The sequence below is a fragment of the Cynocephalus volans genome, chromosome 2 (genome assembly GCF_027409185.1).
Source record: "Cynocephalus volans isolate mCynVol1 chromosome 2, mCynVol1.pri, whole genome shotgun sequence".
NCBI lineage: Eukaryota > Metazoa > Chordata > Mammalia > Dermoptera > Cynocephalidae > Cynocephalus > Cynocephalus volans.
In genome coordinates, this window is record NC_084461.1 from 233,334,777 (window position 1) to 233,623,134 (window position 288,358).

General features: G+C 46.3%; 3 protein-coding genes and 2 pseudogenes across 9 annotated transcripts; all 5 read right to left on the reverse strand.

Annotated features, from left to right (window-relative positions):
• Positions 1-46,076: 46,076 nt before the first annotated feature.
• On the reverse strand, positions 46,077-126,636 carry SH2D4B (SH2 domain containing 4B). Of its 2 annotated transcripts, XM_063087888.1 has the most exons (8): positions 126,439-126,636; positions 102,962-103,125; positions 101,780-101,927; positions 89,887-90,037; positions 73,939-74,155; positions 69,819-69,946; positions 49,755-49,975; positions 46,077-46,169 (listed from the first exon to the last, which is right to left on the reverse strand). In XM_063087888.1, exons 1-8 carry the CDS (start codon positions 126,634-126,636, stop codon positions 46,077-46,079), a joined length of 1,320 nt encoding a protein of 439 aa, XP_062943958.1. The 2 variants fall into 2 exon arrangements, with proteins under 2 accessions (XP_062943958.1, XP_062943959.1); XM_063087889.1 differs by lacking the exon at positions 49,755-49,975 and having other exon boundaries at positions 46,081-46,169; positions 69,819-69,943.
• A 12,600-nt stretch (positions 126,637-139,236) lies between these two features.
• TSPAN14 (tetraspanin 14) lies at positions 139,237-195,154 on the reverse strand. 4 transcript variants are annotated; one of them, XM_063086752.1, is made up of 9 exons: positions 195,078-195,154; positions 167,059-167,156; positions 151,954-152,004; positions 150,095-150,241; positions 148,284-148,481; positions 146,225-146,350; positions 144,894-144,938; positions 142,533-142,652; positions 139,237-140,966 (listed from the first exon to the last, which is right to left on the reverse strand). In XM_063086752.1, the coding sequence occupies exons 2-9, from the start codon at positions 167,137-167,139 to the stop codon at positions 140,895-140,897; spliced, it is 840 nt and encodes a 279-aa protein (XP_062942822.1). In that variant the 5' UTR covers positions 167,140-167,156; positions 195,078-195,154; the 3' UTR covers positions 139,237-140,894. The 4 variants fall into 4 exon arrangements, with proteins under 4 accessions (XP_062942822.1, XP_062942823.1, XP_062942821.1 ...); XM_063086753.1 differs by lacking the exon at positions 195,078-195,154 and adding an exon at positions 194,974-195,052 and having other exon boundaries at positions 148,311-148,481; XM_063086751.1 differs by lacking the exon at positions 195,078-195,154 and adding an exon at positions 194,974-195,052.
• Positions 195,155-206,364: 11,210 nt separating this feature from the next.
• Positions 206,365-210,495, reverse strand: LOC134370848 (rho-related GTP-binding protein RhoC-like; annotated as a pseudogene).
• A 23,832-nt stretch (positions 210,496-234,327) lies between these two features.
• Positions 234,328-255,108, reverse strand: PRXL2A (peroxiredoxin like 2A). Of its 3 annotated transcripts, none has more exons than XM_063086913.1 (6): positions 254,694-255,108; positions 245,038-245,200; positions 243,072-243,163; positions 239,236-239,376; positions 238,047-238,211; positions 234,328-235,070 (listed from the first exon to the last, which is right to left on the reverse strand). In XM_063086913.1, the coding sequence occupies exons 2-6, from the start codon at positions 245,180-245,182 to the stop codon at positions 234,948-234,950; spliced, it is 666 nt and encodes a 221-aa protein (XP_062942983.1). In that variant the 5' UTR covers positions 245,183-245,200; positions 254,694-255,108; the 3' UTR covers positions 234,328-234,947. The 3 variants fall into 3 exon arrangements, with proteins under 3 accessions (XP_062942983.1, XP_062942981.1, XP_062942982.1); XM_063086911.1 differs by having other exon boundaries at positions 245,038-245,217; XM_063086912.1 differs by lacking the exon at positions 254,694-255,108 and adding an exon at positions 249,839-249,854.
• A 17,206-nt stretch (positions 255,109-272,314) lies between these two features.
• On the reverse strand, positions 272,315-272,440 carry LOC134371241 (U2 spliceosomal RNA; annotated as a pseudogene).
• Positions 272,441-288,358: the final 15,918 nt, after the last annotated feature.

Genomic DNA, 288,358 nt, shown 5'->3' on the forward strand with positions numbered 1-288,358 from the left:
CCTGACTCGATGGCAGGTGGACTTTGTCAGACCACTGCCAAGGTCAGAGAATTTCAGATACATCTTCACAGCTGTTGATATGGCTACTAGTCTTGTTTATACGGCCTTGTAAGTCTCCAGACCAGGTAAACACCGTGAAGGCATTGAATAGCCTTACAGCTGTAGTCATAGAGTGATAATGGATCCCACTTTACTGGACATGGGGTTCAGAAGTGGGCCTCCCAGTTGCCCATTCAGTGGAAGTTACATGTACCATATCATCCCCATGCAGCAGGAATGATTGAGTGGTACTATGGCCTTTTAAAAAAGGGACTAAGGCTATCTGCCCAAGCCCCATCCCTGAAGGGGTGGACATGGTAGTTATGGCTGACAGTCAGAATTCTAAATGAGAGACCCCACAAGGGCGGGCCCTCTCCAGTGGAAGCTCTGTGCATAGGGCTGCAGCACCTATACAGCTGCAAATCACTACTAAAGATAAGCTTTTGAAGCCAGGATATGGCAAGAACGGAAATATTTTCTTACTGGCCCCGACCTGTTTGCAACAGGGACAAACAGTAAATGGGAATGGCCTTGGAGAATAGAAGCCCCCCATATATGCTGGGTAGGTTTAATAGTGCCTTGGGGAAAAGGATTAGAGGAAGGCTTGCAAGTTTCACCTTGGGTGACAAGTACCCGGCCTCCTCGAGTAAAGGTAACATGGCCTGGAACAGATAAGTGCTCTGTTCTAAAGGGCACATTTATATTATCATTATGGCCAATTATGAGTTCCCCTATACTGTTACATGTAGAACCTACAGATCCAACAGTGTTAGCAGATAAAGTATGGTATCATTAAGCCAGGTAAGATACCCATTCCTGCAACCGTCCTTTTTCAGGATGGCAAACTGGCGTGTATCTTACCAGAGGGAGCGAGAACTTCCCCTATTGGTACCAATAACTTCTGTCTTTTCACCCATAGTGTTCTAGCTGCAGGCCCTGCACCAGAGTCGTGTGATTGGTGTGATCATCTACTGAATATGCATGGAACTGCCCATCAGTACGACTGCAGGATTCCCATGGAGGATCACACCAGTGGTGACTACTAACTGGACGTATGTGGGTAATATTTAAAAGGACAGAACTACAAGCTTTAAGGCATATTGAACAGACAACAGGCTTTCTAAATGTAAGGGTCATTTATCCTTGCTAAGGGAACATTGTGGAAGATTCTGAATGCGTAGATTGTATGGTGAGGGACCCTGAAGGGGTGGATTGTTGGGAAAATAGAATAATTTGATCAGGCCTCCTCGCCTGCCCATCCAGTTGGGGGTGGTGTGGCACATTTCTTTGTAGATAAGTTGTGTGTGGGTGGAGTTCGTGCACATGACTTGGCTGGCATCTGCCTCGGGCAGCCGCTGCACACACGGCCATGCTCTCTGACCTATGGCTCCAAGGACCTTTTTGCCAGTTACTTAGCTCATAGCCCTGCGTGTGAGGGGTCTGGGGACCCAGCCTGGCATGTGAAGGGTTTGTGACCCGGTCTGGACAACAGGCTTGAGGGGTCCTTGAGCTCCAGACCCAGCCTTAGCTCGAGAACTGGCCCAGTTGGCAGGATTAAGGGCAGATAAAAGAGCACTACACTTGTCCACTCCTGCCCAGACCTCAGTGCCCAGATCAAAGCCACCTCCTCTGCTGCCTTGGGCCAGATGCCATCTCATCCTCCTTTGCATGCTCACACCACCTGTCCTGGGCCCTCTCCTGATTCTAATTATTTCTTCCATCCTACATCAGGGATGTCATGTCTATTTCCCCACTAGACTATAAACTCTGTTAGGAATTGAGACTCCTCCTCCTTTGTTCCTTTTCAACATGTCTTGGACACATACCAAACACATCAGCCAGAGCCTCAAAAAAGTATTTAACTAACTCTGCTCATTCTATGCAAACTTTGATCCCTGTAAAGTTCTTTCCAGTCACTTCTCAAGGTGGCCAGGAGGTTTCCCATACGAGCTTTGAGAACAAGCCCTCTTAGCCAAGACATCTGCAATTTGCTTCCTATCCTCCAAAAGTTGTCTCAGTCATATTTCCTACCTTTACTCACTCAAAAACTGGGAGCCATGACCCAATGCCCATCAAGGCTCAGCTGCTGCTCATTAGGTATGAAAGCCCAATGCCAAGGGCATTGAAGGTCAATGTCGCTGCCATCCCTAATCCCAAATCTATCAGTGCCTTGCATTTTCGGTGTCCCACAGAGACACACTCAACATGTTCATGCATTCAGAATGCATTACCAAGGGTGTGATTACTGAGAATGCCAGATTCACTGCTAGATTGCAGAAGCCCATGAAATATATGGCGCAGTCAGACCCACTTACTTTAGGGCTCAGGCATCTGTCAAAGGGTCTGGAGTGCAGAACAGTCCTCCTGAGAATCCACTTCACCCTCCCCACAGAGGTCCCTTGGCTTGAGCCGGGCATGTGCACCATGATGATGTCTTGTCCACTGATGAGTTCGTGGCCAGAGGGACTCCAGTGCTCTTCACTGCACTAACTCCACCGTCAAAGTCCACCTCCACACAGTCCTGACCCCCGAGTGGGCACAGCTGGAGCTCACACTAACAAATCTCTGTCGAATATTGAAGCAAGTGTCTTCCCCCCCACCAGCCCCGTGTGGACAAGCACGGCCCGCCCCTCCTCAGTTTGTGCCTTCGTAAACATCCTCTTACATCACAGTAACCAAGATGGCTGTGGCTCTTAAACAACTTTCAACAATGTTATGAGTTGGGGGCCTCATAGAATCTGTGAGAGGTACTTAGAGAGTACAGTTTTATTAATCCTCTTTTATAGATGAAGCAAGTGAGATTCAGAGAAGTTCAGAGCTTCTCAGGGCTGGAGGGACTAGATAGTACTTGAACCCAGGTTCTCTGCCCCCAGTTGTGTACTTTTTCCACTACATCCTCTCTATGAAAAAGAAGTCACCTTGATTGAGCCCTACTGTGTGCCAGGTGTCTTACATGCTTTATCTCATTCAATCCTTGCAGGTGTCCCATGAGGCAGGTGTTACCCTCACCCCATTTTGTAAATGAGGTGACCGAGATGCAGGGAGGTCAAGTAACTTGCCCAGTTCACCCAGCAATAAGTGATGGAGGCAGAATTCCAATTCAGGTCCACCTGACTCTAAAAGCCATGCCTTTGCCCCTCACTACATTGCCCCAGCACATAGAAAACTCCATGTTCTGTGACTGTCTCATTAGAAAACCAGCCCTCCTGTTCCTGCAGCTAAAGCAATCCTGTAAATAAATCACCTCTCTAATCAATTACATAACGAGCAGCAAAGGGTGATTCCCGACTTCTGACCCGCTGAGCAGAGCGCTCTGTGTATATTCTGTGCTGTCCCTGTGTAATGTTATACACATTCCCAGCTGAATTTTAAAAGCTTTTAAAAATCTTAAAAGTTGTCAAGTGCGTTAGCCCAAACATGGACATCTTGATGCAGCACTGAATGCCCCTCCACATCATAAAAGCACCTAAAATTGCCAAAATTTTAGGAGTCTGACAATTGGAAGGGCTACTGGTTAATCATATGTATAAAAACTTAATTGAAACGCAAATGACACCCACTACAAATTAAAACTTTAGCTAATTTTTCCCATAGGCAAGGAGACAGACTTTCTTGGATTTTCCTTCCTGCAGCCTTACTCCCCCCTAAAGTAGTGCTTTCCCACGGGAAGAGTAGGCAGGAGAGAGTGGCAGGTGGGGCTGAGCTGAGATCAGGGTGGGGTACAGCGTGACCGGGCTCCCCCGGCACTGGGCACTGCCTTGCCTTTCTCCTCCTGTTTCCACCTCTCCTTCTCCTCACCAGGGGTCAATCAACACCCTGTCATTGTTCCCTGGGCCAAGTGGGAGCTGAAACGGTGCACACAGGCAGCCCACCTGGCTGCTCCTATGGAGAAACTGCACCTGCCACCTCTGGGGTGGGCCTGGTCTGAGTGTTGAGCACCGGTTCCCACCTTTCTCAGTCCTCTCCTGCACAAGCCATGGTCTCCTCCTTCCGTATGTCCCCACGTGCCCTCCACAACTCAAGGACTCCTCAGGATCTATCCACTGAGACTTCACTTACTTTTCCTGTGAGGAGTTTCCTCAGGATCTGGGCAGCCAGGGTGCACGTGCCCTGAGTCTGCCTCCTTACACATATCTGCCAGTTCTCCCACCCTGCCTTACTCTGGGCTCTCTTCTACCGCTTGAAACACTTTCCCCAAATCAGTACGTTTGAAACTGAGCTGCTATTATGTCCCCACAACAGCAGCAGGTAAATGATAGTTGGTTTCAAGAAGCACCCTACAAAAATCAAGGCACTATCTGAGCAGTGAGGCAAAGGTTTCTGAAAAGGCAGCAATCCACAAGCAAGTCCACAATCGAGTTCGCCGCCCTGCCTCGTGGATGCGCTGCCCTGGTTGATGGCCACGTCATTCAGTCAGTCACCCACTCCAGACAGGGGGAGTCATCCCCACAGTTCTGTATCCGATCAGTAGCCAAGTGCTATTAATTTTGTCTCCTTCATGTCTCTCACACACCCTTCTCTCGCTCTCCCTAGACGGCATTTCTTGACTCCAGCCCTTGTGTCTTCTCTCAGGGATGATTGCAGTTGCTTCCTAGATGCTCTGCCTGTCTTTGATTTCCCCCACACACTCCAATTCTCCTTCAGCTCTGATGCCTACGTGGTCTTTTGAAAATTCAGACTCTACCCCCTGAAAACACTGTATTTTCTAGCTCCTGCCTGGTGCTTTCAGTACATTCTCCCCAGAACTGCACACAAACTGTGGGCATTTTGCTGCCTGTATTGGACCAACACAGAGCCACTCCCAGGTGCAGGCTGTGCCATTTCACAACTACAGCCCTCAGTGGAGGCCGTTCTCCCATCTAAATGTCCCCTCCCAGGCCTCCTAGGACATTTCCAATCATCTACCCAGAAAATCTCTACTCCTCTCCCCCCTCCTCTTCAGCTGCAGTCTGACGTATGGACACAGGAACACCTCTGTTCTCCCCGCAGCAGTAAGCAGTCCTTCCTCTGTATGTTTTACAGACTTCAGAAAACACACCTGCTTACCATGTGACTGCTCACCAACTGTGTAAGAGCAGAAGGCCTTGCTTGCTTTATCACATATCCAGAGGGTGTGCGGCCACGCTAAATGAACTGGACTCAATTCAACCAAGTCAATTCACTGCAGGAAACTTGAAATTCATTAATTCCCTTTTTTAGAGAGTCTGAGTATGCATTTTTTTATCTTCCTTGAAAAATGATGTTTAATGGCAATAGCTCATGAGCTACAATCACTCACTCCTACTCTCAGCATTAGCAAGTAGAACAAGGTGCCCTGAGGCTCTCAGGAACATGGAAAGATCAAGAAAAGCTATTGAGTGGGACACAAATCAGGGTATAAGTCACTCCGTGCCAAAATATAATAATTTTATGGGAAATATTTTGTAATATTATTCTGTAGAGTCAGGAAATGATTCCTCAACATGAGGAGCAAAGAGAATGATAAAAAAAAAAAAGTGTCACGTGGCTGTTATATAACATAACAGGCTTCTTGTTATGCACCTTACATTTACTCACAACAGTCATGCAAGATGCATGCTAGTAATCATTTACTAGTAAAGAAATTAAGGTTGAAAAGTAGAAAATATTCCTAGTTTTGTGCTAGTAATTGACAAAACTGGAATTCAAGCTGAAATCTGACCCAAAGACATGCTTCCCAGACCAAATGTGAAACAAAAATAAAAAGCATAAAAGTCAAATGATGAACCATAAGAAATGAACACCCCCCCAAATCCTAACTATATCAGTAAGGATTAAGTTCAGTTGCATCTAACAGTAACACAAAATGACAGTGCCTTAAATGACAGGTGCTCGTGTTTCTCTTGGTTCAGTCTGAAGGTGAGCAGGCCAGGGCTGGGTTAGTGTTTGCTGAATTACCTGTCACTACCATTTCTAGGGGACAGCCCTCCTGTTCATGAATCTCCAGTCATCACATACATGTTACAAGCAGCAAGGAAGGAAGGAAAAAAGGCAGGGACAAAGCACCTCCCAAGCTATTACACAACAATGCCGCTTAATCCTGTTGCCTGCAATGTAATCACGTGGCTTCATCAAATCGCAAAGAAGGTGGAAAATGTAGTTTTTATTCCCTGCAGCTATGAGCCCTGGTAAAAATCAAGGGTTCTATGAAACAGAAATGGATATTAGGGTAAACAACTGTCTCTGCCACAAATGCTTAATGTTAAAGATATTGTTGTCAACATTATCTCAAAATTATTACGTCAATTAACCACTGTTCTGGCAAAAGAAAATATACGCGTTTATATATTAATGTTGTGATCCAGAATGACTCCAAGCTAAATTAACAAGCCTGGCAAGTAAGAAAGTAAACAACGATTAGGTTTCTTGTGCACTGGGGTCAAGTGGGGGGGGGGATGAATTTTATCCTTAACATGGATAATAGAAAGACTGCGATGTTCATAGTATACATCAAGGACTGGCTGGTTAGCTCAGCTGGTTGGAGCACAGTCTTGTAACACCAATGTCAAGGGTTCAGATCCCCATACTGGCCAGCTACCCACCCCCTCCCAAAAAAAAACCACACAAACATAGCATACATCATATTTAATGGGAAGTCACTGGAGTGATTCACACCACAGTCAGACACAAGACAAGGATACCCACAATCTCTGCTCTTAACAACCTGGAGATAAAAGCCAAATCAGTTAGACAAGAGAAGGAAACTGGAATAAGATCAAAATAGAATGTACGTCTTTTGTATCAGCAGAATAAAACTCAGCCTACCCAATAAAAAACAATAAAGAAAAAGACACACAAAAAAGTGGAAAATATGATATAAGATGGCAGAAATCAGTTCTAATCTAATGGAATAAAAAAATCTAAATGGGTTAAATTTACCACATTGGATTAAAAAAAACAATATCCACCAATAGTTGTCTTAGATAGACACATTTGAAACAAAAGAATAAAGAAAACTTTTAAAAAAAAGAATGTGGGAAGATACACCAGACAAATATGAAGCAAAAGAAAGCCAGAGGAATAATTTTAATACCTGACAAAATAAATTCAAAACACCCAGAGAAATATTCTATATTGATCAAAAGAAATAGCACAGTAAGAAAATATAATCATGAATATTTATGTACCTTATAATTTCAAAATATATAAAGCAATAGCAGATAAATGTGGAGTATACTATAAAGTAAATATATTTCACAGGGCCTAGTTTCTTGTAGTTTCACATTTAGCCTAACTTCTTAAAAGTACATATAAAAATGTTAACCTTGCAAAAGACTTTCCCCATGCTAGTCTCTGTTGTAAGATAAAGAATTGTAACACAGCAAGGTTGCTAGCTCAAGGACAGACAAGTTACTGATTGACATGTAAAGATCCTGGGAAATTTCTGTAGGGAGAAGGAGTGTTTGCTAAGATCAAGCTTTTGTTGGTAGATCGACTTAACCTCTTGCAAACTGCACTATGGAATGTCACCTTGCCTGTTTTACTGAATATTACCAGCCTCTATTGTTAAACTTGTTAAACTATAATTAGATATAACCCCACCCGTGTTCTTTTCCTGTAACTTTCTGGTCTGGAGAATAAATGTGGGAAGAGAACCCCAGTTTGTGGTTAATTTCTCAAATGGAAGAAATGCCTCTCTCTGGAGGGTTACAGGAGATTAACCCCTTCAGGGCTTCTCACTGCTCAGAAGAGATGGGCTTTGAATAATCTTTTGTGGCTCTGTCACCCAGGGTAAGATGGGTGACAAATCTGTGGGAGGCAAGGCAACAGATAAACTATGAAAAGAAATATGTAAATCAACAATTACAGTTAAAAATTTAATTCTGTCTCTCAGAAACTGATAGATAAAGCAGAAAAAAAAATAAAAATATAGACTATCTGAACAATGGCATTCTTGAATATGGAGTACTCTACACCTGGTAAATATAGAATATATATATGTTTTTTAGTAACACATACCAAAAATGATCCAAAAATTATATTAGGCCACAAAGAAAGTGTCAATAAATTCTAAAGACTCACTATCACAGAGGGTATATTCTCTGTTCACAATACAATGACATTAGAAATTACCAACAAAAAGTTAGGTTAAAAAACCCTATAAATCAGAAAATAGGATTAGAGATTATTAATAACTTTTGGACTAACAAAATCATAAATGAAATTAATAAGTTCTTAAAACTCAGTAACAAAACACTTCATTTAAAAATCTAAAGTAGAACTTTTCAGATATTTGTAAATTTATCAAGAAAAATAAAAATAGACATTGAAAACAAATTCAAGAAGTTGCAAAAAGTATAACAAAGAAAATAAAAGAAATAAGAAAGAAAATAATATAGATAAAAGCAAAAATAAATGAAACTGATCATCAAAAAAACAGACATTTTATAAAATCAAAAGCTACTTCTTTGAAGAAATTAACAACATAAAACTCTGGCAAGACTAAAAAAAGAGAGAGAAGATTTTCTTAAAAACTACAGAATGAAACAGGAAATATCTACAGACACAATATAAATGAAAAGATACTAAACTTAAAAAGTATACTTAAATAGGCTGGACGTCAAGATGGCGGAAGAGGAGCGCCGCCTGCCGCTTTTCCGCCACGAGTAGAAGCAGCCTGAGGCCCGCGCCAGATGCAGCTGTAGCAGAATCGGCACAAAGGAACGGCTTCAAAAGGGTGTCTTTATCCTGCCGAGAACCGGGAATCTTCCCCCAACCCGCGCGCGTGAGACCCGCCGGTGCGCCACAGACGTGGAAACATGGAGGCCTGAGCCGGCGTGTGTCACCCCAGGCTGCAGCGGTGACCGTGGCTTCTGAACCCCCGCCCCCACCCGCCTATCCCTGGAGCTGGAAGTGAATCAACCCACAGGTGAGACAGGGAGACGTCCAGTGGGAGAGGCAGAAGCTCCACAGAGACCACATGCCCTGCGGGGCCGCCACTGCATGATCCAACAGGTGTGCTTCACTGCCGCCACCCGGCTTCATTCCCAGCCCAGCCCATTGCACACAGAGTGGGAGACGTCCAGCAGGGGAGGCGGGAACTCCACAGGGTCCACGCTGCTGCCGCGCAATCCAGCAGCAGGAAGGCTTCACCACCACCACCCGGCTCCATCCCAAGCCCGGCCTAGTGCGCACAGAACAGGGAGACATACTGCAGGGGAAGGGGAAGCTCTGCAGAGACCACATGCTCTGTGGTGCCTCGGCGCATCCCAGCAGCCCGGTCCAGAGCGCACGGAACAGGGAGTCACTGAGGTAGCAATACCAAATTGGCAACCACAGAAACATCTTAGTCAGTCAATAGTGTCAAACCTGTGGACTGTGAAACCCCCTGCCACAATGAATAAACATCAAAGAAAAGATACCAGAAATATAAAAAATCAAGAAAGTACACCACCAAAACATAATAAATCTCAAGCTCTAGATCCTATAGAACAAGAAGCCCTTGAAATGACTGACAAGGAATTTCGAGTGATAATTCTAAGGAAACTGAATGACATACTAGAAAGCTCAGCTAGACATCATGATGAAATGAGGAAAAGTATACAGGATCTGAAAGAGGAAATGTACAAGGAAATCAATGTCCTGAAAAAAAATGTAGCAGAACTTGCTGAACTGAAGAAGTTATTCAGCGAAATACAAAACACAATGGAGAGCTTAACCAACAGGCTTGTGGAAGCTGAAGAGAGAACCTCTGAACTTGAAGATGGGCTGTTTGAAATAACACAAGCAGACAAAAAAAAAGAAAAAAGAATCAAAGGCATTGAAGAAAATCTGAGAGAGATATCAGATAACCTTAAGCGCTCAAATATCCGAGTCATGGGTATTGCAGAAGGGGAGGAAAAAGGAGATTCCATTGAAAACATAGTCAACAAAATAGTGACAGAAAAATTCCCAGGTATAGGAAAAATTACAGATCTTCAGATCCAGGAAGCTCAACAATCTCCAAACGTATTCAACCCAAAAAGGTCTTCTCCAAGACATGTTATAGTCAAATTAGCAAAACTCAAAGACTAAGAGAGAATCTTAAAAGCTGCAAGAGAGAAGCGTCAAATCACCTATAAGGGAGCCCCAATCAGGCTAACATCAGACTTTTCATCACAAACCCTAAAAGCTAGAAAGGAATGGGATGATATATTCAAAATACTAAAAGACAAAGATTGCCATCCAAGAATACTCTACCCTGCAAGGCTATCCTTCCAAAATGAAGGGCAAATAGTATATTTCTCAGACAAACAAAAACTGTGGGAGTTCACCACCACACGACCACCCTTACAAGAAATTCTCAAGGGAGTACTGGGTTTGATTCCTGAAAAATAAGTACCACTGCCATAAAAACCCAAGAAAAATCTAAACCCACTAGTATAATAAAAATGGCATTCATGAAGAGAAAACAAACAAATAAAAAGGCTATCTACAACCTAAGGAACCAACAAACACAGAAACCAAACAGTAAATCAGAAAGCAAGGAACAAAAGACACCTAAGACAACCAAACAACAGTCAACAAAATGCTAGGAATAAATCAACACTATTCAATAACAACTGTTAATGTAAAAGGCTTAAATTCCCCAATCAAAAGACACAGACTGGCTGACTGGATTAAAAAGGAGGACTAAACCATATGCTGCCTTCAAGAGACCCACCTCACCCATAAAGACTCACAAAGACTAAGAGTGAAAGGATGGAAAAAGATTTACCATGCAAACAGAAAAGAAAAACGAGCTGGAGTAGTCATTCTTATATCTGACAAAGTAGACTTTAAACTAAAAACCATAAAAAGAGACAATGAGGGACACTACATAATGATAAAAGGACTGATCCATCAAGAAGACATAACAATTATAAGTATGTACACACCCAATGTTGGAGCAGCCAGATTTATAAAACAAACTCTATTAGACCTAAAGAAGGAAATAGACACTAATACCATAATAGCAGGGGACCTGAACACCCCACTGTCAATATTGGACAGATCATCTAGGCAAAGAATCAGCAGAGAAACACAAGATCTAAACAAGACTCTAGACCAACTGGACTTGGCAGATATCTGCAGAACATTCCACCCAACAACCTCAGAATATTCCTTCTTCTCATCAGCACATGGATCATTCTCCAGGATAGATCACATAATAGGTCAAAAATCAAGTCTCAACAAATTCAAAAAAATTGGAATTATCCCATGTATTTTCTCAGACCATAATGGATTAAAACTAGAAATTAGTAACAAACGAAAGTCTGGAAACTATACAAACACATGGAAATTAAACAGCATTCTACTTAATGACATATGGGTCCAAGAAGAAATCAAGCAGGAAATCAAAAAATTTATTGAAACTAATGAAAATAATGATACATCATACCAAAACCTGTGGGATACTGCAAAAGCAGTATTGAGGGGAAAATTTATTGCATTAAATGCTCACTTCAGAAGAATAGAAAGATGGCAAGTGAACAACCTAACACTTCACCTTAAAGAACTAGAAAAACAAGAACAATCCAAACCTAAAGTTAGCAGACGGAAAGAAATCCTTAAGATCAGAGCAGAACTGAATGAAATTGAAACCCAAAAAACAATACAAAACATCAATTAATCAAAAAGTTGGTTTTTTGAAAAGATAAATAAAATTGACAAACCATTAGCATGGCTAACAAAAAAAAGAAGAGAGAAAATTCAAATAACAAAAATTAGAAATGAAAAAGGCGATATTACAACTGAGTCATCTGAAATACAAGGAATCATTTGAGACTACTATAAACAACTATACGCCAACAAGTTTGAAAATCTGGAGGAAATGGATAAATTTCTGGGCACACACAAGCTCCCAAAACTGAGCCATGAAGATGTAGAAAATCTGAACAGACCAATAACAATAAAGGAGATTGAAGCTGTTATCAGAAGGCTCCCAACAAAGAAAAGCCCAGGACCAGATGGATTCACAGCAGAATTTTACCAAACATTCAAAGAGGAATTGACACCGATTCTTTACAAACTATTCCAAAAGATTGAAACAGACGCAAGTCTCCCGAACTCTTTCTATGAAGCAAACATCATCCTGATACCAAAACCAGGTAAAGATATAACCAAAAAAGAAAACTACAGGCCAATATCCTTGATGAATATAGATGCAAAAATCCTCACTAACATACTAGCAAACAGAATACAGCAACACATACGTAAAATTATTCACCATGATCAAGTGGGATTCATCCCAGGAATGCAAGGTTGGTTCAACATACGCAAATCAATAAATGTGATACACCATATTAATAAAGGCAAACACAAGGACCATATGATCATCTCTATAGATGCTGAAAAAGCATTTGATAAAGTTCAGCACTCATTCATGACAAAGACCCTCTATAAGTTAGGCATAGAGGGAAAGTATCTCAACATAATTAAAGCCATATATGACAAACCCACTGCCAATATCATCCTGAATGGGGAAAAGCTGAAAGCTTTTCCTTTAAGAACAGGAACTAGACAAGGATGCCCACTCTCACCACTCCTATTCAACATAGTGTTGGAAGTACTAGCCAGAGCAATCAGAGAAGAGAAGGAAATAAAGGGCATCCAGATTGGAAAAGATGAAGTCAAACTGTCCCTGTTTGCAGATGACATGATCCTATATATCGAACAGCCTAAAACCTCTACAAAAAAACTCTTGGAATTGATAAATGATTTCAGTACAGTAGCAGGATACAAAATCAACACAAAAAATCAGTAGCATTTCTATTCTCCAATAGTGAACATACAGAAAGAGAAATCAAGAAAGCCTGCCCATTTACAATAGCCACCAAAAAAATAAAATACTTAGGAATTGAGTTAACCAAGGATGTGAAAAATCTCTATAATGAGAACTACAAACCACTGCTGAGAGAAATTAGAGAGAATACAAGAAGATGGAAAGATGTCCCATGCTCTTGGATTGGAAGAATCAACATAGTGAAAATGTCCATACTACTGAAAGTGATATACAAATTTAATGCAATCCCCATCAAAATTCCAAAGACATTTTTCTCAGAAATGGAAAGAACTATCCAGACATTTATATGGAATAACAAAAGACCACGCATAGCCAAAGCAATGCTGAGCAAAAAAAATAAAGCTGGAGGCATAACACTACCTGACTTTAAACTATACAAAGCTATAATAACCAAAACAGTATGGTACTGGCATAAAAACAGACACATTGATCAATGGAATAGATTAGAGAATCCAGAAATCATCCCACACACCTACAGCTATCTGATCTTTGACAAAGGCACCAAGCCTATACACTGGGGAAGAGACTGCCTCTTTAGCAAATGGTGCTGGGAGAACTGGTTATCAATATGCAGGAGAATGAAACTAGACCCACACCTTTCACCATACACTAAAGTCAACTCAAAATGGATTAAAGAATTAAATATAAACCCTGAAACAATAAAACTTCTTAAAGAAAACATAGGAGAGACACTTCAGGAAATAGGACTGGACACAGACTTCATGAATACGACCCCAAAAGCACAGGCAACCAAAGGAAAAATAAACAAATGGGATTATATCAAACTAAAAAGCTTCTGCACAGCAAAAGAAACAATTAACAGAGTTGAAAGACAACCAACAGAGTGGGAGAAAATATCTGCAAAATATACATCTGTCAAAGGATTAATATCCAGAATATACAAGGAACTCAAACAACTTTACAAGAAAAAAACAAGCAACCCAATTAAAAAATGGGCAAAAGAGCTAAGTAGGCATTTCTCTAAGGAAGACATACAAATGGCCAGCAGACATATGAAAAAATGCTCAACATCACTCAGCATCCGGGAAATGCAAATCAAAACCACACTGAGATACCATCTCACCCCAGTTAGGATGGCTAAAATCCAAAAGACTCTGAACGATAAATGCTGGCGAGGTTGCGGAGAAAAAGGAACTCTCATACATTGTTGGTGGGACTGCAAAATGGTGCAGCCTCTATGGAAAATGGTATGGAGGTTCCTCAAACAATTGCAGATAGATCTACCATACGACCCAGCTATCCCACTGTTGGGAATATACCCAGAGGAATGGAAATCATCAAGTCGAAGGTATACCTGTTCCCCAGTGTTCATCACATCCCTCTTTACAATAGCCAAGAGTTGGAACCAGCCCAAACATCCATCATCGGATGAGTGGATACGGAAAATGTGGTACATCTACACAATGGAATACTACTCAGCTATAAAAAAAAGAATGAAATACTGCCATTTGCAACAACATAGAGGGACTTAGAGAGAATTATATTAAGTGAAACAAGTCAGGCATAGAAAGAGAAATACCACGTTCTCACTTATTGGTGGGAGCTAAAAATAAGTAAATAAATTCATACACACACACACACACACAAACGGGGGGGGACACAACAACTACAATTCCTTGAAGTTGACACGACAAGCAAACAGAAAGGACATTGTTGGGAAGGAGGGGAGAGAGGGAGGAGGGAGGGAGGTTTTGGTAAAGGGCAACAATAATCAACCACAATGTATATCAACAAAATAAAATTAAGAAAAATAAAAATAAAAATATAAAATAAAATAAAAACTCATTAGCAAACAGAAAAAAAAAAAGTATACTTAAATAAAGGAAAACCTACATAAAAGGAATCCCGTTCTTGGCAGCGCTCCTGGCAGGGGCAGAGCCTGGCCCCGACCCTCTGAGCAGCACAGCCCCCTCCCCAGAGTCCTGCCCCTCAGACTAAGGGTCGGAGCCCAGAAGCAAGCAAATCCGCTGTCATCCTTTATACCCTGAGGCCCATCTCTAAAAGGGTAACTATCCTCCATCACTCTGGTCCCAGAGTTTCCCAAAACTCAAATCTGACCCCTATTTGAAACCCTTTGGTGGGTCTGAGGAACTGTCACAGCCAAGGGGAGCCTAAGAGGACACGATGACCAAATGTAGTGTGGTATCCCTGTAGAGACCCTGGAACAGAAAAGGTACATCAGGTAAAAAACTAAGGAAGTCTGAACAAAGTATGGACTTCAGTTAATAATAATGTATAAATATTTGTTCTTTAATTGTGATAAATGTACCACACATACAGTAAAACACATTAAGATGTTAATAAAAGGGGAGACTGGTTCTGGGGTTACTACTGCTATTCTCAGTTTCTACCCACAATCCACTCTGACACCAAGCATGCGGGGTTACTTCTCATGCCAACCAATTCTCTAACTCTGTACACAACTGATTATCCTACAATTCAATTCAGTTCTGATACTAACTACCCAGAGTGAGTGCAGACCCCACAGGTTAGAGGGTCAGTCCCACAAGACTGCCCTCACTTCAGATGCCAACAAGTCTGGGCCACCCATACTCTGACCAACCAGCTGTAAATTGAGAGGTGGTTCCCACAACCCCCTCTTCACATTCAATAATTTGCTGGAATGGCTCGCAGAACTGAGGAAAACAGTTTACTACTGCCAATTTATCATAAAAGAGGCAACTCAGGAAAAGCTAAATGGAACAGCTGAATAGCGCAAGGTATTGGGGAAGGGGTGCAGGGCTTCCGTGCCCTCTCCAGGTGCACTGCCCTCCCGCACCTCAGTGTACTCACCAACCTGGAAATTCTCTGAATCCCATTGTTTAAGGTTGTCATGGAGGTTTCATTATGCAGGCATGATTGATGAAATCCTTGGCCACTGGTGATTGACCTCAACCTCCTGCCCCATTCCCTCCCTGGAGACTGGGGGTGGGGCCAAAAGTTCTAATCACGTGGTTGGTTCTTCTGGCTACCAGACCCCATCCTGAGGCTGTCTAGGATCCCCCACCCCGACCAAGAGTCACCTCATTAGCATAAACTCAGGTATATTTGAATGGTGCTTATTATAGATAACAGAAGATGTTCCTCTGCCCCAATGGTTCAGGAAATTCCAAGAGTGTTAGAAGCTGTGTACCAGGACATCACAATGGCACAGGAGTACATGGGAATTTCTGTTCTATCCTGGAAATTTTTCTATAAATCTACAATCTATCCTAAAATAAAAAGTTACTGATATGTAGGATAAATAAGTCTAGAAATCTAATGTACAACATGATGACTGTAGTTAATAATGTTGTATTTGGAATTTTTGCTTAAAGAGGAGATTTTAAGTGCTCTTGCCACTAAAAAGAAAAGGAAACTATGAGAGATGATGAATATGTTAATTTGCTTGTCCATGGTAACAATTTCCCTATATAATATGTATATCAAAACATCATGTTGTACACTTCCGTGCTTCCCACACGTTTAGATCCAAGTCCCTCGTCTTGGGAAATGCAGGCCTTTGCGAGCTGGCCTTGCTGACTTCTGTAGACTCATCTACCTGGAAACTTCCTTTGTATCCCGCATTCCAGCCATTTCTCCAGATATGTCCTGCTTCTTCCTCTCTGCCAGGAAAGCCCATTCCTGCACCCAGTAGTGAACCCACGGATCCACGCCAGTGGGTGAAAAGCTTCAGCCTCCCTCAGGGATTTCCTGGTGATACAGGAGGGGCTCAGTTTACCTGGGCTCAGGTTACAGAGTAAGCCTCTGGATCACAAGCCATTCTCTCAGGTGTTAGGCCTCTCCTTTTGGTCCTCTCCTAGAGAAAAGTTCCCATTGCCAGTTAGATCTATTTTCAGCACCAACACAGAATGCCTGGCTTATGCAAACGCAGTGTCTGGGCAAGCTCAGTGGAGAAGGCTCGTGTAACCCTGGCGGTTGAACGGCCTTCCACTAGGGGTGCTAGAGAGCACAGAATGTTATTGAATGCGCCTGGTGCACGGGATGGGATTTGACCAATGAACATCCTCCAAGAAGGGACCAACTGAGCACGTGCAAAACTATGTTACATAACAGGGAAGGAGAGAGCACAGAATGTTATTGAATGCGCCTGGTGCACGGGATGGGATTTGACCAATGAACATCCTCCAAGAAGGGACCAACTGAGCACGTGCAAAACTATGTTACATAACAGGGAAGGAGAGAGCACAGAATGTTATTGAATGCGCCTGGTGCACGGGATGGGATTTGACCAATGAACATCCTCCAAGAAGAGACCAACTGAGCACGTGCAAAACTATGTTACATAACAGGGAAGGAGAGAGCACAGAATGTTATTGAATGCGCCTGGTGCACGGGATGGGATTTGACCAATGAACATCCTCCAAGAAGGGACCAACTGAGCACGTGCAAAACTATGTTACATAACAGGGAAGGAGAGAGCACAGAATGTTGTTGAATGCGCCTGGTGCACGGGATGGGATTTGACCAATGAACATCCTCCAAGAAGAGACCAACTGAGCACGTGCAAAACTATGTTACATAACAGGGAAGGAGAGAGCACAGAATGTCGTTGAATGCGCCTGGTGCTCGGGATGGGATTTGACCAATGAACATCCTCCAAGGGACCAACTGAGCATGTGCAAAACTATGTTGCATAACAGGGAACCACCCCCTTCACTGAATATTCATTAGGTAGCAAGACTATGAAAGCCAAACTCCCGCAGAAGGCGGGGTTGTTGCTCACTTTCCTGGAGGCAGCCTGCATTTCCCTGTCTGAGATGCGTATAGTTTACTTAACGAACTTATTTTCAGCCAGCGGCTGCTCGTTCTCTTGAGCCCCTCTGCACTCTGTACTGAGCTTTAGGTATGTATTTCTGGTCATTTTGTTAGACTTGATGTCTGCACTGAACTTACTTGGTGTGGGCCCTGCTCGGTCTCTGGAGCTAGGCCGCACTCTCTCTGTGGAACCTGCATTTCTTATCTGTTACATTAAACCTGTTCTCACTTTTTGCTGTGACCCTGCCCTTGGATTCTTTCCTGTGGTGGGGTCAAGAACCTGGTGAGAGGACTGGGTGGGTTGAGGCCAACTGTTGGGTGCCTCCTCCCCACCCCCACCACCAGACCCTACCTCTGACATCACAAAGGGTGGCCAGAAGCTTCCTGCACAGGGAGCTCTGTGGTTCAGAACATTCTTCCTGAGATAATGAGCTTCCTCCTGACCTCTGGGGCCCTGGAACGCAGGAACAGGGACAAGGGAAAGGGCAAGGCTGAAAGCCCTTCCCATCTCTCTAGATGGCTGAAGCACAGCCTGGGCCAAGTCAACACCCTTTCTGCTGTGCTGTGGCCCTGCACAGTGCCCCCTTCAGAGCCTCCCTTCCTGCATGGCACTGGATCACACAGGGATACCCAAGTGCTCCAGGGGCCTGTGGCTCCAGCAGTTGTAAAGAGTGGGGGTTGGGTAGGCAGAATCAGAAGAAATACCTAGAGGAGATTATTTCTAAGAGCACAGAGACCAGGGGCAGCAAGCATGGAGAGACATGGGAAGCCTGCTTCTTATCACTTACCCAGGCCGTGGAACAGGATGACTGGTGGGTGAGAGAAACACTGAAAATAAGGTTCAGCAAAGGAAGAAAAGAGAATTCTGAGATGTGGCTTCAGCCTGGGGATGAATTCTGGTTTTGATCAGCAAAACATTCTACATGGTTCCCCAAAAAGAGCCTTGGCATGACTTGGGGACATGTAGTTATAGCTGGGGGACCCCTGCTGCTTCATTTCCTAAGCCTGAGACCTAAGGAGGTACAAGCAGCCCAGGATGAAACCCCCGACTGGCCTAAAAGGGGTCTCTCTACCAGCCAGAATATCCAGATATGGCAGTCATGGTTCAGCTGGGACCTACATGGCCCGCCTGGATCAGATGCTGTTCCCCACCCCTATAGACATAGATCATTTCACCTCCAACCCTAGGGCCTTACCAAGCACTGGGCAATAGCCCCATGGGTCCTTGTCAAATCTCACCCTTTCCTTCCAGGTCAGTGTCCCGGGGCTCAGTCCAAACTAATGAAGATTGCCACACCTTACGAGGTGGGGCTAAAATGAAGGCTTCTAAGAAATTTTTCCAGTTCTAAAAATCTCTCTGAATTTTTTCATCACATCTGCACAGCCCAACTTTTAAATCCCCTTCTCCTTCCTCCTCCAGACTCCTTATTTTCTAATTCCTCTGCAGTTCTGCTGGAAGAGAATGGAACCTTCTAAGAGCCTCCAGTTTACTTCTTCTCAGGCTCTGTGAGAAGAGAAACCCCGGGTGGGCTATAGGGTAAACGCCAGGAAGCTGCACATAGAAGCTACTTTGCAAGTAACAGATTACATTTCCACCACATCCCCCTCACTCATTTTCTCCAGCTAAGAGCAGAGAAAAGATTAAGAATAAGTAGGATTCCATAAAGTCGAGCAAAATTAATTAGTTGCAATTTCACTGCTGAGCTGCCAGGTAAATTTCATGGTGTAATTGCTCCAAGCTCCTGCATTAATGTGGCAATAATGCCTTATACGCCTTCAATATCCCATTTTCCTCATGCATGGGCAAGCCTAAGAATTAGGTGCTGGCCCAGCTGCCGTGCTCGGTTTGGCACCTGGGGGTAATCAAATTTTGTACAGTGTTTCTCCTAGAGAAACACAACAGCCATTGCTTTCATTTTTCTCCTCCAACATGCACCTCTCCAACTCTAGAAGGAGGTTGGACTCCTCTCTGGACCCACAATCAAGGTTAGTCGGCAGATTTGAATTAGGCTTTTGGAAAGGCAACAGAAAGCATATGGGAGTCCTTGTTCTGCCATTAATTGACTATGTAACTTTGGGCACTTTGCTCAGCCTCCCAGGGTCTTATTATCCCACCTATAAAACAGGAACAACAGCTCTGCCTTGTGTGCATCCAGGCATAGGATCACATAGGACTTGCTTTGCAAACTGAACAGTGACTAGTCACAAAGTCATTAGCCAGAAACAGCACGATGTTGAAGACTCAGGTTCCTTAGAAATGAGTGCTTTTACCCCACACAGTGTACCCACTCCCAGACTCAGCCCTGGCAGAGGGTCGGAGCCAGCACAAACACTGGCAGTCACGGACATGGGGGCGTGCCCGTCCCCCATTGCCCACAGCCAATATTCAAGAAGAGCCATGTTATCCCTCAGCGAATATTTCTAATGTTGGCCCTTCACCAAAACTTTGATACCTAGTCTATTATCTTAAAGGCTTAAGGGGAGGAACACAGCAATCCCATCATTAACCGTCATGGTTTGCACATTAGCTTGAACCATCTCAATGAATGTAACTGCCAGGGTTTGGTCAGAGTTGCATGCAGAGGTTTAGTGGACAAGTGTTGGGACCGGGCTGGCTGCAGTTTGAATCCCTACTCTGTGACGTTACGTTTCTGAAGTTTGCCCGTCTATAAATGGGAATAGCACTACTCACCTCATCAGGTTGCTGGGATGTGCCTAGCACAGCACCTGGCACATAAGTAGTGCTCAGCATAGCCCTATATGGCAACAGACACAAGATGAGCACCAAATTGCAGCTGACAGATTGGCTGATTTCAATTTTAAAAACTGAAGACACAGGAAGAAAGCTGTGTGAGGTGGGTGTGGGAGGGGTGGGTGGATTGTGGCATTTGAGTAAAACTTAATGACCCGGAAAGCACAGAAGGAAAAAGAGAGGGGCCCCCGGCAGTAGCAGTGAGGTGAACTGGACAGAAGATACCACCCATGCCTCCCTGACCGTGGCTCACCCGCTTCTGCCTGAACACCCCCACTGCCAGAGAATCCCACTATCTGTGCAGCTCAGAGAGCCCTAGGGATTGGAAAGGCTTTTCTGTGTCAAATGAAATCATCTTCTCAGCAGCTCCCAACATGACCCAAGGTCTGCCCTCTGCTGCTACTTATGTTTCCAAATGGTGGCCCTGCAGAAAGCACCTTTTGTCTCTGGTAGGAACATTCCTTGCTCAGTCTCCAGTGCCCCAGAGAGGCAGTGTCGCCTAGTGCTTACCCACAAGGGCTCCAAAGTCAGTGACGTGGAATCCCATTGGTCTTGGTTCAGTTACTTTACCCTCTTAAGACTTAATGTCTCTTCTGTAATATGAAGAATTTAATAAGGAAGATACCTCACAGAGTCTTTTCCATAATGTGAACACCAATCCTAATTCACATGAAACACTCACGAAATGTTAGTAATTTTTAATAAAATAGAGAAATTAAAGGAGAAGATAGCTTCTAGAATTTCGTGCACAACGCAAGCATAGGTCTTAATGCATAGTAAGTGCTCCATTAAATACTGGTAATTTTTCTTCCTTTCATACTCTCTTGTATTTGTGATTCTGACACCTCTAACCATTCTAGTGTGTTTTTTCTCTCTCTCTCTCTTTCTCTCTGTCTCTCTATCCATACACACACACACACACACACACGCACACACACGCACACACACACAGAGAGCTGGAATCAGCAAAGGACACCAAGTGGTATCAGCTACATATATATATACATTATATATATATATCAGCTAATGCCACTTGGTGTCCTGTGCTGATTCCAGCTCTCTGGATGCCTCCTCTAAATGGTGGAGTGCCCAGACTTTGTCCTAGGCCCTCAAGCTGCCTCTGTCTACTCCTGGCTTTCAATAATATCCCTATGTCTAATATTCATTTTAGCTCTAGCTCAGACATTTCCATTGTGCTCCAGACTCACACATCTAACTCTTTACTTGACATTGCCACTTGGATGTTATATAGTAAATAACTTAACTTTGCCCTTGGCTTCTGGGAGGTAACCTCTAAGTCTTTGGAATGTCAGGCCTGATAGGAGCATGACTCCAATGAGGAAAATTCACATCCCCCAAATAAGACACTCTTTATGGATTCACAGGGTCCTAAATGGATCCAGTATCCAGCACTGTCTCTGTTAAAGAAGAAGCCACATCAGTTGAGGGGCCACTCCTACACAGGCTGGATGCTGGGCACACTTCAACCATCATCTTGTGAATTTGCTGCCTCCAACAGGAGCAGATCACTGACCCACCTCCAGGGGATGAGCTTATAGTTCATGACAAAACAGCGTTCAATGGGCTCAGTCTCTGCCCAGGTCAGGGTCAGGGGTCAAAGGTGAGGTCTGATCAGGATTGTGGAGCATACTGCTGACTGACGTGTTCTAACTAAACAAAGGCAGAGAGAAAAATTAGGACCAAGGCCAGCCTGCCCTCTTTACCCCTAAAGGCCTGACCCACATTAAGTTCCAAAATCTTTCACAGGGCAAGGAGACAATCCACTGGCCACCCAAGACGTGGTCTTACAGACAGGCCTGGAGCCAGTGTACTGGAAGAAGGTAGACTGTATGTACCTCAGGGGCACAGACAACTTCCCCCTCAGTCACTAGGAAGAGAGGTAGGAAGCTGGCAGTCCCTGAGTGCTAATTAGGAACAGCTGGAATGAAACCAGGTCAGGACAGGAGCTGACAACAGCCACCTCATGTCCTCCCATCTCCCCCCACCCCCCACACACACACCTGCTCAGGAGCATCTCTGCCCTGGGGGATTCCCTTTGTACAGGTTGTGCAGACCTATACAAAGATGGAGTAAAAGGCAGCTCAAAGGTATTCCCTCTAAGAATAAAGGCAGCTGGAAAAGAGTGAAAGAAATCTCATTCTTGTTATTGCAGCACTGTTTCTTCTCTTATACATTATTGTATCTGAAAGGTCACCCTTTGGGGTTGACAGCTTAAGAATGCGCCTTCTATTTCTCAGTCACGGGGTCTGTGCGTCACGAGATAGAGGCTGATGTGGTGGCTACTCATAAAATCTTAAATTGCAACCACATGAATAGCTAAAATAAAACCTTCCTGGGCTCTGAGGTTCTGGCCTTTTTAAAAATTGAATTTATGGGTTGCTCTGCTTTCAGACAGGTGTCCCTCATCCATTCTGGCTTTTGAAAAGAATCATAAACCCTGAGTGAGAGGCTGGTTTTCCAGGGCACCTCAGGAGGCAGTGATTCTGGTCCATCCATCCATATATTCATCTTGTGTCCACCCACTCACCCGTCCACAACATCACTTGCAACAACTGGCTGAGTGACTGGCTCCATCCAGTAAAGTAGGGATACAGCAGTAACCTCAGAGACATAGTCCCTGACCTTGTGAAACTGGCATTCGGTCGGGTACAGCCAAGCAAACCAGTGTAGCAAGATGATTTGTTAGAAATGTACTATAATTTTGTTCTTTACTTAAGTGTTTTGTTTTCCAGATTTAGGGAAACTTTGTCTCTAAGCTTTCTAAAACTGACAGCAATTTGGTAAAATGTGCTTTATGAACAAAGATGGAAACATTTGCTTTTTTTCCTCTTTGATTCCTCCAAAATTTGAAAACTGTGTGTATCCTTCTGATTTTTATGGCAATATGGTTATTTGGATAAGTGTAATAAGAATTTGCTGTCACTGTATAACAGGATACAATTGGAAAGATTGGTTATAAAATAGCATGTCTCTTCTAAGTTCCTGACCCCACTTCGTATTGCCCTAATTTGGCCTAACTGCTGTTTCATCCCCGACGTGGGACATGAGGACCTGAGAATGAGCCTTCCCAGCACCAAGGGATCTGTACAAAGAAAAATGAAAACTTTTTAATCAGGAAATTGATCATCAATGCTTTTTTGAGGAATATTTTAATCAAAAAGGGGGAAATAATGTCTTATCTACAAAAGCAATTCTTTAAAGTTTCACTGCCTTGAAGGGGGTGCTCATGATTTGGATGAGGCATCCTGTTCCTAAACAAAGGATTCATATAAGTTCTTAAAATTCTTGATGTGCTAATTAATGTGTAGCTTGCTAACTGTAAACTACCTGCTGTCAAGCAACTGTTAAGATGATAAATAAGCAAATGCCCTTGGTCCCTCCACCACTCCAGCTGGGCACCAAAAGCTGTGTCCTCCATCATGTCAAATAGTTCCATGCCACATGAACCCCTACTGCACCCTGAAAACAGCTTGAAGCAGTCAGATGAGTCGGCGGCCCATTCCATAAAAATGGAAGGAACTATTGACAGTGGGAAACTGTTGGAGTGAGCAGGACTGAAGCCATGTTGGGACCTAAAGCTGCCTGGGCTGCAGAGCGGGGAGGGTTTTAAAAAGGGCAGTTGTTTTTTTCTTTTCTCTCCACTCTTTCTTCCCATCCCCTGACTTTCTTATCTCGCTTGCTAAATAGGAAAACAAGGCCAAAAAGCTAATTAGTACTTTGCAAAGCTTACAATTCTTTCTTTGAGACTTGTAGAGTTTTGAGAAATGATCAAGGCAAAATGACTTAAGCTGATCTTGGGCACCAGCCAAGTACACCGGGGCAAATCAAAATCTTTCAGGGTCCTGAGATAATAGCGAATATGAGACCAGAAACCAGATGTGGCCTTGGCAAGACCTTGTACCTGACCCATAGAAATGGACCCCTCGTAGCTCACATCTCCTGCTCTCCTGCTTTTCACTTCCCACATTCCATTCCCTCAACCCTTCCTTTAAAAACCCCTCAGTAGGACTGGACCCCCACCCCGCCCACAGCCAGGCACACTGCCAGTGTGCCTCAGGGCCCCACCCAAGGGCCTGGGGCATTGAGCCAGGGACTGGAGCCCCCCCAAAACCAGGCACACTGCCAGCACCTCAGGGCCATGCCTGGGGGCCCGGGGCATCGAGCCAGGGACCAGAACCCCCCCTACAACCAGGCACACCACCAGCACCAAGGAGCATGCCAAAAACATCACCTCCGTATGGGTGGCCCACCACAGTAACCACGGCTGCCACAAATGTGGCTAGACATCACAAGCACCACGCAGATGGTCCACCAGCCACTGGAGTACATTGTCACAAGGAGAGTCACCAGCAGAGACCAAAGAAAAGAAGAGGACGTCTCTCTCCACAAATGCCATTCCAGAATGACAGAAGCATCTGCTCTATGATAATATTGGGGGACCTGAACACACCTCTCAGCATTGGACAGACCATCTAGGCAACAGATCAACAAAGTAATCATTACTCTTTCAGAGGAAGAAATCTAGGATTATCAGTGGTGGGAGGGGGCAGGGTGATGGAGTTTGGATGTGTTGTCCCCTCCAAAACTCATGTGGAAATTTGATCCCCAGTGTGGCAGTGTTGGAAACTGATTGAGTCATGGGGGCGGATCCCTCACGAGTGGATTAATGCTCTCCCTGGGGGAGGGGAGATTAATGAGTGAGTTCTCGCTCAATTAGTTCCCACCAGAGCTGGTTGCTTAAAAAGACCCTCACACCTCCTCTTTCTCTCGCTTCCTCTCTCCATGTGATCTGCTTGTACCCACCAGCTGCCTGCCGCTTTCCACCATGAGTGGAAGCAGCCTGAGGACCATGCCCGATGCAGCTGTCCCAGATTCGTAAGCCAAATAAACCTCTTTTCCTTATAAATTACCCAGTCTCAGGTATTTCTGTTACAGCAACACAAAACAGACTAAAATACAGGGAGAGGTGGATAGGGAGAGATTGGACAAGGGACTTAAAGAATAAGTACAATTTGTAACAATATATATATACTAGTAATGTTGATTTGATCAACATATGTCAACATTGAATCCCCAAAATATGTATAATCAACTATGATTCAATAAATAAATATAAACCCCTCAGTAAATTTAAATCTTTGAGATGGGATAGCTTACCACCTCCTTGAGCTGAATGCATCTGCTTTTCTAACACCAACCCTTTGACTTCTGGGTTTTTATCTTTCCCTCTCAAGGGGGTTGGCAGCCAGACCTGAGTCCAGTAACCGTGGTAGTAGCATGCCGTGTTAGCTGCAGATTAGAATCACCTGGAGCTTTACAAGTCCCTATGCCCTCATTACACCCAGACCAATTAAATCAGAAAATCTGGAAATGAGAGCCAGTCATTAGTAGTTCCAAAAGTTCCCCAGGGGAATCCAATGGGAATGGTTGGCCGAAGGTGCGGAGTTTGCAGCTTTGAACACTGGAGACTGAAAGAAGTGTTGTTCCAGCCCCTCAAGATCAGCTGCAGGAAGGGGAGGGTTTGGGTTTCTGCTCCTAGTGGAAGCGGCCCCAGTGCTCCAAGGATGGCAAGGTCCTGGGTGGAGATGGCAGCCCGTGCACCCAGAGGAACAAAGCTTTTGTAGCCCAGGCTGCAGGCAGAGGTAGGGGCTGTTGTAGGCATCACAGCAACCTTCTCCAGGAAGCAATGACATTGTTAGCAGGCAGAGCAAAGTAAAGGAAACAGCCATCATGGATCATGTAAGCCTCAGGGCTTTTGTCTAAGGAGAGCCCAGAAACAAACTGCCCTGGCTGTTACCGTCAACAGGCTAGACTTGCCCTCTCGCACTAAACAAATGACCCAAATGTCCAAAAGTTGGCTCAAGGATTGGAAGCTTTATTCAGATATCTGGCATCTGGGGGATGACAGGCTAAAATCATCCCACGTTCTGATGCCTGTTCCGGGGTTTGCAAAGTGGAAGAGGTGGGAAGGTGACGTGAGGGTTTTGTTCTGCAGGGAAACAGGGGGGCTGGTCGTGGAATTAGCAGAGGGTCTGAGTGAGATATCACGGTCCCATGATGGACTGGGTGCTTTAGCAACACAGTCTGCAGTTGGTGGAAAGGGCAGTTTCAAACCCAAGAGGTTATTGCGAGGTCAGAGTCCTTATCTTCTCTGGAGAGCTCAAAGACAATAATCTCAGTCAATTACCACTAGAATACAATTTCCTTTAAGCAAGGTGAGTAAATAATCAGCTGGGGTGCTTTGCCTTTCTCTTAGAATTCCTTTGTTTGCAGTTGATTAGGAAAGGTAAGAAAAACAAGAAAACTTAGTTTCAATTCTTAATTATAGATGTGCAACACCCAAAGTAAATCAACATGAGAATGTAATGGGAGATAAACAGAAATACACTTTTGAGAAGGATCCTTTGGGGGCACAATTTCATCTCTGGGCCGTTTCAGCCAGTTTCTCAATTCCTCTGCTAACCTCAAGGAAGTGAAGAGTACCGGTTCCTAAATTAATCACTAGCTAACATTTTCTGCTTGGTCTTGGTTACCGTAAAGGTGGCTGTTCTGTGGCTAAGGTCCCTTTCATGGCTTCCTCATGAGCTGAATCTCATAGCTGGATTGTGTACTATTTAGAAAAATTAAGAAATGTGTCATTTTTGTACCTCAAGTATCACATAAGAAATTCATAACTTCTCCCCACCCAGTGGTCACACAGGGTGGTAAGTGCTATGAGGGGAGACCCCTGCTGCAGGAGTGTGAGGACAGCTAGTACTTCTCTCCTTTTACCAGGAGCCCTCAGCCCCCTAAGCCTGCCCTGCTCAGCTCCCAGCCATGCCTCACCAGGACATGTCCTCTAGGCAAGGGCTTCCAGAGACAGGGGCACATCAACCCCCAAGTGGAGGTGGTGGGGAAACGGAACAATGTGGTCAGGCTCCCCCCGCCTCAGAGCCGGTTCAGGGTGGTTCGATAACATTGTGTGGGTGGGTGGAGTAAGTGCGCCTGCAAGGCGGCACTGCTTTGGCTGGTGTTTTACTGCCTCCAGTGCCAGCCCTGCGTGGCCATGTTTTTCCAGATCTGCAGCTTCCAAGGACTGTGTGGCCCATTACCTAGCTCAGAGACCTGTGTGAAGGGGTCCGGTGACCCAGCCTGGCATGTGAAGGATTTGTGGCCCAGTCTGTGAATGGGCTCGAGGGGTCTGGGAGCTCCAGACCCAGCCTTAGCTCAGCCATCGGCCCAGTCGGTGCATGATTACCAGCAGGTAAAAGAGCCGCGACAACTAGCGTGGTCACGTAGCTCTACAGGAGGGTTGGGGTGGGTCGGGACCCTGGGCTCCAGGCAGCCACACGCTCTCAGGACCGTAAGAGTTCTTCCTTGTGCTACAGCTCCTCAGGCCCCCTCCCCTCTTGCCCGCTGCCCTTCCCATCCCATGCTTCAGTCTCCTTTCTTCCATGCTCTTCTCAGGGCGAGGAATTTGAAAGCTTCTTAATTCACTGTCCATCCCTTTTTCTTCTGCAAGGAGGCCTCTTGCCCATCCCTCCAAATTTCTCCTCTTGGTGGCTAGGCCCAGACCCCAACTTTCTCCTGAAGCATATGGCTTTAAGAATTTCCCTTGCTTACTGTTGGGACTATTGACTATATTTCACAGAAATAAAAAACTGTAAGCTTGTTCTCTCTGTTGGCACAGCCAACAAGGAACAGCTGGCAGCTTTGTAAATGGCTCCATTAAATCTCAGCTCTGTAGCAGAGCAAAGACTTCCACAGACCGGTGGTTTTCAATCTCAGCTACAGTTTGTATCATCATGGTTTTTTTAATGTAAAATGCCTGGGCCCCACACTCCCCAGAGATTTTGTTTTAATTAGTCTGCAAGGGGGGAAGTTGAACATTAAGATTGAGTTTTGAGCCCCCAAGGTGATTCTAAAATGTGGCCAGGGTTGAGAACTGCTGCAGAGAAGCAGACCAGCCTCTCATGTGCTAAGAGCCTGCCTTGTCATTCAGGGGAGCTCCTCTGAAGGTCATGGTCAGGTATGGGAAATAAAACCTCATCACTCATGTCCTCTAGGGGATCGACAGGTTCCCAACCCAGTGCTCCCACCACCTCCAAACTCACTTTCAGGTGCTACAGGCACTGCTGGGGCCACACCCCATCTCTATGCTTGTACATTTTCCAGGATGAGTTGTTTTCACCTGGTGTACTTTTCAATCAGCAAACCCTTTCTCAGCGGAGCAGGTAGGATGCGAGGGGTGCAGTAGACATCAGACCCAGTCCTGGCCCTTCATCAAAGAGACCCTTGTCCAACTGGGGAGATGAGCGTTTGACTTGGCTTACTACATCCTCATCTGAGTTTTAACTTAATTTTTTTTTTTTTTTTTTTTTTTTTAAGAGAATCACCAGCACAGGCAAAAGGCCGGAAGACCTAGCTGAGAAACATCCTCTAGATGAATAGAACAAAAGTAACAGTGGCTTCCTTCCCTTCCACTAACCCCCCAGCTTGTGGTTTGAAGGGAGAAGGAAAGGTAGGATGCGGCTATTTACACGCTGAGCCTACTTTGGGAATGTGGTAAGAAAGCAGTAAATGGGAACAAAGGACACATCGATAGGAGAAGAATGATACTGAGGTTCGAGCCAGCTCAGGAGAGGCAAAGAAATATTAAAACAGTGAAAGAAGTTTTTCCTGGGGAAGAGCAAAGCCTTGCTCGGCTGTAGCCAGTGGCCCGCACTGCCCCTGCAGGTGGGAGTCCTGCAGCAGCAGCCATCGACTCAGCCCTGATTTGGGGCATAGCTTTGGAGAAGGCAGGGGCACAGGAATGGCTTCCAGGAACAGTGGCCGCACTGACTCGTTTGACATCCTCTTGTGAAGGTATAGGCCCACCAGTTCTATTGCCCCAGGAACTTGTGCACCACAAGTAAATGGGGAAGGGAGGAGAAAGGTTTGAAATAGAGCCAGAAGTTAATCTGCGAAAAAGTCAAGTAATCAAATATATACAATTAATGGTAGAAGCTAGAATTCTCACATTGAGTCAAAATAGAAGTTCCTCACTCTCAAGAATAAGTGTATAAAGTTATAAGTGCACCATATTTATTTTTTGTAGATGGAAATTGGGTGAAATATGATTTTTCAGATTTCCTGTCTGAAAAATGCAATCTTGTAGGAATACTACAGTGAGCATGTCTGTATCTGAAGTTGTATGGTTTTATACATCCCAACCATCAATCTGTTAGAGGAAAAGCTAGCTTATTTTTTTTTAACTCATATGAAAATATAAAATGGCAATTATATGGGAAATGATCAAAACCTATAAAGTCCCCCCCCCACTCCCCAAAAAACTGTAGGAAGATGAAAGTCTGATGTGTTTGGCAGTCATTCAGTAAAAATATTATGCCATCTTTCTGGATTTGGAGGTCTTTGTGGTATTTGGCAACTTATTCAAATTCGTGTTTTGTGATTTCATATTTTAAATAAATATTCACTTTTATGCCTAAAAAAAGGCAGGAAAAAAGTGAAAGTTATAAAAGAGATTCATTACGCAGTGATAATTAGCTGTGCACAGTTTGATTTAGCAACAGCAAAAAAAATTTTCTTTTAAATAGAGAGTGTTCTCCCAGGGTATTTTAATTACGACTTCATAGAATGTTACAGCTTTGGGCCGAGCCCGTGGCGCACTCGGTAGCGTGCTGCGCTGGCAGCGCGGCGACGCTCCCGCCGCGGGTTCGGATCCTATATAGGAATGGCCGGTGCACTCACTGGCTGAGTGCCGGTCACGAAAAAGACAAAAAAAAAAAAAAAAAAAAAAAAAGAATGTTACAGCTTGAAAAGATCTTCCAGGTGATCTTATGCACTTTATTCCTCAGACAGCCGAGGGAACTATGGCTGAGAAAAGGAACCAACGCCCAAAGTCGCACTGTCAGTGGCAAAACCGAAATTAGAAGCCAGGCTGGTTTACAGCCAGCAGAGAGGTGCAGAGGCTTTTCCAGGGAATGAGTCCCATCACTTACTACAGAATTCACACATTGGCAAAAGCCTCTTTCCATCTCTGCAGCACAGAGCTACAGTGCCAGGTGCCCCCGGTCCAGCAAGCAGGGAGCAAGGCTTTTTTCCCCACAGCGTTGCTTTTAATCCACACACTGCATCCCCCATACTGCCAGATCTGAGCTTCCCACCTCTCTTTCCTGCAGCTAGAGAGGCTGCCGTGGCAGACGCTGCGGGTGCCCCCTGCTGGCCACACCGGTTATAACAGGCCTAGCTGCCTCCGTTTTACAAATTTTGGGCCAGTCCCCAGCTGTTTAAGACCCTTACATAAGCTATGGAACTAAAATGGAACAATTCTGCACATTAGGGGGGAAAGGAAATGTTCCACGAGATGTGTCCTGTTCATGCTCAGTTGAGACTATGGCAATCAGGATTCCATCCACAAGATCCTGAAAGGATGAAGTTGAGGTAGTGTAGCCCAGAGAGGTGCCTTGAAATTTCATGTGCATAGACATCACCTAGGGATCTTGGTATAAGGCAGACTCTGATTAGCTAGGTCTACGGTGGAACCTTGGATCCTGCATTTCTAACCAGCTCCCAGGTGTCCTGCTGGCCTAAGGACAACATTTGGAGTAGTGATTCTAGATGAAAGTGCATAGTCAGACCAAATTGTCTGAAACCCCAATTTTTTCACTTACTAGCCATGTGATCTCAGACAAGGAACTTAAACGTCTTGAACCCTAAATTCCACGTAGGTAAAATGGGCATGTCCACACCTACGTCACTGCACTTTTGTGTGGATTGAATAGATACCATATATAAGCCCCTAGGATGGTGTCTGGCATGTTGTAGATGTTCGGTAAATGATGACTTTTACCATCATGTGGATTTTCTCCCAATAGGTTTGTGTCCTCGGCAGCTCACTGCTCATAGGTACCGGTAAAGGGCTTTGATTTACACAAACGTGTAAAACACAGCATCTCAAACTTATGAATGTCATAGATGCATTTATTAACCCCTCGCTGCCAAGGTTAGACCCACCTATCTCTGCAAACCCTGAGGCTTACGGTCAGTTTAGAACTGAATCCTTATCTGTGGTCTCAGCCGTCCCTGATGAATGTGCATCTCTCCCATCCAAACTGGAAAGACACAGAAGAAATAAGATTGATGCTTCACAGCCGCCCTGGAGGTGAGCAGTATTTCACATGTGCTCTAGGCAAATGCTGGAATGTGACCTGCAAATAAAATCGACTGAGAGCACCTGGGGAGAGACCTGATGCTGTGGAGCTGCAAGGTCTGGGTTCACACACTAGCATCACTATCCTATGACTGAGTGACTTCAACAAGACTTCTAAGCTAGTTGAGTTTCCTCTTTAGTAAAATAAGATGATGATAATGATACATCAAAATTAGACACAGAGTGTAACGTGCTTTGAAAATGATCATCTCCCTTGCCATGGCTCCTCTTGTGTGAGAGAGCTTGGAATTTAAAATAAGTTGGGGCCCTTTTTCTACTGTTAGCTCTGGATTTATGGATTCAGGAAGTTAGAGGTAGCAGATGAAACAGAAATGTCCACTTGTGAATAAGACCGCACTGGCTCCCGTTCCTCTCCAGCTCATTCCTGACTCCACCCCCAATAATGCCAAACTTCCATGGCTCCCCAGATCCCAGTGCCCTTTTACACCTCTGTGCCTGCTCACATGCCCCTCCCTTTCCCTCTCAATCATTCCCAAACTTCTGACTCTGATCAGTCCAGGGTCTTGGTTGCAACAGAAAGAGGACATCAGGGAAGTCTCAGGATCATCAGCAAGGCTAGAGAAAGCAGCTGGACAGATGGACGGGAGTGAAGGAAAGTGCAGTCAGAACCACAGCCAAGTCTGCAGCACAGAACAGTCCAGGGACGATGCCTCTGCTGCCTCCACCAAGCACCCGAAGCCATCGGCATGTGCACCGCCAATGCTGCCAGCCCTGCAGGCTGCCCTGCTCCTGCACTGCCTCCATCGCCACTGCTGCATGAGCATTGTGGTGGTGCCAACCCTTCCCAGCTACACCTTCCTCCGTGTGTCACATACAAACACACACATCCACACACAGTCCTTGAACGGCAGTCCCAGCTCCCCTTAGTCACATGGTTTTGGATTTTTCTGACGAGATTTCTGTGACTGCCTTAGGGCAGACTTCCCCAAAGCCAACCTTGAGAGAAGGAACATGCACGTGTGATTTATGAAGGAAGTTTTCCCAGGGAAGATTGGGGGTGGGGGCGTGCGGGGAAGGGGACCGGAAGAGAAGGAAGCCAAGGCAGGAGCTACTCAGGCCGAAGTGAAGCAGCGGTGGCTTCAGGCTCACCCCCAGGGGTACTCGAGAGGGTGAACCACACCTCAGAATTGTCCAACCCAAGGCCAGGGGCTGGGCTTCCACACTCCGTACCCAACAGGCCTCGGTGATGGCAGCCAGGGTTGGAGAAGAAGCGTGGAAACACGCACGCCAAGGCACCTCCCAGCAAACTGGCCCCAGTCGCCCTAGAACAGTCCTCAAACAAAGCCACAGATGTGAGCCATCAAAAGCACAGTGTTGGCAGCAGTGACAGTGAAACAGGCCCCTGTGGAGGGGCCAAATGATGACAGCGCTCCAGTGACCCCACTGGACCCAGTAGCGCTGCCTGCGGCTGATGTGTCCCTATGTGCCCAGCACCCCACCCAGGGCAGGAGCTTAGCAGGCAGCAAGGAAATGCCAAAACGTAAACGAAAGCGGCTAGATGGGCTTGTCCTCTCTAGAGTGGTAAACAAGCTTTTGCAGATGTGGGAACTGCTGGGTTACAGCTTCCCATCCCCTGTGGGAAGAGGACAGAAGCTGGAGCTAATGCGAGTGGCTTCCAGAAGTCACATAGAACACTCAGAGGACACAGGCACATGCCATGGCGGCTCACTTCTCGCTGCTAGCAAGCGGAAGGCAGGGCTGGACGGGCTCGTCAGCCCTGTGGACGTGCAATCTCCCGAAGATTTCATCCAGGCGGCCTCTGGACGGAGGGCCATTTTTAATCCTGTGCCTTTGAATCGGCCAGTCTTAGAGAGAGAGCAGAGCCAGGGGACAATTTCCTTCTCCCATTCTAGGCTGAAGAAGCAGAGTGGAGGGATTTGGCAAAAGCTGATTTGAGATGCTGAAAGATCTGAGTCCTTTTAGTCTGAGGCACAGACGGTAGCCCCAGGAGTGTGGCAGACCGAGAGAGGGGACCATCTAGCAAGGCCCTCCTTAAGGTCACCATGACCCAAGGCATATCATCTGAGGTCAATGCTGAACACCAGAATTGGTCTCTGGAGTTAAGGGCCGCTATGATGATTCATAACTTTATGTGCCAGCTTGGAGGAGCCTTGTTGCCCAGATGTGTCAAACATTATTCTGGATGTTTCTGGAACAGTGTTTTTGGATGATATTAACATTTACATAGGTGGACTTTGAGCAAAACAGATCCCCTTCACAATGTGGGTGGGCCCAACCCACTAGCTGAATAGAACAGAAGACTGACCTCCCTGAGCAAACGGGAATTCTGCAGTAGGTGGCCTTCAGACGTCAACTGCTGCATGCGTGTCCTTCTGAATCTCCAGCCTGATGACCCACCTTACAGATTTTGGACTTGCCAGCCTCCATAATCACGTGAGCCAATTCCTAAAATAAATCTCTCATATGTGTATGTTTCCCAGTCCCTGACGGGCAGTCACGCCGAGGGGCAGGTACTTCCCAAAGGGCCCTGGTCCACCAGAACTGAGACAACCTGCAGTCACAGTGGGAGAGGGGAGCTGGGCTGCGAGGAACACCAGGGGCAGGAGTGGAGAGCAGGCAGGACTCGAGGAAGGTCCCACAGAAGGGGCAATGGGAATGATCTACAGGGGAAACACTGGGGCAGGTGAGCACAAGGGACTCAGGATAGTTCCCCAGGTTGCTGAGCAGCCAGCAAGGGCAAGTCAGGAACCAGGCAAGTGGCCAGGCTGGAGCAGGAGGACAGGACTCCTGTGGTGCTCCACGGGGCCTGTTCTGACACACAGACACGCACAGAGACAGACACATAGATGGATAGAGAAACACACACTATTTTTTGTCCCTCCCCAATTCAGAAATTTAGACATAAAGTACCCATTAGGAAAGTTTTCATAAGGGAACCTGAGAATCTATGTCAAATTCTTCTTGCCTTTTGAAAAATTTTTCCAGTCTGTTTTCTGTCATTGAGAAGTCCAAACATACGAGTATACGAGTACAAATAATAGTATAATAAATCTCCAAGTACCCATCACCCAGCTTCACAACTACCAATGCAGTCTGCCTTTAAGTTCAAAGCTCCAGTCCACGTATAAGTGAACTATTTAGAAGACCATAAATTAGACGGTTCAATCCTGTCTACTGTGACCCTCGGACTGGATAGAAACCCTCCAACTTGATTAAGGGAAAAAAAATTGGAGAGGAGAGCAGCAGCATTATATTCTGCCGAAGAGCCCCAGGAGGAGCCTGCATCCTGGCGTCCTACTGTGGGCTGAGCCCTGGGGAGGCATGGCACACCAGTTTGGTTGATGTAATGGTTAATTCAGGGTGTCAGCTTGATCAGACTAAGGTATGCCAAGAAACCTGGTAAAGCTATCTTTTCAGGTGTGTCCATGAGGGTGTTTCCAGAAGACACTAGCGTGAGAGCCCGAGTGGACTGGGTGAGAAAGACCCGCCCTCAGTGTGGGTGAGAACCATCCAATTCGCTGGGGACCTGGAGAGAACATAAAACAGAAAAAAAAGGGAAATCTCTCTCTCTATCCACTGGAGCAGGGATACATTCCTCTCTCCTGTCCATGGACATCTGAGCTCAAAACTCTTCAGCTTTTGGGTTCCAGGAGTTCCACCAAGACACCATCAGCTTCCCTGGTTTTGAGGCCTTCAAACTTGGCCTGAGCCTTACTACCCGCATCCAGTTTGCAGACGGCCTATCGTAAGACTTCTCTTCACAGTCGTGTGAGCTAATTCCCCTAATAAACCCCCGCTCATACATAACATATCCTACTGACTCTGTCTTTCTGAAGAACCCTGACTAAGATAGTCGGGGTCTGAGAGCAGACAGCAGGCCTTCTTGCAGCTGCCGTATAACCAGGCTCAGAAAAGCAGGGTAGGTGCCCAGGACGATGGCCTCGCAGCAGTGTTACAGAGTCCCCACACATCTGGACGGAGAGAGCCCAGGAAGCAGACAAAGGCTTTCCTGAGTGGCTCTGAGAGAGAAGCAGACCTGAAGGGGCTCTGAAGCCAGGGCAAGACTATCAGCTGGTATATAGTGCATCTCCCACAGGCAGAACTATGGTGGGAACTGTTAGGCTCGGCGAGACAGAGAAAAAGGAGAGACAGAGACCCGAGCCGGGTGCTATTTCAGCCAGAAAGCTTTATTCCACCAACGTGGAGGGGAGACTGAGCCAGATCAGATCCCCCGAACAAAGGAAAGCAGGGCTTTATAAGCCTTTGAGGGTTCTGGCAGAGTAATGGGCCATTTCAAAATCAGTGGTGTGCGAGGTGACACAGCCCTTGCAGTCTGCTGATACCTGGTCAGTTAGGGCAAAGGTTTCTAATTACTGTATCAGTGCAAAGCACTCCAGCCCAGACAAAGCCAGCTACCGCAGCCTACAAGACGTTCCTTTGATGATAATGGTCTTGTTTACCTATTCCCAGGAGATAAATTTTGCTGTTCAGTTCCTGGAGCAGAAAAGGGAAAGGGGAGGGGGACAAAAGAGGGAAGTGGCTTAACCTGGCTGTGCGGATGTTAAGCTGGCCATGAGGCCTAATAGGAACCTCTGCCAGGGTCCATTGGGGAGGAAAAACAGACTCCAAAGACCAGTGGACATTGAGTAGGGTGAGACATCTCCTGAAAGGTCTGACACCTAGCTAGCCCTGTCACATGCCAGGATGGGTCATGAAGCCCCAGCACTGTAAATCCACCCTAGAACGAAGACGGTGGGAGAGGGGAGCTGTGCTGCGAGGAACACCAGGGGCAGGAGTGAAGAGCAGGCAGGACCCAAGGAAGGTCCCGCAGAAGGGGCAGTGGGAATGATCCACACAGGAAACCCTGGGGCAGGTGAGCAGAGGCGGGAGCCCTGCACGACCAAGGTCTAAATCAAGGACACAGAAGAGGGGATTATAAATTGACTGACTTTAACCTGAAATAACCAAGTTTTATTCTCAGCAGAATGGGAACATGATGTAAATTAGGTTCAGTTACAGAAAAGCAAAGTTGCATTTCTTGCACAGCTTCCTGAGTTACGAAGATTAAATGCTATCCCCACAAAGACTGTCCTGTGCCCCATGGCTGGGAGTACCTTGCCTCACAAACACAGAGTTCCTGTTTCCTTAAAACACTCTTCTACTGATGCAGAGGCCCCACCCCAGGCCAACAGAATCAGCAGCTCCAGAGTCAGAACATTGTTTGTTTGGATTATTCTAATGTTGGTACGATTGGAAATTGCTTTAGATCTTCCTGCTCACTCCCCGCATGAACCCCTGCAATGTACTGGCTGGACAGATCTCTTTGCTAGTTTATTTTCTGTCTTTCTGTTCTTGTCAAATTTCATGTTCAGCCATATCAGACTCACCCTGAAGTCCCAACTATAATTAAATTTCACTTCTCCCTTCTAATTTGCCAGAAGTTACCTTAGCGATTTCATCTCGTGCTCAGATCAGCCACAGAGGGAATGACAACAGCCATTCTGAATGTCTGTCCCCTGGTCCTGCAGACACCATACGACAACTATGTGGAGAGACTGCACAGAGCTGCCTGGGGGGTGGGACCCAACGTGTCCGTGTTCTCCAGTGGCAAAACCCTGCCTTCCAGCCTGGAAGAACCCATGCAGGAACACTGGACCACAGGTTCAGATGACGAACTCCAGGGAGGCCAAGACGAGAGGGCTCAGAGCATACTAACTCCAATTGTGTCCTTTCCTGATGAATCTCACTAGTCTCTAATTGCTCCTTTGTCTATGGAGACCACCGAAAGGAGAGAATCTGCTCTGCAGGGAGAGTGGAGAAAGTTGGACGGCGTGGAATCAGCCTTCATCAGAGATTATTCCAGTGGTCACAGCCAGGACAGAAATGTACCAGGAATGGGTTCACAGCTAAAAATGAAACCAACTGGCATACTGGGAAATTGATCAAAAGCAGCACACCAAAGGAACGTTGGCGTGCTGTCCCAGGGTTCAGTAACCACTGCCATGTCATCTGTCTCCTCAGATTTGGAGGGAAAGGTGAGGGTCACTCGTGCTGAGGGCACTGAAACACTGCAGTGAAGTTTAAATGCTGGCAGTTTGGCACTGAGGTATAGTTTCTGCCTCCAAAGCAAGAGAAGCAGGTGCATTAACAGATGTTTCGAGGGGACCTGGGACGGTGACCGCGGTGGATGGAACAGGAAAGCAGGCAGAGACATGCTCTCTGAGCACGAGAGGACTCAGGGTTGGCAAGTCAAGCTGGGACACCATTGGACTAAATTTGCCCCTCCTGAGGCCCTTTTTGTCCCCCTGCACCCTGAGAAGCTGACCTGTGTAGATTACACCAAGAATTCCAAACTCTCTGGCTTTAGTTTGGTTCAGGCCACGGGGACCCCAGCAGAGCACAGAAGCAGGAAGGAGGGTGAGGTTGGGGTATTTATTGGTTGTCCTGGCTACCTCCCTGCAGTGTTGTCTCAGGCTGGCTTCGTCCCTAGACACGGTCCTGCCCTTCCAGAATGGCCAACTCTAAGTTCACCTCTCTGTTGATCCCAAACTCCTTCCTCCCATGTCATTTTATCCTAGGCAGGTAAGGGCTGGAATGTCACTAAGCCCCAGGTGACTGCATTTGCCTCTGTGGCTCCCCTACACACCCACCTTTGCAAATGAACCCTCCGCAAATGACTCTTTTCTGAGGTTCCCTCCTCTTGCCTATAAGGGCCCTGATTAATGTGGTCACTGACAGCCCCAGGATTTGCTTTTCCTGGCCATTCTCAGGTATCTGTGGGAAAAGACAAATTACATATTCAGCGGGACAGAAGAATGATTCCATCTGAAGACGTAAAACACAGAGACAAAGAAAAAGCTTATGAGTCTATAAAATGTGCCTCTAACTTTTTTTTCCCCCTTTCTGAGTCACCATGGTACGTACCTTCGAGTACAATTAGTTAAAAATTAGTGTTCAAGGCCTTTTTAAGTGGTTGGGAGAAATGGTACCTCCCTTAAGCCAATAGTTGAATTGCTTAATTGAGAACATAAATCCCTATTGTGAATGCTGACGTTTTCTCTTTAATGGCTGTGTATGCCACAGCTCCCAGCCTGGGCTTTACTGTTTTTATATACGTGTCAGGTAAATGCTTCTCACACACAGTATTCCTCCGCTGGTATGTACTAAGTAATAAAAGTTAAGTTGTTCCTAAAATGACTTTAGATTTCTGTTTCAGCTATGAATTAGTGTCTGCTTTTTAAGGTTAAGAATGTCTAACACAGAGTGTCATTAATGAGTCTTCTATGGGCATTTGTTCAGGGAGTCCATGCCTCTTGAACAAATTGCTCAGCTGTTAATGGAAAACGATATTTTGTTAGGCAGACTTGGTAAGGTGTCTGAGTTTTTCCTAAAACAATGTGCTAGAATCAGACTCTGGGCTACAAGCTCACAGACTTTTTTGTTTAGTTATGTATCAAATTACTAATTTTTTCATTTCAGTGTAATATTCTCATCATTTTGTTTGTTTTGTTTGCCATAAGCATTCCCTTCTTTTCACAAATCCTTAGAAAGTAGAAATAGGGGAAGAGGCTTAATTATCCCAAAGAACTTTCTACAACCAGCTACCAGTTGAAATACAAGGATGAAAAGTATACACATTTCAGATTAAGGGGTTGGGTTCCCCCCTCCCTTACCAAATTGCTCAGCAGCTGCCCAGGGACAAAATAGTCTCTAAAGAACAGCAGAATGAAAAGCAGTTGTAAAGCTAGGCGACCAAGCCAGTTGTCGGGCTTTTTCACCTGCTGGTAATCCAGCACTGACTGGGCCAATTGTTGAACTAGGGCTGGGTCTGGAGCTCCCAGACCCCTCAAGCCCATTCACAGACTGGGTCACAAACCCTTCACATGCCAGGCTAGGTCACCAGACACCTTACATGCCAGGCTGGGTCACCAGACACCTTACATGCCAGGCTGGGTCACCAGACCCCTTCACGCAGGTCTATGAGCTAGGTAACTGGCCAAAAGGTCCTTGGAGCCATAGGCTGGAAAGCATGGCTGCACTGGGTGGATGCCTGAGGCAGACATCCACCCACCTGCTTTACCAAAACTCCTCTCTCTCTCTGTCTCCCTCCCGCTCTCTCTCTCTCTCTCTCTGAACACAAGAATAGCAACAAAACTAAAAAATACATTGGCGCACATGCACACTAACTCCACACACACACACACACAATTTGCTTACAAAGAATGTGGAACCACACCCAACAGGACCCAAGGCGAGGGCCCTGACCAAACTTCTATTTTCCCAACAGCAATAATTGCAATTAACCAGAATAAGCTAAATATAAAAACCCATGAAGATGCGAGAATAAGAGGGAAATAAACCAGAGGCATGCCAGCATAAGTACATAAAAGGTAGTTATCAATGAGCAATATTGATTAAAGGAATCAAGAAAAGATTTTGGCCAATACACAAGTCATCAGTACAAATCGCTGTTGCTCCATAGGCTTGCAGAAGTGTCCGAAATCCAAGGCTCATGGCTGAGGATCTGAACAGAATGTGTCCCTTACGAAGAATTTGGTTGTGCAAATGTTTAGTTTGTGTGATAAAGGAGGAGTAGAGGAGAGTACGCTAAGGAGCCCACTTCTGGCCTCCACATACACACACACACACACATACACACACACTCACACACACTCAAACACTCACACACACACACACTCAAACACACACACTCACAATACTCAAACACACACACACACTCAAACAAACACACTCACACACTCAAATACACACACACTCAAACACACGCACACTCAGTCACACACACACTCACACTCAAACACACAGTCACACACACTCAGACACACACACTCACACACAGTCAAGCACATACACACACTCAAACACACACACTCAAACACAAACACACACTCACATACACGCACACACACACTCACAGTCACACACACACTCAAACACACACACTCAAACACACACTTACACACACACACACACATTTTTATGCCCCTAGATCTTTGCTTATGCCAATTGTTTCTTCTTCCTGGAAGTCTCTTCTGTTCTTCTTCTGCCATTTAAACTTGGATTTATATGGATGACCCCCAAAGACTTACTCTTTCTGCAATACTCTGCTGCCTCTTCCTACCTGGGGGCGGGGATGCAGGAGGGGGTGTCTGCAAAGGACAGAGGCCTCCCAGCCAGTAGGTCAAGGGTCCACCATAGACAAGCTCTGCTAGCCTCCTTACTCACAGAGGATGGGTGCTCCCTCGGCTTCCTCTCCTCCCCTGCAGCGGGACACTACGATTGCTGGACCTCTGACGTTGGGTATCTCCAAAGTAAGAAAGTTCCCTTCAGAAGAGCACCTGGCACATCATTTTTACATCTCTCTCTGGCTGTACTACATCAATATTCTCCACTTAACACAGTCTCCTGGGGAATGAGCTCATAAGCACAGCAAGTTCATGAGCTCGTCCTCTGAGATGAGGATATAAATGCACACAAGGCACCACCTACAGGAGGGCCTTACACAGCTGCTACTCGGCACGGCCAGTGGAGAGAAGACACTGAGTCTCGCTGAGGGTCTGTCGCGGACACCACGCTTTAGATACCATCTTTTTAAAGCCCATCGGCTAAAGCCCACCAGGAATACACATGTAGTCCAAGTTAGGTTTATTGCTTGTTGCAACAAGGAAGAGGGTACTAGGGAAATCATGGAATATCCAAAGGTAAAAATTAAGAAAGAGAACGTACTGAGATTGGGAAGCTGGAGTGAAATGTCCTCGGCAGGGATTGGTCAGGATCCATAAACTAGGGAGCTGCTGGAACAGCCAGTGATTTCACCTTTAGGACACGTACTCATAATACGTACACCCGTGTTCACAGAAGCATGATTCACAACAGCCAAAAGGTAGAAGCCCCATACCAGCCAGCCACAAAACAAGCGAACAAAATGGTAGAAGCAACTTTTTAAAAAAGAGTCACGCAGAATTATTATTATATCAGTTCATTTGATATCCTAACTAAAACACTTGCGCCTGCATGAGCTGGTTACAAGAGTTTGAGCTTAGTTTCTCTTGCATTCTATGGCTTGCTTTAGTTTATCTGTTTTGCAAGTCAAACAGATTTGCAAAATGTAATTTGTTTCAATTCTCAGTTCCCTCATCCCAGACTAGCTGTCAGCAGAGCTGTTTTTTCCTTTATCAGTCTCATTTGTTTGCTTGTTTGTTTATTCCCCTTAACAACTGAAAGTAGTAGATTCCAGATTCCAACCCAAAGCAGCCAGAATGCTCAGCTTGGGCTTTTCTATCATAAGGGTCCCCTAAAGGATAAAGCAGTTCTTTGAAACCTACACAATCCGTTTGTCCCTCATTCATAACAAATGTAATTCCGCAACACTGACTATTCCAGGCACCATCAAATATACAGATAAATATGGCATTGCCTGACCTCCAGGACCTCATATAAATACACAGTTACGTTTAGGTAAATATGATAAATTCTAGAAAGTAAATGACCATACATCCATATAAAGTATCTATATAATTGTGATGCAACTCATTTGCATTTGGTTAGAATCCTTTGACAAGGGAAAGAATCTCCTTTTTGAATACTAGAGATGAGAAGAGATGAGATGCAAAATTAACATAACACTAGTAGAAAATTTAATCCATTTGCTTAGGTTTCTCTGAAGTAAAACGATAGCGTTAGAATCTTCCCTAAGAGTAGATTTAGATAAAGCAGAGAAAAAGAGCAAAATAATTCCTAACATATGCACCGTAATTTAAAGCAAACTATTTCTGTAAAGGGCCAGGTAGTAAATATTTTAAGCCTTGCAGGCTATACACAGCCAAAGACAATATGTGAACAAATGAGTATGGCTGCAGTCCAATAAAACTACTTATGAACACTGAAATTTGAATTTAATGTAATTTCCACGAGTCGTGAAATATTATTCTTTTTAATTTTTTTCCAGCCATTTAAATACATAAAAACCATTTTTATCTCTCAGGCTGTAGAAACACAGGCAGCAGGCTAAATTTAGCCAACTTCTCGAAGTGTGGCCCATAGTCCAGCAGCATCGACAGCACCCAGGAGCTTGTCGGAAATGCAGAACCTCAAGCCCGACCCTAGATCCTCTGAGGGAGAATCTGCATCTTTAACATCACCCTGTGTTTGGTTTACTCATCCAGTTTGAGAAGCACTGGTTTAAGGTCTACACAGACTGTAGTCAGTCCCCGTGCTGCAGCTTCCCGGAGAAATGACCCTGGCAAAGTTCTAAACCTCCCTGTGCCTCAGTTTCCCCATGTGCAAGATGAAGATGGTAGCATCATCTTCAAGCATGGTTGCGACAATTCACACACACACACACACACATACACACATACAGGGCTAACAACATTTACCATCACTATGATGAAATCTTGTGTTATTTTAACTGCCACCTTCTGAAACAGGCAGAATTTATTTGTCTCATTTCATAGAAGAAACTGTAGCTTGGAGAATGAAGAAACTCATCTAGGATCACAATTTAGTCCTGAGGATAATGAAAGTTTCAAAGGTACAAAAGGGAAACAAACTCCCCAGCCTCCCAGGTCCTCAAGCCCATGCTTTCCTCCTGAGGGTCTGCTCCAAGGCCTCTTTTAACCCACATTCCTTAGATATTCCCTAAGAATCTCTCTGCCACACAGGGATCTCCCTGACTCTATACCCCAAGTTGTCCTTCCACTCCTAGAAATTTATGTTCCATTAAGTTGGAGAGTGTTTTTTACAGCTTCTCTTTCTAGTTATAGGTTATAAATTTTCCCTCTGCTGAGTCTTATAACTGACGGACTGTTTTTCATTGTATTTGTTACAGGGCTCAGAGGAAAAAAAAAAAAGGCAATTCCTTTATCTGAGAATCCTGACATTTATTAGCATAATAAAACTCTCAAGATGAAATTGCAGTTTTCCAGACAGTAATTTCATTTGTGGGACAACTTACAAGGAATTGAGTTTAAAGCCAGGTAAAATCTAAAATATACGAGACATGCAGAAAGTGCAGGCCCCAAATAAAATGAAATAAATGTGTTAGGGATGGAAAACTCAGCTGTTGTCGCTCACATATTAATTAGGAAGTGACAGAAACAATGGCCCAGTTCTCGACCCCTCTTGGTCTACTTTCAAAGCTGCTGCTAGTTCTTGAAACAAGAAGTTTCTTCCAACACCTTGAAAATCACCACATCATATTCCCCGACACATCACTGCTAAGCATGACTTTGTTGTTGCAGTTTTGTAGTTGATGTCAGCAATACTTTTCATTTGGAAAGAGTTTTCACATTTATCATTTAACTGACCTGCCAAAAAACCTAGTGATGGCCTTACAGAAAATTTTCTTCTCAGTTATACTGAGGTTTAGTGGGGTCAAATGACTTGAAGAAAGTCACATAGTTGGTAAGTAGCAGAACCAAAACTAAAACTTGGTTCTTCTGAGTCCTAATAGAAATTTTTAAGTTGTATTTTACATATAACTATACATGATAATAGTACATATTTGTGGGGTACAGTGAGATGTTTCAATGCATTTGTACATCGTATAACGATCAAATCAGGGTAATTAGCATATCTGTCACTTTAAACATTTATCATGTCTTTGTAATGATAACATTCAAAATCCTCTCCTCTAGAATCCTCTCCTCTAGAAATAAGGTAATTTTAATAATAATCAGTTATGGTTTTAAAGCTCTTTAGAGTTCAGATTGCAGGTTCCCTCCATCACTTCATTTTACCCAGTCAGTGAGACGGGCAGGCAGGTAGGGAGCCATGGAGCTGAGTTGCAAAATCGATATTATTGAACACATCTGTATGATGGGTCTTTACCCCAGGTTCCCCAAAAGACAGAGCCTGTGGCAAAATTCGATTACCTTATCCAGGAGTGCAATCCCAGAGGGGAAGGAGAGAGGGGGGATGAGGCAGAGGAAAAACCAACAGGGGTGTCAGGCTGATCTGGCCACTGCTTGATTTCATCGTGACTGGTTGCTTGATCTTGCAGGACTATCTTCTAAGAGGCCATCTGAAGAGCTGCCTCTCAGAACAGTCCCTCAGGAGGAAGAAGGGAGAAAAATGACCTATCAGCCTCTGACTCCCATGACTCTAAGGTTCACCGCATGGGGCGTTCACTTCCCAGCTCTCTGTCTTATGCCCCTGCAGCAGCAGATGGGAGGCGCACAGCACACACGTAGTGAGGTGCCACTGGCTTATGCTCACATGAGGCTGATCAGAACAGTGAAGAGCAGAGTCCATGCACAATTGCTACAGAGGGGGTGGCTGGGGGTAAACAAGCGGCCAAGAATCCGAGAAATAGGTGAGGAAAGAGGTGAAGTGGAGCATAAGAGATGTTTGATGCAGCCATCAAACCAGAACCATTTCCCCAGCACCCCTAGAGTCCATGTATCCTTTCACTCTCAGCAAATACCACGCTGCAAGCATTACGATGCTAGTCTCAGGGTAAGGATCTGAACCTGTCTTCCTGACTCCAGAGCCTGTAATCTTCCCATCATAATATGCTGCCTCTATGTATAAGGCCATAAACATGGGACACAAGTATACGCAAAGAGACACCACCCCTGCGAGTTACTGAGGAGTTAGCGGGAGAGAGTCTTCTTGTTAATATGAAGAACATACTCAGATTCAGTGGGCAGTAGCATCAAGATCAGAAAGACAAGAGCAGAGCTAGTCATCTAGGCCTCATCCTAGAGAGCGAAGGCCTTATCAGATGTCTAAGAACCATGCTTGGATTTACAGTTCACCCCTGGTGTTGAGCACATGTGCAGGAAGACATGAAAACACTGCCTCAATATTGCAAAACCAGGATCAAGATTTGATTCAAAGACAGAGGAGGGTGGCAGAAGAAGAGGTTAAATAAGAGAGGCTGAGCAGTACTAATCCCCAGTTCTGGAAGCTGGGGCTTGGAAGCCTTAGGTAATTCCAACTGTAATATCATTGAGTGTAATAATGAACATTGTGAAAGATGCAGCATCTACGTCCTTTATGTAAATCCTTCACAATCTTTCTGCTATTACCTCCATGACTTTATAAAGAGTGATAGGTAAGAAATAACATCCTAGAAACCATTGCTGATTGGTGTTGGAAAACTTTCAGAAGGAGTGCATTTATTCAATAAGCATTTATTGAATGTCTAGCATATGTTGAATCTAGGGTTCGGCACTGAATTTATTTTGGATTATTAAAACATGATCCATGTGCTCTAGGAGCTCAGTTTAGGATAGCCGTGACAAATAGGCTTTGTCTTCTGAGGTCATAGCTAAACTCTTCACAAAAGAGTTGCATCAGCTGTTAGCAGTTTCTGTCCTGAGCACTGAGATGGGACCAATGGCACACCTGCCATACATTGCATGTTCCTTGAGACATACTAATATACTTGTTCCTCTGATGGTGGTGAATCTTCCAGAAAATCATAGGGATTTGAGTCAGGAAGTTCTTAAGCTGAATTAAAAAAAAAGATGTCCAAAAGAATCCAATTGATAAGGAGAAAAAAATCATTCAAACAACACATGGTAGTCTGGTGGGCTGTCCCTCTGTCCACAGGGTTCCTGCAGCAACTCTCCCCCTGACACAGTGATAACTTCCTCCTAAAAGGGGGGAAAAAAGGAAATCTGTTTATAATCAAGAAAGGGAAATAAACATCCACCAGAGAGAGACCAGTTCAAAACAGAGATACTAAGAAACTGTATCTGCCTCCCCCTTACTCAAATTTTTAGAAATGATAGGGGGGAAAATGCCTTTAAAAATAAATAAATCCATAAAAGTACTGGGAAATAAGAAGCAAGGCCATTAATAAAGCAAAAATGTTGAAAAATTCTTGAAAAACAGAAGATGCACAGGGTGAGGTTGTCAGAGAAGTTAATGTGGGGCTCAGCTAGGGCAAGTCGGGGACAGGGTGGGGACCTCCAGGCAGGTGTTTGTCTCAGGCAGATCAAGAAATGAGGAGACGCACACAGTTGCTTGGGAGGCTGAAGAGACCCCAAAAGTTCAAACACTCTCATGCCGAAAAGATGCGCACTCGATAGCAACTCCAACCCCTACAGCATGGAGAGCCTGCATTTGGAAAACAGACACTGTACCTACTCGTGGATAAAGAAAACATTTAAACTTGGAGATCACCTCATAGCCCAAAATGTATATACATTTAAGGAAAATCATAATGATAAATGAAAGATGCCAAACTCAACAACCGGACTGATTCCCAAGAAAATATCAAGTTTATAAAACAAACAGAAGGAGGCTTTAAGAGATGTGTATTAATCTCCTCAGCAGAATAAGAAGATAATTCATCCATAAAACAGGAATGGGCTATTGGGGGTTTTTTGTTTTTTTTATTTTTTTTGTTTGTTAAAAAGAATCAATTAAAGAACCTGAAAATGAAAAGCATGATCATTTAAACTAAAAAGAGAAATTTCAGTAGAACTGAAGAGCAGAATGGACACAACTAAAAAGCAATTTAGTAGCAGAAAGAATTGTCACATCAGTAAGGAGACAACAAAACGGAAAAGTGGACCAAGGATATGAACAGATGATTCACAGAAGAAATCCAAGTGGCCATTAAATATATGAAAGGTCCTCAGAATCAGTGCTAATCAGAGAAACGCAAGTTAAAAAACAATGAGATACAGTGTTTGCCCATCTAATGGGAAGAAATTAAATGACTGATAATTCCCAGTGTTGGCAGCAGTGTGGGGAAACAGCCTCGTACAGTTTTGGCAGGAACATGAATTGGCAGCACATTTTTGGAAGGCAGTCTGGCAGATCTTTTCTAATGAAAATGTGCAGAGTCTTCTCTCCAGCAATTCCATCTGGGGATCCATCCTAGAGAAATGCTGCACATGTCTACACAGTGACACATACAGGGAAATCTCTGCAGCACTGTGTGTGACCATGAAAAACGGGGCACCAGAGAAGTGGCCATCAAGAGGAGAATGGCTAATTAAACTGTAATATACATCCATACCGTGGAATTCCACAGGACAGTTGCAAGCACTGGTATATGTACTGACATGGAAAGATCTCACAGACATAGTTTAATAACAGCTAGCGCATCGTGACAACTTACAAGTGTCAATTATATTTTTTCAGCACCTTACATAGTGATATCTCATTGAAACCTCACTGTGACCTTAAGAGGGAAGTGCCATTATTAAACCCATCTTACTCAGGAGGAAACCAAGGCACAAATGTTTCCGTAGTTGCCCAAAGTCACACACAGTAATGAAGCTGGAATTTGAAACTCAGCAGCCTGATTCCAGCGACCATGCTTTTTAAAACTACACTCTATGATTTATTAAGCGTGTTAAAAAATCAAGTTGCTGAGCTATATGTAAAGAATTATGCAACTTATGTGGAAAATGACAAGACTACGTATTTCCTTATTTACATACATTTGTATGTTACTGTTCAGGAGATACTTAGACATGTACACAGCAAATTGACAATTTGAGTGCGGCATCTGAAATGGATGAGGCGTTCGGTTTGTACTGTATTTTGCCTTTTCTAGACGATAGTGATGAATTAATCGTGTAATTAAAATTTTAATGTATAAAAGCTGGCCACCAGATATCCACATGAGTATAGATGATATCTCTCGTTCCAGATAGAAACAAAATTGTCAGTCCCAAAAGTTTAGATTTGGAAGAGAACACAAACCTTCAAAGACATGTGGTCTGACCTTCCTATACAGGAACTTGTCCTGGGAGATGGACAAGTTCCCTCCCTTTGCTTGAACACATATAGGGACAAGGGGTCCACCACAGCTCATGGCAGCTTATGCTGGACAGGGAAAGCAAATAATCTAGTTTAGTGGGAAAAGCACATGATGTAGAGGCAGGCAGCCAGAGGCTTAACTCCTGGTCCGAGCTGGGACCAGCTATGAAAACTTAGCCGAATTTCCCAGCCTCCCTAGTCGCGGTTTTCTGATCTGTGAATGGGGCCACTATGCCTCCCTTGCAGAGGAACTGGGAAGACTGAATAAAAATGTGGATACGGAGCAACAGGCCCCCTGCCTGACACCCCCTCCCTTTCTCTTTCCTCCGGTTCTAGAAGATTCTTCCCAGCACAACTAAAACTCTGCCTTGATCCTAGTTAGTGCGGTTTGCCTGGCAGTTCTCTATACTTGGTGTCTGGGAATTTGTGAGTGGGTGAACTTCTACGTGCTTTACTCATAAGGTCGAGTTAAGAGCTGTCTTCGGAGCCCTGGGGACATCCATGAAGAGATGAAGAGAAAGCAACACAAACCCAAGAGTTCCTATTATAGCAGCAGCCCAGTGAGACGGTCAAGTAATCCTGTGGACCTTTCTACCCCCGCAAGGCTTGAGTAGACGTTGGACCCCTGAGTGGCCACTAGTCTACCACTCACACTCCCTTGGTCCTGCCCTTCTGGGTCAGTGAGTTTCCCCTTTGGCCTACTCCCAGGTACTACTGATGCCAACAGCCACATCGGCACAAACGTTGCTTCTTACTATGTACACTGTTTGGAAGACACCTTTCCCATTATGCAGTCTGCGGCAGGCGGACAAATAACAGAAAGAGCTGGAAACAAGAACTTCCACAGCCCCTGTGTGGTTACAGAGCACTGTCACCTTCATGACCTATTCAAGGCTCCCAGGGTCTGAACTAAGTGTCATTTACATCCATGTGCCTGGTAAGGACACTAAGCTCAGTGACACTAAGTAACCTGCCCAAGGTCACACACATACCAAGAGGTAAAGCTGGAGTTCAGACAAGAGACATGGTAACACCACGACTGCGAAAGCTTCTCTAACCATGGGGTTGCCTGCTATGCTTCAGCAAACTTGGAAGCAGCCAGAGGGCTGACTAGAAGGTCCCCAAGAGAGGCATTCCTGAGAATGAGGGGGATGGGGGGTAAGACCTGGGCTTGCAGTGATGGCTGATCAGTGGCCCCCAAGTGTCGACAGTAGTGAGCACTCAGTACTCCAGCTGAGAAGAAGCCTGGGGACCAGGGTCAGAGGTGCACACGTGCCTCAGAGGCAAGTCAGAGTCAGTGGGCCCCAGAGCCTGGTCTAGACAACCTCTGGTCTCTATGTCTCTGCAACCCTCCAGCCCTGTGGCCTAGGGACTGCGGCCTCGCTGCACTGGCTTTGGCTGTCTCTTTAGCTCAAGTTGCCACCAGTTTCACCCCCAGCTGGCACCCCTAAGAGGGGTACCTTGTGGAAATCAATGAGATCTGTGAGCGTTGCATGGCGATTGGGGTCCACTCCCAGGAAGCTGTAAAAATCCCCAGAGGCATCCACGAGAAAGTGCTTGAATCCCTTCTGCAGGCGGTAGGAGAGGGTGTAACCCCAGATTTTCTCACTGACCCGGACCAGAAATGCCCCCTCAGTCATGTTCTCCAGGAGATCTTCTGCATCTTCTCGGCTAATAATTCCTGGTTTAAAAGAGAAAAAATGAAAATAGAAAAATGTCCTCAGGTTCTGCAACCCTCCTTTTCCCTCCCTCCCCCCGGCCCCTGCCCCTCACCCTGTGGCTCCGTCCACACGCCATCCATTCAGGGTGTCAGAAAGAGGAGGGTGTCAGGGGCTGGCCAGTGTCTGCCGCGTTCCACAGAGGGGGCATCTTGGCCCACAGCGACCAGCTGCGAGCCTGGGGCAGAGTTGCTACTAGCACCTGAGTTGAGCACGCTCTCCTCCAAATTAAGCCACACGAATGTGGATTAATTGGGTAAGCAAGGAATTAGTAATGAGCCAGAATTATAGCATCTATTGATTAGCTCTCTGTGGAGAGCCTTCAGAGTCCAGCTCTAGTGACTAGACCAGAATGACAGGCGATGATGCCTCACTTATCTTGCTCGACTGCGAATGAGCATTCGAAAACAGCATCTCTCCTTAAAATGTAAAAAGACCTCTTCCAAATACCTGTGGACACTAGGCAAAAAGTTCCTTAATTGGGCCATAGAATTAAGCTTCACTTCAGCTCAAAGAACAAAACTTTCTAAGGTTCCATATGGAAGTCAGATCTAGCCTTGGAGTGGTTTGTATGTTGGTAGCAAATCCCAAAATGCTTTCAGGGAGCCACTCTCATCCGGATAATGTAGAGAGGTGATGCGTTTGGCAGATCAGGCTCTGGGGGGTGGGGAGGTGGGAAGAGCAGCAGGAGTCAGAAGACCTGGATTCTCTCTCCAGTTCTGCCCTCATGTGGCTGCGGGATCTTCAGCCAAGTCCTCAACATCTCCAGTGTCCTTTGACATTTAAGTGATCATAACCCTTCTACTTCAAAGGCACATGATGACTTTCTAGTGAGATAAAGAATTCAAAGTCGTTTCATACATTGAGAATAGTTGTAGAAATGCTGGGTCCTATAGTCATCTGTTATTTGGGGGTAAAGGTGAATTGCAACACGTCATCCCATTACACAGCCACTTGTCTGGGATTATTTCAGTGGGATTATTGACTGTCAGTGACAGCATAGGAGGAGGAGTAGCTGGGCTGTAGGTGTATGAGAGGCACTACACACCTGCGACTTCTCTCTACTGGGTCCCCAATGTAACTCCAAGCTTAGCTGCAGTCAGACTCCCCTGCCACTGCTCTCCTACCTAAAGGGACAAAGGCAGGACTTTCCTTATGCCCAGAGCAGAGGATGCAGAAAACCATGCTGCCAAGTGCCCCACAATCAGGGGCCACTTATGTCCTCCTTTCCCAGGACTTACAGCAAGAGGCGATCAAGCCAGCTACCCTCTCCAGGGTGTGCCCAACCAGGCTGTAGAAGTAGGAAACCAGGGAGAGAAAGGGAGGGGAAGGAAGGGAGAGCCCTTGCACCACAGGGCACACGAAGAATTACATACCATGCAGGATGCACCCTGGTCCTGCCCCGTGGGGGGGCCCTGGTGGCTTCAGCCAGAAAAACAGTGACAGCCAAGAGAGAACAGAATGGCAATATCCAGGATCCATCCAAAGACTAGGCACTGTCTCCCACTCACCTCCATGCCCCAACACCAGAGGACCTAGGCCCCAAAGGTGGCTGCAGAGGGGAGATAAGTAAGGGCAGTAGAAGCAGGGGCAGGGGTTGGAAGGACCAGAAGATGTCACCCTGTCCCCTCTCTAAGCACTCAAGCTGAAGCACACACGGCCTGGGAGGGGACTGGAGAGGAGTAAGTATTGCATACAGGAGGAGACTTAACCATCAAATCTGAATAGGACCCGACCTTTATTTTTGTTTTTTTCTTTTAAACAAGTGTCTTTATTTTAATTATTTATATTTTTGATTGACAAATAAAAATTGTATGTATTTATGGTGTACAACATGACGTTTTAATACACATATGCACTGTGGAATGGCTAAATCAAGCTAATTAACATATGCATTTCCTCGCCTGCTTATCACTTTTTTGTGGTGAGAACACACAATCCACTCTCCTAGTAATTTTCAAGTCTACAACATATTGTTAGTAACTACGGTCACCATGATATGCAATAGGTCTCTTGAGTTTATGCCTCTGATCTACCTGAAACTATGTGTCCTCTGGTCAACATTTCCACCTACACCCTCTAGCCCCGCTAGCCACCATCTACTCTCTGCTTCTATGAGTTCGACGTTTTTAGACTTCACATGTAAGCGATCTTGTGCACTATTCGTCTTTCTGTGCCTGCCTTATTTCACTTAATATAATGTCTTCCATGTTCATCCATGTTGTGCAAATGACAAGATTTCCTTCTTTTTAAAGGCAAAATAGTATTCCATTGTGTACACACACCACGTTTTCTTTACCTGTTCATCCATTGATGGTCATTAGGTTGAGTCCACGTTTTGGCGATTGTGAATAACGTGGCAGTAAACATGGGAGCGCAGATATCTCTTCGACATACTGATTTCATATCCTTGGGTTATACGCTCAGTAGTGGGGTTATCATAGGGTCATTGTATTATTAATTTCTTGAGGAACCTCCATACTGTTTTCATAATGCTGTACTAATTTACATTCCCACCAACAGTGTGCACCAGGTGGAATTTTCTCCACATCCTCTCCAAAACTTATCTTTGGAACTCCACTTTTTAATGTCCAAAAATGTTCAGTAAAATTAAAATGACCATGTCATGTCTTCCCCCAGCTAAAGCCCCTGAGTGGCTTCCCACTGACTTCCAGCCAAGTTCAGGCTCAGGACAGTGGACACCAGGCTCCCTTGCCCCACCTCCGTCTCTGGACTTATCATCAGCTCACGTCCTGGACGGTGACCGGCTGCTCACCCACAAGCCCTCCCTGGGCTGAAGCTTCATCCTCACTCCCAGCCCCCTTTGCCCCAGCTGACCCTGACTCCTTACGGAAGGCCCCGATCCTTTTCTCTCCCAGGCTGCTGGTAGCCTATGCTCTACCTTTCTGCAAGTTAGAAAAAGATGACCCCCTGAGTGGTTCGATTAGAAAAAGATGCCTCTCTGGGCCAAAATAGCAAAGCCCACAGCTTGATTGGGGAAGGGTGTCTGCATGTCAATCCCTGGCTCTCCCCAACTAGCTCTGGGCAGGGTCCCTTTACTCGGTGTAAAACCTGCTCAACCGATCAGGAAATCATCTGCATCCCAGGAGGCTGCATTGGATATCTCACCTGTGGGTTTACACGAGATACTCTCCAAACCCTATGGGAGGTTAGTAAACAGGCTGCGAACTGCTCAAGGCTAGAGCCTGCGGCAGCTGTGGGAGCAGACTGCCCAGACATCCCTCCAAGACACCTTGCGAGGAGCAGCCGTGTGTCCATCAGGATCCAGCATGCAGGCCTGCTCTCCCCAGGATGCTTCCAGCCAACAGCTGAGCACAGGGGTTACTAGAGCCACCAGCCTGCCTAATGAGGAACTCTCTAGTGACCAATCCTTGCTCTGGGGCTCCCCATCAGCCTGGCCGAGATTTTCTCAAGCGGCACTCCAGTAGCAGGCTCCACTTACCCGATTGTCCTTCTTCTCTCTGTCCCTCCATGGTGTCAGACCCGCGGCTCGCTCTGAAGACTCTCCCCACCTTCTCCCAATCCCTCTCCCCTTTGTCTTTCATGGGCATTTCCTCCAATCAATCTCTTGTGCTTCTGCTTCCCAGAAGACCTGAACTGACACAGAAACCTTACTTTGTCTTTATATCCTAAGTGCCTGGGGTGTTGGGAAGTATGTTTGGAGCAGCGATCAGGAGCAAGGACTCAGTCCCAGCTCAGGGACTTATTCTGTAGGTGGTCTCGGGCAGGTTACTTACACCTCTCTGAAACCCACTTTGGTGTCCTCGTCCATTAAGTGGTACTGGTAATAATACCTATATCACAATGCTGTTTGAGAACTAATAAGTTAATGCATGAATATGCTTAGCACAGAGCCTAAGAACATAGCAAACATCTAGTATACTATAACTGGATGCACTGGATACGTTACATATCCTACACGTGTGTGAGTGTTGGAGGCTACTTGTGCTGGGAGCAGCGATGGCCATTACTGCCAGATCTTGCTGCGCCCGCCCACATCCCCACACATGCTCGATCCTGAAAACACAGGCTGCTGAGGGAATCTCCTCTGAAGGGGCCACAGCCTGTGCGATAAAGTTAGCTGAGCCATTCCTAGGAGGCTCCGGGTGTCTCAAAGGGTACACACCTGTGAATTCTGCTTCCTCTTCGCTATTTGTCTAGAAATTGTAATTTGGCACAAGACCAGAAGTAAAGCAACCTCATAGTTCAGGACAGCAAAGAGAGTTTCACAGAAAGCCCAGCCCCCAAGAGAATTAGCGTAGGATGCTTGCCAAGAAGCTGCTGTTTTCCTGCCTCACTCACTCTTCCCTCTCCATCTCTCTCCTGCTAGGTTGCCTCTCGGCCAAGTGCAGAGTGGCTGGGAAATAAGCATTAATCACTACCAGCCCCTGCTACCTGCAGACCTTCTGAAGATTCTTCGCCCACCCCACACCTTCCAGCTGGGGAGCGAGCACTCTGCCAGCGTCACAAAAGCTTTCTAACTCTACTGTGACGGGGGATGGCGAAGGGATGTGGCCTGGCCAGCCAGTTCTCCAGGCGACTGTTCCAGAGTGAACACTGGAGAATGCGCCTACCGATGGGAACCACTTCTCATACCCATACAACGGGAAACGTAGTATTTTCCTGGAGTTTCCAGGAACATTTTCTCTCCTTCCTTCCTTTCTTTGTTTCTTACTTTTTTCTTTCCTCCCTTTAATAAATATTTATTAAACACTATCTAGGAACCAGGCCCTATGCTGGGTACCTGGGAGTCAGCAATGAATGAGACACAGCTCCTGTCTTCCAGAAGCTCTGACTCTGGACAGAAATAAAGATCGGCAGACAATTTTTAAATATAAAAATAAAAGGCTAAGACTGTAACCGGTGGTGATAAAGTCTACGTGGGGAATGGGCTTGGGTGCTGTGTGGTAGCACCTGGGGGAGGCACCTCACCCAGATCTGGGGCCCACGGATGGAAGTGACAGAAAGGTCAAAGTGCAGGCAAAGCAATGAGGACAGGTTGGAGGAGTGGACAGGTAAAATTAGGTAGAGTGCCATGCAACAATTAAAAATAATAAGTTAAAAATCCACATAGCACTGATCTTATGGCGTCATGTTCAGTGAGACAAAGGAACACTAATGACATTTAAAGCACCTCACAATTCATGTAAACGTTAAGTGCAGGGTAGATTCTGGAAAGATGGCTACGGTGGCAGCACCATTGATTTCAATCTCTCCAAATCTCCAAATAAAAACAGGCAGTGCAACTAAAGAACAAAACCAAAAGTCCACGGACTAGGTTTACAAGAAAACTAGGTGATGAGGGATTCCTATCAACCCTGCTGTGGTCTGAAGGTGTCCTTTAAAATTCATATGTTGAAACTTAATCATCAATGTCACAGTATTAACAGGTGAGGCTGTTGGGAGGTGATTAAGTCATGGGGGCGAAGCTCTCATCAGTGGGATTAGGGCCATTATAAAAAGCCTGCAGGGAGTGGGTTCTCTTCTGCTTCTCTGCTGTGTGAGGACATAGCATTCAAGGCACCATCTCGAAAGCAGAGCCCAGATTCCTCACCAGACATTGAACCTGCCTGTGCCTTGACCTCGGACTTCTCAGCCTCCAGAACTGTGAGTAAATCAATTTCTATTCTTTTTATACTATCCAGTCTCAGGCGTTTTGCTTCAGCAACCCAGACAAACTAAGACAAACCCCAAATACAAATGGTGGTGGAAATGAACCAGTAACTCAAACCTTCATGGTTCCAGTGTTTATGCAGAAAGAAAAAGACATAAACATTCAGGCAGGCTTACAGATCCCAGAGCAGTCAACAGGAATTCACTGGGAAGAAGGAGCCGACTTGAGAACAGCAGCTGAAACTCGGAGTTCTGCCCTCGCCAACCCTGGGTGAGTACAAGGGGCCCCTGATGAGACCCTCCAGGACCACCTTTCACCACTGGAAGTGGAATCCAAATTAAGCAAGAAAGGGGCAAAGAGAAGCACTTTCCTGGCATCACTGGAAAAGTTCACAAAAACTAATTTCACATAAAAATTCGCCACAAAAAAGCATCAAGGTCAATCACATACAACATCATCATCAGAGACAAAAAGAAAAGGAAGAGCAAAACAACTTCCTTATGGGTGACACATACATAATATACAGAGGTCCCCCATTATCCACAGAGTATATGTTTCAAGATCTCCTGTGGATGCCTGAAACTGTAGATAGTACCGAACCCCGTACATACTATATTTTTTCCTCTATATACATACCTATGATAAAGTTTAATTTATACACTAGGCACAGTAAGACATTAATAACAATAATAAAATAGAACAATTATAAGAATATGCTGGCATCACTACTTTTGCATTTGGGGGCCATTAGTAAGTAAAATGAGAGTTACTTGCTGGTGAGGATGTGGAGAAAGAACAACCCTCCTGCACTGTTGGTGGGACTGTAAGTTGGTGCAGCTATTATGGAAAACAGTGTGGAGGTTCCTCAAACTACAGATAGAACTGCCATATGACCCAGCAATCCCACTGCTGGAAATATACCGAAAGGAATGGAAATCATCATGTCGAAGGGACACCTGCATTCCCATGTTTATTGCAGCTCTATTTACAATAGCCAAGAGTTGGAACCAACCTAAATGTCCATCATCAGATGACTAGATAAAGAAAATGTGGTATATCTACACAATGGAATACTACTCTGCTATAAAAATAAATGAAATTCTGCCATTCGCAGCAACATAGATGAGCTTGGAGAAAATTATGTTGAGTGAAATAAGCCAGACACAGAAAGGGAAATAAAGCATAGCCTCATCCATAAGTGGCTTCTAAGAAATAAACAAATGAAGGAAGGAAGGAAGGAAGGAAGGAAGAAGCAATCACTATAACATGTTAAATTTTCAAAGGGAGAGAACAGAACTGAGGTTACCAGAGATGGGAAAGTGGGAGGGGAAGAGGCAGTAATGGAGGAATTGGTAAAGGGTCACGAAAAATGATGACATTGTATAATGTTGAATATACTAATTATGTTGATCTGAGCATCACGTATTGAACGCAGGTATTAATACTCAACTCTGTACCCCACAGACATGTACAATCAACTACGATACAATTAAAAAGGGGGGTTGCTTGAACACAACCACTGCTACGCCACTACAGTGGAACTGATCACCACGACTGCGAAGACAAAGGGATAATTCACGTCCGGGGCAGGACAAAGCGGGACACTGAGAGATTTTGTCATGCTACTCAGAATGGCACACAATTTAAAACTTATAAATTGTTTATTTCTGGAATTTTCCACTTAATCCTTTTGGAGCACAGTTGACCACAGGTAACTAAAACCACTGAAAGCAGGGAATATGCAAGAACCCTTTCGACAGATATGTGTTAAACTTATCCAAACGGCTACTTAATAGGAAGAAAGGGGAATATGGGTGGGGAATGAAAGTAAAGAAGGCTAAGAAAATAAACAGATAAGGGGTGACACTGTTTCTTCCAATGATGATAAGCTACAGGGGTGAGGAAGGAGGGGGCGGCTGATGAACTCAACCCTCCGCACTGAGGGTTCTCGAGAGGCAGAGATAAATAAGAACAGGGTCCAGCTTCCTCAGGGGACACCAAAAAAAGAGGTAGGGTGACTCCAGAAACTAGGTTTTGGGGCAAGTGACCTCAGTCAACAGCTAGCCGGTGGGAATGGCTGAAACTCAGAGGCCCTCAGAAGGAGCCAGGGTAGGGCTAAGTCACGTTTGGGGGTGATCAGTGCAGGGAAGGGGACCCCAGATCCCGTCTGTGCCAGAAATCAAACCATCATTCCACCAGCCACGGACCATCAGCAGTGGAGCTTGGAAAAACAGAGGACAAGACCCAGAGATGACCCTCTGCCCGGGACCTCTCTTTGGTTCCCTCCCAAGGCCATGAACTTCTCCTGCACCCAGACACCATTTGCAGGAGAGGAGTGATATCAGATTAACCTTTAATTGGAAATTTTGTTTCGATTTTTTTTTTTTTTTTTTTTTAGTCATTAACAGGAAATAGATGTCCAGAGTAAGATAAGGTCCCTTACCAAAACAAGGAGATAAGAAATTCCATCTGTTGCACATCTTTCTAGCAACACAGAAGTCTGAAGGAGATATACATAGATACAAATGTAGACACAGACCAGGGTTTCTCGGCCTGGACTCCACTGGCATCTGGGGCCAGACAACTGTCTGTGGTGGGGGCTGCCCTAAGCGTTGTAGGAAGTGCAGCAGCATCCCTGGCCTCTACCCACCAGAAACCAGTTGTGACAACCGAAAATGTCTTCAGATATTGTTAAATGTCCCTGGGGACACAATCACCCTATTGAGAACCACTGATGTGGACATAGACTGAAAATCTCAAAAACATGCTGATGACTAAAAAAAAAAAATTGTGGAATAAAACAGTAGTGTGCGATATAACTTATGTAAGAAACATGGTTTCCTCAATAGTTAATATAAAAATTATCATAATTTTGTGAACATAAGATCTATGAGAGCAACAATTTTGTCTGTTTTTTCCCAGTATAATCCCATGTCTAGTGTCTGGAACATAGGCCCTCAATAAATAGTGTGAATAAATAACTAATTAATTAGAATTAGAATCCTATAATCAGCATTTACAGAATGCTGGCATTATGTCAACCCCTGTGCAAAGAGATTTATATGCACTAGTTCACTCAATCCTCATAATAATCCTTTGAGGTAGGTACTTTTATAGTCTCAATTTTATAGAGTAGAAAATTAGGCTGAGAGAGATTGAGTTACTTGCCCAGTGTCTCAGCAGGAAGTGGCAGAGCTGAGACAGAGGTGCGGCATTCTTTTAATGACAGTCATGCGCACAAGGTTTGTACTCCTATTAGAATGCAAGCAGCCTGTGCTCCCTGCGTACAACCCAGAGCCTCGCATGCAGAGGCTCTGGAGGAATGTACAGGCGGCGTGTGGATTAGCACAACCAGCTCCTGCCCTCAAGACTTGCTGTGCTCTCAGCATGAACCACGAATCAGCCAGGAAGCCTGCTGAGGCCTCTCAGTGGACTGCTGTTCTAGATGGGCCAAGGTCAGGGCTTCAGACACTGACCAGTTGCAAGGCTGACCCAAGTTCACAAAGCAATGCCCACAAGGTCTAGTTTGGTTGGGGGCTGTACCCAAAGGCGCCTGATGTGGAGGGTGAGAAGCAGCAGCAAACATCTGCAAACAGAAATTGTGTCCATGCTCCAGGGCAGGGGTCTTTCCAGTTCGGATAGACCGTCCCCAGGGGCTGCGAAATTAAGCATACTATGCTGTTAAAAGCAGGTGCTAAAGCAGGTGCCAAACAAATCTGGCTTTCCTGTCATGACCCTGCCACTCATGGCCTGAGCTTAAACAAGTAAATCTCTCTTCAGTGGCAAAGGGAACTTACATTAGTATCACCCAAAGGTAATGGCCATATGAAGTAGAACAACGCCAGGGGAATAGCGGATGCTGTGACCACAGCAGCGGCAGCTGCCAGGTAGGGCACAAACCCAGACTGGCCTTGGCCTAAGCCACACAATCACAATTAGAAGGTAAGTGGCAGAAGTGAGCAGAGCTGTAATTAGGAAACTGAAGCACACGCCCAGCATACAGATGGGGCCCTTGATGCGGACTAAGGAGGGGTGCACCTGAGCCTCCCCACAGGTGCCCAGGGCTCCTCTGGGACAGGCCTTCTGAGGTCGCCCAGCTAACTGCAGCGCACCCTGTTGGGCCTCTGCAGAACAGAACAAGGCCGAGATCAGGGGACAGAGACCGCTCAGAACAGCAGCCCCCTTCCCCCGTGGTGACACACTGTAGCAGGTGAAGACGAGAAGGTAGGGAATGCAGAAAGGGAGTTGTATGCTGGCCTAGCAAACACACCCAGGTGCGCTTGCACTCTCCCGATAGCAGGTTACTATTGCAGGCATGCCTGTGCAGCCAGCACCCCAGCGACGTGTAGCCAGCAATGCCCCAGTCCTCTCTGTTACTATACCCCGAGCACACAGCCCAGCGTGTCCTTCATGACAGCTTTCCTGGTCATCTCCCTGGATTCCATACAGATGCTCTCAAATACCACCAACAGATTCATGTTCACTGTCAAAATATTTACTCTACAGGCGCTAATTGGCGGCAGCCCCAGGAAAGGCAAGGCAGTTTAGGTATACTTCCAAAAGACACTGCTGTAATCGACCCATAAGTCCACGTGTTAGAAAATCCTCAAAGCAGACCCGGGATTCCGTCCCTGGTCCCTCCTGCACATCCATTCCATTTCCTGAAATCATTAGTTCGGAACTGAACCTGAGTAACCAAATGAGCTCTTTTTTATTTCTCTGTTAGAGTTTCACCCTGAAGAGAAAGAAATGTAGGCAGGCCAGCCACAACGTTTTACTTTTTATGGGTCTCAATTTATCCAAAGTGCATAGTTCTTAAAGCTTTCAGTGCAGCAACGCCTCACTGGCTTACAGCTCCTCCATTACTGCTCAGCTATTCCTCATTCATTTTTGTGACTTTCCTTTCTTATTGCCGTACTTTCAAGATGATATCATTAAGAACGTTGGAACTATTAAGCTCTTCATTCTCAACAGTTTCTCAAAGCATCCTAAAGCCACAGAGATTGTGATGAATGAGTTCAAACGCCTCCATCTTTTATAACTGCAAATGAAATTTAACCATGGCCCGCTGCTGAGACAAGGGTTTCACCAGATGAGCGTCTCGGTTCCAGATATATTTATGCACAAGAGCCAACATCCATACCCACGACTGTCTGCTCCACAGTGCCAGGCTCTAATCACTAAGGCCGCTGTCCATGATGGAGGGTGGCACCACCCAGCAACATGACTTCTGAAACTGGCTGTGCAAGGATCCTGCGTGGCATTCACCTCGACTGGATGCATAAATTAATGGTATGATTATTTTGTTATTTTCCTCTCTATAGTGCATATAGATTGGTCATGCCTGCCCACTACAATTCACCATGGAACTCCTTTTGGGAAGCCGTATGCTTTCAGTCTATGCAGTTCCAATAGGCGGAGCTCTACCTATGCCCCCTCAGGCACAGTCATATGACTCAGGCCTAGCCAATCAGACGGCTTATCCGCCTGGCCCCAGGGAGTGGTTTGGGAATGGGCATGGGAGCAAACCAGACCCACAAGGCAGACTACCGTAACTACTGCTGAGGCTGTAGAGAGAAAAGCATGCCTGCTCTTCCTAGGAGAATGCAGGCACACAGCCTCAGGCTGACGTGTTGTCAGGGAACAAAACCAACATGCACAACACCAGAGCTGACAGACCGAGGGGACAGCTGCTGAAAAGCTTGAGCTCCCTGGATCAAGCAAAGCCTCAAGCTGAACCTACTTGTGGGTTTTATAGTCATATGAGCTGAAAAATTCTCCCTTTGGTTCTATCGGTTTGAATTTTTTCTGTTACTTGCAAGTGAATGTAAGTTCCATGAGGGTAGGGAAGTCAGTTCTGTTCACCACCATGTGCCCTACACTTAGCATACAACAGAAGTTTAATACTAATAATCAACAAATTAATTCTTTAAGTGCCTTAACACTGGGAACCTGCCTCCTGGTGCCACTGTCTAGGTTGCTCAACAATTCCAAACACTGACAATTCTTTCTTTTACTCTACTAATTGCATAGGGACTTTGAAGACTGTTGGAGACTCAGATGGCATCCTTCAGGATTCTATGGGAGGTTAGCACCAGCCTCAGGAGGAGCAACACCTGCCCCAGCCAGGAACAAGGTGTAGCAGCTAACGCAGCCAGCCCCATAGCCTAGAGATGGCTGGGTGTCTCTACATCATCAAGGGGATGTCCTGGACTGGAAAGGAACTGATCCCTTTGAGCACTGTGTGACCTGGGGCACTCACTTATCCTAGGTGTCTCTATTCCCTCACCTGTGAGGTGGCAACAAGGCTGCATCGTATCACAGGTAAGAGAATGGATTCTAAAGCCACAGTAAGGTGGGTTTGAGTCCCAACTCCCTCACTTACTCACAGTGTAACTGCAGCCAAGTGGCCTCACTTCTCTGTGCCTCAGCTTCCTCTCTGTGAAATGGGGCTAATGCTAGGAGCAAGTACACAGTGATGTTCTAAGGATTAAATAAGTTAACATGTGAAGGCTTAGAAGCGTGCCCAGCGTGCTGTAAGCACTCTGTACATAACTGCTAGTATCATTACCTATTCCAGAGAGTTGTGTGAGGCATAAATGAAATACTGCATATTCGATATTTACTTGACACATTCTGGCACAAAGTAAATGTTCAATAAATTATTAGTTAAAACATAAAAATCCAGTGTGCTCCCGCAATTGAGGTCAGCCACCACACCCCATGGATACTGGCCAGTGCACACCTGAGGACGGGTACAAGGTCAGGTATCTTCTGCCCAAGGATGCCACCAATCCAAGCAGTGCCTTTGTGCACCTGCAGACAGACACAGGCTTGGAAGCAGAGTGGGCGCTGAAACTATGGAGAGCTGAAAAAAAAATAGTTAAAATCTTGGGAACACCGTTACAATCTATGATTTCCTAAAGCAAATTTAATTTTGTGTTCTTCGTAATCCCTTTTTGAGAGTATATTATCAGTGCACACCTTAAAAAAAAAGGAAGAAGAAGGAAAAATATTCTTTTTTCATAATTGGAGCAGGTGCACAAGATGGTGCACATGACCACTGTGTCTATCTACACCACCAGACAGACATGAGGGACTGTGTGGCAGCATCAGGCCAGAAGGATGGCCAGTGGTCAGCACTGGCCAGCCACTCCAACACCTTCCTGCCCTCTGCAGCTCAGAGCGGAGGGGACCTCCCAGTGAGTGCAGGCAGAGAGACCGAGCCTGAGCTCCCTTCCCACTCATCTGCTGCCTCCAAGAGCACAGTCCTTCCTACCTCTCTGGAGGCTGCATCCCTGCAGGACAGCTGGTGGGGCTGCCCCTTCTGTCCTCAGGGCTCCTGGGAGGGCCAGCCAGGGTGCTCGCACCTCAGCTCCTGGACCAAGAACGCCAGCTACACCAGAGAGATGAGCAAGGGATGCCCAGCAGTCATGGGGGAAGCGCACCCTCAGTCCTCAGCCCCGTCTGTGGCCAGCCCTGTGCCCTAGCCAACCTTTCCAATGTTCATGGAGGCTTGGCGGGGACAGGGTGGTGGCCCCAGGACAAGGTCAACAGAACTCGCCTCAGACTCATCCTGCATCACAGACACCGGGGCAGAAAGCTCATCGTCAACACTGTCCCACAGCAGCCTGCAACCTCCAAAAAGCTCTTGCTTCTGTTGAAAGGAAATGCATCTCTTCAGAACCCCCTTGCCTGGACCCCAGACGTGTCCACTTTCTCAAGACAGAGTCCAGAGGCTGAGGGTGGTGGCCCTGTGCCTCCCTCCGTTCCACCCCACAGCCTCTCTTTTCCAAGACAAGCATTCCCCAAGTCATCAAGAAAATGACTGCGGTGACGTCTGTTTCCTTCCCTTCTTCCCTTCCCATCTGGGCGTGCTGTGGTGAAATCCAAACTGCAACGCCCACAGAGGAGTCTGAAGACACGCTCTCCTTCCAGAGCCCAGGCGCCCGGCGGCCTTCGGCGTCCCTCTCTGTATGCTCTGAGGTCGCAGCGTGGGGGGCAGAAGCCGTGCCCATTCCACCTTGGAGCTCTCGTGTCTTCAGGAAAGCCACCCCTATCTGCCGGGTGTCCTGAAGAGCGCACCGTTTACAGGCACAGGGAGCACCTCCTCCCCGGTGGCCCCCGTGCCCGTCCCGAGAGGCACGCCAATAACACCCCGGCGTGAGCAGCCAGCCCCAGCCAAGCCCGGGGGACGCCACGCCTGAGAGCCCCCCAGCACCTGAGCACGGTCCCACGAGAATAACTTACCAGTGCCAACTACATCGTCCCCCATGGATCCCCATTCTGTGCCAAGCCCTGAGGGCCGACAGCGAGACAGCCGGTGAGCTGCTTCCACAACCTTGAACCATGGAGCACACTGCGGCTGTTTCTCAGAAGCTCAGGGAGAGAAATGGCTTCTGACTGAACCCATGTTCAGACAGAGGACGTTCCTAATAATTTCAGATACATGTCAAAGCCCGAAAATGGATTTTTTCCCAAACCCAAACTTACCTGCACAAGCAATTCTCAGGAGTGGTTTTACATAACCAGGAGTCTAACAACTCCTGCAACAGAACAGTGAACAAAGGAAAATCGAGCAATGACGTTACCGTGACTCCTTTTAACAGAGGAGACTTTACCTAGAACCCTGCAGTGCCAAAGGGAAGCCAGTTCCCATCTGCTCACCCTCTCTGCTCTGAGCCCATTTCCCCAAACTGTGTTTGCCAGAGGAGGTGGGGTCCAATCACACACTGGTGGTTGACCCCAGACGCCAGGAGACATAAGCACTTACACCAACCTGGCCCCTTACAGTGGACAAAGCACCTCTGTTGCCTTGACCTTCAGAAGTATCCTCTGAAGCATGTTATAACGCCAATTTCTCAAATGGGGAATTTAAAAGGCCACAGAGTGGCCAGGCTCTAGAATGAGCCCCACATCCTCAGACTCCTAGTCCACACTGCTGCTGGGATTACGCCACCACACATCCAAATGTATTTGAGGAAAGGGAAGGAAATAGCAGTCACAGTAGTCATCTGTAACCTGCACCTAAAATCCAGCTAAATTAACTAGGAATATTTTACTTGGGAAAGAAAAAAATTATGCTGGGATTGTGCTAGATGGCATTATTGGCTCAATTTATCCTTCTCTCCTTGTTTCCCCACCTTTTATATGGCTTTGCAGTTCCTCACAAGAAAAAGATGGAACGTATTTTCCTACCCCTCAACTCTGTGATATATTGAGGCCAATGGCATGAGGCAGAAGTGACAGTGTGCTGGTTCCAATATTCAACCTGAAGAGCTTTGCATGCCACCAATTGCTGTCTGGTGCCTGTCCTGTTGCCTTGAGAAGAGTGTGCCTGAGCTAGCCCACTGGTCCCAGGAGGAAAAGGAGAGAAATGTGTATCCGGGTCACCCAGGCAAGATGCCCATCCAAGCCCAGCCAACAGTACAGCCTCTGCCAACCTGCAGCAAACACTCCCTAACAATTAAACTGGTGCAGGCTGCCTGTCTCTGTAAGAATTGGTACCTTCTCCATCAAGGAATTCCTACACTGGGGGAGAAATCGGACCATACCAGCTGTTCCAGACTTTGGACTGTTAGCAATGAGTAAAGTTACAAAACAGGTTTGGGGAGCCAACATAGAAATGCTAACTTTTTGCTTTTCCAAGCAAGGGCACTATATAAAAGTAACCATTGCTTAATATTACTATCAATTCATAAAAGATATGGCATTTTAACACTGGAACTGAAGAGAGGATATAATCTAAGAATATCATACAGTCTTTTCTAAGCAAAAACACTTGGCCACCCTCCATATGTGAGCCTTTTTCTTTTATTCTGTCACAGATCAATGAAAACTTTGTCACTAAATAGCTCCAGTCTGTGAATTAGCAACTTTCCTCCACGCTTTATGGTGGAACTGTCAGAAGAACATGAAATCAGTTACATAAATTGTGAAACTTAAATCTTGGTTCTGTTTGTTCTCTGACAATATAAAAGTTACCTTTCTTTATTTCATTAAGGTAGAAAATAAAGCTAAAGATAAATCTGAGCACCTCTGCCACGCCTTCTCCACTGGCCATCATAGGCACCTCAGAACCAGCAGTGCAGCTGCCACCCCCACCTCCACAGAACTTCGGAGCTGCGCTCTGTAGGTGCCTGAGATGCTCGTGCTGAGCTCCCATGGCCGTAATAATGTGAACGAAAAGGAAAGTCATCATCCAAAAGGAAGCTCTACTTGGGGCCACAAGGACATAACTGAATGAGGGAAGCAGGGAATCCCCGGGGCCAGCTCCAGGGTCCCATGGCTCAGTCACCATGCATGTTCACTGTCTTGTCTCTGTGCCATGAAGAGCCTTAAAGAGTCCTTCTGTTTATGTGTGGAGAAGTAAGCAGTATAAAAGTGGACAGTGGTCAAAATAGACTGCTTTCATTCAAAACTATCCGCCGCACCGTGGATGCCACGCTGGCTCTGGCTAATGAAGCGTGAGCGACAACGGCGTGTGTCATTCCACACAGAAGCCTCAGGGGCCAGTGTGCGTTCACCAAATCACTTTTCCCTCTGCGGTGAGACCATCAGAGGTCCCAATAGAGGCAGCTCCTTCAGGCTGATGCCCCTATTAAAGTATACAACCAGTTCCTAACAGGTATGTAATCATGGATAAGAAATAAATTTCAGCTGGTAGAAGTCGCTGAGACTTCAGATGCATTGGTTACTGAAGCCCATTTCCCCAAACTCTGACCTACACCATGAGGATGCCATTAGTTTAGCTGGAGAACTCGAAAACAGTAGCAATAGAGAAGAGGGTGAGCTTGTCGTGGATGTGTTTCTGCACTTGACCCTGGGCAGGTGGGATGCAAGAGTGAGAACTGAATACAGAGATGCCTAAGACACAGGGCCCTGGCCCTGCAGAGCACACAGTCGACGGGGCAGGCTAGCCCAACCCCCTCATGTACGGTTCTGGGTTTTCTGATTGCTCCCAGGCCCTCAGGGCACTCACACACCTACAAGGGCTCAGTGCAGAGAAGAAAGGGCTGTTATTTGGAACTGGAAAGCCTGGGATCTGATCCCAACTCTCACAGTTCATTCCTCCCGTAGATACTTACTGTGCCAGGCACTGGGGAAAGAAGACGAAGCCCTTAGCTTTATGTGCTTACATTCAGGTAGGAGAGCAGACAATAAGCAAATAAGATAAACAGCAATTGGGTGATAGCTCTTAAGGAAATAAACAGGGTGAATTGAATTGTGAGAAACTGGAGAAGGCTGGTTTAGGTAAAGGGTTCAGAAAAGGCCTCTCTGATCCTGAGGCATGGAGCTGGGGGAAGCTGAACCCAGCTGCAACCAGGTAAAGAGCACGCCAAAAACACCATTTCCACGCAGGTAGCCCACCACAGCCACCACAACTGACACGGCTGCTGCAGAAGTGGAGGCACCAGCCGAGACCCCCCCCCCAAAAAAAGAGGTCCTCTCTCTCTCTCCACAAAGCACACTCCAGAGTAATAGAAGAAGCATCTCATTTATGATAATAGGGGAGGACTTGATCACACCTGTCTCAGGGCTGGACAGATCATCTAGGCAACAAACCAACAGAGGAGCACTTAATCTATCAGATGGAGAGAACAAATCTATGGTTATTAGAGGGGGGAGGGGAAGGGGGAAGGAAGGAGGAGGAAGGAGAAAGATTGGATAAGGGGCATAGAGAATAAGTGTGATTCGGGCTGGCCCCGCGGCTCACTCGGGAGAGTGTGGCGCTGGTAGCACTGAGGCCACAGGTTCAGATCCTATATAGGGATGGCCGGTGCGCTCAATGGCTGAGTGTGGTGCTGACAACAACAAGCCGAGTGTTGCAATTCCCTTACTGGTCAGGGAAAAAAAAAAGAAAAGGAATGAGTATGATTTGTAGCAATGAATATGCTAATAAAATTTTTAAAAAACAATAAATAAATATAATTATAAAATTTAAAAAAAATTTAAATAACCAAAATTAGAATTCAATGGAACACACCTTTGGCAATGAGCACACCTAGCACCTAGATATTGGCTTCTAGTATTATTCTCCAATACAATGAACCAGGGCACCTTGAAGAAATGACTGATTCTAGGTCTGGAGCCGGAAATATACAAGACAAGCCTGGGTCATTTTGTAGTGACAAAAAATAAAGAGGTATAAACAAGCAAACAAAAAACAACAAAAAAAGTCCTCTCTAAGGAGGGGATGTTTAAGATAAAAAATGAGAATGTGTCAGCCATGCAAAGAGCTGGGGAAAGACTTCAGCAAAAGCAAGCAGAGCAGCAGCAAGTGCAAAGGGCCTGAGACGGGAAAGAGGATGGCTCATTGCAGAACAGCAAAAAGGCCAGTTTCAGGAGCAAGGCAGGCAAGGAGAGCATCTGGCACAAGCCTGGAGTGGGGAGCTGCACCCGTCACCTGGAGCCACGTGGGCCCCAGCATGGAGTTTAGAAGAATACAGGAGGAGAGTGACTGGATCTGATTCATATTTAAATGATCCTCAGGATGCTGTGTGGAGGATGAATTGAAAACAATGGACCAATGAGGACACTCCTGCAGCCTGGACTGGGAGGTGTCACCACTTTCATGACTTTGTGCAATCCCTTACAGTGCTACATCTAGGTTGTTCTGTCTGCAGAGTGTGGCAGTTGCCTGCACTTCGTAGTTCATAAGCTTTTGGGGCTCCTGGAAGTGGGAGTAGAGGTGCAGATGGCCTTGCTCACCCCTGCGGTTTCTTCTAAGCACTTCAGCTGCCTTTTCGGAAGCCAAAAGCTATGCCCAGAGCTTGTCCCTGAGGGCCTCCCTCTGCCAGCTGCCTATCGACCCTCAAGATCCCAGAGCCCCTAGTCCCACCATGACACTGGGCTCATCTCTCCACCTGGGTGGAACTGAGCACAGGTGGAAGACAGCCAGGTGTCCAGCAGGTACCCACTGCAGGTGGGCACTGCACATCACAAGGACAAACACAGGGGAACAACAAACCAGGGTGGAGGTTGGGCAAGCTCCCAGGAGACCAGCAGAGGGAAAACAGAGACAGATAGGGATCAGATGGATGCTGACTGTGGCAGGAGATATCAGTTCTGACCAGGGGAGTCCCCATGCAGACCTGAGCTTAGTGCTAGTGAGGGAGGGAAGGCTCAGGGAGCCAAGTCAAGATGCAGCTTACTCAGAGAAGCCTGAAAGTGGATCAGGCTCCTGAAGGATGAGAGACCATGTGGAGCAGAGAGACGTTTCAGCTGAGACCATCCTGGATCAACCAGCCCCCAACTGACCTGCCAGCTGCCCAGAGACACGTGATCATCTGAGCCTGGCCCAGACCAAGAACTGCCCAGCTGATTCAGAAACTCATGAATAAAAAACAAATACTTATTTGTTTTAAGCTATTGAGTTTTGGGCATGATTTGTTGTGCAGCAAGAGCTAACTGATACAGAGGGGTTGGATGGCCAGTAGACACTCCTATGTCCCTGCAGCAAGTCTCTGCTAAGTCATACTCCTGTTTCCCTGTTTGAGGCCTCTCTGCATGTTCAGACCTCTGGACTGCAGAATGAGCCTTGAGATACATTTTTGAACTTGACTTTATAAGTCTGTTGGTAACCTGTGAAAACTTCCTCTCCTCTTTGAGCCTCAGTTTTCTTACCTGTAAAATGAAAGAATTGGATAACTTCCAAGGAGCATCCCAGCTCTAGTGTTCTATGTTTAGATGACTCTGGCCTCTTCATTCAGCCACATGTCATCTAATCCACACCTGTTTACTCAGAGGCTATATTGTGTTAGGCTATGGCCAGGATCTGGGGATGGAGGCTCTGACACCAAGACGTGGGTCCTGCCCACCAGGAGCTTGTGGTCCACTGAGAGCTCGTGATCTTATGAGTACAGAGAAGATGCCTCTGAGGAGCCCTTGGTGGCCAAGGAGGCTGTGTGTTGAGGGCAGTGGACAAGAGTTGTATCCATCCCTTCCCCGCAGAGAGAGGGGAGTGCACGTTCAGTCCTCCCGGTGCCTCCTCCAGCGTCCTGATCTCCTGCTTGGAGATGCTGGAGACAGAACGGAGACAGCATAGAGTCTAAAGTCCTCTACCCCTCCCCATCCCCCATCATAACAGTCCTTCAGGACCTCCTCCCCAACCTCAGACAGAAGTGGAGATGTGGAAATCGTCTGCCCAAGTCCCCAGAAAGTGGTCCTACCATGAAACCAGGGGGCAATGGATTGAGTGTTTCTCTCGAAGCCAGCTCGGCGAGGCACCTGCTCCTCCTTGAACCAGCGGACGATGACTTCTTTGGAGACTGGACGCAGTGGGCGCTCCCAAGTTCTGCTGCAGACAAGGGAGAGCAGGAGGTCAGGGGAGGGGAGCGGAATAAAAAAGGGAGAGGAAGGAAGGAGCAAAGGAAGGGAAGGGAGGGCGGGGAGAGGCGGGGGGCCGCTGAGAGAATGCACATGAGCGATGCCCACGTTTGTGCCTGTGGAGCAGATTCAATGCGCCCAGGCACTTAGAGGCACTTTTGCAGATTCTAATGTACCAGCTGTTGTTATTTTTCCCCAAAGCAAACTATTATCATTTGCTTCAAAAAAAGCCACACAGGTGGGATTGAAAAGAGGCTAGGAGGAGATGACTGGATACAAAAAGGCCTATTTTCCCTCAAGACTGGCCAGGGCAAAAGCATCTGCATGGATGAAGAAGGATCCTGGTGGAACAAGAGCACATTTGTCAGTATGTGAATGTCCCCCATTCCTTCCCCTCCCCCACTGAGGAGAATTCTGGGTTTTGCCCCAGCCGCGTCCCCCCCCTCCCTGCCCTCACAGGGTGCCTGCCCCTGCCAGCCAGCGCCCGTGACCCTGTGGGACAGAATCGGGACGGTGCACAGAGACCAGAGAAGCTGTGTTTGCCCAGAAATGGCTGAGATGCCCCACAGGACAGGGAAGGGAGAAGACAGGGAACAAAACCGCACACTTGTTGGCTGTGGACGGGGAGGGGTGAGGGACTGAAGACACCGTCCGTCCGATGAGAGGAGCGTGAAGAATTCGAGAGTGCTGAGTCACACGGTGTTTAATGTCTCCTCACGAGGGAGCCAAGATTGTCACTGCTTTCCTGCCTGAAATGTGGCTTTTGAAGGCGTGCACAGACTAGGCCACACCAGACCCCGTCATATCTGGCCTGTGCCAAAACGGAGCACATGATGTTGTGACACGTAACAGGCACCCTTACTACCTGTTGAATTAACGTGTAGGGAGAGCGCGCTGCATTCATTCATGCTGTTAGAACACGGCCTCTGAAGAACAGCCACGGCCCCCATGAACAAACACAGCCTCTTCAGTGTTTCCAGCTGAGTGACAGGAATCCAGAAATTCTTATTTTGTCATTGCTATGCACCTAATGGTACTGGCATTTCGAGGCCACCACTCTCGTCATTTTTTATAAAATAAGCACCAGCTGTCCCCTCACATAGTCTCTGTTTGTGCCCTGTACCCACGCTTCGGCACTGAGCTTCGCACCTCCTTGCAAACCCCAGAATGAATCCACTTGGCACATATTTACTTGCCCTAAAATGAATCCACTCACACACGCACGTGCACACAAATGCACACACAAACAGTAGTGAACACTACAGATTTTAGGAAAGATGTTGCCAGAAAGACAGAGGATGAGATTACATTGCACAGCTGAGAGGCTTCCGTCGAGTGAGCTCTCCGAATCTGATCTCCCCCTCGCTGCCTGCAGGCTGTCCTTTACCCCTCACCCGCCACCATACCCCGCAGCCCTCCAGACTCGATCTCTGCTGCATCCTCCCTCCTCAGTCACCTTGGACATGAAGATGACTTCATGAAGGCAGTCATAGGGCAGCCCTGCCCCCCCAGACTCCTCCTCCACATTTGCATCCCCCCAAAATAATTGTGCTCAGGGGGAAAAAAGCCTCTAGTTTCTAGGACTCACTCTGCTTAGAAGGCAATAGAAGGTTATAAATAACAGCAAAGAAAATTCACTCACTCTCAGCCCTCTGTTTCTAAGCAGTCGATTTGAATTTGTTTCTAAGCAGAGAATTTCTAAGCAGGGAATGTGATTCCCCAGAATATCAATGCTAGGATGGATGCTCCAGGAGACCACCTAGCCAGGAGCCGCGCTCCTGCACCTGGCCCTCTCCCCCACCAGCAGCGCCTGTCCGCCCTCCAAGCAGAGGGACAAGGGCGCGCTGGCCAGTGCCAGCACACACATCTCAGAACAGAGGCCACTGGGGACCAGTCCCCCAGGGTGGGCACAGAAGGGAGGCTGATAACTGGCCTCTCTCGGTGTCTGGGTCTGTTTCTCGGCCTGCACGGCCTTGGTCCCCCTTGCGGCTCACCGTGGAGGCCACCACTCCCCTCCTGACTACACAGCCAGGCTCGCCATGGTCCATGCAACTCCACCATGTGGGCCCAAGGGACAAAATATAGGTTTCTTTTAAAAAGCGTAGAGGAGAAGGCTTTTCTAACTATGCCCCCAAATCCAGAAAACATAAAAGAAAACGTAAGCTCATAGAAATCGAGACTTGGTGCATGACAGAAAATTCCATCACAAAAGTTAAAAGATAAATGACAAACTGAGAAAAAATGTTTATCAAGGACAAAGGGATCCCTTTTCTAATAGGTAGGGAGTCCCTAGAAATCGTAAAGCTCAACGAGACCGGTAAGTGCAACGAAACACCGGGGAGGGGAATGAACAGACAGACAAGGGAGCACCAACGGCCCGTAACGTATACGAGATGCTTCAGTGCATTCATAAGTACGAACACGAGTTTAAGCTCGCTCTGAGATGCTATTTCTCACACCAAAGCTTGACAGCTCACTGTCAGCAAACTAAGGGACGAGAGCGTGGATCCCACCGCCCCTGAGGAGGGCAAGTGACGACCACTATCAATACGGCACGTGCTCAGAGCCCCTGACCCAGCCGTCCCGCGCCTGTGACTTTCTCTCGCAGATGACATGGTTGCACGTGTATAAAACTAATCTCTACGAGGTTGTTCATTAAGGGCACTGTTGGTGATAGGCAAAGATTTGAAACAATACCAATGTCCACTCATAGAGTTTTTGATAAATAAGTTATAGCACATCCATCAGTAAAAGATAAATAAATAAAATAACCTAAATAAAAATAAATAAGCTAAGAATTGATATAAAAGACTTCCAAAAAATAGTTAAATAAGAAAAAGATCAAGTTGCATAATGAACCCTGTGTATATATGCAACTTTTTATGCAAAAAAAAGGGGGTAGGGGGAATAAGATGTTTTGTGTTGGCAACTGCAAAAAGAAACCGGGGGGATACATAAGAAACTAAGAACAGGGGTTACCTACCGGGGAAGAGGAAACTGAGCAGATTTCACAGTCCACCTTTCTAAACGTTCTGGTGTGGGAATCACATACACAACAAGAGAGAACGGGAGGGGAAGAGAGGAAGGGAAGAAATGAAAACAGGGTCGGCCCTCCCCAGACTGCAGACAGAGGGAGAAGGGGAGTATGAAGAACCCCAAATTCCAATTAAAGCAAACTCGGAACCCCCCCTCCTTTATCTGGGGGTGAATGGACTCTTACCTGTGCTGAAGGGAGCCCTCGGGTGCTCGGCAGTGATGGGGGTGGGGGAGACCTGAGAGGAGAGGAGCCATACCTCGGGGCTGGCTTAAAGTGGGACAGACAGAATGTGGAGAGGCTCCTAGTGAGCTCCTGACCTTCCCTCCTGGCAATAATGGGCAGTCACCTAAGTGCCCATGCCAAAAAACATCCCTCTGGGGACACAAATGTGTGTGAGGACCCTCCTGCATTCAACCAAGCTAAACTGTGAACCTGCTATTCCAACTGGGGATAGCCCAGCACTGCCTGTCCCAATGAAAGGCAGCAAGCCCTGGTTTCCAGGCTGCAGGGCCATATTTAACCCATTTGAGGTCTTTTATTACAAGTTTTTAACCTGGGGTTCACAGACCTTTAAAGTATAAAATTGTATGCAAACATTTGGGAGCATTTATAATATGCACATATGGGGGGACAGTGACTGCTTTCTTCGGATTCTCAAAGGAATCCTTGACCCCAAAAAGGTTGAGTCCCAGAATTCTAAAATTATTGGAAATCTCCACCCCCCCACTCCCTCTCCTCCCCCTGCCACCCCATTACACAGACTGGAACACTGAGGCCCACAGAGGAGAAACAACTAGCCCCAAATCTCACAGCAAGTCAGGGGCAAAACCAGGACAACAGGGGGCAGAACCAGGACCAGAATCCTGGTGTCTCAGGCCCCAGCCTGAAGCCCGTCCCCGAGCTGCCAACACAGAATCCCGACTCACCTGACAGGCACGGCAAGGGGCGGTGGCAGACCAGGGCCAGGGAGGTGGTGGTAGAGTCTTGCCTCCTGCTCATGGCTCTGGCCAAGCTCCCGGAACATAGAGCTGAGGCCAGCGACTGTGCCCTTCTGGATGGCACAGAGGGAGTGGCGCCGATATTCGTCCCTGGCGTGCTGGGCTTGGCGGCTCCTCTCCTCATCAGCCGCTTTGGACCGTCGCACTGGGAAGACGGAGACAGCGCATTGGCCCAGACCCACAGCCCGGGCTGTGCACTGTGGGAGCAGCCCTAGGGCAAGCCTGCTCCCGTGGGCCTAAAGACCCTCGTGGCATTTAGGGTTGTCTGGTTGTTCCTGTAACCCCATTACAGAATGACCAGGCAGCCTTGGGATGGAAATTTCCATCTCCATATGTATTTCTTCCTGGTAGTACCCTGTTCAGAGCAGCTTCTCCAACCTGGAGCCCATCCACCGAGCCTCAAAGGCCCCTGCCAAGGCAGGCAGCATCTTCAAACACCAACACCATCACCCACTGTGATTGTGGGCTTTCTCTGTGCTTTCCCTGCATTGCCTCACTGTAGACATTTCTTCCAACCACCCAGGGAGACCCCATCACTATTTCTGCTTATAGGTGGGGACACCTAGCCTCTGGGTAGAGCCAGGAAGGGAATCCAGGCATGCTGGGCCCTAAAAGCCACACAGCTCTTCCCACCATATGGCCCCACTTCTCAAGCTTCCTTCATTATAAAACCCCATGTACCTGACACCAGGGCTCTTTCCTACAAAAAGCCAAAGGAGCATTTAAAAACCATCTGATTCAACTCTTCATGTCACCCACGTGGAAATTGAGGCCCGAGGAAAGACAGCCTCTTGCCCAGCTGGGTCAGTTGCCAAGCTGGGCCAGGAACCACCCTTTCTGCTACCACAGGATGAGTTGTTGGAAACACTGGTGTCCCACTTCTGGTGCCCTTTCTTTTTTGGTTTCCTGTGACCTTGAGAGCTGGTGGGTGAGTATTGCTCTGCCCCCCACGGATTTGTCACCCCACTTCCCCTGGGTGACAGAGCCACAAAGGATTACTCAGAGCCCATCTCTTCTGAGCAGTGAGAAGCCCCAAAGTGATTAACCTTCCCAGAACCCTCAAGCGAGAGGCAACCCTTCCTTGGGAAATTAACCCCAAATTCGGTTTCTCTTCCTGCATTTATTTTCCAGACCAGGATGTTACAGGAAGAGAACATAGGTGGGGCTATAGTTTAACAATATAGGCTGGTAACTTTCAGTGAAACAAGCCAGATGACATTCCCTTAGACAATTAAGTGATCCACCAACAAAAGCTTGATCTTAGCAAACATTCCTTCTCCCTCCAGCAATTTCCAGTATCTACACATAACAATCAGTAACCTGTCTGTCCTTGAGCCAAAAACCTTGCTGTGCCACAAATCTTTATCTTACAACAGAGACTTTATAGCCTGAGGAAAATTTCCAGTCCTCCACAAGGTCAATATTTGAAACTGCAAGGCTTTGGAAAACCAGGCTCTGTGAGGTACATTTGCTTTAAGAATCCTCTACAGGTGAGTGTGTTGGAGGGAAAGGAAAGAGGATCTTTTGATGCCTCTGTCACTTCACAGGTTTCAGAACTCTAAGACAGCCCTCTCTGCAGCCTTCTGTCTTTTTGTGCTCCTCAAGGCAGGGCCCTGTCTTAGACAAGTGGCCCTGAAAAGACACCTGTGTGTTGCTGTTTCTAAAACTCAAAAGGGAAGTCTGGAACTGGGAAAATGCAGGAGAGGGAACAAAGCCTATTGGAGTCAAGGTCTTCCATTAAATCTAATTATTTTGTAGTCTGATTACATCTTGTCAGGCTCCTATCTGCCTCTAAAATCTGACCCTTTTGTAGAGAATTCTTGAAGCTGGCCTTGTTCTTCGGATCATTCAAGGCTAGTGATTATCCCAGCCCCAGAAGGTCACCTTCTCCTCCTGCAGTAAAATCTTACCCCTCGTCTGTTTCAATTCCAGCTCTATTCAGCTCCTGTGGAGCAGGCACCTACGACCTACCAGTAACTGTGTTCTCTGTTAGGCTACGAGGTAAGTTGCCCTGGTCCTGAAAGCATTTCTATTTCACAAGTGTTCTAAGAACCCTTTCTGGGAATATATTTCCCAGACCTGAGGACAGCAGCATGAAGTCTGTCCCTCAGCAGGTATTACTAGAAGTGACCCTCATGGATGTCACATGCAGGATATCCACTAATCTATCTACTCCATGAGGGCAGGTAGAGAATTTTCTTTGGGAGCTAGCCAGTTAGCTCAGTTAGTTAGAGAGTGGTCTTATAATACCAAGGTCAAAGGTTCGGGTCCCCATACGGGTCAGCCAAAAAAAAAAAAAAAGACCTTATTACCTACTAAGAAGGAACGAGCGTTTCTGTTTGAGAATTGTCTTTGGTCTATTCATTGCTCTATTCCAGTGCCTTGAATACAGTACACAGGCGATGCATATTTTTGGATGATTGAATTGTACCCAATTAAGTATTTAATGCTGCGCCAGTCCCTGAGCTGGGTACAATGATGACAAAGTGGTGTACTGTCCTTTAAGGCCCTCCAAGCCAAGCTGGGAAATAAGACAAGTAGGTATCTCTACTATAATGAAGAAGGTAGTGAGCAACATTTAAAGGGGTACCAATAAAGTATTGTCAGATTTTAGGGCAGCAGCACTCACATCCTGCTAGGGAGCTGGGAGCCATCACAGGACAGAGAGAATTTGGCCGGGTCTGGGAAGATTGACAGGAGTCGTACAGAGGAAGAAAAAGGGAGAGGCCATTGCGGGGAGAAGACCTGGGTTTCGGTGCCCATTTGGCTGGTCTGCAAGTTTCGGAGGCTGAGAACATCATGTTACCTGCCTCGTGTTGTGGTCAAACAAGGTCAGAATGCCTGGAAATGGGTTGCACAGATACTAGACTGCAAACTAAAACACCTGAAGCTCATGCCCTACAAAGGCCCGTGACCTCTGGGAGCTCACAGCTTCCAAGAGTCGGTCACACTCAGTGACAGTTTGCAGAGGAAAGCTGTACACAGCCTAGGAAGCAGGTTTTTGGAACTCAGATAGCTGAGGCCCAGACACATTTGTCAAACAGAGAATAAACCCATCCTCCTAAAGCCCAGCACTAATCTTGCCATTGTCTTCCTCAGAAGCCCACAGTAGCTCCCACTGCACACAGAATAAAGTGCAAACACCTTGGCCTGGCAGGTGAGGCCCTTAAGAAGTGTCCTGTTCCTTCGCTTACTTTCTCAGCACGGTGAGCCTCTAAGCTTCTCCCCACACTCTGAGCTCTGGCTCCACCATGCTCCCAGCACACAGCAAACTCGCCTCTGTGCAGCTGTGTTCACTGTCTCAGGCCAACCCTGACGAATGGGCTTGGTCACTTAGAACCATGCCAAGGACATATTAAGCATCATGGTAAATGTTCGCTAAATTTTTTGTTTTCATTACCCCTGGTATTGCCATTTCCAAAATGGAACCATGAACAGTTGTTGGCCAGCCCAAGAGGGGGAATCTTTGTTGGTCAATAAGATGGAACCTGCTCTGGGTCAGTTTTCGAGCAGCTTCCACTAAATTACACTTCAAAATCCTAGAAGGTTGCTTTAGTTCCTCATACCCAAGGAATGGATCCAAATTGTATCCCATGAATCTGCCATGGGAAACCCTCCGCTGGAGTTCACGGAGGTGGTGGTTGTTGTCTCTAACGTAGAGAAAACAGCCAACACTAGAATTAGGAGCAGCCACAAGCTGCTGTTGTCCTGAGCCAGGAGGGAGTGGCCTGCCGACTGTGCCCGGGACCACCCACCCTTTTGCTCCCTCCCACTCCTTCCTCGGAGCCACCACTGCCACGCTCCAGGCCAAGAGGCCTCCCCACAAGCCTGTCCAGCAGGTAGTGCAAGGCCACACCGCACACGAACAGAAGGGAGGCCAACAGCCTCTCCCACTTCTCAGGCAGGTCCCAGTGTCTCCTTTGTCTGCCTGTTAAAGGTCAAAATCAGCCTCATCTCACAGGAACACTTTAGGGACACCTGAGACAGCATGAGACCACCGAGGACTTCAGGAGGAAGGCTGAATCTTGATATTAAAAAAATGGACTAACCACAGTGAGAAACCATTTCACACCTGTTAGGATGGCTACAAAAGTAAGAAAGGAAGGAAGGAAAAAGAATGAAAGAAGGAAAAGAAATGAAATGAAGAGAGAAAAGAAAGAGAAAGAAAAAGAGAACAGAACAAGTGTTGGTGAGGACGTGGAGAAATTGAAACCCTTGCATATCGCTGGAGGAAATACAAAGTGGTGCAGCCACTGTGGGAAACTGGGACTCTCGCAAAAAAGTAACCGTAGGATGACCACATGATCCAGCAATTCCACTTCTGGGTATATACTCCAAAGAAATGAAAGCAGGGATTCAAACAGAGATTTGTACAGCCGTGTTCACAGCAGCATTATTCACAACAGCCAAAAAGTGGAAACAACCCAAGTATCCACCGATGGATGAACGGATAAGCAAAGTATGAAATATAGTACAATGAAATACTGTTTAGCCTTACAAAGAAAGGAAACTCTGGCACATGCTTCAGCATGGATGGCCCTTGAAGACGTTATGCTAAGTGAAGTAAGCCAGTCACCAAAGGACATGCATGATTGCACGTGATAAACCTAGAGCAGTCCCGTCCCTACAGACGGAGTGGTGCGGTGGCTTCCAGGGCCTGGGAGGAGGGGAAATGGGGGGTTATTGTTAGATGGGTGTGGAGTTTCAGTTTGGGAAGATGAAAAACTTCTAAAGATGATGGTGGTAATGGCAGCGCAGCAATGTGAATGTACTTAATGCCTAAAAATGGTAAATTTTATGTTCTGTATATTTTACCACAATAAAAAAAGAAAAGAAAAAATGGAGCGGCACCGTTCCAGGTCAGTGAGCCTGGGCTGAAGATCAGGGGGCCAGGGCGTATCCGTGGCGTTGCTGTTGGCCACGTGTGTGCCCAGCTGTGTCCCCGCCCTCGTCCTTCAGTTCTCTCATCTGCAAATCAGGGGAAAGGTCTTTTCCAGCTGGGCTATGCTGTCACGGGGACACAGCCACACCTGCCTGGCCTGGGGCCTCCTCCACAGAACTGAGACATCACTCCCCACTATTGCCTGGCATAGGACCCATAAAAAAAAAAAAACAAGAAAATGGGAGTCTTGCAGTTTTTGGAGACCAGCCTCACCCATATCAGACCTTAGCATTTCAGCTTCTCCTGGCTCAGGGGTGGAAAGAGATCTGAGCTTTCTCCTTGGTTTAGCTCCTGAATTCCTGCCCGGTCTGGGACAAATTTTCATCTCTTTAGGTCTTAGCTTTCCCTCCCTGGAAAATGGAGACAGTACCATGCTGTGTCCAATGTCTGCCAAAACAGCCAGGATGTGCTAGAATCATGTCCTTTTCTGTGCTTGAGGCTCCTGCTCAGTTTCGTAACACTGAAGAGACATGACAGTGGTTGGTTTCCTCTTGGCAGAATCCCCGTGAGCAGTTACACAGCTCCAGGAGTATAACCAGGCTAGTTATTGCAGCAGGGAGGATTTTTAACACTTTAAATAATACATGCAGGCAGGGTGTATGCATTGATTCAGCACCTGTGCATTTAGTGCCTGCTTGGTGTCAGCTCTGCACTGCACAGGACCGCTGCTTACACGGTGCAAGCTGTGCACCACACAGCCCCAGGGGCTGCAGTTACCGCGTGGTCATCAGAGATGTGCACAGCTGTTTTAACAGTGTTCTGGCAGATGATAACGCATCATCTTAAGACAGTGCCAGGAGAATGGCGGGGGTGAGGGCGCGGTGTGCAGTCAAAGAACATTAAGGATGTAGAATTCTTACAATGTGATATGTTTTTAGCCTTGTAGTGAGCAAAATGAATAGACCCGCATGACGGCCAAGTGATGAAGCCGGTTGGGGGAAGAGGAGGACTGAGTTTTGGACACTGGTGAGGTAGAGGTGCCTTCGGGAGTCCAAGAGCAAAGGCCTGGTAAGCACTTGACTCTGGAAGATCATTAGCTCCCGTTCACGAGACCCCTCTCTGCAATACTGTACTTGCCGTGGTTCCTTTGGCCGTGCCCCCCTGTCCCCTGCCCAGAGAAAAAAGCCTCATAGAGTCTGGATGATCCGGTTCCATTTTAGAGAGAAACCAAATGCTTCAGAGCAACCTCTAGCAATCCCTGGGGTGATCAGTATTATGTCCCTGAAAATTAGTGAGTAATCCTATAACATGAGAGTACTTCAAAAAGTTCACGGAAAAATAGAATTAAAAGATCACATGAATCTTCTCATGGACTTTTTGAAGCGCCCTCATACAGGGAAAGCCATCAGTAAAGATTTAAATGGTGTATGTGTGTAGATGTGTCTCAGTTCTGCTGCATGTGATCTTGGGTGACTTGAATTACCAGGTCTACAGTTTATTTCTTCATCTATGAAATGGGGGCCTCACAGGGCTGCTTTAAGATGTACATGAGACAGTGCACAGAAGGGGCTTGTACGGTTCCTGGCACATCACAGAGGATCATTAAATAGTGTCTGGTGGTGGTGTTATTACTGTGCTTGCTGTGAGCTAAGAGGACTGGAATGCCATCGTTAGAAAGGGTCTGTCCCTGGGTGGAGGTGGGGAAGTGGTATAGGAGTGGAGGCTGGGGCTCTTGTCAGGGAACGGGAATGATGAAAACTTTGTAAAACGGGGAGGCTTCCTGATCCCTGGGGAAGGGAAACAGGCGGCCCCGATACTGAGGAGTTTATATGCAGGCCTCTTGTGACTCAGCCTGCTGGAGCTGCAGTCACCCGGGGGAATGGGTGGGTCTGGCACTCAAGGCAATGTCCCTGAAAGATGAGCCTCCAGGAGAGCAAGTGAGGTTCACCCACAGCTACACTTAAGCCAAGGGAAGGAGCTCTCTCAACCCCACCCTGAGGTTCTGAACTTGTCAGTGGTCCTCGTCCTGCTGGTATGGCCCGATGGCTGCCAACAGTTACCCCCTGTGGCCTCCAGGAGCCTTAGCACTCCCCATACCCACATGAATGCTGAATGGCCCCTTTGGGAGGGTAAAGCCCTCAGGGATTCTTGAGCAATTAAAGAGGAGGAAAAACCCTAAGCAGAGCACTAATCAGGCATGTAGAGGCTCAGGCTGGCATTATTTGAGTTGTAATACCAAAAATATGTCACCCAGAGTTTGGGGAGCAGTTCAAACTAGTTATGTCCAAGGAGAAACTGCACACTATCCCATCCCATCAATGGACAGAAAAGCCCTTTTTTGTGTGTCACCTTTAACTTTCCTTCCAACCTAAGATTCTGCTGTACCCCACCCCACTTCTAGACCAGACATTGTCCCTACAAGCCAGCCCCTCAGGACTCCAGAGCACACTCTTTTCTAAGAGTGAAGTGTATGGAACCAACTTCACTGGACTCTGTACTGGGCCTGAGCTCACATTTCTCACTCAGCTCTGATGGCAACCTGGCAAGGGGTGAGACAACAGGTGTGCAGATGGTTGGTTCGGGGCGACAACCAAAATCACACAGTTCAAAGAGCCAGGGGTGAACACAAGTCCTGCTGATGTTTCCAAAACTGTTCACATTTCTAACCAAATAACAACACGAAATATTCCATTTTTACAAATAATATCATCTGCCAAGTTGTGCTAGCTCGTCTCTAAATCTCTAAGCAACTAGATTCTAAGTCCACGCTCCTACAAATTCACAATTGAAAAATCATTGAATGGATTTCTGTGCCTGCTATGGTCAGAGCTTCTCAGAAGCCAGAGCTCTGCTGTTTGAATTGAGTAACTGTATTCAAGTAATACTAAAGGGGATAATTCCCTTTTTTTTTCAAATATAGAGAATTTAATTTGGGTGTTTTATCAAAAACCACCACTCCCAGATAGATTAATGGCCCACTCTCTTTCATATTAAATTAATTGAGTGCAGAATGGCTTTGTTGGATTTGAATGACAGGCTCCAGAGTTTAGCTCATCATTATTTAAGAAAGTATAAAATGAGGATCTAAAATAATGAGGCCTGAATTATCACATCTTTTCTCTGCTTTTTGGAGGTTTTTCCGTTTCCAGTTGCCACACAGCACATTAGTTGGGCAGCTCCTGGGCCAGATGATTTCCATTCTCCATCCCGAAGGAAAACACCAGCCCAGCTCTTAACTTTCCGTCCCGTCACAGACCTTCACGACTCAGAAAGCACTTTTGCCTCCTCCCTCTCATTTCACTCCCCCAGCGAGCCCCAGCTCGACATGATTAGCCCTATTTTACAAAGAAGGAAACAGCAACTGAGCAAGAACTTGCTCAGGGTCACACTGGTAAGCTCCAGAGCTGGAACAGGACTCCCAGCCCAGTGCTCCTTCCCCCACACTACCCTAGTCGTCAGTGACCTTGCTTTGTAATTGTTCACTCCTTTTTGCAGTATAAACCTTTGCCCTGCCTCCTTTTTCCACCCGTCTCTTCCTTCTGAATTTAAACAAATCAAATTCTTGTTCAGGTCTCATTTTTCATCGTTGCCCACCATGAGCCCCAGGCTGCAGCCACATGATAACATGTGCCATGACCTGTGCACACAGGGACCTTGCTTCGCTCAGTGCTGTTCCTTCTGCTGTGATGCCCTTTCCCACCTTTTCACCTACCCGTTTTTCTCAAACCAAATGCCATTTCCTCCATGTGGCCTTTTTAAAATGCTTTCCCTGCTTTAAAGGGAGTCAATGCTCTCCATGTATCTTATACAAAACTCTGTTGGAACACTGCTATAGTTCAGATATGATTTGCCCTCCAAAACTCATGTTGAAATCTGATCCCCAATGTGGCAGGGAGTTAGAACGTTTAAGAGGTGGGGCCTAATGGAAGGTGTTGGGGTCCTGGGTATGGACCCCTCGTGAATAGACCCATGCCTTCACTCTCCCTGTCTTGCTTCCTCTCTCACCTTATGACCTGCTTGTGCGTTCTGGCTCTTTCCTCCATGAGTAGAAGCAGCCTGAGGCCCACAACAGATACAGCTGCCCCAGATTCATGGACCAAATAAACCTCTTTTTTAAATAAATTACCCAGTCTCAGGTATCCTGTTACAGCAACACAAACACGGATTAATACAAACACCTACTCGTTCAATTGTAACAACTTGTGCATGTGAGTCTCTTCTTCCAGATTTTGAGATTTTAGAGGAGAGGACCTATGTCTGACACAATGGTCAGCATACAGTAGGAGCACAATCAGTGTCTACCGTTGCTCCTCAGTCTGCCCTGGGTGCAGATGATGGGCACCCCCCCCCCCAGCTGCAGGAGGAAGCATTGCAGAGGGACGTTCTGTGACTAAGATCCATACTGAACTTGCTCCCACAACCACAACCCGCTCTGAGCTCCATTGCTGCACACAAATTCATTATCAAGTGTAATGTCTGCTCTGTGTTTCTGCAACCTCAGCCACCACTTGCCGGTCCTGGGGATGCTCAGCAGCGTGTTTCAAAAACACCACAGGAAGGAATAGAAGAGCATTCACGGCTTCTTGTGAAACCTCCTGTGCATGGACCTCTGGAGCCCCCGTGAGCCTGGTGACCAAAGACGCCCCTCCTATGTCCTGCTTTTGGAGGACCCCTAATCCTCAGACCAGAACACTAAGCCAGGAGTAAAGAAAAAGAAAATCCTCCATTTGAGCATGATCCCCCAACCTGCTTACCAAGTCTGAGCCTCAGTTTCCTTGTCAATAAAATAGAAATACCAATACTAACTCTGCTCTGAGGCTGTTTGAAGCATATGTGTAATGAATGACCTAGGCTTTGTGAACTCTCAGAGTTTGGGGCATTTCAATGATTTTAGTGAGGACAGTGTTAAGTAATATTTGGCAATTCATAAAATAACTCCAACCCACATGTGAATGGGCATGAAACAGTTAAAGAGCACCTGCCCAGCAGTTATCTGTGAGTGGTGGAACATTCTCCTGTCCTGTGCATCTGCCCTGGATGAAGAACGAGCCTTGAACACAATGTTTGCATTTGTAATATTAGCTCTGAAAGGAGGAAGTGACTGAGAGACCCAGGTGCCGTTGCTGGAAGAGGTCCAGAGAGGGAAAGGGCATGGTCCTGAACTCAGACTCCACCTGCATTTCCTTCCCCAGCCTCCAGGGCCCACCAGGGCCTAAGTCACAAGGAATGGAGACTTAAAAGCAAAATCCCACTGTAACTTTAACTGCAAACACACATGCCCTAATGAGATTCCATTTTTGTCTCGATTAGAGGGTTCTTCTCAACCAACCATTTTGCCATCTCCCCCAAACCACTGACAGGACCCCTCGCTTCACATGCTGTGAAGGAGGAATTAAGGAGCCGAATGGACTCACCACTGTGGTGTCCCAGGAGGAAAGGCCAAGGGAATCTGCCCCCTGCTCACTCTGCTGGGATAAGCCCAAAATTCAGTTTTATCTGGATGACACAATCTCTTGGGCTCTCTTTGATTCAAAGAACCTAGTGCAGAGGTCATGCAGCTAAGAAAGAAATTTTCCTTAAGAGGAGAAAATCCCAAGCTAAGGGCAGCCACTAGGCTAGAGCACCAGTGTTCAAAATATATCACACAGCACCCAAAGGGTTTCAGGGAGGGGTCCCTGAAGCTGCAAAAGTGGGGAGGATACAGGGGGCCAGGGGACCATGGACCCCCACATCCTCTTCACCAGAGTCAACTGCTCACACCTGCTTTACCCAGTGGGCCTCAGCAGAAACACGTGTGAAAGTGGCATCTGTAAGGGGACCTTGGAGAGCAAAGACAGCCCAGTTTTCAAGCTGCTTTGTATATACAACAGTAAGTCCCTAGCAGAGGGAGACAGAAGGCCTGGTTGAGAGATGAGGTTTGCACGTGCTGGCACTGGTGCTCTAAGACTTCTGCGTACAGAATAATGTCTGCTCTGGGGTCCTGGGAACACAGCCCTTGGGCTGCCATGGCCCAAGAGGCCTAGCACCATCTGGTCAAAGACATCAATGCTGAGAAGTAGAAAAAACACTGGCATGCTAAAAATTGCAAATGCTTCATGGTGCAAAAAATGTAAAAAAAAAAAAAAAAACTCATTTAAACATTTGAATCAGTTTTTCCTTTTATCCAATTTCTGTTTGGCTATTCCTTTTAAAGCACTTGAATAGGTGCTAGGTCACTTGGAATAATTTTTTAAAAAATCAACACAAAAATAAATGCTTCACACTCATTCACCTTGGTAGTAACCCAGTTATGTCTCCAAATCTGACCCCAGTTGCTCTGGGTGTTTTAAGATTGGCAATGAATTAACTAAATATCAGTTTATGAGGATATCAGTGAAAAAGATAAATTAAGGCCCTCTGAAAGTCCTCTCCCGTGTAAAAGTAATGAGAACAATAGAAAATTGTCAGAATCAACTTTCTCAGAATATTAGAAAGTAAACAAAGGCTTACAGCAATTCAGGGGGCATTTATTCAAGAAAAAAATGGCTCATAACAAGTGATGATTAAGTTAGTAATCAAGGAAACTTCCCACAAAGAAGCCCCAGGACTCAATGGCTTTACTGGTGAATTCTACCAAATGTTTAAAGAATAATTAATTCCAATTTTTCACAAGCTCTTCACAACAAAATAGAAGAGGTACGAATGCTTCCCAGCTAGTTCTTTGAGGCCAGTATTACCCTGATTCTACAACAAGACAAAAACATGACAAGAAAAGAAAACTACAGACTAATATCCTTTATGAATACAGATGCAAAAATTCTCAGCAAAATACTAGGAAACAGAATCCAACAACACATAAAATATATGAACAAGTAGGATTTATCCCAGGAATGAAAGATGAGTTTGACATATAGAACTCAACCACAGAATACATCATATTAATAGAATAAAGAACAAAAAACATATGATCATCTGAACAGATGCAGAAAAAGCATTTGACAAAGTCCAACACCCTTCCGTTATAAAAACATGCAACAGTCTAAGAAACTATGGAACTTCCTCAACCCAGTAAAGGTTATGTATGAAAAATCCACAGCAAACATCATACGTAATGGTGAAAGACTGAACGCTTCCCCTAAGATGAGGAATAAGACGTGGATGCCTGCTTTTGTCACTTTTATTCAGCATAGTTTTGGAAGTTCTAGCCAGAGCAATTAGGCAAGAGAAAAAAAAAAAAAAAGTATCCAGACTGGAAAGGAAGAAGTAAAACTATCTGTATTTGCACATAAAATTATCTTGTATGTGTAGAAAATCATAAGGATTTATGATTTAATAAATAAAAAAATTATTCCAACTAATGAACAAGTTTAGTAAGGTTGCAGAATACAAGATCAATATGCACTAGCAATAAACAATTCAAAAATGAAACTAAGAAAACAATTCCACTTGCAATAGCACCAAAAAGAATACATAATTAGGAATAAATTTATCAAAACAATGACAAAACTTCTACACTGAAAATACAAAAAATTATTGAAAGAGATTGAATAAGACTTAAATAAATGAGAAGACATTCTGTGTTCATGGATTCAAAGACTAAGTAGTGTTAAGATGGCAATACTACCCAAATTGATCTACAGATTCAATACAATCACTATAAAAATCCCAGCTGAATTTACTGCAGAAATTGACAAACTGCTCCTAAAATTCATATAGAAATACAAGGGACCCAGAATAATTAAAATATTCCTGAAAAAGAAGGTCAGCCATAGAGGAGGTCTCATATCACCCAATTTCAAAACTTACTACAAAGGTGCAGTAATCAAGACTGTGTGGCCTAAGGACAGACATGGAGACCAGAGGAACAGAATTGAGAGTCCAGAAATAGACACATATGTTTGGTAAACTGATTTTCAACAAGGGCACCCAATAAAGAAAGAATAATCTATTCTACAAATGGTGCTTGAACAACTGGCCACATGTAAAAGTATTAAGTAGAAGAAACCCTACCTCACAAAAAAAAATTAAAATGGATCAAAGATCTAAATGTAGGAGCTGAAATTATAAATCTCTTAGAAGAAAGGTAGGTGTCAGTTATTGTGACCTTGCATTAGACAATGGTTTCTTAGATACAACACAAATCAAAAGCAACCAAAAAAAATAGATAAACTGAACTTCATCAAAATTGAAAAGTTTTGTGCTTCAAAGGACACTATCACGAAAGTGAAAAGATAACCTAAATAATGGGAGAAAATACTTACAAATCATATATCTGATAAGGAACTAATATCCACAATATATAAAAAAAACTCTTACAACTCAATTACAACAAAAAAATTCAAAAATAGGCTAAGTACTTGAGTAGACATTTCTCCAAAGATGATATACAAATGGCCATAGAGCATATGAAAAGATGCTCAAAGTCATTGGTCATTAGAGAAATTCACATGGAAACCACAATGAGATACCACTTCACATCTACTAGAATAGCTGTAAGAAAAAACACCGACAATTATAAGTGTTGGTGAGGACACTGGAACCCTGGTATATTGCTGGTAGGAATGCAAATGGTGCTGTCACTTTGGAAAACAGTGTGGCAGTTCCTCAAAATGTTAAACGTAGTTACCATATGATCCAGACATCTTACTCCTAGTTATATACCCAAGAGAACTGAAATATATGTTCACACAAAATTTGTACGTGAATGTTCATAGCACCATTTTTATAATAGCCAAAAATGGAAACAACCCAAACGTCCGTCAAATGGTAAATGGATAAACAAAAATGTGGAATATGCATTTGAATATTATTCAGCCATAGAAAGGAATGGTGTATTGATATATGCTGCAACATGGATGGACCTTGAAAACTTGCTAAATAAAAGACAAACAGAAATGACCACATAATGTATGTTCTATTTATATGAAATGTCCATAATAGGCCAATCTATGGAGACAGAAATTAGGTCAGTGGTTTCCAGGGGGGTGCAAGGGGGAGAAGTAACTGCAATGGTACAGAGTTTCTTTTTGAAGTGATGAAAATGTTCTAGAATTAGTGGTGATGGTTGCATAGTTTTGTGTGTACTAAAAACCGCTGAACTGTACACTTTGAAAGGATGAATGTTATGGTATGTGAATTACATCTCAGTTGTCTGTCTAATGAATCTGGCATGTGGTTAAGACATGCCAAGGGACGGTCAGTAGGAGACACGTCATGTCTCTGCTCTTCCTGCGTGGCCCTGGTTCCAGTCATCTCTAAAGTACATCATTGCAACAGCCTTCCACTTGTCTTCTCACCCAGGATAAAATGACTAGTATCAAAAAGACAAAAAACAACAATTGTTGGCGAGGATGTGGAAGAAGGGGAGCTCTTCTGCACTGTTGGTGGGAATGTAAATTAGTGCAGCCACTATGGAGAACTGTATGAAGATGACTCAAAAACTGAAAGTAAAACTACTACATAATCCAGCAATCCCACTACTGGGCATATACCCGTAGGAAAGGAAATCAGTATGTCTAAGAGATATCTGCGCTCCCATGTTCACTGCAGCATTATTCACAAGAGCCAAGATGTGAAATCAACCTAAGTGTCCATCAGCGGATGAGTAAAGGAAATGTGGTACATGTCCACAGTGGAATATTACTCGGCCATAAAAAAAGAGTGAAACCCCATCATTTGCAGCCACATGGATGAAACTGGAGGTCGTTCTTTTAAGTGAAGTGAGCCAGGCACAGAAAGACAAATAACACATGATCTCACTCATTTGCAGAATCTCAGAAAGTGGATCTCCTGGAAGAGTAGAGTAGAGTTGTGGTCGCCAGAGGCTGGGGGAAGGGGTGGGAAGGGGCGGGGGAGTGAAGAGAGGTTGGTCAGTGGACACTAGGAACAGGGACGTTGGAGGAATCAGTTCTAGCATTCCAGTACAGCGTGGGGTGACTATGGTTGACAATATATCATACATCTCAAAATAACAAGAAGAGGGGATTTTGAATGTTCTCACCACTAAAAAATGATACATATACCTGAGGTGACAGATATACCAGTTACCCTGATTTGGCTATGATACATTGTATACCTTTACTGCAACGTCACACTGCACCTCACCCCCAAACCCTGCCAATGTCACTCAGTTTAGAAGTTTCCCACTGTCCATCCGTGTATTAATCATGCCTTTTTATTTTCTGTATTTTGACATCTGGGGCCTTGCTGGTTCTGGAGAGACTGTCCCTCCCATGGCGTGCCAATTCCTAAAGACAGTGACGGACTTGCCTGCAAGTGTGGCTTTCCTGTGCAAACTTTTTAATCCAAAACCCATGGCCCGCAACTACCTCCTTTATCTACGTCTTACGCTCCGGGCCAGGATCCATCTGCCCTCGTCACCTGAGGGCCAGACAGCAGACAGCTAGAGACAGCTCCTGTACCCCACAGCCCACCGAATTTATCCAAACCAAGCCAGTGCTAAACCAGCCCACCCTGCCTCACCTTACCTTTCCCGGGGCAACCACAATAAAGGTGCCTGCCATGTTCTCTCCTGCTCCCTGTGCCTCCTGACCCTCGTGGCCCTGCACGGCACACCACGCCTCCTGTTTCTGGGGACCCGTGCATAGAAACGTCTTCCTCCACGACAGTCGCTTCTGTGCCTGCCGGCTGACCGCCCCTGGTGGAAGCACATCCTGCGTGCATGTTAAAGCCGCAGCCTTCCAGTCTGCTTCTCTCTGCCACCCACCTCCTCGGTCCCCCTGATGCCTGTGAGCGTCAGCCGCCCCACGCCGCTTCTCCTCCTACAAAGTAAGGACCATGGTTCTTCATCACTGGATCCCCAGGCAACTCGGAAATGTAGGAATTTACCTTTAGTGTAAGAAATGTCCCCAACAGGCGCGTGAGCTCCCCCAGGCTCGAGCCCTTACTGCCTGGTCCTCCAGGGGACAAGCACGCGGCCGGCCCCGGGAGGAGCTCCCGCCGCGACCCTTGCAGGGCCCGGTGGAGGGGGCGGGGCGGGGCTGGCCGTCACTCACGCTGCTCCGCCCACGCGCGCTGCTCCTCCGCCCCCGCCGCGCCCTGCAGCTGGGCCTGCTGCTTCAGCGTCCAGAACAGGTGCCTCGCCCTCTGCTCCTCCTGGACGCGAACCTGCTCGTGTCCTCGCCTCCTCTCCTCTTCCTCTTTCCTCTGGAACGTCATGGGAACAGAAAGACGTTAGGAGACCGGACACTTCAGACACGAGAAGGGCCTCTGCACTCTGCAGAGAGGCAGGTCTGAGCTGTCTCGGGGTGGGCGGGCCAGGGTCCCCACTCCCGCCTCAGTCCCCTCACAGGTGACATGGCCACCGTCACTCCTATCCGACCAGGCGCTGGTAAGATCAGATGGGCTGAAATATGTGGCACAATCTGTAAACTCTAAAGCTTGCTGCAAACAAAAGAGGACTCCAGGCCACTCCTCGAGCATGCCTCCGTCTGGGGGAGGGTGGAAGGTGCAGGGGAGGGTGCCTGGTCCTCCTGGAGGCCACGTAAGCAGGTGTGATCATGCCTTAAGCTGAAGCCTGGATAAGATTCTTCGGAGACAAGAGCAGGTTTGAGGACCCTGAATCTCCTGTTTCTATCCCACTTTTAAGCTCCAGGTGTGTGTGTGTGTGTGTGTGTGTGTGTGTGTGTGTGTGTGTGTGTGTGTGTGTGTGTGTGTGTGTGTGTGTGTGTGTGTGTGTGTGTGTGTGTGGTGTGTGTGTGTGTGTGTGTGTGTGTGTGTGTGTTTTCTTCTGTCATTGTTTGCATCAAAGCAACATGTATATGTTAAACACACATTATGAGCCAGAGACTTCTAATGAAAAACAGCAGTTCCCTGAAACTTCACACCGCCCCGACCAAACCAATCCTAGGCCAGTGCCCAGAGGCGCCACTTCAACTATTCTAGCTGTGCCTTGGTGTGGCTACATCTGTATGTCTGGTGAGTGCTGCTAATTCTTGATTTATTAATTCTAGACATTAAATACTGTCTTCCATTTTTGGTACATGAGTATTTAGCACTTATATTTCCCACAGAGGTAAACACCCATACTTTTCCTCTCATCCTCACAATAAATTTACATCACAATATGTGGTTAAATCAATAATTAGTATAAGTATAGCTCACTGCAAAGCCAAATAGGGTGGTGCTCTTTTCACCAATTCCAAAAAGTACATTTTTAAACATCTCTAAAATTTGGGTATGTCTTACAACTTTGTTTTTTTAATAGACAATAATGTATTCTCTCAAAATAATAATGTGTTTTTGCAATTAGTGGCACCTTAAATTCAGTAAAATATGGTAGTATGACGACTTTTTCTTTCCAAAAATTTGGTTTTTTTCCTGGCTTAATAATTTTTTTTATCTTGAAGTCGAATATTGAATTTTCCCAAACTTCTCTCAGATGTAGTAAACCTTTCTCCGTGTTTAACCAAGCGCTTCTCTTTACAACGAATAACACAGCAGCCATCTTACTTCCAAGGGACTCCCTGCCCCACGTGCCATCTCTTCTTCTCCAATCTCCAGGGGTTGCTACCGAGGTCTCCTCTCAGTCCATTCTCCTGAGACCACCTCTCAGCTTCCCTGAGCTGGAGCCCCTGCTTGTCTGTTGGCCACTCCCTCATTTTGCAGCGATATATCCTACACTATTCGTCAGGTAAGGATGCACAGAGACACTTCCTGAGCCTTTACTTGTCTGGAAATATCTATGTGCAACTGCTAATTTAACTGAGCGTACAATTTGATTAAAAATCCTTTTTGGGCCGGCTCCGTGGTGCACTCGGGAGAGTGCAGCACTTGGGAGCTCAGCAACGCTCCTGCCGCGGGTTCGGATCCTATATAGGAATGGATATAGGAATGGCCGGTGCGCTCACTGGCTGAGCGCGGTGCGGGCGACACCAAGCCAAGGGTTGCGATCCCCTTACCGGTCACAAAAAGACCAAAAAAAAAAAATCCTTTTTTGTGGAGTTTGGAAGACTTCCTTGTTTTCTAGCATTGAGTACTGCCACTGGTTTTCATTCTTCTGCACAAGGCATTCATTTTTTTCCTCTGGGAGCCTTTCGGGTTTCCTCTTTATCACTGATGTTCTGAGCTTTTTTTAACAATGCGCTTTGGTGTGGATTTGCTTTCATTCATTGTGTGGGGCACTTATGGGTACTTTCAATCTAGAGTTCTTATCTTTCCAGAGTAATACATGTTTGCGTAGGATTTCTTTAATAATTTCTTCCCTCGTTTCTCTCTCTTTTTTTTCAAGTGGTGGCTGGCCAATGTGGGGATCCGAACCCATGACCTTGGTTTCACCAACACCACACTACCCGGTGAGCAACCAGCCAGCCCCGTCATGTCTCTTTCTCTTTGCAGAGCTCCTATTTGTCACTTGCCTGTCTCACTGTTTCTCTCCTGTTTTCTATCTCTTGTCTTTTTTGTCCTGCTTCCTATTGAGTTCACTGACTTTATCTTCCGGACGTTCTACTGAATGGTTTTATTTCAGTCATGACATTTGCAATTTCTAGGCCCTCCTTCTTGCTCTTTGGTTGTCTCTTCCTCTCTGCGGCATCTTGTGCTTGTCTCAGGAATGCAAGTGCTCATCCCTCTGAGGATGTTAGAGCTTTTTCTCCCTCCCCCCTGCTCTGATTTCGGTCTGCTTCCTCTGTGGTTGGGTTTGGTTTGCTTTGGTGCTTGCCATTTCTGTGGGAGGTTTTCCTCAGATGTCTGCTCGTTCCTGTCTTCATGTTCAAGAGAGAACAGGTGACTATCTGAATGGGAGGTTGAGTGGATAGCTGGAGCTTCACTGAGAGCTGGGCTTTGCTCTAGGGTGATTGGTAAGGAACTAGCCATTTCATTGAGGGGCCCTCACGTGTAAGTACCTAGAGGCTGTTTTCTAGATTATTCAGTGTCTCCTCCTCTACCCTTCCTGAGTGGTGTCTGACCACCAGCATTCCAGGAGTCGGTGTGGGAGCAGGCTGCAGGCAGAACTGCTCTTAGATCTGAGCAAGCAGGGCCCTGGCCTGGGCCCCATGCTTCGTGGGAATCCATGCCTGGAAGTGCCTTCTTTGTAAATTTCCTCCTCAAGTACCCTCTAAGGACTGTCCAGAAAGAATCCCTCCCAGCATTGGCAGGGGCAGGCAGTGTTGTCCAGGTAAGGGGCCCCAAGACCAGACCAGGTTCTACATGAGCCCTAGTCCCTGTTTCTTCCCTTCAGGGTGTTCTCTGACCCTGTCCTGGATGCAAGGGGTTGACCAGATGCCCCAAGGAACTCCAGGACTCATATTTATGGAATCACTTGGGGCCCAGTGGCTGGGCCCTGGTTCCAGGAGGGTGGCCTAGCAAACAGATGAATCCTGCTGGCCAGCACAGTATTTTTATCACTGGATCACATGAGATTGGGTTGCCAGAATAGAGTTAATAGGCTGACATTATGTAGCTCCAATCATTAATATAGACAAAGACCTCGTAAAAAAAAAAAAAAAAAAAAAATGTGCTGGTCCTGTGTACTCTAGGGGCGACTCTGGCTGCAGGGCCCACCCTTCCCAGTTCAGACCTTACCTAATCTCCCTCTTTCCTGCCTGCCTCCCTTGCCTGCTCTCTCCAGTGTTCCTGATACCCCAAGCCCCGAACCTTTCCCTTTCTACCTCCCATCCCCTTCTGGTCAGAGGGAGGGACGTAGGAGCCTGGAAGAAACAGGCGAAAGGGCAGGTCCAGCCTCTCCACAGACACCTGTAGCCAAACCCACGTTCAGTTCCTCACTCTGTGGTTTCTGGTGCCTCCGAGTCCTGAACCCTGTGGGGTCTGGACCAGCCGCTCCCTGCGCTCAGCCTCTTCCCGCAGGCGCCCCAGGAAACCCTGGCCACGCGCGCTCGGCCCTCCAACTTCCAGACGTTTCTGGACATTTTCTCATCTATTCTTATTTCCTCCCTCATTTTCCCTGTCCATGTGGTTTATGACATTTTCACTTTTTAAGGACTATTTAAATGGATCAACAAGGGGGGGAAAGAGGAAATAACTGGATTTTTAATCCCTCATTTTAAAATTAACAAGGTTTTTGTTGCCTCAGAAATGGCTTAGATGGAAGAATTTTCTCCAACTCAATGATCAATTTTTTAACTCTAAAAAGTAGACAAAATGCCAACTTCCTAATGACTCATTCTGTAAGAGCTGGGAATTAAGGGCTGAAGAAGTTAAGTGGCTTCTTCTAATTGTTTACCAAATACGAAAATCAGGCCTATTCTAGGCTAGAAATACAGCAGTGGGCAAGACAGACATACTGCAGTGTGTGTGGGTGGGGGACGGTAAACAAATAAATTCAAAATCAAGAAACATCACAAAAACAATAAACAGTGTACAAAGAATTAAAACAGTGTGATTGTTAGAGAGATTCTAGGAGGCTACTACAGAAGGGCTGGCAAGTGACCTTACACCTAAATAACACGGAGGCAGCCAAGTGAGTATCAAAGAGAAGAAATTTCCAGTCAGAGGAAACCGTGAGTGCAAAGGCCCCAGGGCCACAAAACATGCTGGCGCGTTTGAGCAGAGAGTATCCATTGGGGCCGGAGTAAAAAAGTCAAAATCCTATTTTGGGTGACTTTGAGGTGCCATCCGACACCTCAGAGGCCTGATTTAGGAAGGGAGATGCAGGACCGCGGGGCTTCAGGCCAGGACCAGGCTGAGGATATTGACCGAGAATCGTCTGCGTGTGGACGATGTCCCCAGCCGTGGGACTTAGAGCTATCACTGAGAAAAACAAGGTCGATTAAGGGAAAACAGCCAGCGTGGCTCGGGTCACTCCATCATTTAGAAGTTGAAAGAGAGTCGAAGGCAGAGAAAAGGAAGGGCAGGGAGTAAGATAAAAACCCAGGAGGGGCGATGTCCATTGGGCAAGCCAGAGAAGAAAGAGTTTCATGGAAAAGGGAGCAGTAAACTGAGCTGAAGCCTGCTGAGGCATCACAAAAGATAAGGGCACAGAATCCCCAAGAGACTGCCGCATGTGGCCTCAGGAAGTGATGGGACATCTTGACAAGAGCAGCCCTAGTGAGTAGAAGGGCTGTTGTCCAGGCACCATGGGGGAGGGAGTGGAGATGACAGGACACTTCCTATGAAAAGGAGCAGGACAGGAGGTGACAGCTAGGGGGGATGTGGTATTTAGATAGAAATGGCGCTTGTTTATTTGTTTAAAGATGGGAACTACTAGAGCAGAGACTTTTTGACTCATGCAAAACTGGAACCCAAATCTCTGAGTCTGACTCCAAAGCAGAATAAGCTGAGTTTTACCTCAAAGCTGCGTTTCACCTTCATCATCACTAATATCTCAGCAGCACAAGAGTCAGTCGTCATGCTGGCACGCACTGCACGGTTTCCACAGTGGGTTTCCTATTCTCCCCCCACGGCTTCCTAACCTCTGCTCATGGCCGCCACCTCACTCAGCCCACAGGGCACCAGCCAAGGCAGTCTCCACCCGGCACTGCAGAGCCCTCACTGGCCCACTGGGGTCTTGCAGGCAGGAGGAGCAGGTCTCAGAGAAAGTACAGTTAGCCTGTCAGGGCAGTCATACTCGCGTGTACACATAAGGAATGCACTAGTCTGCTCAGCCTGCATAAAAAAGTACCACAGATTAGGTAGCTTAAACAACAGAAATGTTTTTTCCTCACAATTATGGAGGCTGCAAGTCCAAAGGCAAGGTGGCATGGTACTGGTTTCACTCTGAGGCCTCTCTCCTGGGATCGTAGATGGCCACCTTCTCGCTATGTCCTCACATGGTATTTCCTCAATGTGCATGCCTATCTTTGTCCAAATTCCCTTCTCTCATAGGACACCAGTCATATGTGATTAGGCCCAATCCACCCTAAAGATTTCATTGACCTTAATTACCTCCGTAAAGGCCCTGTCTCCAAATACGGTTACATTCTGAGGTACTGGGGATTAGAACTTCAACTTGTGCATTCTGGGCGGACACAGTTCAGCCCATAACGGGGAGACTGCATCCCAGAAAAGGGTCGTGACTGGCACACCATGGATCAGCGGCACCTGACCGCTGCAAATTACAGTGCAGTGCTCCTGCTCCCACCGGCTGTGACTCACATGGAGCAGCAAGTGAAATGGCCGTGCAGTCCTCTTCATCCAGTCCTGTCCTACTCTTTAGCCTCCACCCTATCTCCTTCCCATGTGTGGTAAAACCACTGGAGCGCCGTCCATCCAAGTACTTTCTCCTTCTCCACGCCTGCACCTCCTCCACCCCCGTGGCAAGAGGGCACTACCACCTACCAGCCCTCGGCCTGGGACTCAGGCACCGTTGCTCTTTACTTTCCCTCATCCCAGTATCTAATTGATGACAAGCCCTGTTGACTTCATCACCCCCGTGTCTCTATGTCCATCCCCCTCTATCCTTCCCCATAGTCAAAAATTCCTCACCATCTCACACCTTGACCATGGCAAAAATCTTCAATCTGGACTCCCTGCCCCCAAATTTTCATCACTTGAGTCAATCACATCATTGTCACCAGTTATGCTCCCAAAACATGACCTGACCTTGCCCCTCTGCAGTAGATTGAATTGCATCCCCCAAAGTCCATGTAGTAGAAACTTAACCCCCACTGTGTCTGTGTTAGGAGGGTGGGAAATCCAATCACGGTAATTGAAAGGCAGGTCCTTAAGAGGTGATTAGATTGTGAGGACCGTGCCCTAGTAAATGGATTAACAAACTGATGGTTTAATGGTAGTTGTGGATGTAGTTCTGAGGGCTTTAAAAGGAGAGCACAAGAGGAGCTCGCTCTCTCTCTCTGCTCTGCTGTTCTGCCATGTAAGACCCCTGCATCATTGTCACCACCAACAAGGCTCTCACCAGATGTGTTCCCTGGACGTTAGACTTCCCAGCCTCCAAAACTGTAAGCAATAAATTTGGTTTTCTTACAAATTATCCAGTTCCAGGAATTTCATTATAAGCAACAAAAACGCACTAATGCACCCTCTTTGTATCAAGATCCTCACAGGCTCTGTTTTGCCCACAGAAGACAGTCCACCCCCCTAATGTAGCAACCAGGGGCTCCACAACCTGCCTTTCCAGGTTTATGTCTGAGTCCACCCATCTTGGGCTTTTTCTCCCTCCCCCCAGCAGACCCTTGTCCTACACATCTCCTTTCATTTCCTGCCTTTGCTTACGCCTGGATTCCTGAAGGAACTCTCTGCCCTCCATCCTAATTCTCAGGGTGCAGCTGGCGTTGAGAGATGCGTGTGGAGTTGTCTCTCTCCCCTGGCACCCTACAAGCTTTTTAAGAGCAGGGTCTTATACCTCCCTCTCTTCCCCCAGTAAACAACCTGCACCTAGGTTCTCAGAAAAAGAAAGCATTAAATGAAGGTTGTTGGTACATTCATACATGTAAAACTCACAGAATGTTAGAATCTTGGTGAAAGACGGAATAAAAATTATCCAAGCCAATCGCTAACCCAATGCATAAATCCCTTTGGTGAAGTTCGTTTGGGTTGCCTATTGCTGAGTAACAAATGGCCAGAAAATCCAGTGGCTTCGAACAACCACTTTATTTGCTTATGATTCAGCAGGTTAGTAATTCAGGTGGGGCTTGACTGGGCAGCTCTTCTGCACCACGTGGCACGTGCCAGGGTGAGTCATATGGTTGGGATCACTCACTGGGATGGACGGGCACAACCCCATGGGCCTAAGTGTTCCTCCCCTTTCTCTCTGTGTGGCTATCACGGGTTTCCTTACAGCATGGTAGTATAGGGTACCAGGGCTTCTTATGGGACAGCTTCCAAAAGTGAGCATTGCAATGTCTCTTATAGGCTGTCCCCAAAAGTTACAGAGTCATTTCTACTGCATTCCACACATCAAAGCTAGTCGCGAGGCTGGCACAGACTCAAGGGAAGTGGGATAGACCCCACCTCTCAAAGGGATGAGTGGCAAAAAATTTGCCAACAGCCACATTTAATCCACCACAGAAACCTTTTCAGATAACGTTTCAGCCTATGCTTAATTATTTCCCAGGATGAAGAGCTCCACACAACAAAAGGGTAGTGCATTTACTGACAGATCTAATAAAAGATATCACAGCTCATAAACCTAGACCATCCAGCTTCAGCGTCCTTGATCTGATGTCCTGACAGACATTGCCCTAATGACCCCTCCAGGGCTTTGCAGACACAACTTACATTGCTGAGGCTTCTCAAAATGAAGACATACCAAATCAGGATTTCTATTTCTGTAAGTTTAAACATTCACATTTAGCGAATTAATTTTTAGAACAAAACCAAGTGCATAAAAATTATAACGTTCTTTGGAAATAACCCCGAAAGCCTGCATTTGAGTCCCTCAATGAAACTGAGGGCCTGGCTAGATGGCCTTACTGACCTTCCATGAACCCTGGCACAGAGCATCCCACAACTTCTCACCCCTCTGTCACTGAGGTTCCCAAGGAGACCATCAGCCAGGAAATCTCCGCTAGTAACTTCATCCCTCCACAGCCTCCCTGTGAACTGAGCCCGGCGCCCCAGCTCCACTGAGCCACTCTTCCAGCATCTGGGGCTCAGCCCCCATCTGAGGAAGTAGGACAGAAATTGGAACAGAAAACTCTCACTGTTAAGGGTATATACAAAAAAAATTGGTTTCCTTCCCCAGCAGACTTAAAAATCATATGCAAAATCCAACAATATAAACTAAATATCTCTCTGCTATGGATCAGATTTTAAATACTATTATGGAATTGTTGTTAATTTCAGTAGGTGTGATAACAATTACTGTGGCTATGCGGGGCGGTATCCTTATTAATAGGAGAAGCTGAAGTACTTAGGGTTTCATCAGGAGTCTGGAAACTAAGGCTCCCAGGCCAAATCTGGCCTACATCTATTTTTTAAAATAAAATCTTACTGTAACACAGCTACCTCTAAGTGTTTATATACTGTCTATAGCTGCTATTGCACTACAATGGCAGAGCTGAGCAGTTGTGACAGAGACACTATGGCCCCCATAGCCTAAAATATTTACTATCTGGTCCTATACAGAAAATAATTTGCTGACCCCTGGGTGAGAGTGTCACAATGCCTGCAACTTCCTTTCGAACTCTTCAGTAAAACAACGATGACAAAAGAGCATATGTACATCTACACGTGTGAGTGCACTTCAAACAGGTCTTGGAAGGAAGGAAGGAATTAAAAGATATGCAGACCCTCCCGTAAGCTTTGTGAAGACCCTTTATATAGGTCTTCACCTTTGTGAAGACCCTCTCTATATTCACACATATAGAGAGAGAAGAAAATGCAAATGAATAAAAGTGAAGACTGTATGCACGTTTGTTTTATTTTTCTTTCAACTTTTCTGCATGTTTGAATTTTTTTTTTAATGTTTTGGGTGTAAACATTGCTTCACTTAAAAACTCAAGAGAATCTCCTAAAAACATTATAGCTCATGGGAAAGTTAAATAAAGAGATCAATAACAATTAAAATATATAACTAACAATTTAAATAGGTTTAAAAATAATGGGGACAATCTCATTCACAATCACAACAAAAAATATTAAACCTAATGTTTAATATTTTTAATGTTTGTTTAATATTTATATTAACGTTCTTTAAAAAAGAAATGTGGAACACTTAAAGAAAATAATAAATGTTACCAAAGTCCAAAATAATAGAAGCACATAGGTATATGTGTACTTCAAAAAGTTTGTGAAAAAATAGAATTAAAAGACAATACAAGTCTTTCTGTGAACTTTGTAAAGACTACTCATGTAAGTTACTGAGAGTACTTGAGGTTAGGTGGCCGGTGCCTTCACAGGTGTTAAACTTTTTTCTAGCAAAGATGAAAAGAGACTTTGAACGACAGGAGAAACATTATCTCATTCCTGGCAGGAAGATTCAGTGACTCAAAGTTGTGAAAATGTCCACTGTCCACAAATATAGCTACAATGTTAATGCGATGCCAGTGAAGACCCTCGTGTTCTGTTGTTGGTAGGGGACAGGAGGAGTGACAAAATAATTCAACAGCTTCCCTGGCAGAAAAAAATGGGCAAGATTAGGCAAGGACATTTTGGAAATAAAGAGTAATGATAGGGTTCTTATCTTAATGGATGTTAAAATTTATTTTAAAGCAACAATAATTAAACAATTAACTGTGGTTCAGAAATAATCAGTCAAAGAAGAAAATCCACTGGGAGATCCAGAAGTCAGAACACCATCAAGGCACCGAGTGCAGTGGGGCGGGGGATAGATCACATGATACATGGTCTTGGGACAACTGACTAACCATTTGGGAGAAAACAAAGTTAGAGCCTTACATCATACCACACTCCGAGATGAAGGAAAATGAAGGGCAAAGATGAAAACTCATGAAAATATATATGTAACAATGCAGATTCATAGTTTCATAAGCTTGCGGTGGCACAGATCTTTCCAAGCATGAAACAAATAATAAAGAAAAAGACGGGTAGATTTAGCTAATAAAAATTTTCATCTTCTGTACATCTGAAAGCACTATAACCAAAATGAAGAAAAACCAACACCACCGAGAGAAATGTTTACAAGATAAATGAGGCCGGTGTCCTCAGTTTCTTGTGATTATTGGGAGGAAAAAGGTTTAAACATTTTTTTAAATGGGCAAATGCCGTGAATACGCTAACAACTGCAGAGCTCTCCTCACACACACGACTCCGTCCACAGCCCTGCACTAGAGTGGACTAAACCCTCACGTGGCCTTTAGCAGCGTCAGGCTGTGTCCCTGTGACGGCCCCACTGAGACGCCTGCCTGTTTGCTCCTGTCCACCTGATGCCGTTCCTGACAGCACCTACTGAACAGAGCTCACAGCCGTGCACATGTGGCTCTTACGTCTCAGAAGTGTCCTTCTCAAGGACTTGTAGGTCATCCCTTGAAATGCAATCATCAGGAAGGGGAAGGCCCCTGTGTCACCTCTGTGAGAGGCAGGGACGCTACCTTCCCTAACTGCCTGCCCAGGCCACCCGGTCTCACGCATTCAAAGCGGCCAGCACTTTGCTGTATCTCTTCACTTCTCTGCCTCTACTGAGCCCCTGCTCTTCCTCCTGCCTCATTCGCCCTTTAAAACACCCAAATAACCTCTGCACAAATTGGGTGAGAGCTCAGTTCCCTCCCCCACTGTCAGTAGTTACTGAACAAAACCTGTTTTCATCACTTTAATGTCCAGCTGTATCTATCTTTGACCATACAATTCACAAAATAATATGATGTTAGGGTTTTGCATGATTGTTATTTTCTCTCTTCTTTCACTTATTTGTATTTTCTTTGTTTTCTACCCTCCTCCGCCTCTCCCCCACCCCCTCCCTGAGGGCTTAAAATGTATTACTGCTGAAGCCAAAAAAAGAAAAAAAACTTAAAATGGAGACTGGCTCTCCCAGAACGAGTAGTACTCAAGGTTACCAACAACTCTGTCTCTGGCCAGAAACTGTGAACACATCATCTCCTTGAATCCTCATAAAAATTTCAAGGAACAGTGTGATTATTATTATCCCAATATTACAAACAAAAAAGCGAAGGCTCAGAGAAGCTCAGCAAGCTCCCGCAGGTCACACAGCAGTACACTGGCGAGTCGGGACTGGATCACAGTCTGGTTAGACCAGAAAGCCCGTGCTCTCCAGCCCTCGCTTCAGGACCCATGGTTGGGGGTGCAGCAGGCCTGGGTTCTGATCCTGACTCTGTCCTCAATCACCACTCCATGTAGCCCTGGCAAGTCTCTTCCCCTGTCTTGACCCTCAGTTTCCTTACTGGAACAACAAGAAGTGGATCTTCCCAAATGGTATGTCAGGTTCCTCCCTGCTCACACATGCCAGACTCCTGTTCTCATGAAGCGCCCAGTACCAGCCAATGGCCAAACGCAGGTCCGAACCCAAGATCAGCCCCGTCGGCCTCGGGGGCCAGCGATGGGGGCCGCGCGGCCCACCTTGAACTCCTCCCGGACGCGCTCCTCCAGGGCTCTGGCGGCCTTGCGGTCTTCCGTCTCCCCCTTCCACTTCTCGGCCAGGATCCGGGCCTTCTCCTTGGCCAGCGCGTCCCGAAACCTCTCGGTGATCTCTGCCTCCTTCTGTCTCCTTTGGGAAGAGCACCAGCAGGTGTGAGCTTGCGTGAAAAACCGAAGGGCCACCAAACTTCAGACACAGAGAGCCATCTTGCCTTGGTCTATCAGAACGGCAAAGATCAAAGGTCAAAAAAACTCGGTGTTGGCAGAAGTGGGGAGAAACGGGCACTGCCACGTGCGGGAGGCACCTTGGCAGAATCATTCTGGCAGCCAGGAGAAAAGGGATCCCGTTTCTCACCCAAGTGTACAAAGGGGTATGTAAAAGATATTCGTCAAAGGATCTTTTTAACATAAAGGATGGTAAACAACCCAAATGCCCATCAATAGACCAGTGAGTCGGGTTTCTCATGTACTAGAACCCTATATCGTAATCTTAAGTAGCAGTGTGGTTCTACATTAATCAGTTTATCTAGGTTTACAAGGTACGTATCACCTAAATGCTCACCACGGATATCTTAGGTGGTGGCTGTGGGTTATTCTTTAATTTATTCTTCACAGTTTTTAGTGTCGTATACATGTTTTTACAAGTTTACAATTAAAACACTGTCACTCAAAGTCGTGGGTGGGGGAATGTTACAGTCAACTTCACATGGATTTCAAGTTAGGTGACAAAAATGTCAAAAGCAAGACGTCTGACTCCCAACCTCACTGAGGGCTCAACTGTGCACCTTGTGTGAGAACCACAGGTACCGTGAAGAGGAACAAGCAGATAAGAAAAGTGAAGCTAAAGTGCTGTATTGTCCCCGTGACAACGCAGTGGGGGAGAAAGCGAAAGCATGTGTGCTGTCTCCGTGATTCCAGACCACACCATACGGAACAGGTGTTGTTATGCCCACAGCACAGACGTGGAAACTGAGGCCCCAGATCAGTTAACTACTAATTGGTGGAGCCAGATTTGAACCCACAGATTTAGCTGATGCTTTGATCACCAGATCTCTGCAGAGCTCAAAACGGCCAGCCAGCCCACCCACAACCAATTGCCCTTAGGTGGGACCCACCCCAAGGCCCCTGCTCAGGCCCCATGCAACACCCCCTTGCACCCCTCACCAGAGCTCCTCGGCCTCCCTCCGTGCCTGCAGCCGCGCCCTCTCTGCAATCAGCTCCTCAGAGATCTCTTCATAGGGCTTGTCGCCAGGGCCTTCTCCCATGATCCAGACCCAGACCTCGCCATCTGCCCCCAGGAGCCACTGGATGTGCTTGTCACTTGCTGCCTCACAAGGGACAGAGGAACAAAGGAAGAAGAAGAAACAGGTTTGATTTCCATTTAGTCAGGAATGACCTAAGCAGGCCAACGGTACACAGCCATCGCACCACTCAACACAACGCTGTCATCTACAAAGAGGATTCCGGAAGATACCAGCCTGCGACAGGCCCATGACCACCTCTCCCTCCGTCCCCCTCTAGGGAGCAGCACGACAGCCAGGCTAGCCTGCAAGGGCAGGTGTCCGAGGCCGAGCTCTCCTGAGACCTTCAGCAGAGAGAACATCAAGTGACAGTGACTCTCTGAAGGAAGTGACTTGTGTCACTCCAAGGCCGAGGCCACTGGGAGCTGGTGAGCCTTCTGTGCGCTCTCTCCCTCCTGCCCACTGGCTGGAAACAAGGAACCAGATCTAGTGGAGGTGCGGGATGGAGCAGCCTGCGGCCAGGTCTTCATGGCCCACATCAGACTGTAACATGAGCAGGAAGCAAACCTGTGCTGCATTCAGCCACTGAGATTTCTCCGTTTTCCTACTGCAATAGATATCATTGACTACCATGACTAAAATGGAAATCTATCCCAAAAGCAGGGTGCTGCTGAAACAGAAATATAAACTACGTGTCGTTGCCTCGGCAGGTGGGTGGTCAGGGATGTTGAGCATGCTAAGCAGCTGGGGATCCATGTTACGCAGGAGGAAAACACCCGGTAAAGATGTCACAAACTGTCACTTAAAAGGCAGACCCCACGCTTTCCTAACTTGTCCTTCTAAGCGGAGAGGTTGAAAAATAGGACGTTAGTAATGTGTGTTGGTTGCAGTGGCTGTGTTCGGCAAGGTGGTAAGAAAAAGAAGTGAGTTCAAGAAAGAATTGAGTGCTTTGCAAGTAGAAATAAATGGGAATATAGAATTTGGGACTTTGTAGGACTAAAACACCATCTCATCTTTGTCTAGGGTGCTAAGTGCAAGAGATGGAATTTTTAAATGTTTTAAATGTTTTGCATGACAGAGCCCAGCACAACTTCTAAGACGAATAGAGTGACCTAGGGCACAAAGCACGTGGTGGCACGAAGAGTGTGCTCCAGCGACTTGCAACTATGGGAAGGATAATGAAGCAAGCGCTCTAGCTCCTGGGCTCCGGTGTTTGCCCAAAGCCAGAACCTGCTCCCAGCCTTTGTCTGGGCATGCCAAGCGCATTCCTGGGAGACATCCGACTCCTCGCCAAGGACTGCACGCTTTGGACTGCGTGGCTGCCTAGGACACCCCCACCCAACCTCCCTCCCCTCTCTCCTTCACCCACGGTCAGATTCGCATTGCAGTGTGACGGCTCTCCCCACCCTTTTTTTCTCAAAGGCATTTGCCTTAATAAACTCCTTGCATGTTTAATCCCAAACTTGTCTCTGCAACTAAGAGAAACCAGACTATCACAAGCACATTAAGAATGGTACCTCTCACACTTATTTTTACAAAGAGCCTCAAGGTAGAAGCCCCTTAGGTGAAAGAGAGAAGCACAGGGGTAAAGAGGGGAAAAAAGTAACGTCAATTTGAGAAATATGTCCAAGAAGAGAATTCAGATGTTGTGACTGGGACATGGAAGTAAACAGATGAGAAGCCTCCTATGTTTTTGAGTCTAGACTAAAAAGCCTTTGATTATCCAAGACCTAAACAACCCTCATGCACCCAGCTTTGGTGAACGGCAGGCAGGTCCCACAGGCTGTACTGTCTAAGGACGAGGTGACCCTCAACACTCATTTTAGATGAGACGAGACGTAATAGCCAAGGAGGAGCCTCCTCAAGAGCAGAGTCAGGTCCACTCAAGGAAGCCCCTTCACTGCTGGGATGCTGTAGAGAGTGACCGTGGGGCTCCCGTTCTTCCCTTTGCAAAGGTCAGTCTCCACTGCAGATGTTCTGACTTTGCTCCAGCACCGTATATTTTCTTAAGGGTAAAGGATGCTTCGATGACATGTCTTTTTAGCACCTTCAGACCTGACAGAGACTAATGCAGGAGAACACTGGAGACTGAACTTGGAGCTGGGCACAGTGACTAGATAGGACCCAAAGGTGTCCCCCTTAAGGAGGTGGTAAGTGTGTCTTATATGGAGCAGAAGAATGAAATGTGCAGATGCCCAGAATGACCATTTGTGACACTGCTGTGTCCGCCTCCCCATTTCCTCTTCCTGAGCCCACAGATGACTACATTCCCCAGCTTTCCTCCAGTTCCGTGGGACCAGATGACTGAATTCTAGTCTGTGGAATGTTATGGGCAGTGATTTGTGCCACTTTCAGGCTGAGCCTGTTAGTAGTTGGTGTGTCTTTTCCATATTCTCTGTCTCATCCACCCAGCTGGAAATAAATGACTCCAAGGTGGTGGAATTTCAAGACAAAAGCAGCCTGATGCAAGCGTCAGTGTTTGAAAGCAAGGCACGCAGAAGAGCTATCCAACCCACACCAAACAGCGGTATAGCCAAATAATACACCTTCATTAATTTCAGTATTAACCTACTGGAATTTCAGGGTTTATCTATTGCACGAGGCAGCAAGAATTCTCCTAATATAGGAGGGCATTGTTATTTTTAGTAGGTTAAAAGCAAAATAGTAATAGAGAAACACAGGTTTAATTATGACTGATAGAAACAGGGAGGCAACCAGTGTTAGAATTATAAAATCTTCAAATTAACAGTGGGGGAAAGTAAATGATAAGACTTACCAATCCTGTAAACATAAGTAAAGGAGAAAGAAAAAACAACAAAAAGTGTGTAACCATTACAGCAGACGTGGTCAGCAAGCTGCTCACTACCCATCCCAGCCCCCCTTCCTCACCTGCCACAGAATCCCAAGTCATTCAGGCAGTAGCAGAGATCCTTCACTTTCAGGAAAGGTGAGGGCAGATGACAATGGATCTAAACCCATCGTGTGACATTATTCTCATTGGCAAGTGATCAATCTAGAAATGACCAGATGTCCCCATTTCTGAAAAAGTAGATGTAAGCAGAGATCTTAGTGAAGGGCTTTACTTCTCCAAAGAAAAGGTGAAGACTTCTTAGGAGAAAACCCTTCACTCTTTGCTCTTTTATCCCACCTACTTCTTCCTGCCAGGAATGAGGAAAACATGCCCAGAGTTGCCGGAAGATTTTCGTAACCATGAAGATAAAGGCCACATGCTAAGGATGAGGACTTTGTTGAGCAGCTAAATTAGTACCACCCGTTGCAGTACATCTCCAGATTTCTTGTCATTTCAGAAAAATCAGGAACTTCAAAAAAAATGAAGTTCTATAATCATGAAACGAAATAAGGTAATATAAATATAAAAGAATTATTTCGTTAAGAAACTATTAGTTGTTCTGTTATTTCTGGTCAAGATCATGTCTAATTGATACAGATGATAAACACAAAATAAACCAGAAGCACTAAACCCTGAGTATATTCATTAACACAATAAATGTGAACAGAATGATTTCCCCTATTTAAAAATCTGAGACTGTCAGGTGTGATTAAAAAATAAAATCTAGCTATGTGTTATTTAAAGAAAATGCACTTTTTTAAAAAAAAAAGGGCTAAAAATAAAGCGGTAGGCAGCAACAGACCATGTAAAGGTAGGCAAAAAAGAAGCAGAAGTGGCAACGTCAGACAAAGCAAAATTCAAGGACGAACGTGTTAAACAAGAGAAAGAAGAAGATTATGTGATAATAAAAGATGCAACCCACAAAGGAGATAAAACAGTCACAAAACTTTCTACAACTAACAACATAACAGCCAACTGCATAAAACAAAAACTTCAAGAATACAAGGAGAACCTGAAAACGTATATATACTCATGATGGGGAGTTTTACTAAATCTATTTCAGAAGTTGGTAGGTGAAATAGATTTTTAAAAGTAATAATGTAGAGGATTTGAATAATATAGTCAACAAATTTTATTCAATAATTACAGAACTTTATTCCTTAAGCATTAAAAATACACTTTTCCTTTGATCTTGCAATGATGAAAACAAATTCATACGGGGAAAAATACCAAAAAATATGCACAGAGCTAACAGTGAGCTCAAAAGAAAAATTAAAGGCATAAAGGATTTTCTTTTCGATGTCCCCATGAAGATATACTTCTTTTCTCCAAACACATGATAATAATGCATTCAAAAAAAATACATAGGAATACAAGAAACACCCCTATGGAATCTACACACAACAGAAGTGTGAAACAGTGGGACAGGTGCGAACCTCCAGCCTCCTGGGCTCCACCTTGGTCCCCAAGCTGATGGTGGTCACGAGAAGTATGACTACTCCAGGGTAGAGAGGAATAAACATTCTCCAGGTAAGACAGAGGACCGAACAGGAGCATTATGAAGCCACGTGCTGGGAACGTGCTTGGCAAATAGAGTGGACAAGGGGAAGGGGAGGTTGAAAGGAATTGGGAGCAGTGGCACGCCCGGTCGCATTGGACATTGTTGACTCAGGTAAAGACTTCGGACTTTTTTCTGAGCGAAATGGGAAGCTATTGGAAGTGGAGAGGGGGAAAAGTGACATGATCTCATTTCAAAATGCTCCTTCTGCTGTTCAGGTGCAAAATAGATGGGGGTGGGGAGGGCAGGCAGTGGGCGGGAAAACCTGGTGGCCAGTTAGCACCTGTAATAGTCCAGGTGAAAGACAATCGTTTCTTGGACTAAGGTGACACCTGCGGAGGAGGTAAAAAGTGGTTAATACATAGAGCATATTCTGAAAGAAAAGTAAGATTTGCTTAAACTGTGGACATGAATTGTGAAAGAAAGAGAATAAAAAAATTCCAATATTTAAACTTAAGAATCAATGGTCATATTCCTGAAATGGGCAATATGGAAGAAACAGGTGGGAGAAATCAATGTTTCTGTTTGGGCCAAAGTAAGTTTGAGATGCTTATTAAACATCCAACAGGCAATTGAAATAAAATAGAGTTCAGGGGAGAGGCTAGGGATTAGGAAATAAATTTTTGGAGTCATCAGTGTATAAAAGATATTTAAAGCAAGAAAATGGATGAGATCAGCTAGAGAGTGAGTATAAACAGAAAAAACAGGAGGTCCAAGGATGGCGTCCCAGGACACTCTAATACTTTAAGAGGAGGAGGACCCCAAAGGAGACCAGGACAAAGAGGCCCAAGAGGCAGGAGAATGACCAAAAGACAGGAGTAGCTCAGAAGCCAAGTGGAGAATTTCAGGAGCAAGGAGAGATCAGCTGTGTCAACTGCTGCTCTTGGGTGGACGGGGTGAGGACAGAGAACTGGCCGCTGGAATCAGCAACATGGAGGTTAACTGGAGATCTTGACAAGAATGGTTTCATGAGTTTGTGAAAAGGAACACTTGGAAATTTTTAGAGGAAAATATAAAAGAATATCATTATGACTTTGGGCAAGGAATGAATTTCTTCTACAAGACATAAAAAAAAGGTTTAAGAGATGATGTTGATAAATTTGAATACAGATTAAAGTTTAACATCTCTATGAACACACACACAAAAATCAACACACCATAGAGACAATTAAAAATCAAGCTACTAACTGAGAGATTTTAATACACAGAACCATCAAATGATTGCAACTATTAATAAAAGCAATATTAATGGCTAAAATCCACAGAGGGCTTATTGACTAATTGCAGTTAAACATGCTGTATAAGCTCACTTATTAAGATCTAGAACAATCTTTCTCACTGAGTCAAGCAGATCTTCCAAATGTAAACTCATTTCGTTTTACAATATCAGAAAAGTCACATTTGTAAATATCACCATGAATCTTTCGAGAAAAGTCATTAAGTACTGGGAAATTAATCAGCTCATTGTGGCAGATACGAGTTTTCTAAAAATTTTAATTTTTGCTTGAAAGCTAAAATTTTATCATTGGCATAAATTCTATCGGTAGATTTTCCTGACATGATAGATTCACTTTATTCATTTTCAAATACTCAAGCCTGAAAAAATATATATAGTTTGTCTGTCAGTCTTCTTTCAAGTAAAAATGGTGCTCCATGATTAAAGAGGCTAGGTCAGTACATAACTCAGTCACACAAAGCTTTTCCTCAAGACGCCCATCATACTTCAGTATACATGCAGAAGGGATGCTTTACACATACTTCCCATTTTGTCACACAATAAAATGAATGGGGTTTTCTGTTTCATCAAGGAGTGAAATCATTATTTATTTTATTGTGAGTATGTAATGGTGAAAGACACAATGACTACTACCACTCAAGTGCCAGCAGATTTACCCACTATTGATTTTGCATCATTAGTACAAGTGTAAACATGGTATTAAAAAATCTTAGTGTTACTGTAAAATAGTTTTGGCCTTCTAGATCTCCCAGGAAGGGTCTCACAGACCCCCAGGAATCCATGAACCACACTTTGAGAAGCACTGCTAGGGTACCAGAGCTTAATTTTCTTACAGAATCCTGATTGGAAAAAAAAAAATCTAGAGTATACAAAGAATTTATATAAATGAATAAGAAAACGATGAACAATCCTATAGAAAGAAGTGTGACAGACATGGTGGCGAATGCCACTAGTTATCTCCTTGTGATCCGTCCACTATTAGGACTTCCTCACTATTAGGACTCTGCGTTTAGTCAAGACAGCAATATGCCTGCTTAAAGTTCTCATTTTCTCAGTCTCCTTTCCAGGTAAGGGTGGCCACGTGACAAGGTTCTGATCGATGAATATAAGCAGAAGGTTACTAGGGAGCTGTGTGAAATTTTTGGCTGTCCTAATATAGATACCATCCAGTCTTTCTTCCCCTCTTCTTCATGCTGAAGCACAGACGTGATGCCATGAAACACAATAGCCACTGGAGACCCAACATGCTAAGCCACCATCTGAAGATCATGAAAGGAGACACACAGATGTAATGTCATCATAGAGCAAATAACCCAGCCCAGAACTATTTTCAGATTTTGTTGTTGTTGCTGTTGTTAAATGGGAGAAAAAGCCCTACTTATGGAAGTCCATGGTGATGAGATTTTCTGTTGTTTGCAGCTCAACACATTCCTGTCAAATTATTGATACAAACAGGCATTTTGCAGGAAAGAACACAAATAGTTAACCAACACATTAAAATATATTTAACTTCACCACTGATTAAAGATAAGCATATTAAAACAAGAATAACTAACATTTCACTCCTATAAGTTGGGAAAGAATGAAAAAGACTGATGGTAGCAAGTGAGGGAGAAGATATAGAGCAATTATAATTCTTACAAACTACTGTAGAAGGTGCTGATACAAACACTTTGAAGGTGTTTAGCAATATTTAGTAAAGTTGAAAATGGTGTCCATTATTATGAAACAATAGCACTTCTAGGTAAATAATTTACTGAATCTCTTGCCCACGCGCCCAGAGACACCTGAACAAGAAGGTTCATGGAAACATTGTTTAAAATATTAAAAATTAGAAACAACATAAATACTGAATAAAGAAAAACAGATAAATAAATCATGGTATATTTGTAACGCAATACAATATAGCAATAAAAATAGGTTTGAACAACATAGTTAAATCTCTTTAAAAAATGCAGAAAACGAAATTAAATTCAGGTTTCTATAGTATAACAGCATAATGCCATTTATATAAAGATTGTGTAACGTAATGCTTATGGACATAAAATATGTAGTATAGTCAGGAACAGACCTAAGCATGATACACATTGAATTTGCAATAAAGGTTGCATATGGGGAGAGAACTGGGAGAGTAATATTGTGGAAAGCATCAAAGTAGGTCTCAGCTGTATTTGAATTGTTTAAATAAAAACAAATACAGCACTACTGTTAAAATTTGATAAAGATATTACGGGCCCATGAGTATTTATAAAATTATTTTCTTTTGTGCCTGTATATTCAAATGTCTTATAATGAGAAATTTTAAAAACATTATAAAAATAAGACATCACATGAATAAACTCAGTTTTCAATCTAAGATTTTAGAAAAAAACAATAAAATAGGACAAAAGCAAGTATGAGGAAAGAACGAATATACTAATATACTAAAAACCATTGAATTGTACACTTTAAATGGGTGACTCATATGGTTTGTTAATTACATCTCAATAAAGCTTTTTTTTTTTTTAAAAATCTCCTGGCAATGGATAGAATAAATAGGGAAAATATAGTTAGGCTATAATAGAAGATCTAAATAGCATTATCAACCAACTTAGCCCAACTGGCATTTACAGAACACTCCACACAACAGCAGAATACTTTTTTTTCAAGTGTATACAGAACATTTAACAAGATATATCATATTCTCAGCTGTTAAAAAAACGCAACAAATACACAATGTTTCAAAGTATGCATGTTATGCCTTCTGACCACAATAGAATCAATCTTAGTAAAAATCAATAACAGAAAGACATCTGGAAAAAAAACTCTCTTCAAATATTCAGAAATTAAACAACACAATTCTATATTACCCATGGATAAAAGAAGAAATCACAATGGGAATTAGAAAATAATTGAATAAAAGTAAAATTATAAAACATAAAAACTCATAGGATGTAAATAACACAGTGCACTGAGAGAAATTTATAGCAACAAATGCTTATATTCAGAAAGAAGAAACATCTCAAACCAATGGTCTAAGCTTTCATGTTAAGAAACTAGAAAATAAGAGCAAATTAAATCTGAAAATACAAGTAAGAAAAAAGTGAAGATTATGGTAGAAATCAATATGATAGAAAAAAAGAAAAGAAAAAACAACGAAATAAAAATTAGTTTTGAAACCAGTAGTAAAACTGATCATTTTCTTACCAGACTGATCAAAATAGCAAGAGAGAGACACAACTTACCACACTTACCAACATTGGGCACGGAAGAGGGATCGCCACTACAGATCCTACAGACAAGGGAATTTTATAAACAACTTCATGCCAATAATTTGATAACTTAGATGAAATAAACAAGTTATTTGAAAGAAGCACAACATACCAAAGCTGACTAAAGAAGAAATGCACCACCTAACTAGCTCTTTGTCTACAAAACAATTTGAATTTGTAGTTTTAAATCTGCCCACGATGAAAGCCAAAACTCAGAACACACTGCTGGTGATTTCCATCAAACATTTAAGGAAGAAATAATACCAATTCTATACAAACTCCTGCAGAAAATGGAAGGAAAGAGGAGGTATTCCAACTCATTTTTTTATTCAAAATATTATAACATTGACTTGTACATATTTGTGGGGTGCAGCATGTTGTTTCAATACATCACTTAGAGTAGATAGCATAGTTTGTACCCATCAGTCCACCACGTCCCCCCCGACCTCTGCCTCTAACCATTATTTCACTCTCTACTTCCATGAGAACCACTTTTATTTATTTATTTATTTTTAGATTACACCTATAAGTGATATCATGCAGTATTCGTCTTTTTTGTGCCTAACTCACTTCACTTAACGTGATGGTTTCCAGTTCCAAATTCCTTTTTATAAGGTCTACGTTATCCTGACTTTAAACTAAAGACATTTCAAAAAACTGCAGACTAATTTCTCTCACAAACACAGATTTTTTTAAAAAACCAAAAAACTTAATAAACTATCAGCAAATTGAATTCAGAAATATATAAAATAGATAATGTATCATGACCATATAGGGTTTATAACAGGAACTTAATGTTGGGTCAATGTTTGAAAATCAAAGTAGCTAATCATAGCAGACTAAAAGATAAAAAAAATATGATCATCTCAATAGCTGCAGAAATCCAATATCCATCCCTAATAAAAATTCTCAGCGAACTAGAAATAGAAGACACATTTCTCACTCTGAAAAAAATACATCAATGAAAAACCTACAGTTAAGTCATACTTAAAGATCGAAGATTGCGTCCTTCCCCTTAAGACTGGAAACAAGGCATGCTTGTCTGCTCTCAGCACATCTGTTTAACAGTGGACTGAAGATCCTAACCAGTTCAATAGTCAAGAAAAAGACAGAAAATGTGTTCATGTGGAAAAGGAAGAAATAAATTTATCCCTATTTGCATATGATGTGATAATTTACATATAAAATCTAAAAGAATCTACAAAAAAAGAGACTATCCAAGCTAATAAGTGATTTTTAGCAAGGTCACAGGATATAAAGTCAATACACAGAAATCCACTGTATTTTTAGATTTTAGCAACAAACAGTTAAAAATTAAATATTAAAATGCCATTACAGTAAGAAAAAAAAAACATAAAATAACAAGAGATATTAACAAAATGTGTTCTCTGATCTTCAAAACATTGTTAAGAGAAATTGAAGACCCATATTAATGAAGCAACATACCTTTTCCATGGATTGGAAAACTCAGTAGTATAAATATGTCGCCTCACCCCAAATTGGTCTATAGATTCAATACAACCTTAAATTCCCAGCAAGCTTTTTATAGAAATTGATGAGCTAATTCTAAAACTTAGGTAGAAAAGCAAAGGATCTAGAATAGCCAAACAATGTTGAATGGCACAGAATTTGGTTTCAAGATTTACTACAAAACTAGTTTTTAAATTTACCATAATTCTACAGCCCATGTGGTGTTTGTGTAAGAGTAGATGTACACACATCAATGAAACAGTAGAGTCCAGAAACAGACCCACACGCATAGGGCCAATTGATTTTCAACAACATTGCCAAGGTAATGCAATGAAGAAAGGATTTTTTTTCTAACAAATGTTACTGGGAAAATTAGACATTTGTATGTGAAAAAAGAAAAAGAAGAAGAATTCGGCTCTTACTTGGCACCATGTATATGCCCACATTGTTGCTGTCAACGAGTGTGAAAGGTAACATATGTATGGATGTGTGTGTTGTGTGTATGTGTGTATATTCAGATTTCCCTCCACATAGAAAAGCACTTTCTACTTGAGAATGCTGGCCAGCCCAAGCCATCTATGTCCACCACATGTGCCTACCTGGTTTTCCTTCAAAACCCAGCTGCAGGGTCGCTTCACCCAGAAATGGCCCAGGAAGATTTCCCTTCTGATTCGTCTTCTGCATTTACATGGCACCAACTTTCCTGTTTTTTAAACCAACTTTTAAGTTTTCACAGGGGTATGTTTAGTATAGCAGAGATAGAATGGCCAATAGTCTCCATTTGCCCGGAACTGGGGGGTTCCCCAAGATGCAGAATTTTCAGTTTTGAAACAGGAAAGTCCTAGGCCAACCAGGACAAGATGGTTCACCCTTAACAGAGATATTTTCAATTTTCCCACTTTCTCCAACTTCCTTTCTAGCTCTGTCTTTCACAGTTTATAACTCTGAAAGGCAGCAAGCAGCCCGACCTTCTCCAAAACCAAGCCTCCTTGCTTACAGATGTGGACCAGAGTTGGGCCAATTAGGCTCCCACTGAATGGGATCTAAACTGAGAAACAAAAGAGTGGGCTCATTTGATGATAATGAATCTCAGAGATGGAAAGCCGCTTGGATTCAGACCTGGGATAGCATTAGGGGAGCTGTGTCTGCAGATGAACAGCATCAGGAGCTGGTCCACAGGAGCAAGTGTGCAGAGAGAGGTACAGAGAGGGTGAGAACCAACTCTGGCTGCAGACAGCCTTCTGGTTCTAGACCCGACTTGCTGTTCTTGGATTCCCAGCAATTGCTTAGAAGAATCCTCCCTTACCTAGCATGTCCTTACCGAAATGCCCGGCCACCCAGCCAGTCTGTAGGAGTCTGAGTAGCAAACACCTAGACCTCTCACAATAGATGTACACTGCACACAGCAGGTGCTTACTACATTCTGGTGGAATAAATTACATGCCGTGATGGTGAATTTCATGTGTCAACGTGGCTAGGCTATGGTGCCCAGTTGTTTAGTCAAACACTAGCCTAGGTGTTACTGTGAAAGTATTTTGTAGATGTAACTGACACAATCAGTTAACTTTAAATAAAGCAGATTACCTTTCATAATGCGGACGGGCCTCATCCTATCAGTAAAAGCCTTAAGAGTGAAAAACTAAAGTTTTCCCAAGACGAAGAAATTTCACCTCACGACTGTAGGAAATCCTGCTTGAGTTTCTAGCCTGCTGGCCTGCTGACGTACAGATTTTGGACGTGCCTGCCCCCACAATCACATGAGCCAATTCCCTACAATAAATTAGATAAACACACACACATATCCTCTTGGAGAATCCAGACTGATAATATGCCAACGCTAGGTGGCCATGAAGTGAGTGGATCAGAACTTCAGAGCAGTAAGAAGCCAGGAGACACCGTGGGCCACACAGATAAAGTGCACACTGCACCTTCCATGCACACAGCACCAGCTCCACAAGGTAGGGCCAGTTCTGATGACGTGACACCTCTCAGAGAACCCTGCAGTGAGGTGGCCGCCCTGAGAGCTGGTGTGTCCTTTTAACATAGGTGCCTTTTGTTCCAAGTTGTGAACTTTAATCTTCTGGAAAAACAGAAAGAACTTGACATGGCATGAGAGGAAGGTGGTTATGCTAATGTGTACCAAGTACTCCCAGCACAGCAGGCTTCACTGGGACCGTATCCTTTCACGTTCCCCACAGATCCAGGATATACGGGGCCTAGGACCGTCATCTCCAATTTATGTAGGAGGAAATGGGCTCAAGGAGGCTTGAGTATCTTGCCAAAGTCAAATTAGCGGAAAACAGCTACAGTGAGGGAAGGAGCAGAGCCCAAGTCTGAACCCAGGCACTTTCACTCTCATATAGACTGGCCCTGGCATGATGGATGCAGAGGCCCAGCGCGTGCAGGCATAAGGTATGCTGTCAATGGTGCCAGCTCTGTGTTGTATTTGGTGCTGTCCTTGCTGTGTAAGTGACACAGACATGGGGCTGGATCACACTAAACTATCCTCCCAACCCCCTCCAACCTCATGACTGTGAAATGCAGCTCAAGGCCACATCTCCTGTAGAAGCCTGGCCCTAATCTCCCCCCAGGGACCTGATGCCCCACATGTATGGGACTTGGTGTAATTATTATTGTGAAATCCACAGGACTCCCCCTCCAACCACAGTCCTCTGTCTGGACTTCCTTCAGTTCTGAGACACAGCAGGGTCGACATGCCAGCGAGGGCCTGGGATGCTAGTCTTGTTTCTGTCCCTGCCAGCTCAGTTTTCTCATCTGGGACAATGTCTGAGGCATAAACCTCAGCTGTCAAATGAGGGGGATGCACATGTCCTGGGGGCAGGGACAAGATGACCTAAATCTTCCACGTCTCCCAGAGTCTGAGTGTGAGAACATAACCAAGATGACCAGAAAATAAGCATGTCAGTGAAATAATAGGATAGAAATAAATGATCCCTGAGGCCTCAGGTTCTGTAATTTTGAAAAGATGTGGGGGAAATAGGTGTGAAAATGGACCCAAAGAATTTAGACACCAAAGTCTAATGCAAAATCTGTTTCCAAATGGAAAAACCGTAAGAAGCTTTGCTACCTCTTAGGTGAGAAAAACCTGGAAAGCAGTAATGCTAGCCACTCCGAGAGACGGCAGCGGAACCAGCAGCCAGCCATCTGCAACCTGTTACTTCAGCCTGGCTACTCTGAGTTGGAGCTGAGACCTGGAGTTGGGTTACAGGCAGTCAGAAGATAACCAGCTGGTGGCCTTTCTCGGAACTGTCCCTGCTGACCTCCAGGCTGGAGGGGACAGCAGGGAAGTAGCAGGCGTGAGCACCCCTGAGACATGGGAAGAGAAGTTAAACCCGGGCAGCTCAGGCCAGCATCTCCCAGCTGGGGCCCTGCAACAGCCCAGGAGGGGAACCTCCATGCAGAGTTGAGCACAGCTCAGTCCTGTTCAGACAGTCTTTGGGCTTTTGGTAGCAGCTGGGAGAACCGGGGAGACCAGGAGAAGGAGGGGAAACTGCACGGAAACACAAGCTCCCTGCTGATCCACTGATCACTGACCAGCTGTGCGATGCTGGGCATGGGCCTTTGCTCTCTAACAATGGACTGAATGGACTGCTATAGACTGTTTGTGGTCCCCCAAAATTCTTATGCTGAAATCTTAATCGCACTGTGAAGGCATTAGAAGGTGTGGATTTTAGGAGGTGATTAGATCATGAGGGTGGAGCCCTCGTGATGGGATTAGTGCCTTTATAAGAAGAGGCCAGAGAGCAAGCTGCCTCTGTCTCCGCCCAGTGAGGACACAAGAGGTCAGTCGTGTACAACCCGAAGAGGGCCCTCACCAGACCCTGACCATGCTGGCACCACGATTTCTGACTTCCAGCCTCCAGGACTGTGAAAAATAAATGTTTGTTGTTTAAACTACCCAGTATATGGTCATTTCTCATAACAGCCCAAACTCAGATATCCCCGTCCCATCCCCGTGTGCCCAAACTCTCCAGGAACCCTCCGATACAGTGGAAAGGGACAAGCACACTGTCCCCTTTGTGCCTCCCCCACTCAGTGGAGTGTCTCTTTCCACAGATCCACATTAGCATGACTATCAAACCTTTTTAATTCTTGCCCATCTTACTGTTTTACTTTGAATTGAGGTGGTTTACTAGTGAGGTTGAACATCTTTTTACATCTTCATTGTGATTTGAATTTCCCTCCTGTGAATTGCTTGTTCCTGTCTTTTCCCTGTTTTTCTACTGGTTGTTTGTCTTGCTAATTGGTTTGGAGAACTTCTTTATGTTTTCTGGATAGTAATCCTTCGCCTGTTACATACATGTTGCAAATATTTTTCTCCCATTTATCTCTTGCTTTGTTCTTTTTTTAAAAAAAAACTAGTTTGGCATCTTTATTAAAAATGTTTTTTTAATCTAGTCATGTTTATCTGTATTTTCCTTTTTTTTTTCCCCTTGTGTTTTATTTTTAGAAAGCCTTCATTTGCCCCATAGACTCTCATATTTTCTTTTATTACTTTTATAATTTTGTTTTGTTTTTGCTTTTTTTGTGTTGGTCTTGATCACCTGCAATATCTTTTTCATCACAGGAGAGGCTGTGAAGAGGAAACTTCCTGCTATTGTAGCAAGAAGAACAGGGAACTTGAATCCCAGCAGGTCTGGTTTCCAGAGCAGGTTGCTAAACCTTCCTGAGATTCCATTACCTTGATTGAAATGAAGATTATACCCTATTTCATTGATTCGAAGACACAATTTTTAACATTTCTGAAATGGATGCTTCTTATAACCAGTGGTGTATCATGGTTTAATTTGAAGCTTTCTTAGTAAAATAATAGTGTGTCTTTCAATTGATTACTCTTAGATTGTATGAAATACACAAGGGCACGTCTTCCAGGTCATTGAAGAGGTAGATGTGCTCAGGTCCCCTAGCACGGGCCACACAGTCTCTCCATCTGGGTGAGTTCTCCCACAGCCCACAGAACGCAGCTGCTCTTCGTCCCTGCTCTGCCTGCTGCCCTGACAACCTGAGCCCCTTCTCTAGGGACCCCTTTGGATTCCCCCTATCAAAAGCCTGCAGCTGACCAACACTGCCAGTTCTTTCCTTATGGGTATAGAATGCTCAGAGCTGACAATGAAGGGCTCCACATAAGGTTAATCTTTCTCCACAGCCACAAAAACTGCACCCTCACTGCCCACACCTGCCAGGCACCAAGAGTCATCAACACTGGTCACTATGAGTGACCCCACTCCCCCTCCCAGTGGCCTCTGCCCTGGCTTCTCCTGCTCTCTGCCTGGTAACGTGGGGGCTTTGTGGCTTCTGAAAGTGTTGGCGCTGGAGATGGGGAGCGTGCACCCTTTGCCAGATGCAGGTGCCTCACTAAGATTCACTCCACTGGGTTTGGAGAAGGTAGGAAGGAAACAGGAGCAAGGCAGCAGTCTGTGAAGGAACCAGAGGCCCGCAGCCAGCGCCCTGCATGCAGAGTGGGCTCCAGGAACTTTGCACAGTGGCTCCTTCAGTCCTTACAACCACCCATCACAGTGGGAGGTGGTTTCAGCAATACCCTGTGGTTGCCACAGGACCCCATAGAGAGTCCCCATTAAGAAGAAGCCCTCACTAGATGTGTTCCCTGGACTGTGGATTTCCCAGCCTCCAAAACTGGAAGAAAGAAATTTCATTTCTTTATAAATTACCGAGTTGCAGGTATTTTGTTATAAGCAGCAGAAACAGACTAATACAAGCACCCACTACATGGTAGGCCCATACTGGGTCTCACAGTCCGGGCAAGTGGAGCAGAAAGGTCTGGCCTCAGTTCCTCTCTGCATGCTGCAAACTACCAGCAGAACACACACGGATCTCATACACACACACACACGCCCGGGTCGCATCAGGCTCTCAGAGATCCCTAGGCTTTGTTCCACTGCCTTGTCCACGAGGGGCCCCACGCCTAGCCACACAGTCCCAGCCAGGGTGGCCCCAGGCTGCGGGCCATACCTCCAATTGTCAGCAGATCACAGCAATTCCCTACACCCACCACATCTTTACTTCACCCATAACAAAGCTCATCAGCATCTCAAGGACCAAGAGTGGACTTTATTAGAATAACTAAATTTCCTCCAACTTTTCCTAAAAAGTAAAAGTAAATTTGCAAAACACACAAGGGGTGATGATTTGACAGGCACAGGAGAGGCCCCACCCCGTGAGGAAGCCCAATGGCTGAGACTCCAGAAAAACGGAGGTTGGCCAGGCAGTGAGGGGGCTGATCCTGCAGCCCAGGGCTAGTGGTAGAGCCCTCAAGAAGAGGCCCAAACCAATCCCAAGGGGATCTGCCACCAAACCAGGAGAGGAAGGAGGTGACTGTGACTTGGCTCTCATGTGCCCGCACGACGGCAGGAGCTTTCTCACTTGTTGAAGAAGCTTTTTTAATTTTCCCAGCAACTGTTGGGAAAGGGTTGCTATTCCCATTGCAGGTGACTCTCTGAGGTCACCCCAGTGGAACCAGGATGAAAATCCAGGTGGCCTGTTTCTATCACCACGCTATAGACACTTTGAAAATATCATCGACCCAGCCCAAGCGTGAAGAAATAATCTGTGACACTGCTATTTTCCACCCTTGAGTCCCACCCTTGAGCCCCTTGGGAAATGAGCTAATGGAGATCCCGTTGGGTGGGGAAGTCTGGAAGAGTAGGCAGGGTCTGCCTGCCCTCTACATACCCCCCAGAGCTGCAAGGGTGCCTACCTGCAGGTGATGGGTGCTTGGGCACCTCGCTGGGGTCAGCTAGACAGCCCCGTGTCACCATAGATACACTTCTAATGATTTTCTCCTTGCCTGACTTCAAGGCTCCCACTCAGAAGCTGGCAGTACCCGCTCCGCTCACCTGCTGCCATAACTGGTCCCTCAGACCCACACTCAGCCCCAACTTACAAATTACCGTGGCACGGGGGACTTTTTACCTCTTGTCTACCAGACACTACTCATAATTAGTGTCCTCCACAGGGCTCTAGACACCCTCCCCCACCCCAGACACCTCCTTTTCTCTCCTTATCACATATTTTCTCTGAAAAAGATCAAACATTTCTCCCAAAGAATTGTTCACTATTTGCATGCCGACAGAAGACGTTTCCTAACAAATGCAATGAGGCACTACTGGTGGGTAACAAGAGAAACCATGGAGGGAGATTCTGTCTGTTGCCTCCCTAACTCCTACCCCCACGGGGCTGTCCTAGAAGCGCTGTCCCCAGGAAAGGGGCCGTGGGCAACAGCCGCAAAGAGTTACGGTCCAGAAATCAGGGGCATCCACTTGGCCAGCTCCCTAGTGCTCCTGTGCAGCATTGCTCCCTAGATAATCCAAGTCATCATCCCCGAAACTGCTGGAACTAACAGAAAAGTGAAGAAGGGAGTTGAGGAATATCAGCACACCAAGATCACCGGTGTTCCCACACGTTCCGGCAGCAAGAATGGGGACGGGGCAGAAAGTGTCTCCAAGTGTGGATTTCCCTTGACAGTCAGTGACTCGCGTGAAACCTAACGGTGGGTGCGCTGTTTGATTGGCCAAATCCCGTGTACCGTGGGGGCAACAGGGAAGTAAAATATTTATCACTTTTCCCCTAGAGGGAATAAAATGCAGGGAGCAATGAAACCAGCACAAAGTGGAGTTGATGTCCAAATACTGCTGCTGTGATAATCTGATCACAAAACCTCCACTATAAATGTAAGAAATAAATCCTGAAAGCTGAAATAAGTAATGTAAGCAAAATTGATCTAAAATCTGGTCTAACATTCTTGATTATACCAACCAAATCATGGAGAAGGATGTAAAAATTATGCTTATGTTTATCATCTTCAGTAGATAATGTTTTACTCCCAATAAAAATGGGTTGGAGCACATTTTCTAAAATAAGTTTTAAAATAGCATACACTATTTAATGCACATTTTTTAATAGAATCTCCCAAAGCCAAATGGTATCAAATGCTGAAGGGGAAAAAGATACAGCAAAATATTTATACTAAGCAAATGCAAAGAAAAAAAGCAGTACTGGTCAAGCTAAAATCTAAGTCAAGATCCAAACATGAGAAATGAAAATGAAATGAGGTATGAGCGAGAGGGTGACAGAACAGTAATTACATGCACATCACAGCATTGCATATCGGCTTCTACAGCCAATGCCACAGTGCGTGTACATTGTGATTGTTTACGCTGCTACCGAAGATTTTCGAGGTCTAGGGGAGAGGTCACGTTGTGCAGCTTGTCACCTTTCACTCAAAAAAGGAATCTTTCATGCCTGTCTCTTCAGTCAAGTCCCTCTGATGCCATGTATGCAAGGGTCTTAGCTGCCACTCACCCACATACCCCCAACCCTACCCCGGGCCTTGTTCTAGATGCTGGGACAGAAACAGGAACCAAGCAGGCAACATACCTGGTCTCATGGCATGTTCAGGCTACTGGAGGAGACAGACTATAAACAAGCAAACAGATACAAAGAGAGGAGGAGGAAGTGGGGGGGCAGATCCACGAGGAGGGGAAACAGATCAGTGGTTGAAAGGGGCTGATGGAGGGAGGGGATAGGCAATGGCTGTTCAGGAGTACAGGGTGGCCTTTTGGGGTGAGGAAAATGTTCTGGAACTAGGCAGTAGTAGTGGTTGAACAATATTTTGAATATACTAAATGGCACTGAATTGCACACTTTAAAATGGTCAAAATGGTAAATTTTCTGTTACGTGCATTTTACCACAACTTAAAAACAAAAAGAAGATACTTTCAGATGCGGTAAGTGCCCGAGGAAAGGCAGGCAGGGTGTCGTGAGAGAGAGAGTGGGACAGGGCTCTTGGAGAGTGGCTGGTCTGTGGAGAACTCAGCTTTGAACTGAGAAATGAATTCAGAGAAGGAATCAGCCTCATGAGGATCTGGGACAGGAGCATTCCACGCAGAGGGACACAAATGGGTGACAGTTAGGTTGCAGAGGTGGGCAGATGCCAGCAAAAACCATTCGTATCTTACTGTGGGTACCATGGGAGCCACCAAGGCAGGTGGTGCACAAGCTAACTCGCATGTAAAGGGTCTTCAGCTGCTGTGTGCAGAAGGGGTGTAGGGATGAGCGTGGGGCAGGGGGCCACGGAGCACATGGCCACACAGGAATGTCTGCAGGCAAGTGCAGGGCTCCAGGCAGGGCTGGTGTTCAAGGTTAGAACCTCCACGGCTAGAAAAGGAACACAGAGGTGAGAAGTACCCGGGCCCAGCAGGCGAGGTTCCCATAGCTACTGGCTGGTTTCCCAGGAAACAAGAGAACGCAGACCCCCAGTGAGAAGGACTGTGCCACAGCTTCCATCAGGGCAGCAGGAGTGACTTACTGCTGAGACCCAGAGAGGATGCTGAGGAGGGCGACTCCCTGGGGACCCAGGCCAGGGCCGCATCTGGGAGCTGCACAGGCTGAGCTGGCAGAGACAGGTGGCCTAGGAGGTGGGAGCTCATCTGCAGCCCAGCCGTGGGGCGTGCAGGAGCGGAGGCTGCGGGCGCTCTGCAGGCTGGAATAGGGGCAGGCCGGGGAGCCAGCACGGGACGAACGTGTGCTGAGAAACCAGAGGACAATCTCCAGCCCCTGAGCACGCAGGCTTGGCTCACAGATGAGAAAGCTGGGAGGAGGGCAGGCAAAGTCTCCCAGGCAGAGGCGTCCAGACGGATGAGGAGCTGGTCATGGAGGAGCGGCTTGAACACTGGTGGAAACGGTCCTTCAGGCCAGAACCCACAGGTCCAGGTGGGGAGGCTTCCTGGGTCACAACAGCAGTGTGAAAACGTGTCCTGAGTCTGTGTCCCCAGGCCACACCCAGGTCCAGCCTTGAGAAAGTGGGATAACTGAGCAAGCACAGAGGGATCACACGTACGACGTGAGAGTTCTCAGGGTGGCCAAGGGGGACAAGGCAGGAAAGCGACTGCACAGCAATGGGAATGTTGGCGGGGCTTGGCTTGCATCTCCCAGGAATGTAATGTTCTAACGCAGCTTTCCAGAATCTCTACAGCAGCACACATTCCCACTGGACAACAAACTTTGTCAGAAATGTGATAAAACCTTCTACATGATGGTAGATGCGAAAACTACCACGCTGAGAGTCTGTATCTTCCACAACAGTGTAGAACACCAGAAGACTGTCACCAAAGTATAAAGTGAAAACAAAAAAGAAATGCCACACGATCAGGCAGCGACGTGTGCCCAGCCACACCCCCGCCTCCTGCCCTTCCTTTCTTTCTCAGCACACCTCTAAGCCTCACCCCAGCTTATGTCTGCAGATCCCAAATGTGTGTCCCAGGATTGATAAGTCCCCTGACGTCCTGTAAACTAGAATGAGCCATGTCACCAGTGTTTACTCCCACCCTCGCCAGGCACAACTCCAGGGCTGCCAGGTCCTCAGGGACAGGGCACACCTTGTCCTACCCTGCCATAGTGTCAAGGGGAGTGTTACCTGAGCGCGAGGGATGGCAAGGTCAGGCTGGCTGGGAGCTGGGAAATGTTCCCAGGAAAGAGAGGGTGGAAGGAGAGGCCATGAGGACAAGCAGGACTGGGGACAACGGGAAGGAGGCGGCACAAAGTCATTGCAGACTGAAGGACTGAACAAAGCTGTGCTCAGGGATTCCCAAGGGGGGGCACAAAGCTCAAAAGGGGCACAGCAGAGGCTTCCTTCAGGACAAATGGGGGGAAGGGGGCTTGGAAGGGGGATGCATGTGAAGGGAAGGAAGAGAAAAGATGCAGTCAATGGGGTCTGTCCCCATGCTCCTGCCCTGAGCCACCGCACAGCGGGTTTGTACCAAGCCTTGCTCTGGGCTGTTGAGCTGGCTGTGATCCCTAAGATCTGTCTACTCGCGGTCTCAAGGGCCAAAAGCCCCACAGTTCACCAAGGTCAGCACTTACTAATGTTGGATAAGTGAATGGGTGAACGGACGAAGGTGTGCACAGATCATTCATTTAACTGGAGTCCCAAGTTCAGAAGAGAATGGAGAAAAGATCAGTCACCAGACGCCAGGTCACAGTCACGGGACGTGCATCCTGACTCCATTTCTCAGCATCTGGGTGACTGTGGATGTATCGCGTCACTTCTGTGGGCCTCGGCTTCCTCATCTAAAACGGCGTCCTGGGGGCTTGCCCTGCCACTCCACAGACACATGGGAGCGCTAAGGTCAGGGCAAGCCCCTGGTAAACGCAAAGCTCGTACACAAGGTGCAGGGTTGTCACAACCCTTCATCGTGATCCCAGTACATGAAGCAGGCACCGTACATGCTGGACCCTCCAGCAAAAAGCTCTTCAGCCTCCCGGGCAGGGGCTAGTGCCCCAGGGTTCCTCAGTGGCATGCCCAGAAGTTCCAAAGGCAGGACTGAAGCAAAGAGCGGGGATCTGAACAGTCTCCTGACCTGGGTCACGCAGATTCCTCAGCGTGTTTCCCCCCCTTTTCCACTCCACCGGAAACCCAAATGAGTTTAATGTATAACTTATACATGAAAATGTAGATGTCAATATGTGACAAACCTCTGTATAAATATTTTTGCAGTTAAATATTCAGGCATCTGTCTTCCTCCCAGAAGAGCCACCATATAGACAACGTGAGGCCCCAGGGCGGGCCAGGTGGGGCTGGATGGGTGGCTTGTCATTTTCACCAACTAGTGATGCAGCTGCCAGCGCAGCCAGGCCCCAGCCTTGGCACTAGCCACCTGCAAGCAAGTCACAGCTCTGCCACAACCTCTCCCCTCGCGGTCCTGCTGTATCTTGTTCAAAATGGGGATTTAACACTGTCTGCCAGCTCTGTGCCAGGCCCAAAGGAAGAAGCCATAACGGAGTAGTGCCTCACGCTCCACTGGGAGAGCCGGGCACATAGAAAATGAATGACAACGACAGGATGGTGAGTGCTAGGGCAGGGTTGAGTCCTACACGCTAGGTGGCTGCAGAGGATCAAGTCCTTCCCTCTGCCAGGAGCCTCCCCCAAAGCCTCCAGGAGCAGGGCGAGGCCTGAGGGAGTTCGTCAGATGGATGAAGGCAGGAGGACATTCCCAATAGTTAGAACTACAAGTGCAAAGACCAGAGGCAAGAGCAAGCACGTCCAAATGGGTGCTAGGGTGCCTGTGGCACACGGTGGGGACTGGCCAGCACTGAGCCTGGAGTGGAGGGCAGGAGCCACATCACCAAGGGGCCTGTATGCCCAGCCCTGAAACAGGACTTTGTCCTGGATCAAAAACTTTGAATAGATCAAGTCTGCACTTCACTCTGGTGAACAGTATGGAGGCCAAGAGGAGGGCTGTGGGGAGTGAACGAGAGAGAAGGCTAATGAGCTTTGCAAAGTGTAGAGTGAGTGCAGTGTCCGTACACACCACCAGCCCCAGCAGGATCTTGAGTCCCGTGTCAAGCCTCAGCAGCCTGCTCCTCTCGGCCCCGGGGTCCTGAACAATCACCTTCACTCACAGGTGCACCAGTCCACTGGCTTGATCAGCACACAACTTTGTCTGCAGTTGCTATTGCCACTTTGGGCTGGTGACTCACTGTGTAGGACATTCCCTAACACACTCTTTCCAGATGCCCAGTGGGGCTCCAGATACAACCCAAAGTCTCCTCTCACATGAGGATCTAGAGGGAGAGTCACGGTGCACAGCCCTTGCTGAAAACCGCTGTACCACGCATGCAAGGGAGAGAAGAACTACGTGTTTTCATCACACCCTTGCCCAGAGCCAGTGGTGAGAGTGAAGGATATGTGCTCTCACTCCCCATGCAATCGCCGACTGCGTCTGAGCACACTCTGAGTCCCAACGGTGCCTTCCACAAGAAGACAAAGCAAGTCCCCATTTCCCCACCCCATTGGGGCCCCTGGATAGCCCCTGCTGCAGCCTGGAAGCCCTACAGTCCTAGCTATTAGTCCCAGGATCACAGGACAGACACCCACAGGACAAGGGTTTCAAGCCCCCAGCCCCCGTCACACCACTGCCCATCTTGAACAAGAGCCCAGTTTGGCCCTGCTAAGTTTTCCACCTCCTGGGGGACTGGTAGCCAGCCCCCGGGGGACTCCCAGACACATACCTCGCTTGATCTTTGGGGGCCTGAGGCCCTCCACCTGGGCCAGCGCCTCCCAAGCTTCCCGATCCCTCCAGCGCCTCAGCTGCTCCTCTCGCATCTTGTAGAAGAGGATGTGCTTCTGCACATCACTGAGCTCGGCCAGGAGCTCAGGGTCGATGGACATGTCGTGCAGGATCTGCTGCAGCATGATGCCCCCTGGGATGCACACATCAGAAGAGAAGCTAGCCGGGAACGCGGAGCCAGAGGGATGCCGCAGACTGCCCTTCACCCCTGGTTTTTCACTCCAGGGCCACTCCCAGTGCCTCTTCTGTGTGCAGCATCATCGGTCTGCCTCAGCTCCCAGCCAGCAATGAACTCATCTCCTCTGCCCCAGCCTCTGCTCAAGAGGCCAGGCAACCAGAACCAAAGAGGCAGCTGGGACCCTGTCAGGGGGAGCAGCCACCAGGAGCAATCTAGTCCTTCTGTGGAGTCACCAAGCACCACCTCCCAGCAGTGCCTGTGTCTTGGCCTGACCAGGGTTCTGGGACAATGGGAGGGCCCAAGCCTCCAGCTCAGCCAGGCAATGCTCAGGCCAGCCCTGCCTGGGCTGGTAGGTGTTGAGTGATCTGTTAGTAGAAGGTAACAATGACACCAGCTGTATCGATGACACTGCCCCGGCCAGCAGGGAACTGATCTGTCCTCTACAGATAACAGGAGGAGGAGGAGGCAGCTTTGCCTACTAATTCCATGTCTTTCGAGCCAACTTCAAGCTTCTGGGCTCCTCAGCGCCCCTACCTGCTCGTCCCTGCCAACCTTCTTTTCCAGGGTATTTGACACGCCGAGGCAATGCTTTTAAAACTCTGCCTTGGGGAAAGAAAGAGCTCTGTATTACAGGTGAGGGAGGAATAAAATGAAATCAGTAGAGACGACTGAAGGGGGTTTATCACAGAATTCAAGAACATGAAGGAAGCAGCCAGCCTTTCCCCTCTCCCTGTACTGAGGTTCTACAGCTCCGCCGGTGTTGACAGATAAACCCTCTAGGGCCCGATTGTGGTGGTTGTGGTTGACCTCCTGATTGTTTGCTACAGGTGTCTGAAGTTAACCGAAAAGGAAGACGAGGCTGGCTCCTCTGCGAGCGCTGATCAGAAGCGCCCCGGGCACAGCAGGATGTGGCCCTGTGCCGGGCACCCGTGCTCCACCGCGGCGTGTGACGGTGGTAGGAGCCGCTGTAGCTGAGACCAAAAACTCGCACCGAGTGTGTGCCCAGAGCCGCTCACAGCTGCCCTTTTATTGCAACAAGTACGTTGGGGTTCAGAAAAGGTCACTGACTCGCCTGCGGCTTCCCAGTCCTTAAGTCGCCGCGTTGGGATTGCACCTGGTTTTCCAATTTGACATCCACTGGCAACTGTGTATCTATCTGCTGATGGTTTGAAAATGCAACCCGACTAGGGGAAACAAAACAGGATCTGGCACTGTGGCTTCGTTGTGCTGATACCTTCACGTACCCCCCGCCTCTCCCCATGAGGACTGACGGTGGATCGGGCACCCGAGAGGGACAGAGGGACAGAGGGGGCGGAGAGTGAGCACACACAGGAAGGACTGAGCAGGTTCAGATGAGTCTTAAACCTACAAGGTCGAACCCGAGTAGAGTCAGGCACCGTCTTCCAGGCCCAGGGGTCGTGTCCCAGTGTGGCCCAGGCCTTCTGGGAGCCGGCCCGGAGCGGCTCCTGCCACCGCGGGGCTGTGGCCCCGGACCCCGGCCCCGACCCGCACTCGGAGGGGCCCCTCGCGGTCTCGAACTGCCGTCTTCCGCTGCCTCTCCCGCCTCCAGCGCAGCTACTTTGTTTTTCGTGCTCAATGCAGCGTGACGGGACCAGGAGTCCAGAGAGCAGACAAGGGCAGGAAGGCTACCGAAGGTTCTGGTCTCCTGTTACCAGATCCCTCCTTTTTTTTTTTTTTTTTTTTTCTCCTGAGGACCCTGGACGCCTACAGACGGGGACAGAGGACAGTTACAGCGTAGGAGCAGCAGGAACGGGCAGCTGGAGGTGGGCCTGAGGTCCAGTCTTCTGGCGGAGTGGCGACAATGGTGTCTCCCTTGCGGTGGCGACACTGGACGCGGAGGGCGGGCGGCGGCCAGACGGGGACGAGCCCCGCTAGCGCCCGGTTTTGTGCGACAGAGGGGGTCTCGTTCGGGGAGGGGTGCTCCCTGGTAATGCCAGGTCAGGGGGGCAGGGGACCAAGAGACACCGAGTCCTGGGGCCGTGACCGGGCCGCGACCGCAGCCTGGATCAGGTTTCCGGGAAGACGCGCTCTGGCGGGCGCGAGCGGGAACTGCCCGGCCCACCCCGCGCCGCCACCCGCCCCGCGTCCGCCGGCTGCTCGGGCCTGATGGGTCGGAGGCGCCCCCTGGCGGCCGGACTGGGCGCCGCTCGGCTCCACGAGTCGCTGGAGACCGTGCGGGAGGCCCGGGCCGGGGTCTGGGAGCAGCGAGGACGCGGCGGCTCTAGGGCCGGGACCCCGGGGGCAGCAGCTGAGCGCAGGAGCGGAGCCCGAGGCTGGAAACGGCACGAGCGCGCCCCGGGGCGTCCCGACGGGCTCCTGCCGCCTGTCGGCGGGTCGTTTTTCACTGGCCGGTGCGGGGTGCATGACTCTCACGCTAACACAATTCCCTCTGGGGCCGGGAGGCTACACGCACGCAGCGCCGTCGTGCAGGTGGCTGGAGACCACCTGAATGTCCGTCAGCGGGGCTGGACGGTCGCCCGGCATGCACCACGACTCCTGTCACGAGGAATGGGCTCGATGGTCTGCTCTGGCCAGGGGCAATGCCCACCCCTGATAAAATGAAAAAGCAACACGCAGAGTACTGGGCGCAGTGTAATCCATTTTTTAAAACCTGTATTTGATTTGTGTAGACGAAGGAAAAAAAATACGGAAGATCACACACCTGTTTAGCATCGTTTCTTGATTTCTTCCTAGAAGGGGGAGGGAGACTGTTTTAACCACTGTGCGTTGCTTTATACAACGGGTAAGATATACTTACAATTCATAGACGGAAATAAAATGTATCTTGGGCGTGCTAAAATGTGGTCTAAAAAAATCGACCTCTGGAGGTCAGTGCCTATGGGGCCGGGAGCCACCCTCGGAGAGGGACCTGCAGGGAAAGGCAGACCTGCCTGGACCAGGAAGGCTAGGAAGCTGTGTGGATAAACCCCCCACGTTGCCTGGGACTCCTCAGCTGAAGGTCTTCGAGGCATTTCTTAGAGAAGTCTCTGGCACTGGCGTGGAGAGGGACTGGGAGAGCAGGACGCAGGGAGAACAGCCAGGTGACCTTGGCTAAGCCCGGGAGAGAGCTAAGTGCTGACGAGGCATAGCCAGTCGGAGGCAACGCCAAGGAGGGCAGAATTGGGGGCCCCAGGGACTCCCACCAGGTATCTCTGCTTCCACCTAAAATCGTTTTAAAATTGAGATCATGTCACTCCTCTGCTCAAAACCCATTTTTACTCAGAATCAAAGCCCAAGTCCTCACGGGGGCCCACACTCTCAGATAGCACCTCCCAGCCCACTCTCCTGCATGCTGGCTCCAGCCTGCTGTCCCTCCTGCTGTTCAGCAAACGCCAGACACACCCCCTCCTTGGGGCCTTACACACGGTTGTCCCCTCTGCCTAGAATTCACTTGGCTCAATCACCTCCTCCAAGTCTTTGTTCAAACTTTTACGTCCTCTATACTCCTGATTCCCACCTGACTCTGCTGTTTTTTCCCTTAGCACTTACTTTGTAAAATACCATTTTACTTATGTTTCTGTCTCTCCCTACTAGATAATAAGCACCCCAAGGGCAAGTGCTGTCATCGGCTGGTTCACTGATGTACACAGTGCCTAGAACACTGCCCGGCACACAACAGTGCTTGATAAATTTCTGTTGAAAAAAACGAAAACTTCCAACGTGGAACTGACCAGAGCCCATGCAAATGCTGAGGAAGTATCCAGAAAAGGGCTCTGGAGAGAGGTTGTGGAGACTTGGGCAGATGGGTTAAATCTGTGGGGCATTAGGTGGATGGATGGCCCTGCCACAGGCCACCTGCCCTGGCATCCCCCGTATTCCCTGATCACATACCCCCTCACAGGCAGAGTCTGCGACGGCCAGAAAACTCTATCATTTCAGCCACGATCAAGCCTGGGCACAGTGCCATGTACGGGAGGTGAAAGTCTATAGTAGTCACCAGTGAAAAATCATGGGCATAAAAATCAATTGTGTCCCTATATGAGTGCAACAACTACTTAGAAAATACAACATGAAATAAAGATCCTGTTCACAATAGGAACCAGACATAAGACATACTGAAAATGAATTTAACCATGTGGGAACCTGTAATAAGGAAAAAGTAAAAATCTTTGCTGAGAGCATACCTAGGACTTAAGCTGGTATAGGAACATACCATAGTCTCAATCAGAAAGACTCAATACTATAAAATGTCCAACTTATCTCCAAGATGGTTCCCAATGATGTCCACCTGCTGAGACTGACATCCTTGCGTAGTTACCTCACACATATTAGGGCTAGTCTGCGTGACCATTTGAATATGTCAGAAGTGATGATATGTAGTACAGACATTTTGTGGTCCCTCTCTCTCCCTGATCAATGCTGTGAGCCCCATGTGCAGAAGAACGGAAGCCCCTGCCAGCAGTCATGGAGTGAAGTTGAAGGAGGACCCTCCAGCTCTGGTCAAGTGAGACTGCAGCGCTGGCCAGCGCTTTCACTGCAACCTCACGAGAGACAGGCCACAATCACCCAGCTAAGCTGCTCCTGGACTCCTGACCCTCAGAAAACATATGAGATGTGTGGGTGTGTGTGGGTGTGGGTGTGTGGGTGTCACTTTACTGCTAAATTTGGGGGTGATCTGTTATGCAGCAAACCTCATATTAATTTATATATTTAATACCATTTCAAGCCAAACCTAAAAGGAACTTGGGAAGTGGGGGAGAAGCTTGATAAAATGATTCCCAGGTTAACCAAAAGAATGAACATATGAGAACAGCCTTGAATATATGGAGGAATATTGAACTCTGGATTGCCATTAATCAAACTTATAAGATTAAACATTTCAGCCCTGATAAAGAACAGGTGGACCGCACCAAGAAAGAGCTCTACTAAATCATTAGTGTGTCATCAAAATGGCCATTCAGAACAGTGCAGAGTATGGATATTCAGTAAATGAAGTTGGGATAATCTTCTAGATCCTCACCTGTTGCCTTTGATCCTACCGGCACACCCCTCAGCGGACATGTCCTCTGGGGTTCTGTGACATATATAAGACTAATTACTGCAACATTAGTCAGAATAGTGAAAATTTCAGAATAACTGACATTTTAATAAAAGGGTTTTAGATTAGTAAGCCATGGCACATCTATAGGATAAAATGCAACATGGCCTTTAGAATTGATGTTGAGAACAGTATTGGCATAAGAGGGTGCTCATGATGTAGGGGTAAGAGGCAAAGCACCTTGTAAAATATTATGTGTAGTATGGGCCCAGTTTTACGTATCAGGAAGAACAGTTTAACCTTCACTGCTTTCTTTTTTTTTTTTTTTTTTGTCGTTTTTTCGTGACCGGCACTCAGCCAGTGAGTGCACTGGTCATTCTTATATAGGATCCGAACCCGCGGCGGGAGCGTCGCCGCGCTCCCAGCGCAGCACTCTACCGAGTGCGCCACGGGCTCAGCCCAAACCTTCACTGCTTTCTAAGGAGAGTAAATAATCCTTTTAAAAGGAAGAGCCCTTGGACACCTTGCTAGGTTTGGAGGTGAAACTGGAAGGTGAGCTGAGTTGCTTCACATAACACAGGGCTGGAAATGAGCAGAGATGGAGGGAAAAAGAGAGCGGGATGGCCATACAACCTCAGTCTGGGACCACCCTGCCCCAAATCTTCATTAAGATGGTTTAACTCACAAAACGCTTGCTTCAAGATTTATTATAAAAAACTAAAATGTGAATTTTACCCCATTCTGCCAGGACAGAGGTGAGGCTAAGTGGAGATCACTAAAGGGCACAGGAGTTGGGGACACATGGGCTGCTAGGAGCAAAGTCCCCAGGAATTAGCAGAAACAAGAAGGAGGGCTTGGGGTTTTCCTCTCCGTGGAACTGGTTGCATCTAAGTATCTCTTAAAGGCAAGGACACCCACACTGACATTTGTTAACAACAAACTATATATACACACAGGTTTATGATTACAGTGGCAGAGCCTAGGGTTGCAGCCAACCAGGCCTGTGCCACAGCCTGCATCCAACCTTACCATCCTGGAGCCCTCTAGGGGGCCAGGCCTTCTCTTTTCCATGATCCATTCTCCTCATCTGTACATGGGTAAGTGGGGTGCAGGAGGGGGTGGGGGTGGCTTTTGTCACCATCAAATGGATAAGGTATGTATGAGCCAGCAAGGCACATAGTAGGTGACAATGTGAATTGTTTCTCAGCTTCTTAATCTGGGGCCTGGCTTCTCACTAACTTGGTAAATCAAAATAATATTAGGTCAGGGGAGTGGTCTGCATTAGCTAATTCTGTCTGCCTAGCAAGCTTCCCCATACTCCTTCTGGTTTAAAAGAAAGTCTTGCATGCTGGACAGGCATGTGACACGGGCCTGGGATTGATATACAAACACTGGGAAAAACTGGCTGATTTCATACTACCGTGCTAACTTGGGGCTGCTGGCACTCGTGTTTCCCTGCAGGGGAAAGGCCTGTGTGCAGTAGGAGAGGACGGGCCAACATGCAGAGAGCAGCAGAGATGCGGATGGAGAGAAAACACCCCGACAGTGTTAAGGCCTTCTTGCCCCCCAAGCCCTGGCTCTTCTCAGTCTGGGAACGTCCCACTGTCCTTCCCTGCTATGGGAACCTGTGAACCCCCTTTTGCTTAACCTTGAGTTCTTTTAGACAACTGCACCCAGTGTGCCCTGACCACCCCAGTGGCTTGACTCTTTTACCGTTAGTCTTGCCAAGGATTCTGCAGACATGGGCAGGACATGAGGCTAAGAAGGCAAGGAACCTGGGCCAGACCACCACTAAGGAGTCTGCCTGATGTCCTATTTGCCATAGGAAGTCTTCCCAAGGCCCCAGGACTCTAAATCCAGCCACCCCACCTTCTTGTTGGATGTGGGCTCTGTTAGAGATACATGGTGCCCGGCCCCCCTTGCTCTGCCTCACTCTGGGAAGCCAGTGACACAGTGAAGAAAGGGACAGTTTCTAGAGGAAGTTAGTCCACATGACGCCAAGTCCTTTGTGCCTGCACCCAGCTAGTGGAGTAGGAAGCTCTGGGTCCACAGGGCAGAGGGAGTATTGAGCCACTGCCCCCACCCGACACAGATGGCCAGCACTTGCCTGCACCCCTGACCCATCACCTGTTCCCGGAGCCCCAGTGCTGCTAGTGAGGAAACTCTCCTCCACCTGATTTCCCCTGGAACAAGGCTGCTCAGCACAAGCATAACAGATTGACTGATTCTCAGCCCAGGCCTGATTCTTGTTAACTCAAAAGGGGAGGAGGTAACTCTGGAGCTGGATGCAAACAAGCTCACGCTATGGACAGCCTCCCACTAAGCCCTCCCAGGTCCCCTGGTACCTCCTGAAGACGACGCAGTCTGTCAACCTGCCTGCTGCCTCTCTCAGCTGCAGATGAGTCACAGCCAAACCACAGGCCCAGCCCCACCAGGCCCCAAGACCATCCTGACTCGAAGCAAGGAGAAGCAGGGACCTCCCTCAAGAGGTGGCCGAGAACTTGAGTGAGCTTCACTCCCCCAGGCCAGGGGAGCCCTGTGCCTCCCATCCCCATGCCCTCCCCAGTAGAGCAACCAGGGAAAAACTGCTAGTATTTCTTCCATGCAGACTTTCTTTTTATATCTCATTTGATTCTCAGAACAAAATTATGAGGCAGGCAATTTTATTATCTCAAGGTTATATCTGAGAAAACAGGCTCAAGGTCACATAGCTGCTAATGGGGAATCCAGGACTTAAACCCAGGTCTTCCCAAGCCCTGACTGGCTCCTGCCCTCCCACCTCCCTAGGGTCTTGCTCTCAGCTGAACAGTCCTCCCAGGGCCTTGACCTCCCCTGTGATCAAACCTGGAGGACCCTGACAGGAATTAGTGGGCTGTCTGCCCCTCAATCTGGACACAGACGACACATATCTTCAGCCCCAAAAAGCCCCCACCCGCACCCAGCATGAGGAGGAGTCTGTGAAGCAGGGAGAAGGCTGAGCAGAAGCCATAAGCCAAGCAGACCGGCCCACCACAAGCTGGGACCTACGCTCCCTGCAGAGGGAGATTTAGGATTTCAGGAAATCCACTTCCAGTTTTCACTCCCTAAAGCATGGGATGTGGGTCTCCAGACCCCTGGCATCCTCCAATATCTGAGCTCTACTCCGCCTCCTGGGCACACAGCTAGACCTTGGCTAGCCCCTTGGAATTCAATGTGGCCTCTGCGTTCTGGCCAACAGGACGGGGGCACAGGTGGTATGCTTACCACCCAGGCCTGGTCCCTAGGATTCCCCACCCCTCCCCAACGGCCAGCTATAAGAGTGGAGCCACAAGATGGAAGGAGCCTAGGTCCCTGAAAAACTGCATGGAGCAGAGCATTCCCCACCCCAGCCTCCAGGAACCCACCAGGGGCTGTGACATGAGGAAGAAATAAATATTTTTTTCTCAAAGCCACCAAAGTTTAGGGGACATCTGTTATAGTGGTTAGTCTATTGTGACAGACTGTTTCCTCCTATGTAAAATGGAGAAAATAGTTCTCTACCCCTCCCCCACCAGCCCAGGCCCACATAGGTTGGTTATCCATGAGGACAGTAGGTTATCCATGAGCATGTCTGACTTGCACTTGAGTAGCAGACACTTGGGACTGAAGGAGGACTTCTGGTCCTAGACACCTTAGTTCTAGTCTTGCCCCCGAGAACCACAGTGAACACCCATCCACTGCATTCGAGGCAAACTGCTGACATCTATCCTGGTACAACTTTGGGGTGGGGGAAGGGTAGGGAGAGAAAAAAAAAAAGACAATAGCAAGATTTAAATGCAAACACCTTTGACAGTTGTAAGAATTGTAAGAATTGTATTGCAGGGAGGAGGGAGGGAATAGTTCACCAGCGAAGGGCTGCGGACCTCACACCCCAGTTTCCTAGAACATCCATTACACATTCTTTTATACTACACCAAAGTCCTCCCATCTCCCGCAGCTTCCAGGAACCGCTTTGAGATCCACTGAGAAGGGAGGTAAGTGCACTTCCAAATGCAGTTGTGCTTCAAAAGACATTTGAATGCACGTGTCGCAAACAAGGTGAGTCCTAGGAATCGTTCAGAAGAAAAAAGGGGAGAATGACACCAAAATCTGTTGTGATGGTTGACCCAGGGAGTGAAGCATCTAACTTTTGGTTAGATGAGGTGTTTAAATTTTAGAATAGTTGACCTAACATTCTGCTGACGTTCTGAGCTTATTTCATCCTCAAGAGCCCAGGTGATACCCTCATTCTGGATTTGGCCACTGGGTAGATTTAGTGGTCTTAGCTGAGATGTGGGAAGAGGGGAGGAGCAGGCTGGGGTGCAAATGGGATTGGGGGTTGGGGGTGGGGGAAAAAGAAAACAAGTTCAGCAGCTTTGGATGCTGCAGTTGAGGTACCTGCAGGAGTGAGTGAAAGGGGAGACAGATCTAAAGCAGGTTTGCAGACACTCGGCTCTCTGAGTGGCAGACATGGCCTGAGGCATCCATTTACTAGAGAGGACAGCCAGTGTCCCCAAGACACCTCCCACAGTGTCTGGCCCTTACACAGGGCACCTGCAAGATGCTCTACCCCCCTCCCCCACCAAGGCTTTGCTTTTCACTGTGATAGCTTGGTTCCTTTGGATTCCCTGCCTGGGTCTTATCTTAAAAGTGAGCTCTGCCAGAGGGATATGAGGTGGAAGGAAACTTGGAACGGACAGGGTGCTCAGTCCTCTCCAATTCTTTGCACATTGAACCACAGCTGTGCTAATTAAACAACAACAACAACAACAAAAGGACAAAACAAAAATCTAAAACTAGGAAAAAACACAATGGTTCTTCCTACTGATAGCTGAGTGACTGCTTAGCCCCAAAGAAAACACGGCCTGCAACCCTGGGTTCCTTGCAAAGGCACAGCATGGCTGAAATGGCTGGATGCTAAGGGTGAAGACAGGCGATGACAGGGCTAGGGGGTGAGGACTGGGAGGCTCTGATGGAGCCAGCACCATCCCTGGGTTTCCCAGTCCTGCTGAGCCGTCCTAACCTTGGATATGGACATGCTCACTTGTGGGAGGTGTGGGGACAAGCACTCAGCCTTAGGCCTGCTCCACTGGACCCAGCCCCTCACTCGTAGGCCTCAGGCAAGTCCCAGCACTTACTTCCCTGGGCCTCTGTTCCCCTTACCAGGAGGCATGGGACCAGATGGGGTCCATCAACCATCCAAACATGATGTCCTACAGTTTTCAGAACACATTAGCTCCCAGACGTTAATGCTCACAACCAGGCCGTGCCATGCCTGCTTCTCTCTTTCCCTCTCCAAGAGCGTCTAATGCTGTTTCTTCCACAGACCATCCCTCCTGGGCCCCTGGGCCTCTGTGGCAACCCTGGCTTCCTTGGCAGGTGAGGGCCACTCTGCTGCTTCCAGGAGTTCGGGGGCCACCTCTCCAGCTGTGTTGGTTTCTGATGGGATCCACACTCCAGGCAAGAAACAACCCCCTCTCGCCTCCCCACCCCTATGGCACAGAAAGCAAACAGACCTTGAACTCCAAATACCTGAGGCTCTCCACAGACCTCGAAGCCTTGTTCCTAAAGGGACAAGTAAGTAGATCATTTCATGGCAGCACGGCTCAAAACTTGAGCTGTATTACTTGTGACCCAGGCAGCTTGGCCTGGTGGGAACAGGTAGCCATGGATAAAATCCCCTCAATCATAAAAATTATATTAGCAATAATTTCTTAGGTACATACTCAGTAATCTGGACCTATTTAAACACATTATCTAATCTCATTTAATACTTCAAACAGCCCCACGAGGGAATGGGGTGTTATTACTCCCCACTGTACAAAAAAAGGCTCAGGGTACCCACTCTCCCATACAGCAGCCATGGCCTGGCAGGAACAGGCACACCCCAGCCCAGGTACCCACTCGTTAAAAGGCGAGCCCATCTCCCTGGAGAACTCCTTTTCAAACACATTTTTCTTACGAACCCTAGTAAGAAGTAACTCCAATAACAAAATACGGAGGGGTTTTCTTATCAGGCCTTGTAAGAGCAAAACACTGCACACAACCAAGACGTCCATCCACAAAAGTGTGACGGGAATTGTTAGCAGCATCCACAGTGTTCACTCCACATCCTATAGAACTGTTTCCTGGCCACGTGGTTTAAGTGGAATTAACAAGCACAGCGGAGTGGGGTATCTGGGGGTCCCTTCCTTCAACGGCTTCACCACCACACCGCTCCCATCAGAGGGAGCTAGAGGTTTGTCCACGCTGAAGATACGATGGACAAATGATGAGGATACCGTGCAAGGCAGAACAGAGAGGAAACGAAACCAGATCCTGTTGACGTCACTGAGCCATTTGGACTAAACCAAGCCTGAAACTCACCCCACCTCTGGACTTTCCAGTTTCAGGAGCCAAAAACCTCCCCTCATTGTTTAGGCCAGTTTGAATTAGGCTTTCTGTTACCTGCAACTGTAAACATACTCCCTGGTACAAGAGCAAGGTCCATTTGATCGTGGCACAGTCCTACAATGGATGGGATGACCACAAAAAAGCACCGTGGATCAGTATATTATGTAAAATTAATCATTGAATACTATGTAAAATGATTCTCATTTGTGCAAAGATCTGAGTACACATGACATCTTCTGGAAGGATACTTACTTGCGGTTGCCTCTGAGGAAAAGAAGACATACTTTTCACTTTACACTCTCCTGTGTTTAGATTACTTTACTTATGCATATTAAAAAAAAAAAAAAAGACTAGTTTAAAAGTTGTTTGAGGTGATAACATTACAGTTCAAGATGATCATTTATTTTGGTACTAATTAAATAATGCTTTTGAAGCCCCTGCTGGAATAGAAGCTGCACAGCACAGGAAGAAAGCTGAATGAAGAAATAATTGTCTCAGATCTTTGTAAGGAATACTCACTCCTTCTCCAAAGCTGGGATCCCTAAAATTGGTAACTTCGCCAGAACAGTAGCTACTTAAACATGTCCTTCACCTTTGCTCTCCTCCCAAAGTTACACAGCTGCCCCAACTCCACAATGCCCACATGATGTGTTCTGCAGGGGCGGGTCTGCGGCCATCAGCTCCCCCAGAGCAGGCTGGGTCAGAGGCCAGTGCATGGAGGTAGGAAACTGCCAGTAACCCCCTCCAGAGACAGGCCAGCAAGTCAGGTCACGCGGCTCATACAGAGGTAGTGTCCAGACTCCAACCCAGTGTCCCCAAGTTCTTTTGTTTCCTCCAGGCCTATGGAGTCAGAGTTCCTCCAGCGTACACTTATAGCTGGGGGTAGCTAAGCCACAAGCCAGCTTGTTCCAGCTGTAGCCTGCATAGCAAGGGCAATTGAAAGTGGCACCACACAGAATCTTAAAAAACCCACAACAAAGAACACTTAGTGAAATGCATGCCACATTGTGCAGATGACAGATTGCCTTTACTGTCTACCCTTGTGTAAGGTCCAGTCATGCCCTATCTCACTGGTTCCCCTGGCAGCCAAATTCACTATCGAGATGCTTGGCACCATCTTGACAGTGACCCAAAAGAAAAATGACCAAAACAACCGCATTAATAAAAAAGATATATTCCATAAAAGAGTCTAGCAGTCAAAGAGAAGCATCACACTTCCTAAAAACACAAGCATTCTTCTTCCCCTACTCTATAGAAAATTGGAAAAAACAAAAAGTATATCATCATCATCATCATCATCAACAAACGGCCACCAGTACACACCACACTAGCATGTGCACTTCGGCAAGTAGCTGAAGGAAGCACTCGAGCCCTGAACGAAGAGAACAGACCCGGTACAGGCTATGGAGAAGCGTTTGAAAGTAGCCCAGCCAAAGATGGACAAAGGCCCAGCTATCCCTGGGGGGGTTATTCAGTATGTAAGACAGACTTCATTTCCAAGAGCAAGCCCCAGAATAGCCCTGACAGGAAGGGTGGACCCCATGACCACAGATATCCCAGTGGGGGCAGTAACCACGAAAGCTAGAAACAAAACCTCCCGAACTTCTATGCAGCTGCAGCCTGAGGGTCTGTGGCTCAGCACAGGGCCTGGCTGCACAAGAGCTTCTCTCTCCACCAACAGGCGAACGTCAGACTGGCCAGCCCTTGGCATGTGGCTGTGAGAGAAGCCCTGGCTGAAGTTTCCAGGCTGTCCTTGCAGTGGGGAGTGAGAGGCAGCATTCAAGTTGTGAGTGACAGTTTTAGTAGCACCAAGACCAGAAGTCAGTGAGGCCAAGCCGGGGAGTGGTGTCGGGAAGGGGGTGCAAGGAGGAACAGGAGCACACGTGTGGATGGGAAGGAAGCTGGTGTGGGTTGGTTCTTCAGACACTGAGGAGAACTGGAAGGGACAGCTTCAGTCCCAGACACCGAGGCTGCTTAGAGGACAATGCCAGAGGAAAGGAAGAGGAAATGAAGGAAGGGTGTGAGAACATTCTTACCCCTATAAATAAACTATTTACACAACTTTAAGAAAAGGAGCACTGGCTCTCAGAGAGAACTGTGCCCACTGCCCTGGTGCCATCAGGGCTTACTGCTGTCAAGAACAGAGGCAGTTCTCAGCCTGGGAGAATGGCTGATGCTCCTGGGGCAGCAGACAAGGCACTGCCAGGCACCAGTCCACACAGAGGCTCGGGCTTACTTCACTTGGACACAGCTGAGGATCCTGCAAACGACCCTGACGAATGCACTGCCACAGATCCCGCTGGCACTCAGAGGTCCACTGGGGCCCAGTGCTGGTTGACTTGATGGAGAGGAGCCTTATCCACGCCTGCTGGTCCCTCCCCACATCCCACCCACACATGTGGATGGCCTCCAGACCAGCGCCAATGACCCAAAGCAGACATGTGGACATCAGTGGTGAGGAGGCCAGGTGTCCTGCAGACGCACATGGGCTCCAGGAGGAACGAGGCAAGACATCCTTGCAGACACAGGAGCGCTGTCTGTCCCTCAGAGTCACCCACCCCCACCTAAAGACACATTCTCTGCCCCTGGGTAGATCCCAGCAAGGATGTGGTCACAAGTGCGGGCAAGTCAGAGGGGCCTCTCGGTCTTCGGCACCAGCAAGCAGAAACAGAGAGGTCACATCACGCTGATGCTGAAGACGGGGTGCTGGCTCCTGCTGAGTGTGTTGGCTTCTCTCCTTCTGGATATAAGGTTGAGGACAGCGGCGGGCCTTGGCCTCCACGGCATGGTTCAGCTCTGCTTGCTCGCCTCTGCTCTCAGAAGTGATGGCCTGCCTTCACAGACTCGATGTCTGAGATCAGGGTCCTCGCCAGGAAAATGCCAAATATCTGAAACCAAAGCCAGCAGTTAGTGGCCGTCAGTGTTGGGGCCCAAAGGCAGAGGGCGGGGACGGAGGACACGGTGGTGGTGTCCCGTGGCCCACCACGCCCTCACCCACCTTGCCGTGACTAAGGACACAGAGAGCCATGCTCGGGCAGGTAGGAAGCCACCACTGACCCTCCAGTGGAAGTGAGTCCCAGGGTCTAGTTTACTCATTGTTAGAGCCTAGAACGGAAGCAAAATGGACACTCTGCCCTGCCTCCAGCATGACTAAGCCCGTCACACACCACGGTGTGGGACACGCTTGTCCCTGGGTTAAACCAAAAATAACAGGGTCACCCTGACTGGTTCCCATTCCCAAAATAATAAATCTTAAATGTTTCCCGTAAACCTGAGTTCCACAATAAAACCAAGGCTGTCCCTGATTTTGGCTGTCCTGATGTCTGAAGATATAGCCTGACCTTGGGGAACAGGAAATCATAAGAGAAGATAGATGTCTTTCTACCATAAACAGACTAATGTGAACTTGGTAACCTTTGGAGTCTGCTTGGCTTTTTTTTTTTTCCTTTAAATTCTTATCGTTTGCATTTGACAAGCCAGTCCTTCTGAAGTCTGACTCCCTTACGTGCTTTACAAGTAAATTTTTCCTTTCCTTTTCTAGATGCTTCCATCTGTCAGTCTTCCTTTGAAGGAGGAAGGTGGGTGTGGGTGGCTGGCAGCCCCCTTCTTCAAGGCTAGGTCGGAGTCAAGCATTTTCTAAATGGTGTGTTTTCCACACAAGAATGGCATCAGCTGTCCTAGAAGCTTCTATGCACAAGCCCTGGGCAGCACTGGAAACTCCTGGTTTCTCTGATATCACTATCTTCTTGACTTTTTCTGCCAGTTCTCCTCCTGGCAGACACCGGCCAGCCCGTTCACCCCAGACCTCACTGCCCCCTTGGCCACTGACATCCTTCTTTATGTGAAACATGGTTCACCTCAACAGGGGAAAGGAACCCACAACAGGCAGTGGGCCGCAGAGGGTCTGGTGTGGATAGGGAGGAAGAGGCCCCGGGGTGACCACACCTCCTGGGTCTCAGGCCGTCTTCAAGCCCCAGCTGACTAAGAGCATTGCCCCCCACTCTGTAGCTCTTGATGTCTCACTAAAACCTCCCCTCCCTCCCACCAGCAGGCAGGGACCCCAAAGCAGATAATAGCCCATCCAGAGTACACTCTGAGCCCAACCTCCAGACAGGCAATGCATCCACCAGGCCCTCCAGAGAGGACTGCTGACAGGACCTGTACAGGGACACAATCCCCTCCCAGCCTGCCCCCATCTAGAGGGCCTCCCTTCAGGTAGGAGGCCACGAGAGAGAATCTCAGCCTGTCCTGGGCCCAGGACACACAATACTTACGGGAGCCACCATGCTCCTGGCTGACTTATACCACTCAGCCTTGGATATCCCACTGGATTTCTTTCTTCTGTCGGGTTAATACCATACCCATGCTGGACAAGCATTCTATGTCAAGGGCCCACCTTCCTCAAATGAACAAAGGCCACCTGCAAAGGTGTTCCTGTGGGCTCCTGGCCATACCTGTAACAAGGAGATGGCGATGAAGACGCCGGCCACGATGTAAATGTTCCGCGGGAGCCAGCCCTCCAGTGCTTGGATGCAGCCTTTTGTGAAGATGGATTCATCCCACTTGCTCTTCAGCTGCAGGGAAACACCACAGGGGCCTGAGCCTGCAGCACACATGATGTCCCCACCCTGGGCTCCTAGAGACCTCCAGCGGAGACAGGGAAAAGTGCAGTGGAAATGAGGGATCTGAATCCAGGAGGTGGGTGCCAAGGATGACAGTGGTCTCCAGGAGTAACAGCTACTTTTCTCAGTCTCTGCCCCTTGCTGGGCAGAAATCTACTGCCACTGCGATCACCTGCCCAACCAAAGGCTCCCTGGCTGTGATCTTTAACCCACTGCTGTTTGGGCCTCCAGAGATTCAAAGATCCATTCGGTCAGCACACCCAGCAAAGCCCACGACTGGAGAAAGGGGAGGGGCTGGAGGAGGGGGACGTGCCTTTACAGGGAGAGGAAACGGGAGAAGGGGTTCAGGCTTCTGAGTCGCAGCAGTTAGCAGAAGGAGGGGACAGTGGCTTCTCAGAGTGTGTACGCCACAGGTAAGACTGGATCCCAGAGACAGGGCCAGCAGGTCATGGTCACCAGCCAACCGGCTCCCTCCAATGCCAACCCCCAGGGGAGAGTCAGAGGATGGGGATCCTGTCCCAGCACCACCCCACCCTGACCCACACACACAGTCAGCCCCAGCTCCCCTCCCCTATCAGCCTCCTCCATGGTAACACTGATGGACTATTAACACACTTTCAATGGTGTTATGGGCTGAATTGTAACCCACCCCCCCGCCAATTCATATGTTGAAATCCTAACCTCTAGTACCTCAGAATGTGACAGTATTTGGAAATCGGCTCTTTACAGAGGTAACTGAGCTGAAATGAGGTTATTAGGGTGGGCCCTAATCGAATATGATGGGTGTCCTTAATAAGAAGAGATTACGGCACAAACATGCACAGAAAAGGATACCATCTACAAACTGGGAGAGAGGCCTGGAATAGATCCTTCCTCACAGCCCGCACAAGGAACCAACACCTTGATCTTGGACTTCTAGCCTCCAGAACTGTAAGGCAACAAATTTCTGCTGTTTAAGCTGCCTGGACTGTGATATTTTGTTACGGCAGCCTGAAGCTGCCCTTAACTTTCCTGGTTATAAATATGGCAATGAAATTCAGAATTGGGGAAGATAATGTTGATACAGGTCCTTGTGTTAGTCCATTCAGGATGTTATAACAAGGTCCCACAAAGTGGGTGGCTTATAAACAAAAGAAATGTATTGCTCACAGATCTGAAGGCTGAAAAGTGCAAGACCTAGGCACCGGCAGATGTGGTGTTTGGTGAAGCCCTCCCCCACACACCCTTTCACTGACAGTGCTTTCTCACTGTGATCTCACATAGTAAAAGGAGTGAATAACCTCTCTGGGGCCTCTTTTATAAAGGCACTGATGCCATCCATACCTGAGGGCTTTGCCCTCATGACCTAATCACTTCCCAAAGGCCCCATCTTCAAAAACCATCACACTGGTGATGAGTTTTCAACATACAAATTTGGGAGGGAGCCCAAATATTCAGTCTATAGCAGCCCATCTTGTGAAATGAAAGTCACTGAAGGACTCTGAGTTCCCCAAGCTGCACGTACACACTCCTAGTGTCCCTGGCTAACAGGAAAGTCTCTGTGGATTCCCCAAGACGACTCTCTTTCAGAACAGCAGTCATTCATATCACGAAAGGCCACCAAAGCAAGGATTGGGGTGGGAGTGAGGGGCTATGTCTGCATCTTTGGAGTGGCATCTTGTTTCTCTCTTCATATCCAAGAGCACATTCCCTGCCGCCTAAAGAGAGTCCTGCAGAACTGAGCCCTCCCTGCCCCTGCCCTGAGGTCAGCCTCCCCCCTTGCCACCACTGCCTCTACGTGGAGGCCGGATCAAGTCACACACTCCTTCAACTTTAACCTGAACCCCTTTATAACAGACGCCTTCTGGGGCTTCAAGGAGCCTTTTAAAAATGCGGTCTTTGTTCCCCCAAACTTTCATCCCACTTCTTTAATGCAGCAGCTGCTAGGTTTGAGGACTGTAGTTCCCAGGGCGTGAAATCTCTACCCAACACTTCTTGTGAGTCTTGCCATCAGCACAGGAAGCAAGCGTGTGTGGCACCGCACCCCTGCTCAGCGTGCTCCCAGCTTGGATCACACCTGTGAGCTTAATCTTCACTAGTTTTCCCACTCCAATTTGTACTTGTGCTAAATCAGGAAATTGGACCATCGGAAATAAAGCCTAAGTAACTGTTAACCTAAAAGACTCTTAAAGTTGGACACACTGGGGCTCTCACCTGAATCCTGACATCATATCCACACTGTGTGTTGACAACTTTTTGCTGTAAGAAAAGCAGAAAAATTAAGTCACCTTTGTTCTCTTGAGAGGCTGGTGGTAGGAGGCTCTAGAAAAGTCACAACCAAACAGCAGCAAACACTTGTGCAAATTCCATTATAGCTCACATCCTTCAGTCATGCTGCCAACTAAGCTCTCAGGGTAGGACAAGAATTGGCAAACTTTTTCTGTGAAGGGCTAGCTAGTAAATATTTCAGACCCAGTCTCTAGAGCAACTATTCAACTCTGCTTCTGTAGCATGAGAGTAGACATCGACAAAACACATATGTAAATGAATAGGCATTGCTATATTTCACAAAAACTTTATCAACACCGAAGTTTGAATTTCACATCATTTTCATGAGTCACAAAATATTCTCCTTCTTTTGATTTACTTTCAACCATTTAAAAATAGCTGAAAGCATCCTTGGCTTACAGGTCATACAAAAACAGCAGGCCAGATTTGGTCCCTAGACCATGGTTTGCCAATCCCTGTGCTGGGAGGTAAAAGCTAATACTTGCTAAAAGCAAGACTTACTAGACTGGTATATTTCACACTCACAGTGGAGCCCTCAGACCCCAGCTGTGCAACTTTGGCACATCTGGGCCTTTCCTGGGCTGGGGAACTTGCCGGTATAATAGAGGAGATGCTCTGCCTTCTCAGAGCCCTGTGACCCAGTACCAGGTATCACATAACTGCAGGGACAGCTTGCAAAGAGCCCAGCTCTGCTCAGGCTCAGTGCCCAGGCAAAATTCAGAGTTCCTTTACAGGTCACCCCAAGAGCCCAGTTTCTGGAACCCAAGGACCTGGGCCCTGGACTGAGAATAAAAACAGGTGAAGAAAGAAAGAACAGAAAATAAGTCTCCACCACTGAGACACTGTCCCCCAGACAGTGACTTGTTCCTCCACAGCCCACGGGTTTCTGAGTACTGCACTTTCTCCAGAGAAAGGCCAGTGGAGAGGGCAGACCAGGGCTCACTACATTCACAGCATCTTGTCCAGCCACCCTGAGTGAAAGCCCCTCAAGGCAGGGATAATACTGATTTTCTCCTGCTTCACCCAGAACACTCGGGCCAGGGTGAGCCATGCAAGAATGTTCCTAGAATTAAAGAATGTTCGTAGAATTTACAGGTATCGGATTTCAGAGCTGCAGAGCGTTGGGCTGGGGCAGGCTACTGCACTCCTTCGGTTTGCCAGAGAGAGAAGCAGCCCAGAGCACTCAGGGAGTCCCAGGAACTGCTGGGCTTCAGGAGGGACACGCCCTCCACATGCCCAGGTACAGGAAGACTCACAGCAGGGTCTGGTACGCAGCAGGAGAAGGGTACCCCACACTTCTCACGGCTGTAGCTGGCACCGCTGCAGTTGAAGTAGACATTGAGGTCCCAGTCTTCAGGGCCGTATGCCCCACAGCACTGGTTCTATAATCACAAAAGCTGAGAACAGTTAGGGGCTCCAAGCTAGGGCCATGGCCACGCAGCTTAGAGTGTCAGTCTTGGTAATGCTGGGATGAGTGTGCCCCCATCTACTATACAGAGAAACTGAGGCCCATGCCACTACCTCCCACATGCACAGAGGTGCTAGAAGATGTCACGTAGGTAGCCCTGTAAGAAGTAATGGGGTCTAACACAGGGCTGGCTCAGTGGTGCCCCCTGGCCTTGGCCCAGGGCACAGTATGCTCAGCTCCAGATCCTCCTTAGCCTGCAGCTTTCCCTTCCTTCCCCTCCTCACAAGCCCTCAGCTGGCTTTTCTTTTTCTGTGAGGTCCCCCTGCACCTCTGATGTAGTTCCCTACTCCACCCAAGAGAAGACTTCGTGGGCAGTGAGTCCCCCTCCCTGAGAAACTTCCAAGCTGGCTCTAGTTGCCTTTCTGCCTCTTTACAAAAAACAGCTGCTGAATGTTTATGCCCAAGGGAAGAGTTACAACTGGGGTGAACAGTAACACAATCAAAGCTCAGCCCCCACCTAGGGTCTCTGCCCTCCCCTCACCACTATCTGACGTAGCTGCAAAGAAAATCCTCATTTGTCTAAAAAAATTGTAAAACCAAATACACTGAAAGCATCCTTGTGAAGTTAATGACATCTCCACCTGAGAGCAGAATTTGTTTTCACACTTGCCCTCACAGCGACATGGTTGTGGCAATAATCACAGCGGATGACAACTGGGGTTTCAGCCTTTTTTTTCTTTTTTACTTCTAAGGTAAAACACCATCTCCCTCAGCCCCACCCCTTCACAGTTCCAGTTGCTTATGATTACCTGATATTTACCCCAGGAAGCTCCATAATATACTGGATTCCTCTAGGAAGTTTTATTTTTAAAAGGAAAAGAAGAAAATGGAGAAAACTACAATGTCTTTAAGGCGATGCAGGGAGGAGCGACCCCAGCATGCTGAAACCAGAAAGCCCAAGTCTATGAGAAAATGAAAACAGAGAGAACTGTGGCAGAACAGAAAAGGAACAGTGAGGGACATCGGACCTGGTGACTAGGATTTGGTGACTTTCACAGACTAATACAGGTCAATTATAACAATACTGGAAGGATCTTTGGTCACATAAATGGGTTTTGCTGGATCCCACGATACACGAAATAAGGGTAAACAAGTTTTGGTTAATAATGAGAGTGTATCATAGTTATTTTTAATGCTCTCTAATCTATTTTCTTCTCAGAACCGACCTATATAAGAAGTTCTGGAGGAAGCTGGGCTCTCTGGCAGTGCACAGATCAAACGAGAGCCTTGCACGGGCCGCTGTGCCAGGGAGTGGGCTCCTCCCAGGGGAGTGAGAAGGCTGTGGTCCAAGCCTCCAGGTGCAGCTGCCCACGAGGGGGGACAGGGACCAGATGGAGTAAAGGCCACAGCCTGGAACTGCATGGAAAAGCCCCAGGGACATATTCTGGGAGGGGAGGTTACATTCCTCTTCTTCTAAGGAAGTTTCCTCCAGGCAGCTCTGCCTTCTCAAACAGGAAGGGGAAAAGGTCCCAGGGAGGAAGGGGACAGGAATAGTCTCAGGCAATGAGTCACAGGCCTGTGGGGAGTTCTGCCCAAAGGTCCCAGAGAAGACTGTGTGCCTATTGGGCAGAGTTGGAGAGATCTAGGCCCAAAGGGGGAGGGGAGTACTGGGCCCCTGTGGGGGGGGGGGTGGCCACCAGTGTTGCTAGACTGGCCTGCCCAATCCAAATGCGGGAGGTCACACAGAGAAAGAGCCTGGATGGCGAGGCAACCATGAGCAGGCAAAGCTGAAATGACAACAGGCAGAGGTGGCATGTTCTGTGGCCTCCCGGCCGCTTTGTGTCCCCCACTAGCCTCAGCTTTGGAGCGTCACAGACAGACCAAAAGCAGGAGAGCACGTGCTCTACCTGGGAGCCCGCCGGGGCAGTGCTTACGGCTTTCTGAAGGGAGTCGATGAGGTTCTGCAGGTCAATATCGTCCCGGTAGGATCTGATGTTACTCTCAAAGAACTCCCGGAACCGGTCCCGTACCCAGTCCTGGAACAGGAAAGCAAGCACGGCCACGGCCAGCTCCAGGAAGAAAATGAGCACGATGGCACCGCAGAACTGCAAAGGGACAAGGACGGGAGTGGAGTTACCATACCAGCAGCCCAGCTCAGCCACACACACACAATGTCTGACCCGGAATCGCCGCTTGCTACAGAGCAGGGGCTGCCTAGGAATGTCACATTATTAGCTGGGTGACTGGGACTACGCCTCATCTGTAAGATGGGGATATTCATCCCTACCCACATCACTACATTGTCGGTAACAGCCAAACAAGTGAAAAAGTATGAGAAAACTCCAAGCCAATGCAGCAATCATTTCCGATGAAGGGGCTCTCCTTGGACAAGAAGGAAACCCTATCACAGGAAGGAATGGCTGTCCTACCCTACCAGGCTGTCAGCTCCTTTATGACAGAGCCTGAGCCCTGGACATGACCTGACCACTCTCCATACACACATGACCATCCAAATTCCTAGAAATCTAATCTGTCACCCACACTTTAGGGGATGAGGAAACTGACGCTCACTCAGGTACATAGTTTGCCTGAGGTCACATAGCTCATTCAGGACCTGTGAGTTCTCTGGAAGGGTTCTTTACAACTTCAGAGGTGCCAGTCTTATCAATACCCATTCTAAATGAGTATATGATAGTCAGATGCATAAAGACCTCTCCAGAAGTACCACTGCCCCTGGCCACAAACAGTGGTGACATTCTGCAAGGGCCCACTGCAGCCACAGGTCCACACCCCCTCCCATCCAGACAGACTCCCCGCCTGCAGTGTTTGTGTTCTGACAGCCATTATCTTTGGCCATTCAGGCCAATAAGCAGCTTTTCTACAACTGACAAATTTGGAACAGTCTTTCAAAGACAGACAGACGAGAAACACACACACACACACACACACACACATACACACAAGGCCCTCCAAAATGTAACCTCTGTTCACATAGAAGCAAGATGCTAAGCATAATACTGTTTAAGAGGAAAAAAGTTAGAAAAAGTATGTGTGCTTTGCTTCTTAAATTAAGTCCAGGAAAGAGAAAGCTTGATCTAATAAAATTCAACAAGTAATATACTGCAAAAAACGATAATTGTGTTTTCCCCACTAGGTGCTATTTAATTTTAACTGAAAGCATTTAAAAATAAATTTGTATCTAAATATAAAACTAAACTCTTAGGTACTTGTAGTTCTGCCAGGAAATTAAGGATTCTGCATCACAAATCAACAGATTCACACACCCTAGAGGAGGGAAATGATTTCTTAACGTTACCGACAGCATCTTTTGATCTTAGCCAGGAAGGGGAAAGGTGTGGAGCAAACAAACAATTCCTTTAGAGCTTCTGAGGGAAGATAAAAGCAAAGGGGGGGGGGGGGGGATAGAGCTGGGCTGCAAGCAGCTGACTTCTCCCAGGGGCTGAGGAGGACCAGAGGGTCCAACTTCTCCCGGGGTGAGGAGCCAGCGCATCGACATTGTTTTCCCTGAAATCTTACCATTCAGTGGGGCAGCAGGGAGGGTACAGAGGGCTGCCTCCTGCTTCCACTGCCGGGGCCTGGGGGAGGCTTATAAGAACTGTCACCTGCTCTGGCCAGATAACATATAAGCCTGCCCAGCAAAGCCCCTACCCCTACCCCTACCCCATCTCGTCCCACCCCCATCCCTGTGGCCACTCACAAAGTTCAGCAGGCAGATGTTCTCCCGCAGGGCCCCCACACAGCCGGCGAACCCCAGTGTGAACATCACCACGCCCACAATCAGGACCAGCACCACGGGGTCGATTCCGTGCATCCGCGTCACCTTGGTGAGGTCAGACAGCACACCCTGAAAGAGGCAGGGAAAGTGGGGCAGTACCGGACTCAAAGGGGAATCTAGGGTGCCCTGGGAGGCTGGGCTATGTCCAGAACTCAGGATAGGGACCTGCCTTCCCAGGCTCAGTCCTCTCATTAAAATCCAGGCCAGAGTCTGGCCCCTGCTTACCCCGTGAAAGGCCCCTCTGCCCAGCAGATCCTTGCCCACCTCAGCCCCCAGGGACCCTTACATGAAGCATTCCTGGTCTCCACCTAGGCTGTGAGTTCATCCTAGGCACACCCCAGGCTTCCTTTGTAGTCTGCTTCTGCCTGTGGGGAAAGGGGGCCCTGTGGTGCATGGTTAAACTGGCCACCTGGATGACTGACTTTGTACCCAACTTTGCACCCAATTAATGGAGAACCCCACTATCCTGAGACGAAAGCCTCAATATGAACACTATCATGGAAAACACACCCACAACGGGCAGTTGTGGGTGGAAGGCAACGCTGTCCATAGAACCTTCTGTGATGATGATGGACAGATTCTATGTCCTCACTCTCCGAAGTGGTGGACACTGGCCACACGCATTGGTGAGCACGTGAAATGTTGAGCACTGAAGAACTGAATTTCAATTTGTATTTAACTTCAATTAATTTAAACATAAATACAGACAGGCACATGTGGCTAGTGGCAACCACAATGGACACAGTAGTTCTATGGGAGTGAAAGGAGGAAGGAAAAAGAGCAGCCAGCCCAGAACCCCAGTCCAGGCAGCCAGGGAAGCCGCGCCAACCTCGGCTGCAGTCCCGGCGGCGGCCACACGGTGGCGCTGTGAGTTACGGATTGCACAAGCTTCCACTTCGCTAGCAAAGGGACATTGCACCACAGCTCTTGTCCTTTAGGGGTTCACAGGTGAAGGTCCCCACCTAAAGGCAGGCCTTATACTGTTCCTAAGGCCATGGCAGGAAAGCCCATGTACCTAACTAAGTGTTCCTGCCTCCTCCTTCTGAAAGCAGAGCGAGGTTCCACCAAAGGAACAGAGGGCCCTGGGCCTGAGGCTCTTGAGGAAGCTTTAGTCCCCACTGTTTCCCACCTGGTCTGCTCTCTCCTGCTCCTCTCCTCTCTTCTCCTCCCTCCCTGGCCCTGTACCCTTTTTAGCCCTTGCTGCCTCCCCAGCAACCACCCCCGCAACAGGGCAAAAGGCAGGACACCACAGCTCCACCCTGCCCACATCCGGTCTGTTCCCTTCCTGGAGCTCCAACTGCCCCCTTGTCCTTCGAGACAGTAAAGGCCTGATCTCCCCTCCTCGCCTCTCCTCCACAGGCTGGACCTGCCCCTGCCCCACGGAGCACCCAGTGGGCACATAACCAGCCCTGCTCCCTGCTCTCCGGGGTTCTTTCTGTGGGTGAGGATACGAGATTCAGGAATAAATATGACTGTGTTCAGGAGCCTGCTCACTTGCTCCCAGGGACACAAACGGGATTAAGAAGGTATCCCTGGAACAGCAGAGAAGGCTCTCCAAACTCACAGAGCCCAAAAGCCACCTGGCCCAGCCTTGGCCTCCAGCAGCACACCCTACCATGGGGGAGCAGAGCCAGGCCGCAGCACCTGGTTCTGTCTACAGACCCTCACATCACACAAGAAAAGCTTGCTGTCAGGGAACAACTGGAGGAGGGGACAATTAAAGTCAAATGAATGTGATTTTGGCTGTCTGATGTTCAGGGTCCTGGTGACAATACACCTACCTTTTCACTCCATGCCCACAGCCCAACTCCAAGGAAGACAGCTCCAGCCAACTAAGCAGGGGCAGGAGAGAGGGAGAGAAGAAAATTAGGTCAGTAACCAGCACCACGAACATGCTTCATACAGCAAAGTCCACACTGTTAGGGGATGCTCCTGGCCCATGCCCAAGGTGGACCTTGGCCTCTGCAGATGACAGGGGCTCTCTGCCCCATAGCAAAGGGACGTTGAGGGTCTGCAGATAACTTCCTTGAATGTTTGGACAAACTCCTTCAACCCCAGATGGCCGCATGCCCCAGAGAGTAGAGTAGAGATTTCAGAGCAGATGATGGAGTCAGAGACAACAGGCGCCCTGTTTCTTCCCCATTCTGCAACCCACCCACCCCCAACTCATTTTAATGCACTATCTGGTGTATAAGAAGACATCGCCCCCTTGTGAGGGCTGCTCCGGGTGCCTTTGGAGGCTCAGTACAGGAGAGCTCTGCATAGGACCGGGCACCACTGCAGGCTGAGGGCATGGGGGAGCAGAGCCCAGCACCACTGTCAGGCCTCCAGCCCTGAAGACAGACTCCAAGTACAGACAAGCAGTACCAGGCCATTTGCTGGCCAGGGCTGAGCCTCTTCCCCTTGGCACCTAAACGCAGCACGGGGCACATGCACACTCAGGAAATGCTGGGTTATTATCTACTGAATTGAAATAGGCCTGCGCTAAGCAAAGAGTGCACCCCAGAAGAGAAGAACCCCGCAACCCCTACCTCTCACCTGCAGGAACCCCCGGGGGCTAAACTATCCCATGTGCACCACAACAGAGAGCGGTCCACCCAAATCCATCACACGCATTCCTGAACCAGGAGGATTTTTCCATATAAAACAAAACACATCATGGTCTCTGCCAATAAAGCTGCCTCCTATTTTTCTGTGTAACTACTTTACACCATGCTGGCATTTAGCTGCCATTTATCAGTACCTCATAATAAATAACAGGGCTAGATTTCTCTATGACTCTCAACTTTCCAAAGTGTATTCTCAAGCTTTAAGCCTTTTCTGCCCATTTTGTTCAATACTAGCCCCGTGTGGCTGGAGCAGGAAGGAAAGTCCTTTTCAAGAAAGCCCCAGGAGGTCTCAACATCATTTAGATCACAGATCACTTTCGGAAAATGCACAGGAGCCCAACATTTTGTATGGAATTTCAGAGGGTTCACAGCTTCCCATTGCTGGCGCCCAGAGTGGTCTGTGAATACCAAGTGAAGAAGCCCTGCCAGAACCAGATCCCTCCATTTTACAAAGCAGAACTTGGTGCGCCCAGAGTGGTCCAAGACCAAAATGCCAGGCAGTGGGGAGAAGGGCCCGGACCCCAAGTCTCAGTTTACTCACTCATTGGTTCAACAAATATTCCTTGAGTATATCCTGAGTGCCAGGTACTCTCCTGAGCACTGGATACAGCCTGAGCCAAGCAGACATCTCCCGGGCTGCTGGTGCTTGCGCTTCTGGGGGCTTATCCTTGATCTTTTCTACCATACACACCGATTTCCCGCTTTTCAGTTCTCCTGCTCATGATAAGGTCTCTGTTTTTCTTGGCAGGGTGCATGACCACTTGCCTTCCCTCCCCAAGTGTCACACTGGCATGGTGAGCAGGACCGAAGGGGATGGTCACCACCCTCTGAATCCTGTAGGCTTTCATCCCCCCCACTCAAGGCCCCCAGGGACTTGGTCACCCCCTCTTCCTTCAACCAGTTCACCAACACACTCAGCTTCAGGGACACCAAGCACATGCTCATGACTGTCCTCCCCCTCCTCCTCTTTCAGACCCCCCTAAATGCTGGTGAACCTCTTCATTCAGTCCTGGACCCTTCGCCCTCCCCTAAGCCCTCTGGATGAAATCAGAATTCACGTGGCTTTAAATACTACCTGTGCACTGCTGACTCACAAAAGTCAAACACCCTAATGTCTCCCTGACTTGCTCAGCTAAGTTACCTGGTATTTTCATCTTAACGTGCCCCAGATGGAGACTTGGTCTCCCAACCTCTTCCCATTCTCATTAAACGGCACCGTCCACCCACTTGCGTGTTTGAGAGAGAACACCCAGACCTCATGCTCGGTGCCTCTCCTCCCTCCTTTCTCCACATTAAGCCACCAGGACCCTCTGTTGGTTCTACCTTCAACATACACAGTCCATTCAACCAGTGTTCTTCCTGACTTTCTGCCCCCATCTGTCCCCACTCTGCCTGCTCAGGTGTGGAACCTACAGGGGCCTCCTCGCTGATCCCCAGTCAACTAGACTGATCCTTTAAACACAGAGCAGTTCATTCCCTTCCTCAAAACTCTCCAGCGACTTCTCTTCACACTTAAGCTCAAACTCAGCCTCTTTCCATGGCCCATGAGGACTTAGGCAGCAGCTTCAGCTCACATCTCCAGCGTCACCTCCTACCCATCTCCCCAGGCTACCTTGACATTCTTACTTTGTGTGAGTTTGAACTCACCAAACTCATCCCTGCCTCAGAGCCGTGACACTGTTCCCTTGGCCTGGAATGTTCTTCCTCCACATCCATTTCAGACCTTCATTCCGATCTTCTCATATTTCACCTGCTCAGAGACACCTGCTTTTCCCATCCTAGGGGGAATGACTCCCTGTTCATCACTCGTGTCCTCCTTCTGTTTCATTTTCTTCATGGCACTGATCTTAGACCACATGGGCTATTTGCCTATCTGTTGTATCTTTTGTTCCAGGATGTGTCCCAGCCACTTGAAGAAGGACTGGGCACATAACAGGTGCACAGCAGGCACATGTAAGTGACAACAGAACCCAAACACCAGAGCAGATCTCACCTGTGGTCCTTCTAGCTCTCCTCCCAGGTACACCTCTGGGCCTAACTCAATCCAAAGTCACTAAAGCAAACAAGGGCCAAGTCCTACACGGGGGCATCAGCATAGGATCAGAGTAGAACGGGACCTGCAGGCTGCTCCATCCCCCCAGTGTTCCCAACAGACATTCTGGCCCCTGTCTGACCACTTTCCATGACAGTCCACCCACCCCACGGCGCCATGTGGGACAGGTGAGACAAGACTGTCTTGGAAACATTCAACCAAACCACCAACTGGAGGTATCCTCTCACCTCCCCAATGCACCTCGCAGCTTACCTCTCTCTCCTCCCCACTGCACCTTGCAGCTCACCTCTCTCACCTCCCCACTGCACCTTGCAGTTCACCTCTCACCTCCCCACTGCACCTCACAGCTCACCTCTCTCTCTCCTCCCCGCCGCACCTCATAGTTCACCTCTCTCTCTCCTCCCCGCCGCACCTCGCAGTTCACCTCTCTCTCACCTCCCCACTGCACCTCGCAGTTCACCTCTCTCTCACCTCCCCGCTGCACCTCGCAGTTCACCTCTCTCACCTCCCCACTGCACCTCGCAGTTCACCTCTCTCTCACCCGCTAAGTCTGTCTTTTCCCACATTACAACCAGCCTCAGCTCCACATACATTTATACACTTCAGTGATCCATGCTGAGGTGCTGTTTTAATTTTTCCACTAGGTGACTGCTGTGGATTGAACTGTGTCCCCCAAAGTACATGTATTATAAATTTAATCCCCACTGTGACTGTCAGGTGGATGGGAAATCCTTTTATGGTAAAATTGAAAGGTGGGGCCTTGAAGAGATGATCAGATTTGAGGACCATACTCTAGTAAATGGATCAATAAGTGGACAGGGGCCGTGGGTGTGGTTCTGATGGCTTTAAAAGGAGAGCCTGTGAGAAGCTCTTTCTCTCCTGCTCCACCATCCGCCATGTGATATCCTCAGTTGCTGAACGGAGTCACCACCAAGAACAAAGCCCTCACCAGATATGTTCCCTGGGCTGGCCGGGTAGCTCCATTGGTTAGAGCACAGCTTTATAACCCCAAGGTCAGGGGTTCAGATCCCTCCTACCTCCCCCACCAAAAAATAAAACAATACTAAGAAAAAAAACCCCTATAAAATCAGATGTATTCCCTGGACTCTGGACTTCTCAGCCTCTAAAACTGTTTCTTTTCAAATTGTCCAGCTTCAGGTATTTCTGTTATAAGCAACAGAAACAGACTAATACAGTGACTCAACAGATACAGTGGTGAGAGGTGACCGGTTTTACAAAAGAATTTATTCAGCCAAAAGATTCAGAGCACAAGTTCTCAACAAAGACCCTCGACTCCTCACAACAGAAGCCAGTGTTCAACCGCCTCGGCTGCGCGGTGCCCGGGTGGAGGCAGGACTGCGTGTATTTATTGATTTACGCTCAATCCCCCCCTCCCCAGACACAAGGCCACTGGCGCCGCTCTGCCTAAGGCCCACAGACACATGGGCCCCTCCCCCTTCTCCACATGTACCCTCTGTCTCCCAAGGCCAACTCCAGCCAGGCCCAAAGAGAGGCCAGCCTTCTGTGTGCCTGGACCACGAGGCATGTAGGCGGCTGTGGCCACCACGGCAAGTAGTCCCACCCTTTCCTGTGTGCTGCTGCCTTGGACACTCAGCACACCTAAAGGGACCCTTCTGCATCCTACTACACTGGTCCCATTACTCTAGTTTTTCAGATGGGAAACCTTAGATGTAAGCTAGCTGGTGACAAATTTAAGAACCAAACCTGGGTGTCTCTGACCCTGACAAGATGTTATGTCACCACCCACAGGGCAGACACCTGGGCCAGGGACAGCAAGCAGCAGCCTGGGCCCTCCACACTGGGGCCCAGTGGTGCCAGGGCTCCACAGAGAGGCTTCTGTGCTGGGCAACTTTAAAGGCAACCACCCATATTGTCAGGTGGTGAGGCCTACTGTATCCCAACCAGGGTGGGTAGACAAGAGAGCAGAGCCTTTGGGGGTCATTGTAAAGATTCTATTGACCCTTCCACCTTAGGCAAACACCCCTAAGAAAGAAAGCAAGAGAGTCCTCTTGGGGCTGTCTGGGCTGGTCTCAGAAGCCACAAGGAATCCATAGACCTCTTGAGCAAACCTGTGGTACTTTACCCAAACACAATCAAGTCACAGCAAAACTGTAGACACCTGGCCAGGCCCTGCCGGACTGGAGGAGAGAGCTTAATTCCAAGCAGATGAAAGGCATGATTTCATGGCTTTGGCCCCTTGCAAGATTTTGTTTAAGTGTGTAAAAACACTTAGGCAACTCTTGCAGGCCCCAGGGGCCTTTTCCCGGCAAGCTCAAGGCGTACCACCAGCAGCGAGGCAATGCTTTAGGCTCTGCCCTGCTGGCCTCTGCTTCTTGCTCAATCCCCTCACTGAGTCAGGCTGACATTCACAGTGCTCCTTCCCCTGGGCCTCCTATGGACGCCTCAGAAGTGACCAGAGGGAAACCCAGAAGTAAGCCACTGTAATGCTGGTAGTCCAGAGAAGCGCTGAACACATGGCACAGGTCAGCAGTCCTGTGCCCAATCTCCATTCTTCAACTTCCTAGCAACAGGACTTTGTGCAACTCTGGGATCATCTCTGAGCCTATGTTTACTCTGCAAAACAGACACAACCATTCGTAGGTCATAGGAAGGTTGTAAGGATTAAAGGAAGAGTCCTATGTGATGTGCTTACCCTGGGCCAAGAGCTGATCTGGAGGGAGCCTTATGCTCCTATGGTGGGTGGAGGGGTCTTCAAGGTGACACCACAAGCATTTGCTGTGCTGAAGATACTCTGTGCCCAACCCCCCAATAACTCCCAGCACCAGTCCCTGTCCTAAGACGATGCCATCCTTTCCAGAGGCTCCTGTTTTACTGGGCTTCTGGAGATAACAATGAAGCAGGGTTTAGAGAAATGGGGACTTCTGGAGGTTTTTCAAGCGAGGAAGGAAAGGATGACAAAAAGTAAACAGAGCAGGAAGCAGAAGAAGCTAGAACCAAGTCTCAGCTCTGTTCTGAACTCACCCTGCAGCCTTGAGACAACCATCCTTCTCTTGAGCCTCAGTGTGCCCATCTGCAAAAAGAGCACCTGGAGACTGATGATCTCCAAGGGCCTACGCACCTCCCACTAACTAAGCTTTGCCATCATAAATCATGCCAAGTACAAACCCCATGGTCCTGGCACTCTCCAGGATTGGAAATCCCAAATCCAGCCCTGGTGAGCTCAGAGAACATCAGAGGTACCCACGGCCACTTGAAATGCCAATGATTCAATTGAACTTGACGCCAGAAAGGACACCAGAGGGCACAGACCCTAGACCCAACCTGACCCTGAAAGCCCAGTGGACTAAGAGTCACAGAGTATCCATCGGGGTTAAGAGGCCTTGCCCCTTAAGCCTGGGGCCACTCTGAGCCCTAAACAGAGCAGAGAATAACCCTTTAAAAACAATTCCACATTAAGAGTCTGAACCAAGCCACTTCTCAGCAGGAGTTTGAAAGTTCTGGGAGCCAGAAGGGGTGTGCAGTCAGCTTCCTCATTGCGAAGTGAAACAGCTTAGGGCAGGAGGTGCCTGTGTGGGGTCACACAGCTATCACACACCAGCTTTTCCTGCCGGAAGGGTGGTTCTGAGAAAAAGCAGAACATGTGCCCTTCCCAGCACAGCCAGTGAACTCATGTGAGGAGCCCCACAGATGAGGGGCAAAGGCTGCACGCAGGGTCCAGGGGCAGCTTCCACAGAGTCTCTGTGTGGCATAACAGAGAGCAGGTCCCCACCAAGCCCCACCCAGGAATCTGACTGTGCTAAGGTCTTCAAAAGAAGGAAGGCAGAGAAGCAGAGTCATCCAAGGGAGAGAGGGATCCCTCCAACCCAGCCTCACCCCACCACAGTCTCTGCAGTCTCTGGCACAGTTCAATGATCAACAGTGGGTAGAAAACCAAGATAAAGGGTCAGATAGTACATATTTTCAGCTTTGCATGCTGGATGACCTCTGCTGCAACTACTTAACTCTGCTGTTATGGTGGGAAAGCAGCCATAGATAACACATAAATGAATGGGTGCGGCTGTGTTCCAATAAAATTGCATGTGCAAATACAGACAGAAGGACAGGTTTGGCCTACAAGCCATAGTCTATCCAACCGAGCTCTAGACATTCACACAAAAACCATCTGGACCTAAAGATTAAAGGCAGGATTTCCTTCAGCTCAGCCACATGAACGCCGGGACACCCCTACCTATACTCAGGTATCCAACACTGGTATGTTTCTATGATACTTTTAACAGGTCTTAATGCCTAAAACTGTATATAGCGCAAATGATATAATCCCACAATGGTTTATTACACAACAATAAGAATGAATGATCTACAACTACATTCAACAGTATGAATGAATCTCACACATGCTATTTTACAATAGCTAGCAGACACAAAAGATTTCATACTGTTAGGGAAGAATATTTAGGTGGAATACTAGACAATACTCCCCCCTGATCCACGGTTTCACTTCCCATGGTTTTAGTTACTAATGATCAACCATGGTCCAAATAGGCGAGGACAGTACAGGACAATAAGATATTTTGAGAGAGAGAGAGAGACCATGTTCACATAACTTTTATCACAGTATATTGTTATAATTGTTCTATTTTATTATTAGTTATTATTGTTAATCTCTTATTATGTCTGATTTATAAATTAAATTTTATCAAAGGTACGTATGTGTAGGGAAAAACACTGTACTATATAGTTCAGTACTATCCATGGTTTCAGGCATCCGCTAGGGGTCTTGGGATGTATCCCCCATGGATTGGGGGGACTACTGTATCTAGCATCAATCAAAACTTACTAGATAGACAAGAAGAAAAATTATAAATGTGATCTACAGCAGGGGGAAAAAAAAGGAAAAAATTTCAATAAATAAAAGAACACAGGGATGACAAAGAAAGAATTAACAAAGACTTTAAAACAGATACTGTAAATACGTTCAGAGATTTAAAGAAAAATACAAACATGATGAGGAAAGAAATAAAGGGTATAAAAAAAGACCCAAATGGAACTACTAGAAATAGAAAATACAACTTAAAACTGAAGAATTCGAGGTTAAAGGTTCGGATCCCTATACCGGCCAGCGCAAGAAAAAAATGAAGAATTTACCAGATGGGCTTAACATTCAATTAGACAGTACAGAAGAAAAGATCAGTGAACCTGAAGACAAACAAACAAACTAATGAAAGGGGGGGGGGGGAACAGCAACAAAAACAAAACTGAACAGAGCCTCAGCAACCTGTAAGACAACACAAGTCCCAGGGAAGAAAAGAGGGGTAGGGTATATTTAAAAAAATAATAGTCGAGGGCTGGCCCGTGGCTCACTTGGGAGAGCGTGGTGCTGACAACACCAGGTCAAGGGTTAAGATCCCCTTACCAGTCATCATTTAAAAAACAAAAAAATAAAAAATAAATAACGGTCGAAATATTCCCAAATTTGATGAAAACTGTAAACCCATAAATCTCAAAGGCCCAGTGAATCCCAAACAGGATAATCACAAAGAAAACCACACTAGCATACATAATGAAATTGCTGAAATCCAGTAAACAGCAGGGGGTGGGGACACACAGCTACAAATCACATACAGAGTATGCATATATAGAATACCACAACCAAATGAAGTGAAGACATGTCAAAGTGCGTGGGATGCTGAAAATGTATAACTTCAAATACTGATGATACCAGGCAAGAAGAAATATCTAATAATCAGTGACTTAATCTTCCACTTTAAGAAGCTAGGAGAAAAAAATAATCCCAAAGTAAGTAGAAGGGAAGCAATAATAAGAGCAGCAGTCAATGAAACAGACTGAAGAGGGCGGTGACGGTTGTACAATGGACAGTACGCTTAAAAGTGGCTACAATCATGAACTTCGTTACGTGTATGAGTATTTTACCACAATTTAAAAAAATAATTTAAAAAGACCGAAAACAAAAAGAAATCAATGGAATTGAAAATAAAAACAGCAGCAATGGAAGACAGATCAGTGGTCGCTGGAGAATGGGTGGGGAGGAAGTGGCTGCAGAGAAGCACAGGGGAAGTATCTCAAGTGACGGAAATGTTTTATGTCCTCACTGTGGTGATGGGATTATGTGGCATATACAGCTGTCATCAAACTGCACACTTAAAATGGGTAAATGTTATTCTATCTAAATTATATCTCAATAGGGGTGATTTTTTGAAAAGGATTTCTGAAAAAAAAAGTATAAACAAGTTGCAAGCAAGGCACTCCCACAGAGAAGACAGATCACTCCAGTAAACTGTGCCAGGCTACTTACCAGCAAAGGATGCACTTAACATGTGCACTCCAAGTTACTCAGACTTGAAAGTACCCTGCTAACATTTAACAATGACATGTGCTAGGCAATAATCTCAGTGTGCCTTGAGCACCCTGTAGCGGATTGAATTGTGTCCCCCAAGTTTTATGTATTAGAAACTTAGCCCCCACTGTGACTGTTAAGAGGGTGGGAAATCCTACTATGGTAATTGAAAGGTGGAGCCTTGAAGAGGTGATTGGACTGTAGGACCGTGCAGTAGTGGAAGGATTAAAAATGGTGGTAAAGGGTATGGTTCTGAGGGCTTTAAGAGAAGAGGAGAGTCTGTCTTTCGCTCTCTCTGCTTCCACCATCTTGCAATGTGAGACCCCTTGGTCACTGTCACCAGTCATCAGATGAACTTTGGACTTCCCAGCCTCAGAAACTAAGGAATAAATTTTGTTTTCTTTACAAATCACCCAGTTTCAGGTATTTTATTATAAGCAACATAAATGGACTAATACACACCCCTACCCTGGTAATCCCAACTAGCAGTCCCAGCTTCACAGATGCCTGAGCTGGGGGAATCAGGGGCTGAGTGAGACCCTGCAGGGATCAGCACCACAGGCAACTCCCTAAATTCTGGTGGGGACTCTGATCAAGTAATCCTTGCCCTCTACCTTAGCAAGCCTAGATGTGGAAATACATACACACACACACACTTGTTCCAAAAGAGACAGGCTATTTCTCGTGAATTGGGGCAGCTCTTCTGGAGAAGTAATTTTAACTATATAAGTATGTCAGGCAGGAAAAAACAATATACACACCTTCTGACCCATTTAATCTCACTCCTGGGAATCTATCCCAGCAAACATTTTCCCTCTCTTCCCCAGAGGGAAGAATCTGTGTTACATAAAACTAATCTAGGATAGTAAAAAAATTGGAAACCATCTAAATGTTCGATATGGGAAATTCTAAAAATATAATCCAGAAGGCTATGTAGCAACCTGAAGTGTTCTATACTAGATGATGCCAACGTGAAAACACAGACCTCAAGACTGCAAGGATACTGCTGACAAGGATATGAAACTACGTATGCCTGACGACAAGGAGCGGGGCATGGAAGAGAGAATGCAGTAAAGCTCGGATGCCTTATTTGGCATTCTTGAATTCCCATGCAATTGCAAAAATTTATTAAATAATACAGAAAAAGGGACCACATCTTCTCAGCACTAAAAACAAAAATATACTACACACATTACGAAAACACTAGACTTTCCCTTTCAGACTGCATTTATTACCAAGAGAGGGAAGCAGAGAAACCATCTGCATCAGACCTAGGGATCAGGCCTTGGGGAATGACATCAAATAGACAGAGTTCAGCTCAAATAAGGGCAATTCTCCATGAGTCAGAGGTGTCCAGAAACAAGAGACTATCTTGGGAGGTGGCGAGGCCTCTGTAGAGAGGAGCATAATAAAGGTCGGATGAACAGAATAAGACTCCACCCACAAAGATCCTGTCACTTCGGACCTGCCTTCCCTCTCCTGGGTAGGGTGACTGCATGTCCTGCTTGGCCTGGGTCATACCTGGCATTCTGACAAAATTCTCAATAAGCTCTTTCTCACTCTCAGAAGTTTCCTGATGTGGACCTCAAACTACAACGTTCACCCTACTCACAGCAGTCATCTCTTACTTTGAAGGAAGGGGAAGCCATGCTGGTCACAGAGCACAAATGCCCATGACTCTTGTCTCACCCACAAACAGGCTGTGCATTAGGCTCAGAGCTAATTCACAAATTTTACAAGCAGAGAAACTGCAACTCAGTCCCAAGTCATAGAGAAAGAATATAGCAGAACTTTACTCAAATTTTTTTTTCTTTTTTTTACTAAAGACAAGCAGGAGGCTCTCCTTTATGTGTAACACAGGCCTAGTAACTGTATTTAGAAGGGGTCTCAGTTCTTCACTTTTAATCCACCTCAGAAATAGATCCAGTCAAGGGCTTTATCTGAACTTGTGCAGATTAAAGTCAATGCTTGTGGTGGAAAGCTATCCTGGAGTTGCAGACATCATCTGAATCACCCCTCTAGAGAATTCACTCAGCAAAACCGGGAAAGCTCAAGTTCTCTGTGGAGCCAAGTGGGTGCGAACGAACAGAGGCAAAGGCAGCACTGTGCTCCTGCAGCACACACCCTCCCAGCCTCCCTCCCTCTGCAAGTCAGTGAAATTTTTAAAAAAATTTAAGATACACATAGTATAAAACTGACTTCAAACAGTTTTAAGTGTACAACTCATTGGCATTAAGTACATTAACAGTGCTGTGCAGTCATCACCACTATCCATCCACAGGATTCTTTTCAACCTGCAAAACCCAAACTGTACCATTAAACAACTTCCCATTTCCCCCTCCCCCAGCCCCTGGCAGCCACCATTCTACTTTCTGTCTCTGTGAGTCATACTACTCTAGATATCTCACACACATGGAATCAAACAGTATTTGTCTTTTTGTGACTGGCTTATTTCACTCAGCACAGTGTCCTCAAGGTCCACCCATGTTGTAGCATGTGTCAGAATTTCCTTCCTTTTTAAGAGCGAATAATACTCTGTTGTATGGATATACCACACTTGGTTTATCCATTTAATTGTCAAGAACACTTTGGTTGTTTCCACCTTTGGCTATTGTGAATAACGCTGCTACTAATGTATGAGGGTGTGCAAAATCTCTTTGAGATCCTCCTTTCAATTCTTTGGGTTATATACGCAGAAGTGGAATCATTGGATCATATGGTAGTTCTACTTTCAATTTTTTGAGGAGCTACCACACTGTTCGCCACAGTGGTTGCACCATTTTACATTCCCACTAACAGTGCACAAGGGTTCCAATTTCTCTACATCCTCACCAACCTTTTTTGTTCTTTTTATAATAGCCATCCTAATGGGTGTGATTTTCTCGTTGTGGTTTTGATTTGCATTTCTCTAAATCAAAGTGAGATTTTGCAGTAGAACCAGGTCTAGCACAGGCAAAGAATAATTTTTTTTTTTAAAAAAAGGAAAAAGTACTAGTTCTCTAGAAATGCTATGCTGGCTGGAAGCATTTTTTCCTAACATCTCTGTGACAAGAACTGCGTGAAGCCCAGCTCAATTGTCACTCTGTAGACCATGATGTTCAGACCAGAGACGCAAATATCAGCAGCCTCCATGTTTCTCACCCCAAGGGAGTAATAAAGGGAACTAGGAAATGCCAGCCCCGAAGTCAAAAAGAAAGCTTTAAAAAACAGTTGGAGTACTACAGGTATTTATAGGCATTTATCTTTATTTATAAAGAATGTTATTGTAAAAGTAATTCTAAATGGGAGCAAACTACTCCCATAAATAAAACCTGCATTTGTCCTAGCACCTAGAATTGGCCACAGAAACAATAGGTTGCCTTCTACATATTCAAACTTGACTGCTGAGCCAGGTGTCCACCATCAACACCTGCAATCTTTCTGCACCAGTCATTGTTCATTGTTAATTCATCAAAACAAAACAAATAGAAAAACTCTTTGTGCAAAATTATCTATCTAGGCTTTGCTTCAAAATAATCCAAAGGATGGGGTGGAAAGAAATTCAAATGAAATAAGACTGGCTATGAGTTGATAATTTTTAAAGCTAGATGATGAGAATACAGGGTTCATTATATTATTCTATTTTTGTATTTTCTCCATTTAAAAAAAAAAAGAAAACTTCTCTGAAGAAATAAGGGCTTGGTATACATACCACTTTATACATTTTCAGCAGCCTTATGAGGCAGATAAGAGGCAGCTGAGATCAATATTTCAAAATGAAAACATCGAAGCTTATTAAGGTCACTCTTCATGTGAAAGTCCGGACTGACACCTAAGTGCCCAGAGCTTGCCCAGCATCCTCCCACTGCACCATGGGGCTTCCTGGAGGGCTGTGCACCCAATTCTCAAGCCTCACTCCACACTGCCAGCTCCTGTGCAGAGGAAGACAGCAAATCACTGCCAGGAACTCAGCAGGGAGAGTCCGGGCAGCCTCGCCCTGAACAAGGTGCTTGGCCTCCCGCTCTCATTTTCCAACCAAGCTCTCTCATGCCTTATTTTCCTGACTGTTCCTGCTTCTTCCTTCCTGTTCTGCCCCAGTGCACACTAACCAAAAAATAATTAACTCTCACCCACACACATTGCAAATTCTGCAAACCCCCGATAACACTACAGCACCTTCAACCATCCAGCAGACTTGCCACCATTCTGGATTCATGAACAACGCTATTTGAATTTGGTGCTGCAAATGTGTTATTGTGTTAAGTTAGTAGAGCTCCCCAGGAGCAAAGAATCTGTTCTGAAATGCCTCTGGAGAAACGGAGATTACTCAGCCACAACAGCAGTGAGAGTTTTGCTCTAGCTGCGAAAATCAGGATGAGAGTCAGAGATCGAGGCACAAAGCCAAGCAAGCACAGCCAGAGGGGACAGGTGGGTGTACAAGTGTCCCAAGTGTACCTGCCCAGCCAACTGTCCACCATACACCTGACTGGGCAGGGAAAATGCCAGGTGGGACCAGAGGGTTTTCCTAGTCAGGGAGCAATGCAGGTCTGAGAAGCTACACATGGCAAGGTTGTGGCACAGTCCCCCCGTTAGAAGGAACCCAATATCCAGCAATACCCTATTTCAAGGACAATGATGAGGTTGGTGGTGAAAGGTGGTCTGAGCACAGGAAAAGAGCTGGGATGAAAGGCCAAGGCATTGAATCCCACCCTATTTCTTCAGGACAGAAAACCCCCAAGCATATTGAGATAAATCACCAAAGGATGATGCTATAAAATCAATGCTGAAAGTCTCAGAAGTCTTAGTAAGTCTGCCTTGTTCTCAAGAGTTCAAGTCCAAATAGGGAATGCCAAATCTGCAGTAGAAGCAAAACGTGGCGTCATGGCCACTCAAGTCTGTCCCTCCTTCTCCATCTGCCCCCACACAGATACTAATAAACGGTGCTTGCTTAATGGTTTTACAAAGTCTCTGTGCCCAAGCATGTCCCATCACCCTCCTGCACAGAATCAATGTCTGCCTCTTCCTGGACTAACACCAGTGGCAATACACACATGCTATGATATCTCCCTTAACCCTCTGACCATTTCCAATGCCCAATTTTTCTTTTCCTGTTTAAGGCAAGAGTCCCTGAAAGAACCATCAAAAGTCACCATCTCACCTTCTATGGGCTCTTTGGCCAACTCGAGCTGGGTTTCCAGCCTCCCGACCAGCACCCAGAGCACACAGAGGCTCTAACACAGGGCACCAACGATCTCCACCTCATCCAGCTATTGCCCATTTTCTGTCCTCATTTTCCTTCACCTTGCTGTGACATACCTGACTGCTCCTTTCTACTCGAATGGTTTCTACAACACAAAATCTCCTGGTCTTCCTTTTGCTCCGGGCCACTCACTCTTGGCCAACTCTGGAGTGGGCTTTCCTACTCAACCCAATCTCTAGCATCCCAGGGCTCAATACACAGACCTCTCCTCTTCTCAGTCAACACACTCAGTTTCAATGCTGTCATCCCACCCACCCTTCACTCTGACGGTGGCCAAGGCTTTCAACTCCAGGATGGTCACTGACAAAGGAAACAGACATCTCCATGAGGCTGGCTAATAGACAACTCAAACTTACCCTTCTGCCCCCAAATCCCATCTTAGAGCATGGTACCACCGCCCATCCCCTCATCCGGCAGAGTCAGGCCAAAATCAGATCACACCATGGGTTAGAGGCCCTTAATTCAGCTCTCAATCACCTCGACCTTCCCCATCACAGCACTTGTTGCTAGTTCTGCGAGGGCAGGGCTCATCAACACTGCCCACCACCAGGGCCTCACCCAGGGCCTGGCGAACCAAAAACAAGGGAAGAACACGACTTACTGAATGAAGGAGGAAACAAGGCAATGTGTTCATTCTCACCCACTTACCCAGAAAACGATGTTGTAGCTGAAGAGGAGGTACTTGTACCAGCAGCTGACCTCGGCATTAGAGTATCTATAATAGTGCATCTTCTGAGAAGCAGGATCTGTGGAAACACACGGGACTGATAAGATGGCAGGTTCTGTGTTAAAACCTGCTCCCTAAGGAAAGAACAAAGGTGAGGCTTGTATACTGATTCCAGAAATCTCCTAATTGTTTCCCTCACATCCTTTGACTAATCCAAGCTACCAATGCCAGCTATAGGTTAGTCAAAAATCAGACCAAGTCAGCTTTCCCAAAACAAACAAAAGAATAAGAGGCGAATTTTTTAAAGAAGGGAGAATGATGATTTTTAAAGTACCTTCTAAGAACCATGAATTCTGCTCAGAACCTTCCCAGTTATCTCATCACCTCTCGATTGGGTATTGACTTTTCCACTTCATGGTTGAGGAAATAGGAATTCAGAAAGGTCATATGACTTTTCCAAGGACAAGACAGCAATAACAAAGCCCAGGATCTGTACCAAGGACAGGGACTCCACAGTCCACGTTCTTTCCATCCATGAGAGAAATGGGGGCTTAACCACAATTGGGAAGAAGAGATGAAAGGGCAGGAAGCTTTGGACATGATCCAACTATGACCAGTAAAGAAAAGCCACATTTAAGGCTCCATATTCATTCACTGAATACTTTCTGAAACCACCTCCCAAGTTCAGTGCTCACGGAGGTGAGGAAGGCTGAGCACCCTGGCCTGGGTGAGAGATCCTGTGAGCCCACAGCAGTCAACGCCCATCCCACCCCACCCTCATTTCCCTCCCCTGCTTTTCCTCTTCTCCTTCCCCCTTCCCATGACCAAATCTTTGGCCTCCTGAGCTGTCATAAAGCTTAGACTACACAATCTACTAGGTGGGCACACCCCGATAATTGAACAAAAGGAAAGGTGGGGCCATTGTTTTTTATCTGTATCTATCCCCCAAAGTCTCCGACAGAATACAACAAAAAGGAGGGTGCCAAAGGGAAATTCCTAGGGCCTGGCCCACCTCTACTGCTTTCCTTTTTGAACCCCAGTAGCAGTCCAGGTGGGCCCCTAACTCTTCCACTGCCCCCTGCCCCCAAAGCAGTGGCTGAAAGGTGAGAGGGAGGGGGGTGCCTCAAGCTAACAGGCGGAGACAAAATCGGAGGCTCACAGAGGAATGCTCCCTCTCCAACCTCCATTCACCTCCCACTTTCCAGGGTGAGGAGAGGGGCCAAAAGTAACAGGGCCCAAGGCAAGAACAAACGAGGCCACCCTGGCAGCTAGGAAGCAACCCGGCCACAAATGCCAGTAAGAAACCAGCTTCTGCCGCCTTCCTGTGTAGTAACTACTTGCAAACTCCCTTCCTGGTTTCTAATGTTCTGAGAAAGTGGTGCCAAGAAGGGACACGAAAACCACATTCTTCTAGAGGTGGATCCTATGACTCATGACCAACCCTCCACCCACCCACTGTGCAGAATCGACAGGCCCAGCCTGGACACCACCTTCACTTGCCCCACTCTTTCCTTCTCAGGAGGGCTGGCAGAGTGGTCAGCACCGCACTGGGAGAACCCAGACTGTCTTACCTAAAAAACCAGCCAGTGAGGGACAGCCACCCAGCAGTCCCCACCCCTACCTATCCCTCACCACTGCAGCATCACAAGAGCACTTCTGCAAAACTCCCATTCAAGAATGAGCATGAACACCACCACCCCAGGTACCAAAGGACTCTGTGGGACACAAGGACACACAGGTGCCTTCCTTCAGCAACATGACCAGAACCTGTGTAAGTCCCTGCCCTCCCAGGGCCTCAGCATCCTCAATTCAAACAAGGCTCTTAGTGACCAGTCCCTAATATCACTGGCATAAGAAGCCTAGCTAGCAGAATCAGAATCACCCATTCTAAATACGGAGTCCAGACCCCACAACCCCACCACCACCCAAGGTTTTGATAAGTAGGTCTGGGTTGGGGCCCTGAATCTACATTTTGATAAGTTCACCAAGCCTGCAGGGATGGCTACTTGTAGGCAACTATCACTAAAGGTAACTAACATTCATCTGTTTGTGTTTCACAGATTACAGAGCCCCAAAGCACTGGGTTTTTCTGTGGTTTTGGTTTTGAGGGTTTTTGGGGGTAATGGGGGATTAGAGATGGCTGGATTCACGCATGCAAAAAAAATTTTTTTTTTAACTAAAGCTCAAGTAAAGTTTAACACAGGCTCGAACTCAGCTGGAAACGTCATATGGGGCAGGAATATGTTCTAAGTGGCAGAATCCTGCTCCTTGGGATGCCAACTGCACCCTCCTTTTACTTGTGGTTCCAGGAGATGCCTAGACGGCGGATGGCCATGCCCCCCATAGAGTTGGGCCTCAGAGACTGGGGAGGGCTGATCAGGTACCCACACGTTTAGGAAACCTAGAGGGTGCTCTCTGGAAATCATTTAACCCAACCACGGTAAAGAACTCTCCCAGAAGCTCTGAGGCAGTAAACAAGGCCAGACTCAGACTCCCCCCTTCTCCTTGATCCGCAAAGAAACTAGCTAATTAGCAAACGTGTCTGTCTGCTTTCCACAGTACTGGTGACTCATCCCTGCTCCCCTGCCCAGGCCTTTGGAAAATGACTATCCTGTGGTGATACAGGGACTCTCAACCTGAAGATCCCTAGTCTCCTCAGCTCTAGGCAGTTAAGTACGGAAAACATAGAAAGGCCACGGGGAGCTTCATGGGGACGCAGATGGCAGGGAGACCAGCCCTCCGGAGTGTGGGTTCTCCACAGGGTACCTGCTTCCCTCACGAAGATGCACAAACGACCAGGGAACAGCTCTGCTCTCACAGATGCTGGGGTCCAAACCCACACCTGTCGGGGAATCTCAACAGCCCATGACACAAACTCTAAGCCCTCACTCCCTGGTAACTTCAACACTACAAACTACACTAGCCAGGTCCACACCGGGGAATAGCTAGAAAGAAACCCCGCAGTCATCCGTAACACAGTGTGCCACACTGAGAAAACACATCCCCTGACACGCTTATCAACTTAACAACCCAGAGCACACACACAGCATTATGCCATTTTTGTGGAATCCAGGATAACCCCTGAGGTCTAGGGGTGAGGATGTCCCAATGACACTTATTTCCCCTTCCCCAACCCACAGAGGAAACTGTTGCAAGGAAACATTTTAATCCTACTTCATCCCCTTCCTGCCCCCTGTCACCCACTCCTCCTAAGGACAGGGAGGAAAGGCAGACTCTCACTCTGGTGCCCTCTCAGTTCTGCCTGCCGGTGGGTAGAGAGGCAGGTCCTGAACCTCAATGTGGCTGGCATGCCGTTCCTGGTCTGTCTCCACATAGTCGCATCCCAGAGTTGAAACTGAAGGAGGTAAAAGGAAGACCTGTTTGGACCCCAGCCTGAGCCACATCCTCCAGCACAGGGGCGACGGCCTTTGGTCTGTGGAGGAATAAGCCTGGGCTGAGCTCCAGAGGTGTGGCTCGGAGGCATCACACTCTCAAGTGAACGAAAAAGGACTGAGCACTCCTGAGCCAACAACTGAAGTGTGTCCCGCATTTACAAAAAAATCCAAAAAGGCAATAAAGGCTGTAGTCCTGAAACTAGAACCCAGTTCCGACCCAAAACAACTCCATAATGACCATGGTCCCTCACATCTCGCCTTATTTGCTAAACCAAGTCATACCAGAGGAAGGCAGAACTTAGCCCTCTACCAACTGATACATTCAATTAATACCAATGCCATTTACCTTAAAATACACACACACACACACATACACACACACACACGACTAAGAATCAAGTTAGCTCCCTAAAAGTAGATAGGTAAACTTTTCACAAATACCATACTAATTGCCACTCCAGCAGAGAATAATCTCCAAAAGCTACTATGTGTGCACAGAAAACAATTATCTCACTGATTCAGATTCCTGTACCAGCCAGATGCCAAAAAAAAAAAAAAAAAAAAAATTACCAAGACCTCAAACCGTCTCAACTCCAGGAACTTAAATACAAAATAAATCATTTACATGGCAAATAGAAAGCATATGTTTATCAAAACATCAACTCCTCAAAACAGGGGCAAAGGTAGAATAATTTAATTGTGTTGAGACAGCTGGTTAGTAATCTGAGAGGAATTAAATAATAAGCAATCAGTGTAAATATTTAAAGGGCATATGCACCCTGACCCCCAGAACAGGGTATTTCAGAACCATGTTAATCTTCATTTTTGTGGCAATAAGACAAAACAATCTAAAGTCCAAGACTACTAATAAAGAACAGAAAAAAAGTCTAAAAATTCTCATATGATTAAAAGTAGCATTAAAATAAGAAAGAAAATACATAGGACAAGTTTTCTGCTGCTGCAGTAATTATGACAAAGTATAAATATCTACAACATACAAAGATTCATACTTAATAAAACAAAATTCCCATTTTAGACAAATGAACAAAGGATATGGATATTACACACAAAGGAAAGGATAATGTAATTAACAGATGGAAAATTATTCAATGTCACTAGAAATGAAAGTAAAAGGCAACTCAGAGATACTATTTTACACTGGTTTTGGGTTTTGGTGGCTGGCCAGTATAGGGATCTGAACCCTCAACCTTGAAGTTACAAGGCTGCACTCTAACCAACGGAGCTAACCAGCCAGCCCTATCTTACGCTTTTAACAAAATAACCATCACTATTGCTGGCCCCAGAGAGAACTGTTTCTACCCTTTGATAAGCAATACGGTTACACTCTCAACACCAAAAAAAACTGGTCATACCCTTAATCTAATAAACTCATGACTAAGGATTTGCCTCAAGAAAATAAACCAACAGGAAAAAAAAAAGAATATGCATTAAGTAAAACATGAACATCATGGTTTGCAATTATGGAACAATTTGTAACCACGTGGTTAAATGCCCAGGTAGAATATAAAAGCATGAAAATGGTTGCATGGACTTACAAGTGGTTTTCCGAAAAGGTTTCCACTGTCATGCTTATCATTACCACCTTGTATCACGGCTGGTTGGTGTTCCTGGCCCCGTGTGATGAGCCCTGTCATCATGGTGAACGTGGCTACTTAACATATAACATTCCTCACCCCTGTCTTTAATTAAAAAAGTAACACATGCCCAACTGCAAAATATTTTAACAATTCAGAACTGTGAAAGTGAACTGCTATGAGAAACCTCTAAACGAGGGCTTCCGAATTGTTTGACCATGGCCCATGGTAAGAAATACATTTAACAAAAATCAATCCAGGGCACACACTCACCTGCACAACTAAAAGGAGTTCTGTGAACCCATATCGCCCTTTATTACATGCCATGCATTCTAGATTTGCTGTTGTTTTAATTTTTTTTTTTTTTTTTTTTTTTTTTCAAAATTATACCTGCACATAATCTAAGAATCAACTATTACAAAACCTGTGTTGAGAAAAGCAGCAGATGCTAGCCCCTAGGTCAGGCCTTCCCCTTTCCAGGGGACACTTTCAACTTCTAGCCAACTCTTTTGATGTTTACACCCAAATATCTCTTAGAAATTTCTGCATATAACATTCCTGTATTAATCACCCTCTCATACTTGTCCTTTCCCATCTCTCCACCCTCTTAATAAACTGCAGCACTGGCTGGAGTTACTTTCAGAGCTGACATTATAACGACCATGTAAGCCATCGGAGTGAGCCATGTAAACCTTGATTATTCCTCTTTTCCTATTCAACTTTTTGTTTTCTCTGAAGTTAATAATTCGTATTGAATGCATCAATATTCAATGACAGTTGTCTAAATCTACTCTCAATAAGTAAGGTCTTTCACATCAGAAGTTCTATTTCTATTTCTTCTTCCAGAAGAAATCCTTCCCAGAGCCTTCTGAGCTGCTTCAATCTGGATTAGTGCACAGAATTCTCTTTAACTCTTTTGGGATAGAGCCTTCAGGAGACCCAGTCTTTGCTCACTGAAGAAAAGGTAAGTTTTTCAGACCCAATATGTCTGCAAATATCTTTATATTTTATATATTATATCAAATATTTAATGAGTTTGGCGGTGTGTGGAATTCTAAGCTGGTCATCAATCCCACTGAGAATGACGCAGGCACTGCTCCACCGTCTTCTATATTCTGGTATATTAAGAAGCCCCAAACCAGTCCAGTTCCTGATCTTTGTATGTGACCTGCCTGTCTCTCTCTGTAAGGTTCAGGATCATCCCTTTCTCCCCAGCATACTGAAATTTCAGAGTGCTGGTCTGGGTCTATTTCCATCCACTTGGCTCAGCACTGCGTGTGGGACCTTCCAATATCAAAGCCTCATTCTGCTCTAGTAACAGAAGGTTCCTTCTCTAGGGAACCGTCTACTCTAGAAAATTTTTTCCTTGATGAGTTTTCCACTTGCTTTCTTCTCTGTCCTCCCTTTCTCTAGTTCCTATTGATAGATGTGGGAGCCTTGGCTGATCCTTTAATTTTCCTACCTTTTCTGCCCTGTTGTCCATCTCTTCACCTTTTTGCTCTATTTTCTGGAAGACTCTCTCAACTTTATATTCCAACAATTCTGATATTTTTGCTCTGTCCTTATTTTTTAATTTTTAATAACTGTTTTCTAACTGTTCCTTGTTTACAGTATCCTGTTCTTATTTCATAGATACAATATTTCTCTTCTCTCTGAAGAAATGTCTGATTTTTTTCAAAATGTTCTTTTCTCTAAACAGACTTTCTTTCAAGTTGTTCTTTTTTCTATTAGTTTTGCTTTCTTTCATGTTAGGCATCTTCTTCAGATATCTAGTAATTCTTGGTAATCCTCACAATTAAGAGTAAATGACTAAGGAACTAGCCGGAAGCTCTGATTCCTTGGGCAGGTAAGTTTCTATCTAGGGTGATATGGCCGGGCCATTTGTTAGGAAGTTTCTGTTGTCATCACTGTTTGTTTTTTTCCTTTGTAGGGTGCTTAGATTCCCCAGTCAGTTTTCTTTTAATCTGTAAGGGCCTCGCTGTCAGCATTCTAGAAATCTTAAGGGGTTAGAAGACCGGGGAATGCCAGGAGTCTCACTATTAACCCCCCAAAATACCTGGAGTCTCCTACGCTCTTGCTTTTTCCTTCTGCAGAGTAAATTTTCAATGTCTAGCTAAACTGGGAGAATCAGTCACCAGTTTCATGAAGGAAAGCAATCTAAGTATATAACCACATCAACTGCTTTCAAACTATTCTTATGGTTAGTAACCACTTATGCTCACCTTTCCCCTCCCCTCCCCCCACCCCCACCCCCCCAAAAAATCTGGTGCCATCAATTTCTATATTTATTTATTTATTTATTTGTTTGTTTATTTGTTTATTTTTATTTTTTATTCTTTTATTTATTCTTTTATTTTTTATATTTATTTATATATTTATATATTTATTTATTTTATTTATTTTTATTTTATTTTATTTTATTTATTTTATTTATTTGTTTGTTTGTTTGTTTGTTTATTTAATTTGTTCATTTGTTTATTTATTTATTTATTTAGACGGTTGGCCAGTATGGGGGTCCAAACCCTTGCCCTTGGTGATATGACACTGCACTCTAACCAACTAAGCTAACCAGCCAGCCCAATTGCTACATTTTAAACTGGGTCACTCATCCATCTAGTCTTAGCTTGCAAAATTGTTCTTACTGTTTTCTTTCCCATTCTCCTCATCCTTATGGATTGACTCCTTTTTAAAAACTCCCTTTATCTTAACTTATGTGCAGTTTTAGGAGAAAGTAAAATTAAGCGCGTCTACTTCATTCACCATTTTTACTCAGAAGAACTCCGGGAAGATTTCAAAATATTTTTAGTTGCCACCTTTTTATTTAGCAAAGTAAGAAAATCAGTATACTATCACCATAAAAAATAAAGGCCAAAAGAGACTTTGCACATTTAATTAAGGTTACTAATCAACTGATCTTAAAATAGGGGGATTTTCTGAGGGGGTCCAATGTAAATTACATGAGCCCTGAAGAGCAGAGCTTTCTCCCAGCTGAGGACAGAAGAAGTCAGTGAGATTCCAAGCATGAGAAGGATCTGATGCACTACAGCTGGATCTGAGATAGAGGGGCCACATGCAAGGACAAGAAACAGGCTCTAAGAGTTCAGGGTAACCTTGACTAACAGGAAGGAAACAGAGACCTCAGTCCTACAACAGCAAGGAACTGAATTCTGCCAACACCCCTTGGAGTGGATTCTTCCCCAGAACCTTCAGAAAGGAACACAGCCCTGCTGACCACCTTCATTTGGGCCTTGTGAGACCCTAAGCGGAGAACCATTTGAACTATGCTGTACTTGAACTTCTGACCTACAAAAATTATATAAAAAAATATATGCTGCTTTAAGGAGGAGGGAGATCACAACCCAGAACAAAGACTGGATCCTTAAATTAAAACGTTTAGGTTTACGGAACAGCTCATTACCTCGCCCATCTCCAGATAACCTCTGTCAAAACATCATTGTCACCAACTGGCACCCTCTGAAGAACTAACTGTTTGCATGCCTCCATTCCAGATCAAATTCTGGCCAGTGCTCGACTGTCCCACACCCAAGAGAGTCAGGCCCCTTGCTCCTCCAGCAGGGACCTGCAGGGCAGGGAGGACAGCTATCTGCACACCCTTCTGCCAGGTCTCCTCTGCCTCCAGTTCTTTAGCATCTCCTAATTCTGACTTGCCCTTTTTGGATAATGTCTGTTTGAAAATGGGGTACTGACTCCCTGCGTCAGATAACACCTGGCTTTTCAGTGTGGTCGAAGGACCAAGAACATGATCTTCCTGGAAATGCAGAATCTCAATCTCCCTCAGTGTTGGCTGGTTAGCTCAGTTGATTAGAGTACGGGGTTATGTCAAGAGTTCACATCCCTTACATGCCAGCTGCAAAACAAAACAAAAAAAGTTAAAAAAAAAAAAAAAAAAAAACTCAATCCCCCTCAATCTGCATTTTAACAAGATCCTGAAATAAGAAGACTAACATTTGAGAAGCTATACAGATATATATTCCTGATACAGATATACAAATGAGGAGGGGAAGAGAGGCAGGAGAAAGAAAGTGGGGAGAGCGGGGAAGGGAGAGAGAGAGAGACCTGAAAAGAAGAAGCCAGAGGACAATGGAGAAAAGTGAACTGAGTTTTAGGAAATCCAAGCTGAAACCACTGCCTGGCCTTGTCAGAGACGACACAAGCTCTCCAGGCTTCCTGTGAGTGACGTACGCTGGAATGTTTACCACCCTCCTCTGAGATAATTACACACTCCTATGACATAATTACACACCTCACAACCCCTCCAACACTACTGTACTCTTTGCTGGTAGCTCCAGATCTGCATCTTTCCACTAAACCTTATCCCCAAGCACCAGGCACAAATACGAGACTATGGACGGAGCAGCCCCACCTGGAATCCTCAGGTACCTCAGTAACAGTGTGGCCACCAACTGGGTTCCCCAAGATCACCTCCACCCACCCAGGAACTTAAGTCCTCTATTAGGAGCTATCCTTGACTCCCCGTCGTCCCCCCCCAAAATATCCTCTCTCCCTCCTGAGGGCCACAGGTCAGTTCTCCATTACCTCACATGGAAGATATGAAGGTCTCTTATTTGGCTCTACAACTCCCAATTCCACCCCTCCTCTTGCTCTCTTTTTCCTAAGGACCCAGCTGACCTAATGACAACACCATCCACCCATATCCCAAGCTATAACCACCACCACCCTCCCTGCCCCAAATTACCCTTGCTATCTCCTTTCCTCCTCCTTCTCCAGGGCCAGTTATTCACCAAGATACTACCTTTCCTCCTGGCTTCAAAGCTCCCAGTATTGGCACCTGACTCAATCAAAGGACCATTCTGGGGAGGAACAGTCACATTCCCAAGGAAACTGGAGTCCTTGCTGCACCTCCAATAGCACACCTGGGGCCCTGGACATTCCTACCATCTGAGAAAGGGGTCCTTAGAATCTAGGGGGTGCTGGGGAACATTCACAAACCAAAGGAACAGGTAGGCCCAAGGGGAGAAGCCTACAAGGGGGTAGGTGAACATAGATGGGGAATGAGTCCAGTAGGAGAAAGGGTTGCTAAGACATGCCAGAGCAGACTGCCTCACTGTCCACAGGAATCACACAGGAAAAATGCTGTGCCTCTGCCCCAAGGCACTACCACCCTCCAAGAGCAGAAAGAGGGGCACAACTTTCTCTGACTCAACTCTCAGAGTCAGAGGCGTCTATGTCCTCCCCTAACCCATCCCTAGTTACCCAACACCCTGTACACAGGGTCTACCCAACACAGGGGCAGCAGTCACTCAGTGGAACGAAGAAGTTTGACTCTTTTACTATGGGAAGACACTATAAAGATGCACAGGGCTTGGGGTGAGCCAACTTCTTCTATCACAAGGCAACAAGCACTGCCCCAGCACAAAGGTATGAAGGGAGGCTCTGAGGCCATCAGGCCCTTAACTGGCAGCCCTGGGATGGCTTCCATGTGGAGGTCCAGGAGAGGCTCAGCTGCCAGCTCTGAGCCCCACCAAGCTCTCCAATGGGCCTGGGGTTCTAAGTGCTTGGCTTCCTGTAAAAACACAACTTAGCGAATTAACCATTATGAGTTTCCATCACCAAAAAGCCACAACCCCAAACCCGCCAAGTTTCAGGAGCATCGAACAGCCTCCTCATTAATCTGGTGAGAAGAGACATTTGTCTACCTCTGTGCTGTCATCAGGAAAGAGGCAGAGGGGAGGGGTGGATGTGGGTCAGAGGAGGGATGTGCAGAGGAAGGGCTCAGCAGGAGCAGCACTGGGCCTGGAATGGAGGTCACCTAATCCAGTGAATTTCAAACTTGCTATTTTTAAGATTTTTCAATCTACAGGAGCCTTTGTTCAAAGAAACTCTGACCCAGAAACCCAGCATGGAGGCAGGCAGAGCAGGTCACTTTTCTCTTCAGAGAGCTGGGGGAAAAGGGAGGCTCCAAGAGGCACACGCGTGAAAACGATGGGCCTGGACCAGCTGCTCCCAAACTCCCCAGTTGCTCGAGGAGCTGTTTCCAGAGTCCCGTAGAGACTAGTTCAATAGGACTGTGACAGACCTGGAAATGCACTTTTTTAAGATCTGACCTTTACAGCAGTCAGTTTGGAGAGGCCCCCACTGGCCAAATCTGAAAGACTCTGAGCATCAAAATAAACAATAACAATGGGTTTTAACTCATTAAAGAATTCATGAATCCACTCTAATACACACACACACACATATGGATAAACAAATGGGCAAGAAGGAAAAGTTCTTTATAGCAGGTTGCCAAATGATAAACGTAGAAGGAATTATGGAATTAAATCACTGCCATTCAGCAACCATGAGAGAAATAACTGATTCTGTCAAGTATCATCAATGGGTCCTAAAACTAATTGATGGAAGTTTCCTGGGAAACAGCCTATTTACATAGTCTCAAAAAAAAAAAAAAAAAAGAGATCTCCTCATAGGACACAAGAATTACAAAGCGCATAACAGTAACTTACCAGTGAAGAAACCCAGCAGACAGCACCTTAAGCAAGTGATCACTGCTAATATCACCGGTGATGAGTCAACCTGACATCATGTACCTCCTGAGGGGATGCATCTAGGACATATCACTTCTGCGGTATTCCTGACAAAAATGCACAACCTGAGTCTAATCATGAGGAAGCATGGAACTGAGGGAGACTACAAAGTAAGTGGCCTCAAGTCAGAACATAAGAGTTTGTGGTCCTTTCCCTTTTAAAAAAACAAGCAAACAAAACATTCGGGCAACAAACAAGCCTCTGGCCCCAACTGAGGTTTTCAGAATGATTCATCGGGAAGCTCATTCAACCGCACCAGCAGCATCAGGGCACCAGGTGAGGCAGGACCTGGTCACCCAAGAGCTCCTGCTCCCCCACCAACTTATCAAATGGCCGACCGAAAGGAAGACTGGCTCCTCCCTGGCTTCCACGTTGATTTCCCAGCCCACTTTTCCTCTGCCACTGAAGGTGAAGCTGCCCACTCACAGGAGGATATGGAGCGAACACTGTCATTGTACCTTGTACCCTGATAATCAAGGCAAGCCTGTTTCTGAAAACCTAAGTCCAAGTGAAATGTCTCTATACAGAACCCTTTTACACGCTCTTAGTAAACGCATGTGAACGCATCTTCCTCAGCTAGTTGCACACAAATGTGGGTAATCTGGGCCTGGTTTACAGTGGCATCTCCAAGGTGGATAAGAACCCAGGAGGCCAATGTGCTGTGCCTCCAGACCTCAGGAGGACTGGACTGGGCCCTGTGCCCACTCAGAAATTCCCTAGTGAGCGCCTGAGGATCAGGGCTCCCTAGATTAGCAAGGATGAAGACCACCTGCCCAGCAATCATTAGTGCACAGACTCACGCTGCGAGTCCCTTGGAGTGAAAAGGCTTTTGTTGTGGAAGACAAATACCTCAGAACTTGTTTTTGCATGTTCAGGGCACTGCTGTGTGCAAAGCATCCAGAATAAGGTTGTAAAGACCAATTCCAACTCAGAGTGAGACTGCCTGACTCAGAGGACGCTACTAAATGCAGAGTCAGGTAGGTGATGGAGGGCAGGAAAGAAGAGGTGGCAGAAAGCTGCTCAGGAAGTGCTCCAAGAACAGCTGGTTTAAGTGTGAACTAGATGATGGCACCACATGTAGAGGCAATTGTCTGGGAGCAGTGGCTGTGCCCGGAAACAGAGACAACCTTGCAGCAGGCAACGGTCTCACCCTACAGTAGACTCTCCAATACAGATTATCAACAGAGCCCCCAGCGTCCCAAGCTCTGGTCTAGGCTCTGTCGATGACACCAAAACAAAACCAGTGTGGCCACCCTTGCAGGGCTGATACAGTTGGGGTGGGAGCTGCTCCTGAACACTACAGATGTTCCAAGTGACAAGTGGGCCCATTCCTAGGGAGGAATATACTTTGCTGCAATAACTGGGTCTTTGCTGGCTGTTAAGGGAGCTGCTGTAGTAAGCTGCAGGGATTTGACCTGCATACCTAATGCAGATTTGAAAAGTTCTCTTTGTACAGATTGCTCTACCTGCACCCTCCCCACTCCCCCCTCCAACACAAATAAACTACACAAGAGAACTTAGCATTATACACATTTACTCCTTTCCTCCATTTTTCTATGCCTGAAAGGCATAAAATTATGGCTCTAAGACGTTTAAAAATCTTTGTATCCAAAATTACACAGTCCACTACAACATACTGTGTTTTAAGACAAACAACCCACTTCACTCGAGTGTGGTACCCTGAGTCTAGGACAAGACACTTTCTAGCCCAGGGCAGACCTGGCTCCATACCTCCTCAAAGCAATGCAAACAGCCTAGAGGAAAAAAAAGATTTACAGAGCTAAAACAAAACAAACAACCTTTTCAAAGAAGCCATGAAAGTCAGAGCCTACTGGGAAAAAAAAAAAAAAACTAAGTGCGCATTGAGAATGTCAAAAGAGAAAAGGAAAGAGGGGTGGGGCAGAATTTTTTTAAGAATGCAAATCAATTGTGGGAAAACTGCTGAAAAAAGCTGAGGGGAATCTGGAAAGAGTCAGGAGAAGGTTAGCAGATCGGTCCCTAAACCAAGGCCCAGGAGGACAGGGGTCCCCAAGAAGCTCAGCAGGGAAATCTGGGTTTCATGCCCAGGAAGACAAGCTCCTCCCCATACACATACCCCCAAGAATGCAGGGGGTGGGCAGGCGATGTCGGTGAAAATGACCTCAAACTTTTCTCTGCTGCAAAACTACTACAAAATGTGAATCTGTAGATTTATAGTCCCCCTTTTTGACTATTTATTTGAATTTTGACATGCACTAAAACATCTTTATATAGAATGCCTTGTTTCCACAAAAAGCAAACAACACAAACTGATTCTGCTGTTGTCCTCCAGCTGGAACGGACGGGGTGGGGCAAGTGGCACCAGATGGCTGAGGGAGGCTCGCTCTTTTCTCTAATAACCCCCTCAGGCTCCCCTGCCCTAAAGATGACCTCGCCAGCAGTCTGTGGGCCAAGAGGGCTTTCTTGGCCTGAGCTCCACCTCCAAGACGGCCCCAGCACCCAGGGATACCTGTTGTAAAGTGGACGCCTAGAGAGGGAAGGGGCTGCAGAGCTAACGCTGCCAGACCCACTTAAAGCCGATAGCTTTAAGGAAGGCAAGAGGGTACAAAGACAGCAAAACCACAAAGCAGGCTGAAAAAGGTGTGAGGAAAACAGGGCGGGTGTCTGAGCCAGTACTTCTCAAACTTAAAAGTGCATTTAAATCACCTGGGAATCTTGTTAAAATGCAGATTCTGAATTAGCTGGACTGGGGTGAGGCCTCCACGATTATGTGTCTCAATTAAGTTCTCAGGTAACGAAGACACCGCCTATCAATAGCCCTGCGGGCCACACTTTGAACTGTAAGGATTTAACATGCCTAAAAGAACAAGCCACAACACTGATGCACAGAAAGAAAGCAACCAGTAAGGCACGTCCCCACCCATCTTCACCGTGCATTGATTTACAAGGATGCAATCAGCTTTCCTGGGAAAGCTTCAATTTTGGAATTTGTTTGGTATTTTAGTGCATCCCACCGGATCTTGTTATTTGTCTTTCCATTTCACAGCTGTGAAAGCTACTCCAACCAAATAAGTGAAACCTGCCTCCTAGCCCCCTGGGCTTCTTCCAAGACTGCAGGCTTCCCGAGACGTGCCCAGCAGAAACACACACAGCCCAGTGCCATGTCACAGGGCTGGCCCTGAAGACAATGGGAGGAGAGCAGTCGGGCAGCACAGGGGGGCCTGGCAGGCATCTCTGGTTAGGCCTGGGGGATCCAGGGGATGGAGGGGGTGCCCAGGGGATGGAGGCTGGGCAGGGAAAGGCAGAAAAAGGGCCAGAAGACCTCTGAAGGGGCACCAGGGAAAGAACATTTTGCCTCCTGAAATGTGTTAACAAAATAGGGACAAAATTTAAACCCAATATCCCCCCAACCCCCAGGAAGAAGAAAGGGATATTTAAATACAGAGGGTATCTCTACCTTATCGTTTTTGTTTTACTTTTAACAGCCTGGCCTCAATGTGGCAGGAGGTAAAAAAAAAAAAAAAGCTTGACTTTCCTCTCCCCAGGTGGAACTTCACGAGAGAGGGGCTACAGTAATAAACAAAAGTAATGAGGCATTTCTGAGAAAACTGTCAAGTGGAAGTCTGAGGCAAGACTATCAGTGAGGCAAGACTATCAGTTCCCCTGGGAACTGGCAATGTGTGTTTAGTTTCAGGGTGGGTGGGTTTCCATTTGAAAACCAGAAGTACCTTTGAGGTGATCATTACCACCCCTCAAGACCCTGAAAAAGAGATGTCCAGGAGGAGAAGTGTCCTTTGTCAGTCCCATTTGATGGAATTTTTTTCCAAAATATCCTGAGTTGGCAGTTGGGAAAATATAGGAAAATGGTCAGGGCCCCTCAGATGTTCAGAATCTTGCGAGGATTTGATGTAAATATGCACATGCGCCGAGGTGTTCCTTGGGTTATGGACTTAAGTATAAAGGATGAGTGGCTCTGATCCACAGTGCCCCCAGGGGGAGCCACGGGGAAGCCGGTACCGCTGCTGGAGGCTGTTGCTGTCAGGGCCCCTGGGACCCTCCGAGGAGCCGCTGCTGCCGAACCTGTAAGCTACTAGACCTGTAAACTGCTGCTGCCATTGCTGAGGACTGAACTTATATTGTCTGCCAATGGCTGCCGGGATCTTTCCCAATTGCCTAGCGTGGACCTGCATATGAGGGGTCTGATGACCCAGTCTGTACAGTGGGCTTGAAGGGTCTGGGAGCCCTAGCCCTAGACAATACAAATGGAAACTTAGTGTAACTAAAATAATGAAACCTTTTGACTTTAGTTATGAAATGCCTAGCCATACATTAGTTTAGCTATTGCCTCAACCCGACAACTGGCATAGTAGTCACATAGCTTTACGTGGGGACTGACCATTTTGGAGTTAAGAGTCCTAGAACTAAAAGGGTTAGAGTTAAAATGTTACCAAAGTTCACCTGAGCAACTCTTCCATTTTCCAGAGACCTATGCCCAGGGAAATGAAATGCCAAGGTCACCAGGTAAGCCTGCGGCACAGCCAGGATTCAAACCCCAGCCTCTACCTCCGTGTGTTTTTCCCAGAGCACTGTACTGCCTCAATCATGACCTTTCCCAATCTCGTTTGGGTCCAACTACCCCAAAAGTGGCATCTGTTTTTCAATGCATTTCACAGTAAATTCCAGGTCTTTTTGTTTTCAGTCTTGTAGCCGTTACACTTGCTAAAATGAGGACACCCGAGGTGCAACTCTGGGGCTAAGACTTGCTCCCTAATTTGTAAAACTTGGCTGACAAGAGTCAGATAAGACAGCTAGGCTGATGGATGAGTTTTGAAAGGGTAAAATAAAATGCTAAACACATGAAAAGTTGTGGGATTTCTATACAAAGCAACTCTGTATTTCAAAGGCAGGTGACCATTACCGATTCTGGCTGCAGTTTAGAAAGCAGAAGACAGTATTATGGGCTAGGGCAGACACACCTCCTGAAAGAGATGTCAGACAGTAGGTGAGAGAGTGGTCCTCAGCCCCACCTGTGACTCCACACATGGCTGCGATTGGACCCCAGAGAGAATGGTCATACTGCCCACCAAAAATTGGGGGTGGAGAAGAGACATTCAGATATAAAGGAGCAGGGAATGGTTCCCCTCAATTGGAGGAAAACTACCCACAACCACAGTTGTGGAGGAAAAGAAACTTCTCAACCAACCCTACTACCACTGGCAGCTTAGAGCTCTTTCTACATCCATCAACAAGGACCAAGAGGTAAAGGACAATCACACTTTGTGCCTGGAAGTGGCTTTTTCTGCCAAGGACCAAGTCTTTCTTTCTTTCTCTCTCTCTCTCTTTCTCTCTCTCTCTCTCTCTCTCTGGTCAAAAACAGGTGAAACCTCTCTCTGTCCTCATTGTAGGAATCACTATCATTTTGATGCAGTAAAAGAGGAGACCCTCTCTAAACAAAGAGAAACCTCTGCATCACTGGGACATGGGGGTACAGCTGGAGGAACTGGGGGCACGGCCAGGGTACTACTATGCCTTTGGTTCAGTGTACAGATTCATGTCATAAGGGCTTCCGCCAGTGCTGTGCACCCGCTGCCTGCTGCCTGCCTGAGATTCAAGAGCCCGGAGATGTCAGAACAAAGGAAAATGGCTGTGGCTCAGGCAGCGGGGGCGGCTGCAGCCTGGGCTGCCAGCAAGCAGGCTTTTCTGCAGCTGAGTGCTTGAGCAAGGAACTGGGGACACTGGGATGCGCACTGAGGCACAAAGGAAAGTGGGGGGCTGCAAGACTGACAGCAACCCCAGGCACGTGCCTGGCCTCCACCCAAAGGTGCAGCTGGGCCAGGAAGGCTCAGGCAGAACACACTCCCCAAGGCAGCAGGCAGGTGGCCCACGAGCCCGGCAATGGGCACTCCTCCGTTCCTTGCCCAGCTGCTCAGAACTCTTACCTGAGGGGTTCAGACACACATGGGAGCTTAAAATGGGGGAAGAGAGATCTTGACAGAGGTACCCACAAAGGGCAGGGTGCCTCCTGACCTGTGCGGGGGGGGAGGGCAGACACAGGGAGAGGGCAGGGCCCAGAATCTGAGAACATGTGAGGGGCCTAGAGTGGCTCAGGGCTGTCTGTAAATGGACCTCTACTGACTAAGCACAACGGGCTCCTGCTGCCAGCAACAATAGCAGCACTGGCCACCTCTCTTCCTCCCCCCTCACCAAAAAACTCCACAATGGGAGGTGGCAGAACCATGAATAGCTCCACTGTCAGTCCTCAGGCCCCACCTCCTCAGGCCCACAGGTCAGTCCTCACTGCCAGGAGGCCACAATAGAAATCTCTGTGCTACTGAGGGCCCAGGCCCCAGGCAACAGAGCTGAGGGCATGGGAAGCTCTGGACTTCTTACTGGGACAGCATGTAACTACAAGAATTGAGTAGTTCCCTGCATACAAAGGAGGGAGGGCCAGAGCAGGGACACAGGCCTCGAATCCACCAGGTCAAGGTCTATTGAGTGGGGCTAACTGCCAGCCAGCCCTGAAATCTCCCTTCCCTCACATGGGGTGGTGAGAGCCACACAGGGAAAGGTTGTGGTCATCTCTGAGGCACACAGTGGCCACAGGATAGGGAACCAGCCACAGAGCTCCCAGGACATAAGAGATGGCTCCAACATGTACCCTCTTTCACAATCCTCCCTCCCCCTAACCCATCCAGGAAGAAAAAAACTCATCTTATCCCCTGCTTCTGCTCTGAAAGGAAGCGCCTGCTCAAAACAGAAAACCCATCTATTATTTACACCAGGTGCCTTTTACAGGCTTTTAAAATCACGGGGTGGCAGTCAGACCCAAGGCAGCCTGAATGGCGGGTGCAGAGCAGGCAGGATAAGGGGGATCCCAGAGCAGCCGAAGGTCCAGTGAGGCGAGGGCAGGAGGCCTGATCCTTACGCTAACTTTTGAAACTGCAGGAGAATCTGCTCTTCTCAAAGCTGATGCCCAGCTCCTGCTTGTTTTCAACCAAGGATCCCCCTGCACACCCCATCCTGCGAACTCCTGGGGTAGCTCAAACCCACGGATGAGAAGCTTCCTCTCGCTCTCTAGATGCGACCTTGCTCTGGCTGCCTCCCCACACTCATCTATCAAACATTTGGGTACACAGCCTTCATGGCAGACAGGGCACAGCCAAGGGCTGCAAACACGGTACTCATGGAGACAGGCTGGCCCCACCCCAACCAAAGATGGACCAGGGTGGGAACCAACACACCAGCACCCCGCAAATCCTTCCCTATAATCCCTCCAGGTCTAGCAACCTCTAATACAGACCTACTAGCCTGTACAAGGCATTCCTGCCACTTGGCCTATAGAAACAAAATACTGAGAGCAACCTCAGTGTCCATCAATAGGGGGCTGGTAAAGTGAGTCATGGTTCACCATGCAGCGGAATAACATGCCACTGTTAAAAAGCACAGACTAAACTACGTGTGCTGAAATAGAAGAATCCCGGTATAAATTTTTGAGCAAAAATCACTAAGTGCAGAACAGTGTAATTTGTATAGCACTGTGGGAATAAACAAGAGAGGAGCACAGACACGCTTGCTTAGGCATTGAACATCTGGTGGCTGAGGCCTCAGGGGAGCAGAACTGAAGGGGTCAGGGATGGAAGTATGAATTTTCACCGTATATGTCTCTTGTATGTTTTTCATCATGTATACATTTTTTTAAAAAAGTTAAGTCTAAATTAATATATAGAATGTTTAAAGTTTGTGGCTGGAGGCACAAAAATTTTTACCCGTAGCTCTCTGCAGGCAGCTTCTGGTATCTCCCTAGAACAAGGAGTGGTGGGAGGAGAGGAGTGAAAACAAGCACAAAGAGGAGGCAGGCATGGGGGAGGGGAAGAAGACAGAGGTAAAGGAGTGCCAGCCTTTGGAATAAAGATTTACCAGCTCAGCTCCCTGCTTACAACTCCGCCCCAAGTCCTGAAATAGAAACTTTTCCTAAAAACTGCAAGAACAGATTCTGACAAAGGCAGAACGGTAACTTGAAGTTAGTCCACACCAACAACCATCTGTAGCTAAGCCCACTCCATGGTAAGACTTGTAAGAGCCTAAGGTTCAGTTCAAGGTTTTCAAGCAATGTATGTGTGTGTTTGGGGGTTGAGGGGTGGGGGGGCAGGTGCTGAAACCCAGGTGGCATCCCAGGCCTCCAGCAGGAACCCTTCTCCAAAACCCTCCCCAGTCATCAGCAAGGCTCAAGGTTCTATTGTTATGAACCCATCCCAACTTTAGCAGCTAAAGAAAGCTACTTCAACAGATTTCTAGGCCTGGCCTGATTCCAAAGACAGGCCAAAAACAGTTTCTGCAAAATCCCAGCTCAAAACCCCAATCTCTTAACCACTAAACTCCATGTACCTTTCAGGAAATGGAAGCTGCAAAGTGGAGTTGTGAGATGCATTTGTATATTTATTCCTTGTTAAAGGGATACATATATGTTGTTTAAAAGCCTCCTTTAACTGATGTGTCAATAAATACCCTGCACTCAGAAGCACTGATGTATTTCCTCCACGTGATTTTCCCCATAGGGAACAACACAAAAACCACTCTAGTCTCTCCTGCTGCTAAGGGGTATGACACAATGCCCATTAGAACCTGGACTAGCCAGCCATTTGGGTAGGAGAATTGGATCGCAGGGAGTGGTTTGTGAACAGAACTCTTTCTATGTAGCAGAACTTCCCCATTCCACCCCAGGCCACCACCACAGGCACAAAGATCTCCTAAAGACGTCAAGCTCACAGACTACCCAAGCCACAGAAAAAGGCTGCCAGAAAGAGGGAAATCATATGCTTGGCTCCCCTATTCTATAAGATGCTTTCTGATGACTGCTAAATGTTCAACAAGTAGCCCCAAAATTAAGAAGCACAAATGAGATCTCAAAACAAGTAGAATCACACTGGCACTGGGAACCCTCATAGCACAGTTGCTGGGAACAAGTTCCTGCTCCTCTCAGTGGGCCCAGTGTAAGCACTCACAGGTCTTGCCTGGAATTCCACAACCCTCTAGCAGACCAAGACCAGCACCTCTCCATCCATCTTCCTACAGGGGTTGGAAGGGCCCCCAGACCCCAGGTAGGCACTGGTCCTCAACACACCAACTCTTGTGACACCTCAGCTGGCACCTGCCCGCACCACCTCATCAGTCTTCTCACAGACGGGTGCTTCAGGGCTACCTACCCCAGCCCAGAGGGGCCCTGAACAGAACCTTACCACCCCACCCCTGTACCTGGGCACATACCACTCCCTCTTCTTTGCTCACACTATTTTCCTCAGCATCCCAGAGCCCTTGATTGGAATTAATATCCCACCACCGACACTGACTCTTTTCTTGACATGCCTCCTGAAAACTTACAGGTGTTTACACCATTATTTGTATTTCACAAGAAGCAGCTAGGACAAGAGACAATGACTGTGGCAGGCAGGAAGGCTGCAGAGAGCAGGCTTCTGTCACCGCCACTCTTCCCCTGCAAGAGCGGAAGCCACGAAGCCTTTGGGAAGTGGGAAAGGCCCCCACCTGCAGCCAACGGGTTTCCTCACAACAGCAGGTGGCCTGGCTCCTGAAAAGCTAGTTGTTGAGACAAGAGCAGCCCAGGAAAAGGAGACAGACCAAACAGGGTCATCTGTGCAGGGGAAGGTGGTGGGAGACAGCCCTCAAAAGGAACTCTGACCGAGCAGAGAGGAGGGGCAGAGAGAAAACAAGGAGGAGCCTCACTCACAGAGAAGGAAGAACAAGACTGGCTGGATGAAGGGATCAGAAGGCCTCAAAGAGCGGAAGGAAGCTGGTGCGGCTCCAGCAGGAAGAACCCCCAGGGGCACCCACTAGCAGGCCCCCAGGGGTGCGCAGTCCAGGCAGGGGGAGGGAATCACCCACAGCACCTCCCTCAGCCCAGCTCAGACAGATGAGACAGTGCAGCCCCTAGTCTGGTGGGGGAGGGAGAGAGCGCGACAAAGCTGTCAGACTGGTTTGCCCAGGACAGGGGGAGCAGGAAACACAAGGTACAGCAGGAGGAAGTTCAGTTTCAGAGGCCAAGAGGGCCAAGCAGCAAGGCTGTCCAGAGTTAAGTGGCTGTGTTCTGCCAGCCAATAGGTCTGAAGATGGGAAGCCAGCAGGGAAGCTGTTTGTGAGGGGCAAAGTTGGCAGGCTGCAGGGAAATGAGGCCCTGGGTCCCTGCTATTTCCTGGGTGCAGAGGGGAAGTCTAGCAGGTCGAGAACGAGGGAGCCAAGGGACAAAGTAGCCAGTAGGTGCCGAAAAGAAAAGGAGAGAGGTTTCTGGAAACAAGAGGGTGACACTTAGAGAAGGGACATCCGCAAGGAGAGACATCCCTCCTGAGGGACAGGTGGGAGTGGTCATGAGCCTAGGCCAGTGCAAAAACCACGGGCAAGACTGAATGCAGGACACGGCCAGCAATGTGAAAGTTTCCTTGACCACACTGTAGTCAAGTCCTCTGAGCCTCTGCTAGACTAGGCCTGACTTTGGGCTTTTGTCTCCATCATTGTAGAACCCAGTTTTAGCAAGAAACCTACTAAAGCTCTTTTTAACTAGAATCCCCCATCTTCGATATCTGATCACCCCAGCCTGCCTTCAGTAAGAATCCTGTTAGGTCCGGTTAGCAAAAAATTTCCCTACCCTCTTAGAAATTTGCCAGGATCCCCCACACACATACTTTTCTTTGTTGTATTTGGAGTTGAGCCCAATCTCTCTCCTCTACTACAAAAATCCATTGCAGTAGTCCCTACGCCTATTGCAATAGTCCTGAATAAAGTCTGCCTTACAGTTTTATCAAATGTCAGAATAATTTTTTCTTTAACCATACGGAGCTCCCCCAGTCTTCCTGGATTCATCACTCCCACCCCTCATGCAGAGTGGGTACACCACATGATCTGAGGCTGTGGCTGGCCTCCCCCACCAAGCCCCAGGAACACACTCTGTCTGCCTGGCCCAGGGGTGAAGGGCTGAAACAAGACAGCTAATCGGCAGGCTGGCCAGACATCAGGAAGGTCATGTGGAGAAGAGGCAGGGTCCCTTCCTGGTAATGGTCACTTAGGGGGTAACCACAGCCTCTCCCTGGAGCAGGTGGTGACAGTAGCTGGGGAGTACTGAAGTAGAAGGCCAAGCACAGCTGAGTGGGTGCCCCAGACTGGGGATAGCTACACTCCTGCTGCTGAGAGTCCCACCATGGCCTGAAATGCTGCAATGGGTTTATGGGTCCAGGCGCCCCTCCCTGGGAAGCCCAAATCTGAAGGTGAGATGGCTGTTTTCCTTATTTCCACTTGCCACTTTCCCAGGTTTCCTGAGGTGCCCCAGTGGGCTTCTGATGCTTTAAGCACAAGACCCTGCCTCAGGACTATGTGTCCTTGGGTATGCTGCTGCCCTCAGCCCTGCCAGGATCACCACACAGACCTCAGGGTATAGACAAGAGATTCAGAGGACACTCATTCCCTTTCAGCTCCTGTGAGGGCCCCTCTTCCAGATGTCAGAGCTATGAATTTCTCAAAGCCTCTTTCTCTAATGCTGTCTGGACCCTGCAGTGTGCATAAGCACAGGACCCCATGGCTGGCACACACAGTCAGGGAAAACTCAGAGAAGAGGCTCACCAGCCCCTTGTCCTGCCCCTCCCCAAACCTTACCCATGCAGGACAGCCCAACCCCAGCTCTCTCAAATGCCAGTGAACACACAAATGCCAGGGAACACACAGAGTCTGATGCAGCATCAGGAGCTCACCTCTTACCAGGATCCCAGAAGCTACTTTAGAGATAACTGCCATAGCTGTCTGCAACCCAGCACAGGCCAACAGAGCCCAAGGAGGAAGGAGCTGACAGACACAGGCTGTAGGCCTTATCTAGCTGATGCACACAGGCTCTTAGGCCTTCTCCCTGGCTGCTCAGCTAGGGAGGCAGGAGAGTTTCAACTCCAGCCCGCCCAGGCCTACTTAAGTTCTGACTAGCAAGCCTGCTTTCTCCTAAAAGAAAAACCACAGCCCAGTCCAGCCCCAGCCAACCCCACCAGACCCAAGAGTGGAGGAAGTGGGGTTCCCAGAATCAGCTGTTGGTGAGCACTTTGTTGAGAGCCACCAGAGAGATGGCAGCTGTCCCAAACCAGAGTGTATGGCCTAACTCAGGGGCTTTGCATCCTGCTTCTCTAACCTGAAGTGTGTACTGAAGCTTCACAGCAACCCTATGAGAAAGGCAGAGCAGACTTGATTCTTCTCACTTTACAAATAAGAAAATGAGAAAATACTTTTCCAGGAGGGAAAAAAAAAATCAAAGCCTTGCCTAGGTCGTTCAACTAAAAGGTAGACACCACTCAAAAGCTGGGCTCCCCACCGTGGGCTCTGAGAGCTGGACAGGGTTAGTCATCCTCACACTGAATTGGCAGAGGCAGTGTCAGGACTATGCTGGACCAACACAGCCACTCACTCTGTCTATACCAGAAACATACGCAGTTAAGGAAGAAAACAGATGTGAAGACATTATGAATACCCTACACTGATTCATAGTCAGAGAAGACACTGCTATAATGGAAAATAAGGCAAAGCAAAAATGCTGGCATCCACCTAGACCAAAGTTCTCAAAACACCAGTCTATGCAGCTCCCTGCGGACTCTGATGACCAGCCAAGAGTGGAATCACTGTTGGAGACCATCATCACCTCTCCCTCCATTCCACAGGTGGGAAAACAGAGGCCCTGAAAAAGGAGGAAATGTGCCTAAGAATGTGAGCTAACCATGATGCAGAAGCACCTGAGGCCTCACCACCTCCACAGTTGTCTACTAGCCCTGCTGGAAGTCACCAGAGACCAACCAGGTGATGAAGCACAAAAGTGTAGTTGCCCTTTAACATCATTTTTTCTCTAACCATACAGAGCTCCCCAAGTCTCCCACCCCTCACCAGGAGTGTGTAAACCACATGATCTGAGGCTGTGGCTGGCCTCCCCCACCAAGCCCCAGGAACACACTCTGTCTGCTTGGCCCAGGGGTGAAGGGCTGAAACAAGACAGCTAATCGGCAGGCTGGCCAGACATCAGGAAGGTCATGTGGAGAAGAGGCAGGGTCCCTTCCTGGCAATGGTCACTCATTGGACAACTACAGCCTCTCCCTGGAGCAGGTGATGATAGTAGCTGGGGGGTACTGAAGTAGAAGGCCAAGCACAGCTGAGTGGGTGCCCCAGACTGGGGATAGCTACACTCCTGCTGCTGAGAGTCCCACCATGGCCTGAAATGCTGCAATGGGTTTATGAGTCTAGGCGCCCCTCCCTGGGAAGCCCAAATCTGAAGCTGAGATGGCTGTTTTCCTTATTTCCACTTGCCACTTTCCCAGGTTTCCTGAGGTGCCCCAGTGGGCTTCTGATGCTTTAAGTATGAGGCGCTGCCTCGGGACTGTGTGTCCTTGGATATGCTGCTGCCCTTGGCCCTGCCAGAATCACCACTCAGACCTTGGGGTATAGACAAAGAGATTCAGGGGACACTCATTTCCTTTCAGCTGCTGTGAGGACCCCTCTTCTTGATGTCATGGTTACAAATTCCTCAAAGCCATCTCTTAATGCTCTCTGGACCCTACAGTGTGCATAAGCACAGGCCCCCATGGCTGGCACACACAGTCAGGGAAAACTCAGAGAAGAAGCTCACCAGCCCCTTGTCCTGGCCCCTCCCCAAACCTTACCCATGCAGGACAGCCCAACCTTAGCTCTCTCAAATGACCTTTGTTGCTTTAAGCCTCTGAGACTTGGGGATTGTTGCTTCCACAGTTAACCCTGATCTATCCAGACAGACACAGGCAGTGACGCCCCTGTCTTCCTATTCCCTGGCCTTAGAGAGACAGAAGCTACATCACCAGTCAATCAGCAGGGGTTCAGGGACACCTGCTAGGTGCCCAGGCTGTGCTAGACAGATGAAATGCTTTAAGAAGCAGGAGATATACAGACAACTGCACTGAAAGGACTTACTAGTTCCACTGTGGGCCAGACTTGTTCAATATATTAATCAATTATAATAACCTCTGAGAGGAAGGCACTGTCTAAGCAAGAGATGAGGAAACCCAGTTCATATTGAGACTTCAAGTAAGTTACTCTGTGACCTTTCTAGGCCATGGTTTCCTCATCTTAAAATAGGGTAGTTAACGTCATCTGCCTCACTGGATTGTTTCAAGGATTAAATAAGTAAATATACAAGTAAAGTTTCTAGGATAGCGCTTGGTGTAAGTCTCAATAAATTCACTATTACTATCATTATTAAACCTTCTGCATAATCGCTGTAAGCTTGTCCATAACCTTCACTAGATTTTAAACCAGAAAAGTTTTCCCAGGACTGACACAATGCACTTTGTAGACACTGCCAAAATGACTCCTTCCTCAGTTCAAGCTAAACAAGTAACAGGTCAAATCCCTGAGCACATGGTGGCCTAGAGTGAGGACTCCCTGGGAACTTCATTATCACCACAACCTGCAAAACAGGGCCCCCTTCCCTCCCACAAAAGGCATGAGATTCATCCTCCCACTCCCAAACATGGGAAGAGAGTTACACTCACCTGTGTCGGAGACTAGCACGGTTGCCCAGCTAGTCAAGGGGGGGAACATCCCTGGGCAGCCAAGCCTTCTGCAGACTCCTCCCCTCCATACCCTTTCCTCCTGGAGGCAGCCACAAACCGCCAGAAGCACCATTGGGCTTGGACTCCTGTTTGCTAAGCTGAGACCAAGCTCAGATCAGAAAACACTACCGAGCACCCACTACATGTCCAGCCTGGGCTCTAAGACCACACAGAGCTTACAGCGGGTTGGGGAGTTGTGAGTCCTGAAACAGTGTCCGCAACAACACCTAGCACCCACAGACTCTCAGTCATACTTTGTTAAATGAATTGAAGATCACACTAGGTAGTCCAAGCAATGGAGTTCAGAGATGTGAGGACAGATATATCAGGAAAATCTCCATCTGAAAGCAGGCACAACAAAGACTGATATCCAACTGAAGTGGATGCAATGAGGGAAAGGGAAAATCCATCTGGTGGCTTGAGTTTCTAAGGCCTGAGTTCCCAAATGTTAGGGATCCTCAGAAAAGGACAAAGCTTGGGGACAGCTGAGGGAAGGGCTAGAAGAGCATATGGGACCATGATGGATGAGCCTGGGCTTCACTGTGAGGGTGCCAGGGCCCAGGAGGGACACTGGAAGGAACGGTGCCTTGCCATCGACTGGGCTGGCTGAATGTGGAGGGGACCTAGGGGAGCTCTGATGGCCTAGGCCCCAGGTTTCCCTTCATAAACAGGGAAGGTTGGCCCAAGAACTAGGCAGGCACTAACTTCTCCTACTTCGAGGTCAAGAGGCAGGAGGAAGGCTACTTTTGAGGAACTGGCAGGCAGCTAATCAAGTCCCATTAAACCGAGGAAGACCCACCAGAGAGCAGACCACTGCAGAGAGCACACCTGCAGAGGCTCCAGTACAACCCTGCTCTCACGGTCCAGGACGACTTGACGTCCCCAGACACCAGCGCCCAGGGACAGCCATTGAGCGTGTACACACCGCCTCGCTCACCACCACTCAGGGTTCAGCGCCAGGCCAGTACCGGAGCCAAAGACATCCCCCCAGCCTCTAAGTATGGACCGCTTCTCGCCGGAAACCAACTAAGTCCCGGAGACACGTGTCCCAGCGGTCCTGGGGCCAAAGTCCCTGCACACACACAAACACGCACACGCGCGCGCCTGCACCCCACCCCTGCGGGTAGCAGCGGCACGATACGAGCCAACTCGTAGCCACAAACCCAACTCGACTGAAGCTCCTGCTAGGTCAGGGGTCGGGCTTTACTCCCAAGCACAACCCCACACGACCAACACTTAGAAGCTGGGTCACCACCTAGTCAAACTCGGGCCGCCCCAAACCAGCGCAGGGCAGAGGGAGATGCACGGCGGGGTGGGCAACATGGAGTTCACCCTGGCGGGGCAGGGGAGGCAGTGGCCCTCCCTGGCCTGCGCCCACCCTCCACCCCCGACCGGAGCTCCGGGGGACCGGGGAACCGAGGGTCCGGGATGCAGTCGAAAGGAGCTCCCCTGCCCGGGCTCTCTGCTGGGGACAAGGGACAGAGCCCCGAGAGGCGACGGCTCTCCCACCCCCGCCAAGCCCCGGCGCACACCAACCGGGCATACGGCTGGAGCGACAGCGACTGACCCAGGAGCGCCAGCCGGGTCGCCCGCCGCGGCTCTCACTCCGCCCGGCGCCTGAGTTTGGCTCAGCGGGGTCCGGGCCGAGGCCTCCTCCAACCCCTCGCGGGCGATCCCGGCAGACAAAGCCAGCGCCGCTCGCAGGGCCGCCCCCAGGCAGGCGGGGATGGAGCTGAGGGGCCGGGAGCAGACCTGGGGAGCAGTCTTCGTCCCCAGAGGACGCTCGCGGACGTCGGCCTCAGACAATGAGGGGGGCAGGGTCCGACGCTCCAGCAGGGGCCCTGCGCTCTACTCACCCGGGCGCGGCAGCGGCGGCGCGGGCCGGCTCGGCAGAGGAAGTTAGAGCAAGTTAGGCAGCGCCGGGCGGGAGGGCGCGACTCGGGCCGTCCCAGCGGCGGGGCGGGGCGGGGCGCGGAGGGGCGGGGCCGGGGGCGCGGCGCCGGGCTGCTGCCGAGCAACGACCGCCACTTCCCTGCGCCGCCCGGGGCTGACCCGCGCGCCTGGCTCCGCCCCGGCCCCGCCCCGCCCCGCCCCGCCCGCCTGGGGATCGCCCCTCCCCCAGCCGCCCCGCCTTCCAGCCCGCGAGGCCCCGCCCCCTCGTCCCCCCGCGTTGGGCGGTGCGGGAGGCGGGGAGCAGCCGGGTGCGCGCCTTCCCGGCGGGTGTGCGGCGCAGGCCCGGTCTCCCCTTGGGCCGGCGCTTCTGGCCGCTGCGAGCGCCCTGAGGAGATTCGCTGCGCGGAAGCCGCTCCGGCCTTGCCCCTTACCCGGCCCGAGCCTAGCCTGGGAGACGCGCCAGCTGTGAAAGCCACGTGTTGACTGATCCAGGGGGTGGCCGGGTAAAGGTGGGCGAAGGATTAAGAAAATGGCTGTACTGAAGAGAGAAGGCTTTCCTGCCGGGCCCTGGAGGCTGCGGGTGGGGAGAGTAAGAGAAGGCATAGTAAATTAAGATTTTTATTCCTTTGCTAACCAAGCAGAAAGGACTCGATCCTTCTAGTTTGGTGCTAAAAATACCAGGCTTTCTTTGGATCGCCTGCTGTGTGTGTGTGTGTGTGTGTGTGTGTGTGTGTGTGTGTGTGTGTGTGTGTGTGTGTGTGTGTGTGTGTGTGTGTGTGTGTGTGTGTGTGTGTGTGTGTGTGTGAGAGAGAGAGAGAGAGAGAGAGAGAGAGAGAGAGAGAGAGAGAGAGAGTGAGAGAGACTGGCCAGTGTTCCTCACCTTTGTCCAGTCACTAGAAGCTCAGAAGAGAGGCCTGGGCTGGAGATTTGGAAGGCATCAGCTTAAAGATGGTAAAGGCCACGGTATCTGAGAAGGACACCTAGGGTGATAGATGCAGAAGAGAAGGTTCAGGAAGGACCCAATGAAGTCAGACAAGAATCCAGAGCAGGAAAGATGAATGAAAAAGATGCTGAGGATGCAGGAGAATCGGCAGAGTGCTGTATCCCAGAGACTGAGAAAATAAAGTGTTTCCAGAAAGGAATTGTCAGCTGTGTTAGATGCTGATTAGAAATTAAGTAAGATAAGGATAGAGAAGTGTGCATTGGCTCTGGCCACATGAAGGTCATTGGTGAACATGATAAAAGGTAGTGTGCCTGGAATAGTGGGGTGGAAGCCAGACCATGGTAGAGCTATCATGTTTGGACAACTTGTCTTACAGAGAATGGAGAACTGGGAGAGACCTATAAAGGGATGTGGAAGCATAGGAGGCTTTGGTAGAGAGTACTAGATGGCCCTGATAACCATTCAGATAGAGTTTTCAATTCTATCTGGCAACATGGCTTCTCAATATAAAGGCAAGTTTCTCAGCCTCTCTTGCAGCTACGTATGGTCCTGAAACTCAGTTCCAGCCAATAGGAAGTGGCGGTGTCCATGTGCAAATTCTAAACTGGCTTTAAAGGGAAGTAATGTACTTTCCACAGCCACTGTTCTCTCTTGCTCACTGGAATATATCAATACTTAGCTGGTGCTTAAGCAGCCATCTTGGTCTTTAAGTGGAAGCCATGTGTTGAGGATGTTAGTGGAACAAGTTAGAATAAATGTGGATAGTTCAGTTGGGTAGAGCTCAGTGTTATGACACAAAGGTCAAGGATTTGGATCCCATACCAGCCGGCTTCCAAATAAATAAATAAATGTGACTTCCTAATGTAAGGCAGGAAATTCATCTAATTTCACTAATTCTAATTTCACTAATGAAGGGATTACCTTTGATTGACGGTTACTTCCACCATTATTAATGAGAGAGGTGTGGAGGCAAACAGGATGTTTCCAGTGAAAGTTGGGGTTGAGAGGATAATCATTCACACCTGATGATTTCTGCTTCATCCTGGATGTGACAAAGGTCATGAGCATAGAACAAGGAGAAAGGAGAGGGTGAAGCCAACTTTGTGAACCATAGACTGGGTGATGTTGGAGGTCCATCCAGCCTAAGCAGCTTCTGGGAGACATTCCCTTTCTGGACTAGTTGGCCACACTACTGCAGGGTGTGAAGAGTGTGTGCAGAATGCCCAGAAAGTCAGCATGGCCTTCCCCATCTCTCCCCCCCAGCAAGCCTCACTAGACAGTCACATCTGACACTTGCTTTCCATTCCCAGCTGCCAGTTGAGACTCACTAAGTTTTACCTGACCCATTCTGACAGCACCATGGGGTGGCTGCATAGAGCATTAGAGATACTCAATGCAGAACAGGTTCATTTTATTTTCTTTTATTAAAAAATAAAAAGAATTGGGATATGGACAGATATAGTGGCACAAGACTACCGTCAGACAGAGCGTGTACCCACAGGGGTGGGTGATTGAGATGGAATGAAGCAGTCAATGGCCCTTAGGGTAAAGAGGTGAGGGCCAAGAGGACAGTGTGAGGATGAGTTACCTCACTGATGTATGGCAGGACTTGGAGTGCAGGCATTGACAATGAGCCAGGTACCAATCTCTTTGCTAGACCTTTCATTCCCAGCTCAGTTTTGAATTAGTGTTGCCTTTCTTGAAAAAGAGGTCAAGGAGTCCTGGGGAAAGAACAGAAATGAAATTGATTTTTTGGCCTGTCATCCAATGACTGCCCTATTTGTTACAGAACAATCTATTTTAAATAATCTGCAAACTTCCAAGGGTTTCTTGCTGCTGTTTACATCTGTAGCCTCAGCCCTCAGATGGTATCCCCTACAAGACAGATAGGATTAAGATTTGTAATAGAAGCCCATGTGTGAGCACAAGGCACACCCTTTAATGATAGAGTCTAAGACTGTGTTAGCAGACGCTGGTGATGAGTCCCATCTCTCTGGCCTCAGTTTCATCCATAAACTGCAGGTGGAAGAAAGAGGAAAGTTGTTCAATAGGTGACCCCCCAGGGGCCTTCCAGCCCTGTCTGTGAGTCAACCATACTGCAATTACTCCGAATAGGAGAAGATGGTTTTGCCAAAGATAGAACCCCAGATGTGGCCAGATAAGACATCAGAGGGAGAGAACAGATCATTGAGACTAGGAGCAAGCATCCAGAAGTCAGACAGCCAGAGCTAAACCCTGGCTCTGCCCTGAAAGCTGTGTCCACTCAGGGACCTATGGAATATACACTGACCTGAAAGCCACTTGACAGTGTAAAAGAGTGTTACTTCTGGAATAATCTCATGTGAACTAAGGTTCACAAAGCTTGGAGTTAGTAAAATAAATGTGAAAAGGAGTCTGGGAGGAAGTCACCCCACCTGTATGTGGTAGAACCAGGACTATCAGTTTAATGTCCAGACTTGAGTTCCCTGTTTGTCTCAACCTAACCCAGAGATTTGAAGATCTGATACGTCCCTGGGATCTCTAGGCTCAGACTGCAGGGAAAGGCCCTGAAAGCCTTGGAAGAGGGCAAGAAGCTCTTCCCTGACCTACCTGAAGCGAAGCAGAGCACAGGTGGATGCTGCAGGCATTACAAGTGCCTCTGCCTGTCCCTTTCACAGCTCTGGGGACTTCTAGCTGGTCCCATGGGAGAACCTGGCTGTCCTTCGGGAACACAGCCCTGCAGTTGTTACCGCATGCGCACACTGCCACCTGCAGGCAGTCTGCTGAAACTCTGAATTTATCAAGACCCTGGGGTGTAGGGGTGTGTGTGGGTGTGGGTGTGGGTGTAGGGGTGGGTGTGGGTGTCACTTGCCTGGAGCACTTCTTCTCTGGCCCCTCCTCTTCCCTCTTCTGTTTACCCACTCAGGACCATGGATTGGGCATCCGACTCCTCCTGAGTCTCCTTCGCAGTACCCTGCGACCAGAGCCCTGTAAATGTTGCTGCTCTTCCCAGACTATGCTAAGCCCCCTTCCCCTCACCCCCATCTCCACAGACTCTCTGTGATCAACGCCATTCCTGTGTCTTTAGATATCTTCTATGCACAGGCCACACCTCATCTTTATTATTGCCAGACTTGCTCTCTCTATGGTGAGGTCCAGTTCCCCACTCGCCACCACCCCCAAATGAAAATTTGATTCTATCATTCTCTCTCTCTCTAACCTGTAGAGGTTAATTACACTGAATACCAACTTCTTCCCATGTTCTACAGAGGCTGACCAGGCTGGCCTCTAAGTGGGCCGGCCACTGCAACCACATTCTGACCACAGGCCTCGCTCACACTCAGTGACCCAGCCTGTCACCTCCATTGTTGTGGCCACACAGACAGCCCTTTCAGGACCAAGGGCTGGAATTTGATCACTCACTCAGAATTGCCCCTGGCTGAAAGAAGTTAGGGGTTTGGGAGTTCAGCCTAAGTACACTAAATGGTTGATGGGAGGGAGTTACAAAGACCCCTTACCTCATTTACAGGCAACTAATGGGTCCCAGCTCAGAGCTCCCATGGGAACAGTTGAGACTTCATATTTCAATCTTTCTCTACCCAGTACTGCTTCCTTCACTTCCTGACACACATTTCTGGATTAGCTTCTGTTTCCTGTGCACTTGGCCTCTGCACATGCCATCGCCTAGGCTCAGAACACCTTTTGCCCATTCCCTTTGCCTGTGTGAGGACAGGGAAGTAGAAATCCACCCTGCACAGCCCCTCAGCCAGGTCTTTCGGAGAGCAGGCCTGGAGGGATCAGGATCTAGTACTGTCCCATGTCACCCACTCCTCATTTGCACTCTGACTCTGGTGTCTCACTCTGCTTCCACTGCTCCAGCAGCTTCTGGCCAGTCTCCCCTCAGGGCTCCTGCCTGGCATCTGCCCCCTGCCTCTCTCTGACAGGCACATTCAGACACCACGAGAATGAGTAGCTGATTGCTCGGGCTAGTCATAATCATTTGCACCCCTTCATGGGCAGAACTTTTATTCAGGTCTTGCAGGTCCCTGCCCAGCCCACAAGGGCCTGACTTAAGGTCCAGGGCCTGCCCACGGTCCAGTAGCTGTGCCCAGAATGGGGAATTTGTGGTACAGAACATGGAGAGTCTGGGTAAGGGGCCTCCAATGGGAGGTGTGGCATGGCCAGCTCTCTGAGGTCCCCAGGACAGGACAGTGATGAGCAACATAGGCACATAATGTCTATTCCGCCTGCTGACTGCAGACAATGAAGTAAGTTTAGATCATGTATTAGCATTTGTAACCGGTTTTAGTATGCATATATAGATCCAGTTTTGTAATGGTTATATTATTATTTGTCAGTTTTTAAAGATGTTTGAAACATTCATGAGACTCTTGAGTCATTAGAATTGGGAACAGTATAATTGATTACATTTAATGTTTAAATGTTCAGGGGAGTGCTCGCTTCGGCAGCACATATACTAAATGTTCAGGGGAAATCTACTTTATTAAAATTATAAAAAATTCAATTTATTTAGAAGTAGTTTGTGAATATTTAGAGAAATGTTAACTGTTTCAATTTTCTTTCCCAGGACATTAGACAAGGTATACAATTGGGTATGTTTCACTGCATGCACAGAGTCCCTTGGGCATTAAACAACAGCTGTGAGGAGTCACGTAGGATGCTAAGAGCCAGGTGAGGCAGCAGGTCCTGAGTTGTCTGTGCACCAGGAGGTAGGAGGGTATCTGTCCTGTGCTGTGTCCTACAGCCCAGCTGGGGTCAGTGGAAGTGGCTTCCCCAGTGCAGTAGGGTAAGCAATCCACGCAGCCTGAAGTTTGCCTAAATGTTCTCCTGAGTCATGAAGGCTGGAGAAGAGATAGGAGCCAGATAAGGGCAGCCTGGGAATCTTCCTGGCAGAGGCTTCAAAGGCTTCCTGCTTCCAAGGGCAAGCAGCGCCACCCTCCCCGGGAACTGGCTGTGCCTGTTCTCCAGGACCCACTCCCCAGCCCCTCCCTCCCAGAGGGTGCTGGCCCCTTCCTCCCTCTTGTGTGAGCAGGGCTGGTGCAAGAGCCTGGCAGCAGAACTGGCCTTCTCTCCCCCTCAGGAAGTCCAGCACAGTCAGGACGGGCCTCGGTCCAGGGCCAGCTGGGTTCACTGGTTCAGGAAGATTGGTGCTCCCAGGACGCTTCTCTGGATTTGTGTTTCTTTCCAGCTCCCACCCAGACAGGCCTATGGGGCTCCACAAGCGCCTCAAACCATATGGATTTTCCACAGTTCCATGTGGCACGAGTTTCACACCACATCCTTATGGTTATCCCTATCGGAGGGGGTGAAGGGAAGGGCACAAAACATTGAACCGCTAGGGAGGTTTACCAAGCACGTGGTTGGTAAGGTGCTATTTTTATTATTTTGTTAAAAATGCTTGATTAGTTAATACATTCATATGGAACAAATTATAAAGGCTCAAAAGGGCATTGGAAGGGACATTCTTCTCTCACCTATGTCCCTAGACACCAGTACCCTTTTCCTAAAGGCAAATATTGTTACCAGTTTTTCATGTATTTTCCCGTAAATATGTTATGGCAGACACTGCTGGTTTTTCCCTCAAATCCATTCTACCTTCTTTTTTTAGAGATAGAACCAACAAAATTTAGCTGGGTATAAAGTCATACATGAGAAAGACTACATTTCCCAGCCACTCTTACAGATAAGTACAGTCAAGTCCTGGCCAATAGGACGTGAGCAAAAGTGATGTGCGCTGCTTCCAGTTTATACCTTAGGGGAAAGGAGGGTGTCCCTCCCCACCAGCCCAGGCAAACAAGGTGAGGCACCTTCTTAGAACAAGAAGGCATCAGCCTAGGACTCTGGAGCAACAACACTGAAGGAGCCTGGTCCCTGATGCAATGGAGCCACCATCCCAGCCTGGATTACTTATGTCCAGAGTATTATGTAAGAGAGAAGTAAACATCTGCCTTGTTAGACCCAAATTAATACATAAATAGATGGATACAAATAGAATACCCTTGAGACTATATGCCTTGCTTTTTCTTTTACAGTATGGACAGTTCCCAACTTAGGATGGTTCTGCTTATGATTTTTCATCTTTACGATGGTGAGAAAGCAATATGCATTCAGCAGAAAGCATACTTCGACTACACATACAACCCTTCTGTTTCTCACTTTCGGTATGGTATCCAATAAGTTACATGAGACATTCAACACTTTAATGTAAAATACGCTTTGTGTTAGATAATTTTGCCCAAATGTAGGCCAACGTAAATATTCTGAGCACATCAAAGGTAGGCGAGGCTATGATGTTCGGTAGTTTAGCTGTGTTAAATGCATTTTCAGGTTACGATACTTTTAACTTGTGATGGGTTTATTGGGACATAACCCCATCCTAAGTCGAAGAGCATCTGTATATTTTCACTTGCCAATGTATTTTGATATATATGATAAATATATTGGCATATATTATGCGCTTATCAAGTACATTAAAACTTCCTTTTTTTTATGACCGCATAACAATTTGTTATTTGGATATACCACCATTAACCGGCTCTGTCAATGGATATTTGGGTTCTTTCAATTATTGTGTTGTTAAAAAATATGCAGTGACCTTTTTTAACAGGCTTTATTTTTTTTAAGAGCAATTTTAGGTTCTCAGTAAAATTGAGTGAAGGTACAGAGGTTTTCCATATACCCCCTACTCCCACCTAAGCATAGCCTCCCCCATTATAAACGTCCCCCACGAGAGTGGCACATTTGTTACAATAGATGAACCTACATTGTCACATGGTAATCACCCAGTGTCCATAGGGTTCACTTGGTGTTGTACGTTCTGTGTGTTTAGACAAATGTATGATGGCATGTATCTGCCCCTACAGTATCAAATAGAACAGTTTCACTATCCTAAAAACCTTCTGTGCTATGCCTGTTCATCCCTCCCTCCTGGGTAACCCTTGTCAACTGCTGATTTTTTATTTATTTATTTATTTTATTTATTTTATTTTTATTTTTATTTTTTTTGTCGTTTTTTCGTGACCGGCACTCAGCCAGCGAGTGCACTGGTCAGTCCTATATAGGATCTGAACCCACGGCGGGAGCGTCGCCGCACTGCCAGCGCAGCACTCTACCAAGTGCGCCACGGCTCGGCCCAACTGCTGATTTTTTACTGTCTCTCTATTTTCGCCTTTTCACGAAAGTCATACAGTTGGAATCATACGGTATGTAGCCTCTTTGGATTGGTTTTTTTCACTTAGTAAAATGCATGTAATCGTGTCTGTTTATGGTTTGATAGCTCATTTCTTTTTAATGCTCAATAACATTTCATTATCTGGATGTACCACCATTTATTTATCCATTCATTCCTTGATAACATGATGCAGAACATCTTTTCATTTGCTTGATTGTCATCTGTGCATCTTCTTTGGTGGGTTATCTGTTCAGGTCTTTGGCCCATTTATTAGTGGGGTAGTGGAGTTGTTCATTTTCTTATGGTTGAGCTTTAAGTTTTTTTTTTTTTTTTTTTTTTTTTAATGAGATGACCAGTAAGGGGATCTTAACCCTTTTTTTTTTTTTTTTTTTTTTTAAAGGATCCGAACCCGTGGCCTTGGTGTTATCAGCACCACACTCTCCCGAGTGAGCCACGGCCGGCCCGATCTTAACCCTTGACTTGGTGTTGTTAGCACCACACTCTCCCAAGTGAGCCACGGGCCGGCCCTTTAAGAGTTTTTTTGTATATTTTGGATTACAAGCCTTTATCAGATACATCTTTGCAAATATTTTTCTCCCACTTTGTGTCTTGTCTTTTCATTCTCTTGATGGTATCTTTTGCAGAGCAGCAGTTTTTAATTTTAACGAAGTCCAGCTTATCAATTCTTTCTTTCATGGATCATGACTTTCGTGTCATTTCTAAAAATCATGGCCAAACCCAAGGTCATCTAGGTTTTATTGTATGTTATCTTCTAGAAGTCTTATAGTTTTATGTTTTACATTTTGGTCTATGATTCATTTTGAGCTAACTTTTGTGAAGGGTGTAAGGTCAGTGTCTCAATTCATTTTTTTGCTTGTAGACATCTCAGTTCACCATTTGTTGAAAAACTCTCTGCTCCATTATATTGCCTTTACTCCTCTGTCAATGATCACTTGACTATATTTCTATGGCTGTGTTTCTTTTTTTTTTTTTTTTTTTTTTTGCCTTTTTCGTGACCAGCACTCAGCCCCGTGAGTGCACCGGCCATTCCTATACAGGATCCGAACCCGCGGCGGGAGTGTCGCCGCGCTCCCAGCGCCGCACTCTCCCGAGTGCGCCACGGGGCTCGGCCCCTATGGCTGTGTTTCTGCATTCTCTGTTCCATTGATCTATTTGTCTGTTCTTTTGCCAGTACCACACTGTTTTGATGATTGTAGCTTTATAGTAAGCCTTGAAGTCGGTTTGTGTCAGTTCTTCAGCTTTGTTGTTTCCTTTAACATTATGTTGGCTCCTCTGGGTCTTTTGCCTCTTCACATAAACTTTAAAATAAGTTTGTTGATATATGTAAAAAAACTTGCTGGGATGTTGATGGGAATTGCACTGTATCTGTAGATCAAATTGGGAAGAACTTACGTCTTAACAATATTGAGTCTTCCTATTCATAAATATGGAATGTCTCTCCATTTAGTTCTTCTCTGATTTTGTTCATTAGGGTCTTGCAGTTTTCCTCCCACAGATCTTGTACATATTTTGCTAGATGTCTACCTAAATATTTTTTTTCTTGGTGTAATGTAAATGGTATTGTGTTTTTAATTTCAAATTCCACTTGTTCATTGCTGATATATAGGAAAGCAGTTGACTTTTGTACATTAACCTTGTATCCTGCAAACCTGCTGTAATCACTTATTAGTTCCGGTTTTTTTGTTGATTTTTTTTCAGATTTTCTACATAGATAATCATGTCTTCTGTGAAGAGTTTTATTTCTTCATTCACAATTTGTCTCTTTTATTTGCTTTGCTTGTCTCATTGCATTAGTTATGATTTTTACTACAGTGTTGAAAAGGCATAGTGAAAGGTGATGTCTTGCCTAGTTTCTGATCTTAGTGGGAAAGCTGCTAATTTCTCACCATTAAATAAGGTGTTAGCTGTAGTTTTTTGTAGATATTCTTTATCAAGTTGAGGATGTTCTCTTCTATTTCAGTTTACTGACAGTATTTTTTTAAATCATGAACTGGTGTTGATTTTTGTCAAATGCTTTTTGTGCATCTATTGATATAATCATGCGATTTTTCTTTTGTTAGCCTGTTGATGTAATGGATTATATTAACTGATTTTCAAATGTTAAACCAGCCTTGCATACCTAGGATAAATCCCACATGGTCATTGTGTATAATTCTTTTTATACGTTGTTGGATGCGACTTGCTAATATTTTGTTGAGGATTGTTTCATCTATGTTCAAGAGATACAGATCTGTAGTTTTCCTGTAACGTCTGTTCCTGGTTTTCACATTAGGGTAATGCCAGCCTCATAGAAAGAATTAGGAATTATTCTCTCTGCAAATATTCTCTGAAAGAGATGATAGAGAATTGGTATAATTTCTTTCTTAAATGTTTGATGGAATTCACTAGGCCTTATATTTTCTTTTTTGGAAGGTTATTAATTATTGACTCAATTTCTTTAATAGATGTAGGCCTATTCAGATTATTTATTTCTTCTTGTGTGAAGTCTGGCAGAGTGTGTCTTTAGAGAAAATGGTCTGTTTCATCTAGATCATCAAATCTGTGGGGCATAGTGATGTTCATAGTATTCTTTGGTTATGCTCTTAATGGCCATGGGATTTGTAGTGATGTTCTCTCTTTCATTTCTGATGTTAGAATTTGGTTTTCTTTGGATTTTTTTTTTGTGTGGGGGGGGTTGGGGGTTTGGATCCTGTGGCCTTCATCCATGCCCCCAACTAAATGCAGTCAGATACAAGGCCCCAGCCCAAAGCAGCAACCCAGGGGCCCAGGACTCTAGGTTTCCTATCCCAGACACTTTCCTGTGAGCCAGAAGTATATAAAGTACTGGTGTGTGACCATCCTCTGGGGAAAGCAAGAGCCCTGCTCCTGGACCAAGGCAGCAGGAAGAGGGGCTCTGCTCTGGAAGGGCAGGGCATAGGCCTGGGTTCCCAGAGGACTGGGAGGGAAGGAGAGCCTATCACTTCCATCTTGTGGCTGGGAAAACCAGATGCAGTACTGGGCAGGAGAGAACTGAAAAAAGGAACCTTCGCCGTGGAGTCCTAAGAGTGTGAGGTTGAGGGGTGGGTAAATTTGTACCCCTGTGAAGTGGGGGCAAGTAAGGGAGGGTTTGGGGATCTCAGAGAATGGGACAGCCCCTCCAGCACTTATTCTTGTGGACCTGAAGGCCAGCCCAAGTGACCATCTCTAATACCTCCCGCATCCCCTCCTTGGTCTTGGCTTAGCACTCAAGGCAGCCAAAGGTACTGATCCGGTTCACCACGTCCCGGCCTTCCTCAGATTGCACAGACTCCTGCTTCGTCTTGGCCAGCTCTCTCCTGCTATGCTCATCTTGCCTCAGGTCCTTCTTGTTCCCCACTAGGATAATGGGCACATTGGGGCAGAAGTGCTTCACCTCCAGGGTCCACTTCTCAGGAATGTTTTCCAGGCTCTCAGGGCTGTCAGTGGAGAAGCACAGCAGAGTGATATGGGTAGAAGAAAGACCACAGGTAATCATAGTCTTCCTGCCCTGCTATGTCCCACAGAGCCAGCTCCACCTGCTTGCCGTCCACCTCAATGTCTGCCATATAATCCTCAAAGACAGAAGGGATGCAGACCTCTGGAAACTGATCCTTGCTGAAAACAATGAGGAGGCAGATCTTCCCACAGGCACCATCCCCCACAATCACCAGCTTCTTTCAGGTTGCAGCCTCACCTGGGACGTGTGCTCTGCCATCTCCAGCTGACATTAGTAACTTGTAAACTCTCCTTTTTTTCTTAGTTAACCTGGCTAGAGGCTTATCAATTTTATTTATCTTTTCAAAGAACCAACTTCTTGTCTTTATTGATTTCTTATTTTCAATTTCATTGATTTCTGCTCTAATTTTTATGATTTCTTTTCATCTGCTTACTTTGGATTTAATTTGTTCTTTTTTTAGCTCTTTAAGGTTGAAGCTTAGATTATTAATTTTATCTTTTTGTTGTTGTTTGTTTTGGGCAGCTGGCCTATATGGGGATCCAAACCCTTGCCTTTGTGTTATAACACTATGTTCAGACCAATTGAACTAACCAGCCAGCCTACATCCTTCTTTTTTAATGTTTGTATTAAATACTAACATTTGTATTAAATACTAACAGTTTGTATTAAATTTTCCTCTAAGTATTGGTTTTGCTGCATTTCAAAAATTTTGATAAGTTGTGTTTTCATTTACATTTATTTCAAAATATTTTAAAATTCCTCTCGAGATTTCTTCTTTGAGCCATGTGTTATTTAGAAGTATTCTGTTTAATCTTTGAGAAATTAGTATAGCTACTTCTGCTTTCTTTTTATTGGAGTAGTATGCTGTATCTTTCCTCATCTATTTACTTTTCATCTATATGTGTCTTAATATTTGAAGTGGGTTTCTTGTAGACAGCATTCAGTTGCATCTTAGTTTTTTGATTCACTCTGACAATCTCTGTCTTTTAATTGGTGCATTTAGCATTGATGTTCAAAGTGATTACTGATATAGTTGGGTTAACACATACTTATTTGTCACTTTGCTATTTGTTGCCCTTGTTCTTCATTACTAGTTTTGTCTTCCCTTTTTCTGCCTTTTGTGGTTTTAATTGAGCATTTTGTATAATTCCATTTTCTCTCCATTATCAGTTACATTTCTTTTTTCTTACTTTTTTAAGTTGTTGTCCTAAAGTTTGCAATATACGTTTATAACTAATCCAAGTCTACTTGCAAGTAACACTATACCACTTTTCAGTAGTGTGAGTACCCTATAATAACAAAATAAACCTAATACCTCCCTCTTGTCCTTTGTATTATTGCTGTCATTTATTTCACTTATATAGAAAAGTACACACACACGTAATCTAATACATTGTTGCTATAATTATTGTGAACAGACTGTTATCTATCATATCAATTAGGAATAATAAAAATAAAGGATTTTATTTTACCTTCACTTATTCTTTCTCCCAGGCTTTTCCTTCATATAGATCTGAGTTTCTGGCCTATATAATTTTCCTTCTCTAAAGAACTTTTAACTTTTCTTGCAAGGCAGGTCTACTAGCAACCTGAGAAAGACTTAACAGAATTGTAGATTGGTTTTTTTTCCTCTCAGTACTTTAAATATTTCACTCTACTCTCTTTTTCCTTGTATGGTTTCTGAGGAGAAGTTGCACATAATTCTTATCTGTGTTCCTCTATAGGAAGCTGTTTTTTCCCTCTAGCTTTTCCTTGTCTGTGTTGTGTTGGTGGCTGGTGGGTACAGGGATCTGAACCTTCTGACCTTGGTGTTATAACACCATACTGTAACCAACTGAGCCAACTGGCCAGACATTCTCTCTAGCTTCTTTCAAGATTTTTTCATCTTTGATTTTCTACAATTTGAATATGATATGCCTCGATGTAGTTTTTTGTTTCTTTGTTTTTGTTTTATTTTGCCTGTGTGTTTGTATCTGTTTTGTTCTGTTTCGTTTGCTTGTTTGTTTGGTATTTATCCTCTCCTTGGTGTTTTCTTAGCTTCCTGGATCTGTGATTTTGTATCCTACATTACTTTGGTGAAATTCTTAGTCACTATTGCTTCAAGTATTTCTTTTGTTCCTCTTTTTCTTATTATTGTGGTATTTCCGTTATGCATATGTTACAACTTTTTCTTTTAATGTTATGACTTTTGTAGTTATCCCACAGTTTTTGGATATTCTGTTCTTTTGTTTTTCTGATTTTTTCTGTTTCTGTATTCGGGGGGGGGGGTTGTTTGTTTGTTTGTTTCATTTTTCTGTCTTTTTTTTTCTCTTTGCTTTCCAGTTTTGGCAGTTTCTATTGAAATATCCCCAAGCTCGGGATTTCTTTCCTCAGTTGTGTCCAGTCTACCAATAAGTCCATCAAAGGCATTCTTCATTTCTGTCACAGTGTTTTCAATCACTAGCATTTCTTTTAGTCTTTCATAGAATTTCCATTTCTCTGTCTGCAATTGTGAGAAATGTCCTCACCTGTCCAATGCCAAGGGATGGACATGGAGACACGAGGTGCAGCAGAGCAAGACTTTACAGGCAGTCTTGCAAGATTGGGTGTCTGATGGGCAGGCATGCCCAAAACACTTACATCGAGCAATTTATTCCCTACTGTGCAAGTCCCTCTCCCAGTTCCTCATTGGCTGAGTACTATGGGGTATGGAGGAGTGTAGGAATGTTAAGGATGAGAAAGACCAGGGATCTTACACAGGGCAAAAGCCCTTAGTGTAGATAAGAGATTTGAGGCAGAACAGGGATTGTTCAAAGGGCAAAAGCCCTTAGCAAAACGAAGATCTTCAAGGATGTTCTGCTAGATTAGATAATGACATTGTTATTTCCAATCCAGCTTCACTCCCTTTCTTTTGTTTCTCAAGATGCTTTCCAGAGAATACCTCATAGCCAATTTCTTTTCATTCCTTTGATAAATGATTACATTGTTTTTTCTCTTGTATTTCCTTGTCTTTACAATAAAAGCTGAAGCAAATACCAATTTGGGGCTGTGCCTTGTTTCTCCCTTTTTGAGAGTTTTTCTCAATGCAATCCCTTTGGGCTTCTCATTGCTCTTAATATTTGGGCTCTGAGTAATCTTTGCATCTCCATCACACAGCAAGACGTGACAATGGGGTGTACAATCTTCCTGAACATCACGTAAGTTTCATTATTTCCTTATAAGGTATTTATTGTTCACTTCCTGCTAATGGAAAGGGATGGACTCAAGACAAGCCTGCAAAAAAGGCCCACCAAAAAGTTCTGAGCAGGGAGAAGAACCAGGAAATAAAAAGAACAAAGGGCTGGTGACCAGCTACCATCTTGAGAAGTTATTTCTCAAAGGTGATGTGCTGTTTCAGTGATGTTCCAAGAACGTGCATTCTCTGGGGTTGTCATACCTATAAGCTGGTTAAGCATCTTTTTTTAGGCTATTCTTGAAAATGAATCACTTAAGCTGTTTTCTTACAGATTTCCCATATGTTCTTGCATGCTGTTTACGTTATCCATTGGAGCCCCTTTAGCATACTAATCACAATTGGGTATTTTTTAATTCATTTTTTTTTTTTGGATTAAGAATTTCTTTTGTTTATTTATTAATATTACTTTTTTACATTCTATGATGTTGTTGCAGAACAGTTGTGGGGAGGAGGAAAAGGGATGGGGGAAGGAAATAGGGTGGGAGAAGGAGGAAGTAGGAGGGGAAGGGTTGAGGCCTGTGGCACACCTTGCATTCCTGCATGGGAGAACAGAAGGTTTCCAGTGGTGTCTTGGCCATTGCTAGGCTGGGTACAGATGTCAGAGGGGTGTGGCTGAAGCCCTTGTCCCCCTCACTATAGGCTTTTTGTGCAGCTCAGGTTTTAATGGTTGACTTTATAGGTATTTCCAGCTCTCATGAGATCCAGTACACCTGGGTTGTGTAGAAACTCTGATCTGGGCCCGAGTCTTTTCAGCAAATTGCACCCCCAGCAGTTCTGTATTCCTGAGCAGTCTCCACCGAGTGGTCCTGTGCTGACTGGGAGGCAGATCAGCTGTCCAGGCTATGCCCCAGTGTTCCCCTGGTGGGCCTGTCTCCCCCACCATCCATACTCCAAACACTTCCCATGGGACAGGCCCTGCGCTGGTCCCTTGCAATGACTCACTGGCCTCTGAATGGCTCCTTTTTTTCAGTTGTTGTGGCTTCTCACTCCTATGTGGGTCCACAGTGTTGCACTCTCTTTGTCCTTACATGGATTTGTCACCTCTCTCCCCCTGGATGATGGAGAGACAAAGGATTACTCAAAGCCCATTTCTTCTGAGCAGTGAGAAGCCCCAAAGGGGTTAATTTCCAGGAACCCTCAAGAGAGAAGTATGCCGCCTCAGGAAATTAACCCTGAACTGGGGTTCTTTCTCAGTATTTATTCTCCAGGCCAGAAAGTTACCAGAAAAGGAACATAGTTGGAGTTATGGCTAAGTATAGTTTAACAATAGAAGCTGGTAACATCAGTGAAATAACAAAGTGACATTATAATGCAATTTGCAAAAGGTTAAGTCGATCCACGAACGAAAGCTTGTTCCTAGCAAGTACTGTCTTTTCCTACAGCAGTTTCCTCAGTATTTTTACATAACAATAAAGCAACTTTAGGTTAACCTGCACCAAGGACGTCTGTCCTTGAGCCCACAATTTTGCTGTGTTACAATTCTTTATCTACGTCAGAGACTTTAGCCTGGGGAAAGTTTCCTGTCTTTTGCAAGCTTAACATTTGTATATATAATTTTGAAGAGTTAGGTTATGCCTGAAACTACAGGGCTTTGGAAACTAGGCCCTGTGAAATACATTTGCTTTATAAATGTTAGTATACACACCATGGGAAACCTATTAGTAGTCTTGCTGGCTTGGGGGCCACCAAGGCCCTCTTCTCCCCTGCCTCCTCCAAGCAACTTCATTCGAAGGGCACAGCTGCAGCTTTTGCTGGCTCCTCCTCCATGCACTCAGCAGCTCAGGCCTTGATGAAGCCAGGGCTCAAAATGGTTGGAGCGGTTCTTTCTTCCTCTCATCGTGGCTTCTCCCACCTTCATTTATTCCATAGGTCTCTCCTCCTCTTTCCCTGATCTCTAGGGGCCCCAGCTTGGCTGTTTACTTTTTAGTAGTTGTAAATTGGTTAATTTGTGGGAGAGACTGATGTTGGCGACTGTCTATTCTGCCATCTTGACTGGTAGCCTAATCACAGTTGTTTTAAATTCCCAGTCCAACATTCCTGCCATATCTGAGTCTGGTTCTGATTTTTGCTCTGTCTCCTCAAACTGTGCTTTTGGTCTGGTAATTTTTTTTTTTTTTTTCTGTTAGCTGGACATAATGTACTGGATAAAAGGAACTGTTGTAAATACTTCTTTGGTAATATGGTGGTAAAATTTAATAATGGGGAAAGGAGACATGTTCTATAGTCTTACAGTTAGGTCTTAACCTTTTAGTAAGCCTGTGCCTCTGGACTTCCCAGTCTCCGCCCTGCTTCTTTGGTGAGACAGAATGGATAACGTGAGTTGGATTTGGGTATTTCCATTTCCCCAGAATATCTAGACTCTGATAAAATCTCAGCAGGTTTGGGTTTAAATGATTAAATAGTTTCTCCTGAGTGCAAATCAAGTTTACTATGCACTGGTTACAAACTTGCCTAAGACAAAATGCTCGCACACAAGTTACATGGAGCATTTTTATTACTTATAGATAAGCAGCAAGGGACAACAGAAGTCTAGAATTCATTATGAGCTGGTTCCCCAAGGCTCAGAAAAGCTGCCGAGGGTGGATGGAGTCTCATCTGAGTGCCCCACTTGCACTGCAGCGAGGGACCCTGGAAACAGCTCACCCTGGGTATTATACCCCAGGGCAACATGACTCTGACTCATTGAGCTAAAGCAATGAAGGAAATACTGTTTTGTTTGTAGAGGGACAGAAACAGAGCCCAGGCTGTTCCAGCCAGTTTGCTCCATATCTTAGGATGTAGCATTTCCAGAACATTCTACAGTTATTCTTGAGAACTACAAGTCAGAAAGTGGAGAGAACTGGGTCAGTCCAAGGTCACCTGCAAAATTGTCCTGTAGTACACCCGCCAGAACAGATATCGACCTTAGCAAAGCTAATCATATGCCACTGACCTCCCTGGATCTAGAGGCAGAGGTTTATCTCATCAAACTGATGTAACACCTTGACTGACACAATCTCAGTGCAACATAATTGAGCCACAGCCAGAATCCATTTCAGTAGGCCCAGGAGGACCACTACCACAAACAGGATGATCAGGCCTGCCTGGAACATGACCTAGCCCTGGACCCAGTGATCCAGGTAAAAAGTTGCTGAAGAGGTCAAAGAAGGATCCTTCAGGTGGCCCCACTGTCTGCATCCAGTGGACCTGCTTCTGGATCTCCTTTACTTGTGTTTCTACGATACCTGAGGTGTTTACCAAGGAACAGCAGGAGGTGTTGGCAATTGCACATACTCCTCCCACGTGGGCCAAAAGAACGTGTGGAGCAACTTTGTTGCCTAAAACAGCTTTCTTAATGGAGCTGGATGTTTGCTGATCTGCCACCGCAGTGGAAGTGGAGGAGGCAACATCTTTCACCGTCAGGAACAGGTTTCTTATCATTTTTTCATGAGCACTGACTCCCATGTATGGTACCAAAGATCGCATAAAAGACGTAAACCCAGAGTCAGTTGTACCTCCTGGCAGGTCCTAGTAAGCCTGGTGGAAAGCTTTAGGCTGCTGGCCCAGTGGGGTGCCTTGCTCCCAGGGGTGATATCTAGGGGCACCCCCAGCATGCCTGATGTGCAGGATCCCATCATCTGCCAGCATTCTGCTTCTATCAGTTAGATTTTTTATAGATTCCACAAATAAGTCAGATCATGCAGTATTTGTCTTTCTGCGCAGGGCTTATTTCACTAAGCATAATGTCCTGTCCCATCCAGGTTGTCCCAAATTACACTATTTTCTTCTTTTTAAAGGGTGAATAGTATTTCATTATATATATACTGTATACCACATTTTCTTTATCCTTTCATCCATTCATAGACACTTAGGTTGATTTCATGTCTTGACTATCGTAATTAATGCTGCAAAGAGCATGGGAGTGCAGACATCTCTTCAACACACTGATTTTGTTTCCTTTGGATAGATACCCAGAAGTAGAATTGCTGGATCATACATTAGTTCTATTTTTAATTTTAATTCTAATTTTTTTTTTTTCGTGGCTGGCTGGTACGGGGATCTGGACCTTTGACCTTGGTATTATAACACCATGATCTAACCAACTGATATTTTTAATATTTTGAGGAACTTACATACTATTTTCCATAATGTACTAATTTACATTTACAGTGTATAAGAGTTCTCTTTTCTCCACATCCTTGCAACACTTTGTCTTTTTGATAATAGCCATCTTAACATGCATGAGGTGATATCTCCTTGTGGTTTTGTAAGACTGGCCCGAAAGCGTGAATCTTACTTGTTGGGAAGGCTCATCTCGCAAAGACCAGGAGACAGAGATCGCTGCAATCAAGCAAGAGGTTTTTTTATTCCAGCATGCTGGGGTCGCTCCATCTTCAGGACAGAAGCGGCCCCGAGCTCTCAACACAAGCACTTTTTATACAGTTTGGTAGGCAGACTTTGGCAACAGGATGAGTTGTATAAAGCTTATTGGTCGCCTGAGGTGACTTTTAAATTCATTGGTGGCTTTCAGTGGGGTGGTATACAGATGAGGAACTGGGGAATTGCCCAACAGCCCACCCCTTGTGTGGTTAGGCCCTTCCTGGAACTGGGTGAACTTTGGGCGGTTTGAGAAGTCCTCCATCTGCCCTTACCAGAAAGTCCCACCCGCAGGGGCCTGCAAAACCCTGCGCAAGCTAATTACAGAAGCAGAAAAGCTAGTCAGTTAATATTTAAGGGTGGGGGAAGGGGTTCAGGTCCACAGTTTTAATTTGCATTTCCCTGATGATTAATGATGTTGAACATTTTTTCATTTGCCTGTTGGCCTTTTGTATACTCTCTTTTGAGAAATGCCTATTCAGGTCCTTTGGCCAATTTTTAATTGGGTTATTTGTTTTCTTGCTATTGAGTTAAGTTCCCTATATATTTTGGATACTAGCCCTTATCAGATGTGTGGTTTGCAAATATTTTCTCCCGTTCCATAGGTGTCTCTTCACTCAGTTGATTGTTTCCTTGGCTGTGCAGATGCAATTCCATTTGTCTATTTTCACTTTTGTTGCCTGTGCTTTTGGAATCATAACCCTAGAGTTCCTGACCCTCAGACTTGTCTTTACTGAGCCTCCAGCAATTTGTCACTTTCAGTTTAGGTTTTCCTACCCTGACACTAGTTCTTCCAGAAATTTATGCTTCGGTAAGTTGTGATTCTCTCTATTCACCCGTCTGTCTCTCCAATTTGGGGGGCAGTTTTCCCTGTGACCTCACTTCTTTTAGGGTTCTCTAGAAAAACTGTTAATTTTTCAGTTTGCTCAGGTTTTTACTTCATAGGATGGAGTGTAGACTTTCAAGCTCCTTATATGTAGGACTGGAAACCAGAAGTCTCATTGTTAGCCTTTTTATTGATTTCTAGGAGCTCATTATGTATTAGGAAAATCAGCCCTCTGTGCTGAGTTTCACACGTTTTTCCCCCAGTTGTTTGTTGGTCTTTTGACTTTGCTTACAGTTGTTTTTGCCATCCAAGCTGTGCTTGGTGCTGAAAAAACTAGGATGAATAATATCAACACTTTTCTATTTTCCAGAATGTCCAGTCCATTGGTTCAAAGAGGATGGGTTCAGTAACAATGGCACCAGATGTGAGCAGAGACCTGGGCTCCAGGTTTGGCCCTGATGAAGGAACTGTAGTACCTGTGGCTACCAAATCTAGAATATCTCCTGCATGTTACAGATGAAGAAATGGGCCCTGAGAGAGAAGGGACCAGCCCAGTGTTTCATGGCAAATAGGTGGCCCAGTTTTGGAGGCTTACTTTAGCGTTTACAAAACGCTGCTCCTGACCAGCTTTGAGTCTTGTAATATCATCCCTCCCATCTTGTAACTCTTTTCCCTCCATAAAGTGAGAAAGCATGACAAAGATTTTGACTAACTCAGTCTGTGCTGGGGAGCCTTTAGGGTAGGAAGAGGGACCAGCACATCTTGCTCAATGAAGAGACTACAATCGGAGGTATCATTTGCTGGGAAAAAGCTCTGCCAGCAGTTGCCCTATGGATAGGCCCAGACAGGCCTTTTCAGGGGCTTGGGCCTCTCCCATTGGCTGCCCCTTGGAAACTCCCACTCGAATTATTGCTGGACCCAGACCTGAATGAGTATTTATGTAATGAGAAACTTCTATCATCAACTCTGGTTACTTTCAAGTAACAAAGGCAGGTTACGTGCTTATTTATTTTTCTTTATTTACCAGGCTTCCAAGTTAGTTGTTTTCTTAACATCATCTAAAGATTTTCTTCTTTTTAAGGATCATTATGAACTCATGGATTTAAACATTTCTGATGTTTTAATTCATTGCAGCTCAAATTATCCCGTCTTTGGCAAGTGAGAGCCCCTTCAAGCTGTCTCCTGAGTCTGTTTTTCCTACAAGCCCTCAGTGATCTTTGGGAGCTTACTTGATATCAGGTATGACAAGATCTTACAGGCTCTTCTGCCCCAAGCCTACAATCGGCCATTTCTCCAAGGAGTTCCTTTTAGTGGAAACTGATATTGAAGGACCACAGTCTGGGCTCAACTGCCCCTTGGGAGAGTTGATTCATGTTTCCCGGTTGAACATCATGGAAATCAGGGCATGGGTGTCTCTTGCCTAACTCCGAAACAGACACTGCCCGAGGCTTGGGTATAAAAGGGAAAAATTTCTTCTGCTTCTCAAAGATCTCATAATTGTTTCTCAATTACAGGCAGTGGTTTTCTACCTTCCGTACATACTAGAATCCCCTAGGGAGCTTTAATAACTACTGACGGCTGGATCCATCCCTAGAGATTCTGGTTTAACTGGACTAGGATCTGGCCTGAGCAACAGGGTTTTTAAAAGTATGAGGCTCAGCCCTGGCTGTACATTGTTTATCATTACATACTTGTCTTTACAAATTTGCTGCCTATATATGGAGCCCTAAATAATACTGTTGCATGGCTTAAAAATTATATAAATTGTATTTTATTGAATGTATCATTTCAAAGCTTTTTTTTTTCTCCTTAACATTGTTTGGATGCATCCAAGTTGATACTTGTACCTTTAGTTCATTCCTTATAACTGCTGTAGCACATTAAATCTTCCCTACTCCACTTTCTGCTCTCCTTTATTGCAAAATTCACATGCAGTTAGTTGTTCAGGCCAAAAATTGTAGAGTCATCCTTGATTCCTCTTCCTTTCACATCCCACATCTAATTGTTCAGGAATCCTCTTAGCTCTCCCTTCAAACACACCCAGCACCCAACACTTTCCACTGTTTCCACTGCTCCACCTGGTTCCCACCACTGTCTCTTGCCTGGGTCATCGAAGTAGCCTCCTGAGTGGTCTCCTGCTGCCACGTTTGGTCCTCCACAGTGTATTCTCTAAAGCAGCCAGAATAATAGAAATCAGGTCATGTCACTCCTCTTCCTAAAAACCCCCAAAGGATGCACATCTCTCTCAGTAACATTCACAAGCTCTTGCCATGGCCTCACAGACAGAATGACATGGCCTGGCATCTCACTGCCTTCTGGTCCTATCTCCTGCCATTGTCCTCTCACTCACTTTGCTCTGATCATTTTTGCTTTTTTAATTGTTCCTTGAAGGTAGCAATCCTATTCCCACCTCTGGGCCTTTGTACTTGTTTCCTCTGCCTGGAATGTTCTTCTTCCAATATTTATAAAACCCACTTCCTCACTTCCTTCAGATCTGTGTTCAGATGTCATCTCATGAGAAGCCCTCCCTGGCCAACCTGTCTGAAGTAGCACACCGACCCCTCATTCCCTATGCTCTTACACTACGGGAAGAAGTGGCTTCTGCTTTTAACTAGTGTGTTGGGTTGGCCCTGACCATCATTATGAAACACAGAAAGGTGACCAGGTATACTTGAGAAGGAGTGTGTCCTTGAAAAGATCACCTCCCCAGCAGATCCTGAGATCCCACCCACTATCACTCTCTAAGGTGATTGCTTTAAAACAAACTAAATTAAATAAAACCACAAACAAACACTTCTCCTTTATACCTAGGAAGATTTGAAGGGTTAAACTAGAACAAATCAACTTTTCTTTCCCTTCCTCTCCAAACATAAACTCACAAATACACACCTTCCTGCTTGCCTTCTGGGCACTAGAAACCCAGAACAGAGGATGGAAGGCAGCCAGACTTGGGAGGGGTGTTCAGTCTTTGCCTTCTGATTTTGTCCACCTTCTATACTCACAAACCCCTTGTCTGGCTAGGCTAAGGCCTAGAATTCTCACAGTGCCAATTGTCTAGCTCTTAATCCTGTTAATGGCGCCAATTGTAAAGCTAAGCAACCATACTAGTTGGGCTCTTTTACGTGCTGGTAATCCTGCCGACTATGCCAATTTGTCTGGCTCTGCTAAGGCCTGGAATCGTCACAGTGCCAATTGTCTAGCTCTTAATCCTGTTCGTGATGCCAATTGCAAAGCTAGGCAACCACACCAGTTGTCGGGCTCTCTTACCTGCCGGTAATCCTGCACCAACTGGGCTGATTGTTGAGCTAGGGCTGGGTCTGGAGCTCCCAGACCCCTCAAGCCTATTCACAGACTGGGTCACAAACACTTCATAGGTGAGGCTGGGTCACCAGACCCCTTCACACAGGTCTATGAGTTAGGTAACCAGCCAAAAGGTCCTTGGAGCCATAGGTTGGAAAGCATGGCTACGCCAGGCGGATGCCCAAAGCAGACGCCCATCCACCTGCTTCACCAAACTCTCTCTCTCTCTCTCTCTCTCTCTCTTCTTCTCTCTGAAGAACACAAGAATAGCAACAAAACTAAAAAGATACACTGGCACACATGAGCACTAACTCCACACACACACACACACACACACACACACACACACACACAATTTGCTTACAAAAGATGATGAACCACACCCAACTAGATCTGAGGTGAGGGCCCTAACCAAACTATTCTATTTTCCCAACACCCCTACAGCCCCTTCCGCACAGCTTACCTTCCCTGTCTCTCCTCACACATACTGAAATGGTTTGCCTTGCTCTGGGAAAAGACAGACATAGGCCCTGCTTTTGAGAAATCAGTGTATTGGGGAGTACATAGAATCAGGTAAACAAAACAGACCAGATGCCGCCCTGTTCTCCCATACCTACTATTTATTATCCAGATTTTCTCCACCTTGAAGGTTCAGATCCAGGTGGGGCTCCCCTCACCCCACACCCATGTCCATACTATCCCTGACCCTTTTCCCCCAAAGGCTTTTTCCCCAAACTCTTCAGAAATTATCAAGGGCAGCCTGGCTCTGGGTAAGGTCTCTTGAGGTATGAGTGAGAGATTCTCAACCTTGGCTGCATATTAGAATCACTCAGGAACTTCAGAAATATTGTCACCTAGGTCCCATTTTAGAGATTCTGATTTGATGGGCCTGGCCAGCAGAAGATTTTTATACCTTCCCAGGTGATGCTACTGTGTATTCAAGATAGAGAACCACCACCTTGACAGCAATTTTTCTTGCTTTCTCTCTCAGTAGTTTTAATTATGCATTCTCAATTGATTTGTTAAATAATTTAAAAGGAAACCTGCTAATAATGCTTGTCAAAGGCTGAAGCTTCAAGCCCAAAGCCCACAAAGATTAATGCCTTTATGTTATGGGGTCCTTTAGAACTTTGCTTCTCAAACTATGACCCATGGACCAGCAGAACATCAAAATCACCTAGAGCCTGTTAGAAATGCAGAAACTTAGGCCCCACCCAACTGCTGTACTGCACTCTTAAGAGCTGCCAGTGATTTTCGGCACAAACAATTAAATGCTAACATAGTTTCTAGCCGCTCAAGGCCATGTTCCTAGGATGACCCAGCCTCCCTTGAATCCCTGCCTGGGGAAGCTCAAGGCTGCCAAAAGAATTTACCATTTGTTCTAGCCAACACCTGAAAATTTACTTTATAAAATTTACAATTATATATCCTTCCTCTGTCCCTCTGAGATATGTATGTGTCTCCTACAACCCAGAATTGTCTTTCTCAAGGATCTGCAAGCCATCCCTTTGAAATGTAATTATCAAGAAAGATAGGGCTAACTCCCAGTCTCTGTAGGAGACTACAAGCCTAACTTCCATAAGCTTGCTAGTTAGCAGAAAGCCTAATCACACTGAGCAACGTCCTTGCCCACTTTTTGTGATTTTCCACTCCCCCCCGACTTTATTTGCCTCCCCCCCTCCTTACGCCCTCACTCCCTTTCAAATATCTAGTTACCTCTGCACATATCAGAGTTGAGCTCAGTTCTATACTGAGGATTCTCCCCTACTGTAGCAGATACTGAATAAAATCTGGTTGTCTTTAGTGTCCAGCTTTATTTCTCTTTGTCTCCATTTTAACAAGATCCTAAGGTGATCTGCATGCACGTTAAAGTTTGAGAAGCAGTATCTTGTAATACTTAACATTCCCTCAGCGACTTGAAATAAACAGCCCTGAATGTTAGGCAGAAATTATTATGCCCATTTTGCCAAAAGAACTGAAGGTCAGAGATTTGCTTAAGGTCACCCAGTTACACTAGAAATTGAACCCACCTTATGACTCAGTCCAGCACTCTTTCCCTAGTGGTGTGCTAAATGGAGGGAAGACCACATTGCATGTGAGGACCCAGGAGAAAAGTTGGTGAAAGAGATCACAATGAGGTTTCTCTTGATGTAATGCAATGTCCTGTGGCTCTACTCCTCTTAAGTTGCAAGAGACTGTTTTGGAATCATCAGGCATCTTCTAGGTACCAAGGAATTCTTATCTGTGTTATCCAATCAGTAGCTGGAGTCCCAGGGATCCCAGCTTCTGAGGGATGAGTCATTGCAACTGTGTGCAAAGCACTGAAGGGTGTTGCCTTAAAGACTGCAGCAGCCCAGCCCTTCACGGGCTTGAGCACACCCCACGCAGTCACTAATAGATCTGCAACATAACCAGCGCCATCTTAGATAAGCCCAAGTACAAAATGGTGCCATCCACCTCCTCCCCTCCCCTCCCCCATTCTCTCTTACAAGAAGCCTCATGGTTTCAGAGAAAATGAAACTTTTGGCATCCCCGCATGCACAGAACTCTCCATTCCCGTGACCTAACTCAATCCCCAGCCCGGAATTACATCACCCAGCTCTTGGCACCAACATACCATATAAGCTCTACCATCCCCACACCTGGTGCTGTCCACCATTTTCAGGGCAGCCCCGGGCTGTCCTCCATTTCGAGTACAGCCCGACAGATTTCTTTCTTTAGTAAAGCTTGAACGGTACCTGGCATCTCAGCTCACTTTCTTCCATTATGGTGCCGGAACACGGGGAGGGTTTTGGCTAACATTGTGGATGATCCCCTCTCTCTTAGGGTGATTGGCCCTTGGCTGCCCTTCCTAGACCTGCCATAACCAGATACACTTGGGATTCTCTCTCCTTTTGCCATTTTAGACCAACACATCCAACACCACCCTCAATTCAGGGTGATTCAGTGGGTCTGTCCTGCCTACTTCTACAGTTCCCCCGACTACTCTATGACTCAGGTCTCTATGAAGCCCAGGTGCCTGGCCAAGGGAACTCTTCTTGTGCCCCCCAGCTATTGGAGGATGCTCCTCTAGTCAGTCGGTGGCTTTTCTCTCGAAAAGAAGGTGGGCACCAAAGGGGATGCCCTTTGCTGGCATGCTTCTTCTACCAGGACCGACTGCCCTTTCTCCCCGTCTACACGGGATCCTCATGATCCAAACCTCCATGTTCTATGCCCTTGGGCTGTCTCCTGGCCAATTTCTTGGCCTCTGAGGAGATATTGAACCTAAACGTCCCATCCCGTTTTCTAATATACTCTGTGTTCTACACCTCTGGGCCATCTCCTGGCCAATTTCTAGGCCTCAAGGGAGACATTAAAACTCAAATGCCTCGTTACAATGGATCCCAGTGGCCACAAGATGGCACTCAATTTAGACACTCACCGAAGTGGCAAAAGCTGTAGAGATTCCTTGTTTGGGCCTTTCCTATCTCTGAACGTGTTCTTCTCTCTGTCAAAACTGTCCTATGTCTCAAATTCTCCTAGCTCATGCTCAACCTCCCCTTCCAGACTCAGATCAATCTTCTGATCCATCAGCCCTGCACGTTTCCCTCTCTTCCCCACACCTGGCCTCCAGACTCTCATCCTCAACCCAACTCCTCCTCTTCTCCCCCTTCATCAGGTAACAACCCTGCCTCAGCTCCGGCTTTTTATAACCCTTCTGTGAAGTGGCTGGGATGGAAGGAATTGTCTGAGTCCATGTACAGGGAGCAGGTCTGGATGGTGGCTCAGGTACACGTTCGAAATAATAGACGGCCTGTGGGAGCCGTTGCTGTTTCTTGCATGGACCCAAATTGAGACTACCAGGCCGGCCACAGGGATTGGGATCTCCAGGATAATATGATCACACACATACTTTGTGGCCTCCGAAAGGCTACTCACAAGTCAGTCAATTATGACAAGCTTAGAGAAATAACACAGAGATCCACTGAAAATCCCAGTGAGTTCCTAACCCACCTCTCTGAGGCTATACATGAATACACACGTATAGATCCAAACTCTGCTGCAGGCATGGCCCTCTGACACTCTCATTGTTAAGGGACGTGCCAACCCCTACTGACCTTAACATATGCATTCTGCTTCTGTACAAGTCACTTGCTAAAATAAATGGGGGAATAAACAGAGTAGCATGGCCAACGCCATTTTAGGTGGCTCTGCCATTTTAGCATGAAAAGTCCCTATGGGGAATCCAGGGTGGGTAGGGGCTACAGGGCTACCCACAAAATTAGCTTATGTATCGCTGGCTTGTTTGCATTGGCTAGATTGTGTCAGGTGCAAAAAATTCCAGCCTAGCAAAAAATAAAAGCTGCAAGAGGTTTCAACTCGGGACTGCACTCCTCGATTGGCCTGCGTAGCCCTGGCTGCCAGAAATAAACTCTTTTCCTTTTCCTATCACCCGGTTCTCGTGGGCAAATTTCTTTTACCCGTCGGACGTTGGCCATAACATTTGGGGGCTTGTCCGGGATCGCTTAAGCCTCTCGAGAACCGTCTTTTTGGCCCTGGGACTTTTTGGATCTCTAGGGGGGAATTCCTGAGAAGATGTTCTTCAACCCCAGAGAGACAAACCCACGGCAGGTGCCATTGAATTTGGTGAGTCGACTCCTTGGTTGGGAAAAAGGCTCGGCTGGATGCAGCTGTAGACGCCTCTTTCCCTGGATCAAACAAGACGTTGTTCTGATCCGTTGGGACCTTTTTTAGGTCATTGGGACTTTCACTTTGATTTTAAAATCTTTTATTATATGCGTATCGTTTGTTAATTTTGGTCTGTGTTTAAGTCCTTTTGTTCGTCTAGTTTCGTTTTGTGTTGTCTGTTATAAGTGTAGCTTGGCCATTTCTGCTCCACAGGACATCGTGGGACAAGGATCCTCCAGACCAACTGTCCTCCAATGTTTTCTTATGAACTTTAACACCTTCTGAGAGAAAGCTGCAGACTTTGGGGCCTCTGTGGACTCCGAAGTCTTGTGAGTCCCTTGTGAGATTGATGGCCGGCCTTCAATGTCACTGGCCATCACAGGGCTCTCTTAGCCCCCCATTAGCTCAGGCTGTCGGACGGGTCATCTTCAGAAAACCTGGACACCCCAACCAGATACCTTAAATTCTCATTTGGATTGAAATTCTGTCTTACCCTCCTCCTTGGTTAAAAAGATGTTTTCCAGGGTTAAAGAAAAATGCTCGCCGCCGAGAAACCACTGCCATTCTCCTGACGAAGCCATGCCCTGATTCTGCCCCTAAGCAAGTTTTATCAACCTCTCCAGAGGAGCTGGATGGAGCCGGACCTGACCTGCCGCCCTCCACCTTATGCAGAGGACCCCACCCAAGTGTCTGACCCACTTATCTCTCCCCCTCACCCGCTCTGGGGCCTCTTATCGTCTCCAGAGTCCCGCCCCACCAGTGTCCCCTCCTTCCTCTGCTTCCCCTTCTTCACCTTCCTCAACTGCTTCCTCTCCTGGACTTTTCCCCTTACGTGAGGCTGTAGGGGCAAACGGCCCTTTTATGGTATATGTTCCCTTTACCACCAGTGATCTTTACAACTGGAAAAACCAGAACCCTTCCTTTTCCACTGATCCACACAGTCTCATTTCTCTGCTTGAGTCTGTCTTTTCTCCTCACCAGCCCACCTGGGATGATTGCCAACAATTGTTACAGACTCTGTTCACTTCTGAGGAATGTGAACAAATCTGCCGAGAGGCCCAACGGACTGTCCTGGACCCCAATGGTCTCCCCACGGATGACCGTGAGTGATTGGCTGCTGTTTTCCCCACCCACCGCCTTGATTGGGACCCAAATAGTAATAGAGGTAAGGAGGCTCTCGATTGGTTTTGCCAGGTCCTGTTACAACGGCAGCCCGAAAACCCACAAACCTATCTAAGGTTAGAGAAGTAATCCAACAGCCCGCCGAATCTCCAAGTGCATTCTTAGAGAGCCTCCTTGAGGCATACCAGACCTATACACCCATAGACCTGGAAGCACCTGAAAATTGAAGGGCAATTAATTTGGCCTTTGTAACTCAGTCTGCACCCGATATAAAACGGAAGTTGCAGAGATTAGAGGGATTTGAGGGCAAGGTTCTTTCAGAGTTGGTCGAAATAGCCCAAAAGTTTTTCACAAATCGTGACCCACCTGAAGATAAGTAGCTTAAAAGACTAACTAAGGTTCTGCTGGCCACACAAGACCAACCCAATAAACCTCAGGCCCCTAAAGGAGTAGTCAACATGGAGGTCAAAAAACGCCCCCCGTTGGATAAAGACCAATGTGCCTACTGTAAGGAAAAAGGTCATTGGAAAAATGCTTGCCCCGGGTTACAGGAAAAGCCTGAAAAGACTAATACTGTGCTTCATTTGGGTGAAGACACAGAAGACTGATGGCATCAGGGTTCCATGCCCCTTAACCCCCAGGAACCCAGGCTAACTCTTCAAGTAGGGGGCAAACCAGTATCATTTCTGGTGGACATGGAGGCTACTGTACTGAAAAAAACAGAATTGCCTAGTAATAAGCCCCCCATTGCCATTCAAGGGGCCACAGGGAAAACTAAATTTTGTTCATGGACAGAAGGGCGACTCACCAAATTAGGCAAGAACACAGTCACTCATTCGTTCATTTTAATGCCTGACTGCCCAGTGCCTTTACTGGGCAGAGATTTACTCCACAAACTGGGAGCAACTATCACTTTTAAGTCACAGGCTGCTCCACTAAGCTTGGAGCAACCTGCCACCCTTTTGGTGACACTGCCTTTGTCCGAAGAATATAAGCTCTTGCCAGAACAATTGCAGGAGGATAAAACCTCCAACCACCAAGAATTGCTAGCTTATTACATGAAACTTGTGCCCCAGGTCTGGGCTGAGTCTAATCCCCCTGGGCTAGCAAGGCACCAACCTCCAATTGTGGTCCAGCTTATGGCAACTGCCACCCCCATCAGAGTAAAACAATACTCTCTTCTGTTAAAGGCACAACAAGGGATAGAACCTCACATCAATAAATTAAAACAAGAAGGGATACTAGTGCCCTGCAAGTCTAGCTGGAATACTCCCCTGTTACCGGTCCAAAAGCCAGAGACAAATGACTACAGGCCTGTCCAGGACCTCTGGGAAGTCAATAAGAGGGTGGAAACTATCCATGCAACTGTACCAAATCCCTATACGTTGTTGAGCCTGGTTAATCCCCTCCATCAGGTTTATACAGTGTTGGATTTAAAGGATGCTTTCCTCAGTCTGCCCCTAGCCAAAATCAGCCAGCCTCTGTCCGCCTTCAAATGGGAAGCCCCAGATGGAAGCTACTGTGGTCAACTAACATGGACTAGACTGCCCCAAGGGTTTAAAAACTCACCTACGCTGTCTGATGAAGCGCTGAGCCGAGACCTCCAAGATTTCAAGGTAAAGTGGGGATCAAATATAACACTGTTACAATATGTCGATGACTTGCTATTGGCTGCACCCACCCTGGAGATTTGTAAACAAGCCACAGGGGATTTATTAAAGACCTCACAATACCTAGGATACCGGGTATCTGTTAAAAAGGCCCAACTTTGCTTCCTGATGGTGACATATTTGGGATATATCTTAAGCGCAGGGGAAAGGAAATTGTCCCCTGACCTCATAACAGCCATCCTAAATATACCAGAACCAAAGACTAAAAGGCAAATTCGAGAATTCCTAGGAGCCGTAGGATACTGTCGCTTATGGATTCTCAACCTTGCTGAAATGGCCCAGCCCCTCTATGAGGCGACTAAGGGACCAGGGGATCAAATTACTTGGACTGAGAGACTCCAATTGGCATTCAACAACATAAAGGCTGCTCTTACGCAGGCCCCAGCCCTGGCACTGCCCAATCTAGAAAAGCCTTTTACCTTATTTGTAGCTGAAAACAAGGGCATCACAAAGGGGATGCTAACCCAAGATCTAGGGCCATGGAAATGACCCGTGGCTTACCTGTCGCGCAAGCTGGACCCAGTGGCCACCAGCTGGCCCACATGCTTACGAGCTTCAGCTGCAACTGCACTCCTAAGAAACTAATAAGTTAACCTTGGGCCAGCCCCTAAATATTGTTACCTCTCATGGGGTAGAGACTATACTAAAAACCTCACCAGGAAAATGGATTTCAGATGCAAGGTTAACTCATTACCAGACCCAACTGCTTGGACCCGAACATATTACATTCTCCAACACGGTTGCCCTAAATCCAGCCACCTTGCTCCCTGACAGTGACCCTGACCGCTGTGAAGTCACACATGATTGCCTTGAAATCTTAGTCGGCTTCCAGGGCACCTGACCAGGGTTGCAAGACACTCCTCTCAAGGAGGTGGAGCTCACTCTTTTCACAGATGGCAGCAGCTACATGGCTGATGGAGCCAGGTATGCAGGTGCCACAGTGGCTACTCCTGAATGAGTACTATGGGCAGAAGCTCTCGGGCCCCAGACCTCAGCCCAGTGGGCAGAACTTATCACTCTCACAAAGGCCCTTCAGCTTAGCGAAGGTAAGACTGTAAATATCTACACTGACAGTTGATATGCCTTCGCTACTGTACATGTACATGGGGCCCTCTACAAAGAAAGAGGGTTACTCACTTCAGAAGGAAAGACAATTAAAAATGTTCCTGAAATTCTTGCACTATTAGAAGCTATTTGGCTTCCAACCAAGGTTGCAGTTATTCATTGCAAGGCACACCAAAAGGGAACAACTGTAGAAACTCAAGGAAATAACTTTGCTGATAAGACTGCTAAAACAGTGGCACTCCAACCAACTGGGACATCAATCATAGCACCTTTGCTACCACAACCTCATTTGCCACTAAAACCTGAGTACTCTCCAGCAGACGAGAAAAAGGCTGAGACATCGGGATACCAAAAAAACGTAACCACTGGGTGGTATGAATCAAAGGACAAAGCCATATGGCTACCAGAAAAAATGGGTCAATGCTTGGCTCATGAAATTCACCAAGCCACCCATTTAGGGGAAAAAAACCTATTAGAATTAATTAGACAATCATTTAATTTTAATAATGCATCAAAAATTGTTGAATCATTAACTAACCGATGCCTTGCATGTACTCAAGTAAACTCTAAACAGGTCACTCATCGATGGTCTGGAGTTCGACAAACAGGTAATACTCCAGGAGAACACTGGGAAGTTGATTTCACTGAAGTTACGCCTGGAAGGTATGGATACAAATACCTGCTTGTATTAGTAGATACATATTCTGGATGGGTCGAGGCATTTCCTACCAAGTCTGAAACAACCTCTATAGTAGTAAAAAATTAATCAATGAAATTTCACCCCAGTTTGGGGTACCTGCAACACTTGGGTCAGATAATGGATCTGCCTTTACAGCACAAATATCCCAACAATTGGCCAAATGCTTGGGAATAAAATGGAAGTTACATTGCGCCTACCGCCCTCAAAGTTCAGGACAGGTTGAGTGCATGAACAGAACTTTAAAAGAAACCTTGACCAAGCTTCATTTAGAAACTGGCGAAAACTGGGTAGACCTCCTTCCCTTTGCACTATTAAGGGTACGAAATTCCCCATATAAACAGAGATATACACCTTATGAAATTCTTTCGGTCGCCCCCCCACCCCTATTACCCAGGGTGCCAGTGGAGGCTGATCCCCAAAAGCTGCCTGCCCCTATTTGAGGGGAACTTCAAGCCCTACAACAGATTTGTTCACAAATCAGAAACAAACTAAATGCTAACGCTTCCCTTCCAAAGCAGGAGCCACCCGGACCCATCCCTCAACCCGGGGACTTGGTGTACATAAAGAAGTTAACTGCCTCGTCCCTCCAGCCCCGCGGGACTGGACCATACCCAGTGAGCCTCAGCACGCCCACAGCTGTAAAGGTTGCTGGGAAGGACGCTTGGATACACTGGACTCACGTCAAACCAGCACCAAACTCAAACCCCAACACCCACTGCTGGAGCGTCCAGACCACGGACCGCCCATCTAAGATAAGACTAGAGAGACTTTAACATGCTTTTTAAAATTCAACCCCTAAGATAGCAATGATTTGCTATAGCTACAACAACAGGGGGGAATGTTAAGGGACGCCCCAACCCCTACTGACCTTAACATATGCATTCTGCTTCTGTACAAGTCACTTGCTAAAATAAATGGGGGAATAAACAGAGTAGCATGGCCAACGCCATTTTAGGCGGCTCTGCCATTTTAGCCTGAAAAGTCCCTATGGGGAATCCAGGGTGGGGAGGGGCTACAGGGCTACCCACAAAATTAGCTTATGTATCGCTGGCTTGCTTGCATTGGCTAGATTGTGTCAGGTGCGAAAAATTCCAGCCTAGCAAAAAATAAAAGCTGCGAGAGGTTTCAACTCGGGACTGCTCTCCTCGATTGGCCTGCGTAGCCCTGGCTGCCAGAAATAAACTCTTTTCCTTTTCCTATCACCCGTTTCTCGTGGGCAACTTTTTTTTACCCGTCGGACGTTGGCCATAATATTATTTCATTACCCAATCAGACCCTGATATTAGAAAAAAAACTATAAAAGAGATTAGGCCAAATACCAGCTCCTGGCTAATGCCATCCGTGGCTCACATACTCACTTGCCTCTAGGGGCAAGCCACCTGGGAACTGCTTCAAATGCAGTCAACCGGGACACTCAGCACAGGCCTGTTGTAACCTGTCCTCATTGCAAATGGCCAGGTCACTGGGGGATTGACTGTGCCACCCACCAGAGAGGGAGTGGCCCAGTCCCCAACCTACAGCCTTTGGCTTCACGGCCATCTCTACCGGAGTTTCTCAGCTTTGCCCAGGAGGACTGACAATGCCCAGGGCCTGAGTTCCTCATGGAGATCACCTCACATGAGCCCATGGTAACTCTCCTCGTAGCCGGTCAGCTGATCTCTTCTGTCATCAATACAGGGGCCATTTACTCTACCGTTCCTGAATATGTAGGACCAACAACCCCGTCCTCTATCACAAGAGTAGGGGTCACGGGATCAGAATACCACCCACGGATCACTCATCCCCTTTCCTGCACCCTACATCACACCCAATTGACATACAAATTCTTAATAAGGCCTCAATGCCCATCCCCCTACTGGAACGGGACATTCTTTTCAAATTCAAAGCTACCCTTACCCTAAGCACTTTAACTCCAGCTACAATACCCCTGTTACAGGCTGCCCAGACCTGGCCCCTGAGGCTTCCACCTTCCCCTCCCCCTCAGATAAGGTTAATCCCTAGTATGGGACACTTCTTCTCCCTCCATTGCTATGCACCATTCCCCATCCTTGTTAAGTTGCGGAACCCCTCTTTGTTCCCTAATGTCCCACAGTACCCCATGGCTAACAAACACCTGATAGGCTTAAAACCCATCTTCTCATCTCTTAGGGCTTACCTGCTCACCTTTCAATACACCCACCCTTCTGGGTATAAAGCCTAATGGCTCACACCATTTAGTACAGGACTAATCCTGACACGGGCCTGTTCCCAACAAATTACTTGGGCAGCACTACCTCAGGGGTTTCGGGATAGCCCCCACTTTCCGGCCAGGCCTCAGCTCAAGACTTGTCTGAACTTCCTCCAGCCTCTAGCACTTTAATACAATATGTGGATGACCTCCTCCTGTGTAGCCCCTCCTATGAGGATTCCCAGGCCCACACTGTTGCCTCCTTAATTTCCTGGGCTCCAGGGGAGGTCGAGTGTCCCCCAGCAAGTCCCCAATGTCTTCTCCTTCAGTTCAAGAGTCTAATTTCTGAACTCTCTAGTCCTACCACAAAGGGTGAAATCCTTCTTTCTTGGGGCTTGCAGGGTATCGTGGCCTATGGATTCCTAACCCTGGCATGCTAGCAAAGCCACTTTATGGGGCAGCCAGAGGGGATCCTGCCATCCCTTTAGATACCACAAAGCCCATTCACTCTCCCTTCGAGCGCTTAAAATCCACTCTCCTCGCAGCCCCAGCTCTATCTCTCTCAAACCTGCTTCATCCTTTTCTCCTATTTGTCACCAAAACCCAAGGATAGGCAGTCAGGGTGTTGGGACAAAAGGCAGGAGATATTTTCTCCCCAGTTACAAACCTCTCTAAACAACTAGACGCCACAGCTCGAGAATGGGCCCGTGTTTACAGGCCTTGGTGGCAGCCGCCCTTTTTGCATAAGAAAGCTCTAAACTAACTTTTAGACAACAAACAGTCAAGACTTTCTGAGCCATAAGGCCAAGTTAATTCTCTCCCTTTCCCGCCTACAACTTATTCACCCTACTTTCATTGAGAATTCCCAGTTCTCTTTCAAAACTTGCCCTCCCTTAAAATCCAGCCACTCATTCCAAAACAATCATGACCCTTAGAACACAATTGCATGGAGGCTTAGACCTCTTTCTCAATCCCTTTCCACACATCTCCCCACATCCCACTCCATGGTTCATAGATGGGAGTGTCACCTCCACACCCACTCCCCGGTGGGTTATGCCACAGTAAATCTAACACAAGCTATTGAGGCTGCACAACTCCCAAAGGAGGTTGGGGTTATACACTGCAGAGGACACCAAACTTCCAACGACCCCATAGCCCAGGAAACAAACTGGCGGATCTAACCGCAAGACAGGCTGCTCAATCACCAGGCCCCCACTCTTCCTCTCCTGCTCAGGCCCTTCTCATGGCCCCTACACCCTTATCCCAATACACACTCCAAGAAGTACAACACTCCAATGGTTGGGGGCACAGAGAACGGACGACTGGTATACTCTCTCGATCACTATGTCCTCCCTACTACACAAGCTGAGCAAAGCCTTTTAGATTTCCATAATTCAGTTCATATGGGCTATGAACCCCTACTACGCCTTCTTCAGCCCTTTTATTACTCTCCCCACAAAAGGACACGCTACCTTCTAACATCAGTAGATACCTTTTCAGGTTGGATTGAGGCTTTTCCCTGCACTTCAGAGGATGCTACAGCAGTAACTCATGCTCTCACCTCAGAAATCGTCCTTCGTTTTGGCCTACCCACCAGTCACTCACTCGCCTATGGGCTGCCCCCTGCAAGCCCACAGGCCTCAGCCCCCTCGAACTTATGTATGGCAGGCCCTTCACCCTCACACCTCTCCCTTCCAGCTCATCGCCTTTAGGCCAGTGTCTCCCTACGCTTTCATTCATTAGGGATCTTCTTTGGGAACAGGCCAACCTTCTAATTACCTCATCCTTTCCCCACCACCCCCTCAGACTTTAACCTGAGCCCAGGACAGCAAGTGTATATTAAACCCCAAATCCCAAAGCCTCTCTTGCCATGTTGGGAAGGGCCTTACACAGTACTTCTCGCCACCCCCACGGCAGTAAAAGTACTAGGAAAGGCCCCTTGGGATCACTTCTTTTTGGTAAAACTAGCACCTGAGACTTTACCCAAAGAATCTGCTAACACCAAGCCAGAGGGGTCCCTCTGCTCAACCCCCAACCCAACATCTCCTCACACTTCATCCATTTTAGGACCCACGAAGCTGAAAATCTCCAGGACCTCCGCTCTTCCCCCAATCCCAGAAGAAGGATGATCTTGCCCCCGGGGATCATCCTCTCACTCCTGCAGGCCCGCTCCACGTCCTTCACACAGGAACTGCTCCAAGACTGGTCCTGACCTGCTGTCACGGGTTTGCCATCATGGGACATGGTAATACATGCCACCCCATGTCCCTAACTTTTACTTCCTACAGAATTGGCCAGTGCCACCCCAGAGCAGTGTGACATTGTAGGAAGATTTCTCCTGGCCTCCTTTACCTCCTATCAGTAGGATGCTTCTTAGCAAGTTCATTGTGACAATGTCCCCTTAAATTCTTTTGGCTCCCTTACCCTTTGCACCCTTTCCGTGTTTTGCCTCCTATCTCAATGCTCCCTCTTACCTGGAACATGGAGGTTCCACGTCTGCAGGGACGATGCAGTCCTCAGAGGATCAGACTGGTCCTCGAGTGACTCATCTGTCTCCCACTTCACGAGAAACTTTTTGTGGTCACCCCCCACCCTGTCGATGCAGCCCTCAACGTTTCCACAAACGTCTCTTCACTTTCCTCTAATTCCACCTCAGTGGGGACTGTCAGCGCTGTGTGGGGCCTGCCCACGCCCTGCATCACTAACACCAAATGCCACCACTCACTCACCCCCTCCCCATCCATGCCCTAAAACTGGAATGTATTTCCTTTGTAAAACTACGTTATCCTGCTGCCTGGCCCCTGCACCCCCAAGCGATTTCTTGCATATTCTTTGGCTCGTCCCTGACATCACCCTCCACACAGATGGAGAGACGGAGACGGGACTGGGACTAACTTCGGCCCCCCCAGGAAGTGCCCCCACTCCCGTAGGGCACTAACTGTACCTTTTAATTGGGGCAGGGGTCCGTCCTGCAACTGGGACTGGCATAGCAGGCCCTGCCACTGCCTCTCAATTCTATCAAAAACTCTCAGAAGAACTAAGTATAGACAGCACCTCCTCCCTCCAGCGACAGGTCACCTCACTCGCGACAGTCGCTTTACAGAACTGTTGGGTCATTTGCTTCCTTACAGCCGAGAAGGAAGGCCCCTGCCTCTTCTGGGGGAGGAATGCTGTTAGTACGTAAATGAGTCCAGGGTGATCCAAGACAACTTAAACCATTTCACTGAACCCTTGGATACCCTGCTTATGTCCCTACTAGGACCCCTAACTGTGCCTCATCCTACTTTTTGGTCCCTCTTTTGGTGTTTCTCTAATTTCTTGCAGGAATGTATGCAGGCTTTCACCAACCAAAAGGTCGCCAAATTGTTCCTGCGAGGAGGACATCAGCCCCTCAGGATCAGCGACCCTTCCCCGGAGGAATACAGCCTCCCCACACGAAACCAGTGCCCCGCCACCTAATCGTTTTACTCACCAAAATAAATCTTTTATTTTTTTCATACCTTCGCCCATCTCCAGCAGGAAGTAGCTTCAGAAGAATGAGACCTTTGCTCCTTTTCCCTTCTTAAGCTCAAAAGGCAGAAATAATAGATCTGCAACATAACCAGCGCCATCTTAGACAAGCCCAAGTACAAAATGGCGCCATCCACCTCCTCCCCTCCCCTCCCCCATTCTCTTACAAGAAGCCTCATGGTTTCAGAGAAAATGAAACTTTTGGCATCCCTGCATGCTCAGAACTCTCCATTCCCGTGACCTAACTCAATCCCCACCCCGGAATTACATCACCAGCTCTTGGCGCCAACATACCATATAAGCTCTACCACCCCCACACCTGGTGCTGTCCCCTATTTTCAGGGCAGCCCTGAGCTGTTCTCCATTTCGAGTACAGCCCAGCAGATTACTTTCTTTAATAAAGCTTGAACGGTACCCAGCATCTCAGCTCACTTTCTTTCAGTCACCACCACTTAAGGTCAGACCCAGGCACCATCTCAGTCCTGAACCACTCGCCCCTACTCATTCTGCATACTCAATCCCGATGCTCTTCCACCTTCCCAGCTTTACTTCCAGCCTCAGTCTCCATTCTTGCTTTCCTGGATAAACAATGAGTCCCTTCCTCCTGGCTGGGCTGGTCCCCTGGATACTCTTCTCCCAATTTCCACCCACACCTTTCAACTTCTGGGCCGATTTGGTGCCTTGAACAGACTTCCCTGGGGCACAGCTCCCCTCACGGCTCTTGCTGGCCTCATATTACTCACATGACAAAATTCAAATATAACAAATTAATGAACTAAGTTATATTTCATTCTATGTCTCTTCTCCTCCTGATTTATAAAATTATGCTAAAAGACCAATAGGAAAGCAGGTATCACTTTGAAATACCAAAATCATTTCCCCACGAAAGACAGCAAAATCACTAACATGAATGATGAGATTAAATTTTTCTGGTCATTTTCAAACCTCTTAGATCACTAGAACTAGAAGAGTCCCCCCATCAATCCCATACCAATAAAGAATACTGATTTTTCACTTTCAGCCACATTATGGTAAATATTTTTATTTGTTTTATCAGAAAAACTTGTGTATACAGGTAACTTCTGATGCACAATTTTATTAGAGCCAGAGGTCATCATTTCTTCTAGAAAAACAATTTCTGAGATTAGAATGGAAGACACTGAGACATGAGATTCACTTTATAATTTGCCTTTATCCAACCATCCCGGAGCATATCAATTTGAGAATGACATTATATAACAAGCTACTAATGGAAAACATACAAGCCAAAAATCTTACATTCTCTAATCTTCAAGTCAATCATCAAATTTTTTAGATTTTTGAGGACATAAAAATAAAAATAATTTCAAATAATAGCAGTCAAATACCATAAACAATTGTAATGAGATGCAGTGGTCAACTTTAAACCTTGTATTTTTCAGGTTTTAGCTAAAATAATCCTCACTAGATTTTTAGGTTTTTGTCAGTCTTGTTTTTAAGCTATTTTGCCTTGCTGGCACTAAAGAGAATACAATATTAAAATATGTTAATAATCCATACTGAGAATATGCTATAAGTGGGTTTCTAACTCCTTGGAGACACAAGCAGAAACAATACATCCTACAAAGACAGGTGAGTGCCCCTGGTTATCCTTGAGCTGGGCAGTTTCACATGGTCATTTTTTTCTCTGAGGCCAAAGTCTGTGGTTTGATCTTCCTAGCAGCTTCAAGAACAGAAAGTGGGTTTACTTTGTCTCCAAATTCTTTTTCTCGGTGCTCGAGCAGAATGCCCTAAAAGGAAAGAAGAGGAAACGTCAGTCCGCATTCTGAGTTGTTCATTCATGAGACAGACACTGAGCGCCAGCTGTCTGCCAAGCCCTGAGCTTAGACAGCAGAAAACATGGATATGAATCAGGCCTGGTTCCTGCCTTTGAGTTGAATCTTTTGGGGAAGGTAGACTGGGAAGGCCACAACACAATATTTGGATTGTATAAGCAGCACTTTGGGATCTAGGAGTCAGGAGTGATTAATTATGACAAGGGCCATCAGGGAAGGCTTCCCAGAAGATAGAGCATAAAAGGTAACAAGGATGTTTACAGGTAGAAATGCAGGTAAAAGAACATCCTAGGTGATGAAAACAGAATGAAGCTAACACAGAAAAGCCTGTAGTTATGGAACTGCAGCTAGGAGGTCAGACTTTGGCAGGTGCTGAATGACCATCTGAAAAGGCAGACCCCATCTTTCCTTTAGTCCTCCTAAGAAACTGGAGGCTACTCATTTCTTTCTTTTTTTTTTTTTTTTAAAAAAAGATGACCGGTAAGGGGATCTTAACCCTTGACTTGGTGTTGTCAGCACCACGCTCAGCCAGTGAGCGAACCGGCCATCCGTATATGGGATCCGAACCCGGGGCCTTGGCGCTATCAGCACCGCACTCTACCGAGTGAGCCACGGGCCGGCCCGAGGCTACTCATTTCTGATACTGTGAAGAGAAATGCACCAAGACTGAGGATACCCCAAAGTTACCCTACAGTGGTAAAAAAAAGATAAAATAACGTGTTTGATATCAGCATCAAGGAATCCTTATTAAAGAGTTGTTTGACGCATTACATCTAGGAACTCATTTCAAATTAAAAAAAAAAAATCTATATTGTGTTACTATTTATACAGACTTAAAAAAAATAAAAATTCCCACCACACTGTGGTGACTACAGAGAATATCAGGAATTATATTTACTTGCTCAATAAAGCATAGCTTAGACAATTAAAAAAAAATGAGGAAGAATATACAAGGATGTGGGCAAATGTTCACGAAACATTGTTAAATGAAAAAAGAACATTTAGTTTAATAAGACACCACTTTCTAAAATATAACAAAACAAAAGGCCACTCAGTTCTGTTCCAACCGGTTGTCGGTAGTGATTGAGTTCACAGGATGTCTCTGCCTACCTTCTACTGTTCTGCTGTTTCCAAATTTTCTATAGGGCACACAAGCTACTTCTTTAAAGAATATTATTTGTTACAAAGGAAATCCCCACTGAGCGGCACCTGGCACAGTGGAACTATTCCCAAGAAGAACCGAGGTAAGTCCTGAAGCTCGGCCAGCCCAATTGACCTTCCACCAGGGAGGACGAAGGCCAGGAAGTCCAGGGCATACCAACAAAGTCAAACGACACACCTAGCAACACCTGGAACATGCCAGCAGGGCCCATGAGCACCAGATGAGTCACTGCCAGGCAAGAAAAGGCTGGCAGCTGCGCCAAGCCCTGCCCTGGAGGCCACAGGGAGGCAGACGTGGGAAGGGGTCAGGAACCCCAGTCCAGAGTGGGAAGAGGATGGGAAACCCTCTGGGGGAAGTGGCCTGTCCGAGTGTAAGGACATCTGGAAGTGGTCGGTGGGAACCACCTCCAGAGAGGCCATGTGCAGGGGCAGGGCAGGGCCTCTGGAGCTGGATACACCCGAGTTTCTGGGTTTCATTTTGTTGTACCACTTACTGACTGTCTTTTGCTGAGTTATTTCATACCTCTAGGCCCATTTCTTTACATGTATATGGAAATAAAAATACCTAATATACAGACTGGTTGTGAGGAAGATATGAGATCATGTGTTATGAGCACCTGGAACAAGGCAGGCACTCATTGGCCGCCATTATCACTAAGACATTTTGGAATATTTATCAGAAAATTAGCAAATGGGTTTATGTTAGATCAGACACCATTTTATGATAAATTCTAATACAGACAAGCAAGGGCAGTTACCAAGGCGTAAAAGGAAGAGATCAGAAATAAAGCTTAAAACCCAAGGATTTCTATTCCTGCTTTAACTTCTCCCACATTGGGAAAAATATGCAATTATCAACATTAGTGAGATCTAACAATGCAGACTAACCCTGTCTTTCTATAGAAAGAAAACACTTTCTATACTTGTTAATGTCATACACAAGATTGGCAGAGAAAGGCCTAGAAGTCGGGACGCCAGTCTCCAGGTCCTCCTCCCGTGACCTGTCTGCACCCACCAGCTTCTGCTGGCACTGCCTTCCAGGGCAGGCAAGTAACCACAGCTCGAGGCTGCCCACAGTCAACGTGGAGCACCCACCCACCTGTCTCTTAGGCCCAGAGACCTCATCTCTCCTTTCCACACCCTCCCCTGGGGTCCCCATGCTGACTCTGGAGTCTCATAACCTAGGCCCACAATAGCCTGTCCACAGAGGAACTGGCTACCTCTCCGAAGCCAGCCCTGACACCAAGACCCCCACAGGGAAAAGCATGGTCCCCCTCCTATGCCTCCTTGCCCCTTCCCCTAATTATGTCTGTTTTTTTCTTTCTTTCCTCCTCACTTTTCTCTATTGTCCATCCTCAATGGCCTGAGAACACTGCAAGGGAGTAAATTTACAAACAGAATAAAAACTATGCTTTTGTTCGAGCACAGAAAACATAACTTGAAGTCAGAAAACCTGGGTTCGGGCCCCAACAGTGCCACCGATGAGCTGTGCTCCTTGGTGCAGTAGCTCATCTCCTCTCAGTCCAAGTTCCTTGTCTGCAAAACGATCAGACTATCTCACGAGGTGGCTGTGATGAGTGTGTAGATTCAGGTGTGAGGTGCCAGCAGAGAGCAGATGTGTGATAAAGGACAAGTGCCCTCCCGTCCCTTCCTCAAGTTCTCCGGATTTCTAAAAGAAAGGCTGAGAGACCCCAATAGGAAAAGTCAACTCCTCCCAACCAGCTCCACAACAGACACTCACAGACTCACAAGTAAACACTAAGAATTTACCTGCTTTCCTGATCCCACCACAAAAACTCCCCCAAGGATGAAGCCTTCGCCTTCCAGGTTTCCAGAGAAGCCTCCATTCCAGGCCCGGAAGAAGTTGTACCACACACCCAGACGGATAAATCCCATAAACATCATCTTCCGTCTCTGGGGACCATAAAACTTCTTCTACGAAGTGAGAAAGATAGACTCCATATGAGTAGCCTGTACGCCTGCCTTCCCCAAGGAGGAAAGGTCCCCAACAGGGCATTTGTTCTCAGGCAAAGACCCAAAGCCTGCTGGTGAGTGGCCTCTCCCCAGCCCAACACACACAGCTCCCACCCAGGACCACTCTCAACTGTCTAAGGAAACAGAGAACCTGCCAGTTCTGGCTCTAACTCCAAGGCAGGCCCAACCTAGGGAAACAAATTCATAGCTTTCAATGCCGACTCTACCTTCTTACTAGTTCTTGCACGTGACAGGTTGGTAAAAGTGCTACATTCTGCAGACGTGGTAGTAGAGGGGAAAGAGATACAGCTGCAATGAATTAGGGGAGGGGGGTCTGTAACAGGGCCCCTGCCTGCACGGTGCGAGAAACCTGATGGGGTTTCAGCTGTTTCCTACCCTCCTGGGTCACTATTTAGGAAGGGCTTAAGTATTACAGATGCTGCTTGACTTCTGATGGGTTATGTCCCAATAAATCCATCCTAAGTTGAAAATATCATTATTTTGTCAAAGGGGCATTTAGTACACCTAATCTGCCAAACACCATAGCTAAGCCTAGCCTACCTTAAATGTGCTCAGAATGCTTACATTAGCCTATAGTTGAGCAAAATCATGTAACACAAGCCTATTTTATAATAAAGTGTTGCATATCTCATGTAATTTATTGAATACTGTACTGAAAGTGAAAACCAATTGTTGTATGGGTGCTCGAAGTATGGTTTCTGCTGAATGTACATTGCTTTTGCACCATTGTAAAGTTGGAAAAATCTTAAGTCAAACCATCATAAGTAGGGGACCATCTGTAACTGATGGGACAGCTTTTAAACGTCTGATCACGTAGGGCTGAGAAAGCCCCTACAAGCCCTGGGAAGCTGAAGGGAAGGCCAGCCTCCAGCTCCGTGCCAGACATGCCCTGGGCCACTGAATTCCCCACAGCCGAGCACAATCCCCACCAGTCTGTGTCTGAAAGGCTCACAGCCAAGTGTACCTTTTCATCCAGGAAGATTTCTCCTTTGAAATAAGGCTGGAAGTCCTTCACCTCAGTCCTGATCTGCTCCTTCACCACCGCATAGAGGGGGACGCCCAGCTCATCCAGCTTGGGTTTCAGGGAGGACAGGTCTGCAGCCTCCTGCAGAAGACATGGAGATTCAGGGACATGAACTCTTGTAGCTCTGTAGCCAACAACCTAACTCTTCCTTATGTGCCCACTGCACATAAAGGAACAGAGGCAACAAAATGCCAGAAACAATTCAGGCCTGTGAGGTCCAGCACACTCTTGTCCCAGCTGGGCACAGGCCTCAGTATAGGGTGTCAGGTCCCCTCCTCAGCCCAACCTCGTCTTTTCCATGGTGGGAAGAGAGGCTAGGCTTCTGGTAGTGGTGTCCAAACCATAGCCTGGGAGCAGCCATAACCAAAGTACTACACTCAAATATTCCCTCCACTCCCACCCAGGATGCTGTTCTCCTCTCTCATTCCCCAGCCTCTCCCATGCACGTGACCAAACTAGCACAGGGGCCCATCAGACACCCTCCACTCTGGCCACGGGAACGGCTGCCTCCGCATGTTTGCTCAGTAGGTTCCCCTCCTTACAATATCCCTCCTTCTCTCTCCAGCTCAAACCCCAGCCTCTGGAAAGGTGTCCCTGTTCTAAAAAGGTCTCCCTAGTCCAGCCTGGAGTGAAGCCCCACTTCTCTGTGTATAGCTCATCTTCCCTTCCTGATGACTTTTTCTGTACTGAGTCTGCATGTTACCACTAAATTGAGTGTTGTCACTTAAATCCCCAAATGTGTCTCATAGTTAAAAACTATGTCCTCCATGTCTTGACTCCCTTGGTGCCTGTAACATGGCTGGATATATAGAAAATACTAAATAAGGTGGAAAGATATGAAGGTGGGCAATGGGGAGAATGCAGCTGAGATGAGAAGTACAGACATCCTGGACCCTCATGAACTGTGTGCTGGATGAATAAACAAAACTGCAGGAGTCATGGTAAGGCTTCGACATTAAGAACAAATTTTTTTCACATTTGGTGTCAGAATTAGAGCCTCAGCAGGAAATCCTTTTAAATGCAGCCCACGTGCCTCTAATACAAACACACTGCTGTATGATAGCAACTACATTTAATTTCATTTATTTTCTAGAACAAGAATGAAGCAGTATTGATTGTCTGAGCTTCTGTATCAAGAGCTTCAGTGACTGGCAAATTTTGCCCTAGAGCAGAGAGGACAACAGTGTCTGATATGGCCAAAGACCACCTGTTTGTGAGATGAAAGGTTTTTTTACTCACTTTTCCTGGGCTCTTTACTCTGGGTATGTCACTGTATAAAGCCATGAAGTAGAAATTGAGTCACAAACCTCCTCCATGGGCCACTCAAAATAGACAGCAATCCTTTTGCAAACACAAGTTTTTACAAAATGCTGTAGAGAATTCATAAAGAAAATGTACTTCACAGGGCCTGGTTTTCCAAAGCCTTGCAGTTTCAAATATTGACCTTGCAAAGGTCAGGAAATTTTCCTCAGGCTATAAAGTCTCTGGTGTAAAATAAAGAACTGTAACACAGCGAGGCTGCTGGCTCAAAGACAGACTAGTTACTGATTGATATGTAAAGTTACTGGGAAGCTGTGGAGGGAGAAGGAATGTTTGCTAAGATCAAGCTTTTGTTGGTGGATCACTTAATTGTCTAAGAGAATGTCATCTGACTTGTTTTTACTGAATGTTAGCAGCTTCTGTTGTTAAACTTGTTGAAACTATGTCTCTTCCTGTAACTTCTGGGGCTGGAGAATAAATGCAGGAAGAGAACCCTAATTCGGGGTTAATTTCCCAAGGAAGGAATGCCTCTCACTTGAGGGTTCTGGGGGAGATTAACCATTTGGGTACTTCTCACTGCTCAGAAGAGATGGGCTTTAAGTAATCCTTTGTGGCTCCATCACCCAGGGGAAGTGGGGTGACAAATCCATGGGGGCAAAGAAACAAAATGCTCTGTCAGGACACAGACCTGTGCAGAGGAAAACAGGTTATAATAAAACAGGGAGAGCTGCTGGGTTTTACTGTCTTTGAGAAATCAAGTCAAAATAGGCTTCCATGTTGGTGTTTGGAGTCATCACACATTTGGAACCAAAAACCCTGAGTTTAAACTCCACTTTCTGTGGTACGTGGGAAAAATAATAAGCTCTCAACATGTCCATGTCCTAATACGTGGAACCTGTGAATATGTGATCTTATATGGCAAAGGGAAATTGAGGCTGCGAAGAAATTTAGGTTGCTAAATAACTGACCAGAAAATAAGGAGATTACCCTGGGTTATCTGGGTGGGCCCAATATAATCACAAGGGTCCTTAAATGTAAAAGAGGGAGGCAGAGAAGTCAGTGAATATGGGTGGTCTCTACAAGCCAGAAAAGGCAAAGAAATGGATTCTCTCCTACAACCTCCAGAAAGAATGTAACAGATTCCATTTTGGAATTCTGACCTTCAGAACTGTTTGTGTTATTTAAAGCCACTGAGGGCTGTTTGGTTAGCTCAGTTGGTTAGAGCACAGTGTTATATAAAGCCACAGAGTTTGTGGTAATCTGTTACAGCAGCAATAGAAAATTAATGCACGTCTCCAAGCAGTGTGGTTTTGTTACAACTTCTGTACTTTTGTTTCCTCCTCTGTAAAATGAGAACAACAACAATAAGCTGTATTTTCAAGGGCTATGGTAAAGAACCAATGAGATAAGATGCATAAAAGTGCCCTGAAGGTAAGGCACCGCAGGGCATCATATGCATCCAGCAATGTAAGTGGACTCTTCACCAGCACAACCACACAAGAAGGGCAGAGATCAGCAAGGCTGAAGGGAAGTGCCTCAGGGTCGGGGAGGGCAACCAGAGGAATGAGGATGACAACTTAGTGGCCAAGGCCACTGTTTTAGGAGCAAAGTTGGCTCAAGAGCAGGAGTACTGCCATTCCTAGTTTATTCCCAGGCAAGGCAATGATCTTGTAACGTGTCTTCTGCCACCAACTGGCTATGTGGCAACAAACAGGCCACCAAACCACTTTGGCCTCCATTTACCCATCTGTGAAGTGACAAGGCTGGACCCAAGTAACTGCATTGTTCCCTCTGACACTAGCAGTTTTTGTTTCAACACTCACAATTCCTGCCTTCCCTTGATATATTTTCTCACTCACTGAACAGATGACGACGGCTTCCTTTTAAGGTGTCAACCTGGAGACCACCCAGTCAGTGAGCTCCAAATTTTACTAAGCTCTGATGCCAAATGCACCCAAACTTATCAGAATGACTGAAACCCCACTGGACTACAGATCCAATGCTGACAGCACACAGCAAGGTGGCAGAGCTACGATGATCAAGAGTGTGTCTCTCAGCTGTCCAAGATGGACTGCAGGTAGGTCTCCAAGAAGGGGCAGACAGGCAGGTCTGTTCTAAAATACAGCCTTGAAAAGCTTCCCCATTTGCTGCAGCTTCATCACAGATGGGGACTGACCATGACTAAATCAGGAGCAATCCAGACACCTCCCTTCAATAAGCATATGTCTGTGCTGAGCGGCATGAGCATGAAATTGGACCTGGTTGCTGCCGTCGATTAAATGGGAAGACAGTCCAGGACACAGATGGTATATTAGGTGAAAGGCTTAGGAGCATCAAAGGAAAGTCAGATGTGCTGCTAACCCCAGTAGGAGATGGCGAGTTGTTAAAAACACAAACACAGCATAAGCCAAAAGAATTACCAATAGCAAATAACAGAGGACAGACCAGTGTTGGAAATGCACTGGCCCCCACTTGCCAGGATCCTTTTCTCTGAAAAGATCCTCAAATTCACTCACCTCTCGACAGAGGAAACAGCCTGGCCTCCGCACAGCCATAATCACAGCTCCATTCTTTTCCCATAGCTCCTTTGCTTTGAAAGTCCTTGGTTCTGAGGGAAAAGAAAAGGAAATTCAGTATCTTCTCCCAGCTCAGTCCAGTTCAGCCTAGCCGAGCCCAGCTCAGAGATCAGCCCTGCTCCAACTCCTAAGCAGCTTGTGAACTACAGTAAGCCAAGCTGACATTGGAAACTGGGCCTAGCTGAGGACCTGGACAGGTATTTCACAAGTGGGAAAAGGCAAATAGGAAACAGACAGAGAGTATTCATCTTCTTGAGGAAAGTTAATAAAGCTTAAGGATTCTATTGTATACCCCAAATTTCCCTCTCTTATAAAAATCTATTTTCAAACTCAAACATTCCAAACTGGGACATTTCTAGAAAATAGCAGTTTACTTTATTGCTGGTATCACCACATACAGTAATAATCCTTTAGGGCAGAAACATGTCCCAAAGTGAAAAAGTCTTACACTCTGATCAAAGAACCCCCACTCTTAAAAATATATTCAAAGGAATGAAGTCAACAGAAGTGTAAAAAAAAAAAGGTAACCCCAAAATGTTAACTGCAATATTATTAATAGAGAAGGTAGACCATTACTAATAAGGAAATGCTTTGTGGTAGTAGAGAACTGCAGCTCAAGCCTGGTTCTAAGGTCAGACTGACCTTGAATCTAGCTGTGTGATCCTGGGCAAGCAATTTTTCCTCTTTGGACCTCCGCTTCCTCATTTGTCAAATGCAGATATCTAGAAATCTAGCTCCACTCTGGGCTGCAGGGAGTATTAAAAGTTGAATATAAAAGTGCTCACCAGTGTTTGATAATACAGAATTAGTGAAAGGCCAATTAATATAAACCCTTATTATTTTAGTACTTCCCAGAGGGATTCATGTTCCTGCAGGACGTTATGTGAAAAAAATTTAAAAATTAAAAAAAAGGGGGAGGGGGCAGTCTGTAATTGAATGAGGCCGGGAAACCCTGGGTTGAACAAAGCTTAACAGGTCTCTCTCTGCAGGACTTCTTAGTCCCTTACTAAACTGGCCTACCATGAATCTGTAGTCACATCTCCTGCCTTCCTTTGACAAGCTTCTTCACTTACTGAACAGATGATGGCTTCCATCTGGGAGGCTAATCTGGATAACACACAGTCAGTGAGCCCCAACTTTCACCATTCGAACGCTCCTGCCACCCTATCAGTAGAAATCTTACTAAGCTACAACGCTAACACTGAGAACACATAGCCAAGTGGCACAGCTACCATGATTGAGTGTGTGGCTCTCAACTTTCCATGATGTACTCTAAGTGCGCCCCCAAGAAGAGGTAGACAAGCAGGTCTGTTCTAAAGTGTGACCTTGAAGAGCTTCCCATATGCTGTAGCTTCATCTCAGGTAGAGGCTGAACATGGCCAAATCAGTAGCAATCTAGACATGTCATTTTAATAAGCACAAGACTGGGCTCGGCATCAGGAACATGAAATTGGATAAACAGTGTCCCTCATACTTATTTGACTCAGGAAATATTTTTTTGGTGAAGATCCCACAAGCCTGGAATTCTTCGAAACACACTCTGGAAGAGCTGGTTTAGTAAATGATGGTACAATAATACTAAATATTACGGAGCAATTTATCATTATAGTCAGAGAAACAATAGAGAGTGAAAGATGCTTTTGATAAGTAAAAGTTAAAATGTAAAATACAACTGACACCAAGATCATAACTATATAATAATATGTGCACATGGAAAGAAATATGCTAAAATAAAAATGATTGTTGCGTTAGGGTAATGAAATTACTGGTAATTTAAGAAGTGCTATTACATTTTTCCTAATGTTATATTGCCTTTACAATAAAAAAAAGAGTTGAGCAAAAAAAAAAAAAAGCCTGCATCTCAGTGTCTCCAAAAAGTACTGAGACTGGTGGGGTCACTGCTTACCCTTCTCCAGTGTTTTCAGGTCTATATCCTCCAGATACGCCAGTGCTGCCTTTTGGGGCTTGGACAGAAACACGTCTGTGTTGGCCAGGAGCAGTGCTAAGGCAGCAGCCCCCAGGGCTCCCGCACCAATGGACCACATCCCCATGGTGAAGAAACCTGGGTCCTGGAGGAAAGACATTTCTGGAGATTGAGAGGAAGGAAGAGGTTACTGCTCCCACAGAATAGCTGGAATCTGATCTCCCGTGCAAGGCTCTGGCAGGGCAGCCGGCCAGGAGGCCAGGGGAGGGGAAGCAGCTGCGCCAGAGCCTGGGCAAGAGCTACTAAGCACCTGCTGCTACACAGATACGTGGAGGTTCCTGCCCGAAGGAGCTCACCAGTGAGTCATGAGTGATGACAGACTTCTCAGGTGCTTCTCTGGCTGTTCTCTCTCCTCATGCCCCAGGTTGTGGTGCTCTGCCATGCTGTGTCCCCTGGCGGCACATTACTTCCTGATCTCCCTCCTCATCATTGCCTGATTCTCCTTTACAATCCAAGCAGCTCAACTATTGCCTCCCTGGGTAGGGGCACCTTTCTCTTCTGTGATGAGAGGATACTTAGAACACAGATCACACTGCTTTGTTACCCTGTCTTTTTCCTCCTCTTTAGTTTGAGAATCCCCCAGAAACAGGGACCTATTTTATTCATCAAGCCACCAACCGGCACCCAGCAGGGGCTCACTCATCCTAGGCAGTCAATCTCAGTCAATCTCAGTTTTTCCCAACTGAGAATAGCTTTATTTTTTATCATTACAGAAACAAAATAGGCTCATGGTATAAACAAAACAAACAAAAAGCAAAAGGAAAAGAGGCAATACGTAAAATCAGAGTCAATAAAAAAGCAAATATCCTCTGGAGCCTACCACCTAGCGTATAATGCGACATCTTTTCTCCTTTGAACAGAACCGCTGAATGAGTGGGAGTAGAGCCACAGAGAGTAGGCCTCATGCCAGAAAGAGCAAGGTGCCATGGTGTCTGCTTCAGAGGGGGCCAGGCAAAAGGTGTTTGCATAGGGTGGGGACTCTGCAATTGAAACAGAGTTCCAGGTGGGTCTTGTCAGAATCCAGCCTTGTCCACAGTTTGTGCAGGGGTGCCTCACTAAGGCCTCCTCCAGCTGGAAAGCCTGTGCCCCTGGGTGGGAAATCCTGGAAGCAGCCCACCCTGTAACAGCAGCAGGTACCTTACCTAGCCTTCCTTCTCCTGACAACCACTTATAATATTATCCTCCCATTTGGCCTGAGCTCAGGCCATGCTAGGATCTGACTTATCCTGGTCGTTTCCTCCCTAAGTACTTGCTTGATTCTGTGTGCTTAGATCACTGAAGATAGGCCTGAGTGTTTGTTGCCCAACCAGACCTTAGCCCACCTAATCGCAGACTCAACTCTCCCCTGTAGAACTTGGACAGGAATAGATTTCCCCAAAGGATCAAGCAAAGGCCTGGAAATGCACATGTCACTGCCAAGGGAGGGCGGGGGTTGTGAGGGTTGCACTGCAGTGAAGTGGGGGTGGGAATGATAGGGGTGACAGCTTGGCGAAGGGAAGGATAGCCCAGACTAGCTTTGAAACCAGCCAGAGAAGTTCAGATTTGAAATAAGAAATAAAAGGGAACTTCTAGGCAAGAGGGGAACCAAATGAAAAGGCGTTTAAGAAAGACGAATTTGGCATCTATGTACGTGGGAAGAGGAAAAAAGCAGAGGTCGTTGCTGTATGTGTGTACTGGGGGAAGGAGTGCTGCTATGGTCTCTGTGACGGGAGGGACTCAAGCTGGAAGAGAAGTTTCTTAAAACCTCACTACTAAAAATGTGGTCAGTAGACTGGTAGCACTGGCATCATCTGCAAATGCAGTCTCACGCCCCACCTCAGAACTAAGGAATCACAAAGCGCATTTAGTCAGAGTGGCAGGCAACTCATAAGCACACAGGAGTCTGAGAAGCACTGCCTTACAGCAAAGAATTCAGGCCTTTGTGCTTGGTTGGCCATAAGCCACAATACAAAGTACCACCACGAGGGCAGGCTGGCCTTGGACAGCTGGGTCCCCATCAGCCCCAGCTTCTGCTCCCCCAAGCTAGTGTGGGAGGGTAGCGACAGTCACAGTGACAAGCACATCTCCACACCTCTGCCTGGAATGTCCTACCTTGCTCTATTTTTCAAGACTCAGAGGCCTCCTTAAGAAGCTTTCCTAGATGTTCTGCCCATCACCCAGTCCCACCAGCAAAAGATGTTTATTCACCCCCTCCTTAGTCATGTGCCCAAACCACACCCGTGATCCATCCTTCTGATGTGCCTGACACACTGATCCAAACCTGTCTGATCTTTCTCCTTTAACTCTACGCCCAGCACACTGCATGTTTGGTACACAGTGGGCTCACTACAAACATGTGCTGAAATGAATTTAGTAAAATTGAATGATGAAGACTTATGGACGATAGAAGATCTTGGACCAAGCAGGAAAGAACTGTCCACAGGCCTGCTTCCAATTCTTTTATGTGGCAAAGTTACACATTACTAGATTCTAGTTCACAGAACAATTAGGAGGAAAACCACAACTCTCACCTGTGGGCTGTAAACAGATCTCACCAAGTCTGGGACAATTTGCATATCTTTATGCACTCCCCAAATGTCCCTGGATTTCTGACGTCTCTATAATTCAGGAGCACACAGTGATCTCTGATCACAGATTTGATAAACATTTCTGTGTCAGTATGCAAAGACAGGTTTATATTTACCCTCCACAAGGATTTGCTTCAACTAGGACACATCAGTGCATTCAGGAAGTCCAGGGACCCCTAGTGAGCATGTCAGCTCCACACCCTTCCAACACACCCCTGCTGCACTTAAAGACAAACACGCTCCATCTCCCCTCTGCCCATCGACACGCATTTAGGCTGTTTGTTCATGAGACAACAAGGGAATTCAACTTAACTAGACTCAACATTTACTCCAAATATTTATTCAGCACGGACATGTTCAACAAATGGTAATTGGAAAGGATGCAAATGAAATGATACACAATCTTCAAGAAGATACAGGCCTGGTACACAAATAATGGAAAAAGAAGTGGGGAGGTGAGGCATCTTGGGTAAGGTATGAACATGGGCTATGGTAACACAGGGATGAGAGCCAGTCTGGACAGCCACTGAAGCACCCAGAAGGAAGTGGCTTTGGAGCGGGTGTAGAACACAGGAGACAGATGGAAGGGCTAGGCTAGGCCTGGGCTGATTAAGCCTGGGTAGCAGTAGGCTGACTGGGGGCTGATGTCAGTGGTGAAAGAACCCTGAGAATTCAAACTTCCATGTCCCAAAGGCCCCCATCCCTACCTCAAGTTTAAGGGTTGGGGCACAAAATCCGGCTTCAAGACTCCAGAAGCATTGGTTTCCATACCCTAACCCCACCCCTGGTTGTGATTCAGAAAGTGTGAGCAGAGAATCACCCCTCTGGGGAGGTGGACGTCATCCTCAGGCCCAGTGGCACAAAGCTGAGAGAGCATTATCAGCACTAGTGATGAGAGTCAGGCCTCTCCGTGAACACACGGCTTCTAATGGACCTCTAGCAGCTCTCTCTTCTGCCTGGGAGAAGCAATGAAAATTCACTTCACCTGCAGAGCACACAAGTCCAGGGCCTCAGCCAAGCTCTCTGAGCTACAAAGCAACTCCCATCCTGGCATGTCTTGGAGTGTGTACCACTGCAACTTGCTGCAAAGCATGAGCGAACCCTGAATCCTGAATCACAGTTATTTCCATCCACAAAGACAGGTGGGTAGAGGAACCTTTTATATTTAAACAGAACAATGCATTTTCACACGGACCTCTAAGACCACCGAATGGAAAGGTGGGGAGGCCAGTAAGCCAGAGTTTACTTAGTGTCACTTGACACACAAGGCTTAATTTCATTCACTCAACAGTCTTGTGATACAGAGATTATCCGATTTTTTGGCTGAAAGCACCAATGTTCAGAGAAGTTCAGTAACTTCCCTAACGTCACAGAGCCAGCAGGCAGCAGTACTGTGACCTGGACACAGGTCAATAGGAAGACTCCAAAGCTTGCAGCCTTTCTACTATCACACCTTGTCTCCCCATGCATTCAGAAGTGGGTTGCTGGAGGTCAAAGGGTATGATCCCCTTTGTCTTAAAGAAAAGTGTGAAAGATCAACTTATATTTTTAGTCATCAAATACAGACAAACCATGTTTACTCTAAAGGAAATTTACCATACACCAGATGTCCCTTCTTCCTCCCTTTCTATTTCCCTTCCCTTAAGGCAAAGGTCAGTTTCTCTGAAAAAGAACTGCAAAGTTGTTTACAGAAGAGCCTGCCCCCACGTAACACAGCTACAGCGTTCAGTTCCCCACTGTGGGGCTTCTGCCCTCTCCCACAGAAGGTGAAGCAAGATAAGGCCACAAACAAACAACAGCTGTGGCAGCTCAGAGTGGCAGCTCTGGTCTGGAAAGAGAACAAGGGGTGGACAGGGGAGACCCAGCTGGGCTCCCTAGACCAAGCTGGGTCAATGCCTCCCCGGGCCCCACTCCTCAATTCCAGAATGAGTGAACTGGATGAAGTGAGTCCTAAGGTCCCTAAACCTCCCCACTGACATTCTATGAGTCTAACAAAAACAGCTCACTTTGGGGTCCAAACATTCTTGGTTCCTCATCTGAACCCCCCACCATGACCTTGCCCATCTGTTCCCAGCTTTGAGACCCTGTCTCTTCCCTAACACAAGGCCCCTTATCGCCAGCCTCAAGCATTTCAAACCTGGGAACAAGACACTCACCATGCACAGCATCCACAGCCCCGCTTCTGCGAGCAGGCGGGCGTGTGAGCACGCAGAGGGGAGGGCGGGAGGTGGGGCTCCGGAGTCCCGCCTACGCCCCTAAGCTCTGTCACTCCGGAGGCAGGACCAGGCCACCCACAAACCCTGGGGCTCGTTCAGCTGCCAACAGTCAATCTCCAGAAAACATCAAATGGAGAGCGGCCAAAGCCCCTTAGTCCTTCAAAAAGTTGAGCAAAGTTTTGAGTCATTCGCAGTCGTGCAGACCATAACATTTCCCAAGTGCCAACAGACTCCCTCTCTGCTATCCGGTGCAGACAAATGAAGCGAAGCCCTTAACACAGCCCATATGTCACACTAACAGAAATGAAAGGAAGATGTCCCTTTCTCCACAGCTCCTTGTGCAGCCTGCTCCCTTGCCTGTTCCTCACCCCATGCCCAGGTGGTACCCTCACCTCCCGTCTATTCTTTACCTCTCTTTGCTTCCCCTTCTTTTTCTGCCACTTAAGTGGCTTTTCTCAACCCACACACTCCCTTCCTGGGGGACCTCACCTACTTCTTATACTTCGTCCACCACATTGGTATTGACCTCCAAGTCCCTAAAGCTGCTCCTGACTTAAAGCTTCCACATGGGAGTTTTGTAGGTGTCCGTCCCTGTTGCACCATGTCCAAAACTGACCTCTAAATTTCTTTTCCAGAGTTCTCTAGCTAAGTGCATGACACAAGCATCCAGCCAAATGCTCATGCCAGAAACTGGAGTCACATTTAACCCTTTTTGCCCTCGTTGCCCACACCTAATCAGTCAGGAAGTTCTGTCCATCTTATAAAACATGTCTGCTACTCATCCTCTTCTCAACCTCACTGCTACTATCCAAGTCCAGGCCCCTATTATTTTGTACCTAGCATACTGTAAAACCACACAACCAAGTTTGGTTTGGCTCTAGTCTGGTGCAGTTTTCTCTGTGTTGCAGCCAGAGTGATCCTAACACATCGCAACCTGACCACATCCTTGCCTTGCTTTCAGACTCTCACTAACAATGAACTCCTTAGCACAGGGTCCTCCACAGCTTAGTTTCAGCCCTCCGTTCTGGCCTTTTCCCCTGCCACTACAGCGCCCTCACCAGACCACTCCATGTGCAAGGCTGCACTGGTGCTCATGTTTCCTTTCCCCAGAATGCCCTCCCTACCCACGCCAACTAGGTAAATGCCTACTTATTTGTAAGGCCCAGCACAAATTACACTTTCTCTCCAAAGCCTTTCCTGAAAGTCTCAACAACTGAGTCCTCCCTCGCCTCTGATAATATAGCGTGCCTGGAGGTGTGAACACACACACACCTCTGCACACTGCACAAATGAACTTTTACTTGTCTGTGTCCACTATATAGTGGCACAATCTGAGGACAGGGGCTGTTGTCTTATTCATTCCTGCATCCCCAACACTTAACATCCCCTGGTAATTAGTATGCATTACATGTCTAATGAAGTGATCCGAATTTTACTCTTGAAACTCCACAGTGACGCAGAGTTGGAACTAACTTATAGCTACCCAATCTCAGCTCAATACAAAAGGTAATTTTAGACAGGGCTGGCTTGATGTTCAAGACAACACTGAAGCTTGGGGCTTAGGTGACCTTAGGTTGGGTCCTAGCTCCACTGACAAATGCTATGAAGACACACTGGGCCTGGGTCTCCTCATCTGTGTAGACAGAGGAAGAAACTAGAAATTCTATGAGGTCGTCTCAGCTCTGACATCCAAAGACCCTAAAGCACCACGTGACTGCAACTACAGGGATCTGATGTCCAGAAAGCCACTTGCGGGCCTGCCAACACTGCTCTCCTGCTGGGTGCGCACATTCTCACTTCCTCCTTCCCCAGGCCTGACTCCTGCTTGTTCAAGGAACTGCCTTTTGGCAAGAACTGATAAAGTCATAATAAAACACAGTATCAGCACTGGGTGGGTTAATTAATTCCTGAAACAAGTAGAGACAGCATGTATTCTAAACATCAAGGGTACACCTGCCCAGCCCAGCCCTGCCCAGGGAATCCTCCCTCCTCAGAATGAGCTGGCCTGAGGCAGAGGCAGGGGAGAAGTAGGCAAGGGGTGCTGAAGGAGACAAAGGAAACTAGGAGTGCACATGGGCCTCTTTGCCTCGGGCCCCCAGTGAACAAGGCTGGAAAGAATGTTTCATCTTCTCTGCTCTCCTCTGTTCCCTCTCCTTCCCTAAGAGCTCTAGTTCAGCTCTTCCTTTGCGGAATAAATGAGGAAACTAAGGCTCAGATAAGGGGCTGGCTAGTCCAAGGTCGCATGGGCAGGGCAGGTTGTCAGTGGCTATGCTGGAACTCAGCTCTGAGTCTCCCAATTCCAGTCCATGACTGTTTATCCTGCATAGGATACCCCAGGTCCCAGGCAGCCAGCCACAGGCCGGTGGCCTCTAAGGAACAGTGTGAAGATCAGAGCACAGGAAGGGCTGTCCTGCAGGTCCTCAAGCCTGCTTTTTGGCCTCAACCTAGCTGAGAGTAAGACTGTTCCTGAACAGGGCCCGGGAAATCTGGTGCCTGGATGGGAGTAACACACAAGGGCCTGGCAAATCCAGAGAACACCAGCTTTTCCCAAGCCCAGTCCTTGGCAAGCAGCTTAGAAACCAAAGTCGAATGTTTTTTTAAGGGTCACATTGCCCATTCTCAGCTGAGAAGCCATTCTGCACCTCTCCTCCCCATAGTAACAAGGCCCTGTCAATTCTGGATGATAAAGAGACAGCCTGAAAACACCTGTTAACATTCTGATGATATGGGCACCCAGGGCCCATAAGCAACAGCAGACGCCCTGCCACCCACTCTTGTCTTTAAGTACCACGGAACTAGCCATTTGCAACCAGCTCTCACCTACTTGCCTCAATTTCCAACTCTCAACTCTACTTCTTGCATTGACTGTCTGCCTGGCTCTGGCCCAGCCCTCCTCTCAGATGCCAGACTCAAAGTTCTGAACAGATGCTGACAGCAGAACAAGAGGACACAGTCAGCAACTGGGAAACTTTGAGACGTGGCTGAGGGTGAGGAATGTTGGGGCTGAGAGAGGTCCTTTCCTCTAAGTGACCCTGAAGCTGCAGAGGCCTCCAAAAGATCTAGCTATTCTGCTCCTGACTTGCACAGCCTCCTGTCTGGGCTCAGAACACCTGCTCTATCAAGTTATACAGGAGTGGACAGAAGAAAGGCAAGGGCAATACCACAAAGGGCAATAGGCCGAAAGACAAAAATCATGGGTTCTCACACTTTGAGAGGTCACCTTGTCCCTCTGAACCTCAGTGTCTTCTTAAAAACAGGACACTTTGAAGGGTTGTTATAAAGAATATATGAGAAGACCAATGTGAAACACAGTACCACACGAGAGAATTGTAAGACAGCATTATCTTTCTCTTTGCAGGGCTCAGATTCACTCATCCTCCTATGAGAGCAGGACAGACACAAAACACTCAACTTTTCCAGCTGTGTCACTGCAGACCTTCTGGGTGGAAATCCTAGGTCTGGGGGGAACCCTGGCTTGTCTCATCCCCTCTGGCCTCTCTGCCAACTCCACCACACACACTCCATGCTACTCCCGTAGCAGCCCAACAAGAGCACTGCCCAGTTGTAATCTCCCTGTGCCACAGGCCACTGAGCTCAAAGGTGAGGCTGGTTCCCTCTGCAACACCTCTGGGCAATTCTTGCCACACTAGCCTCAGCAGAGGGAGACTTGGAGTCTCTGCTCAACATTTCAGAAAGAACCAAGTGTCCAGCTGGCAGGAGAGCTGCTTTTATTTCTGAGATACTAACAGAGCCTGGGGCTTTGAGCCCTAGAATTCCGGTTCTAACTGAGCTTTCTGGGAGCACCCTTTATATGACACAAGCTGATGAGACAATCATCAGAAACGTCTTTTGTACCCCTTCAGGAGCAATGCATAAGGTCTCAACTAAATGGTATGCCCTTACAAAGGAAGGGAACATGGGAAAGGCCAGACCAAGAATAACTAAGATCTAACTCTAATTCCTACAAGTTGTATGAACCTGGACATGGCACTGCTTTACATCTGTAAAAGGGGAATGACTGCTGTATTACCTTCTACACAGCTGTAAGAATGAAAGGATTAAATGTGTAAGAGGTGCTTTGTAAGCCATCTGACAAGGAGTGCCATAAATGTAACTTTTACTCATTCCTATTCAGTGATTACCCCAAAACGTTATTTGTGCACAGAATGGAGCGTTTTCTGATGAATGAGTATCTTCTAAGGAGTCAGGGTTTGCAGCCAGAATCCCAATTCTCAGTCTCCAGGGCTGGGCCAAAGCAGGAGCATCCAAGACTATCTAAGCTGGCTCCATGGCAATGCTTTTCAAAATAAATCCTAAGTAATTATTTTCTGTTTTAAAATCATCTGCCAGGCTCAAAAGAAAATACATTAAAATAAAAAACTAAGTTGAGGTCTGGGTAATCGGGCTGCGGAAACAGCATTCGGTGGTAAGGAAAAGAGGCACAGTATCGATGGACTGGAACCTCAGCCCGGCTTCTAGACTCCCCAGGGGTGCTCCCTCGCCACAGTCCTTGCCAGGCTGTGCCTTAACTTCCCTTCCCTTGCCTCTGACCATCTCCACCACGTCCTTCGCCTTCCTGACCCTGCGACAACCCCGTGGGTAGATTGATTGATTGGTGCCTTATTCACCTTTTCATTCCCAGACCTCAGGACACTGTTTGGAAATTCACACATGGGCTCTTCCCAATTTTAAGCCAGGAGTCTGTAGCCTTTGGGGGAAGAGGGGACACAGGTGCCTCATTAAACACAGACCCTGCGATCACAGTCGTGGACGGCCAGGTCCTTTAGGTTCTCACCTCGGGCTGGTCCGCTCGCCACCCCCGGGGCTCAGCCTGGGCCCGGCCTTTTTCTCGGTTCTTTGTCCCAACTACTCAGGCAGGTCGGGGGGCGGTGGAGAAGGGGGTTCTTCGCCCGTCACATCAACGCCCAGTCCCGGCCTCGGTCTTCTAAGCCCGAGCGCGGGTGTTTCCGCCGACTGCGGTGCGCTGGGGCGGACGGAGCGGCGGCGCCCGGTGGGCTCACAACCCGGCGTCTATCTGCCGCGCACTGCCGCCCGGCCCTGCCTCAGTCTCCTCACCTGCGCCGCGGAGGACCCCGCCTGCTCGGACGTCAAGCGCCTCGCAGAGCCCTGCGTGCGCAACCAACCGCGGGGCTTCCCTCCCGCCCGCCGCCCGGGGTGCCCAGAAACCAAGTCCTCTCCGGCCCGAGGGTCCCAGGGGCGGGCCCGCGCCTGCGCAGCTGCGCCCCCGCCGCCCCGCGCGCCTCGCCCACGTGACCCGCCCGCCCTGCGGGAGGAGCGTCGGCCCCGCCCCCGTCCCGCCTGTCGCGGGCGCTGTAACCCGCCGCGGACGCCGGCGCGCCGCTTTGGGCCCCTTCTCCTGCCGTGCTCTGTCCTCCGCGAGCCGGTGAGCGTAGGCTCCTGATGCGTTCTTTTTTGTTTTTCCCCCGACACGTTCTTTAAGGCTCTGCCTGGGGCAGAAGGAGGCTCTGAACCTCCGGAACTGGATCTAGAAGCACCAACCTGCCCCGTAGCCGAGGCTGTCAGCGTGTTTTTGAATAGTGTTTTGGATGGCTTTTTTTTTTTTTTTTTTTTTTGCATGGGGATGGAGAGTCTTCAGGTTGAGCGCCCCTTAAGAAACAGACACCATCACCCCACATTGCCTTTCACCCCAAAATGCCGGCTAATTGGTGAGAGAGTGGCGAGCGGCGGCCTAAGCCACCGGCTCCTGGAACGGTCTGCTCCTCTCAGACTGAGCAGCACCGGGGCTAGTGTGCCCCACATTCACTCATCCATTGTTCACTCCTGTACTCCTCATGCAGTAAGTGAGTGACTCACGACACAGGACTCGAAAGATCAGGGGGAAAACGGAAGGCCTGTCACAGGGCAGCGTGTGAGGTAGGTCACAGGTGGTCATCTGCCCGCAGTGCCTTCTCCCGCTTCACGTGGGAACCGCCGACTGCTGTGCAAAGTCCAAGGGCTTCCCTGATTCCCCTCTCTGACTTCCCACGCAGACTCCATGTTCCATGTAGACTTTTGCCAACACTTGGACCCGTAGAACCTATTCAAGGGCTGTCTCCCTAACCAGGGTATAAGTTCCTTTGCTTCACCTCTGGTACCCCAGAGCCTGGTGCAGGGTCAGAACCCAGACGTACTTGGGAAATGTTGTGATAGAAAAGTGTGGGCCTAAATTGGGGGTGCTGGGGGAGGGAGAGGATAAGAGGTGTCAGCCTGAGTGATCATGCAGTTTTCTTGCAGGAGTAGGCATCTGATTTGAAGACCAGAAAATATTTGGTATGGTTAGGTACAATGTGGGTGTAGTAAAATTATAGGCAATTTACCTCCAGTGGACCTTTCTCACTCCTCCCTCATTTCTCTTTACGAGGGGAAAAATTAAGAGGAGGGGGAGAAGTCTCACTCTCCATCCTGAAATAGGTTTGCAGAGAAGGCCACTTAGAACTAAAAGGGAAGCGCTGTCCTTGGACGTGGGCCCCAGAGACTGACCATTAAAGACAGACCTATTCAGGGGGTGGGGGTAGCAGAATTCCGGGGTGGGAGGTGCCTGAGGCTTCAGCTATGGTATAATTACTGATCAAATGCAGAAAGCCGTAATTATATTTACACTTCTGTAACATTCCCAAAGCTCTGAACTTCAAAATCCAAGCTAGATCTGATAGCTAATTAATATGCTCCTCACACTCCCGAGTTTCTTTTTGTATAAGAAGGCACAGGCTGAACTCATTAAAAAACAGTCATCAGACCAGAGAAATAAGTTATGGGTAAGCAGGCACAAGAAAACTTATTTACAAAGCTCAAGGATTAAAAAACAAAGAAAAAAAACCCAACCCAAACAAAAAACTTGAAAAATAAACCCAAACTCCCCACCCACCTGCCAAGTTTTATTTTTATTTTTTTTATTTTTAACATTGATTGATTGATTGATTGATTGATTGATTGATGGCTGGCCAGCATGGGGATCCGAATTGCCAAGTTTTAAAGAGAAAAATAATTCTAGTGTTTTAAAGACCATAGAATAGACTTAGATTTTGAATTTAAGGGGGTGGAAATTAAGTTTGATTACAAGCTTTGTGACAACTTAGACATGTTACCATCTTGACGGGCTGGGAAACTTTTCTGTTCCTCACAAATTCCACAGGTCAGGCAGAAAACATTACTAGCAGGAGGCAGATTTGGGTAAAGATTCGTGATTCTTTCAGCATCACAGTACCTCTAAATTCAGCTGTGTGCTTACTCAGCAGTGACCTAAGCCAGCAGCATAACATGATTTTTAAGCTGATGGCCCTGCAGTGTCTGGGCTCAGTGGGAATAGTTCAGGAAACAGCAATCATCGAAATGAAAATTAAGCAAAAATTAGTGTTTAACTTCATTGTCTTAGGCTCAGATTCCCCTTGTAAATCAAATGAAGATCAAGAATTGTACGTGAATCACAAAAATAGATGTCCACAGATTTGCTCCAAATATCTTTCCTACTTGCCAATATCCCTGAATTCAGCTCTTTCTTATTTTTTACAATAGAAAAATGCTCTGCTTCCACAGTGTGCTTCACAGCAAAGTCTGTAGGGCCATCTTTCTAGAGCCCTCCATACATGTGTCCAGTGGTTTACCAGGTGAACCAATGGCTGATTGAGGGACGGGATCATTCTGCTCCCAGGTTGGGGGAGCAGGACTGCCTTGAGTGTTCTCACTCATCATCATTTGCATTTCCAACTAACATTTACTAAGCTTTATTCAGTTAGGAAGCTTTGGCTTGCGAGTAACAGAAAACCCAGCTCAAATTGCTTTGAGGTGATCCTGTGGTTCAATAATGTTATCAAAAATCCAGGTTCTTTTGCTTCTCTGCTCTGTTATCCATGTGATGACTTCATGTTAAGGCTGATTCTCCTGTGGTCATAGGATGGGTCCTAGGGAAAGGAGTCAGACTAAGGAGCAAACAAAGTCTGGAGTCTCACTCTAATTGGCCAGTCATTGTGGCCAGCACTGCTGCATTCTGACTGGTTTAAGTCTGGGTTAGTTCCCATATCATATATCATTGTGTACACACTTAAAAAGAAAAAGAAAAGTGAAATAAGCTTGTTAAGGTATTTGTATTAGTTTCTTGTTGCTTATAACAGAATACCTGAAATAGTAGTTTAGGAAAAAATGGAATTTATTTCTTACAGTTTTAGAGGATGGGAAGTCCAGGGTCAAGGGGGCACAGCTGGTGAGCACCTTCTTCTTGGCGGGGACCCTCTGCAGAGTCCTGAGGCAGTGCAGGGCATCACGTGGTGAGGGAACAAGAGTGTGTCCCTGTGCTCTCTTCCTCTCCTTATAAAGCCACAAGTCCACTCCCATGAAAACCCATTGATTCATTAACCCATTAATTCATGAATAGATTATGTCATTCATGAGGGCATGATCCATTCACCACTTAAAGGCCTCACCTTTCAAATCCCTTAGTCGGATTACCCTCTTAATACTGTTACAATGGGGATTAAGTTTAAATATGAGCCTTGGAGGGAACAAACATTCAAACCGTAGCAGTGTTCCTTAGACATCCTCACATTCAAAGTCTAACTCTTGTTTCCCATATTTAGACTCAGAGTCACTGATGTCTGGATTTGTCACACAGTATTATTCTTTGGCCATCAGAAACATTGGTGATGTAGCATTTCTTAAAGTGTGCTCCATGTAGTCTTTTTTAAAATTTATTTTTTAGTAGCATATTCATTATTATAAATCATGCTTATTCTTTATGCCTCTTATCCAAACTCTCCACTTCCCCTTCTCCCCCACTGCAATAACCATAGATTTGTTCTGTGCATCTGATAGATTAACTGTTCCTCTGTCGGTTTTGTTGCCTAGATGATCTGTCCAGTACTGCAACAGGTGTGATCAAGTCCTCCCCCTATTATCATAAATCAGATGCTTCTTCTATTACTCTGGAGTGTGCTTTGAGGAGGGGGAGGACCTCTTCCTTTTTTTTTTTTTTTGGGTTCTGCTGGTGCCTCTCCTTGTGTCAATGCAGTTCAGAGTCTGGCGTGCCATCTGCACAGTGCCTGTGGCTGCTGCTACTGGGGCATCCATGGCAATTGCAGTGGCTATGGTGGGCTACCCACATGGAAATGGTGTTTTTTGTGTGCTCTTTACCTCGTTGTGGCAGGGTTTGGCTTCCCCCGACTCCATGTCTCGGGCCCCTCGAGGCCCTGGGGTGGTGGAGGCAGCTTGCTTAGTTGCAGGTGGTTTTGGCTTCCCCTGGCTCCATGCCTCATTCTAAGATGTTGTTGCAGAGCAATTGGGGAGGTAGAGGGGGAGGGAAATAGGGCAGGAGGAGGAGGAAGGAGAAAGGGCGTGGTTGAGGCCCATGGCACCCCTCTCATTCCAGCAGGAGAGACCAGGAAGCTTTCAGCAGCAGCTCAGTCGTTGCTGGGCTGGGTGCAGATGTCAGGGGTGTGTGGCTGAAGGAGCTCAGGGTGTTTCTGGTGGCCACTCGATGGTCATTGCTGGGCTTGGATGTCGAGGGGGCATGGCAAAGGCTTTTGGTCCTCCACTGCCCTGGCTCAGGAGCCTGGGGCACTTCCAACGGTGGCTTGGTGGTCATCACTGGGCTTGTTGCAGATGTTGGGGGGGCATAGCTGAGGCCCTCGGTCCCCCCACCGCCCTGGCTCAGGAGCCCAGGGCACTTCCTGTGGTGACTCAGTGGTCATTGCTGGGCTGGTTGTGGACATTGGAGGGGCATGGCTGAGGCTTTCATACCACCCCCCCCGGCTCAGGAGCCTGGGGGCTTCTGGTAGTGGCTCAGTCATCACTGGGCTGGATGTGGACATTGGAGGGGCATGGCTGAGGCCCTTGGGCTCCCCTCACCCCATCTCAGGAGCCCAGGGACTTCCGGCTTTTTAAAGTTTTATAGGTGTTCTTTGGTGGTGTTAGACCTTTACTGGTTAATGTCTGAACTTTGTCTCTGCTCTGGGGGTGTTTTTTGTTTTCTTTCACTTGTGTGTTGGATTATTAGTTACCCCCACCACTTAAATTCTGCACTGGAACTAATTTGTTGTCCTTTGCTTACTTCTAAGATGGGGGAACTTCCTGTGGGGACCAGCAATTGAGTCCTGCAGTTGAACTAAATTGCTACTTTGCTGCTGATTCCTTGGGGAAGGCTTTTTGTGCAGCTCAGGTTTTAATTATTGAGCTTTTAAGTACGTCCAAGTCTTGTGAGGTCTGATATACCTGAGTTGTGTGTAAACTCTGATCTGGGCCTGAGTCTTTTTTTTTTTTTTTTTTTTTAAATTTTATTTTGTCGATATACATTGTAGCTGATTAATGCTCCCCATCACCAAAACCTCCCTCCCTTCTCCCTCCCCCCCTCCCGCCCAACAATGTCCTTTCTGTTTGTTTGTTGTATCAACTTCAAATAATTGTGGTTGTTATATCTTCTTCCTCCCCCCCCCCCGGTTTGTGTGTGTATGTGTGTATGTGTGTGTGTGAATTTATATATTAATTTTTAGCTCCCTCCAATAAGTGAGAACATGTGGTATTTCTCTTTCTGTGCCTGACTTGTTTCACTTAATATAATTCTCTCAAGGTCCATCCATGTTGTTGCAAATGGCAGTATTTCATTCGTTTTTATAGCTGAGTAGTATTCCATTGTGTAGATGTACCACATTTTCCGTATCCACTCATCTGATGATGGGCATTTGGGCTGGTTCCAACTCTTGGCTATTGTAAAGAGTGCTGCGATGAACATTGGGGAACAGGTATACCTTCGACTTGATGATTTCCATTCCTCTGGGTATATTCCCAACAGTGGGATGGCTGGGTCGTATGGTAGATCTATTTGCAATTGTTTAAGGAACCTCCATACCATTTTCCATAGAGGCTGCACCATTTTGCAGTCCCACCAACAATGTATGAGAGTTCCTTTTTCTCCGCAGCCTCGCCAGCATTTATCGTTCATAGTCTTTTGGATTTTAGCCATCCTAACTGGGGTTAGATGGTATCTCAATGTGGTTTTGATTTGCATTTCCCGGATGCTGAGTGATGTTGAGCATTTTTTCATATGTCTGTTGGCCATTTGGATATCTTCCTTAGAGAAATGCCTACTTAGCTCTTTTGCCCATTTTTTAATTGGGTTGCTTGTTTTCTTCTTGTAAAGTTGTTTGAGTTCCTTATATATTCTGGATATTAATCCTTTGTCAGATGTATATTTTGCAAATATTTTCTCCCACTCTGTTGGTTGTCTTTTAACTCTTTTAATTGTTTCTTTTGCTGTGCAGAAGCTTTTTAGTTTGATATAATCCCATTTGTTTATTTTTCCTTTGGTTGCCCGTGCTTTTGGGGTCGTATTCATGAAGTCTGTGCCCAGTCCTATTTCCTGAAGTGTTTCCCCTATGTTTTCTTTAAGAAGTTTTATTGTCTCAGGGTGTATATTTAAATCCTTAATCCATTTTGAGTTGATTTTAGTATACGGTGAGAGGTATGGATCTAGTTTCATTCTCCTGCATATCGATATCCAGTTATCCCAGCACCACTTGCTGAAGAGGCAGTCCCTTCCCCAGTGAATAGGCTTGGTGCCTTTGTCAAAGATCAGATGGCAGTAAGTGTGTGGGTTGATTTCTGGATTCTCTATTCTATTCCATTGGTCAGTGTGTCTGTTTTTATGCCAGTACCATACTGTTTTGGTTATTATAGCTTTGTAGTATAGCTTAAAGTCAGGTAGTGTTATGCCTCCAGCTTTATTTTTTTTGCTGAGCATTGCTTTGGCTATTCGTGGTCTTTTATTGTTCCATATAAATGTCTGAATAGTTTTTTCCATTTCTGAGAAAAATGTCTTTGGAATTTTGATGGGGATTGCATTGAATTTGTATATCACTTTGGGTAGTATGGACATTTTCACTATGTTGATTCTTCCAATCCAAGAGCATGGGATATCTTTCCATCTTCTTGTATCCTCTCTAATTTCTCTCAGCAGTGGTTTGTAGTTCTCATTATAGAGATTTTTCACCTCCTTGGTTAACTCAATTCCTAAGTATTTTATTTTTTTGGTGGCTATTGTAAATGGGCAGGCTTTCTTGATTTCTCCTTCTGCATGTTCACTATTGGAGAAAAGAAATGCTACTGATTTTTGTGTGTTGATTTTGTATCCTGCTACTGTGCTGAAATCATTTATCAATTCCAACAGTTTTTTTGTAGAGGTTTTAGGCTGTTCGATATATAGGATCATGTCATCTGCAAACAGGGACAGTTTGACTTCATCTTTTCCAATCTGGATGCCCTTTATTTCCTTCTCTTCTCTGATTGCTCTGGCTAGTACTTCCAACACTATGTTGAATAGGAGTGGTGAGAGTGGGCATCCTTGTCTAGTGCCTGTTCTTAAAGGAAAAGCTTTCAGCTTTTCCCCATTCAGGATGATATTGGCAGTGGGTTTGTCATATATGGCTTTAATTATGTTGAGATACTTTCCCTCTATACCTAACTTATAGAGGGTCTTTGTCATGAATGAGTGCTGAACTTTATCAAATGCTTTTTCAGCATCTATAGAGATGATCATATGGTCCTTGTGTTTGAGTTTATTAATATGGTGTATCACATTTATTGATTTGCGTATGTTGAACCAACCTTGCATCCCTGGGATGAATCCCACTTGATCGTGATGAATAATTTTTCGTATGTGTTGCTGTATTCTGTTTGCTAGTATTTTAGTGAGGATTTTTGCATCTATATTCATCAAGGATATTGGCCTGTAGTTTTCTTTTTTGGTTATATCTTTACCTGGTTTTGGTATCAGGATGATGTTTGCTTCATAGAATGAGTTTGGGAGATTTGCGTCCGTTTCAATCTTTTGGAATAGTTTGTAAAGAATCGGTGTCAATTCCTCTTTGAATGTTTGGTAAAATTCTGCTGTGAATCCATCTGGTCCTGGGCTTTTCTTTGTTGGGAGCCTTCTGATAACAGCTTCAATCTCCTTTATCGTTATTGGTCTGTTCAGATTTTCTACGTCTTCACGGTTCAGTTTTGGGAGCTTGTGTGTGTCCAGAAATTTATCCATTTCCTCCAGATTTTCAAATTTGTTGGCGTATAGTTGTTTATAGTAGTCTCGAATGATTCCTTGTATTTCAGATGAATCAGTTGTAATATCGCCTTTTTCATTTCTAATTTTTGTTATTTGAGTCTTCTCTCTTCTTTTTTTTGTTAGCCATGCTAATGGTTTGTCAATTTTATTTATCTTTTCAAAAAACCAACTTTTTGATTCGTTGATCTTTTGAATTGTTTTTTGGTTTTCAATTTCATTCAGTTCTGCTCTGATCTTAATGATTTCTTTCCGTCTGCTAACTTTAGGATTGGATTGTTCTTGTTTTTCTAGTTCTTTAAGGTGAAGTGTTAGGTTGTTCACTTGCCATCTTTCCATTCTTCTGAAGTGAGCATTTAATGCAATAAATTTTCCCCTCAATACTGCTTTTGCAGTATCCCACAGGTTTTGGTATGATGTATCATTGTTTTCATTAGTTTCAATAAACTTTTTGATTTCCTGCTTGATTTCTTCTTGGACCCATATGTCATTAAGTAGAATGCTGTTTAATTTCCATGTGTTTGTATAGTTTCCAGAGTTTTGTTTGTTATTAATTTCTAGTTTTAATCCATTGTGGTCTGAGAAGATACATGGGATAATTCCAATTTTTTTGAATTTATTGAGACTTGATTTGTGACCTAATATGTGATCTATCCTGGAGAATGATCCATGTGCTGATGAGAAGAATGAATATTCTGAGGTTGTTGGGTGGAATGTTCTGTAGATATCTGCCAATTCCAATTGGTCTAGAGTCTTGTTTAGATCTTGTGTTTCTCTACTGATTCTTTGCCTAGATGATCTGTCTAATATTGACAGTGGAGTGTTCAGGTCCCCCGCTATTATGGTATTAGTGTCTATTTCCTTCTTTAGGTCGAATAGAGTTTGTTTTATAAATCTGGCTGCTCCAACATTGGGTGCGTACATATTTATGATTGTTATGTCTTCTTGATGGATCAGTCCTTTTATCATTAAGTAGTGTCCCTCATTGTCTCTTTTTATGGATTTTAGTTTAAAGTCTATTTTGTCAGATATAAGAATAGCCACTCCAGCTCGTTTTTCTTTTCTGTTTGCATGGTAAATCTTTTTCCATCCTTTCACTCTTAGTCTGTGTGAATCTTTATGGGTGAGGTGGGTCTCTTGTAGGCAGCATATAGTTGGGTCCTGCTTTTTGATCCAGTCAGCCAGTCTGTGTCTTTTAATTGGGGAATTTAAGCCTTTAACATTAAGAGTTGTTATTGAAAGGTGTTGATTTATTCCTAGCATTTTATTGGTTGTTTGGTTGTCTTAGGTGTCTTTTGTTCCTTGCTTTCTGATTTACTGTTTGGTTTCTTTGTTTGTTGGTTCCTTAGGTTGTAGATAGTGTTTTTGTTAGCTTGTTTTCTCTTCATGAATGCCATTTTTATTGTACTAGCGGGTTTAGATTTTTCTTAGGTTTTTATGGCAGTGGTAGTTATTTTTCAGGAACCAAACCCAGTACTCCCTTGAGGATTTCTTGTAAGGGTGGTCTTGTGGTAGTGAACTCCCGCAGTTTTTGTTTGTCTGAGAAATATACTATTTGCCCCTCATTTCGGAAGGATAGCCTTGCAGGGTAGAGTATTCTTGGCTGGCAATCTTTGTCTTTTAGTATTTTGAAAATATCATCCCATTCCTTTCTAGCTTTTAGGGTTTGTGATGAAAAGTCTGATGTTAACCTGATTGGGGCTCCCTTATAGGTGATTTGACGCTTCTCTCTTGCAGCTTTTAAAATTCTCTCTTTGTCTCTGAGTTTTGCCAATTTGACTATGACATGTCTTGGAGAAGGCCTTTTTGGGTTGAATACGTTTGGAGATCGTTGAGCTTCCTGGATCTGAAGATCTGTGATTTTTCCTATACCTGGGAAGTTTTCTGCCACTATTTTTTTGAATATGTTTTCAATGGAATCTCCATTTTCTTCCCCTTCTGGAATACCCATGACTCGGATATTTGAGCGCTTGAGGTTGTCTGATATCTCTCTCAGATTTTCTTCCATGTCCTTGATTCTTTTTTCTTTCTTTTTGTCTGCTTGTGTTATTTCAAACAGCCCATCTTCAAGTTCAGAGGTTCTCTCTTCAACTTCGACAAGCCTGCTGGTTAAACTCTCCGTTGTGTTTTTTATTTCGCTGAATAACTTCTTCAGTTCAGCAAGTTCTGCTACATTTTTTTTCAGGACATTGATTTCCTTGTATATTTCCTCTTTCAGATCCTGTATACTTTTCCTCATTTCATCATGATGTCTAGCTGAGTTTTCTTGTATCTCATTCAGTTTCCTTAGAATTATCACTCGAAATTCCTTGTCAGTTATTTCAAGGGCTTCTTGTTCTATAGGATCTAGAGTATGAGATTTATTAACTTTTGGTGGTGTACTTTCTTGATTTTTTGTATTTCTGGTGTCTTTTTTTTGGTGTTTATTCATTGTTGCAGGGGGTTTCACAGTCCACCGGTTTAAGACTAATGACTAACTAGGATGTTGCTGTGGTTGCCAATTTGGTATGGCTCCCGCCGTGACTGCTCAGTTGGCCTCTAGTGCCTTGTGTGTGTGGTTGCCTCGGGTCTTGGGCTTCTCCGGGGATCCACCTTTCTGGTCAGCTTGTACTCTGCTGGGCTGGTGGATCACGTACCACAGGGTGTGTGATCTCTGTTGAGCTTTCACTTTCTGTACAGGACTTCTCCCCGTTCCGTGTGCTCTGGCCCAGGCTGTTAGATCGTGCAGTGGCGACCCCACCGGGTGTGTGGTTTCTGTCGAGTCTCCGCCTCCCTGGCCGCACGTCTCCCCCCTCTGTGCACACTGTGCTGGGCTGGGGCGTGTCTTCTGCACCCCTTGTCTATCAGCTGGGCCTTCAAGACCCTGCTCAGCACCGCCTCGCCCAGGAAGTCTACCAGGTTTCTGCTAGGCACAGACGACCGGTCTCTCTGGGTGCCTTTGTAGCACTGTGTAGATCTTTCTCGGGTCTTGTTCACCTTTGTATCCCCCCGGTATAAACCGAGTCTAGTGCCCGCCTGCAGCCTGCTCTCCGGCAGGTTCAAGCGGACCTGGGAACTCTCCTACCACACTATTCCCAACCAGAAATTCGTTAGGCTTTTTTCCAAACTGGTGGTCGCAGAGATGGTATCTGCCTCCCAGTAACAGGAAGTTTACCGGGGCCGGAGTCCAGGGTGTGGTGGAGTGACAGTCGGCCCGCCTGTACTTCCTAGCCCTCCCAAAACTGGTCGGGACGCCCCACACCCCCAGCCCTGCCAGAGAACCGCGGAGGGAGTGGGAGAGGAGGTCGGCCCGCAGGGTCCGGAAAGCCCCGCGCCAGGCCAAGCAAATGGGCTCAGTGATGGCCGAGCAGGGCAGAGCTGCCCGCACCTGGGAAAATGGAGGCAGCACCGGGGCAGTGAGTGGCCTGGTGGTGCAGGCGGGAGCCCCGTGGGCATTCACCCCCCGAACAGAGCTGTGCCAGAGATCACTCACAGTGCTGTGCCAGGTCGGGCGCTCGCTCTGTCTCTGGTTTGTTGCCTTCCGTGTTCTCGGCGCTGCCGCCTCGGGCTGTTCAGTCGCGGCGCCGCTCGGGCGCTCCCAGGAATCTTCTTTAATGCCGGCCTGAAACCTCGAATCCTGAATAGGGCAGCTGGCCGCCTTCAGTGCGGCCCCAGCCTCCAGGATCCTGGCTGCATCCACAGCAGCCCTGGCGCCGTGTTCCCTGTTTCAAGACTCACTTTTGCTGCTAAGAATCAGTTCTTTTCCTGCTCCACACTTCAAAGCTGTTGCCTGTAAATGAGGCAGCCTCTCCTGCCGGGGGCAAAGTGGCGTTGAGCCCCCACGACCGGCCAGCAGCAGCAGTCCTCCCTTAAGAGATGGCCAGAGGAAGGTCCACAAGTTTCCCGGCTGCCTGAGGCCCAGTGGCCACCTCAGCTACTCCGCGCCAGCCGCCGCAGCCGCCGCCATCTTGAAACCTCTGGGCCTGAGTCTTTTCCACAAACTGCACCCCCTGCAGTTCTATACTGCTGACCAGTCTCCACTAAGTGGGCCTGTACTGATTGCAGGACAGATCAGCTGTCCGTGCTGTGCCCCAGTGTGGGCACAGCCCCTGTGGGCCGTCTCCCTTACCCCCCAACTCCAGACACTTCCCATGGGTTGTGCCATGTGCCAGTCCCTTGCAATGACCCACCAGCCTTTGAGTGGCCCCTTTTTTCAGTTGTCTGTGGCCCCTCACTCCTATGTGGGTCCACGGTAACCCCGTCAGTGGTCTTTCTGGCCTGGGGTCCACCAAGGCCCTCCTCTCCCCTGCTTCCTCCAAGCAACTTCACACAAAGGGCTTAGCTGCAGTTTCTGCCAGCTCTTGCTCTGTGTGTTTACCAGGACTAGCCTTGCAATGGCTGGGGCTCGAAACAATCAGAGCAGTCTCTTCTTTCTCTCATCGCAGATTCTCCCACCTTCATGAGCTCCATAGGTCTCTCCACCTTTTCCCCTGGGCTCTAGCAGTTATTCCTTTTTTAATAGTTGTAAATTGGCTGATTGTGAAAGGGTGATGCTGGGGACCGTCTATTCCACCATCTTGATTTTCCCTTTTCACCCATGGAGTATAAACAGTTTATATAACTCAACTGAAGGGTTAATGATCTGAGGAGCTATGACTACATTGACATATGTGCAGGCAATGACAATTATTTCATATCCTTTGTCTAGTTAATAGCAATTGCAGGACAGCATACTTGTAATGTATGAATCAATTTCAGAGATGTTAAAATGTGAAAAAATGTGCAGTTTAGAAATTATTAGCTTTGCTCTTCTATAAACAAGTAGAGTTTAGTCCAGGCATGCAAGTAGGTGTTAACATCAGTAGATCTGTCAGTCTACATGAACAAATTAAAAGGAATAAAACTATTTACATATCAATAAACGCTGAAAAGAAGTTTGGTAAAAATTTTACATCCTTTTCCAATAACAGCCCTAGGTAAAATAGAAATAAAAGTAAATCACTTAAATATAATAAAGATTCTTTACCAAGACCTGAAAGCAAATATCTCAAATGGCAAAACATTAATTTCAATTAAATAAGGAACTAGCTAGCCCTCTACCTTCATAGTCTTGGAGTATTCACAAATTCAATAAAAAATTAATTAGTGTAAACATTGGAAAAGAAAACTATTTCTCTTGGCTAATGATATGATGATTGTATCCCTGGAGAACTTAAGATATTCTATTTAAAAATGACTGGAATTAATAAGACTATTTTCTAATAATAGGAAACCCTAATATACAATTTATTATGTGCCAAGGAATGTTCTAAATCTTCATATATGTTACTTATTTTAATCCCTGTAAGATCATTTACAAGAGTTACTAGTACCCATTTTCCAGGTGAGAAACTGAGCACAGAGAGTAACTTTCCCAGGTTGCACACAGCTAGAAAGTACTGGAGCTGGAATTCAGTCTCTGGCAGGTTGACTTTGTAATATTAAATATTGTGCTGTGTTGCTTCTCATAATTTATTTATTTTATTTTTTATTTTATTTTTTTTAAAAAGATGACCGGTAAGGGGATCTTAACCCTTGACTTGGTGTTGTCAGCACCACGCTCACCCAATGAGCTCACCGGCCATCCCTATATGGGATCCGAACCCGGGGCCTTGGTGTTATCAGCACCACACTCTCCTGAGTGAACCACGGGCCGGCCTACTTCTCATAATTTAGAAAGATGACAGGATACAATGAGTATATGCAAATACCGATAAGTACCTATAAATTAGTATTGGAAAAATGTTCCATTCACAATTGTGACAAAGACTCTAAAGTACTTGGGCCTATATTGAACCAGAGAGCTGCAGAAATTATGTTAAGGAAATTAGAAACGCTATTAAAGTTCTTAAGATAAGATTAAACATATGGTAAAACATACTGTATTCTCGATGAAAAACCTTAAATATCGTAAAAAGTTAAGTCTGTCGAAATTAATATATGTTTAATGTGATTCAAACTAGAAGACTCAAAGTATTCATTTTTAAAAAATAAATTGGTGGAATATTCTTAAATGTAAAAGTGTGGCAGACACTATTTTCTTTTAAACAGAACTGAATTGGGTTCAGGAATGGGTAGAGAGGGCTTATTCTCAGAGAAAGTTGGTCCTTACCTCAGACCAATGAACTGTGGTTAGTCTCAATCAGTGACTATAATTTCTTCCCTTTTTGACAGTGATTTGTCAAAGAATGGGCATATGACCCAGTTCAGACCAATGAGATGTAAGCACTCTACTGAGGGACTCCTCAGAAATATTTTTTATTCTTAGAAAAAAGACAATCTTACAAGGAAAGAGTTCCAGCTTCCTTTGGATGTGGTTGCTGTGAAAAGATTTGTGCAGCTATGTAATGACCATGAGGCAACGAGCTGAGCATATTGTCAGCAACCTCAGGTCAGTGAAGCAGAGGGAGGCAAAGAGTCTATTTCATGGATGATGTTGTGGAAATATTGGTCTAATCCTGGACAGTCTACCTGCAAGCACCTTGTTAGGTGAACAGTAAGTTTTTATTGCTTAAACCAATGTTAGTCAATTTTCTATTACTTGTAGCTGAAGGCAACTTAACTAATATAGAATTTAAGTTTTATACGGAAACACAAATGCCTGAGAGTAGTTATGAAAATTATGTAAAAGAACAGTGAGGCATGCTGTGTGCTTTACCACATATCAAAATACCATAAAGTCATTGTAATTCAAATCAATGTGGTATTGGTATGGTCAATGCAGTAGTCCAATTCTGTTGCTTATAACAAAATACATTAAACACATTAAACTTTGGGGGGACATAATTCAATCCATAACATTCTGCCCCTGCCATCCCAAAACTCATGTCTTTTTCAAATGCAAATACATTCATTTCATCCCTAAAGTCTTAACTTGTTTCAACTCAAAAGTCTAAAGTCCAAAGTCCCATCTGTGAAATCAAAACAAGTTATCTACTTCCAAGATTCAATGGTGGGACCAACATAGGGTACATATTCCCATTAAAAAAAGGGATAGGCTAAAAGAAAGGGGTAACAGGTCCTAAACAAGTCCAAAACCCAGGAGGGCGGGCATTAAATCTCAAAGCTGGCGAATCATGTACCTTGACCCCATGTTTGATGTCCTCCACACACTGGTTGGGTCCCCAAGTCCTTGGGCAGCCTGCTCCTGTGGCTCTCCTGGTCTCAGGTCATGCTCTAGCTCTTGCAGGCTGGCATTGCACACTGGTAGCTCCACAATCTGGGGTCTCCATGGTGGTCCCACTCTCACAGCTCCACTAGGCATGGTCTTGATGGGGATTCTCTGCTGCAACTGTGACCCCACATTTCTGCTTGGAATTGCTTTGGTGAAGGCCCTATGTGGTGAGTCTGCTCCTGCTACAGATCTCTTCCTGGGACCCCAGGAGTTTCCATATATCCTTTGAAATCAGGGTGGAGGCTTCCAAGCCTCCACAAACTTAACATAACATGGACGCCACCAAGCCTTCTGGCTTAGCTTGTGTCTTTTAAAGCTGTGGGTCCAGCCATACCTGGAGCCAATTTAGCCACAGCTGGAGCAGCCAAAGCAGCCTGGGTGCTGGTGCAGGAAGCAGAATTCTGAGGTAGCCCTGGGCAATGGGCCTGTGAAAGGCACCTCAGGCCTGTTCCCTGAGACCATTTTGTTTCCCTAGGCCTCTGGGCCTATGGTGGGAGAGGCAGCCATGAAGATCTCTGGAATGCCTTCCAGGTCTTTTTCCCTGTCTCTTGATAATCCCTTTCTTCTGTACTCATCTCCTTAGCAAATGGTCACTGGGCTGCACCATTGGTTTCCCCTTTCGAAATGACTTTCTCATTCTTTATGTGGCCAGGCTGAGAATTTTCCAATTTTTTGCCTTTTGCTTTCTTTCTAATTATAGATTCTGTCTTTACTTCATGCCTTTCTGCCATAACTCAGCATAGGCTGTTAAAAGTATCCATGCAGCTTCCTGAATGCTTTACTGCTTAGAAATTTCTTCCACCAAATATTCTGGGAAAGCACCTTGAAGTTCCACATTCCATAAAACTTTTGTGCATGAACAGAATGCAGCCAACTTCCTTGCAAATTCATGGCAAGTGTGATCTTTGCATCAGTTTCCAATAAGATCCTTCTCATTTCTATGTGAGACTTCCTTGGAATGATGCTTATAGCCCACATTTCTATAAGCATTTCGCTCACTACCATTTGACCAGTCTCTAAGATGTTCTGAACTTTCCCTGGTTTTCTTTTCTTCTATCCTATTTCCAGCATCTAGGCTTTTCCTAGCTGACTCCTCCAAACTCTTCCAGCCTCTCTTCAACATCCAATTCCAAAACTGGAATTCTACATTTTCAAATAATTGTTATAAGTAACACCCCATTTCTCTGGTACCACTTTTCTCTATTAGTCCATTTCTGTTACTTATAACAAAATACCTGGGACTGGGTAACTTATAAAGAAACAATATTTATTGATTACAGTTTTGGAGGCTGGGAAGTTCAAAGTCCAGGGAACATATTTGGTGAAGTGACTTTACAACAATGCAGGGTGTCACATGGTGAGAATGGCAGAGCAGAGAGAGAGGGTAACCTCCTCACTCACTCGCCTTTTAAAGCCACCAGAACTACACCCATTATTCCAAGAATGGACCAATCCATTTACAAGGGGACAGTCCTCACAATCCAATCACCTCTCAAGGCCCCACTTTTCAACTACCACCCTCTTAACACTGTCACAGTGGGGACCAAGCCTCCAACACATTAAACTTTGGGGGGACACAATTCAATCCGTAATAGTCAGGTAGTAACTGTGATTTAGGGAGGGGGCTTTGAGCTACACCAACAATGTGATTAGGGTAGAGACCAAGCAATATTAGTTTGACTCCGGAGAGCCTGGAGACTGAAATGAGCCACGTGGGCAGCTAGCCAGGTTTACATGATTCAGCCCCAATAAGTACTCTGGACACCAAGGCCTGGATGAGCTTCTCTGGTTGCCAGTACTCTGTGTGTATTGTCACACGTTGTTGCTAGAAAAGTAACACTGTACATGACTCTACAGAGAACAGAACAACTGGAAATGTCATGTTTGGCAATTTCCTGGACTCTGGCCTGTGTTCCTCTTCTCTTGGATGATTTTAACTCTATCCTTTCCCTGTAATAAACTATAACCATGAGCATAACAGCTTTCAGTGAGTTCTATGAGTCCCTCTAGTGAATTATCAAACCTAAGGGTGGTCTTAAGGACCTCTGAACTCATAACTGGTGTCAGCAGTGAGGGTAGTCTTGTGGACTGTGCTTCCTGTTATTGATCTGTTTGGGGCCATCTGGGTCATTCTAGCATAGTAAAACTAGTTAAGAACTTTTCTACAGATTTAGTTTATAAATTAAAGTTTTCTGAAACATTGTGCATTTTAGCTGTTGGAAAATGTATTTATTTAAACTGATAAGAACAGATACTACACTTGATCTTAGCCAAAAGGCCGAGAAGCGATAGAAAATGTATTTATTTAAAGTTATTCCTAATGATGTTTTAAAAATGCTACTTCTACTGCCATTTGCCACAACACAGACAAACCTGGAGGACATTATGCTAAGTCAAATAAGCCAGACACAGAAAGAAAAATCTTGCAAGATCCTTACATATTAAATCTTTAAAAAAAAAAAAGGTCAAATATAAAGAGATAGAGAATAAAACAGTGGTTACCAGGAAATGGGGGAGCAATTGGGAGAGGAAATGGGGAGATGTAGGTCAGAGGATACAAAGTAGAAGATCCGTATGATGAATAAGTCTAGAGCTCTAATGTACGATATGAGGACTACAGGTAAAAAAATTGTACCATATTTGAGATTCCAGCCAAATAAGTATATTTTAGCTGCATTTGCCGCAAAAACAAAACAAACAAAAAATGGGTAAGAATGTGAGATGATGGATATATCAATTTGCTTCTCCATAATAACCATTTTACTCTCCATATGTATCCCATAATATCATGTTGTATACCTTAAATATACACAATAAAATTTATTTTAAAAATTAAATAAACCCTACCTATACTTATATCCTATTTTCCCATTTCTTAATCCTAATATAACTTTCCTTCTAACTTTTTTTTTGCTTGAATTTAAAACATTCTTTCGTCAACTTTAATATAATATAATTTTTTTTGGTGGGGGTGGGCGGCTGGCCAGTACAGAGATTTGAACCTGTGACCTTGGTGTTGTGTTGTAAGGCTGCACTCTAACCAACAGAGCTAACCGACCAGCCCATAAAGTATAATTTTTTATTAAAGTATAGTTGAGGTAAAATTCTCCCATTTTATGATTTAAATAGCTGTGATGAACATGCACAGTCATGTATCACCACCACCACAATCGTCACGTAGAACATTTCCATTACCCCAGTGGCTCTCTCATGCCCCTTTGTGGTCAACTCCCCTCCCCCAGCCCCCTGGCCCTAGAAAACCACCGATCTGTATTCTATCACTATAGCCTTGCTTTTTGTAGAATTTCATATGAATGGAGTCATTCGGTATGTACTATTTTGTGTTTGGCTTCTTTCATTTAGAATAACGCTTTTGAGATTTACGTATGTTGTTGAGCGCATCAGCACTTCATTCTTTTTTATTGCCAAGAAGTATTCCATTATATAGATATTCCAAAATCTGTTTATCCATTCACCAATTGATGGTATATTTGACATATTTGGGTGGTTTCCAGTTTTTGGCAGTAATGAATAAAACTGCTGGAAACATTTGTGTATAACCTTTGTTTGAACATAGGTTTTCAGTTCTCTTGGATCAATATCTATGAGTGGTCATATGCTAAGTGTACGTTTAACTTTGTAAGACACTGTCAAACTGTTTTCCAAAGTAACTGAATCATTTTTATTTCTACCAGCAACGCATAAGAGTTCCAGTTGCTTCGTATCCTTGCTAATGCTCAGTGTTATCAATCATTCCTGATGTTTTCTACACTGACAACATAGTTGCCTCTGGACCCTTGAAACTGCTCTCAGTGCTTTAGTGGATATGGTCCAGTCTCTGCAAAAATCCTTCAGCAATCCAGAGACAGCTGGGACTCATACCCTCCAGCATGTTGGGTACTCCTGATCCCACCTCTTCTGTTAGTCCTGGAAATCTCAACATCCCCTACAGCCTCTCCTTGCCCCTGAGCAATGGCTTGTTTCTCTTTCCCTGTGGGGATGCTCCACTATAACTCACCTCAGCTGGCTGGGAACAGAAAACTTTTACTCCTCACTTTGCATTCCCAAGAGCTTCCCAGTTCTGGCCCTGTCTCTCTGACCGTCTATACCTGGTTATGTGTAGGTCTTTATCTATACACACTGACATTGTATGTGCACAGAACAAGATCTAGAAGGAAATACTGCAAATTGGTAACAGTGGTTACATACTGGGGAGGGGGAGATGCAGGGGTAAAAGATGAGGAAGAGTTTCACTTTTCAATATAGACTTGTGTTCTGCTGGTATTTTAAAAACAAAGTAAAAAGAAAATGGCTACAATATTAAAAACTAAAACTGTCCTTACACTCCACATCTTGGGTGCCTCTGCTCTGGAAGATCTCTATAGTTCTAACTAGCCTTGCCTATCTCTCATTTAATTATCAATCCGTAGCTGAAATATCATCTGCACTTTCATTGAGGCTGGGGAGGCAATCAGAGCTCCTATCCAGTGAGACCGGCTGATTTATTCACTAAAGGGTCTCCCAAGAGACTCTGTTTCATTCTGAAAATGTTTAGAGGAAACAGCATCCCAGACAGAGTCTAGGTTTGCCTAACACAGTCCAGATTTTGTTCTCTTTTCCTACTGTCTTGTTCAGTATAGCACATGTCCCTGACAGAAGAGTCTTCGTTGGGACAATAAAAAGCATTGTCTCCCAAACCATAGATAACCTGCTTTGGACAATAGCATGCTGCCACCAGCCAGTCCTTCTGAGAGAAGACAGAAGGCTGCTACCTGCCTCCTGGCCCCTTACTGTGCGTTCCCTTGGTGATATCTTCAATGATCCACAGCCTCCCCTCCTTGGCATATTGTCAGTACATCTGGGGAGCTCATGTGGAGCCAGTGGATGCTGTGTCTGCATCCCAGGCATGGTGGTGAGCTTCAGGTCAGTGGCTGGGGCTGCTGCAGGAAGGAGCTGACAGGTGGACGTTCTCCACACGCACCTCAGCCTCACCAGAGGAGCCATCAGCTCAAAGCTTTTGCCTGGCAGAGTTTCCTCTTTGATGTTTTAGAGTTCCCATTCCCCTGATAGCAGCTGCTTTGAAAGTGGCCCCTGTGGAGCCTGGGAGGCAATGCCTATTCTCCACCCTTGGCCCTGGGCACTCAGGCCCACAGTGGAAGCTGCGGCTTTTCTCTGGTCAGACACTATGAATAGCCAGGGTGGCCAGGAACAGGAATGGATCCTCTCCTAGTAAGAATTGCTGGGATTACCATGGTCCTGTTCTAGAACACTCACTCTTCATTAAGAGGCCTTCAACCTCACACACCCTCTGCTATTCATCCATCCTGCCATTCTTACATGTCTCCAAACATCTGGATGTCTTTGCACACTGCTGTTACCCAGCCTAGACTGCCCTTTCTTATGCTTTTCTGCCTGTAGAGCTCCTCCTCATCCTCAGTGCCAGGCCAGTGCCATCTGTACCATGCTTTCCCTCACATGCTGCCTCAGTTAGTTCCCTCCTTCTGTGCTCCCACGGTTTGTTCCTTCTTCTGTCACCACGTGCAACACCTCTCTCTGCCTCCTCCACTGCATTAGGGTCTCAACAGTAGAGACCGTGGTCATATCCACACTTCCAGACAAAGGCTTGCTGACTGTTATTAAGAACAATGGCTTGGCTCACCTCATACCCTGGGTTAGGCATTCCGAGTGTGGAAATGAACCCAGAGAGGAAAGTTGAAATGGATCGGCCCATTTTCGCTATAGTTTTCTCTCAAAAGGATTCTGTGACTAACTACACCCCAACCAGCAGGCACACCTGTGCTGAAATATTAATCATCTAACTGTCACCCACCACCCCACTGAGTCACTGTGCTGAAGGGGCAGGTTCCAATGTTTAGGCACGTGCCTGCAAGCCTGATCCTTGGTCCAAACTTTCCACCATGCTACTCAAGAGAGAAAACCAAACCCTTTTTCCAAAGGAGAACGTAAGGATTCTAAATGTTTTCCCCTGGGGGGTCACTATGCATGACTGAGTTTAAAGAATGTTTTTCTGTACACCTGGCATGTAATCTCCCATATTTTCCAGCAAGTCAACGCATGGCTCATCTAACAAGTGATTCATATTAACAGACATCCATTGTCTCTACCGAAAGGGTTTCCTAGATAATGTTTTGACAGAAGTTCATAATTATGCTGCACAATACCAGCACTCTCTCTGCAAAGCCCAAGTTTAGGATTGTTCTAGCTGCTTCTTGGTGATACATCTTTTGGAGTTTGTTGAGTGCCAAAATCTTAGCTTTGAGTGTCCAAACTTCCTAAAATGACTGTTTTTTTGTGGCATCTGAAGTATGAATTTCAATTTGTTTACTCTTTGAAAGGTTTGGTGATGGTGGTGGTGGTGTTTTTAAATTTTTTCAGGCATTACTGGCAGATAGAAATTATGATTGTTTTTAACAAAGCAGTAGTAAAGCTACTCATTAGTTTAGTAATGAGTAAAACTAAACTCATTGCATCTTAAACCTGAAAGTCTCAAAGAGATATCTGCACACCCATGTTCACAGCAGCATTATTCACAATAGCCATGAGTTGGAAGCAACCCACTGTCTATCGACAGATGAACTGATAAACAAAATGTGATATATATACATGTGTGTGTGTGTGTAATATTATTCAGCCTTACAAAGGAAGAAAATTCTGACATATGCTACAATATGAATGAATCATGATGACATTATGCTAAGCAAAATAAACCAGTCACAAAAGGACAAATACTGTTTGATTCCAGTTGTATGAGGCACTTAGAGTAGTCAAAATCATAGAGACAGAAATTAGAACGGTGGTTGCTGGGGCGGGGAGGGAGGGGAGAAAGGGCAATTGTTTAATGAGTATAGAGTTTCAGTTTCGTAATGTGAAAAACTCCTGGAGATCAACAGATCACAACAGTGTAAACATACTTAACACTACTGAACTGTAAACTTAAAATAAACTTAATTGTTAAGATGGTAGATTTTATATTATGTGTTTTATTACCACAATAAAAAATTTGAACAAACAAAACCCTGAAGGGTCATCGAGATCACCTGGTCTGTCCTGTTCTTTTATAGACAATCCAGAGACTTGTCCAAAGTCATCATCCAGTTATCCAAGGTAACCTGACTTACAACTGGGTCCTGCAGCTGCCCCTCCAGCAGCTCTGGTGAGCCCCGCCTCTTCCTGGGGGAAAGGAGGAAGCCAAGGCCCTGTGATGCTCCCCAGCAAAGCCAGGGCAGTGGGGACCAGCGCTGTGAAGCTCTAGATTCTCATCAGTTTCATTCTCTTCTTTCCCATACACTCATCAGCCTGCTGGGTTGCTCATTTTTACTGGACACAAATATATATAACCATGGAAACAAGTCAAGTGCCACCTTGGGTCTTGAAGATGACAGAAGCCCAGAGTTACGCCAAAGAACCACAGAGAGAGTCCACCCAGCGCATGCGAAGACTTTTCTGAGCAGACACGGCCCTATCTCAGATCAGAATTTTTCTGGCTTCCAAGTTGAGTTGTCTGTTGATTTGGGTCTGCATGTGACTTTATGCTCAGGCTTAAGGAGACTTTACTATAGAGGCCCTCTCTGTCCTGACCCTCATCTACTTTTCCAATCATATAATTGGAAACTAACATTGCATGGTGGTTAAAACTTGGACTTGCTGTCAGTGTTGAATTCCACTTTTAACAGGCTTTATCTCTGTAGCCTTAGAGAGTCGTTTATGTCACTAAGTCTTGGTTTACCTTTCTTATAAGAAAAACAGAGATAAGAGTATCCAGTATGTGAGGGTTTGACGAGATAATGCATTCCAGATCTTAGCTCAGAACCTGGTAATGTAAGCACTCTTTAATGCACTTGGAGCCTGGAGCCATTGTTACTGGCAGAGGTGCTCTCTGCTCCAGCAAAACAGGCTCACTTACCGGATCTGGACATGGTCTGTCATCCTAACCTTTTTCTCTGCCTTGCTTTGCTCTTCCCCCTCCTACAGCATCTTCCCCAAATCCCACCAAAGGACCAAATCAACACCACCATGTCCTTGAAGCCTTTACTGACCGACCCTCCCTGCAGGTATCTGTACTGGAGGTTCATTTGTACATCTCTGGGCTGTAATGTAGCTGTGAGGAAACTGCTACAGATGGGTTTTGCTGAACATGCCCTCAGGGGTAGTCATGAAATGCAAGAGGCTCCAGGACCTGAGATAGGTGCTTAGGCTTCCTTCCGGCATGTTGGAAAGTTCTCTGAGCAAATTCCACAGTTCCTCTCTTCACAGGAAGGCTGAGAGACATCAGCGAGGAAACTTTATGACTCAGGCTGTTGTTCATTGTGAGCCTTGGAGAAGAAGACCACACCATTTACAAAAGACTCTCTTGGGCATATTGCATGGGCCCTCCTGATGGGCTGTAGGCTGTGCTCCAATTTACCCAGTAAATGGCACTCTGGGAGGTCCCTGCACCATCCTGGGTCCCTGAGCCTGACCTCTGCCCTTCTGTCTCCTGCTTGTTAGATCCAAAAGTCCAGGCCAATTTTCATAACCTATATATCCACAGCAAATGTTCCTGCCTTGGATTCTCTTAGGAGCCGTGGCTCCTCTCCTGGGGTACGACTCCAGTCTGCCTTGTATGGTTATTATTTCGTGTACGATTTTCTCCTTTATCAATTTCCCTTTTGTGTCCAGAGCCAAGCATAGTACCCAGCTCGTGCTTGGTACTCAATGGTTAGGGACTCAATGATTATGTGTTAACTTGTTATAATAGTGAAGATGATAACTACCAATTACCACAGGCTCATGATCTGTCTGGCACAGTGCTAAGTGCATTGCATACATTATCTCAGGTAATCCTCACATCGGTTCTGTAAGAAAGGCATAACTATCCTCTTAAAGATTAGGACTGGAAGCTTAAAGAGGTTAAGGGACTTGGTCAAGGTCATAATGCAAGGAAAAGGTAGAACTGGGGTTTTAATTCTGTCTCCATATGAATGGATAGGTGCATGGATAGTCAAATGAAACATACATATAGAGCCTCATTGCACTTGCAAAATTTGCACCTCCCATCTGAACCCCATCATGCCAGCCTGAAGATAGCTGGCTTGCCCCAGACAGCCTGGTGCTGAATCATGATTTGGCTGTTGGTTTGGGGCTGCCATCAGTCCAGACCCAGTCTGGGGCTAGCAAATTACAAGCCACTAGACTATGCAAGATGTTCTGCATGGTGGCTTCTGTCCTTTCTGTAGCTTCATCTCTGTAGGTGACCTCAGTGAGAAGGAAGAACTCAATGAGACCATGGGCACATGAAAAATGGATGAGTCAGCTCCATCTATTCTGCAGTTGGGGCTAGAGGCCAGGCACTGTTCAGGGAATTGGTCCCTTTGTGGTGCCATCAAGGCGGAAAACCTGTCCTGATCTACATCCTATTGCTTCCTAACTTGTTGTAAACCCTTCATCAGCACCGGAACCAGAGCTGGGATTCACATGGAGGATCCCTTCCTTGGGTCAGGATGAACTCTCTTTGGCCTCTAGGTAGCTAAGCTGGTTGACATTCAATGAAAAATATTTTCATGCTACTCAAAAACTCCTGTGATATATGTGTGATTTCCCACCTAATATTTTATGGATGAAAAAATGAGATTCAGGGAGAGAAAGTGACTTCACCAAGGTCACCAGCAAGCTCCTGCTAGAGCTAGACTACTGCTCAGGTCTCCTGGCTCTCTGACCAAAACTCTAGTCACCATATTCGAGTTGCTTAGCTTTAAAGTCAACTACAGTTTTGCTTATTTGGGGCAAAGCTACCAGAATGAACACACAATTTCAAAGACTCTGAAAATATTTCCATAGACATTTCCATAGACAGATGCTTCCTCCAGGTTCTCCTTTGTTGTGAGTTTGAGACTGCTTGGTGGAGTGAAGAAAGGATTGACTTTGGGGCCCGGTGGGCACTGGTTGAAAGCTGTGGGCTTCGACCCTTGGGAAATCATTTTTCCTCTTTACCACAGAGACTTTTATCTGTAACATGGAAATACTAACCTACCTGACAGGGCTGTTGTGTTCCTCCTCAATTTTGGAGCTCAGTTTAGATGTCACTTTGTTTTTCTTGACCCACTATCCGAAGTGGCCTCCCTAGAGGACTTCTGGTGTCAGTTCTGACACATAAAGAGCTTAGAAGTCATCACTCAGATCCTTACAACAAGAAAAATATGGAAAAATTGAAAATCAATAACTTTTTGTAGACCCATCAGCAAACTGAATTTGAAGGGCAAATCCCTACCTGGAAATCTGGAAAGAAAGGTTCATCTGGAGAGAACCAGCTGAGACCTGCTTACTTGTAGCAGAAGCCAGGTAAGGAACACTTTTCAATAGTAATTTTGAAGAATTGCTACAGGCAGAGTGAAAACTACCATGAGAGGAAGAAGCTCCTGGAGGCTGCAGTCTTAGTGGTGGCCTCCATACTTTCACGGGCTTTATTTCAGGACCGCACCAAGTTCCCCCGGTGAAGATCTGAGAAAGATCCCATCAGGGCTTAGTGGCTCTGGCAGAGAAGGGAAAGAGTAATTCCTGTAAAATATGCCCAGAGCATTCTCAATAACAGACCTACTCTCCAGGGGAAAAGGCCTTGCTGGAGGCTCATCTCAGCTGGCAGGACATTCCTTTCACTCTAGTTTCCTCCAGACTTCCTGTCTTGCTTAAGAGAGGAAAAACCATAGTCAACAGGAGGGCTTCAGGAAAATAGGAGTGTTGCAGCCAGGAAAGAGAGCACAGGTATTGGGGGTGGGGGAATCTATACTACTGGAGAAGCACTTGTGAAGATTGTGGCCTTAGGACACAGGCTTACTAAAACCTGAGATTTAACTGAAAGATTATAGAATGCTCCCCTCCTCCACTTTACCACTACACCAACAGATCTGAAAGATAGAGTCTCTCTGAGGAGGAGAATGTAGGGAAGCCTAAGGCCAAGAGGAGAGACAAAGACAAAGACACTAGAAATTTCAAGTCTCTAGCATCTATAACTACAGTAAACATTGAACGTACCCCAAATTCTGTTGAAATTACCATAAATCTTCACAATAAATATCTATTTACCTCAATTACTATTACCTGATCCAACATGTCTGGCTTTCCACAAGAAAATTACAAGACATGCCAAAAGGCAAGAAAAAACGCAATCTGAAAAGACAAAGCAATCACCAGAACCAGATTCAAATGTGACACAGATATTAGAACTATTAGACAGGAATTTTAATATAAATAGGATTAATATGTTAAGGGCTTTAATGGAAAAAGTAGAGAACGTACAAGAACCGATGAGTAATGTAAGAAGAGAGATGGCAATGCTGTAAAGAATTGGATAAAAATGCTACAAATGAAAAGACCCTGTCACAGAAATAAAGAAATCCTTTAATGGCTGAGAACTTTGCAAAATTAATCACAGATACAAAACCACAGATTCAGGAAGCTCAGAAAACATCAGACAGGATAAATACCAAGTGATAGAATTGAAAAGAGAAATAGCCAAATCTCTAGTGGGGGACACTACCACTCTCTGTTAGTAATACTCGTGTATAGATCAAGTAGGCAGAAAAGCAGTAAAGCAACACTATCAATCACCTGGATTTCACTGACATTTATAAAACACCCCACCCAACAACAGCAAAATATACATTCTTTTCAAGCTCACCTGGCACATTCACCGAGATAGATCACATGCTGAAGCATAAAACACACCTTACCAAGTTCGGAATAGGAATCATTCCAAGTGTGTTCTCAAATCCCAATAGAATTAAACAAGAAATCAAAAACAGAAAGATAGCTGAACATTCCCAAATATCTGAAAACTCAACAACACACTTCTAAATAATCCACGAGCCAAAGAATGTTTCAAAATAAATTTTAACATGATTTGAATTAAATGAAAATGAAAACAATTTATCAAAATTTGTGGGATGCAGCCAAAATAGTTCTTAGAAGAAAATTTACATCATTAAATGCATATATTAGTAAGGGGGAAAGATCTAAAGTCAATAATCTAAACTTCTATCTTAGGAGGCTAGAGGGAAAGGGAGCAATTTAACTCTAAAGCAAGCAGAAAAAACAAAATTATTTTTGAGTTGCCCCTCGGTCTACTTATATTTTCTTAGCATAATTACTGAGAAATATGGAGGCCAAAGCAGGGATATTTTAACACAAAATTAAGTGCTAAGTAAACCTCCATGAAAACAAATACAAAAAGAAAACATTTCTGCACTTCATGGAAGATCCCATTGTCTGGGTGGACTGTAAAAGCAGTCGTACAGACCCCATCTCAGAATCTCTTTTGAAAGACCTCCTGAAATTAATAACCAGCCATTTCAAATGGTGGTTACCAGAGGCTGGGGTGGGGGTGGTTGGAAGGATGTTGGTCAAATGATACAGAATGTCAATTAGACAGGAGGAGTAAGTTCAAGAGGTCTATTGTACAACACGGTGACTATAGTTAATAATAATGTATTGTGTACTTGAAAATCACTGAGAGTAGGTTTGAAGTGTTCCTACCACACAGAAAAGTATGTGAGGTCATGCATATATTATTTAGTTAGATTTAGCCATTCCACAATGTATACATATTTCAAAACGATATGTTGTGCACAATAAATATACATGTTTTATTTGTCAATTAAAAAAACAAACAAAAAAACTAGCTAACCATTTCAAATGAGAGTTTGTAAAGTGCTGGTGCCACCACATGGCCGTGGGAGGAAAAAACAGGTGGCTTTTGCCGATGGAGAGAGAAAAATAGTAGAGATAGTGGGGAACTGACTGGGTTTAAAGTTACGTGGGCCTAGCACAACGACAACAAGAAACAACAATAACGACGATGTCAGCAGCAGCAGCAGCTGACGTTGCTGGGGGTTCCTTGTGTGCCAGGCACACTATTCTATGTGTTCTATGTGAACTAACTCATTAAAATGTCACAGGGAGTAGCGGATGTTGGGGGTGGATGTTCATGGGAGGGATAACCAGACTGACTTCTGGTGTTTGAAATGCTTGAAGAACTATGCCTAGTAGGAAACAGTCAGAAGCTTTTAGCTAATGACCATTATATTCGTGGCCATAACACTAGCCATGAGCAATGGGCAACGGCAATTGCCAAGGCTGGTATAGCAATGATCTGGAGGGCAATTCTGACAAGAGAGCAGTTGCAGTGGGTTCTTCTTCTTGTCTTACAGGAAATAATAGTTTATTTAGGATTATGTTCAGATAGATATAAATCAGCTAAAGAACGTGGTGGTGTCTCTCATTTCCCTGCTGGAGACTGACTTTCCCACCAAATCATAGGTAAAGAATCTGCAAATGAGAACATGAACATCTGCTGAGCCTCTAACAAGTACTGGCAGGTTCAAGAGACCAAGTGGGGGAAGCCAAACAGCGTGACCCTGCCCTGCAGGGGAACGTGACGCCAAGACTAGCAGGCACCTAATAATCTCAACAACCAGAGAAGTCATTTTTTTCTCCTAGTGAGAGGACAGGTGGAGAAAATAACCAGAAGAGTTCATTTCCACCCTGGAGGCTGATGTAGAGAATCCCGTTGAAACACAAGGACTGTTGGATAGAAAAGCTAAAGTTCCAAATGTACATCCATACTTTTAAAGATAAAGTTGAGCTGCCCAAGCTCACATTGAGCCTCAGGGCTGTCTCTGGGGAACATAGTGCCACTTTAGCCCCTTGAGGGTGAGCAGTGCAGAAGCGCAGAAGCAGCAGCGTGGAGGTGACAGCAGTGATTGTCTACTTGGCAGCAGGCACCTTTGAACCACCCGTCAGAGAATGGAGGTCTGGGGAGCAAGTTCTCTGAGTGGGAGAGGCACCACATGGCATCATGTGTGAGCTCACATGAAATATCTACTAGGGATGACAAAACAAACAAACAAACAAACAAACAAACAAACAAACAAACAAACAAACAAAACCCTGTGGAAGAATCTAAACTTATAGGTGGAGTAGGACCACTAAAATATGGGTGATCACTCCTAATGTATAGTAGTCCCCCCTTATCCGTAGTTTCACTTTCCACAAGGTCTGAAAATAGGTGAGTGCAGTACAATAAGATATGATGAGAGAGTGGCCACATTGACATAACTTTTATTACATTATATTGTTATAATTGTTCTATTTTTATTTTAGTTATTGTTGTTAATCTCTTACTGTGCTTAATTTATAACTTAAACTTTCTTGTAGGTATGTATGTATAGGAGAAAACATAGTATATAGGGTTTGGCACAGTGGAAAATATCCCCCATGGCTAAGGGGGGACTACTGTAACCATTTCCAGAAGACAGTATTGGGCTGGGGGAACTTGGAAAATAGCCACATACTACCTTAAGGAAACCTCAAACCAACTTTATACGGTAAGGCCACCAATATCCTAATTTTATGGGAGGCAGGCACCTGGGTCACAAAGAGGTTAAGAAACTTGCCCATGGCCATCCAACTAAGTGCCAGGGCATAGATTTTTACCCAGGTCTTGCTGCAGCCCACATCCTTGCTTTTAATCACTATGCCATGATACCTTCCAATTAAATAACTTACTTGAAGATAGAATCAAATAAAAACGTTATCATCAATTCTTTCTTTAAAACATTTATTTTTAATTGATGCATAATAATTGTATATATTTATGGGGACATCAGTTATTTATTCTTGTTTTGTCTCCATTCTTCATTGAGCTAAGGGGCTATGCCCCTCTCATTTATGTATTAGATAGCCGTACAATCATCATCTGCTTTTTCTTCTGGAGTTTCTAAAGTATTTGATACATCTTTAGACCTGATATTTTGTTACATTTTTCTTTGATAATCTGTGGACAAGTAGCTTCTTAGATAATTTCACCACCTTTCTTCTTGTCTAAGGAATATCACTTCCCCATAGTGGAAAAATTACGGTTACCTGGAAAACAGACACTTTCAAGAAGGAATTTGACTCTGGGGGCAGAACACCTCAATTTTGATTAACAGCCTTCAGAGAACTTTTCTTTTGTGGTGAGACTTGCTTAGGAAGTGTGGCTAGATTCTTTTATCCCCGCTTCATCTTCAGCATTCACCTTTCCTGGGAGCCCCACTTGTAAACATCCCCTTTTAGCTGCTCTCTTGTCCCTGAAGGCAGAAACACTTTGGGAACTTCACCACCTTTTTTTCTTTTTAATAACCAGTTTTTAAAAACTTTGTTTATTGGCCACAAAACAAGTCTTAATACATTTAAAAAGACTAAGAGAAAATGTTCTCTGATTACAATAACAGAAGGAAATTAAGAAAACTCACAAATATGTGGAAATAAAACAGCACTCTCCTAAATAAACATTGGATAAAAAGAAAATCACAGGGAAATTAGAGAGTACTTTGAGATAAAGATCAAAGCACAGCTTATCAAAATTTATAGGCTTCAGGGCTCATGCAGTGCTTAGAGGAAAGTTTATAGTTGTAAAAATAAGAGAAATCTCAAATCAGTAATGCAAACTTCTACCTTAAGAAAATAGACAAAGAAGAGCAAACTAAAGCAAAAGCAAATATAAGTAAGAAATAACAAAGATCACAACAGAAATATATGAAATAGGGACTTAAAAAGCAATAGAGAAAATCAACAAAACCAAAAGTTAACTCCTTAAAAAGACCAATAAATTTTACAGACCTTTATCTAGACTGACCAAGAAAAAAAGAGAGAAGATCAAAATTACTAAAATCAGAAAGCAGGGGCATTATTACATTGTCAGTATGATTTTTTTGTGTGGTGGTAGATTTAGTTTCTTTCTCATTCTCATTTGCATTTTTGTTCTACCAGTGGGTTTTGTTCTTTCTTGTGTATTTGTGGTAGTGATTATCACTTTTTGGATTCCAGATGCAGGGCTTCCTTGAGGATTTCTTGTAGGGCTGGTTGTGTGATGGTGAATTCCCACAGTTTTTGTTTGTCTGGAAAATACTCTATTTTTCCTTCATTTTTGAAGGATAGCTTTGCTGGGTATAGTATTCTTGTCTGGCAGTTTTTTTCTTTTAGTATTTTGAAACTATCATCCCATTTTCTTCTGGCCTGTAGAGTTTCCATTGAGAAGTCTGCTGTAGTCTCACAGGGGCTCCCTTACAGGTGATATCACTTTTCTCTTGCTTCTTTTAAGATTCTCTCTCATCTTTGAGCTTTGCCAGTTTGACTATAATGTGTCTTGGAGAGGATCTTTTTGGGTTGAATCTGACTGGGGATCTTTGAACCTTCTGGATGTGAAGGTCCATGTCTCTCCCTATACCTGGGAAGTTTTCCATGCCTTTTCCTTTCTCCTCCTCTTCTGGAACACCCATGATTTGAATGTTTGTGTGCTTACGGTTGTTGGTAGCTCCCTTAGATTTTCTTCATTTTGTGAAATTCTTTTTTTCTTTTTTTGTCTGCCTGGGTTATTTCGAAAAGACTGTCTTTGAGATCAGAAATTCTTTCTTCTGCTTGTTCTAGCCTGCTGTTTAAGCTATTGGTTGTGTTTTTTATTTCATTGAGTGAGACTTTCAGTTCCATGGGTTCTGCTACATTCTTTTTTAAGGTATTAATTTCTTTGTAAATTTCCTCCTTCATATCCTGGAATTTTTTTTCTTTATGTTGTATAACTGAGTCTTCTCATATCTCAGTGAGTTTCCTTGAGATTGTTGCTTAGAATTCCTTTTCAGTCACTTGAAGGGTTTTCTGTTCTATAGGGTCTGGTATTTGAGAATTATTGTAATCTTTTGGTGGTGTCATATATTCTCAGGTTTTTATATTTCTAGTATCTCTATGTGGGTGTCTGGTCATCTGGTAGAGCAGTTGCTTCTTCTATTACTCTGGAGTGGGCTTTGAGGAGAGAGATATCCTCTTCTTTTTCTGGTCTCTGCTGGTGACTCTCCTTGTGTCAATGCAGCTGAGTATCTGGTAGGCTGCCTGCACAGTGGTTGTGGCTACTGCTGTGGTATCGAGCCACTTTTGTGGCAGCTGTAGCTGTGGTGGTGGCTGTGTTCAGCCACCTGTGAAGAAGTGGTGTTTTTGGCATGTTCTCTTGCCTGTTTCTGGGTGGTAGGGTGTTACACTTCCCCCTGTGTAATGGAGATGCAAAAAAGAATTACTCGATTACTCAAAGCAGCATGAATGCATTGAGAAGCCTGGAAGGACTGCACTTCAGTAGTTTCCCCATTAGGAGGAGACAGCTGAATGTGACAGCCCTGATTCAAAGTTAGCTTCTCCCTTTTATTGTAAAGACAAGGAAGTGTCCCAAGAAAATTCAGTTGATTTAATCATTACAATGAACACAAGGGCATGGACAGAGTTATGGCTAAGTATAGTTTTAACAATGGAAACTAGTAACAGCAGTGAAATAAGCAACGTGACATTCCATAATGCAATTTGTAAAAGGTTAAGTTGATCCACCAACCAAAAAAAGCTTGTTCAAATTTCTTCAGTATATTTACACAACAATCAAGCAACTTTCTCAGCCCATCAATCAGCAGTTTAACCTGTATCAGGGACATCTGCCCTTTGAGCCAGACACTTTAGCCTGGGGAAAGTTTCCTGTCTTTTGCAAGCTTAACATTTTGATGTGAGATTTTTACAAGTTAGGTCCTGTGCAATCCATTTGTTTTACTGATGTTAGTGCTCTCCACCGTAGGGGCTGTTCTCTTCAGGAGCTTCATCCCTTTTTAAAGGAATGTCTCTGGGGATCCTTCGCTGGGTCATCCTGACCTCACTTTTTGATGCTGTGACTCCTATTTTTGTTTGCTGAGCTGTATCAACTTTGTTAATCTTAGTTTGGGTTATCTTTTGCAAAAAAATTTGAAAGGATTATTATTGAAATAAGTTTTTTACCGAAAGATAATTGATTATATGTATCAGTGGGGTATGACATTGAATACCAATACCTGTATGCAACATGTGATGCTCAAATCAAGATAATTAGTATATTCAGCATTACACAATGTAAGCATTTTTTTTTTTTTTTTGTCTTTTTGTGACTGGTAAGGGGATCGCAGCCCTTGGCGTGACTGCGCTCAGCCAGTGAGCGCACCGGCCATCCCTATATAGGATCCGAACCCACGGCGGGAGCGCTGCTGAACTCCCAAGCGCTGCACTCTCCCGAGTGCGCCACGGGGCCGGCCCACAATGTAAGCATTTTTTGTGGCCCTTTACCAATATCTTGCTAAACTCCCCTCACCCTTACCTTTTCCCACCTCTGTTAACC

Bases quoted from the DNA above. Each gene is read 5' to 3' on its own strand.
- SH2D4B (XM_063087888.1), bottom strand. From the start codon at position 126,636: ATGCTGCAGCAGATCCTGCACGACATGTCCATCGACCCTGAGCTCCTG. The intron at 101,928-102,961 runs GTGAGGGGTGCA...CTCTTCCCAAAG, and splicing joins AGGGAGGCCGAGGAGCTCTG to GAGACAGAAGGAGGCAGAGA. The intron at 90,038-101,779 runs GTGGGCCGCGCG...ATGACGTTCCAG, and splicing joins GCGTCCGGGAGGAGTTCAAG to AGGAAAGAGGAAGAGGAGAG.
- TSPAN14 (XM_063086752.1), bottom strand. From the start codon at position 167,139: ATGCACTATTATAGATACTCTAATGCCGAGGTCAGCTGCTGGTACAAG. The intron at 148,482-150,094 runs GTGAGTGGCCAC...GTCCCTTTGCAG, and splicing joins ACATCTGCCTGCTGAACTTT to TTCTGCGGTGCCATCGTGCT. The intron at 142,653-144,893 runs GTGAGAGCCCCA...GTTTCCCTGCAG, and splicing joins GATATGATGTCAGGATTCAG to CTGAAGAGCAAGTGGGATGA.
- PRXL2A (XM_063086911.1), bottom strand. From the start codon at position 245,215: ATGTCTTTCCTCCAGGACCCAGGTTTCTTCACCATGGGGATGTGGTCC. The intron at 243,164-245,037 runs GTAAGCAGTGAC...CTTTTCCCTCAG, and splicing joins CCTGAAAACACTGGAGAAGG to AACCAAGGACTTTCAAAGCA. The intron at 235,071-238,046 runs GTAAATTCTTAG...CTTTCCTTTTAG, and splicing joins TGGTGGGATCAGGAAAGCAG to GGCATTCTGCTCGAGCACCG.